This window comes from Polyodon spathula, chromosome 4 (genome assembly GCF_017654505.1).
Source record: "Polyodon spathula isolate WHYD16114869_AA chromosome 4, ASM1765450v1, whole genome shotgun sequence".
In the NCBI taxonomy this organism is placed as follows: Eukaryota; Metazoa; Chordata; class Actinopteri; order Acipenseriformes; family Polyodontidae; genus Polyodon; species Polyodon spathula.
This window is the reverse complement of record NC_054537.1, coordinates 4806851-5095208: the sequence shown is the minus strand read 5'-3', so window position 1 is coordinate 5095208 and position 288358 is coordinate 4806851.

Below are 288358 nucleotides of genomic sequence, written 5' to 3'. Positions count from 1 at the left end.
CACAGCCAAGCCACAAACCTGCATTCCCCTGACTGAACGACTCACCCTGCACGTCACATGATGATGCCTTTCCCAGATGAGCCTCTCTATGGCTACTGTTTAGCATTATCATTGATTTCTGTTTGCCTTGTGCTGTAAACCACTCCATCTATGTAAAATCAATATTTGTTTTTGCTCTTTTTGTTGCCAGGACAACGCTGTCACACCTGCACTACATGTTGTGTGTGTTACGGTTAAGGTGCCGGTGTGTCAGTGTCGAGTTCTGCAGGTCAAAGGAAACTGTAGATAAAGTTTAACAGGCTGTCTTTCAAAGATTTAGCTCTGCTCCAAAACACTCCTCAATTACTCTTGTGCAAAAGTGAACTCTTTTCAATTAATGCCTACCTGGTAAATGAAAATAGGTTGTAAGCAAAAAACAAAGTATACTGTAAATTAAAACACTTTAGTAAATTCACCTTTAAAAAAAAAACAACCTCTGATTACTTGTACAAGTTCTAGTTTGCAATTTCATCTATTATTATTATTATTATTATTATTATTATTATTATTATTATTATTATTATTATTATTCTTTATAGCTCTTAAACACCAGCGATAGCCCTGCCTGTCTCTCTGTTATTACTGGCATCATGTTTATAGTACTGTATCTCAACAAGTTTTTTTTTTTTTAGTTTTTTTTTGCTTCTTTCCAACTTGTCAACGTTTGCGTTTGGAACGCATTCACCTCGACAATCCAATCAATCACTTACAGATGCAGAACGGATTATGATTTGTACTGTATTCATTTTTTTTTTTATCAGTGTTGGTTTCTACTCGAGATGAGAAGACCTTTTGATGTCAGATGTAATTTCTCCATAACTTCAAGAATAATTTGACAAAAAAAAGAAAAAAAGTGGAGCAGTGCAAAATAAGCTTGCAAGCAAAACAATTGTAAATTAGCCTGACACTCTTTTAGAGGTTGCTACAGGTAACATTAAATCTGAATTTAAGTGTGATTTGAATTTGGCAGCAGCAACACTTGTTTTTTTAAAGGAAAATGCTCTATGGTGACATCACCTGGCATGTGCCTCATAGATGCATATACAAAACAGGTAAACCTGAATCTTCATCATAGGCCTAGTAAACATTTCATGATAAAGTCTTAACAGTTTGCAATGACTTCAGTCAAATTGGCCATGCCTGAAAGAAGAAGGAACTGTCATAAATCATTCTGTTCAGTAATGTTATAATGTAGCTTCTGCCTTAGATACCAAGATGTGAGACTGGGTGCATCAAAACTGACAAGATTTTTTTTAAAAAGTATTTGAGATAACAGGCCTTTCAAAGCACAGGATAAACTTTACATTTTAAAATGATTACTTGTATTAAACAGCTTCATCTATCAATTCGGAAACTCAACTTGCAGGCACAAATATTTTGACACAATCTTTTGATTTAGTTTAGTTTAAATAACAGACAGCATGTTTTGTCTGACACAGGGCAATATATAATAAAAGCTCAGTGCCTATTTTTGAGAGATGACCACTTTAAACAAATGATGGTAAAGAATTACAGCAGTCATCATAAAGATCAGATGATTCCTGACATACAGTAAGTTAACTTATGAGAAACTCAGGGAAGTAGACATATATTTTGGCTAATGCCTTCTTTTAAATCCCTACAGTTGCCCTAATTTTAAACAGATTGAAACAAAATGACTCATGAATCAATTAGACATATTGTCCATATGATAATTTCATACATTACATTCTAGTAAAGAAGCTGGACCAGTGTGCATTGGACTTTGGGCTATTTTGTATTAATTTTATTATATCAATGTAGTCGGACTGGATCTAATTTTAAGCTAAATTTGGTTTGGGTCAATTGTCCTTTTAAACTGTCCCTATATATTTATTTATTTATTTTATTGTTTTATTTTTTAGAATAAAAGCAAGTATAAGCAAAGCTTAGCTTCTGATTGGTGTTGTGAAATATCTCCGCAAACTGTTTTAATTACTCTTGATGCCAGAAGTACATTCCTGATCCTGAGACTGATTTACTTTGCTTTCTGCAATATGTTTCTCTTTCCACATAATCCAAGGATTTCAATTAAAGATCAGAAGGTACATTCTAGTCAGCTTAATTGCTTGCCATATGCATCCCTCCTTCCATTTGAAATATTAGTTGTTACGGCAACAAATGTGGGTCTGAGCGTGGGCACTGCAGCTCTGCCAGTCCATTAAACATATCTATTTTCATTATTGAGATGTGTTTAGAAGGCTTTTTCAAAGCAATATAGTGCTGTTGTATGACTTTGCTACTGCAGTTGTATGTATTAAACAAAGACAATATGGTTAGCAAGCATTTTTTAGGCATTTTTTTCAATTTTAATCTACTTGGATGAATGTCCCTAAACTAGTACCAACCAACTTAGGCACACATTTGAGTCCTCATGGTTTGTCTGTGAATAGCTTGGCAACATTACTGGTGAGTTTGTTTTACCTTGCACGTTAAAGAAAAGTCAATGATGTACCTGGATCGGGTGTTTTTAAACACAGGATATATCATACTATTCCGCAGTCCAAATCTGCAATAGAGAAATGCAAAGAGTTTAAGTGTAATCGCACAATCTAAGTGATTAGCATACCATAATGAATACCAGTGTATCTTTGACTCAATGTTTATCAGGGAATGTATTGCCAGCTGCCCACTGGAGCTCACCTCTGAGCTCTGGAAACTCCAGTGCCTACGGTGCATGAGGCTGCAGAGAACCGAGGCATTAAGGTCACTCATGTTTACCCAGGAATCTAATTCGACAAATGCTCTTTATCTTTAGAGGAGAGGCAAAAAGAACAGAAAATATGTTGCTCGGGTTATTTTTTTTTTTTTGATGAAAGACATCTGCAGTTTGTCTTAATAAGGAAGGCAAGCTTTTACAGTAAGTCTCCCAAGCGCGTGGATCCACAATATAAATACAAAATTATAGTACAATAAGCAAATGTTCTCCAATTAAATCTAGAATAGCCACCGGGATATACAAGTTATTGAGCAGTTATGCACCCTATATACACATTATTTGTTAAAATGTACAATCATATATTATATAACTTCTATATATAATATAGATAGATATATTATATATATATAGCTATATAGTATATAATATATTATATATAATATATAGATATATATATATATAATATTATTTAATGCTAAGTTTAAGGAATGTCCAACAAACAAACACTGCCTTTAGCTCTGCATCAGATATCTGCTGTGCCACACCTGACTTTTTTTCAGCCATAGCAGCAGCCACACCATCATAAACACTGCCCCCTGACTTGTGATGCTAAGGTTAGCACTCATCAGAACGTCTTTGATTACGCGCATCAGCGTATTTGTATTCCTCCAACCTTATATAAACCCAAAACATACAAAACATAGAATGCTGTTCCCATGATTTCTGTGAAGTTATATACCAATGTCTCAAGGAAGTACCTCTCTTATAGGAAATGTTTGTTATGACATTTTCTGTTTTAAAAAAAAAAAGAAGAAAAGGAAGACTGAAATGCTGCATTTTAAGAAATATTTTGCTGCTGGTAGTTGCTTATCTTTGTTAATTTGGTATGTTCTAGGGGGGTGGGACTGAAAGGTATAAATAGCCTGGGTCAGCCATGTCAAGCAAGTCTGTGAGACTGCTGTGAATATGTACGGAGCTTAGTGGGATCTGTTTACCAGGTTATAGCCGCTTAGAATAGCCAGTACTTCATTATTATTTTGTTATTTTTGTTTGTTTTTCTTTTTATCTGTGATATCACTGTTAGTCACAGTTAACAACTTGTTCTGAGGTTCTCGCACTGCACTGCTTGTGAATAATAAAATATAGCCAGCTTGGTGCAAAGAAATAATATTTTTTTTGTCTTCACTTGAAGTTTGTATCTACACTCGCACTCCGGTCCCTAACAGGATACAAATTAAATAATAGTAATAATGTATGATTTTGAAATGGACAAAAAAAGTGGTACGTCCATCATCATACCAGCTGTACCAGTTCCTACGGCCCTCTATATATTGTAGTGATCTTGGATCCTGCAGGCGACACAGAGCGAGGCCATCCACACACAGGCGGAGGGCGGGAGCGAACCCAGGGCCTCTCGCACTGAAGCATAGCGCCTATATGGCTGTACAAAAGAGCCGGCTCCGTTGCAAGGAGCGTATATCAGGCATATGTCTCTCTATGTGATTATGTCACCTACCAGCCCTGCTGCTGCCTTCCCCCGTGCATGCTACCCCAGTGTGTCTATTAAAAGTTATGGCAATATCTCACTGGATCTGGGCGCTTTGAGGCACAACGCCATAGTCCCAATATCATGGTCCAGTGCTCAAATGGAAGATCAGAAGAGGTGATGTAGAAGCCTTGCATTGCTGAGATATGTTGCTATGCTGCTCAAGCAATGTATGGATTTAAAGTAATGCTGTACACCTGTAATCATAGCATAGGTTTTGGACATGTTTAATTCTGTAAAAAGTCACAATATGTAACTCTAATAATTAAAGGTGGTGCATCCGTCAAAAGTTAACAAAGGTAGCCCGACATGAGCACTCGCCCACGTGTCAACGCAGCAACACATTTACATATATATATCTCACATATTCAAATCATCATAAAGTAAATACCACTTCAGTTAATTCATAAAGAGCTGTAGTGTATGTGTGTGTACACTGACTTAAATCACTATACACCAGAACATTATAGTACACTATCAACTGAAACATGATTTTGCTAATTAAAGGAAAATATGATTTTGCTTATTAGACAACAGCACCCCAAAATTTTGACATGTCTCCTTTATTTTTGCTCCTTTTATCAAATTGTTTAATCAGTTTTTCAGAATGAAATGTAAGCAGGCTTAATAAGGAATAATATTTTTTGCATATCATATGTAACCATGAACATTTCTGAACAGATATACTGTGCCATTCTATATACTATGTAAGTATATATATATATAACTATAAAATTTAAATATAATAAATATAGTATATATATATTATATTTTGTAAAACAAATATTAATGAGTATTTTTTACATTTTTGGAGTATCATTTCTATAGCAACTACTAGATGACCCATCAGTCAGTTTACATTCAAAATCCCTCTATTACAATTACAGTTGTGAAAAGCATTTTGTATTAGTTGGCTGCTATCAAGTTTTATATGGGAGCCTCTTCAGAAAAATGTATAGTTTTTTTTAATCAAATGGGTGGGGAGAAAAATGTGAAAATGTGAAGAAACAAAAAATAAGCAAATAAGTTTGGTGTAATTTGTGGGTGTGAGCAGCAGCTTTGCCATGCTGTAGTATGAACCCTATACTAACACTTAAAGAGTAAGTAGCGGGGTTCCTAAAAACATAGCGTTACACATCCCCACGTGTTGCTACAACTGTTTAAATAGTGTACCTGTAATTTTTCTTTTCGTTATTAACATCCTTACAACTTTTTATATTTATAAACTTTGTCTGTTTCAAAGCTCTTTTCAAAATGTCTGTGTCGATCGAAGGGGTCTCCTGCACCATGCTTGTGGGCACTGGGTCGAGTGCGACACTGGTGTGGCCCGATATCAACCAGCAAACTGCAGCACCGCTTGGAGCCCACTACTGTGCCTTACTTTGAGTTACGGCAGTTCAGGACCCTTGTATCCTGGGGTTGGACTTTCTCTGGCAGTTCAGCAGCCAGCTGGACCTGCAGAAGGGGATTCTTTGGTTCCATGGAGGCCTGAGCCTTGTGCTGACTATCCCGGGGTAGTGCAGTCAGGAGTGTGAGCCCAGCATTCAGCATGCTTCTGGCTGCTGCTTACAGAAGGGCCCGTTGCCTGTGGTAGGCAAACCAGGGGAATCAGCAAAACCCCATGACGACCCTGCAGAAGCTGGTGAATTCGACAACCAGCCATTTCCAATCCACAATCAATCCAGCCACAGCTAGAGACTCATCAGCCTGCCAGTCTGGCCATGGCTCTGCCCACCATCTGTCCACCAGGATGCTAGATCAGCGGCAGTGAAATTAGTTTGGCAGCATAGCTGAGAGGGTCTTAGCCCGGAGCAGCAGGTTCAGCTGCGAGAACTGGTGCTGGATGTGACAGAAATACAATGAATCTTGGTTGTAAATCTCCCTCCCAACCTGTGAGGGCGCTAAGAAGTGAGAACAGAGTTCTTTGGATGGGTTGGTCTGACAGTTCTTTCCCCAGATTGGGAAGTCGGTCAGTCTGGAAGAAGGCGAGATTCTGTTGCAAGAACATATTGACCCGGAAGGGAAACGACGTAGCAGCTGCAGATTGTAGAGGCAGATGCACTCGTTTACCAACTGGTCATGCGTGACGGCATAAAAGGGGACGGAGAACCGTAATCTGTTCATTGCATTTGGTTTGTAGTTAAAACTAAGAAGTACTGTGAGAGACCCCTGATTAAAAAGAGCAGTTTCATGACTGTCTTGTTTGTACCACACTAGATGGCTAACATGATTCTGGAGCTGTTGCCGAGGGCCAGCACTAAAAGCTGGAATAGCACTGCACAACTGCCACAAATAACCTATATCACTCACCACAAGCACTGCTGCACTCAACCAGGAATGGTGACCATGTATATACTATTGTGGGGCAGATACATGTTTTTGGTTATTATTGTTTCAGTCTGCAAACCCATTTATTGTTTGTCATTATTGTTGTTGGTGCCAGACTTGGAATAAAAATAAAACCATCTTTTCCAAACTCGATTACCGTCTTTGTTTGTTTCATTCCTGTACTGCATCACCTCTGTACCTGCATCCACTCAGCTACTTTGTCAGACTGGAGTACAAAAATACCTTTGCAAACATTCCTGAGGGAGCGGGCCATAGTCAACTAGTACAACACGCCATCGATACAGGGGATGCAGCACCTATGAAGCTGTGGCCCCATTGACCGGCCCTGGCCCGGCAAGAAGCTGAGGAAAAGATTCTCAACAAGGTGCGGGAGGCTGGGTTCATCAAACCATCTGATAGCCCATGGACTGCGGAGGTTGTTATGTTCCCTAAGAAGGATGGAAACTTGAGGTTCTCTGTGGACTACCACCAGCTGCATGAAGTGACCTGAAAGGACTCTTATTTCCTTCCCCGTATCGATGAGTCTCTGGATTTAGTGGCTGGCTCAGCTCACTGGACTTTAAAAGTGGTTATTGGCAGGTTGAATTCATCCCTGCAGCCCATACAATGACTGCCTTCTCCACCAGCTGGGGGCTGGTGGAAGTTCAAGTCATGCCATTTGGACTGTATAATGCGTCTGCTACCTTTGAGTGGCTGATGAAGGTGTTGAATGAGATTCCACCACAGTGCTGCCTGGTGTACTTGGATGATCTAGTGGTACACGGGTCATACTTCCACAGGAGCGGCACTCAGACCAGGGGCACTACTTTGAATCCAGGGCCTTTGTGGAGATGTGCTGCCATCTGGGGATACATACTGCAAGACTGCACCACTCCGCTGCACTCTCAGAGCAATGGGCTGGTGAATGGTTTAACCATACCCTCTCTGCTCAGCTGTTGCTACTGTTAGCCACCAGAAGGACTGGGTCCTGCTAGCCTACTGGTCCTGTTAGCCTGATCCCTTGCTTTGCTGATACTTGGCTGGGAGATCAGAACCCCGGCTGAGTTACTGAGTTACTGAGTACGCATGCTGCTTGCAAAATTACCAGGACACCGCGCATTGCTTTTCCCGCAGCTAGATGCAGGCTGCAGGCGGTCACCAAAAGCGGTACTATGACCTTCGGGTGACGGGACGGCACTTTTCAGCCGGGGAGTTTGTGTGGGTTTTTAGCCTCCACCGTGCACTGCCTCAAGCTGGACAGTGCCTGGATGGGACCTTGCCGGGTCCAGGAACAACTTGGGGATGTGATCCCATGCGGCGGTACAGGATTCTGATTGGGTGAGGAATGTTATAATCTGTTACATTACTGTTAGTTAAAGGTCAATGGGTGCTGATTGGTCAAGCCTCACATAATTGTAATTGTTTTTGGGTCTGAGAAGAAACTATAGATATTTTTCAGATAATGCCGTACTTGATGCTGATACTGTATTGATGGAGCAACGTGGAAGGACTGCTTTCCGAGTTGATTGCTGAAAAAGTATCATGTAAAAGCCTCTTTCAAAATAGCCTCTCAGTAAATGTAAAGATGTACAACAACCTAAAAAGAGTTACAGAGTTAATACATGACACTGTTGATGCTGAAGAATGGATTGTAATGCTTTCAAAATCTGTGCTATGTAATAATACCTTAAATGAGTTCCTAAAGAGAATGATTCCTCACATGTTTAATGAAATAGAACCCTATAAGTGTGTGCATATAATTGTTTTGTATGTCTATGTATCTGAAGTATGTCTTTACCAGATTGACTGTGGCTTACAGACCGATATACCACAGATTGTACAAGACACTGTATCATGTTTAATGACTGTAAACCCCCTTTTATGTGTGAACTTTATAAAACTTGTAAAGAGTTCTGTGTTGATTGATAAACTGTGTATAAAAACATTTTGAGCAGATTAAAAATTGCATTTGTTATACTTTTCTGAGGGAATGGCTCATAATCTCATGAAAAAAATATATTATGATCCTTCAAGTCCTGGGAGTTTTGGGGGACTCAAGCCCTTCAAAGGGCCCTGGCTAATGGCGGTTTTAAGGTGGAAGGGCCCCTGTTAACATCATGGTTATCCGAACAAGATACATATACTTTGCACAAACCCTCCAGAATCAACTTTAAAAGAAATAGAGTTTATGCTTCTGATATTGATTACCAGTGGCAAGCTGATTTAGTGGATATGACTAGTTTGTCAAAAGAAAATGGGGGCTACAAATTTATGTTAACATGTGTTGATATTTTGTCCAAATTCTCCTGGGTCCTGCCTTTGAAAAATAAAACGTCTAAGGCTGTAACAAATGCTTTCAAGAAGATATTGGGTCAAGGACGGGTGCCTAAAAAACTGCAAACTGATAAAGGGAAAGAATTTTTAAACAGAGTGTAACAGGGAGAGATCTGTGCTGACTCTGCTGGCGTGTTCACGGGCTGCAGGAAGAGGGCGGCAGTCGTCCAACAACCACCTGTGAGTCATGGCAGTGACACGGTGAGGTGGGAAAGTGGGTGTGTGGACTTTCCCCCTCTCTGAATGGCTGAGAGGCGCGTCTTGGGAGATTGTTATCCCTATAAATTAATGCTCAGTTGTTTCCTCAGGTCTGCCCTATTAGATACGCTGTGTGTCTGTGTACGGAAGCGCTGGTCGAGGACCGAGAAACCAGCTGGGAGAAACACAAGCAACGAACAAGAATTCATTGGGCACCTTTTTAGAGAGAGCTGGGAGAAACACGGCAACGAACAAGGCAGAGAGTGACAGCGGGGAACCCTTGGGCAGACCCCGAAGTATTGTTTAGAGCAGGCAGGGAGCCGCCAGAGTAGGTCGGTGATCCGGGTCGTGCGGGTAGCGGCGACTGGGATAACGCTGCCGAGTGCAGCACCTTTTATTTGTAGTTTTATTATTGTGTTATTTTCCCTTTTCTTTTCGCCTTCTGTTTTCATTATTATTTCTTTGAGCACCTGCAAGTGCGCCTGCTGTTAATTCATTTACCAACTTTGGTATTTCCGTGGTGCTGTCTATCATCGTTGATAGGCAGCCCACGGACAACAGAAAATGGTGAAAAATAAGAACTGTCCTAAAAATAAAACTGGGCACCTGGGTGGTGTTCCAAGTACATCTGTTCTGTCTCCTGGTCAGTGAATTACCCACACCCCTTCCACACAGAGAATTTCAAAACTTGCTAAAAAAAATACAATCATTTTACAACGGGTAGTGAATTAAAAGCCTCTGTTGTCGAAAGGTTTAATAGGACTCTTAAAACAAAAATGTGGAAATATTTTACAGCCTTCAACACCCGTAAATATATAGATAAGCTACAAGAAATGGTCCAGGCTTATAATAACTCATACCATCACAGTATTAAAATGCCCCCCTCACAGGTTAATGAAGACAATTCATTCAAAGTGTTTAAAAACTTATACTCTATGGAGGTTCCTATCAAAGCTCCTACATTTAGGTTTAGGTAATATACTCTATGCAGGATAGGTTAAAACTGGGCACCTGTGTGGTGTTCCAAGTACATCTGTTCTGTCTCCTGGTCAGTGAATTACCCACACCCCTTCCACACAGAGAATTTCAAAACTTGCTAAAAAAAATACAATCATTTTACAACGGGTAGTGAATTAAAAGCCTCTGTTGTCGAAAGGTTTAATAGGACTCTTAAAACAAAAATGTGGAAATATTTTACAGCCTTCAACACCCGTAAATATATAGATAAGCTACAAGAAATGGTCCAGGCTTATAATAACTCATACCATCACAGTATTAAAATGCCCCCCTCACAGGTTAATGAAGACAATTCATTCAAAGTGTTTAAAAACTTATACTCTATGGAGGTTCCTATCAAAGCTCCTACATTTAGGTTTAGGATAGGGGATAATGTCAGAGTATCAAAGCTAAGAGCCCCCTTTATAAAGGGTTATGAACAGACTTTCACAGGCGAAATTTTTACTATTGCCGATTGTCTTCCAAGAGTCCCCCCAGTGTATAAACTGAAGAACTATGATGACGAAGAAATAACAGGAACCTTTTACAAACCCGAACTGCAGAAGATAACTGCAAAGCCTGATAGAATGTTTAGGGTTGAGAAGATTATGGCGTCGAAAAAAGAAAACGGTAAAAAGTATCATCTTATAAAATGGCTCGGGTGGCCGAAGAAATTTAACAGCTGGGTTGAGGCTCAACAAGTGGTAGATATTAAGAGTTAGAATTGTTTAAAGAGACACTATCCAAAAAAACCTTATTCAAGATGGATCAAAACTCTTTTTATGTGACTCTCCCTAGCAACTCTTCGAGGGATGTATTCCCTAAAAACACTATAGCTGATTTTACTATCAAGGTTTCTAAACCCTTGAATCTACCAGGAAAATGGGAGATGGGCTTAGCGGAGATTCAATACCCCCATACTTGGGATAACATAGGACCCTCAGACAACACCTTTTATATTCATAACATGACTTCTCAAGTTATGCACCATTTGGCCATACCCACTGGCTATTATGAGACTGTTAATGACTTAATAGGGGCTGTGAACACTGTTTTGAGGGTCCAGAAAGTTGATATAGAATTGATATACTGAAAAGTATACATAATCAGCGCTAACAAATGCTTGATTCATGCTGACGGACAACTTGGAAAGATCTTGGGTTTTTACGACCCTGAAATACAAAGACCCCATAAGAAGGCTCTCTACCCCGCAGACATCAGAGCAGGGTTTTATACCTTGTATGTATACACTGACATCATTTCGCATCAGGCTGGTGGAGATAGCTATGTTCCTCTTCTAAGGTGCGTCCCTATTGAAGAAACAAAGACCAATATAGTTACAATAACTTATGATAGACCTCATTATGTGCCTATCAGTAAGTCCAGTTTTGATACTATAACTATACAAATTAAGACTGATCAAAACACTCTGGTACCATTTCGCTTTGGGAAGGTTATAGTTAAGCTGCATTTTCGACCTGTTAAACATCATTTTTATACATAATTGAAAAATGAATGTCATGAGACCTTATGGTGGATCTAATCCTTATATAATCTACTACAAAAATCAAGCCGAAAATGGACTGCCAGGATTTAGTGGGGCCCCTGTAATGTATGAGGTTGGTATTGGGGGTATTTTTATTGGGCTTTTCAGAAAAGCATTACCTTTACTTAGACATGGTTTTGAAATAGCTAAACTGCATTTTAAATCAGCCACTAAAAATATTGCAAGAGATGTGATTTCAAATGTTCTGACACCCTCCAATCCTCATAACCATGACTCCAGCCAGTCAGGATCTGGCTTAATGTTTATGTCAAGAGGACGTAGGAGAAAACGACGTGATCCCCCGGGAACTCGCTCACAGCCTCTCAAAAAGGCTAGACGCTCAAGACCTAAATCATTTAGCACCCGCTCGCGGAGAAGCTGTAATAAACCAAAGACGTGGAGAAAAAGAACTCAAAGAAAGAAAGCTAGAAATATCTTTTAAATCATGGCTCTTGTTCACCATATGTCTCAGGAATGTGTCAAATCTGAATTGGACTTATTTACAGTGCCCTATACACAAACAAGTATAGATAAAAGCATTTATGTGGAAATACCTCCGCTATCGGCTCTATCTGACACAGCGCCCCTCGAATTTTATATAGCCGGAAATGGTGAAGATTACCTTGATTTGAATAATACTCTTTTAAGGCTTTCATGTAAAATTACTAAGGACGATGGATCGGATATAGACAATGCTAGTCAGGTGGGAGTTATTAATTATCCCGTAGCGACGATGTTTTCACAACTCGATGTAACTTTAGGAGACCGCCTGATTAGTCAAAGCAGTAATACATATCCCTACAGAAGTCTTATTGAGGTCCTACTAAACTATGGGAAAGATACATTGGAGTCTCAATTTACGGCTGGATTGTTTTTCAAAGATGCTCCGGGAAACATGGATGTAACAGACCCTGCAGGGGCCAATACAGGTTTAGAAAGCAGACATGCTTTTACTAGAATAAGCCATATATTTGAGCTTTTAGGACCCCTACACGCAGATATTTTTTTCAAGAAAAACTCATGTTAAATGGTATTGATATTAAAATTAAAATGGTTAGGGCCAGTGATAGATTTTATTTAATGGCTGGCGAAGTAGATCATTACAAACTTAAAATTTTAGAAGCGTCTCTCTACGTCAAAAAAGTTAAAGTTTCCCCAGAGGTGAAAATAGGCCATGCGCAAATGCTGATGAATTCAAATGCTAAGTATCCCATTGAAAGAGTTGCTGTAAAGGTTTATAGTATACCTCAGGGTAGTCGAGCCTGTAATCAAGAAAATATGTTCCTAGGTCAATTACCCAAGTTTGTGGTTATATGATTAACAGATAATGATTCCTTTAGTGGGTCATATACTAAAAATCCCTTTAACTTTAAACATTTTAATGCCTGCTTTATAGCTTTGTATGTTGATGGGGAACAAATACCGTCAAAACCTTTTCAACCTACATATACTGTAGAAAACAACCCTGTTCGTGAATATTACAGTTTAATTCAAGCCACTGGTAGACATCTCAAAGACAAACCTCTAATTATTGATCGCATTGATTATCCTAGGGGTTATACACTCTATGCTTTTGATCTAACCCCGGACCAGGAATAGGGTGATCATTTTTCGTTAGTAAAATCAGGAAATATGCGCCTTGAGATGCGTTTTGCAGCGCCACTCCCCGACACAGTGAATTTGATAGTATATGCAGTGTCTGAGAACGTTATAGAGGTGTCACAACAGCGTGCAGTGCTCTTTGATTACTGAGAAGTATGCTGAAAACACCTTTTGGAGGATTTAAAATGAATACCTTACAACTGACATCCCTAATGACTAACAGTCCTTTTACTGGGAAGTTTTTTTATGGGGTTTTAGCCAGTGACCAACTCCCTAAGGCCAAAATAAAAAAAAAAAAAAAAACCTGCAATGTTTATTGTTAACACAGACCCTCAAAATCAACCTGGCAAACATTGGATGGCTATCTATTTAAAAGAAGATGGAACTGGAGAGTTTTATGACTCTTATGGTTACCCGCTGGACTTTGCTTATTTTCCTAAAACTATTTCACAGTTTTTATTCAAGAACTCTAAGCATACTGTGTATAATAATCAGCAGCTACAAGGAAACCTGACATCAACATGTGGACATCACTGGATATTTTTCTTACTTCACCGTTCAAGAGGCCTTTCTTACCAAGAGGTCCTGAACCTTTACAGTAAAGATCTTGATAAAAATGATTCAATGGTCTACAAATCTGTTCAACGAATGTATACCTCTAAAAAGGCTATTGTAAACAGCGTTTTATGTGTTCAATGTGTAAATTCATGCCAGGAGTTTAAAAAATGTTATAAATGTTAGGAAAAATGCATTGAAAACAAAGATCCTTTAAAATGCAAAAACATGTTTTTATTGTATAACTGCACAGAATTGTATAATAACAGAAAATGAAAACATACATACAATAAATACTAACAATTGTCTTACCTAAAAATAAAAACTTTTTTACAATTTAATACATGGACCACGTCGGTTGTCTTCTTTTAAGAAGGGGTTCATCAGGGTTTATATTTTTACATTCTTGCAAGAGTTTACGGTTTTGGGAATTGGGTACATCAGAATTAGGCACATTTATACAAGACAGCCCCTTTAGAAAGCTCCCCATCCCAAGGGGCTTCGGTGTGCTGATACATTACTAAAACCTGTAATGCTTTTGATTAAATCAACCACGTGCGATCCTCGCACAGTATTACCCTTTAAAATAAATTCCCCTTTATCATTCCATGTTGTAATACTAGAGTTCTGGCCCATCGCCTGTAAAATAAATTCAGCATTCCTCTTAGACCTATGGGGGACACTCCTCATTACATAATCCTTAACCTGTGATCCTTCTTCTGGAACAGGGTATACAACTGGTTCATTAGGAGGAACCATCAAAGTTAAATTATTAGCCTCTTTTTCATCTTGTTTAAGCATGGTAAGATATCTCTAAAATGACAGCGTATAATTTACTTTTTTCATAATAGCTGATGTCTGTTCTGAGTAGAATGTTTTTCATTTCCGAGTCAAGATGACTTTCCACAGCCTTTCTAATGGGCTCTGATGCTAAGGGGGTTTGCTGTCTAAGTCTGTCAAGCTGTTGTTGAGGTACGAGGAACATTTTCTGATGATCCATTTTTAGCTCTGAGAAGCGAAGAGATATGATAAAAAGGAAAGCGCTATCCCTAGCAATCAACCTATAAAACCTCCTTTCTGGTTAACAGCCTTTCTCTGCTTTTTAAGAGTATGTTTCTTATTACATAGATTTTTTATAACAAGTTGTTGTTTTTTTAGCTGTTTTAACTGTTTTGAAGTCAAGGGGATGTTTCCCCTTAAAAGTGTTTAACGCTATTTAACGCTATTTCTGCAATAGCTTTAATAAGATCGTCTGAGGCCTCTTTTAAAACAACTCTTCTCTGCTGAGAAGACCCATTAACTAGTCTCAAGTATTGGATGATTCCGTTTTATGCTGACAGACATGTCTTTTAACGATGCAAACGATCCCTGAAATAATAAATCTCAAAGAGAAACAACATTAGTTATAAACGTTTAGTCTTGGGGTTTTTCATTATATAAGCAACTGGCCAATCAGGTTGAAACAAACCAGACCAAAGGCAATAATCTTCAGGGGTTTGTGCTTTTAGGTCTACCAAGAGATATTCGTAAGGGACTTTTGTTGCATCTTCAAAAGCTTCTAAAAAAAACTTTGTATTTCTAGGATACATCTGTCGGGCTAATGTGTTAATTTGAAGTTTGTCTCTGGGATTTTTAAAAAGAATAATGTAATTAGCATTTAAGTTGACAGTATGACTCATTTTTCCTTGAAAAAACAGATTTTGAACCAGATACATTATACACAGATTTCTATGATGAGTATATTTTGTAAAGGCTTTTTGTATTTCATCATTATCGCTAGCCGACTCATTTAAATCATCTATAATGATTAAATTTAATTTGTTAGGTGGGAATAATGCATCATCACACAAAGAGGAAGGTATACCTTCAACAAATTTTAAATTTGTAAATCTACTCAGCTCCTCATCGTATAATGGTTGCCAGCAACTATAACAGTATACAATGTTCTCAGGTACTTGGGACAGTATCTGAGAAGCATTTTCTAAAAGTTTTTTCACAAAATAGCTTTTCCCAGAGCTAGAAGGTCCAGATATTATAGCAGCAAAGGGAGTTGTTAGTCGCACATCAAAACCTGTATCAGTATCTATAAGGTGAAGTAGTGTAATCAGGCAGCAATACCCTCTTATTGTACACGATCTGAAACATTTTCTTTAATGGCTTGTTTTCAAGGTGAAATTCTTTTTTTATTTCTGTAAATTTGGGTTCCTCTAATCAAGATTTGTTCTGGGGGTGTGTTTCTATCCACCTGCACAAAGTTTTGAACTAATCTTTTCAAAGATTCAAGGTTTATTATTTTGGAATTTTCATAATTAAGAGTAATACCTTTTATTTTCAGACATGTTTTACCGATATTCGTCTTGTATCCATAAGTTTTTGGACCCCCCTGACACAAATTCTGTAATGTATTCGCCAGGTTTAAGTTCTCTAGTTAATTCCCCAAGATAGTCTCCTAGCAGCGGAACCCAATCCCCAAGCTTACTCACAAAGATAACAGAGTCAGTGTCATGGTATAGACAACGTTTCTGTAGACGGTCCATTAGATTATACAGCTCTAACCGGGTGTAGGTGGTTGTAAAGGCAGCTATTTATTTACATTACCTGAGGGCGTGTGCTTGTCAGATGCATAGCGCCATTGAATCTGGGCCACCGTGTCACTAACAAAGAAAAAATGGAAAACATTATATCTCTTAGAAAAAAGATATTGCAAAAACTGTTCAGGATCTTTGACCAATGTAGTACTTAGAGGGTTTGTTTTCTGTCCAAATTTTCCCCAGAGGGAATTTAAAAACAGCTTGGAAATTTGTCTTTTTGCAGGATTAACAGTGATATTTTGTGGTTCCAACTGAATCCCCTCTTTCAGAAAATAATCACTGATGTACTTTTCTTTACTCGCATAATCAGTACACTGAGAGGGATACCCTGAACTCTCCTGTTTCCCCTTCAAATGACTGTTGAGGTAATCTGTAAAGAGGGTCTCAGAGGTCTGAGGGAAATGCCATATTTCATGTATTTTAAGCACTTTGTACCCTTTCTCAAGTGCTTTATTTACTTCTACAGAGCACCAAACACCGGTCAAGGCTCTTCCTTCAACACTATGGACACACTGAGTGGTCTGATTAAGCGTTTCAGTACAGGTACGACAGAGCGTAAACATCAATTTGCCACAGATTCTAGCAGGTAACACTGGAAAATACAAACCCCTCGGTGGAGAAACAGTTAGTTTAAGCAGCCCAAAATATTGACTCAAGTCCTGAAAATCATGATAAATGATGACAGGGTGCTCAATGGGGTATACTTTAGTCTTGTTAACAAAGGGGTACAGACTTGTAAAATCAAAGTATTCTAGCTTTTCATTTTCTTTAGCCTCAAAATGTAAAGTAATGGCATTCGTACGACCCCCAAACAATGCATCGCATGGGTTAATCAGATCTGCTGAGAAAAGCTTGAACGTCAGGCTGTTTTTTCAGAGCATTCCATTCACCTCTTTCAAAACCCTAATCTTTTCATTAAACCTATGGTACATGGAACCACATATTTCTTTGGTTAGAGGATTTACATCATTAGAGTCATAACAAATGTCACAACCATGGAAAAAACAACCTGCAAATTCATAAGCCGTCTGATCACCATTAACCAGAGCATCGAGCCATCCATGGGTAAAAAGCTCTTTTGCTGGTCTGCATAGTGGTCTGAAGGCATAATGGCAATGGTGTTTTTTGGCATAAATTTACTCCTGTACATAGCCATACACAGGAAAGCAATTGTAGTACACTGAAAGGGATAAATTTCCCCTATAGCATAGACCTCGTTTCTGAACCCGACACAGGCTTCTCTTAAAATCAACATCATTCTTACAGTAGCAAGCCATACTCAGGGAAGCAGATTGTTTTAACCGATTCATACCATTTGTAAAAGTCGTCACGATCTTTAGACATCATCTGATGAACCCCATAGTAATGAGGTTCGGGGTAAGGACCTACATAATACTGATTGGATTCAGTATTGAAAAAAATGCAGAAAATACCCCTTAGCGGCTTCAAAGCCCATTGCAGCAGGCATCGAACTCAGTCTCATAGGTAAAAAATTTAGAGAATCAATGTACCGCATATTGAAAGCAACATCTGTAAAACACATCAATTTACTCCCCTGAGCAATGATCTGGGGTGTGATGCCATTAGAGACTAAATAATTCATGAGTAGATAGCCATCATATCCCTTAGAATTATGGGCTAAAAAGGTGTACCCCTTGTAGAGAGGCCTTCTGCACCTTTCAAAAAACTTTGCCACACATTCCTCCCCTTCACAAAACCAGGTTGCACCATCCATATACATGCAGTATAAGTAATTAGGAACATGTAGCCCTCTTTCTTGCTGACTCGAAATCACAAAACACATAGGATTCAGTTGCTTCAGCTGGTCTGAATGTATTAATGAAACATTTGTGATTTTTGTCAGGGTTTAGGACTGCTCTACATCTCTTACATAAGAACATAAGAAAGTTTACAAACGAGAGGAGGCCATTCAGCCCATCTTGCTCGTTCGGTTGTTAGTAGCTTATTGATCCCAGAATCTCATCAAGCAGCTTCTTGAAGGACCCCAGGGTGTCAGCTTCAACAACATTACTGGGGAATTGATTCTAGACCCTCACAATTCTCTGTGTAAAAAAGTGCCTCCTATTTTCTGTTCTGAATGCCCATTTGTCTAATCTCCATTTGTGACCCCTGGTCCTTGTTTCTTTTTTCAGGATGAAAAAGTCCCTTGGGTAGACACTGTCAGTACCTTTTAGAATTTTGAATGCTTGAATTAGGTCGCCACGTAGTCTTCTTTGTTCAAGACTGAACAGATTCAATTCTTTTAGCCTGTCTGCATATGACATGCCTTTTAAGCCCGGAATAATTCTGGTCGCTCTTCTTTGCACTCTTTCAAGAGCAGCAATATCTTTTTTATAGCGAGGTGACCAGAACTGCACACAATATTCAAGATGAGGTCTTACTAGTGCAATGTACAGTTTTAACATTACTTCCCTTGATTTAAATTCAACACTTTTCACAATGTATCCAAGCATCTTGTTAGCCTTTTTTATAGCTTCCCCACATTGTCTAGATGAAGACATTTCTGAGTCAACAAAAACTCCTAGGTCTTTTTCATAGATTCCTTCTCCAATTTCAATATCTCCCATATGATATTTATAATGTACATTTTTATTTCCTGCGTGCAGTACCTTACACTTTTCTCTATTAAATGTCATTTGCCATGTGTCTGCCCAGTTCTGAATCTTGTCTAGGTCATTTTGAATGACCTTTGCTGCTGCAACAGTGTTTGCCACTCCTCCTACTTTTGTGTCGTCTGCAAATTTAACAAGTTTGCTTACTATACCAGAATGTAAATCAATAATGTAGATTAGGAATAGCAGAGGACCTAATACTGATCCCTGTGGTACACCGCTGGTAACCACACTCCATTCTGAGGTTTATCCTCTAATCAGTACTTTCTGTTTTCTACATGTTAACCACTCCCTAATCCATGTACATGTGTTTCCTTGAATTCCAACTTACAATAAGTATCAAGACACTTATGTTTTTTGGGCTTTGTGGGGTTAATGGTGTAGAGTCTATAGCATGCAGTGCATAGTTTTAAAGTGTCACAGGATGATTCATTGTTACCTGTCATGCTATTTAGCCTGAGAACCTTGTGTTCATCATAACATTCTTTTGAACGACAATTCCTATGACAATCAACACATCTGACTTTACTCCCTTCTACAGAAACACACAAGGGTGAAAAACAGACATTGCAATGCCCCTTGCAGCTATGTCCTGAATGGTTGCTATATGCGGTGTAACAATAGTCACACAGATAACGCATACTCAAATGCTTTCAAATTTAAGATACCGTAATAGTGTTGATCACTAAGAAACAGAAACACTGTTCTGGTTTTTGTTTGAGGGATTGTCTGGTATTTCACGAAAGTGTCTTTCTGAGGACATCTATACCATATCATGATTTGAACATGCAGATATTCTTCAAATTTTGATATGTCTGCAAATGACACCATCTGATCTTTACTTAAACCAACGGCTTCTTGAACTTTTAAAGCCTCAGCCATACAGGTCTCATGTCTACTTTTAAGGGCTGGGTGTAGCAGATATAACACACAGTAAGAAAAGCATAGTTGATTGTCTCTGTTGTAACAGATAAGATGTCTGGCTTTTTTCTTAATAACTTCATTTTTCATAAAAGTCTCTAAACCACGCCACTTACCACCCCCTTCAGGACATCTAACATCCTGAACAACAAGCATCAATGATTCCTCAGCCAAAATGATGCTATGACTCTGTAGCAATGAGGCAATTTGGCTGAGAAATTCATCAGGAGATAGAGTAGCCCCCGTAATATGTAAGAAAACTGGAATATCCAGAGAATCTGCTCTTAATTCCAGCTGCACAATATCATTTGGTCTCAAGGTATCAACAATTCTATTCATCATGTTTTCTAGAGCTTTATGCATTACAATGAATATCTCAGCATAGGAGTCGGGATTATACAGATGAGCAAAATTAAAACGGTGTCTAAATTCAATATTGTTAAAAACTGGGCGCTGAATTATCAAAATGTCTAAACGTTAACAACATAAGAACATAAGAAAGTTTACAAACGAGAGGAGGCCATTCGGCCCATCTTGCTCGTTTGGTTGTTAGTAGCTTATTGATCCCAAAATCTCATCAAGCAGCTTCTTGAAGGATCCCAGAGTGTCAGCTTCAACAACATTACTGGGGAGTTGATTCCAGACCCTCACAATTCTCTGTGTAAAAAAGTGTCTCCTATTTTCTGTTCTGAATGCCCCTTTTTCTACTCCATTTTGTGACCCCTGGTCCTTGTTTCTTTTTTATTGAAAAAGTCCCTTGGGTCGACATTGTCAATACCTTTTAGAATTTTGAATGCTTGAATTAGGTCGCCACGTAGTCTTCTTTGTTCAAGACTGAACAGATTCAATTCTTTTAGCCTGTCTGCATATGACATGCCTTTTAAGCCTGGAATAATTCTGGTCGCTCTTCTTTGCACTCTTTCTAGAGCAGCAATATCTTTTTTTATAGCGAGATGACCAGAACTGAACACAATATTCAAGATGAGGTCTTACTAGTGAATTGTACAGTTTTAACATTACTTCCCTTGATTTAAATTCAACACTTTTCACAATGTATCCGAGCATCTTGTTGGCCTTTTTTATAGCTTCCCCACATTGTCTAGATGAAGACATTTCTGAGTCAACAAAAACTCCTAGGTCTTTTTCATAGATTCCTTCTCCAATTTCAATATCTCCCATATTATATTTATAATGTACATTTTTATTTCCTGCGTGCAGTACCTTACACTTTTCTCTATTAAATGTCATTTGCCATGTGTCTGCCCAGTTCTGAATCTTGTCTAGATCATTTTGAATGACCTTTGCTGCTGCAACAGTGTTTGCCACTCCTCCTACTTTTGTGTCGTCTGCAAATTTAACAAGTTTGCTTACTATACCAGAATCTAAATCATTAATGTAGATTAGGAATAGCAGAGGACCTAATACTGATCCCTGTGGTACACCGCTGGTTACCACACTCCATTCTGAGGTTTTTCCTCTAATCAGTACTTTCTGTTTTCTACATGTTAACCACTCCCTAATCCATGTACATGTGTTTCCTTGAATCCCAACTGCGTTCAGTTTGAGAAATAATCTTTTGTGCGGGACTTTGTCAAAAGCTTTCTGGAAATCTAAATAAACCATGTCATATGCTTTGCAATTATCCATTATCGATGTTGCATCCTCAAAAAAATCAAGCAAGTTAATACGATCTCCCTTTCCTAAAACCATGTTGACTGTCTCCCAGTACCCTGTTACCATATAGGTAATTTTCCATTTTGGATCTTATCTTTATTATAGTTTCCATAAGTTTGCATATAATAGAAGTCAGGCTTACTGGTCTGTAGTTACCTGGTTCAGTTTTGTTTCCCTTTTTGTGGATCGGTATTACGTTTGCAATTTTCCAGTCTGTCGGTACCACCCCTGTGTCAAGAGACTGCTGCATGATCTTGGTTAGCGGTTTGTAAATAACTTCTTTCATTTCTTTGAGTACTACTGGGAGGATCTCATCCGGCCCAGGGGATTTGTTTATTTTAAGAGCTCCTAGTCCCTTTAACACTTCTGCCTCAGTTATGCTAAAGTTATTTAAAACTGGATAGGAACTGGATGACATGTGGGGCATGTTGTCAGTATCTTCCTTTGTAAAAACTTGTGAAAAGTAATCATTTAACATATTTGCTATTTTTTTTTCTTCCTCTACGATTTTGCCATTTGTATCTCTTAAACATTTAATCTCCTCTTTGAATGTTCTCTTGCTGTTAATATTTGGAAAAAGTTACCAGACACCGCCAATATTTCAGACAAAAATAAATAGCATGCATCGGGTAATTTTATATTAATTATAAAATACCGTTCTATAAGGTAGTTAAGCATTTCTTAAAATAAGTCACATTTCAAAGGCCGTAAGTCAAAAGCATCCCATACATCACAAGAAAAATGCATTCGTTTTTAAAATGGCGATTCTAACAAAGCTAATTTTGTATTAAACACACTCTCGACCCTTCTAAGCATCGTAAACACAACAGTTAACAAAACCGCCAATATTTCAGCCAGAAATAAATAGCATGCATCGGGTAATTTATATTAATTATAAAATACCGTTATATAAGGTGGATAAGCATTTATTAAAATAAATCACATTTCAAAGGCCCTAAGCCAAACATTACAAAAAAAAAACCACTTACCCATTGAAGCCCAGCTCATTGTTGAAACGAAAAGACGGTACTGGTTAGACATATTTAACATATTTAACGCAGCGACAGAACTGTTATCAATAGTCAGCTTATTTTTTCTAAGGGGCAACAAATAAAAATAAACATTTTACGTATAAAACTTCAAATTTAATATTTCACCTTTTTCAAACTAGTAACAGCATGTACGTGAGTTTTGTATACAAGAAACACCCCGGCTTCCTGCTGGGGACAATTTAAAAAACCCTTTCATCAGCTACAGACGTAAATTTAACATGTCTGGGTGCATAACACTTCTTTTGAATATGTTTCAGCATCAGGATATCAATCCCCGCATGATTGCAGTCTACACATGCAGCGCTTGGCGCGTATTTAAACAGTACACATTAAGCCTTCGTTTTATATATATAATATATATATATATATATATATATATATATATATATATATATATATATATATATATATATATTATATATATATATATATAAGTAGTGAATATTTGAGCCATACATTATAATAGTTTCTTTTTTATCATAATAATAATAAATGCTGTTTAACGATACCAAACACCCCATAGTTTTAGAATTAATTTGTAAACTAAAACAGTATCCTTGTAGATTATTCAAAGAGTCGATTTCACATGTTTTTAACGCAGCAACAGAACTGTTATAAATAGCCAGCTTATTTTTTCTAAGGGGCAACAAATAAAAATCAACATTTTACGTATAAAACTTTAAATTTAATATTTCACCTTTTTTCAAACTAGTAACAGCATGTGCGTGAGTTTTGTCTACAAGAAACACCCCAGCTTCTTGCTGGGGACAATTTAAAACCCTTTGATCAGTTACAGACGATCGCATGACGGAAAGAAAGGGGGCGATCCAATTTTAGACACGTAAGCGCTATCAAAAAAAAAAAAAATTTTCATTTTGGCAGGATCACTGAATAGCAGAGACGTTTCTCAAGATTCTTCAGAGCCTCTAAATAAATACGTTGATTGAAAACGGTAACTGCCTTAAAACAAACAAACATATTTACAAAACAGCTCTAGATTCTTTATGCTACTTTATTTAACAATTAAGGTAATTTATTATTTAAGAGGATTGTAACAAATATTTCAACCTTTTATTTTCATAGTGTTTAGCTTCCTACGGGCATGCAGCAGCGTGTGCTTGTGGGCGCGCGCCTGTGTGTTTAACAAATTAGTGATCATTTGCATAATTATATATCCTGTTATTTTATGTTTTAGGAGCGGCACATACAAATCTCTCTCTCTCTATCTTGATTTTTGTTTTTTCACTGTAAATGTTTAAGGGAACCATGACCCTATTAACACAAGTAACACAAGCACTACCCCCTACAACTTAAAAACAAAGTAAACCAAACCATAATAAAATGTATATTAACAAACAGCCTTCACACAAAAGCACTCTATAAAAATAGCCATATTAAATTCAACAGAAGGGCCCGTATGGCGTAACAAAATGGCCGACATACTGTCAATCATAAAAACTCGTCACCGGACATGGGCGGGATAAAAATACATCGCCGGACATGGGAGGGGCGTAGAGGTCATAAATCAATTAGGGGGTAATAAATTATCTAGACACATGGTGTCATGCCTATACTACTGGTGCATCAGGTGTGTAAGTGTGTGTGGATTCAGAATGGAGAATCGTATGCGGCAAGGTGTGTTACTTGCTGTGAACCTGTTGCTGTAAATAAAGAGCCTGCCAGCTATTGAACAGTGCTCTGTTGTTAAGACTACCTTCTTTTGCTGATAGCAATTTCATCCAGTGCTACAATGTTCTGAAAAAGCAATTGTGAATTGAGTGAATTTTAATCCTGTGGTTTCAATTTATGTTAGTCACACTTTGTTTAGATAGAGTGAATAGGCTAAATACAAAACTCAATTTTCAAAAGACTGTAGAAAACAATGTAGACTGCATTTAAAAAAAAAAAAAAAAAAAAAAAAAAAAACTTCAAGGTCATCATGTCTACAGTCTCAGTTAAGTGTCAACTAATTAGGACACCAATGATCATTTAAGGAAAAGTAATGAAGTAGAGAAAATGTCCACGTCAGATTATATAAATCATTATAGCAGCAGATTCTGAATTCATGAGCCATTAGAAAAAAAGATACAATTTAATGCACAAGTAATTAATGTCTTGGAAGAACGTTAAAAAGCAAATTAGTCTCTAATTGTTTTCTATTTCAACAAATAACCACAGTGGCCTTTTAATCATCCTATTCCATTAAATACATTTTTGTATTTTAGAAATTAACATGCCACTATTACTCATTATCAACGTACAATTAAGGAGAGCTACATGGTCATCTACATAATGAAAGACCACGTATTCTGTGTTGTCGTGAAAACAGAACACTATATATAAAGAAAAACTATCCATGTAATCACTAAGTAAATACTATGTACGTGCAAAAAACATTCCTCTATTCCTACGTCAGGACACCCCCTTTTTGGGTGCTTCATTTAAAGCAAACCATCACCATTATCACTCTTGCTATAACAAGCACAGTACAACAGAAGAGTTTAAGGGGGGGGGGGGGGGGTTAACTTGAGACATGTCCCGGTGCTCCCGTTCATGTCTAATTTGTCTCTGATGCATTTCACTTAATGCTCTGTTTTTAACCAAGCACTCACAAGTACTGAATTTTAAAATGTCATGTTATTCATATCCCTGGGCTCGCACCCAACACACACAGGTTCGGCAAAAAACGTGATTTGCATGATGACAAAAGAAAGGAATAACATAGCATTAATATCTGTCCCATACAGGATTTTAATTGAACCAGTTTTGATTTGAATTTAAAGTTTAAGTTTTTTGAAGTTTTAAGAAACCAACATAAGCTGATTGGATGGAATAAAGGTGGGGTCATCGTGAGGAACCTGGTTTGGGTCAATGTTTCGATGTCCTTTTATGGACACACTGTTGTCAGACAGTTCTGTAGGATGGTGATTATCAGGAGTGCCCCCAGAAATCTTTCACGTGATACGCAAAACTGAACCACACAGATATCCCATCTCATGCCGATAACGACTCTGCATCACCATGCTGTAAAGTGTTTCAGCCTATCAGAGTGCTACGTTTTTGTTCTTCCCTGAGTTTCACAGCACTCACACGGTCACATTAGAAACTGCATCAAACTGCATCACCGTTTCCCTTGCTACACAACGGTGGTCGTGGCCCCTCTTGCGGCTGGCTGTATTAATGGTGGATGGGGGGTTGTTCTATCTCTGTCTTCGTCTATTCTTACCTGTCGTCTATACCAAGCACGCAACCCTTTTATACTACCCCACCCCCTCTCGCTCCTGAGAATCTATTTGGACGAAACCTCCTGTTAATCTCCGCCTCCCGTCCAGTCAGCGCTCCCTTCAGCTGTCCATCACACAGGTCCTCCAAGGATCTTAAAGGGGACCCCAGCTCTCTTGAGGTCGTTGTATATGTGGCCGTCTCCCAGTTGGTAATTACTTCACTCATTTGGGAGAGGGCCACGGTACATTTTAACCCCATCCATGCTGCAAAACAATAACAAAACACTTGCTTTAAAAAACAAAACACAATACTTTTAAATCATAATACAAAATAAACACAGGGGCTGGGTGTGTATATATTGTGATGAATTCTGCTTCTCTCAAGGGTCGTTGCCCCTTTAATTCAAGACCCAGGACACAGAAATTGCTTTTTCAAGCGCTTCCATGCACTTTTAATAAACAGAAAGAGAAATAAACAAAATAAACACCTAGCTGTTTCTTGAGCACTAACTACTACACACAGGAACCTAACTAACACAGGACAGCTAAGCTGTTTACCTGTAACACACTCTGGCAAAACAGAACACACAAAAAAGGCTTTTTCACACTACCTTTTTGTTTCGGTTGGAATCACCATCAACCAGGCTCCTCACACACCAGCAGCCCTGAACAGACTGGCTGCTTTCTTTAAATACCCTGCACCTGGCTCTAATTTACAATGACAGCCAGGTGCAGGGGATAATTAATAATTAAACAATTACCAATCAACAGAACCAACCTTACCTGTTTTAGACAGGGAGGAATCTGTCCATCTCCCTGCTACTTTACAATATATATACGCAATAAACAGTGCATGTTTCAAAAGGGTCTTTGTAATGTAATAAGAAATATACTACAATAATATAGTACATGCAGCAAATAAGGTAAGCAACTGAATATATATATATATATATATATATATATATATATATATATATATATATATATATATATATATATATAAAAACATTGTGGATTTACTTCATTGATGAATCCTAAGTGATGTAATTTGTAGAAAAATATTTGGATGACCTTTTATTGTTAATTTTATTTTTTCCTTAATTGAAATGAGAAAAATGGCATATGAATGTAAAAAATCTACAAAGTACTGTATGTGGAGATTGAAAAATAAGGGAGTAGCCACACGTGACCCATAACCTGCCTGGCAACAGACACATCAAGATGAAGTCTGATTGGTAGAGGCTAGCCATAGAATGCATCCTGTAGCCAATACAAATACAGTAAAACTTGATAAACAGAGGGTGATTCCAGGTGGAATACACACAGAATCCCAATAGACCTTGGAAAGCATGACAAAAGGTATGCTTTTTTTTTTGCTTTTACAAAATGACACGTAGACTTAGCCTCCATAGCCTCTTATGACGATCCGCCACTACTCTTGTCATAATACACAACAAGGTCTAAAAGTGTGAGTAGTTAAGACCATTAAATGTGACTTGAACCTGGTTGCAACCAATAGTCCTAAATTATCTTAAAATCATTGAATTTTGATTGACTGAGTTTGCCCTGAAAAATGTAAAGTACTCTATCCTAAGGAATGCGTGCTTTGCTCATCAGATCTGAAGCACAGGCAAGGAGACTGTGTCCTTACTAAGGTGAATGAAGCTTCCCTGTTATTGTCCTGAGATAACGAAACTTTAATTAAACTCCCTAATCTCTTTGGCCAAAAATCTAACACTGTGAAGCAAGCGATGGAACAATTGCTCTCACAAATGTCACACGTTTTGACCTTCACGTTATAATTATAAACAGCAAGTCTTTGCAATTTTTTAAATCACTTGCTACAATCAGAATGTCAAAGAGAGTTTAAGCCAGTGCATACATACAGTGGATCTTCATAATATTCTTTATATAAAATCAACTGTTTAGCTGATTAAACCAGAATACAATTGAAAAGGTCTATAGATGGCTCAGAGACAATGGTGAAGGTTTGATAGGAAATTTCCAGGCAGTTTATGTCATGTTTACCATGCAGAGTGTTCATCAGCCAGGCATGATCATTGCGTAAAGGTTCACATTTTGAATGCGGACCTGTGGAGAGGATGGTTGGGTGGTGATGTCAATGACCAGGAAGTAACCACACACAGACAAGGTACTACGGGCTGAGTGGCAAATGCTCTCTTAATTCTTTACAAAATGATAAAACTCACAGAAAAAAAATTAAGATCTTGACAAAACAAAATAGCACGATGGCCAAACAAACACAAGCCTCTGTTACTCTTGTGCTCCTCCTTTCCTCTCTCATCAACCCTCTATGAGTGGTTGCTTTCTCTTCTGCTCCTCCTCTCCACTCTCATCAACCCTCTATGAGCGGCTGCTTTCTCTCCTGCTCCTCCTCTCCACTTTCATTAACCCTCTAAAAGCGGCTGCTTTCTCTCCTGCTCCTCCTCTCCACTCTCATCAACCCTCTATGAGCGGCTGCTTTCTCTCCTGCTCCTCCTCTCCCCTCTCAGCAACCCTCTATGAGCGGCTGCTTTCTCTCATGCTCCTCCTCTCCACTCTCATCAACCCTCTATGAGCAACTGCTTTCTCTCCTGCTCCTCCTCTCCACTCTCATCAACCCTCTATCAGCACCTCCTTTGGTGTTGTATATGTGGCCGTCTCCCAGTTGGTAATTACTTCATTCATTTGAGAGATAGCCAGGGTACATTTTAACCCCATCCATGCTGCAAAACAAAACACTTGCTTTAAAATAAACACAAAACAATACTTTTAAAACATAATAATACAAAATAAACACAGGGGCTGGGTGTTCACTGTTACATAACACATAAAGGCCACCTCCAACTTAAAGGACCAAAAGTCTCGGTCCGCATCCTGGCACATGAATGGAAGCACCAATGGGGCTACGGACGGCGGCAATAAGAAATCCCCGGGCTTCAGCAGCAAAGGACCGCTAGGTGATGATAACTGGCCTCCTGGCTGCAAAGGTGGCAACAGCAGTTCTATCACAGTGTGAGGTTCTCCTGTAGTGGCCACGGTGGCAGCAGAAATGCTGACAGTGGTGCGAGGCCCTCCTCCTTTGGCAACGTTGGCAGCAGAAAGACTGACAGTGGTGCGGCACACTCCGGCAGTGGAAATGCTTCTTTCTCTGGACCTGTAGCCAGTAGTGGCAATGGTGGCATCCTCTGCACGTGATGCCAGCCGTACTAACACTGGCAGCGGGAATGCTACCATCAGCGTGGGGCACTCCGGCAATGGCAGAGGCAATTTGGAAGATGGCTCCGTTATGCACAAGTTTTACCTGGATGGGGGATTTTAACCCCATCCATGCTGCAAAATAATAAGAAAACACTTGCTTTAAAATAAACACAAAACAATACCATTAAATCATAATAATGCAAAATAAACATGGGGGCTGGATGTACCCTGTCACAGAACCCCTAAAAAATATTTATGAGCAAAGCTTTTTTCATGGTATAAAATGGGTTATTTTATGGCATTTTACGGTTTAAAAATAGGTATTTCAAGATTTATTAAAACAGAAAAAAAAAATTTAAATTCATAATTTTCTCTATATTTCTGTTATTCTACAACTAATGTTCCTAAATATTAAATGCTTACCTGACAAACAGTAAATTGTAGATTATTTGTATGTGCACCTTTTAAAGACATTCCATTTTCAATATCAGTGGATTATCAAACAAAATTAGAACATAAATAAATGTAAAAATAACAAGAAACGTGAAATGCCCCCCTTTAGAACTGGACAGAGCGATCTTTAGCAAACCTACAAAAATATTTCCGATCTGTGATGTAACTGGTGTCTTTTTGGTTGAAGACATTGTAAAGAAATTGTGCAGCTCTATGCAGTGTGTTCAATCATTTACAGGAAGCAGAGCCAAGTAGTGTGTCTATAAGGCAAACGTTTGCTATATTTAATTTTAAGTGATAAGTACCCATTCCAATAAATATGTTTATTTACACTACTCTTTCAGGAATGGGTACTTTTACAGGGAGCTACATGTTACATGGAAATCGTTAAAAATTTCCCATGTGCTCCAGAAACATTAACACCCAAGAGCCTCTATATGGAAATCTAATCCTAACCTTAATCCTAAATTCACTATCTGACATAATCTAACAGTGAGACAATTGAAATGATTGTCTATACAACAGGTGTGATTCAAAGTTTGGATGTTCCAAAAAATGTACAGTAGTCCCAGTAGAATTAGCAATTGTAGGGTTATTTATTTGTGTCGTATGTTATGTGTAGTGTGTAGTGTGTTAATGTGGTGTATAGTCATTAGTACACGGGATATAAATGGGTCTGTGTAACACAAGTGTTTAAAATGTATATTTGTTTTTAGGCATGAGTATTGCACAGCACTTCATGTGCAGGTAAAATGTAATAATATGTGAGCACAGGGAATTGCACTTTTATTAATTCACGTGCAGTTGTACCGAGACTCCAATTGAATGATTGATCAGCAATCAAGTCTTGCTACAGCTTCATAAAAGCAGCATGTTTTTACTCACTCAGTGTTGTGTGTTCGGTGAGTGGAGAATGGGTGTGGAGAGGAGAGAATTTAAAACGATAACTAAACGTAAATATATAAGCGTTGTTTTGTAGTGATAATGAACTTCTCTGGTTAACATGACAAAGGGTGAATCCTATGAAGTTAGGATACAGGTAAACTAAAATATTAAAGAAACTGATTGCTGTGGGGTACAAAAGGTCAGGGTTGGACACATTAATACATGATACAAATCTCTAATTATCTTTAGTGCTGACCTGATCAAAAGTGTGAAAAAGGTGGAGCAGAGATTGAAGTCTGTTGGTGGCCATGGAAATAAGTCCAGGAGCGTGACCTGAAGGATTATTTATTTATGGTAACCTCAAACACAGGCTTAGAAGGGAGCTGAAAGTTTGCTGTGATCCTGATCTGCTTTGGATACTGATTGTTCCTGATCTGCTTTGGATGCTGACTGTTCCTGATCTGCTTTGGATACTGACTGTTCCTGATCTGCTTTGGATACTGACTGTTCCTGATCTGCTTTGGATGCTGACTGTTCCTGATCTGTTTTGGATACTGACTGTTCCTGATCTGCTTTGGATACCGTTATCAGTCTGAAGTTTATCAACATTTTTCAGCAATGGAAAAAACGTCAGTGTTATACAACTGGGAAAAAAATAGCATATAAGAGCTGTTAACATTCTCAGCTGCATAAACTATTATTAGTTGTATAACTAACTTTGAACTGGTAACATATATGTTAGCTATAATATGTTGAGAATATTTTCCAAAATCACCTGGTTTCTAAGACAAAACCAGTAGACCATACAGTATTGACATGAGATGAAATATAGGGAGCATTTTGCAATTAACATATCCAGAGAAAAAATATATATAATTGCCCTTAATGAGGATAATTACTGCTCTTGTGTTAGCACATAAGACCCTTCTAGCAAGTCTATTAGATAAGGTTAAACGAGTCAATTGAAGGGTTTTGTTTGTCTTGTTAACGACCTGTATAGTGCCTGATTAGGAGCCGTGACATTTGGGCAATATTAGAAAAGTTCTTTCAGTATTTTTTCGACGTTATTGCTTTATCATACGCACCCTTTTTTTCCAAATGCTAGATGATAATGAGAAGCTGTTGTTGACTTTAATTTTAGCCAAGCACATTTTTATGATCTAAATAATTAAAGAGATATGAAAGCTTTTTGTTGTAAGTTTTTCAAGATGTCTGAATATCTGTCAATGGCTATATTTGCAAAAGAGGTAGCAGGCTATGATAATAGCACTATAATTCTGAGGGATATGGGTTGGACTGCAAACACAAGTCTTATATCCGGTCCTTCCCGGTAGAGCACACAGATCCTTTAGTAGACCGCTAAGCCTCCTCGAAAATGTTAGCTTAAATAAAACTCTCTCTAATTGGAGCTCTCATGATACACTTATGAGATTTACCTGCAGGTGGCGCTGCACAAGGCAGGTGTGTGAGCTACTTTCCCCTAAGTTCATTGTTTGACTTGCTGTATGGTTCACATTGTAACATCTCCCATAGAGTCATCTGCATTACATTGTATATTGAACGTTATTGATTAGCTACAATACACGGCACTAGTATTAACAGAGGTAGCCAGGTGATAGGAGTACCTGAATCCCTGCAGAGAACCCTCAAACTGATACATTGATGGTCCACGAGATGTACATTACCATATACACTTAGGGGATGGATAGACACACATTTTTCAGTTGAAGTTGTTTGTAACCTGAAATACATAGTTTTTTGTTCTATAGTTAAAAGCATATATTTGTTAAATGTTTCCCTTATCGTTCACTCAAGCACAAAACCGATTTGTTGAAGTGCTCTGATAAATGTGTCTCAGTACTGCTAATTCCATTGAAATCCAGGCATTCCAGGTTTGGAACACACATTTGCATTGTTGTACAATGGTGGTATGATGTCACCATTCTAGAAAAAGAACGCTCGATTCTGGCTACCAAATGCCCCTTTAAACAAAGCCATTGCTCTTGTAAGTTGGTGTTCTTTAAATAAGTACATATTGCAATACAGGGTCACAGAAAAACACATTCATTAACATCTGCTGTGTTGTAGGCATGACAGTGAAACAACATGTTACCATATAATTATAATTGTTTTGATATTATTATTCACACAACCTGGGTCATCAATCAGCTGGGCAATGAATCTGGAACATATATGAAAAATAATGACTTGTATACAGATGAGCAGAAATGGCCTCTGTGCATTTGTGCCTCCATCCATTTCCAAGGAGGGCTCCTGCCACAGCAATGGAGATGATAAGGTACTATGTGTTTATTTATTTTAGATTTGGGATTAAATATGTCAAGGAAAGGTGAAATATTTATCCTTGAGGAAGCCAAACAGGTCTTATTTGACAGAATGATGTGTCTTCATAGAACCGATTATGACACCAGCAGTGAAGAAAGCAACATGCACAATAATGATAAGGACAGTTCTGGTTGAATTTTCCTTGATTTTTCCAAATCTGCCTTGTTGGACCAGTTGTTTATTAAACATTTGTTGGTCATAATAGAACAGTGTCTTCAACTAACTGGAAGGCTATTAAGATTAACTTCTCTCCCCAACCCCCCAATCCCAGTCTAGACCATGTGACAGTAGAAACTTCCTCTCACAATTTAATAGCAACTAAACTGCATGCAAGACAATTAATGCAATTCAGCTTTGAAAAGAAATACAGAACCAATACATAAAACTAGACAAGAAACCCAGCCTTTCTTCTGAAGTATTACCATTTATGCATTTTTCATTTGACCTCCAGGCTAAAGAAATGTAAAGCTCTAAAGCAATGCATTTTTTTTCAAGTTCCATCCAGGACAGGCAGACAGACATAAGGTTAAGCCAGCAGGTACAGTGTGTAGATATATAGATTACAACAAATAATGAATTATAAAATAGACGGACAGATAGATGGACAGAAAGATTAATTATTCCATAAATGGACAGGGGTAGATTTATAGATACATTGATTCCTCTCCAGGAAGACCTTGTGATCCCAGTCCTTATCTGATCTTTAGAAATATGAGATAGAGCCAGGCAGACAGTCAGGGAGGCAGGCAGGCAGATTGGAATCAAGACAGATGGAAACAAAAAACTGCTTAAAATATTCAAAACATACCCTTTAGATTTGCAACTACAAGGTTCATATAATTTGTAATCCAGTGTGACATGAATTTAAATTTTCCGACACTACACTTTGAGCTAGTTTCAATGTAGCTTGATTCTGTCTTTTCTGCCAAGATATTCCTCATGAAGGTTACTGCTGCTTTCAGTGTCTCAGTGTTATCTGTCTTGCGTCTGACTGTTCAGCATTTCACTTTTAACGTAATTTTTTTTTTCATTCATTAACCTCTAAAACATCAGCAGTGTTTAATCTCCACAGGCCATTTTTGTTATTCAAAGAGGCTGAGTTTTTTCACCTATCTGAAATTATGTGGTTCAAAGAACACCACAAGCTAATATTGACTAAACATTTTAAACAATGGACAGACTCGTAAGTGAATCTTGTGGGAAATTTCAGTTGAAAAACAACTATTTTCTATAATACTTCAAACCTAACTTATGTAAGTTTATTGCTGTATACCATGGGAAAAGTATAATAATGGTAAAGCATGGGCAAGCATGGTAAATCATAGTAAAGTACTGCATGGTAAAGCATGATAGGTGGTTAACAAAATCATGATAAACTTAAAAATTACTGTAAATTACTGCAATAAACAGAAGTAGGGTTGTCATCAAATAGTTAACTAGTCCAATAGAAAAGCGATTGTTGACCTCAGAACCCGACAGCTGACTAACTGCATATCACTTAGTCTTTATTTTGTTTATGCTCAGATAAAGGTCATTCCAAATGTACTGGAAAGCACACATTAGATCAATGTTATTGTTTCATGCAAAAGCAGGTACCATAGTATATGTTTTTGTGTGTTTAACGTTATACACTAGCAGCAAATTAGCAGTATGAATATTTAAATTGTATTGAGCTGTTTGAATTGCAATGGATAGTAATTGTGAAGTGTGCAGTGGACAGCAGTGCAGTTGTAGCTGAGTAGGGCCCATATTCTTTCCAGATGTTTTCCGGGAATGATTAGTCATCTTTTACACAGCAGCAAGTAGCCCTCTTCTAGTTGAAATTTGGATTTATATTGGCAATGCTTGGACATGGTGGCTGAATTGGGATGGGCATACAGTGTGGGCTTTCCTAGTAATAGTCACCATATGTAGGACTCAGCCTTGTTTCAGGCTTTAACTGAGGGCGTCTGGCTCTTATGTGATGATATAAGCAGCACAACAGCCATCCAAAGATTCCTCTTGACAGTTGAAACAGACCTCTGTATTTTCAGATTCATATACCTATTTGGCCAGTGTTAAGGCTGACTTATCCCTATCTCATACGTGGGACACTCTTAAGAATTACGCTGCAGATTCTGTGGTAAAGATGGCTTTTTCATTCTGCACATTGAGGACCATCAACTGTAAACACATTTTATATTATTCTACAGACAATAAATTGGACCAAATTAATTCATAATAACAGGTGTATCAAATGCAATTGCAGAATAAGTATGCAAAGTTGGTCTATTCAACATATGATATATATCTATATATATATATATCTATATATATAATATATATATATAAATATATATATATTATCATATATATAATATATAGTTATATGTGTGTGTATTGTGTTGTGCATTTACACACACACATACACATATCTATCTATCTATCTATCTATATATATATATATATATATATATATATATATATATATATATATATATATATATATATATATACACACACAGCTCTGGAAAAAAATAAGAGACCACTGTAAATTTTTCTTAAATCAGAATCTCTACATGTATGGCAGCCATTCCATTCCAGTGTCTGTTGAATTCCAACACAGGCACACCTCATTCTACTGAATGAGGTACTGATTAGGGGATCACCTGAACCAAATCTTATTTAACGAGGAAAGGTATAAAAACCACTCCTGTGATCATCACTATCCTCTTGCAATAGGACCAGCTGGATGGCAAAACAGTGCTAGTAGTACCTCAAAAGTAATTGGAATCAAAAAATAACTATTGACCATGCCCAAAGAGCTGAAAAGGAAAGTTTTGAGTGAGGAAAAGAAGGGTTCAATTCTGGCGGTTCATAAGAACAAGATCAAGCAGCACACATTGGGGACAACAAAGCTACAGACCGGCAGAGGGCGAAAATGACGTCTCCACTGACCGGGATGACCGCCAACTCATTTGAATGTCACTCAGCAACTGTAGGATGACATCAAGTGACCTATAAAAAGAATGGCAAACGGAAGCTGTGGTGAAGTGCTCGGCGAGGACAGTTCGAAACAGACTCCTAGGGGCAGGGCTGAAGTCGTGCAAAGCTAGAAAAAAGCCCTTCATCAATGAGAAGCAAAGAAGAGCCAGGCTGAGGTTTGCAAAAGACCATAAGGATTGGACCGTAGAGGACTGGAGTAAGGTCATCTTCTCTGATGAGTCCAATTTTCAGCTTTGCCCAACACCTGGTCGTCCAATGGTTAGACGGAGACCTGGAGAGGCCTACAAGTCACAGTGTCTCGTACCCACTGTGAAATGTGGTGGAGGATCAGTGATGATCTGGGGGTGCTTCAGCAAGGCTGGAATCGGGCAGATTTGTCTTTGTGAAGGACACATGAACCAAGCCAAGTACAAGGTTGTCCTGGAAGAAAACTTGCTTCCTTCTGCTCTGACAATGTTCCGCAACTCTGAGGATTGTTTTTTCCAGCAGGACAATGCTCCATGCCACACAGCCAGGTCAATAAAGGTGTGGATGGAGGACCACCAGATCAAGACCCTGTCATGGCCAGCCCAATCTCTAGACCTGAACCCCATTGAAAACCTCTGGAATGTTATCAAGAGGAAGATGGATGGTCACAAGCCATCAAACAAAGCCGAGCTGCTTGAATTTTTGCGCCAGGAGTGGTATAAAGTCACCCAACATCAATGTGAAAGACTGGTGGAGAGCATGCCAAGATGCATGAAAGCAGAAAGGAGAAATTGCATCTTGAATTGCTTTAATCAGAAAACAGAGGACATTGGGGAAACACAGCAGCAGCAGCTCAAAGTCAAACAGCCGCGTGTGTTTTTTCTGATAACAAACAAGCTGAAACTCGGAGCAGCTGATTCAAATTCAGCGCCGTTCTGAGACACGGGCGAGGGGAGGAGCCAACAGCACAGCAGAACAACGCAGTTAAACGAGGCAGTCTTCCCAGCGACAGCGAGTGGAAGCGACAGCGAGTGGGAGAAGTACAGGCGTGGAAAAGTACAGAGCAGTTTAGAAGCAGTTTGAAAGCAGGTTGGCAGCTGCAGAAGAAACTAAACTTAAAAAAAACCCTCAACATGGTCTTCAAGCCAGTAATCTGTGACACCTGCTTGATGTGGGAAATCCGAGAAAACCCAGCGGAGCTAAACCAAGTGTGCGTAAAGTGCCGCGCGATCCAGGATTTGCATAAACTAGTAAGTATGCTAGAAATGGAGCTGGAAGAAGTGAGACAGCAACAGGATCTTGAGGAACTGGCACACCCACAATTCATGGAAGTCTGCATCACCCCTAACAGACTGAAAACCACCAGGGAGATAGAAGGTCAGAATAGCTGGGTTCAGGTAGGCAGAAGCAGGGAAAAAAAGAAACTTCGTCAAACACAACCACCAGAAATCAAAACAACCAACAGATTTGAGTCACTTCAGAATTTTGATGAGCAGAACCAACAACAAGAGAATGAAAGGAACAACATCCAGGACCCCATTGACAGTGGTGACCAGACAGCAAAAAGAAGGGAGGTCATGATTGTTGGGGACTCCATATTGAGAAACACAGCAAGTTCAATTCGCAGTTTGGACCCCCTTACTACAACAGTGTGCTGCCTTCCGGGAGCCTCGGTCAAGCACATCACTGAGAATGTGGACAGGCTCCTAGAACGAACAGGAGACGACCCGGTAGTAGTCGTCCACATCGGTACAAACAACATTGGAAGAGACAGACCAAAATCCCTGCAAAACAAATTCAGAGAGCTAGGAAGGAAATTAAAAGAGAAAAACAAAACTGTGGTATTTTCTGGTATACTACCAGCACCTTGCAAAGGACCATATGGACAGCTGGAAATAATTAATCAAAACGCATGGCTGAAGACGTGGTGCACACGGGAAGGCTTCACCTATCTTGATCATTGGACCACATTCTACAATGAGGACTATCTGTATAGACGGGATGGACTGCATTTAAATAACAAGGGAACCAGTCTACTCGGAGAAAAGATCCTCGAGCAGGTTCAGAAGCATTTAAACTAGAAAGGAAGGGGGGAGAAATCGACAAAAAAACAGAAGGGAGACAAGAACAACAACTCAGGTAAGACAACCATTAAATGTATTTATCTAAATGCTAGAAGTATCAGAAACAAAATTCTAGAACTTGAAGCTACTGCACTAACAGGTAACTATGATGTGATAGGTGTTACAGAAACGTGGTTGTCTGAGAGTGATGGGGACGAATATAATATTTGTGGGTATACACTGTATAGGAAAGACAGGCAGGACAGAAGAGGAGGAGGGGTAGCACTATACATAAGAAACAGTCTTGAAGCCCAGGTGTTAAACCTGGACAAAGAAAATAAAACCGAATCAATATGGGTCAGAATAACGGACAAAAATTCAAAAGGCATAATAATAGGAGCATGCTATAGACTGCCAGATTCAGATGGTGAGCACAATAATCTGTTATACAATGACATTAGAAATGCGTGTAGCAAAGGAGAAGCCATACTAATGGGGGATTTCAACTTCCCCCAAATAAAATGGGAAAACCCGGTGGGTAGCACGAAGGATGAAATAGAAATGGTGGAAATGACAAATGACTGCTTCCTAACACAATTTGTCAAGGCACTGACTAAAGGGGAGGCATGCCTTGATTTAGTCTTTTCAAATAACGAAGATAGAATAACTAAAACAGAGGTCAGAGAACCACTGGCAAACTCAGACCACAACATGGTCTCATTTGAAGTGTTTTTTAAATCCCCAAAAGTAATGACTAAAGCGAAGATTTACAATTTTAGAAAAGCAAACTATGAAGGTATGAAACAAAGACTTACAGAAGTAGATTGGAGTAAAATAGAGAAAACACCCACAGAAGAAGGATGGTTGTTCTTCAAAAATGTAGTACTAGAGGCGCAAAACAATTATATCCCTAAAGTAGACAAATCTAAATGTAAAACTAAATTGCCAAAATGGTTTAATAGAAAAAAAGGCACTTTACAGAGCATTAAAAAAGGACCAAAAAGAAAGTACGCAGAAAGAGTACACAGAACTGCAAACGCAAGTCAAAAAGGAAGTTAGAAAGGCCAACAGAGAAATAGAAATGAACATTGCTAAGGGAGCTAAAACCAATTACAAAATGTTTTTCCAATATTACAACAGCAAGCGAACATTCAAAGAGGACATTAAATGTTTAAGAGATACAAATGGCAAAATCGTAGATGAAGAAAAAAAAAATAGCAAATATATTAAATGATTACTTTTCACAAGTTTTTACAAAGGAAGATACTGACAACATGCCCCACATGTCATCCAGTTCCTATCCAGTTTTAAATAACTTTAGCATAACTGAGGCAGAAGTGTTAAAGGGACTAGGAGCTCTTAAAATAAACAAATCCCCTGGGCCGGATGAGATCTTCCCAGTAGTACTCAAAGAAATGAAAGAAGTAATTTACAAACCGCTAACCAAGATCATGCAGCAGTCTCTTGACACAGGGGTGGTACCGACAGACTGGAAAATTGCAAACGTAATACCGATCCACAAAAAGGGAAACAAAACTGAACCAGGTAACTACAGACCAGTAAGCCTGACTTCTATTATATGCAAACTTATGGAAACTATAATAAGATCCAAAATGGAAAATTACCTATATGGTAACAGGGTCCTGGGAGACAGTCAACATGGTTTTAGGAAAGGGAGATCGTGCCTAACTAACTTGCTTGATTTTTTTGAGGATGCAACATCGATAATGGATAATTGCAAAGCATATGACATGGTTTATTTAGATTTCCAGAAAGCTTTTGACAAAGTCCCACACAAAAGATGAATTCTCAAACTGAACGCAGTTGGGATTCAAGGAAACACATGTACATGGATTAGGGAGTGGTTAACATGTAGAAAACAGAAAGTACTGATTAGAGGAGAAACCTCAGAATGGAGTGAGGTAACCAGTGGTGTACCACAGGGATCAATATTAGGTCCTCTGCTATTCCTAATCTACATTAATGATTTAGATTCTGGTATAGTAAGCAAACTTGTTAAATTTGCAGACGACACAAAAGTAGGAGGAGTGGCAAACACTGTTGCAGCAGCAAAGGTCATTCAAAATGATCTAGACAAGATTCAGAACTGGGCAGACACATGGCAAATGACATTTAATAGAGAAAAGTATAAGGTACTGCACGCAGGAAATAAAAATGTACATTATAAATATCATATGGGAGATACTGAAATTGGAGAAGGAATCTATGAAAAAGACCTAGGAGTTTTTGTTGACTCAGAAATGTCTTCATCTAGACAATGTGGGGAAGCTATAAAAAAGGCTAACAAGATGCTCGGATACATTGTGAAAAGTATTGAATTTAAATCAAGGGAAGTAATGTTAAAACTGTACAATGCACTTGTAAGACCTCATCTTGAAAATTGTGTGCAGTTCTGGTCACCTCGCTATAAAAAAGATATTGCTGCTCTAGAAAGAGTGTAAAGAAGAGCGACCAGAATTACTCCGGGCTTAAAAGGCATGTCATATGCAGACAGGCTAAAAGAATTGAATCTGTTTAGTCTTGAACAAAGAAGACTACGTGACGACCTAATTCAAGCATTCAAAATTCTAAAAGGTATTGACAGTGTCGACCCAAGGGACTTTTTCAGCCTGAAAAAAGAAACAAGGACCAGGGGTCACAAATGGAGATTAGACAAAGGGGCATTCAGAACAGAAAATAGGAGGCACTTTTTTTACACAGAGAATTGTGAGGGTCTGGAATCAACTCCCCAGTAATGTTGTTGAAGCTGACACCCTGGGATCCTTCAAGAAGCTGCTTGATGAGATTTTGGGATCAATAAGCTACTAATAACCAAACGAGCAAGATGGGCCGAATGGCCTCCTCTCGTTTGTAAACTTTCTTATGAAAGCTGTGATTGAAAATCAGGGTTATTCCACCAAATATCGATTTCTGAACTCTTCCTAAGTTAAAATATTAGTATTGTGTTGTTTAAAAATGAATATGAACTTATTTTCTTTGCATTATTCGAGTTCTGACAACACTGCATCTTTTTGGTTATTTTGACCAGTTGTCATTTTCTGCAAATAAATGCTCTAAATGACAATATTTTTATTTGGAATTTGGGAGAAATGTTGTCAGTAGTTTATAGAATAAAACAAAAATGTTCATTTTACCCAAACACATACCTATAAATAGTAAAACCAGAGAAAATTTTGCAGTGGTCTCTTAATTTTTTCCATAGCTGTATATATATATATATATATATATATATATATATATATATATATATATATATATATATATTGTGGCAGAGCAAAGCTCTGCCCTTTTTAAACTGGCAGGGATGGGGTTAATTTCCCCTACCTGCCTGGGTTTATTATGTTCAGGTGGCTGGGGTGGATTAGTTGATTAGGTTAATTAACGATCAATCAGCGCCCAGCCACCTGACATAAAAGGAGGCCTCTGTTTCTCATTTGGGAGAGGGAGCTGAGGAAGCAGGTTGGTGTTTTTTGTGTTTTTTTGTATTTTTGAATCCAGTGAAGGCATTGCCCAGCCTGGAAACCTTATTTTTGTAAGTTTTGTTTTTTGTATTGCTTTATTTGTGTTTAAATCCCTTTATTTTGCCCTTGTGCACGTTTATTTTGTGTTTATTTATAATAAAAGTAGATATTTGTTTGAAAAAAAAAAAAATAACAAAAATAACAATTTCCAGGCAATGCCTTCACTGGATTCAAACTTTGAAACATACAAACAAAACACCAACCTGCTTCCTCAGCTCCCTCCTCCCAAATGAGAAACAGAGGCCTCCTTTTATGTCAGGTGGCTGGGCGCTGATTGATCGTTAATTAACCTAATCAACTAATCCACCCCAGCCACCTGAACATAATAAACCCAGGCAGGTAGGGGAAATTAACCCCATCCCTGCCAATTTTAAAGGGCAATAAAGGGCATATATATATATATATATATATATATATATATATAGAGAGAGAGAGAGAGAGAGAGAGAGAGAGAGAGAGAGAGAGAGAGAATTGGTGATATGGGAAGATATGGGAATAAACAGAAGCTGTTGCAGTTAGACAGATAATCCATTTTCATATGATGGTGGATTTAAATCTGATTTGGAATCTGAGGGCATTTATCCAGTTAACTGAGATATTTAAAAGGGGATTTTAAAGGGTTTAGACCATAATCAATGCGATTTTCAGTAACATTGCCTCTAATTTCTCTGAATGCATTGCCAAAGTGACAAGTACTTTAGTCTTTCATGAACGGTTTATTTTAATTTAATGTCATTCTTAAAACAGGGCTGCACTGAGCCTGATTTAATGTATGTACTGAATGGTTGTGTCTAAACACCAATAGATTGTGAGTTACCAATGCTTCCAATGCTAAACTCTTGGCATGGAAATTGCTGTACGTTTTATGTTATCCACGCACTAAAGGCTTTCAAAAATATTTGAAGTGCATTTTCAATTTTTCAAAGTGCTGAAGATTTAATGTTTTGCTTATCTCGTATTTCTATCATGGGTTTAATCCAGTAATCAGGAACTGCATATGGAGCCAGGGTGTGGGTCACTGGTGGCCATTGTCATTAATTATACTGCAGACACAGGTGTGCAAATAAAATTTGCAACAACCGAGAGAGCTAGTGTATTGACCGATATGGTTTCAGTAAGCAACGATTCCTGAGAGAGCTAGTGTATTGACCGATATGGTTTCAGTAAGCAACGATTCCTGAGAGAGCTAGTGTATTAACCGATATGGTTTCAGTAAGCAACGATTCCTGAGAGAGCTAGTGTATTGACCGATATGGTTTCAGTAAGCAACGATTCCTGAGAGAGCTAGTGTATTAACCGATATGGTTCCAGTAAGCAGTGACACCTGACAGAGCTAGTGTATTGACCGATATGGTTTCAGTAAGCAACGATTCCTGAGAGAGCTAGTGTATTAACCGATATGGTTCCAGTAAGCAGTGACTCCTGACAGAGCTAGTGTATTGACCGATATGGTTTCAGTAAGCAGTGACTCCTGAGAGAGCTAGTGTATTGACCGATATGGTTCCAGTAAGCAGTGACTCCTGACAGAGCTAGTGTATTGACCGATATGGTTTCAGTAAGCAGTGACTCCTGACAGAGCTAGTGTATTGACCGATATGGTTTCAGTAAGCAGTGACTCCTGAGAGAGCTAGTGTATTGACCGATATGGTTCCAGTAAGCAGTGACTCCTGAGAGAGCTAGTGTATTGACCGATATGGTTCCAGTAAGCAACGATTCCTGAGAGAGCTAGTGTATTGACCGATATGGTTTCAGTAAGCAGTGACTCCTGAGAGAGCTAGTGTATTAACCGATATGGTTCCAGTAAGCAGTGACTCCTGAGAGAGCTAGTGTATTGACCGATATGGTTCCAGTAAGCAGTGACTCCTGAGAGAGCTAGCGTATTGACCGATATGGTTCCAGTAAGCAGTGACTCCTGAGAGAGCTAGTGTATTGACCGATATGGTTCCAGTAAGCAGTGACTCCTGAGAGAGCTAGTGTATTGACCGATATGGTTCCAGTAAGCAGTGACTGAACCCCACTTTATGTAAGCTAGATTTAACAGTTTTCACAGTAACTTAAAACAAGTATGAAAATGACAGAGCAACCTATTCAAATAGAAAACAAATCTGCTACTTTGCATTTATTGATGCTGCATTATTATGCAGTCATATATTTTACATTCTGGGTTTCCCAATAAATGACTAATCCTCAAGCATTTGTGTTCATCCTGTGTAATGTTGCCATTTATTAATTAAATGACCAGCAGCTAGATGTTTGAATTATGTTGTTTATTCATTCTTTTCTCCAGTAGTCATAATCTACACGCATTAACGATCAATTATGCATACTTTTTAAAAACATATTCTTTTTTTGGTTTGCCAACTAGCTATGCCAAACTCTCGATACAGTTATCATCCCTTTTCTCTCAGACAGGTTCGATATGAAGACCCTGGCAGTCATTAGCAAGGGTGCCTCAAAGCAAAAGGGTTTTGAGTGATTTTTCTGAAGCAAATGTTGTTTTAATTTTGAATGCATACAGTATGATATAATGAAATGCTGAGTTTATGTATTGATATATTTGTTTCTTTGTGGCGATCTTGCAAAGGTATTACAGGGGTATGTTTATAGGCTTATATTTGGATGGGAATGGTGTTAAAAAGTAACAATGCTGGTACATTTTAAGGATAAATCTAACCTTAAAAGTTCATTTCAAACCAGCCCGTAACGAGGACCATGCCACAGCAAAAGACACTTGAAACATCAACAACATTGCTAAATGCTGCTGTTTTATATAGAATCTCACAGATGCTTTCAATCAAGGGAACCTTAATACCTCAGCCACTCCTTAATACTGATTAAGTATAATAATTATCATTGCAGATTATCCTCTGATTTAATATAGTGCTCCGAGTGGGTGCAAAGCTCATTAGAAAACTTGAACATTATGATGTAGTTTAAACTGCATGCATAATTTAACTGTTTCTTCGCCAGTTTAGTTAGATATTGAATTATCTGTGACCACGTTGTCTGAATGCATCCTCAGTTATTATGTGTGTATTTGTATTCAAGGTTGAATGTTAAACTCTCTACATACAATATGTACAAGTGAATACATGTAGAATTTATTTATTTTATTGTCTCTAATTACTGTGTATTTACATGGTAGTTACTTAGTAAATACATGTATACTTACATATAATTACATTGTTATTATTCATAGTTACAATGTACTTAATGTGTTCATATTTTGCATGATATAACCATAACCCTAACCACCCTAACCCTTCTCTGATACAATTGTGTAGTTACATATACTGTACACATGAAGTACATTGCAACTATGCATAATAACACTGTAATTATTGTAATTATGTGTAAGGACACATGTATTTACTAAATAAATACTATGCAATTACACAGTAATTAAAGACATCATGTAAAGTGTTGCCATAAAGTTTACCTAATATTCCTTGAAAGTCAGAAATTGAAAGAATCTACATGTGATAATCATGCTGGAATGATGGGTCCGGGCGGAACGGTTGTGCGTAGCCAGGGTTTCTTCTGCGGGACTGTTTGTGGGGGACTCCAAGCCTCAGCTCCGCAGAGCTCGGGCATGTAACTCTTGTCACCCTACAAGCCTGCCAGTTCATGCCGGCGGGAATAAGGACTACCAATCATGAGCATGCAAAGAGCCCCTCATGTAAATGGCAGGGTGCATAAGGTGCACAGGAGGGGAGGGGACCGGTGCGTGCCTGAGGTTGGTGGGACGGGAGGAGTGGCGCAGCAGCATATAAAGAGGGTAAATCTGTATTGTGAGGAGCTGGAGCTGATGAGAAGGGAATACCATTGTTATTGCACATTGTGTTATGGTTATTTTGCACCATGTTGCATTTTTCTGTGTTTAAATACAACCATCCTGTCAAGCCTCCTTTTGTAATTTGGTGCAATGTAATATAATGCTTGGGAGTATATATTTTACTACACTGTGAATGTAACTCCCTTCGTTGTTTGAAATGGAAAGATTACACCAAAAGTAATAACACCAAAATGGGTTGTAGCTTTCAATGTGAGAAGGAAAAGTTCCTGCAGAATACAGAAAACGTGCCATTATATGCTACTGAGCATGCATACTTTAATGGCACTCTTACATGTTTGTCTTAATATTCAATGTTTAATCATTGTAATGTCTTTATACTAAGATGGAATTCAGATCACTTCTATTGAAAAAACAATGGTTACGGGAATTGTGGGTTGGAATATATTGTTGGTTACTGAATACAAAAATAAGTACTGTATGTCTTTAAGAAATGCTTTGATTTAGAAAAAAAAGGTTGCCAATGGACACATGTTCTCTAATTTAGCTTCTCTCAAAGAATTTCATGAATTTGTAAGTGTCAGCAGACTTCTGCCAAAATGCTACACCACATGTTATTATTTAACTGGGTATTTCTTTTGTCAACATGGATCGTCTTCCTTGGAAACTAAGCATTTATGTATACAACATGGAGCTAAAGGAAGATTTGTTAGGCTTAAATTCAAACATTTAAAATGTCAACAACACATCCTTTAGAATATTGAATTACCATAGGCTTACATGTGTTGCCCATACTGTATGAAATACTGTACAAAAACAGAACTATACAGTAACAGGCATAAAGCACAATATTAACCCAGCACTAAAAAAACAAAATGCTACAGTGAAGAAAATACAAATATTGCAGAACTATTTTCAATCCTAACCACTCCTCATTCTCTGAGACATTAGACCCAGATCTTCACAAAAGAGCATGATTCTGTTTTTCATCTCCAGTGTTTACCACTATTTGCCAGTTTCACAAATTTTGAATCGGCTGCACCATTTCCACACTGGCCTTCACCATGGCAATGGAAGTCATTATTAGGGTATCCAAGTGAGTAATGGCAGGATAACTGGTAGCTTATGGCATGCTGCTGCCACCACTTAGAGAATACATGGACAACATGACAACCATGACTACAACAGCAGCCTGTATCAGTCAGCTGCTTGGCAAACTAGCAGGTAACAACAGATGGGCACGGATACAGTTCAAGCCCGCCAAGTAGAGAAGCATCTCCATCATCAAAGGAAAAGTAGTGGATGAGGTGTTCTATATTGATGTCATAAAACCCTGTAAAGAGTCTTGGAAGGTGGTACCATGGAGGTTGAATAGACACAGTCTGAGTGGGAGAGGTGAGATGCAAGCATCATTACCTTTCCCAAGGTGTTGTGGACTAGTTGATGAAGTATAGAAGATGGGAGGTGCCTACCCCAACCAGCTCATTCCAGACCATTGCCACGCTAATACACTGGGGAGACTGAACATTGATTCATCTCTGGAGACAGCATCACCACCATTGTGTGTGATGATGTGCCAGGGAGGCCGCAAATAGACTGATCCCTGGAGCCAGCATTAACCTTCAGCCATCAAAGCAGGGCCAATAGGAAATCCACATTACCTGGCAAAGGAAAAGCGCTGAAGGCTCATATATTACAGTGAAGCTATGCTTTGGTTGCTCCCCACCACTGCTATCTCATTTTATCTTGGCAAAAGTCGAGTCCAATATTAACATGAAGTAAATAACAGCTACTTTCATGAAGAAATTATTTCATTGTAATGCACTAATTATAAATGATAATGACTCATTTTGAAATTTCTGGTGGTTAAGAATAGGAGATAAAATAGAAGGAGCTTTTCTCTATGCTTAGGCAATATTGCTTGGACAATCCAATTTATATTAGGGTAATCAAATGGAATATGGGCATTCAAGCCATCTTTTACACCTGTGCTTTCATACTGCAGTATCAGCTTTTAACATTAAATGCTGGCTTTTGCTTCATTGTTTGAGAAAAGCAAGGTTGTGTAATCAGGGCAGTTTCAAGTATTAAAACTGCACTAAATACAATTAACTTCTGCATATTAAATAGAAATCTAACCATAGGGAGTTAGCCAGGTTGCACTCCTGCTGATTTCCTCACCACAGTCTTCATCTTTTGAGCAGTAATTTGTTTGTCAATTATTGGCTACAGATTGCAGTCTGCTTCCTGAGCCTGCAGCAGCTAATGAGATGCTGATTGAAGATTCTGAAAATCTCTCACTGATGATTATGTGTTATTTTAGCAAGAGAATGACAATAATTTCCTGTAATGCCACTTGTTAAGGTAATTACGCTATAATTGCCTTATCAAGGTGTCATAGAGGAAAAGAAGAAAGAATCACAGAGATTTCAGTGCAATTGTCACTGCCGTGCTCCTGTTAAGCGATATCTTGCAAGCATATTATCAGTCATCCCTAAATTTCTACAAATTATTCAATGTCATAAAAGATGTTCTAGCTTATGACATTCTGCTCTTGATTATTTAATGTCCTTGTGTCTGGAAATGTATGTGTTTTAGACATTATTTGCTTCACCCAGTATAACTTTATTTTGGGAAGCTCATGAAAAACAGAGAATTTCTAAAGCTGATATTATGTAGTCATTAATTAGTTAAATTAGCTTAATGTGTTTGGTCTGTTATCACCAAGCAAAATAAATAAATAAATAAATAAATCACATCACTTAAGAATATAAGAACATACAACAAACGAGAGGAGGCCATTCAGCCCATCTTGCTCGTTTGGTTGTTAGTAGCTTATTGACCCCAGAATCCCATCAATCAGCTTCTTGAGGGATCCCAGGGTGTCAGCTTCAACAGCATTATTGGGGAGTTGGTGCCAGACTCCCACAACCTTCTGTGTAAAAAAGTGCTTCCTATTTTCTGTTCTGAATACCCCTTTATCTAATCCCCATTTGTGACCGCTGGTCCTTGTTTCTTTTTTCAGGTCAAAAGTCCCCTGGTTCAACATTGCCAATAGCTTACAGAATGTTGAATGCTTGAATCAGATCATCGCATAGTCTTCTTTGTTCAAGACTGAATAGATTCAATTCTTTTAGCCTTTTAAACCAGGAGTAATTCGGGTCGCTCTTCTTTGCACTCTTTCTAGAGCAGCAATATCCTTTTGTAGCGAGGTGACCAGAACTGAACACAATATTCTAGATGAGGTCTTACTAATGCTTTGTAAAGTTTTAACATTACTTTCCTTGATTTAAATTCAACACTTTTCACTATATATCCGAACATTTTGTTGGCCTTTTATAGCTTCCTCAAATTGTCCAAATTAAGACATTTCTGAGTCAACATAAACTCCTAGGTCTTTTTCATAGATCTCTTCTTCAATTTCGGAATCTCCCATATGGTATTTGTAATGGATATTTTTATTGCCTGCATGCAGTACCTTACACTTTTCTGTATTAAATGTCATTTGTGTCTGCCCAGTTCTGAATGCTGTCTAGATCATTTTGAATGACCTTTGCTGCTGCAACGGTGTTTGCCACTCCTCCTGTTTTTGTGTCATCTCCAAATTTAAGTTTGTTTACTATACCAGAATCTAAGTCATTAATGTAGATTAGAAAGCGAAGAGGACCTAATACTGTGGTCCTCCTCTAGTTACCTTACTCCATTTTGAGGTTTCTCCTCTAATCAGTACTTTCTGTTTTCTACATGTTGAACACTCCCTAACCAAATGTGCATTTCCTTGAATCCCTACTGTATTCAGTTTGAGAATTAATCTTTTATGCAGGACTTTGTCTAAAGCTTTCCGGAATTTTCCATTTCCTTTGCAATTATCCATTGTCGATGTTTCATCCTCAAAAAATCAAGCAGGTTAGTTAGAGAAGATCTCCCTTTCCTAAAATAATGTTGACTGTCTCCCAGGATACAGTTACCATATAGGCAATTTTCCATTCAATCAATCTTTATTTTAATTAATCAATCTTTATTTTATATAGTGCCTTTCATAGTGGACCACCATCACCAAGCGCTTTACAAGATGCAGTTACAACAGAAAATCTATAATGTTTTAAATACAAAGATCTTATTATAGTTTCCATAAATTTACATATAATAGAAGTCATGCTTATTGGTCTGTAGTTACCTGGTTCTATTTTGTCTCCCTTTTTGTGGATCGGTATTACGTTTGTAATTCTCCAGTCTGTCGGTATAACCCCTGTGTACTGTTGCATGATCTTGGTTAAGGGTTTGTAAATAAATTATTTAATTTCTTTGAGTACTATTGGGAGGACCAAATATAGCATTCATATTGACCATAATGACATGACAGCTATATTTGGTCAGAAGTTGCTTTTGCCCTAGGAATGATTGGTAAATACAGTCTGTGTCTTTACTGAGACATCTGAAATGTCCCCATCCTCTGCATCCCACTGGCTTCCCAATGTGTCAACAGATTACAAATGGCACTTAAATATAATCGGTAGAATTGTAGAATTTTATTAGTATAGAATAGATTAAGTGATTAAGTTTAAGTCACATATCCCTTTTCCACTTTACACTGTTGAAAATCACAAAACCTACTCAAACTAAACAACAAATGGCAAATCTAATAACAAATTATTTTAAATGGCAGGTAAAATATACATTATAAAAAAAATGGAATGAATAAAATGAAAGTCCACAATGAATGAATATGATGTAAATGTATTTTAATCTGGTAAGCTAACACCCTTGAACTTCTGCTCCTTGAGTCATGGACTCGATTCTAAACCATTGACCACCTGTGCTGACTTTTGTTTGAAATGCTCAAATCTTGTCTGCTGGTGAACTGTAAAACCATCAAACTCAAACCCACTACTATCATACAGCAAAGTGTCAGTTAAAACTAAAATTTCCAGATGCCTCTTCATTGTGTTCCAGAAACGCAGAAAGAGGCGGGCCTGATATGTGATCATCAATTCAGCTGAGAGATCGGATATCTTCTCTTCAAGGAAACACCCACTGGTTACCAAGAGACAGCTGCAAAAATCCTAATTATGCTGTAAGACGTATTCTGTAAAATAACCGATTAAAGAATACAGAAACCATCGGTATTACACGCTGTACTTTCAAAATAACAAAAGCAAATTCTCATTATCCTTTACACAGTTATAAATTAATCAGCCCTTCATCTTATTTAAAAAAAAAAACTCAGTCACTCAGTTTGTCTCAATTATAAAATTGGAATTATTGAAATAAAAAACTGTAAACCACATGTCAGACAGAAGTACATGTTTGCTTTAAATCAGTCATTTTCCATTTTCTAGAGTGAAAGTAATACTGAAATATTGGTGGGGGAAAAAAAATTATCAAAGTACGATAAGTGATTTTCCAGTTGACAAAATTTCATTATTCATTATTTGAGATAAAATATTATTAGGGTTATGGTTTGTTTTGTATTTGTTTACTCTGATTAACAACACAGTAATATGATATTGATTATATTTATTAATTATTTAGAATTTGTTCTTAGTTTATATTTGATATCTGTTATGTTTTGTTTCATCACATAATGAAATAAAAATCTAATAATCAAAAACGAAAAGACACATTTGTGGAGAGCATTGTCTCGGTCTTCTTTATAAAGATTTACAGTGATATTCCATGTAAGAAATATACAGTAGCATAATGTAATCACTATTAAGAAAAACATGTTATGTAAGGAAATCATGTAGCTGTTTTGTTGATACTGACTGTGTTGTCTGGTTGTGTCCTAATGCATTTTGCTGGTTTACAACTTGATGCCAGTACAGCAGAGATTGTGCATTGACCCACATGTAATTGACTTTTGTTTCAAGACATGAGGTTATTGAGATAACAATTGATCTCATTGACTCCATAGTTATAGTGTCAGTCAACAAATGACATTTGGACCTCATGGCAAGTATTCATGGTTGTCACTAAATCAATAATTAAGCAGGAGAATAACTAAGCAGCAGCAGCACAGATTGTATTATTATTATTATTATTATTATTATTATTATTATTATTATTATTATTATTATTATTATTATTATTATTAACAGTTTTATTTTATTCTGTTTCTAGTAATAAACTACTTAGGTATACAGTACTTTTGAGTTCTTACATTAACTGAGTCACTTGTTTCTTGTTTTGTAACATTTTTTTACTATCAATTGTAAGGTTTATGAATGAAGGTAAACACGGAATTAAGTACTTTTTTATGCTATAAGGTTGAGAACAGACCATGCTTCAAATTTTACAATGTTTACCATTTATTAGTTCCAAATACCCAAGGTACATTCTACATTTAGGGCCTCATTTACAAAAGGGCACTACATTTGGAGTTAGTGTGCACGTAAAGTAGTGAGCCCAATGTGTGTGATCAGAGAACGTATTCATTTACGTGTACAGTATTTGGCTAATTTATATACCATACTGTGCACACTACTTGTATTGTGAGAGTTAATTTAATGTGCATGATAATGTCAGAGACTTACCTGTGACCAGCGTAATATCAAAAGCCCCAGCAGTCCTGTCTTATCTTTTGGTCAGTAACTAATTATAAAGGTGGAGGTGGCTTACATTGACTGAAAATGAGCGCTCAATAGACATCGCACTCAGCAGGGGACAGGCAGAGGCAACGTAAAGTGAAACTGCATTGCTTACCTTTTAATTTTAACATGCATTACTTGTCTGATGTAAAACAAAACAAAACAAAAAGCCCTTTTCCTTTTCCCTTTAATGCATATAAAATAAAAGTAATGCTGCAATGGCATATTTTTCTTTTAGTTCTGCTTACTCAAGAAATATTGATTGATAAGACATAGCCTCAATAATTTTGATTAGGATAGAGAGGCAAAGGCTTATCTAAACTATTTTACTTTGTGTAAAATTTAAAATTAGTAGCAAAAAAAGATGATTAGCCAGATGATTATTTTTTTCACGGAATAATTTTGACGGCAAGGCAATATGTCTGATTTGCAGTGCAACGGTTAGTTATGAAAGATTATACCGTACAAAGTCATTATGACACGCTGCACAAAGCAACGTATTTTGTGTTTACTGGAAATTAAAGAAGATATGGAGTCTCAACGAATGGAAATTACTTTTTGTTTGATTTACCTTGGAAGAAATTGCTGGTGGGATTACAACAGAGGGTGCACCATGACAGAGCAAAGAGTGGATTGGCTAGCATTGCAGCAGTGCTGGAAATAATTAAAGAAAGAAATGCAGAAGTAACTGTTTTCTTACACTGGATTCTGCATCAACAAGCATTGTTCTGGCCCCTTTAGTTGGTTTGAGTTCATTTTTTAAGTCAATTCCGTTTGGCGACTAGATGGCGCTGTTTACTGGTAAGGTCTGTTGTTTGCTTAAGTTCCTATTTCCTGTAAAGAAGAATCCTTGTTAGCAACGGTGAAAGTCGCTCTGTGGAGCTGCAGATATCATCGAACTCCATCCTTCTTGCAATTATTTGTAGAAGCATTGTCTGTAAGTAAAATCAATAATAACATACTCACCTTTCAATTCATGATGATATTTTATATGGATGATTGTTTGCGTGATAAATTTACGTATTTTCTTGATAGTTGTATGGTCGGAGATATCTGTTCTATATAACTGATCTTGCCATGTTTGGGGAATTATTTTGCATACAGCAGAATATTTCTGAGTTTATGATAATATTATGCCATACCTAAAAATACATGCTGTGCTATTAGTGAGAATTACCCATAGTATTCAGCATACCCATACTTACTTTTTTTTTCTGTATTTTATTTCAGTTTTACTCAGTTCCTAACACTGTACCTACAAACTGGTGGCAATAAAGCATCATTCAATACTACAGTTACTGGAAAGAGTTTATCTATCTTTTAAGCTTAAGAAGGGGACTCTTTTGCGAGGGCAGAATAGTAAAAAGACATTCTCAACGGTAATTGCAACCTCCGGTGGACAAGATATCCAGTCTGCTCTACTCCTCTGTACACATCCAATGCAAGATGTCAGCTTGAGAACATATGAGCCTTGCAACCAGGTCAGAGTGCTCACGTTCATCTAAGTCATCAAGATGCTCCAGCAAATCTGCAGCAAGCTTGGCTGCATTAGAAGCTCGCGCCAAGGCTGAAGCAGCATAAGCAAGAGCATCATATATACAGAGAGAAATAGAAGTGAAAATGAAGAAGGCCCAGCTTAAAGTGGAGGAGACCCGCCTGGAAGCCACATTAGAGGCTCTTCAGCAGGAGAAAGAGGCGGAGACTGCCTTAGCTGAGGCTAATGTATTTGAGACAGCGATGGATGCAGCTGATGTGGCACAGTTGTCTGGGGTTGACGACAACAAACAAGGCTCATCCTACCATTCTCTCGAGAGGGCTGAGAAGTATGTACAAGACCAGCAAGCCTACGTGAACTACCATCAGCTGTCAGCATACAAAGAAGTCTCACAGCCAGATGTCAAGGTTGAATCGCCTCCCCCAGTTGATCAACTGCAACCACGACTACATCCTCTCTCTCTCTCGCGCCCCCACTCATACTGGAGTGCCAGCCACATCAAGACACCCAATGACTCATCTTATCAGAGAGCATGTGGTGAACGTGCCTAACCCCACCTACAGGCTGCACACCTCACAGTCTCCCAGGTGCTACGCAGATGATGACAGCTAGCCACCTGGTGTAAAACGTCATGAGTCCAGTAGGACCCATTCTGATTCCTAGCACGCCGCGACCTCCTCATAGCTGAACTCACCAAGTTCAACGACAAGCCAGAGAACTACAGGGCTTGGAAGTCAACATTCTCCAACGCCGTTGAAGGCCTCGACCTAAAGCCCAGTGAGGAACTCGACCTACTAATCAAGTGGCTTGGGCCAGAATCAGCTGAGCATGTGAGAAGAATGAGGTCCATCCATGTCAATCATCCTGCTGCACCCCTCAGTGTGGTCTGGCAATGGCTAGAGAAGTGCTATGGGTCTGCTGAAGCTATGGAGACAGCCCTCTTCAACAAGCTTGAACGCTTCCCGAAGATCTCCAATAAAGACCCCCAACGTCTGAGAGAGCTGGGTGACCTTCTCCTCGAGTTGGAGGCAGCCAAAGCTGAAGGTTACTTACCCGGCCTGTCCTACCTGGACACTGCAAGAGGCATCGAGCCTATTCTGGAGAAGCTCCCCTTCAGCATGCAGGAGAAGTGGATGTCACAGGGGACTAGATACAAACAGGCTGCACTGTGGTTGATCCCTGGAGCCAGCATTGCAACTGTTGTGTGTGCTAATGCTCCAGGAAGGCAAAATGGATTGATCCCTGGAGCCAGCATTACACCAGGCAGAAGGATATCTACATCATCAAATGGAAGGAAACACAGTTGATCACATTAGTTTACAATAAAAGAAGCTATATCTTAGTTGGTGCTTATCTTTGCGAGAGCCGAGTCCAATATCAGCATGAAGTTTTAACACCTACTCTCATGTAATGGAAATCATAATTATAGCCTTTAGAAAATTATATTTTTTTTAGACATCTTTTGTCATTGAATTGCACAGTAAGAGATTTTGTCACAGCACCAGTCCTCTTTATACCGGAGGTACATAATTTGTTTAATCGCTAGACAGGTAAAAGCAACGTAAGTTGTCAGAGACTGCCTGCTGCTTAAAGAACACTGGCTATGGCAGGTTGTAGAATAGCCTTTTCAGTTTAAAAAACAATACAAATAGATATATAAAAAACTAATGGGACACCCTTTAAAACATGCCTAAAGATTCCTATAGTGGAGTATGTAGGATTCTGGTAGCTGGTATGTCTGTTATGGAAAAGCTGTCAATCCTATATTGTAGTGTATAGTAATAATACAGCTTTTTTGGACAAGTCCTAACAATGGTTCTCTGAGGTTGATCGTTGCCTGTGTACCTAGAGCTACATCATTACAGTATTGTAGCGGTGCTGCAAGAAGTACGAGAAAACACTGTTTTAAAATAACCGACGACAGACTGACCCAACCAGACCACCGCACAGTCTAAATACAGTCCTAGAGGACCTGGCTGGAGACAGACAGGCATAAAATTCTAAACAAAACAATACAGTTATGTAAATGAGTGCAGTGAAAAATACACCAAACAGACACAAACATAAAAGACCCAATGAAAATGAACAGGCTCAGTCCACAGTCCAGAGGCCATGTACCCTGGCTCCTGCTGCAGCGACTCTCTGCTCTGCTCTTTCCCACCGCCACTCCATTACAGTATGCTTCCGGAATTCAATGGGAGATTTCCTACAAAATAAAAGGGTCTATTATAGAGTATATGCCAGCCCTGAGCTGTGCTAGAACTCTTAATGCAGCTTGTACGTTCTGAGGGTTACAGACCTTTACAATTTTAATCCGTTTATGGGACACTTGACATGCTTGCAAAGCCCTGGATAGTGGCAGTTTTAAATGTAAAATCCATGATAATGGTTATCTTAGAATACATTGGACACATAACCATAATTACAATCGTCAGACTGGACACAAGAGAGCAAGAATTCTATTGTTTTCTTTCTGTAGGATTTTTTTTTTTTTCATATTCCTGTCCTTGGTAGGCTTGCTGGCACCCCTTACCAAGATTGTTTAAATATTTAAATAGTGTGCTGCAAGACAGGCAAGTGGAAAAATGTAACAATGCTTCCAATGCTCATTTGCCCAGACAAAACTAGAGCTCTAGGTGTGGTATTTAGTGTCTACATGTGCTAGTTACAGTTATTTAAAACACAACAACAAAACCCTATACTATTATCTGTCGACGTGACAGCAATGCAAGTTATATAAGAATACATTTGGAAAAAATACAATAAAAACACTGTATAAATCAGTCATACTTCAACACACCATAGCTTCAGAAAAACATTTTATAAAAAATATACATCAGAAATGTAAATCAACATTAAAAAGCTGTAAGAAACAGTTGTTGAATTGCTTCAATGAACCCTGACGATGTTTCTGTTACTGTATATAGACATGTAACAGGTGAAACTAAGTTGTATAGGTATTCAATATGAAATATATTTAAAATATATTTTAGTCTTATATTTATTTTATATGTTGAAAATATATGGTGCACCATAAATTTTCATAAACTGGAATCCATATAAAATAAATATAAGGAATACAGACTAAAATATATTTTAAATATATCCCATATATTTTAAAGATATAAAAAGGGGCCAATTTCTGTATATGAGACATGTAAGGATCATACTTTTCTACCATATATTAAAAATATATGTTTGTTCCATAAGGGTGGAGGACAAGCGGAATGTACAAAAAGGCAAAAATAAAACACTGTACAAAAAAACAAAAATGTGACTTGAAGATGGCAAGCGCTACTCCACTAAACAATGGAGGTCCCACTTATACACCTTGCTATACATATGTTTAGGGGACCTACACTCCCTGAACTAATCCTTATCACAAGTAAACAAACCCGATCCCGGTTACACACAAGGCCGCTGGCGTATTCGATTTCTCCACAAAGCTCTAATCCCAGTTAAGACACACAGAGATCGGAGAATTTCAGATTTTGTTGTCTGGGTGGTGTAGTGAAAAAAATTAAGCTGACATATGGTTTTTCATTCAAAAACACTTTATATAGAAGAAAAGTATACCTCCAATACAATCATATGAGAATGAGTTTCAAACTGACTTCAGACAAGGCCTCAGTACAGCTCAGTGCAAATGTTTATATCAGAAAGCACGGATATGCATGGAGTCAGTTCGAAAGAGATGAAAAGACTAACAAACTTTTACAACATTTGATATTCATACCTTTGTAAACAAATGTTGACCCCCTTTAACCTGACAGGGTTCTGTAGTCATCACACACGGCGAGCCTACCACATACTTCCTCTGTGGGAAAGGGGGCGGTGCTCTCTGACCTTATGGTCCGCCACATGCTACATGCAGCAGGGTGCATCCATCTTGTCTTTTAAAATACCTCCTCCTGTCTCAGGGTCAGCCATGTGTAATGTGGCATGGTGTTTCCATTTTGTCCTTTAATGATGCTTCCCCTATCTCAGGGTCAGCCACATGTAGTGTGAAAATTCTAAGCTTGGACAGTACTGCATTAAAACGTACTATAAAAGCATATTAAAGAGCAAGCACATTAAAAGGACTATAAACAACACATTCACACACAATAAAAACATAATGATTATAAACATCTTAACTATAAAAGACACACACATACACATAATGCAACACTTATAATTAATAACATAATTAATACCTCATGCAGAAAGTCATTACCACAGTCCGCCCTTTTTTCTACTGAATTGTACAACTACAATCAAGTACAACCAAATTATTATGTATCTTATTAGTTATTTCTGAGCTTAATAAAGCTATTGTGCAAAATTATGCTTATGAGTCAGAAACTGTTGTACCCAAGAATTAATGAGGTCGCTATGGCATTCTTAATAACATATTACTTTCAGGATTTTGTTAATCTGTTGCAGCCTCTCTCCATTGGTCACCCTTGAAAAGCAGGATCAGGATTCTCACTCGTTATGAGCTCCATTATATTATCCTTGAAAGTGGGCTTGCAATGTCATTTATACAAACATCTTAGCTTAAACTTGGAGTCTGTTGCATGCAATTACCTTTACCAATGTTAAATCTTACTTCTGCTTCTTAATCAAGCATTTCAGATACTAGGTGAGTGGTTATGTTTGTATTAATTGGGGTGACTATACCACATGTGCATTAGTTTCATAACAGCATGCTCTGTGCACCATACCACTATCCCTTCTTTCTGATATTGGTATGATATATAGTAAGATTAAAAATAACATGTGTCAATACCATATTTACATCATTCAAAACAGTTTTACATACTGGACCAATAATGATGACTTCCTCCAGTAGGGGATGCATTTCTGAGCACTCCCTTGGCTGGTAATTTTTGCAGGAGGTCTGAGTTATATTTCAAATTGATTTCCAAATACAATTTTGACAGCTCATGTTATATTTATTCCTCAAGAAATAGGTGTTATCCAGCCATTCTTTTGGTGGCTGGTATTGTCCCTCCTCATATGTTCCTTCATACTGTTCTGACCATACTGTACTGTTTAGAGCATCATTATTGGACCATAGCCCTACCTCTAACTCCAAGCATTATCGGGTATACTGTTTAGTGTCATTGTTTACAATTGTGGAGGCACAGTCTGTATGATCAAAGTTCATTCTTGATTCATTTAGTATAATGTGGCTCTTCTTCTTCTCTTGATCTCCTTTTCTCCATTGAAAGATGTGCTCAGGTTTTCATATGGGTCTCCATGACTCCAGCCGCAGGACGTAGGTTCAAAGCCTTTTGGCCGTGCCTGTGGTCCCCGTGAATGTTTGAACTACAACTGTACATATTTAATGCACTGTGGCTTCTTCACCATGGTCGTAGGAGGGTCCCATCTGGCTTCCCTTATACTGTGGAAAGAGAGAGAACTGGAGAGAGAGAGAGAGAGAGATAGATTGAGTGTACTATTTACTATTATGCAGTTTTTATAACTTTCACTTGTGAAATGTGATACCATTTAAATGTATTTATTTATTTACTGATAGTGACTCCCACACACACACATTGACCTTGTCGGTTACCGTGTTTGGACCGTGCCATTTTGGGGTGAAGGGCCTCTTTGGTATAAATACCCTGACCATGATGCTATTCCTTACATTAATTTCAGATTCCTTAATTGTAGCATATCTGAGATAATTTTCAGCTTGTATCAATTCTTTGTTGAATACCAGCTTTAATTTTGAGCTGTGCTAACCTGTTCTGCACCTGTGTCAAATATTCTATTAGATTTATTTTATTTGAGCAACTGCCAGGTCAATTGGATTAGGTAGCCTCAATATTCTCCCTGCCATCATTTCATGCGGGCTGGTCCCTGTTGATCTGGAAGGTGTGGCCCCTATTTTGGCCAAAATTAGAGGAATGGTTTGAGGCCAAATATTATTATTATTATTATTATTATTATTATTATTATTATTATTATTATTATTATTATTATTTAGCATTCTACATCTTTTTAATGGAATCTTAAAAGTTAATGTAACTTGTTCTGTCACTCCTAAACTCTGAAAATTATAGTCTTATATGAAGTTGATGGTGGATTTACAATAGATAATTTCCTATATATTATTCTTTTAAAAATGACAGCCTTTTATCAATTTCTATATTTACCTTAATTTGTTGAAAACAGAAAGTTTCTAAAACTTTCCAAAATTAGTATTGATTCATTTATTTCATTCACATAAACGAAAAATAGTTGTGGGTTTCAATTAAAATTAACTATAATTAACTTGAACCACGGGAGAATTTAACTGTCAAAATAATCAAATTAATGAAATACTAGCTTTACAGAGCAGTAACTTGGCATTTTAGTACCACAGGCAGTCATATTTGTGCCCCACCCCGGCTTGCACACGTTGTTTTAATTTTGGGTGTTAAAAGGGATGGTATATTTGCTCATGGTTCATCATTTTGATTAATTTATTGTTATTTCAGAATCTCTACTTGACGTGTTTGAGGGAGACGAGATGGAAAACGGAAAGAAGCTTGCTAGCATGTGTTAACTGGAAGGTTAGATTTCCTGCCTCTACGATTGTATTCAGTTCACGCGTTTTCAGGACCAGACAATGATAATTAGTTCATTTCACGTATGGTCATTTTTTGTTAGTCAGGGCTGTAGTTTAGTTTCTAAATCCTCAGTAAAAGCGAAGGCAGAGATCAAACGATGTGCTTATAATTAGGACGATTATATTGTTACTTAAATTGAACAGTACTCCAAAGCCTTATTAATGTTATTTGTCATAATCCAAACCATGTCTGGTTTGCACCATAGCAACAACAGAATAACACTTAAATATAAAGTCTTATTTATGTTATTTGCATAAATTTGTGGAATTTTAGCATTGTCGCTTTAAACAATAAAAACTACTGTATGATTATTTTAGCAGACATATTAACCCTTTAATATCTCTAGAATGTCCTTATATATATATATATATATATATATATATATATATATTATATATATTATATATATATATATATATACTTGTAATTAAGTTCATGTGTGGCATTTTCTGCAATGACGTAAAGGCTTGAAGCACATTCACAAAGACATAAACTCGCATTTCCATCTATAGTTAGCAAAAAGAAAGAGCCATGCAGGTTTGTATGCTATTTTAAACCAAAAAAAAAAAAAAAGTCATTCAAAATAAAAACTAGATTTGGTGTTTCTTTATACATACATATATTAACGCATTATAAGAGTTACGCAATTATCAGATAAACTTGTTTTATAATGGTGCTTTTAAAAATAGTGAATCGGGGTGGGAGGTGGGGTGTATTTGTTCTTAATTTTATTCCAATAAATAAATACTGGTACCCCATTTAACATGTTGTAGTTTTTAACATTTTTGTAGTAATTTTAAGGGCTGTTTATGTATTTGCATTTTCCTATAAATTAATTTCTTACTTTTTGGATATCCTATTGTTATGTTTTTGGTTTACCTTTATTACATAGATGTTTAATACGTGTTTCAAATCTTGCCTCCTTTACAGTTTATTACGTTTCTAGTAGTGCAGAGCACACCGCAGGGGAAGCGAACAACACAGACACGGCATAATAATAATAACCAATTGGCGATGCTGTGGTGTTGGTTTGTGTAGAGCGAAGTCTGTGGTCATTAAGACCGTTGCTAAGGAAGTGACGCATTCCCTTTTCCAGTGCAGAGCTGCATGCAATCTTCTAAACAGAAACTGGCTTCCATTCTCAAACTGTAAACAGATTCAGGCCCAGATTTATTAAAGGATTATACGTGTTTTACAACCGTAAAACGGGCGCTGAAGGTTCAGAATTCTTGGATGGCATTTATAAAACACATGCAATGGCATAAACACACAATTAATACGTGATTTGCTGGGACAATATCTCTGTGCGCTTTAGCCTTTGATGCATATATAATTCTGTATAAGCATATGCAATTCTGGGGCATTTCTGAACAAAAACCCTAAAATTGGGAGGGAATTTTTCAATAGAGGTCTATTAAATATTCAGTCTAATTTATTAAATCTGCCCGTAATTGCGGGCCTCGTATTTGCGTGATTATTTTAAGAACCCTGAAATGCAAGCGTTAATATGCCACAGTCGGACAGTAGGTTATATTAAGGTGACGTGGGAGACTTGTCTGCAGCAAGAAGGAAACATTGTTTTCAAGGACAAAGTAACATTTAATAACATTCTGCAAAGAGCTCATTTTTTAAGATCATTGTACTGACTTTTGCAGTCCCATCGGCTAGGGTGGAAGAAGGGGTAGACTTTGGTTTGCCTAATCATTCCACAATGGCTACATAGCAGGAACATAGGCTGTCCCATGAGTTTATGTTCCTCTGAGCCAGTATATGTGGGTTAATATGGCGAGGAGGCTTTCAAATTGAGCATTTCTAATTGAGGAGAAGTCTGAGATAAATACCTGACTGGGCACTCTAAATTAAAACAAATGAAAAGAAACATTTAACTATGCCATCAGTGAACTGGTATTCTCTGACTCTCTTGGTGACTGAGTCTCTTGGTTCAGATCTTTAATTGTAGACTTTCAGAAGATAGACACGTTTATGAAATATGCAGGTACACGTCTTAGTCCATGTCAGTAATGTTGACATGTAGAACATTCATTCTGTTTTAAAATGGTAAAATAGAAGTGTGTGTGTGTGTGTGTGCTTTTTTTTTTCTAACAAGGAAATAATTCTTGAATCACACAGATTAATAGTTTCTTGTCTCAGACAAATTGTTAAAGCAATGTCACAGCTTGCTTGTGTCAATGTCAATGCATTCATCTGAACTGAGACTTCTGACCATGCATACCCTACTGTACATATGAAGCTGAAAAGAGAGTCAAGAATAAAATATACTAAAACTGTGTGCAGTTGTATTACATTACTTGATGCAGGGTGGCATATACAATTTGAGAATAGCACATTTTGTGATTGTTCACCCATACTTTGTAAAATCATAAATAGCCCCATTGCCTCTTTGTGGAGTAATTTACACAAACCTGCTATCTCCATTGACAGCACTTTTATCCCCTGGCACATGTGTGGCATTTATTGAATCAATTACTTGAGTTATGAAGAGGACCAGAAAGCTTCATTGCCACTCCATTCTTCTCAATAACAAAAGAGAAAGCACATTAAAAACGAGCATTGATGGGTTGTTGTGAGTTTCAGTCAATGAGCTCTCCCAGAGCTGAAATTAAAAGGCTGTTAGGGGAAAATTGTTTTCTCTGGTCATCAGTCACATTGTGAAAGGCCTTTTTCACAGTGATTAATTAAACGCTGAAAGAAAAGAGCCAGCGTTAATAAAGTATCCAGGTAGTTATCCAGTAGCATCACAAGTTAATGGACAGTGGCTTGCCTTGACTAAGTGTTATAGCTCCAGTCCATAATTCCATCTTGAAAATGGGTGAAGGAGTGAATCTTCCTTATAGTAATTGAGTATTGATTTCAAAATAAACAGCAGTAGAACTCCTACTGAACTGACAGGCCATCTTCTGGGCAGAATCGACAATAAATGGTTTCTGGTTTATGTGAAAGTTATGGATCAGGGCAATACAGTCAAGCACAGTGTTCTGCCGCAATCTTTCTTCCAATATATATTGGATTTTAGATAACCCATTTATAAAACCTATCACCTGCAGTATATAACGAAAGGTTATGTCTGCCCTGACTGAAAATCACCTGCCTTCTTTTTTTTATCATTTTAATACATTTAAATGTAATAATTACGGTTGGGATTATTCTTATCTGACACTCCCTTTGAAGTAACATGTGAGAGGAAGCTCTTGCTAAAGTGTATTTTTCCTTTAGAATGTATTGCTTACATTCAGTAGTTTGTGAAGGGGACTATTTAAATCAAACAGGCTGCAAGTAACAGACTGCCATCAAATGTTCCCAAATGGACCACCTGTGGAGCAGTGGAATCCACTAGCATATGTGCATTCTGGGATAGCAACAAACACAAGAGCTTCAGTTGCACCTCTGTGGACAATGTTGTGAATATCTTTGAAACATTCTGGTCATGTCTGAGCATGTGGTAACTTGGTATCTTTTTCTTCTTTACTATACTTTGTTGTACTGGAATAGCTGATTTTGTCATGTTTTCTCAGAGGAATGACCTAGTGCAGGGGTGTCAAACTTCAGTCCTCGAGGGCCGCATGGTCTTCTGGTTGTTGAAGCTGACACCTTGGGATCCTTCAAGAAGCTGCTTCATAAGATTCTGGGATCAATAAGCTACTAACAACCAAACGAGCAAGATGGACTGAAGGGCCTCCTCTCGTTTGTAACCTTTCTTATGTTCTTACGTTCTTAACTGCTAAATCACATGGAGACAGTTTATTACTCACCTTACTGCATTTACAATCAGTATCAGTTTCCTTTACTCATAAACTGATGTTTTTCATTGCTGTTTAAATAAAAATAATAATAATAATAATAATAATAATAATAATAATAATAATAATAATAATAATAATAATAATTTTACATTCTCTTTTATTAATAACTTGAAATTGCCTAAATAAAACAAACCATTCACTAACTGTTATATTCTCCATAATTGTACAACATATCGTTTAAAAATAAATGTGGTTGAAATAAAACCAAGGTACAATGTTAACAGGTCTGCAGTCAGTAGCTATCCAGCAGCACTGGTTATCGTGTCTTACTGAGCTTGTCGAAACTGATGGGTTGCATTAGTTGATGTATTGTTGCTGTTTGTAGCAGAAAAACTACTTTAGTGTATATTCAGACGTGAAAGAAAGTGTAGCACACAGGTGGTATAGCAGACTAGTTGCACTTCTGTGATACTAGAACTGACTTTGATAGTAGATACAAGTAATTCTCTTTCTATCTAATACAACGTCAGAAATTAAAAAAAAAAAGTTAACGTCCGAACGTCCTTCAATTTGTGCACTTTGCTACATAATGCTGTTCTGTGACTAATTTTATATTCAAACAATGACGACACTCATTTAATCCTGACATGCACTAAAATGGTGCTTCAGGAAAATAATTGCGGTATGCTAAGAGGGACAAGACAGGAGTGAGATTAACATGTGTTAAAAAGATTAATCTCCAAAAGAAATTATGCGTTTATCAGAGAAGTATACTGCGATTAATTGACAGCCCTAATTATAATATATCAATAAAACAAAAACTAAAATATTGTCTAAAATGCAAGAATAAATTACATTTGAACCTAAACCCCATATTCAATATTCCTATAATAACAGCAGTACTGGCTCCTCAGAGAAGTCAAGGCTCGGTTATAACCCTCTATGTGCTAATAACCACTGTACCAGCAGTGGCAGATCACGTGATCTGAGAACAGGTTTTAATTGGAGGGGTCCAGGAAACACGCCTCTGTTACAAACTCCTATAACCACACACAGTACAGTACTAGCAATGACATGTGATGTACACATCTTTCAGTGTGTATCAAATAAACTACTACTCCCAGAAGACATTGCGCCCTTATGCCCATACTTTCACCAGCGCAGGCAAACATATTAATTCTCTTTTTGCCTGAATGGTTGGAATATAATTATTTTATTGGCTATCTATTTAAGTTGAGCAATTTAAGTCGATAGGATGTGCTTGGTTTTTTGTCTGCCTTTTGCCTTGTCAACTTTGTTTAGAAAATATTGTATGCAAATATGTTAGAGACTTGGTCTTGAAATATTAATGCTATATTCATATTTTAAATGGCAGTGTGGGTTTAGGCCCTTACACACCTGAAGCGACACGAGAAAATCAATGAAACAAGCAACGTCGCCACGGCACAAATTCCTACGTGAGCGATGAAAAAAAAAATAGAAACTGATCCTATTTGTGTGGATTCGTCGAGCAACAAATACACAACTGACCAATCAGAGAACGTCCCACATGCCGACGTATCCGGTGTGGGCTTTGCTACCGCATGCGCCCCACATGCCGACGTATCCGGTGTGGGCTTTGCTACCGCATGCGTCCCACATGCCGACGTATCCGGTGTGGGCTTTGCTACCGCATGCGCCCCACATGCCGACGTATCCGGTGTGGGCTTTGCTACCGCATGCGCCCCACATGCCGACGTATCCGGTGTGGGCTTTGCTACCGCATGCGCGCCACATGCCGACGTATCCGGTGTGGGCTTTGCTACCGCATGCGCCCCACATGCCGACGTATCCGGTGTGGGCTTTGCTACCGCATGCGCCGCCACATGCCGACGTATCCGGTGTGGGATTTGCTACCGCATGCACGCCACATGCCGACGTATCCGGTGTGGGCTTTGCTACCGCATGCGTCCCACATGCCGACGTATCCGGTGTGGGCTTTGCTACCGCATGCGTCCCACATGCCGACGTATCCGGTGTGGGCTTTGCTACCGCATGCGCCCCACATGCCGACGTATCCGGTGTGGGGTTTGCTACCGCATGCGCCCCACATGCCGACGTATCCGGTGTGGGCTTTGCTACCGCATGCGCCCCACATGCCGACGTATCCGGTGTGGGCATTACTACTGCATGTTTTCCAAAAGACATGACAATAATATTTAAACACATTTAAAAACAGTCCAAGCTGCTGCCTGACTTTCTGGGCGAAATAAGGGTTACATCGCTGTGACTCCACCGAGCTGCCTGATCTTGTTGTTGTCAGCTAATTTTGTATGTCTATGTGGATGGGCAAACAAGTGGAAGAGGAGCTACCTTAATTGGGATGCTTAGTCTATGTCTGAATAAGGGTGTTTTCCAAAATTTGGTTGGTCTTGTAATGCCCCTGAGCTAAGTTGATCTTACTCAGAGACTTAATATACATTTATCAGAGATTGATGTTTCAGAAACAAAGCGGTAACTGTGACTGGCATTTGCTGTAAGTAAATATAGTAATGACACTAACAACCTCCCAGTGTTTTACAATATTGCAATTCAGGCCAAGCATATTATTATTTTTACGGAAGTCTGAACCACTATGGACTTTGACTAATTACATCACAACTGCAGGGACTGAACCTAATATGTGGATATACACTAATACAACAATGTATGAGCATAGATCCTGCCAATCATGCACCATGCTGAATTAAATACAGTTTAAATACAGTTACAGAGATTCACAAGGATACACAAGGAAAACGAGATTGTTACAGTGGCATGTCTATACTTCAGCCAATGCAAGATCATAAAGATACATTGTGTGTGCATATTTATTGTTTTGTAAACTGTTGAAAAGCATTGTTTATTTAAAAAAATGTCTTAGACAGATGAATTACATGAAGAATAGACAAACAAAGCCTATACATTTGTAAAATACACAGGAATATGAATAGCTTCAAATTAATAGCCTCTTCATGTTTTTACAAAGTGCACACAAAATAAAAAGATCACCTATGTATATTTCTTGTACATATAACGTTAATGATGTATCAGGTTTCTCAGCTGATTGCATGTCCCTCACACTTCTGTTTAATGGACTGTGGTTATCAGGTGCATACTAATATTTGTCTTTTTATCAGCTCGCCCGTGTGCAACACATTATCAATACTTATCTATTAGATTATAAATACATAAATTGTATTTAATTGGACATAGGTAATAAAACTGAGCAATTAATCGTATGTAAAAGGTTAGTAGCTGATTACCTGTTGTCTTGTAGGTTTGCCATGATAACAATATGGATTATATATATATAAAATTAAATTATATATATAAAAATTAAAGGAGGCAAATATTTTTGATCGCTGGTGGTTTGCTGCTGCAGTTTCTTGTCACAGTGGGCTGAATTACCATTGAGCCATTAACTACAAATTGTATTATTTGGACTAGCAAAACATATTAGTTATTTTCTGTTGCCATATTGTTCAATTCAGTGGGCATACAAATATCACAAAAAGACATGCAGTTGGTTCTGAAGAGCCAAAGTATTAATGCATGCAAAACCTATTATATAAGCATTGTATGTTGTGCTATATGGCAATGTTTATAAACCCTTAGTCATGTTACCCTTTTCTCTCCTTGGAAAACCTGCAGCCAGCAAGCTGAATATGTGTGAAGTAATCAGCCCTGACACTTACCAACCTTGTGCCTGGTTGTGTCTCTCCTTGGCAGGTCCATGAGTGTTACACACGTTAGTGAACATGTCAGCAATTACTGAGAAGCAAGGCACATCATTGTAGTACAGCCGAGTAAGTAACACTGTTTAGACAGTCCTTCTGGAAGTGACATTGCAAATCAGGCTCCGTATTGAATCCTCTCAATGTGAAACATTCAAAGAATGTGTCATAGACTAACCTCTGTATGACCCCTTAGAGTAAAATCAGACCAGTGGATCCAGTTGTTTCATAATTGTTCTGTCTAATAGCGTGTGCATCTGTAGGGTTGCAGATATTTATTGTAGCTGTTTTGCATAATGGCTGGTTAGAAGTAGAAACTATTTTGCTTTTGTGATCATTTTTAAAATAAGCTATTATAGCCCTGCTTTGCCTTTGTGACAGCAACATGCTAGAGTTCTGAGTCATCATTAACATCTAAAAAATTGAGAATGGCACATGCAATTTTAGGAAAATAAATAAAAGGCCAAAAGAGTTTAGCTGTTTTATTAAGCCAAGTCAGATGTCAATCAAAAACATTAAACATGTTTTACTAAATATCTTTCTGTGTGTGTCATTTGTTTAAAAGCCACATAATCAAAACAGATAAATATTTAAAGACGTATAATTTGGATTTTATAGGGGTCAAATAGCTGATAATTTAAAATACACAAACCGTTACATTCTCCCAAGTGATGATAATAAGGCCAATTTAGAAGAAACAAAATAGCTTGATGCAGTTGGAGGATCAATATGAAAGATACAGTATCTGAGTCCAAAGGCTGAACAGCTAGCTGTTGAAGATACAGAAGCAATGCAACACGTTAGCAGTAGCCCACGACAGGGTGTGCAGGAAGCCCATTCTTAATATCTCAGGGACCTTAAGTCCTTGGCTGCCTGGTGCGCACAGGTTCAGCATAGTGACTCACAGTACCTGGAGTAGCCGTACACATTGCAGGAGCATCACCTAAAAGAACATCCGTGGGGAGACGAGCCTCCCTGCCGTGTGCCAAAAAGAAAGGAGAATGTTTAGTCAAGAAGTGAACACTTGTATTATAAGCAAGCTCCACTTGTTTAATATGGTCATCCCACTCTCCTTCTTTTGTGTAAAGATATTTGGCAAGCTGGTCTTTAATGGGGTACACTGTTGACATAATTTGGTTATATCCCTTGACATGTATGGCCAGTAGCAATTACTGTTTGCATGCTGTAGTGTCTTTGGGGCACTATAATGGCCAGACAAAGGAAGCCCATGAAGAGATTTGAAAACCTTAGCTATAAGACTACTTGTAAAACTGGGTCCCCAGGTGGTAGACGTACATTCCTGTACTGTATAGAATGTTTAACAGTAAGTCTGTTGAACTCCTTCTACAGGTGGCACAGAGCAGCTGGTTGACCCTTTAGATGATAGAAAGGTGGCCGTCTATGATTTTCCAACCAGCTAAAAACTACTGCCAAGACAGGATCAGTTCTTTGTGCCTGCTGAAAGTCATGTCCATCACTTGACAAGGCAGTCAATACTGAAACAGGTGTTCTCTGACTATTAGTTGCTCATGCAGGCTCGACTGCAGATATGCTTTGAAAATCTACCGTTGTGTAGCTTACACTTTGGGGTACACTTTGCACTGTGGGTTGAGCCTCTGCTTGTACAGTACTCACTGCTGGAAGCTCTTTATTATCAGGTGGTCCTGGTGTTGGGAAGTACAGGACTGCTGAACAGCTGATGGGTTTAGTAGTATCAGTAATAGGTCTTCTATAGGTAGTCTATCAGGTCTTCAAATGTCTTGTGCCTTCCCGATATTCAATGATCCAGTCATAGGTGTCTATTTCCAAAGCCCATCTAGCATGCCTGCCAGTTGGATCAGTGGGATTTTTCTGAGACCAAGCAATGGCTTGTGATCTGTAATTATTTTGAATGGAGTCCCTGTAAAGTACTAGTGGAAGTGTCGAATCAACCACATAATGGCCAATAACTTTCTATCACATGTGGACCATCTTCTCTCTGATGGCATCAGGACTTGACTTCCGTATGCAATCACAACTTCATTGTCATCCGTGTTCAGTTGAGAAAGCACACAGCCGATGGCAGTGTTAGATGCATCTGTGAAAAGTAAAAATTCACGGTTGAAGTCTGGAAAGGTTAGGATTGGAGACTGTGTCAGAGCCTTACGCAGCGTATCAAAAGCAATTTGGCAAGGTGGTGTCCAGTCAAACGTTTCCCTTTCTGAGTGAGGCGTGCAGAGGCTCAGAAATTTTGGCAAACTGGTGAATAAACCGTCTGTAATATGAGCACAGGCCCATGAACGCCCGCACTTCAGTGGCATTTCGTGGGATGGGCCAGTCTGTGACCTTTTGTATATTACATGAATCAGGTTGTTGTCCTTCTTTTGAGACAATATGCCCAAGAAAGGTGACATGTTGTCTAGCGAACTGGCACTTAGATGGCTTGAGTTTGAGATGAGCTGACCTTAGACGATCAAAGACTTCCCTGAGATGCTCAATGTGTTCTGCAAAGCTCTTACTGTAGACAATAATATCATCTAAGTAAACCAGGCATACCTTCCATGCCAAACCTTACAAGACCAACTGCATCAGATGTTGAAATATGGGAGAGGCATTCACCAGACCCATTGGCGTTACTTGGAATTGGTACAGTGCACGGCCAGTGGTAAAAGCTGTTTTAACCTTATCTTGCTCGTCTAGCTGTACTTGCCAGTAGCCTGATGATAGATCCATGGTACTAATAATTGATGAGCCCCCCAGCGCATCTAAGGTGTCGTCTGTTCTCGGAAGAGGGTGAGCATCTTTAATTGTTACAGAGTTTAACCCTCTGTAATCGATACAAAAACGTCATGTACCATCCTCTTCTTTCTCCATGACAACTGGGGGCACACATGGGCTGTGACTTTCTTCTACAATTCCCTTTTCGAGCATATTTTCAACTTGTGACTGGATTTCAGCTTGCTTTCTAGGTGATGTGTGATAGGCTCTTTTCCTAATTGGTGCGGCATCACCTGTTGGTATCTTGTGCTTCATAATGTTCGTCCTGCCAAAATCAGTTGGGTCTTTACTGAAGAGATCAGTGTAGGTCATCAATAGTGTTTTTAACTGGGACATCTGCTGTGTTGTGAGATCACTGTGTTGGAAATGAAAAGGCAATTGTTTCTGTTGTGTAGCACAGTCAGCAAAATTAGAAACAGTTGGCTGATCCAGGATCTCCTGTGCTGCTATTGGGTAGAACTGACCAATCTGTAAACCAGGCTGTAGTTCAATTGCATAGCTTGTAGGATTCATTATACGTATATTTGTGAGCCCATTCTCAGCTGCAGTGAGAGTTCGTGCAACAGCTATTCCTTCTGCTTCTAGGTGATATGGTTCCACGAACCCAATGTATGAATCAGGCACAACAGTGCTCTCAGCAGGTGGTACTAAGGTGGCAATACAATGAATTTCACTTTAAGGAGGAACTGTGGTTTTTACAAATACATGAGCAGCACAACATACTGGGATGAGCTGGCTAGAATGCAATAGCGACAAGTCTTGATTGTATAGTTCACAAAGTCCATTTGATGTGTCAATTACAGCATGATGCTGACAAAGGAAATCCCAGCCAAGTAAAACAGCATGGCTAATGTTATGAATGACCTGTACTTCATACTGCAGCAAGTTCATCCCCAGGTGAATGGTAAGGTTGATTGTACCAAGCGTGTCCAAACAGTGACCTGAAACTGATTTAGCCAGTACAAAATTCTTCTTGAGAGGCTGTCTGGATAATGCGGGAACTGACATATGCAGTGATTCACTGATAATAGAAATACCGGCGCCAGTGTCCAATAATATGCTTATTTCACGTCCCTCAACAATAGCAGTAATATAAGGAGTGAAAGTCTCTTTACTCACCAATCTAGAAGGTGACCTGTCAGAGCATGATGGAGAACATGTAGCCATGTTTATGTTGGTTGGCACTGGAAGGTTTTCTGTTTCAGTTGAGACAGTCACTACCCTGTCCAATCCTGCAGAGTTGTCATGTGGGGCTGGTGTGGGGAAAGTTGATGAATGACCCGCATCATCAACTAATATCTGTTCCCCTGGTCGTGATAATCTCTTGGTGCTTGCTGGCATTCGTTGAAGGAAACGTGCTTGGGACGGGGACTTGGGCTCCTGCCCCGATGCCACAGGGAATTATGTACTGAATTCTTGCTGTAGGGTGTCTCCACCCTATCGCTGTCATCAGCAGGGTGGTTGCTGGACTGCTAGTCTGGAGATCTGCTGAATCAATCATAATACGGGTAGTCCTTACAGTGACTGCTATTCCTGTGGTTGCAACACTCGTCGTGATGGTGATATGTAGATCCACCTTCTCTGCTTCGGCTTTGGGAATACCAGTCATATTGGACAGGTGAGTAACTGCGTGCATATCCATGTCTGTCAGGGGAGTGTGGATAGTTGGGTGGGCGTCACTTATTATTGTTATTTGCATAACCATAGTCTCTTGAAACGTGTCTATAAGGGAGATCTGTGAAACTGCTTGCTGTCATCCTCGTGTCCAGTGTAGTGCTGATTAGGAGGTTGGTTCATGTGTGTTCTAAGAGCTTTCATATCTTTCTGTAGATCCTGTACACTGTCAGTAAAGTCTTTCACAACTTTCAGCAAAATGTTCTCTATTTCGGAAACAGAATGAACTGACTTTGGAGGTTCACTTGCTGTCTGCATGAAATAATTTGTGGTGAAATTATTTTTGCAGCTTGGTGTGCCCTTTTTGCCTGTGTCACAATTTGCAGGGCATCTTCAAAAGTTCTAACATCCCTTTCATGGCATTTGATTTGGAGCTCTTGATCCAGTCCAGTCAAGAATCTAGATAGTTTCATGTATCCAGCAGCCTTAGTTTCAAATTCAGGAAATGCTTCTTTAACCAGGCGACATACATCAGCAGCATACACCTCAATAGGTTCATTTGGCAATCTACAGCGAGAGTTAGGGAATGTTTGAAAAGCAGCTATAACATCCTTTTGCCCAAAAGCCTCCTGCAGCTGCTTTTTTTGTAGCTGCATAATCTCTTTGAACTCGTAGGGGTAAATTGTCCAAAACAACAAAATGTGCAGGGTCTAACTTGGTCGGCAATTCAGCTACGAGCACGTCATTAATATCAACACCAGAATCTCTGTACGGGGCCTCCTGTATAACTTCAAATCGGCTAGCCCATTGCTGAAAAGACTCAACGCCGTTATTATCAAAGGGAGGGTGCAGAGGAATGTCCTTCAGTTTTGTTTGGTAGCGCCTGGGCTCCTCCGCTGACATTGCACTGGTGATTTCATCATGTCTATCAATAGACATTTTTCTTTTTTTGTTTCTTTGGGGTTTTTTTGTATTCCTATATTCGTTTGTTTATATATCAGGGCGAGTTAATTTGTGACTATATCCTGCAAAAAGTAGCTTAGTCAGATATCATTGTAGAAGCAGCTCACTTACTTCGTTCAGTCCGTGCAAATTGTGTAGATAACGATTCACTCCTCAGAGAAAAGAAAAACAAACACAATTTATTATTTTTTTTTTTTAAGCACCGCTGCCACCAGATGTAGTGTTGTAGGTGGTATTTAATAGAAAACTAGACCAGGCTGTTTGGTCCTCGAATACTTCTCTGGTTTATTTGAATCAGACTCGTACACATAACTGACCAACAGGAACAGTCCCCATATTCCGTCTCTCTCCCGCTCCCCCAGACTTAACTAACCAATCCCTGTGTCAATCACACAGGCATGGCAAATTGAACATCGCTGAACCAATACCCCAAACATTTCCCATAACAATTCTTACACTAATAAGAACTTGTTTCCAATAAAATCCCATACAGATTAAACACAATTTACATATATCCTCGCAAGTCACTCACACCCGCAACCGCTATGAGTAAATCCCAGCCCTAATCAGCCCTTAACCGTGCAGTAAGACCATGCTTACTGAAAGGTCATGTGATCGTGTTCAGCCAACATTACATTTAACCAAACCGTTTTATTATTTGATATAGACTAACAGTCTTGTGTGTAATACCCTGGGTTAGGACTGATCACATGTGCAATGACTACAAGGCTGATTGAGCTTTCAAATAGTGCAATAAGTATGGTTATGCTAGCCTTCTGTATGAGAGTTATGCTTGCCTTCCAGCAGAAGAGTAAAAGGCAAAAATAAAGTTACACAAGTTCCAGCGGAACATGCAAGCTAACATAATTGCATCTGATGACAAAATAAATAGCCTGCGATGTAAGGCAAGAAGTGTAAATATGGCTATACAAGAACAGCCTGTGCACTAAAGCAGGGGCAAGTGCATTCTAATTTTACATTACCTGCCATAGGATATAAGTCTCATATGTGCGGTTTTGGAAGAAAAACATGTAACAGCAAACATGTATTTTCATTTTAAAATATTTCAAAGCATGCTGGTTTAAAGACAGTTCTCAGTTTGCTCACCTTAATTTCAAGTAGTCTGTTACTATTCCGCTTCTGAGGTCAATTCACCTCAGCAGTGTTTACACTGACAAAGCATGTTACTGGCTGCAAAGTACTCTCAGTCAATGTTTTTTTTAACCCGTTGTAGTCCATTTATACAGCGCTTGTCAGGCACGTTATGTCCAATTTATTTTCACACCCGCTGTTTATTTTACACGCGCTGTTTCAAAAATAGTTTTTTTCACCTCAATGCCCATACCTCTTTACAGACATGCACACTGATAAATCCTCTCCTGATCATTCGTTTAATCACCAAACTTCTCAATAATACAATCCAAGTTATTATTTTATTACTATGACATCTCAAAAAGCTCTGAAAATGTTTGTGATATTCTTTGAGTGCTGGTTGCAGAACAGGTCTCGCGTTTGTTATGTCCGTGTTATCTCTGTAATGCATGGGGCTATGAAATATGCCCCTTTTTTTCGGTTTCATTCAGCTCCTATCGGTCACATTCGGCCATTGAAAGGTTTTCTCGGCTTTTTACAGAGAAAAAACAACTAGAGACCTGTGCTTTATGTCTTTTTGATGATGTTGGACAGGGTCAGACATCGCACTGGAAAGGGAAAATTGTAATGTCAGAACTGGTCCGACATAGGACTGCAAAAGGTTAATGACAGGACAGAAGGCGTTGAGGGGTGAAATTACAGAGGATGTAAAAGCCTATGTTTTATAACACTTCCTTGAAGTGGCAAGCAACATTTAGTATTTTTTATTTACGTGCAGCTATGGTTCACAATAAAATAAACCAATTAATTAGTCCCTTATTTTTAAGCATCCTGGGGCAACTAGATTGGTGGTGAAGACAATGCAGAGTGATTCCCCGCCTCTGTAAAAGACTCCAGTAAAACCCAGCTTTGGCTTATCCTGGCTATGTATATAAAAAAATCTACCCCTGAAAACACAGAATGAAAAGGGTTATGAAAATCAAACTAATTATCATATGACCGTTATTTCCAAAACATTTAAAAAATAAAACCTCGATCCCTTATTGTTATCTGTTTTCCATCTGCTCTGGAAATGAGTGAGAAATGGGGTTCATTTCAGAGCTCCTCTGGAAAAAATCAGATCAAATCAAAAGAAATGGGTTTGTTTTCAGAGTTTCTCTGCAAATTAGCTCCACTGTGGGGTGACTTCCAGAGCCTCAGCTGTGCTCTCAATTATATTACAACAGCATTGAAAGCCTGTATCAGACACACAAGTCCTGTGAACCTGGACAAAAGAATAGTTACAAGTTTACAGATTTAGTATAAAAAACTCAGGGCAAAGCTTGTGAAGATACAGAAGTATTACAAAGTAGAAAGTAATGGAGCGAGACACTGTCAGATACAAATAGCAGAGGAAGGGCACTTCACCTGGATAATGGAGTTGGAGGTTCTGGCATCCCAAGATTCATGAACAGACAGGATTTCTTTGATGCAGTGACATTGGAAGACCCATAAAAGCCATAGCATAAAATACAGAGGGGGTTACTTTGTACTAATAGGATTCTAGTTTTTGAGACAGATTTAGAGTAACCTGCCATGAAAGACAGAATGACACTAATTGGATTCCGCTACCTGCATTCAATAAATGTACAAGAAAATAATCAGGGAAAGCACTGACAGGTTTAAAGGTTGAAAACAACATGGGCCCACAAGTACCTACAGAGATGTGTTATAAGAACAAGTATCTCCAGCAAGGCAGCCCAACAATATGTTATAATGAAGGTAGTCTCTCGTGGCTGTTCGGTTACTTTATACTTAGCAACAACAAAACAGTCAACACATTTACCCTTTCGGTTGCTATCATCTTTTTACATTTTAAATACTGTAATAGTGTTATGGGAATATCTGCTGAGAGGGGGTGGGGGGGGTTGCCACTCCCAGTGCGGGATTGAACAGGATGAACCATGTGGCTATACCAACAATGGTATAGCACATGGGTGCGGAAACACAAACACAAGTGTACGCAAAACCAACTACAAAAAGGCAGCTGCAAAATCAAACCTGACTAAATCAGCCAAGCGCTGCTCCCAATGGAGGGTTCATATCATGTAATAACATTGCCACAGTAAAAATAAAATGTTATCTGTAGGATACAATTCTTCCAATGGCTTATGAACAGGGTTTTCCAATGTTTTTGGACTAAAAGATAAATTGCATCTCGTTGTTCTTTGTATCACCCAATAAATTGAAAAAGTAAATCAAAAGAAAAAACCTAGTTGTGCCATATTTAACTGGAAATAAATATTCTGTTTCAGTGATTAAGAAGTACAGGATGTTTTCATCCCAAATACATTGGTATCTGTTTGAGCCTTAAATGAGAACCATTTCACAAATTGATCCCAGTTTATTGTTAGCTGATGTCCCTGTAAATCTCCATTCATTACATGGCTGTGTTTCAAATCTTCCAGTGTCATGCCTCATCCATGTAAAGTTCTTCCTGCTCTCAGTAACACTTTATATTAAATGTCTCTAATTACTGTGCATTTACATCGTAGTTACTTAGTAATTACATGTGTACTTACACATAATTACAATGTTACTATACATAGTTACAATGTGCTTAATGCGTAAAAAAAAATCTGATTGATATAACCCTTATCCCTAACCCTAACTCTAAAACTAACTCTAAACCTAACCCCAACCGTCATATTCCTAACATAAATTCAAAACCTTTTCTGATACCATTGAAATCGTACATATATCGTGCAAAAAGATTTACAAGTGAAGTTCATTGAAACTATGCATAATAACATTGTAATTATGTGTAGGTACACATGTATTTACTATGTATCTACTACGTAAATACACAGTAATATTAGAGACATTTAGTGTAGTGTCACCCTGCTGTCTTACTTTTAAGTGAATTCAGTGAGATGTTGGTGAGGGCAACAATTGTTCATACATTTATTAAAGACCATCTCTGTAAAAGAACCACTCAAAATATTTTACCACAAGAAGATAAATGTCAGCTGTCCCTCAATCAACCGTTAAATTACCCATTTTGTTGTCTTTAAAATCAGGAATAAAACATGAATATAACAAGTAGGCGAGGACCACAGCAGCTCGATAAGAAAGAACTGATAGCACTGTTAATGGTTAACAAAAAGAGATGCAGTTAAAATCTCTCTCCCTAAATAATACATGACTAATTTCATACCCAAAAACCCAGGCTGATGAGCAACCGTTAGATTTTGAGTAAACTGGTAACAATTTATATATATATATATAGATATATATAGTATATATATATATATTCTATAATATATATATATAATTGGTTACAGCTCACCTTTCTCACACAGATTTAATTTCCATGCTAACCATCTCTCCACCTGCATCATCACCCACAATGCAATAAAAGTTTTAACCTTTTACCGCTGGAGCAGGTTCAGTGTTCTTTGATTCTCCTGTCACTGCTCTGAGTATAATACAGAGTACCCTTTCTTGCCTTAGCTGTTGTAATTTTATTTCTAGTATTCATGTATTCATGTTCTACCCCTATACACAGAACTCCATTCTTCAGATAGGACTGAATGTTCCTAATGGGAATGAAGCACTGGATCAGACTTGAGTTAACCCACTATGACTATCTTCCTGCTGGTTTCTGTGTCTAGAGGGGGCTATGCATGAAGTGTACCATCTGTTGTTCAAATATGGGTGGGGTTGTCACTGGAGTGTTGTGCTTTTTTCTTAATCATGAAATAGGTTTACTGGCATTTTAGTCTTTGCACAGTGACAGTGTCGACAGCCCCTTTTGCTCATTTGCATTTGATTCAGTTGATGTATAAAACAATTTGGTGCAAGTAAATGGCTTCGGGAAGATCAAAATTAAAAGCTGGCAGTGAGCTGACAGATTTGACAGTACCTCGGCTCTGCACAGATTATTTATTTATTTATTTTTTTTGCTTGATTTGCTAGCTTTTGTTTTATTTATTTTGTTTTATAAATAGAGAACTACATAGCTGTAGCCACCATTTGAAGAAAAATGTAAGCCAATGTGTATTGTGCCTAATAACAATGGGCACATTTATTATTAAAACATAAAATGGTCAAATGAGATGCATACGCATGTACAGATGCATTTTGGTGGTATAGTGAAATCCTGAAAGATCAGTGACACAGCTTACCATATATAGTTTTCAAAGCACATTTGGCAAGGTAAAAACTTGTAATAAATACTATAAGTCCCTCATCCAGTACCCCACAGTTCTAAATGCACTGCAACTTGGAAGGATCGTAAAACAACAGACACCTTTTCATATTTAACCATTACAGTTCTGTTGCAGTTTTACTGTATGCATTTCTAGCAGCCATCTTATGATCACACAACTTTGTCTATGTGTAAAATTCACTCTTGATTTCAATTTAACATCATGGCTAAAATAAATAACTAAAAAGGTACCACTTGACATGAGTGTTTCAAAGTGTTGCAATACAGCATTAATACAAGTGGTGCAGAACGTGTTTAGCCTGTATATAAAAAGGGATTTTTTTTTTTTTTCTGGATGAACTGTTCAGTGTACACAAGATTTACTTTGACTCTCCTTAAATATACAAACTGCATTCTCATCTATTTTCCTAAATTCTAGCTAGTCTGTTTTTTTCCTTTTGTTTTTCTGAAAGGAGAAAAACAGCCTGAAAACGAGCTCGCCCCAGCCTGTCTAAGAGTTCATCTACCCGAGGCATGGGATATGCATCAAACTTAGAGATAGCATTCACCCTCCTAAAGTCTATACATAGCCATAGTGACCCATCTGGTTTGTCTATTGGTACAATTGGGCTACACCACTCACTTCGGGAAAGTTCACTTATCCCAAGTTTCAACATACACTCCACCTCCCTCTGGACAGAATCTCTCCGACTTTCTGGAATGCGATACGGTCTCTGTCTAACTCTCAGACCCGGCGGAGTGATAACCGCGTGTTCAATCAAATACGTTCTTCCAGGCACGTTAGAAAACACATCAACAAACATTTTGATTAAATTGCTTACCTCTTTGCGTTGATCAGAAGTTAATTGTTCCCCCATCGGAACCCCAGCTGCTGATACTGGCTCAATTGAGGGTCCATAGTCCTCTCCCTCCTGTTCGGGAGATATAAAATGGACCTCCCATTCTTTCCACGGCTTGAGGAGATTAACATGATAAATTTGATTTTCCTTCCGACGCCCAGGCTGTCAAATCTCATAATTAACTTTTCCAATTGCTCAAATGACCTCAAAGGGACCCTGCCATTTAGCAAACAACTTAGATTCTGATGAGGGAAGCAACAATAACACTTTGTCTCCAGGTCGAAAGTTCCTAATTCTTGCATTTTTATTGTAGCTTTGCTGCTGCTTCTGCTGTGCCACTTTGAGATTGTCATATGCCAATCGACCGACTAATTCTAAGCGATCGCGTAGCTGTAATACATATTTCACTATATTTTTAGAGTCTTTTGACTGTTCTTCCCAGCCTTCTCTTATGAGATCCAAGATACCCCGTGGCTGCCGACCTTACAAAAGCTCAAACGGAGAGAACCCCGTTGAGGATTGTGGTACCTCACGAACTGCAAAGAGCAAGTAGGGAAGCAGTTTAGCCCAATTACGTTTCTCCTGATCTACAACCTACTTTTTAAAGTCTGATTAAATCGTTCAACAAGCCCATCCGTTTGAGGATGAAAAACTGAGGTTCGAATTGAACGGATTTTCAATAATTTGTATAATTGCTGAATACAGCCAGACATTAGTGTCCTGATCAGTGAGAATTTCTTTTGGGATTCCCACCCTAGAAAATATTTTAACCAATTAATTTGCTACTACTTCTGCACTCATAGAACGTAAAGGAACAGCTTCTGGATACCTAGTGGAAGCGACAGCGAGTGGGAGAAGTACAGGCGTGGAAAAGTACAGAGCAGTTTCGAAGCAGAAAGGAGAAATTGCATCTTGAATTGCTTTAATCAGAAAACAGGGGACATTGGGGAAACACAGCCGCGTGTGTTTTTCTGATAACAAACAAGCTGAAACTCGGAGCAGCTGATTCAAATTCAGCGCCGTTTTGAGACACGGGCGAGGAGAGGAGCCAACAGCACAGCAGAACAACGCAGTTAAACGAGGCAGTCTTCCCAGCGACAGCGAGTGGGAGAAGTACAGGCGTGGAAAAGTACAGAGCAGTTTCGAAGCAGTTTGAAAGCAGGTTGACAGCTGCAGAAGAAACTAAACTTAAAAAAAAAAAAACCTCAACATGGTCTTCAAGCCTGTAATCTGTGACACCTGCTTGATGTGGGAAATCCGAGAAAACCCAGCGGAGCTAAACCAAGTGTGCGTAAAGTGCCGCGCGATCCAGGATTTGCATAGGGTGTAAGGTAAAGGAGAAGAGCTAAAAAGGGGGGACTAAATGGGTTAGTACTAGAAAGAAGAGAAGAGGAGAAGAGAAGAAAAAACCAAGAGAAGGGGAGAACCTATAAACTAAGAAGAGGCCTAAGTAACTAGTAAGTATGCTAGAAATGGAGCTGGAAGAAGTGAGACAGCAACAGGATCTTGAGGAACTGGCACACCCACAATTCATGGAAGTCTGCATCACCCCTAACAGACTGAAAGCCACCAGGGAGATAGAAGGTCAGAACAGCTGGGTTCAGGTAGGCAGAAGCAGGGAAAAAAAGAAACTTCGTCAAACACAACCACCAGAAATCAAAACAACCAACAGATTTGAGTCACTTCAGAATTGTGATGAGCAGAACCAACAACAAGAGAATGAAAGGAACAACATCCAGGACCCTATTGACAGTGGTGACCAGACAGCAAAAAGAAGGGAGGTCATGATTGTTGGGGACTCCATATTGAGAAACACAGCAAGTTCAGTTCGCAGTTTGGACCCCCTTACTACAACAGTGTGCTGCCTTCCGGGAGCCTCGGTCAAGCACATCACTGAGAACGTGGACAGGCTCCTAGAACGAACAGGAGACGACCCGGTAGTAGTCGTCCACATCGGTACAAACAACATTGGAAGAGACAGACCAAAATCCCTGCAAAACAAATTCAGAGAGCTAGGAAGGAAATTAAAAGAGAAAACCAAAACTGTGGTATTTTCTGGTATACTACCCGCACCTTGCAAAGGACCATATGGACAGCTGGAAATAATTAATCAAAACGAATGGCTGAAGACGTGGTGCACACGGGAAGGCTTCACCTATCTTGATCATTGGACCACATTCTACAACGAGGACTATCTGTATAGACGGGATGGACTGCATTTAAATAACAAGGGAACTAGTCTACTCGGAGAAAAGATCCTCGAGCAGGTTCAGAAGCATTTAAACTAGAAAGGAAGGGGGGAGAAATCAACAAAAAAACAGAAGGGAGACCGCATCAAAACAAGAACAACAACTCAGGTAAGACAACCATTAAATGTATTTATCTAAATGCTAGAAGTATCAGAAACAAAATTCTAGAACTTGAAGCTACTGCACTAACAGGTAACTATGATGTGATAGGTGTTACAGAAACGTGGTTGTCTGAGAGTGATGGGGACGAATATAATATTTGTGGGTATACACTGTATAGGAAAGACAGGCAGGACAGAAGAGGAGGAGGGGTAGCGCTATACATAAGAAACAGTCTTGAAGCCCAGGTGTTAAACCTGGACAAAGAAAATAAAACCGAATCAATATGGGTCAGAATAACAGACAAAAATTCAAAAGGCATAATAATAGGAGCATGCTATAGACCGCCAGATTCAGACGGTGAGCACAATAATCTGTTATACAATGACATTAGAAATGTGTGTAGCAAAGGAGAAGCCATACTAATGGGGGATTTCAACTTCCCCCAAATAAAATGGGAAAACCCGGTGGGTAGCGCGAAGGATGAAATAGAAATGGTGGAAATGACAAATGACTGCTTCCTAACACAATTTGTGAAGGCACCCACTAGAGGGGAGGCATGCCTTGATTTAGTCTTTTCAAATAACGAAGACAGAATAACTAAAACAGAGGTCAGAGAACCACTGGCAAACTCAGACCATAACATGGTCTCATTTGAAGTGTTTTTTAAATCCCCAAAAGTAAAGACTAAAGCTAAGGTTTACAATTTTAGAAAAGCAAACTATGAAGGTATGAAACAGAGACTAACAGAAGTAGATTGGAGTAAAATAGAGAAAACACCCACAGAAGAAGGATGGTTGTTCTTCAAAAATGTAGTACTAGAGGCGCAAAACAATTACATCCCTAAAGTAGACAAATCTAAATGTAAAACTAAATTGCCAAAATGGTTTAATAGATCAATTAAAAAAAATATTCAGCGAAAAAAGGCACTTTACAGAGCATTAAAAAAGGACCGAAAAGAAAGTACGCAGAAAGAGTACACGGAACTGCAAATGCAAGTCAAAAAGGAAGTTAGAAAGGCCAAGAGAGAAATAGAAATGAACATTGCTAAGGGAGCTAAAACCAATTCCAAAATGTTTTTCCAATATTACAACAGCAAGAGAACATTCAAAGAGGAGGATTAAATGTTTAAGAGATACAAATGGCAAAATCGTAGAGGAAGAAAAAAAAATAGCAAATATATTAAATGATTACTTTTCACAAGTTTTTACAAAGGAAGATACTGACAACATGCCCCACATGTCATCCAGTTCCTATCCAGTTTTAAATAACTTTAGCATAACTGAGGCAGAAGTGTTAAAGGGACTAGGAGCTCTTAAAATAAACAAATCCCCTGGGCCGGATGAGATCCTCCCAGTAGTACTCAAAGAAATGAAAGAAGTAATTTACAAACCGCTAACCAAGATCATGCAGCAGTCTCTTGACACAGGGGTGGTACCGACAGACTGGAAAATTGCAAACGTAATACCGATCCACAAAAAGGGAAACAAAACTGAAATGGGTAACTACAGACCAGTAAGCCTGACTTCTATTATATGCAAACTTATGGAAACTATAATAAGATCCAAAATGGAAAATTACCTATATGGTAACAGGGTACTGGGAGACAGTCAACATGGTTTTAGGAAAGGGAGATCGTGCCTAACTAACTTGCTTGATTTTTTTGAGGATGCAACATCGATAATGGATAATTGCAAAGCATATGACATGGTTTATTTAGATTTCCAGAAAGCTTTTGACAAAGTCCCGCACAAAAGATTAATTCTCAAACTGAACGCAGTTGGGATTCAAGGAAACACATGTACATGGATTAGGGAGTGGTTAACATGTAGAAAACAGAAAGTACTGATTAGAGGAAAAACCTCAGAATGGAGTGTGGTAACCAGTGGTGTACCACAGGGATCAGTATTAGGTCCTCTGCTATTCCTAATCTACATTAATGATTTACATTCTGGTATAGTAAGCAAACTTGTTAAATTTGCAGACGACACAAAAGTAGGAGGAGTGGCAAACACTGTTGCAGCAGCAAAGGTCATTCAAAATGATCTAGACAAGATTCAGAACTGGGCAGACACATGGCAAATGACATTTAATAGAGAAAAGTGTAAGGTACTGCACGCAGGAAATAAAAATGTACATTATAAATATCATATGGGAGATATTGAAATTGAAGAAGGAATCTATGAAAAAGACCTAGGAGTTTTTGTTGACTCAGAAATGTCTTCATCTAGGCAATGTGGGGAAGCTATAAAAAAGGCTAACAAGATGCTCGGATACATTGTGAAAAGTGTTGAATTTAAATCAAGGGAAGTAATGTTAAAACTGTACAATGCACTAGTAAGACCTCATCTTGAATATTGTGTGCAGTTCTGGTCACCTCGCTATAAAAAAGATATTGCTGCTCTAGAAAGAGTGCAAAGAAGAGCGACCAGAATTATTCCGGGCTTAAAAGGCATGTCATATGCAGACAGGCTAAAAGAATTGAATCTGTTCAGTCTTGAACAAAGAAGACTACGTGGCGACCTAATCCAAGCATTCAAAATTCTAAAAGGTATTGACAGTGTTGACCCAGGGGACTTTTTCAGCCTGAAAAAAGAAACAAGGACCAGGGGTCACAAATGGAGTTAGAAAAAGGGGCATTCAGAACAGAAAATAGGAGACACTTTTTTACACATAGAATTGTGAGGGTCTGGAATCAACTCCCCAGTAATGTTGTTGAAGCTGACACCCTGGGATCCTTCAAGAAGCTGCTTGATGAGATTTTGGGATCAATAAGCTACTAACAACCAAACGAGCAAGATGGGCCGAATGGCCTCCTCTCGTTTGTAAACTTTCTTATGTTCTTATGTTTTTTGATATCGTGTTGCGCAGTCCACTACTACCAAAATATACCGATATCCTGACTCTGCTCCCTCCAGAGGGCCTACTAAATCTACACCAATCCTCTCAAACGCTACTCCAATAATTGGCAGTGAGACCAGAGGTGCGGGGCAAACTAACTTAGGGGCAGCTAATTGACATTCCGGACACTCAGATACATACCTCCGCACAAGACCATAAACCCCTGGCCAAAAAAACCGGGCCAGAATTCGTTCCTGAGTCTTTTCAGTTCCTAAATGACCTGCAAATGGAATGTCATGCGCCAATCTCATGACTTCCAACTGAAAAGGCCCAGGAACCAATAACTGTTTTACAAGCTGTCCCATCCTGGGAGCCCATGTTATTCTATATAATAAGTGCCCAGATACAGAAAAATGCGGAAATACCACTGGTTGTCCTTCCGGCATATCCTTCCCCTCAACATATCTAACCTGTTTCCAAGCATACTGTAATGTGGGATCATTTTGTTGTTCATAGCCCAGGTCAATATCTCGGTCCCAATGATTAGGTACGCTGAGAGGAGTGTCTTTTATTATGTGACCTTCCACATCAGTAACCCCGCAGCCCCGGTCACACTGAACACCTACTCCTTTACCCTGCCGTTTACAAGATTGGTTTACCTTTGAGTGAAACCCCTCCCCTTGTCGTCTCAGAGTTCCCTCATATTTTTCCACCCTGCGCTCTCTCTTTGTTTTTCTCAGGCGGATATTAGGGTTAAACAGGTCGGATTGTAACGGGAAAATCTCGCCAATTGTTTTCTCCTGTTGCTTAGATTGTCCCCTGGTAGAAACTAAGACCATTTCCCGACCTAAAATATGATCAAGAAACAGCCAGTCTCTTCCCAGGAGAACAGGGTATGGTAAACATTGCACTACAGTCTCTTCCCAGGAGAACAGGGTATGGTAAACATTGCACTACAGCCACTTTAACGTAAGCTGAGTAACCATCAACAGTAAGTCTAACTTTAGTGGTGGGATAAACCTGAGTTTCTCCATGGATACATGAGATAGCCACTTTACCCTGTGGCTCCCAGGTTATCCCCTCCAAAAGAGCTTGTCGAATCAATGTTTGTGCACACCCAGAGTCCGCAAATGCATTAGTACTCTTATCCCCGACCTGTACTCTTAATTGATAAGGGCCCTCCTGACATTCCCCAGTGTTCTTACCTGTTACTGCTGACCAGGATCTTCTTGCCAGGTCTACCTCCATCATCGGACAGTCCCTGGCTATATGTCCGGGCTCATTGCATCGGTAACAAACTGGGGTAGAAGGCACCAACAGAGTTTGCTTGTCCTGTGAGTCAGTGACCGACAGGTTAGGGGGTTTTTCTCTCGCCCAAGATGGGGCTAACCTCGACCTCCATGGTCTGAAGGTCTGGTTACCGCCTCTGGGCTTCACTGATGGGTTGGTCCTGGTTAGTTTAGGCGCAGGAGTGGGGTCAGAGGCGGCGCCTTCGTTCGCATCCTCATACGCCTCTGCCAGGATGATGGCCTTCTCGAGAGTGGTAGGTTGATTCCTTTTAACCCACTCCCGATTTCCTGGCGGTAGTATGGATGTGAACTGCTCTATAGCGATCTTCTGCACCAGTTCTTGGGGCGTGTGTTCTTCCGGTTGCAGCCACCTGGTGCACTGATCCAGGAGATACTGTCCCGCAACCCGGGGCCGCACCCCCTTGGACAGCTGGTATTCCCGGAAACAGCGCCGGTATGTTTCTTCCGTGATCCCGAGGCGTGAGAGAATGGCTTCTTTTACTTTTGCATAATCCGCAGCCTCCGAGGCCATTAATGCTCTATACACTGCTTGCGCTTCTCCTGTCAAACAGGGTGCCAATTTCATGGCCCAGTGTTCCTTGGGCCACCCTGCTGCTTCTGCCACTCTCTCAAAGGTGACCAAGAACGCCTCAGGATCATCTTACGGAGTCATCTTCTGTAACTTTGGTTGTGAAGAAAACATACAGGCAACCGCTGTTTCCGCCGCTGGTGTCGAGATTTTCTCTACCAGCTGACCAAAGAACTGGGCGAGCTGTTCCTGGCGCCGTGCTTCCCCCTCTCCTCTCGCTTCTCCTCCTGCTCCCTAAACATGGCCAAGACGGTAGCTGGATCCATCTCCCACAATGACACCACATGTGAGGCGTGTGAGTAAAAATGGATTTTCCAGGCAGCGATTTACGTGTAAAATAAATACAAATTTTATTTAATATTACACGGAAAAGAAAAAAACAGTAAAGAAGGATGTGAGGGAGGGAGTGCTGGAGTAATCAAAAATAAAGGAATGGAAGCCTCTTAATCCTCTTTGTGATCTGCTCAATCCAAAAATGAAACAAAAAGGAATAAAAATAGAAAAGAGCAAAGTTAGTAAGGCCTCCATCTGTAATTAAAAGTAAATAACACAGTCCACTCCGCACGTACTTCCCTCCAGCCTTTTTTTCCCTGCCTCTATTCCTCAGGACCAACCCCGAACACAGTAACACGTTCCCTTTAGTATGCAAACCCCGCCCCGGTAGTCAGTGGATCACCAATCCCAGACTGACAGGTATCCTTAACTTCACTTGACTCCAGTGGCTGGAATTTACATACTCGTACTTCCGCCCCTCACCAAGGTGCCGCCCCTCAAAAAGATGACTTTTGTCATGGTCACAAGACCTTGGTAAGGGAAGTCCCGAGTTGGTTTGATGCCTTCTACTGTTGGGAGGCTGAATTGCAGACCGAAACCCCTTTGACTCATCACACAGCCATTGATGTTACAAAACTTAAAACAAACAACTAAGGAATTTATTTTAGGCACTCCTAGGTGCTGATGTGATACAAGTGTTTTGGGAACACATAGTAAAGAATTTTTTTATTTAACTGTTGAATACAATAAAAAACAATCCATGTTAATCATAGAATGACAAAAGCTGCTTTCAGTCAACATACTAATTTATTTTATGATTTTTGTACTGAAACCTGACACATACATGGTTTCGTAATCTTCTATCAAGATGTGGTATCTAACCTCATCAATTCTGTCGAACGTTTAGCTGCAAAAAATACATAGAAAAAAACATACAAATATTGCTAATTTTTATTAGTACAAAACAGAACAAAACAATGACAGCAGAATGAGGTTGTTTCTTGCTAGCTTAATAACATCCCAAAAACCCTTTTCACTGCTTCTAAAGCTTCAAGAATAACACCAGCTCCCACAAAACAGTGTCAAACAATTTTCCATGAAAAGTTGTGCTACTATATGTATTTGACATGCTTGTTCCTCTTTGAGTTCCCTTGCTTTTTATTAAGTCCTGAATCTATAAGTAGACATTGCAATTTATTTAATGTCAGGAGCAGGTCATCCAACCAGGAGTCTGTGCCAGAAATTCATATCCCATGAATCCTGAGACGGAAAGGTTAATACATAACACCTGCTGTCATGAAGAAGTCATTACAGCCACAGCTTCTCAATCAATGAGATTTTTATTATGAGAAATGGGGCCAATTTCTTTCAATCAATGAATCTTTATTACAAGATTTACCAAAAGATGGGAGTAATATGCAAAAGGAAATGGAATATATCGTGGAGCATATGAAAAGGTGATTTTTCAATATCCCATTAAATACGAAATGGGGAATTGTCAGGTTTTGTTTGTAGCAACCTTGTCTTTTTTAAGAGACGGTATCTATGTTTCTAAATTTAATAAAATCATTTGCAAACTGCTTTAACAAAAAACTATTTTACACATTATCACTTTGTTGCGAATCTATGAAAAGCTAGATATGGAAAATCCAATAGAACACTTTCAAAGATATACATGTGCATGGTAACATGTTTGAAAGAAATAAGCACATTTGAATGTCACGTTTATTTTTGAAGAGTACAGTACATGGTAAGTTAAACTAATGACTTACTTTATAAATGAGGAAGGGCTGGTTCTGTGCTGCGTTACTGTACTGGCAGTAAGGATTGAGATTGCATACATTAAGCTTTTTACAAAGGAGATTTGGGCACAGTCTAGCTACCTATTATTTATGTGTAGTTTAAAATGAACAAGCTACTGTTAATTGCACCTATTTACAATTAATTACACCATAATTACACATGTAGTTACATGGTATTTATATTTGTAATTAAGATTGTACTTACAAAAATTTTAAATAACATGTCATTACATAGGTATGATAACCTTGCTAATATAATACTAACAGTAATGTGTGCATGACGCTAAAATGCAGAACCTTCATAGTAAGAGCATTCCAAATAACTCAGTTTTGTATTTGATTTGTTACAATAATTTGTTCATTGCATCTGTACATAACAGGTAAGATATTCAGGAATAATGTTTTTAGCATCATGTACCTTAAATGGGCAACACAGACACAGTGAGGGTTTCGCAGTGCTGCAAATCACTGCACTGGGAATATCTTGTGTGTGTCATGCACCTCAAAACATTTTGTTTTCTGATTAATCACTTTTTTTGTATGATAGAACCCAACCTATTTGTAACCCTAACCCCAACTCTAAAATTAACTCTAAACCTAATAATTTTCTGATACAATTATGTACTTACATATATTGTGCAAAAATATTTACACTTTAAGTACATTGTAACTATGTATAATAGCATTGCAATTATGTATAATGACACAGGTATTTTCTAAGAAACTTCTATGTAAATACAAAGTAATTAGAGACACTTACTGTAAAGTGTTACCCAGTGTAGCTGTTGTTTTTTATTGTTTTGTAGTCAACCAGTAGCATAATAATTGAACACTACACAAGGCAAACACACTAAGGTCATACAATGAGATAAGGTGGAAAATAAGATGGACAATAAGGTGGGCCGCTGGGTTTGTCATATATTATTCTATCTGTGTTGCCCCACAGAGAAGTCAAGTCTTTTGTCTTAAGAAAAAGCGTGCGCTGTGTAACTGTGCCTCCGAAACGAAAATCATTTTATGTTGCAACAAAGCTGGAAATGATATTGATCGTTTGAAAAAAAAGAGTAGCGCAGGCATGTCTGTGTCGTGAATACAGGTTGGCAAAAGAACTGTTTTTTGGCTTGTTCAGCAACCATGTGGCAAATCAAAATTGATGAAAAAAATGAACAAAAACCAACAAATTATATATATATATATATATATATATATATATATATATATATATATATATATATATATATATATATATGTATGTATGTATGAAAAAAAACGGTACATGTAATTCTACTTTTATTCACAATCTCATCTCATTAACTTACTCCAACAGTTTACAATTCATTTTGATTTTGAACCCCTCTATATAACGAGCCCAGCAGGTTAGTTATAGCAAGGGTGTACAGTATGTTGAGAGTAAATTTGTAGTAAGTTTACCTACTGTCTTTATTTACTTTCAGCTATTTATTTTCATTTACACGTTTATGGTTAGTTGTGCACTTTTTTCTTTTGAATTAACCCTTAATATGCTGTGGTGTCATTTCTCCTCCTGCTGATTGATTGATTGAAGATGTAATAATTGTAATCAGCTCCAGTGTAAACACACAGAGGCTTTCACATTCCGCAGTCATTTTAGGGTATCTGGGTGCTGGAACTTTGTGTAAAATGGGAAAGACGCAAAGTTGCCCTGTTTGAGTGCGAGTAACTGCTTTGTGGTATCGACAGAAAGAATAGAGAAGGAAAGACAACAGTGAATTGTTGGTGAGGTACATTGGGATATATGTTTGGTAAATATGGCTGGTTGTATTTACATATTGACCTGTGTATTTCAGATTTACTACCACTGTATACTTGCACAGTCTACCAAAGCCTCTCCAAAAGGTCAATCTTGTAAATAAATAAATAAATGAATAAATAAAATAAAATAGATACATGATTCAAAAGCGTTCCCTGGACACTGTTCAATTATCCTCTTGGTTGTTAATAGTTCTTTAACAGTAACACACTGAACAGAAATATGTTTGTTGCTAGATAGCAATTGAAGGTCATGTCTTCCTATTTCACAAGCAGAATTAAAGTAACTGAATATGCAAATGACATTCACCCTCACAGATTAACTGAAACGTGTTTGGTCTAAAATTTCAAAGGTTTTTAAAATAAAACGTGGCAGGTTCCTTCAAAAAATTTAACTAAATGTGAAACTTCCATCGTGGTCACCTAGAAAAGCTAATGTCTTTTGTCAGCAGAGGTAAACGGAAAGGCAGTGCTTTGTAGCTCTGTCAAAAATTCCACTTGAAATGGGCCAGCAGTGCTGTCCTCTGACAGCAGTGTCCTACCAAAGAGATGAAAACAATTTCCTTAATTCAGTTCCTGTACAGATCAATAACATCCTGATAAGCCAGACGTTTCCTCAACATACACGGCATAATGATGAGCTTTTGACATATGATGATTTTGACTTTAATTACGTGGGGAAAGTAGCTGAGATCAGAGAGAGAAAGAAAGAAAGAAAGAAAGAAAGAAAGAAAAAGAAAGAAAGAAAGAAAGAAAGAAAGAAAGAAAGAAAGAAACTGCTTGTGGGATGAGGCATTACCTACCACCAGGTGTCATATTGTGAAAGGGCCTGATACAAAAAAAATAAGAAATAAATTAGCTGTTATCATACAATGTAGCAGCTGTAGGGCAGGAAGACCACATCTGAAATAAACGAGTGAATACAAGGTGTACATCACTCTTAATGCCTAGAGGTTTATTTGTTAATAGCTTTTAAAACAGGATCAATAATGACAAGTCCTGTTTAAACTGATTATTGCATTGTAAATCAACAAGCCCAGGGGTATAAAAAGCTTGTGCTGGTACGATAACCAATTGGTATCTAGTTTTCAAAGAGGTCCTGAAGCTCTTTATAAACCATGGTATGAATTAGAAATCAAATGGACAAAAATTTAGAAATTCTTGATAATTCTATCAACATTGATTGTGTTTTGTCCTATACTGTACTAACAGAGCATTGCATGGCATTTATATATTATTAATGGATCATTAATGCCTTTATTTGGTTCTGTGCATTGCTGATGGTGGCTATGTTTACAATGAGTTTTATGAAGCTAGATCGGTATGTTATCATTCCATAATGCACAATGTTGTGATGCACTTCAGTTATTTTTTAAGAAGTCTGTGTCATGCCTTGTATTTATACTACACTGGGCGAAGAACATACAACGTGATTACAGTATGGTACCTTACTAATTATCAATAGAATTTAACCATTTAGCTGTTACTCCATTCAAGTGCAGCCAACCACTAACCAATCTCTTTTTCAATTGGTACCATTGTAAATTGTTTACCATATTTCATTTTATACATTTTTCTACATGCCTTATCTCTCCAACCATTTAAAACCTAAGCCTTACTCTACTTATGCCAAAGTAACCTTAGCAAGTTGGTTTAACAATAACAATACATTTTACAAGAAGGGCAGCGGGATCAGCATGTTTGATAGCTACAGAGCTAAAACCAAGACTGCTGGGATTGCTGTATCAATCCAAAATAAGAACATAAGAACATAAGAAAGTTTACAAACGAGAGGAGGCCATTCGGCCCATCTTGCTCGTTTGGTTGTTAGTAGCTTATTGATCCCAAAATCTCATCAAGCAGCTTCTTGAAGGATCCCAGGGTGTCAGCTTCAACAACATTACTGGGGAGTTGATTCCAGACCCTCACAATTCTCTGTGTAAAAAAGTGTCTCCTATTTTCTGTTCTGAATGCCCCTTTTTCTAAACTCCATTTGTGACCCCTGGTCCTTGTTTCTTTTTTCAGGCTGAAAAAGTCCCTTGCGTCCACACTGTCAATACCTTTTAGAATTTTGAATGCTTGAATTAGGTCGCCACGTAGTCTTCTTTGTTCAAGACTGAACAGATTCAATTCTTTTAGCCTGTCTGCATATGACATGCCTTTTAAGCCCGGAATAATTCTGGTCGCTCTTCTTTGCACTCTTTCTAGAGCAGCAATATCTTTTTTATAGCGAGGTGACCAGAACTGCACACAATATTCAAGATGAGGTCTTACAAGTGCATTGTACAGTTTTAACATTACTTCCCTTGATTTAAATTCAACACTTTTCACAATGTATCCGAGTATCTTGTTAGCCTTTTTTATAGCTTCCCCACATTGCCTAGATGAAGACATTTCTGAGTCAACAAAAACTCCTAGGTCTTTTTCATAGATTCCTTCTCCAATTTCAATATCTCCCATATGATATTTATAATGTACATTTTTATTTCCTGCGTGCAGTACCTTACACTTTTCTCTATTAAATGTCATTTGCCATGTGTCTGCCCAGTTCTGAATCTTGTCTAGATCATTTTGAATGACCTTTGCTGCTGCAACAGTGTTTGCCACTCCTCCTACTTTTGTGTCGTCTGCAAATTTAACAAGTTTGCTTACTATACCAGAATCTAAATCATTAATGTAGATTAGGAATAGCAGAGGACCTAATACTGATCCCTGTGGTACACCGCTGGTTACCACACTCCATTCTGAGGTTTTTCCTCTAATCAGTACTTTCTGTTTTCTACATGTTAACCACTCCCTAATCCATGTACATGTGTTTCCTTGAATCCCAACTGCGTTCAGTTTGAGAATTAATCTTTTGTGCGGGACTTTGTCAAAAGCTTTCTGGAAATCTAAATAAACCATATCATATGCTTTGCAATTATCCATTATCGATGTTGCATCCTCAAAAAAATCAAGCAAGTTAGTTAGGCACGATCTCCCTTTCCTAAAACCATGTTGACTGTCTCCCAGTACCCTGTTACCATATAGGTAATTTTCCATTTTGGATCTTATTATAGTTTCCATAAGTTTGCATATAATAGAAGTCAGGCTTACTGGTCTGTAGTTACCTGGTTCAGTTTTGTTTCCCTTTTTGTGGATCGGTATTACGTTTGCAATTTTCCAGTCTGTCGGTACCACCCCTGTGTCAAGAGACTGCTGCATGATCTTGGTTAGCGGTTTGTAAATTACTTCTTTCATTTCTTTGAGTACTACTGGGAGGATCTCATCCGGCCCAGGGGATTTGTTTATTTTAAGAGCTCCTAGTCCCTTTAACACTTCTGCCTCAGTTATGCTAAAGTTATTTAAAACTGGATAGGAACTGGATGACATGTGGGGCATGTTGTCAGTATCTTCCTTTGTAAAAACTTGTGAAAAGTAATCATTTAACATATTTGCTATTTTTTTTTCTTCCTCTACGATTTTGCCATTTGTATCTCTTAAACATTTAATCTCCTCTTTGAATGTTCTCTTGCTGTTGTAATATTGGAAAAACATTTTGGAATTGGTTTTAGCTCCCTTAGCAATGTTCATTTCTATTTCTCTCTTGGCCTTTCTAACTTCCTTTTTGACTTGCATTTGCAGTTCTGTGTACTCTTTCTGTGTACTTTCTTTTTGGTCCTTTTTTAATGCTCTGTAAAGTGCCTTTTTTCGCTGAATATTTTTTTTAATTGATCTATTAAACCATTTTGGCAATTTAGTTTTACATTTAGATTTGTCTACTTTAGGGATATAATTGTTTTGCGCCTCTAGTACTACGTTTTTGAAGAACAACCATCCTTCTTCTGTGGGTGTTTTCTCTATTTTACTCCAATCTACTTCTGTTAGTCTCTGTTTCATGCCTTCATAGTTTGCTTTTCTAAAATTGTAAACCTTAGCTTTAGTCTTTACTTTTGAGGATTTAAAAAACACTTCAAATGAGACCATGTTGTGGTCTGAGTTTGCCAGTGGTTCTCTGACCTCTGTTTTAGTTATTCTATCTTCGTTATTTGAAAAGACTAAATCAAGGCATGCCTCCCCTCTAGTGGGTGCCTTCACAAATTGTGTTAGGAAGCAGTCATTTGTCATTTCCACCATTTCTATTTCATCCTTCGCGCTACCCACCGGGTTTTCCCATTTTATTTGGGGGAAGTTGAAATCCCCCATTAGTATGGCTTCTCCTTTGCTACACACATTTCTAATGTCATTGTATAACAGATTATTGTGCTCACCGTCTGAATCTGGCGGTCTATAGCATGCTCCTATTATTATGCCTTTTGAATTTTTGTCTGTTATTCTGACCCATATTGATTCGGTTTTATTTTCTTTGTCCAGGTTTAACACCTGGGCTTCAAGACTGTTTCTTATGTATAGCGCTACCCCTCCTCCTCGTCTGTCCTGCCTGTCTTTCCTATACAGTGTATACCCACAAATATTATATTCGTCCCCATCACTCTCAGATAACCACGTTTCTGTAACACCTATCACATCATAGTTACCTGTTAGTGTAGTAGCTTCAAGTTCTAGAATTTTGTTTCTGATACTTCTAGCATTTAGATAAACACATTTAATGGTTGTCTTACCTGAGTTGTTGTTCTTGTTTTGATGCGGTCTCCCTTCTGTTTTTTTGTTGATTTCTCCCCCCTTCCTTTCTAGTTTAAATGCTTCCGAACCTGCTCGAGGATCTTTTCTCCAAGTAGACTAGTTCCCTTGTTATTTAAATGCAGTCCATCCCGTCTATACAGATAGTCCTCGTTGTAGAAAGTGGTCCAATGATCAAGATAGGTGAATGCACTTTTGTAGGCCATGATTGAGAAGCAAGCAACCTGAGAGTTATCAAGGAACTCTCAAGTTGCCCCCCCCCCATCCAGTGGTTGTGTAAACAACGACACAAGCGAAGACATGGATGGAATGGGTCACAGGTGAGTCTTGATAGGTTATAGGTTATAGAAAGGGTCATTATGATTATGAAAATGACTGGAATGAAATCTGATCTGAACCATTGGGTGTCCTCTTTAACAATATGGAATATTGGAAAGTTAGCAGCCAATCAGGAGGAAGGAAATTTCCAAGCCATTTTATAATGAAACACACAAGGAGGTTCTCTATTTGACCTCAAGAAAACAGATTCAGAATTATATAATATATTGTTTATATGACATGTGTAACTACTGCCAAACCAAAGCAACAGAAGCTCTATTTTATATATTGTAAGACTTCTGAAATCAAATTATATTCAAAAAATAAATCCTAGTAATATATGTAATGCTTGTAATACCATGAGTCTTTTGTTCACAGCTGGCTCGTGTGGTGAGCATTCATCCAGGCACTTGAAGAATAGCGTGGGCTAGCAGTGGGTAGATGGAAGGTAGAAAGAGAAGATCGAGCATTCTTGCTGTTTCTTAACAGGATACATATAAAGGGCCATGTTCATACTCCCACAAGCTGTCTTTACAATGGTAATAAGCACAAGGCTTTAGTAAATTGCAATCTGAAACGTGTATAGGAGGCCGGGTGTGTATTAGGAGTTGAGTGAAGATGGGTGCAGAGTCATGGCATCTAGTTCACCATGTAGAGAGTGACAGACAGACAGACAAGTCATTCCACATACTGTGCTTTATAGAACACTGATTCTATTCATGTAACGGTTTAAATGTGGATGCATTATATTCATAAATGTGGACTATGTGATAATGTTTTATACATCAGGTGGAGAAACAATCTATTTCTCTAAAAACTTCACATAATAGTCAAAATAAATGTGTTGTTTAAATGTGTATGCACATCAACAGTGTGCAAGATAAATAAATAAATAAATATCCCCCTGCATTGTCACTCGCCAGTGTTGCATGCTGCATCTGATAGATGAATTAAAGACTTTCAAACAGTTAAAAGGGAAGGACATACCGTCTGTAAACAACTGTAGTTACTCAATAGAAACAGGTCAATTTCACTCTTAGCATCTAAAATCTCTGTCAGTGTCAATAAAGGAGCTTAGATATTATCACTTTGCCTGTTGCAGAGAAGTAGCATTCGTGGCACTGGTTGTGGTGGATGCTTTGGCACGGGCAAGGTGGCAACAGAAGGACTTGGATACCTGAAGGATGGTAGTAGCTTGCTGGATTTAAATATATGCTGCTCACAGCAGCTTCTTTGGTGAGGTGGCTTGTTTCATCTTTAGTCCTTTTCAGTGTTATCTGACATGGGATACTAAAATGCTTTGGCTTTGATTATTATTATTATTATTATTATTATTATTATTATTATTATTATTATTATTATTATTATTATTATTTGTAGGTAAGGGACAGAGGCTGTTGTCTTGTCATCAGATAGACAAAAGGAAGCAAAAAACTTTAATATAACACACTTTTGCAATTGCAAAGACAGCTCCAAGCTTTACCAGCCATGCTAAGTACCCAAAGCAGAAGCAATGGGTCATAGTGCTTACACAATGACTCACCTGTAATACAAAACATGTAATAGCCCACGCTATTCATCAATCACCACCTCACAAAAAGCTAATTAATCCTTAACAACCTTGCATAGCAAAAAATATAACACGTCACAAGCAGCCAGACTGCCAAATCTTCACTGTAGTTTATTTCCGGGAACATGGATTTCATTTTTAAATATGAAAGTAGATAAAATCAGTAAATCACTGTCAGACCACTCAAAAAGCTGATTAATCCATTAATCCTTCCTTATACACGCACACACGCTCATGCACACACACACACACAAACACGCGTGATGCTTTCCCACCGATAACTGGCTTGTTTCAAGAGGGGGGGTAGATAGAAGGGCTGTTTTTTTTCAATGAGTTGTACCCATGAATATGCTTCAGCTAGAGAAAATGGAAAACATTAAAAAAAAAATGAAGATAGAAAATAAATACATTAAGTATAAAAATTAACAAAAACAGAAGACAGAGATAAATAAAAAGTGTGTATTCTGCAGACACAAGTAAACTTTTAAATAAACTCTAAAATATTGGAAAACAAACAAGCTTCCTAATTTATCAGCATGCCACTGGCATTGCTGTTTTAATAAATACAAATGTGTCAGCTCAGATTGAATGGATTATATCTGTGCTGTTTATAAATATATTCTAAGCACCATGTGAGAATTTCCAAACTTGACTATTAATAAGCAAAGTGTCTACGCTTAAACTACATTACACTTCAACTTCAGCAATAATCAATGCCCCATCACCATGCTATACAGATATTGATTTATCCATTATCATGCCCCTTTTCAACTCCAAAAAGTCTTATTTGCATATAAAGGCATCAAAATGTACAAGTTTTAGTCCATCCGCAACTAAAAAAGTAGCTGCACCCACTATGATACCTTCATTCATTAGTCCAACATGATCATACCCATCAATACTCATCATCACAGATGCAGTCCTTCACATCCATACAACAGACTGCATGTAAGCAATGTAAAGGACCCATCATGAATCAATCAATCCTGCAGCAGCAAGGTTCTTAGTGATGTAACAGCTGTGTTGGTTCAGAGGGCAAACACATGCATTTGGTTTGGAACTCAACTACATCTGGGCAAATAGTTTTTCTCAGTGCAATTGATATTACGAGTCACATTTAAATATTACTATGCTTATTTTATTGTGAAGTGATTTGGGATGGCTCTCCCTGAAAGGCGCTGAACAAAAATAATTTGATTGATTGATTGACTGATTGACTAGTGACTGATAATATGAGTTCTTGTCTTCAAAATAAGTAGAAGTCCTGTACCCTTGTTTATATCTATTTTAATATTGGTTATGGTACTATTTCAATCTGGTTGTAGGTTAAGATCCAATATTGAGCTAGTAGTGTGTATGTTGTAAATAAAGTGAAAAGGTCACATTGCCACCAGATTTGAATAGAATGAGGCAGACAGCTCAATGTTGGCACTTATGATTCTGTGAACAAGTTCAAAAGCCAGGTATAGGCATATTTAGAAAAATGACAATAAATTGTTTACAAACAGATAAAATTAAGATATTTAAGAAGTCAGAATATAACATTTCTTAAGGTATCTGAAGCAGTAATTGTTTATATATATATATATATATATATATATATATATATATATATATATATAGCTCTGGAAAAATTAAGAGACCACTGTAAATTTTTCTTAAATCAGAATCTCTACATGTATGGCAGCCATTCCATTCCAGTGTCTGTTTAATTCCAACACAGTCACACCTCATTCTGCTGAATGAGATACTGATTAGGGGATCACCTGAACCAAATCTTATTTAACGAGGAAAAGTATAAAAACCACTCCTGTGGTCATCACTATTCTCTTGCAATAGGACCAGCTGGATGGCAAAACAGTGCTAGTAGTACCTCAAAAGTAATTGGAATCAAAAAATAACTATTGACCATGCCCAAAGAGTTGAAAAGGAAAGTTTTGAGTGAGGAAAAGAAGGGTTCATTTCTGGCTTTACTGGCAGAGGGATACAGTGAGCGTCGGGTTGCTTCCATCCTTAAAATTTCAAAGACGGCGGTTCATAAGAACAAGGTCAAGCAGCACACATTGGGGACAACAAAGCTACAGACAGGCAGAGGGCGAAAACGACTCTCCATTGACCGGGATGACCGTCAACTCATTCGAATGTCACTCAGCAACCATAGGATGACATCAAGTGACCTACAAAAAGAATGGCAAACGGCAGCTGGGGTGAAGTGCATGGTGAGGACGGTTTGAAACAGGCTCCTAGGGGCAGGGCTGAAGTCATGCAAAGCTAGAAAAAAGCCCTTCATCAATGAGAAGCAAAGAAGAGCCAGGCTGAGGTTTGCAAAAGACCATAAGGATTGGACCGTAGAGGACTGGAGTAAGGTCATCTTCTCTGATGAGTCCAATTTTCAGCTTTGCCCAACACCTGGTCATCTAATGGTTAGACGGAGACCTGGAGAGGCCTACAAGCCACAGTGTCTCGCACCCACTGTGAAATGTGGTGGATGATCAGTGATGATCTGGGGGTGCTTCAGCAAGGCTGGAATTGGGCAGATTTGTCTTTAAGAAGGACGCATGAATCAAGCCAAGTACAAGGTTGGCCTGGAAGAAAACTTGCTTCCTTCTGCTCTGACAATGTTCCCCAACTCTGAGGATTGGTTTTTCATGCAGGACAATGCTCCACCACACAGCCAGGTCAATGAACCCCATTGAAAACCTCTGGAATGTGATCAAGAGGAAGATGGATGGTCACAAGCCATCAAACAAAGCCAAGCTGCTTGAATTTTTGCGCCAGGAGTGGCATAAAGTCACCCAACATCAATGTGAAAGACTGGTGGAGATCATGCCAGGACGCATGAAAGCTGCAATAGAAAATCAGGGTTATTCCACCAAATATTGATTTCTGAACTCTTCCTAAGTTAAAACATTAGCATTGTGTTGTTTAAAAATGAATATGAACTTATTTTCTTTGCATTATTTGAGGTTTGACAACCTGCAAACACTACATCTTTTTTGTTATTTTGACCAGTTGTCATTTTCTGCAAATAAATGCTCTAATTGACAATATTTTAATTTGAAATTTGGGAGAAATGTTGTCAGTAGTTTATAGAATAAAACAAAAATGTTCATTTTACCCAAACACATACCTATAAATAGTAAAACCAGAGAAACTGATCATTTTGCAGTGGTCTCTTAATTTGTTCCAGAGCTGTATATATATATATATATATATATTATATATATATATATATATATATATATATATATAATATATATATATATATATATATATATATGTGTATAGATACATGCTAAACACAAACTGTGTATATTTGTGTTTGCCAGGGAAATATTGGACACAATTCAATCAGTCTCAAAACATGGGTGTAGTTATGGCGAAGCACAACAGACTGGGCTGAATAAATATTTTCACAACACTATACCCTAGAGGCCCTAGATACTGTAGCTGCAATTGCTGAATTTGCTTTACCACAGGATACAATTTACACTGAACAAAAATATAAACGCAACGTGTAAAGTGTTGGTACCATGTTTCACCAGCTAAAATAAAAGATCCCAGAAATTCACAAAAATCTTATTTCTCTCAAATTGTGTGTACAAATTTGTTTACATCCCTGTTAGTGAGCATTTCTCCTTTGCCAAGATAATCCATCCACCTGACAGGTGTGGCATATCAAGAAGCTGATTAAACAGCATGATCATTACACAGGTGCACCTTGTGCTGGGGACAATAAAAGGCCACTCATAAATGTACAGTTTTGTCACACAACACAATGCCATAGATGTCTCAAGTTTTGAGGGAGCGTGCAATTGGCATGCTGACTGCAGGAATGTCCACCAGAGTTGTTGCCCGAGAATTGAATGTTCATTTCTCTACCATAAGCCGTCTCCAATGTCGTTTTAGAGAATTTGGCAGTACATTCAACTGGCCTCACAACTGCAGACCAAGTGAAACCTCGCCAGCCAAGCCTCCACATCTGGCTTCTTCACCTGTGGGATCGTCAGCCACCCGGACAGCTGATGAAACTGTGGGTTTGCACACCTGAAGAATTTCTGCACAAACTATCAGAAACCGTCTCAGGGAAGCTCATCTGCATGCTCGGTGGCCTCACCAGGGTCTTGACCTGACTGCAGTTCGACATCGTAACCGACTTCAGTGGGGAAATGCTCACCTTCGATGACCACTGGCATGCTGGAGAAGTGTGTTCTTCACAGATGAATCTCGGTTTCAACAGATGGCAGACAGCATGTATGCCGTTGTGTGGGCGAGCAATTTGCTATTGTCAATGTTGTGAACAGAGAGCCCCATGGTGGCAGTGGGGTTATGGTATGGGCAGGCATAAGCTATGGACAACAAACACAATTGCATTTTATCAATGGCAATTTGAATGCACAGAGATACCGTGACAGGATCCTGAGGCCACACTGTCATGCCATTCATCTGCCGCCATCACCTTATGTTTCAGCATGATAATGCACGGCCCCATGTTGCAAGGATCTGTACACAATTCCTAGAAGCTGAAAATGTCCCAGTTCTTCTATGGCTTGCATACTCACCAGACATGTCACCTACTGAGCGTGTTTGGGATGCTCTGGATCGACGTGTACGATAGCGTGTTCCAGTTCCAGCCAATATCCAGCAACTTTGCACAGCCATTGAAGAGGAGTGGGACAACATTCCACAGGCCACAATCAACAGCCTGATCAACCCTATCCAAAGGAGATGTGTCGCGCTACATAAGGCAAATGTTGGTCACACCAGATACTGACTGGTTTTCTCATCCACGCCCTTACCTTTTATTTTTTAAAGGTATCTGTGGCCAATAGATGCATATCTGTATTCCCAGTCATGTGAAATCTATAGATTAGGGACTAATAAATTCATTTCAATTGACTGATTTCCTTATATGAACTGTAACTCAGTAAAATCTTTGAAATTGTTGCATGTTGCGTTTATATTTTTGTTCAGTGTAGATTGGGTATCAATGGAAGGATATTCTGAATATTGCATTTGTTGTGTGCGAGTACTGTGAAGGTTTTGTGCATCGAGATATGTTTCAAGGCTTCTAAGAAGATATGACTAAATCACAAAATAGCAAATCTTTAGTTGAATGTCAATTTTCAACTGAAGAGCAACAAATTAAACAGACTAGCCTGAAATATTGTAACCATACTGTTTTATCATCTGATATTTCATTTATTGCAACTACTACTAAATAGGACTACCACTACTACGACTATTATTAATAATAATAATAATAATAATAATAATAATAATAATAATAATAATAATAATAATAATAATAGACAGTATATGTACATGCTTTTGTTTTGTATGCTTAAAAGTAAAATGTACAGCACATCACCATGTATGTTATTCACAGCTTCCACACACTCTGTATATTTATTAAAACTCATTATCAATGATAACTGGTGTACCCTTTATCTGACTGATATAGCATCATTTGACTATACTGTTGAATGTGTATTTTACCTACTGGACCTTAAAAACAAAGGTGCATAACTTTTTATATATTTTTTATTTTTTTATTTTTTCTGTTAACAATATTTGACAGTGATTTAGATTGGAAATGCAACCACTACACCCCCACCTCCCTTAAGATGAAAATCCTTCTTTTAATTTTCATTAACATCTTGACAACTTTTTACACTTATAACTTTAAAGTCTGTTCCACAGTTGTTTCAATATGGCCACTCTAATGTACTGGGGTTGGAGATCTGTCCTCTAAATCACTGAAGGAAGAAAAACATAAAAAGTGCTCTGGCTTTTCTGTTCCGTACCACATCATGGATCATTATTGCTGTGTCACCTGTTTGACAATGTGAGCAATAATCCTCACGATATTATTATACTAGCGCTGACATTTTGAAAAGAGCTTTGAAATAGACTTTAAATTTCTAAGTGCAAAAAGGTGTCAGGATGTTAACAATGAAAAGAAAAATTACAGGTACTTTATTTAAAAGTTGTAGCAACATGTGGGGATATATAACGCAAAATTTTTCAGAACCCTGCTATTTACTCTTTAAAATAAGAGATGGCAAACACAACAATGTCATTCCTAAGACAAAGACAACAGTCAATCAAGTGTGGTGTAATACAGCTAAGCAGCAGGGAATCTAAGAATTTAGTACATTTAAACGATTTAAAGTAAGTTTATTCTTCATGCTTTTAAATGAAACCAAATTCTTTCTTGCATCGTCAGTTTAATTCTGACAGTAGTCTGTGCTTTCACTGTACAATATACTTCTAGGTCTTTTTCCCCTCTGCCAAATCCATTTGACGTTAAACAGAAATCCATTTATTAAATCTTTTATTAGGTTTTTCATTATGTATGCTTGTACAGATCTTAATAGAGATGTTAGGTAACGAAATTCTGCAAATTTTTAAAATGTTCATAAATCTCCATATATTGTCTTTTCAAAGAAGACACGTTTTCATTGAGTCTCATTTTTTATTCATACTCTACAAAAATGTTAATATTGTTTAATTAAGCCAATATGATTTATCTTTCAATTCAAGGGGTGTGAGCTGGGGTTGTAAGGATAGGGCAGAAGAAGCAGAAGGGAGCGATAGGTAGGACAGAGTGCCAGCTAGAAAGGACCGGACCTAGGTTAGAAGAGCTGGCGAGGCCCACTCTAGTAGCAGACCAGCGAAGCTGGACAAGGAAGCTAGGATAGAAGGTGGTCACTGACTGAGGGCGACGGTGCTGACACAACCCAGGGTCAAAGGACCCAGCAACCGAAAACATATAAGAGGGTTATGACTCGGGGAGACGCCCATCAGGAGGAAGAAGGTCGCGGGAGACCAGGACACGAAAGGATAGAGGGAGAGAGAGGTACTCAGCGTTTGAGACTTCTGTAAAGAGCCACTTGTTAGACCTCCAATTGGTCGAGACTTCACGCTGCCTTGGACCTGAAATAAGGATGAGACATAAAGGTTAGTATGGGACTCGAGCACGGAGTAGCCACATTCCGAATTGAGGCAGAGTATAGAAGAGAGCCTCGAGTGAGGCAAGATAAGCGCAGCAGCTGTGAAAGGACAGACTGTGGCCGGGGGTCCACTCTGACTCACATAGTGAGAACCCCCCTGAAGGTAAAGGGACACTGATGCCTAGCCATGAGGTCGAGGAAGTGAGACTCAGTCGAGAAAGGAGGCCTGCTCGGAGGCGACGGTGGAGAGGAGGGAGGCCTGCACTGAGGAGGTGAGGGTGGACTTGAGGAGGGAGGCCTGCTCTGGAGGCGAGTGTGGAGAGGAGGGAGGCCTGCTCTGAGGCGAGGGTGGAGAAAGGCCTGCTCTGGAGGGGAGGATGGAGTGGAGGAAGACCTCGTCAGAGGCGAGGGTGGAGTCGAGTGATGATAAGAGTGAGAGGAATCAATGAACAGGGAGTCTGGGGGGGGGAATACCTTGAAAAGGGGGATAGGGGACTTGATAATTGACGGGTGAATGGACTGACCGCACTGAAATTGATCTGTCTTGGAGGTATGCAGTCGAAGGTGGCCAAGAAGCAGCTGATCTCCAAATGGTAGATCCTTGTAGGGGGAGAAGTGGCTTTTCCGAAAAGTGGAAATTAGCAAATGGAGAATCTATGTTGATATAGAAAAACAGGAAGGTGAGGAAGGGGGAAAGCTCTTAAGAATCCCACAGAGGGTCAGGCGAACTACTGGTATGGAGAGACTGGAGGGAGATAGAGAGAATCCCCAGCATGGACGACGAGAGCCAAGATCCGGTGTTGATTGAAGAAATCTGATTATTCGATTCTGGCCGCAGAAGGTTGAAGACACTGAGCAGACTGAAAGTAGAGGCAGAAGGACAGCTGAAACTGAGGGCTGAGGAGGCAGCTGGACTGAACGAACATATGAATTGTCTGCTGGGGAAGCTCGACGCCTTTACGCCCCATATTCTAGAAACGAGGGTAGAGAGATGAGATGCCGCCATTCTATGTGTTAGTTAATACAGGATTGATCAGCGGTTTTCTACTATCATGTCTGCTTGAAATGGAAAAGGTAAGCTCACATTCAGAGATTTGGGTTTCACAACTCCAGTTATTCTCTTAACAGTAGAACTCCTTAACTCATAATCAAGACAGATTTCCAGTCTCGTACCACGTCTCTCACCAAGATTTAATGCTGTAACATTTGAGAGGATGAGTGGATATATGACTAGGATTGCTGAAGAAGTGCCCCGTATTTTGATAAGATGGGGATTAGCGTTAGCCTTGATTGTGGGAATGCTGCCACAATCTGCGTATTGGAGGAAAGCTGGAGCATTGGAGGCTCTGGAGAAGTGCAGTTGCAGATTTAAACAACAGTAAACTAGAGCAACTTTTGCATGCTGCAGTAGTGAGCAGATCTGAAGAAGGAGCGGAGATCTGCTGTAGTAAAGCGATTAACAGTAGAGGGCAGGATCTGCTGAACATAGCAGAGATCTGGAAAGAAAACAATGGAGTGCTGTCAGTAGTGTGCAGAGGCCCAGCTATAGAGAGCAGAGATCTGCAATAGAGAACAGAGGACTACCATAAGTAGAGTGCGGTGGTCTGCTGCAGAGAGTAGGGATCTGCTGAATGCAGTAGATATTGGTCTTTGAATGTTAAGGCAGATTTAGATGGAGCCAGAGATGGGGCTGCTTTTGGGAGAGATGAAGAATGCAGAGCACTCGAGAGGAAGAAGAATGTGTTGCTCCGAGGCGTCTGCAAAACCTACTGATTGGTTGGGAGTAGTTTATGAGAGTATTGTCTATTGGGGGTAGGAGGACATTGACTGGAACTTTGATAATCGTAGGACATGGTTCAGTGACTGACTGGCAGCTCGCATTGATAAAATGATGACTTTGAAAGTTGAATAAGGTGCCTTGATGAAGCTGGTCAGATTGGAGGAGCGGCACCAGATGAGGAAACACGAATCTGGGAACAGGAATAAGTCACAGGAATGGATGGCTGATGCAGGGAAGCTGGACGTTACTGTGATGGTAGATTTCTGAGCCTCTCAAAAAGCAGCTGAGTAAGGTTGCTTCATGACCAGGTCCTTGAACAGGGGAAGAGGTGAAATTGAAGAATGTCAGTTGATATAGGTAGGCAAAAGGTTGAGGAGGAGGGGGAAGCTCCTGAGAATCCCTCAGAATGACAACAAACTGCAGGAATGTATAGAAAAACTGGAGTGTGTAAGCTTCACAGTGATAGCAAACCAGTTTAAATACTGTATAGTATAGTAATACTCTAGAGGTTATGGTTGGAATTAACCATTGCTTGAGTGAAGCCGGGTCGAATATATTTGGTTATTGTGATTGAAATCCTCTTCAATATAGAACAACAATTGCGTATTCTTTTACATTTGAATATATTCGTTACATGTTTTAGGACAGTTAGTCATGTATATGAATACGTTAATGCAGTATTTAGATGTCACAATTCGATGAGTTGAACGAGCCCTCGCAGGTTGTGAAAGCTAATGTAAATCCAGGGCAGGATCTTCTGAAGGAACGGTAAATTGTGCTGGCTCTGGGAGCGGGGGAGGGGCACTTGATTGCAAGCGAAGAGTAAAGAAAGATTCAGCTGACAGAGCTGTGTGGTGGTTTTAAATAGAGGAGCTTTGGCAAGGCAATCAGACAACGGGAATGTCTATGTCTTGTTGAAGGAGCTTTGAAAATTTTAGCGGAGGGTCAGTCTTTCTAATAAAGAAGATGACAAGTTGAGTAATGAAGCTGCGGTTTGGACTGTGTTGTTGCTGGGCTGGAAGCTGGATGGAGCAGGAAAGACTAATGTTGGAGCTCCTGCAGCCAAATAGAGAAGCTGAATGATGAGAAGAATCACCGGAGCAGGTAGGAAAATAATTGATAATATCTTGGGAGAGCTGTGCAGAAAATTGACCTCCCGTAAAAGGCAACGAAGTGTAGATTAGCGGTGAAACACGAAATGACGGAGTTTGAGCGTTTGCTACAAAAACGAAACACTAGACAGTGAAGGTGCAAGTGATCAGGGCTTAAATAGAGAATAGGTACTAATTGACAGGAAATTGGAAGCCCCCTGCTGCACGTCCCCTGAACTACGCAGGCTAACATGTCCCTAATAAGTTCATTTTATTCTAAAGCAGTGCTGTTTTGAATTCTTGGCAGTTTAGAAGAAGAGTAATTACATTTTGGCAAAGGAAATCTGTCATAAAGTTTCATGAATATACAAAATTTAAGTAGTTACTGAAAAAATATGTTTATGCCTTTTGTTGAACATGAGAACATTTAGGTTATTTGAGATACATAGAAGATTCTAACACATTGTCAGATTCCCTGTGTCATTTAAGTAAGATAAATTCTATATGGATTGATTTTAATCATTCTCTCCCCAGTAAGTAAGTAGAAACTGCATCTATGATTTCATAGCATTACAATCATAATTGGTTTAATGGACCTACAACAGCCTACTCTGCAAAAAGGTCACTCTTACGATTTCTGCTAGAATATCTCAGGGTCCTGTTTTTCCACATAGTCCATAAATCAGTGCTCTGCAAACAGGTTATTGCAAGCTTTGTGCACATGTGTTGAAAGGATGACATTCCAAGCCAAGCCTTCCTGCTGCTGCTTATTCACTGGGATCCTTCGTGGACCATCTGCATGGAGTTTCGGGATCAATTAGCTATCGTGAACTGGTCGAGCACTGATGGGCCAAGTTACCTCTGCTCTAATGCAGGTGTTCATAATTAAGGGGAAGATGTTTGATGCAAGCATAAAAAACAATCATGCAATATCTGGTTTAAAAAATATGTAACATGCATTACATTCTTTAAAAACACCCTTAAAGGTTCAGTCAGTTCTCATCAATAAGAACTCAGAGTCTCAGAAACCTTTTTTTTTTCACCTGTACAGTAAGTCACTGATCTTAGTTTTTATAGTAGAAACTGACATTTACTGTAAAAAAGTATTAATTATTTTACAATCCCAGTATAATCTGGACAAACAGATCTAGTTATTGCAATGTAAATTCTTACCATGCAAACATTAGACTAAAGTACATTCACTTCTAACAAAAGAATCCACTAAATATAATTTGCTTTGTGTTCTTAACACTCTGTTTCAAGATGTTGAAGATCCCACCAAACAATTTAGAGCCCCTTGACCATTTACTTTAGGTTTTGTATGTGCAAATATCCACATAGAGTGTAAAGTATCAAACCTTTCTAAAAAGCTGACATTCTTTTTCACCTAGACTGAATGTTAGACATGTCCCAAAATGTACAATGTGATCTTCTGGCTAAAATTCTGTTAAATTACCATGGTCACCATAACACTTGGGAACTAAGATCACAAATAGTTTCAAATGTTATATAAGGCTTTGTTTTTACACAAAATTCTTACAAAAGGCTCATTATTTCAGAAGCATCACATGAATCTGTGTAAAGAAGTTGATAACCCAGGTATTACTATCAATTTGCAGACTAAATTTGAGAAAATATCCCCACAAAGATAGTAACTCCTTAAAAAACAATGTTGTGGGGACGTCTCCACTTTGTAAAACACCTTTTTACGAACTAAATGTGCTATAAAAAAAAAAAAAAAAAAAAAGTGCCAAAATATTTACTTTGTTGTTGACTTTCACCCTGTGTGGAGTTTTGTCTGACTGTCGTTAGAAATAGTAAATAAAAAATATAATGAGATTCAATGAGAAATTCATTTCTATGATATAGAAATGCAAACGTGTATGTTTGTGTGTGTGTGTGTGTGTGTATGTGTGTGTGTGTGTGTGTGTGTGTGTGTGTGTGTGTGTGTGTGTGTTTGTGTGTGTGTGTGTGTGTGTGTGTGTGTTTGTTTGTGTGTGTGTGTGTGTGTGTGTGTTTGTGTGTGTGTGTGTGTGTGTGTGTGTGTATGTTTGTGTGTGTGTGTGTGTGTGTGTGTGTGTGTGTGTGTGTGTGTGTGTGTGTGTGTGTGTGTGTGTGTGTGTGTGTGTGTGTGTGTGTGTGTGTGTTTGTGTGTGTGTGTGTGTGTGTGTGTGTGTGTGTGTGTGTGTGTGTGTGTGTGTGTGTGTGTGTGTGTGTGTGTGTGTGTGTGTATGTGTGTGTGTGTGTGTGTGTGTGTGTGTGTGTTGTGTGTGTGTGTGTGTGTGTGTGTGTGTGTGTGTGTGTGTGTGTGTGTGTGTGTGTGTGTGTGTGTGTGTGTGTGTGTGTGTGTGTGTGTGTGTGTGTGTGTGTGTGTGTGTGTGTGTGTGTGTGTGTGTGTGTGTGTGTGTGTGTGTGTGTGTGTGTGTGTGTGTGTGTGTGTGTGTGTGTGTGTGTGTAGTGAATCTGAAACAGATTTTACATTTATAAGTGTTAAACCTTGTCAGGAAAGGAAAAATACAGGTATGTTATTTAAAGAACTGTAGCAACACATGGGGACGTATAAAGCGATATTTTTTGGAACCCTACTACTTATTTTTTAAAATGTTTCCTGAGTATCAGTAAAAATAAAAAATAAAAAAGTCTTTCAGTTCCCCTCCCCCATCTCACACTATCTCTGCTAATCTCCTGCCTTTTGGCATTTAGCTCAGACAGCTATCTATGACTGTTGTGTTAGGCGATGCAAAACTGTAAGTAGCTGGTTTTGCTGATGGGAAATGAAAGAACTCAAAACTTACACAATACTGTATAGAAACTTAATATAAAAGCATATTAAAGCAACTCTTAGTAAGCACATTAAAACAACTATAAAAACACATTCATACTTAATTTAAACATAATGATTAAAAACAACTTAACTATAAAGGAAACACATACACATAATGTAAAAGGCAGAAAGAGGTCACTACACTGCTATCCCACTTAGACATACTCGAAGTTTCTAGCAATTTATTTGAATAAATGAATATTTTGCCAATAGGTGTATTCAACTCTTTGAATCTTTGAAAAGCACAGCATGTCAGAATATATCTTAAAACACAGCCAAATTAAAATATCTTTTGATAAAAACTGGGACCACTGACCATTGTGAAAAAATCTGTACCTCACTGTGGCAAAGTGGTTAATAGTGTGCAGATGAAGGTGATTAAAGAACAGACAGACAATTGTAATCCAGGCGCAAAGGTTTGTTTTTATTTCTTTTCTGTCCAGTGCCTGACAGCAAAACAAACAGTAAATAATAATGCAGGTAAGTAATACAGCAGTGTGTATTACTTACATTATAATCCCCTGGTTCGTCCCGTAATAATAATAATAATCCTGTTATAGCTGTCTAGTGAATACAATCAAACAAATAGACAGAACAAAACAAACACTCACGATTATTCACAAAACACAGGTCCTTCCGGGTCACTTATTAAAAACCAAAACGAAGGAACAGATAGCATCGCTTTGACCTGTATTTATACCGTCACTCATGGCCCCTCGGTAAACGATTTCACATCACATTCCACATAATTTCCCTTCTGAGTCAATGAGTTAGTGTACCAAAGCTCCGTCTCTTTTCTACATGACTGACTTCCATTTAACCCTCGGAACTAAGTGTCAGGTCAAGTAGTCCAGAGTAATCTGTTCCCGTTACTTGGCGCCCTCACAGGTCGGGAGGGAGATTTACCAACAACAATCATTGTCTTTTGTCACACTCACGCAAGCCAATCTTACCATAATGCTTAAACATCATTATTTAATCTATGATCTGTTTTGTCAGTGCTACAGTACATTGTGGTTGATGTTTTTATTAAATAAATCATTTTTTAAATATATTATTACATTTTTTCTCCGTGCTGAAATGGATGCCTCTCTACTGAGTCTAGAGTTTTCAGTCAGGTTAATAAAACTGCAAACTCCCTCCTAGCCAAAGTGTGGCACTCAGCACTTTATATTGAGCCTTAAGCCCACCTTACAAAATTGCAGCCATTTGCACATTTTATGATTTTATAAGCTTTATCTGTACATAGTAATTCTAAAATATTTGGCTGAATATGTCTCTCATTCTTACTCTCAAAGCTTAAGCCTTCATTTCAGTATAGCAGATTCAAAAGGCTATGATCAAGACGATATTTTTTTTCCCCCTGAATGAGTTTATGCAATATTCAAATGCTCAAACTGTTCTAATCTCGCTAGTGTATAAAATCCATAAAATATACTGTATCACAATTCCCCCAAAATGGCCCAAATTAGGCTACTCGGAATCTCAACAAACAATCATTCAGTAGTTCAGGACAAACTCACACAACACAGATGTTGTAATGAATGGTATATAGTTGATGATATGGAGTCTGGTGCAAAGTATTTGGACTGAAACCATCTTGGTTTGAGGATCTAACACCTGGCCATAAGCGATAGGGTCTTTAGTCATGAAGAAATATGTTTGTACCTGCTGGACACCTGCAGAGGACAGCATATTGGGTTTGCAAGGTTTGCATGAGAGATGATGGTTCAGAAACAGCAGCTGGGATATAGGATTTTGTATTTTTATTAGAACACGGATCCAAACAGGAACATTCACAGCAGCAATTGACATACCAGCAGTAGTATTAGAAACAGATGTTGGAGCAGTATGACTTATTGAGATACCTGTGGATGAAACTTCCCTGTAGGTGTTGTCGTGCATATTTACGTGTCTGTGTCATCACCAATTACCATTAAAGAAAATGCCCATTATAGCTCATAATGTAATTACTAACCATAATAAACATAATACCTCAATAAAAACTAGCAATTCTGGCATAATGATCCCTAGATTCATGATGAAAAGAGAGTAACAATTAATGTTATGTATGTTTAAGTATTTCAAATCAATCATACATGTTTATTTGTTATAAGACAAAAAGAAAACTAACAATCCAAATTATTACTACATTTATTCATATTCTCAAAGGAAGAAGAATAAAGGTTAGGCTTCATAGTTAAACATTAAGAAACAAAATAAAACATTCAAAGAAAAGTAATGCATTGTTAAATGTTCATAATGAATCCTTTATGTGCTCTCTGGTCATAGTTCTGCATTAGTGAAGCAGTGTTAATAGTTCATCATGCATTGTTTGATTCAGTCATGTATTATGTATACATGCTCTAGCTTCCAAGTGGCTAAGTACGCGTGTACAATGTTCTAGCATCTAGTTGAATAGATGCACATTACGTATTGTGACAATATCAATAGGAAGGCTTCAATTCAGTTACTTGTAAATACACAATATAAGTTGGTACTTATTCTGTTGGTGCGACGTTTAAAACAAAGTTTTCTTAACACGGTTGTCCTCTCTGTAAAAGTTAGTTGTGCAGCAGTGCAGTGCAGTATCACCGTAAAGTCTGTAGACAAAAGCTTTCATCGTTCCAGAGGGAGCCTATCTTCTCTGGGACAGCTTTAAAAGACTACATCATTGCGGCTTCGTTGAAGAACTTCAGAGTTTGATGAGTTGAGAGCGATGAGATGTTTTGAAGAAAGAGCGAATCAACAGAGTGAATTCAGAGTGCTACAACAATCCTTGTTTTGACTTTAAATAACATGATGTATAGGTGTTCCCTTGTACTGTAAACAAGTCCTTGTCGGTCCTTCCATTGGTTCACAGTATTTGATAGACAGTTGCATGTCACACAAAAAGGGTGTGTTAGAAATGGAATGTATCCACTTATTTTGTTATCAAAGGATTTTATATTTATCATTTAAAGCTACTATTCAATATAACTTTAGTTACATTCATCAGAGAAGCATATACATTTCAGAGTCATTCTTTATACAAAATTACGATTACAAGCATATAACACATCATAATAAAATCAAAGGATAATATTAAAAAATAGTTATTACTTTATAATATTTATTTAAAACACAATAAACACTTCAGATTTATTGGGAAACTTACTTAAAATAACTAGTAAACTTGTGTCCACAAATTATGTAATTAAAAATTATTCTTAAAGCATTTTAACTAACTTTTTACACAATAAAAGTACAACTACATAATCTCTATAGCTTTCCTTGTTAAGTTTTATGACACCTTAGGAGACCAGTCAATCAGACAGTATTTTGAAAGGCGAGCTTCAAAGAGTTAACACAGTTTATGGCCTGTGTCTTAGTCAATCAACAAGCTTTGAAGTAGATCTGATTAAGAATGTTCTGGAATGGATGTTAAGAACCCAATCATCACAGCATGTCACAGAGACAATAGTCTGAATTAAATATCTGGGAAATACTTATATTAAAATTAATTTAACAATGAATTTCCTTGACAGTTTTGCGGTTCAGTTGGTAGATTGAATTAGCCACTGCTAAACTGTAAATAAACTAAATTGTGTTGCTGTAAATTAATATATTTCCAAATGTTTATATTAAAAGTTACAAGGTTACAACAACAAGTAACATTATTACATTTTTTTTTTCTTTTGACCATCGTCAGTTTCTTGTAGTCTAAGGTTTTCTATTAAACCTTGTATTTTCGAAGTTGTAAGTATCCCAAAAATGTATAATTCAAATAGCCACCTCAGACAGACATCTAATAAGTCATTAAGAAAAAAAAAAAAAACTCTTATTTTATGTTGTGCATATGAGTGAAAAGAAAAAAAATCTATTTCAACCAAATTCGGTTCAAAAGTGTTTTGTTTGTAATAACCAAACTAGGGTTCTGGAACACATTATAAAATGTAGCTCTTGCCGTTATCTGGTATGTGCGCTACTGAAATTAGTGATTTTAAATTAGTGTCTGTACACAAGAAAAATGAAGAAGAGAGTGTGATTTCCCAGAATGCTGCAGGAATCTTGTTCTTTGCAATACGCAACAAGTGGCTTTAAAGTTGGCCACTCTCAAGTGTAACCAATGTTTTGCGAAGGATGGCATTCCATCTTTGGTCAAGCTGAGCCAAGGTAAAATCAATAGTGGAAGATGTCAATATGCAGACCATTGTTTTTGGGGCACACAGTACATCTTTAGTCCAATCAACAGTCACAGCTACAGTCCTAGAGGAGTTACATAGGGAGTGTATTCTTGGATGTTAAACTAATGTTAAGCCATTTTATTTAGATATTGAAGGTAAATTGTGTGATGGCACTCCCCTTTTTTGTCAGATGTCAATTACTCCCAGTAGGTTTTAATGAACACATAAAAGCATCGATTGTTGGTTTCAATTGAATTAAGGTATAGACAATTTAATTTCCATTAAAAGAATGGGAAAATAATCAATCAATAAATAAGCAACCAGTATCTCACACTAAAATTGAAAAGAGACTGCTGTCCAAACAATGGAAAGTCCTTGCAGGTCTGTGTAGAAAAAATGCATATGATTCTCACTGCAGCAAGGTGATGACCCAAATCATCTGTCACACTATTTTATGAAGTATCTGCACAAATAGGGATCTCAGGAAGGGCTGAGAAGTATAGCTTTGGTCCTGGCTTCACTTATTTAATCTTTTTAGGTCACTCATGGCACTGGCAGAAATTGAGGTACACAAAAGTGAAGCTAGATCAAGATTACTCGTTTACGGTACTGCAAAGGTTGTCAGAGTTTAGTTGGAAATCCTGTTGGAGAAATGGTGCAAGCTGTTTGGGTTTTACTCTGCAATATTCTTGGAGAGCACTGGTATACCATTAACTAAACCATATTGGTATTATAAAAAGAAAACTTGCTAGTATATTGCTGAATTCTTTTTTTTTTTTAATTACCCAAACCACGAGACATGTATCCTCTTTAAGTTACCCACCCCTCTGCCAATCCTATAACTATGAAGACAACGATATCTGCAACTGCATTGACACACTATATTACACCACTTCGTGGAATTTGGGTTCCTATTTCCAAACCATGACTTGTTATATTTAGAAAGGTCACCAAGTTATGAAATAATCGCACATAATCTGTAATTATCCCTGCCTCATATTCACCTTTTACTTTTAAATTACATTGCTTTTTAATTTAAGGGACATTTTTCTATACAACCTAATAAAGGTGAAGTGAAAAACCCAGGTCTTGGTTCTTTATGACAAGATTAAAGCAATTAAAAATAAATGTACGATATAGAAAACAATATAAATGTGAGCCAGTAACAAAAAACATTTCCACATGGCTGTAAGAAACTAATCGTTAGCTAATACATAAATAAACATATTAGTATGTACAGTATGACTTAAATTAGAAATGTTAGAATTTTAGAAATTCTGCATTATATACAGTATCTGTAAAACTAATATTCTTTCCTGTATGTTCCTATATTCCTTTTAACCTTAAGTTGCATGATTATTATTGATTCTTGTAGACAAAAGCAGCAGTGTGAACAAACACTGGACCAGTAATCAAGCTGAGTGAGTCTTATTATTTTCAGCTGCATTATGAGAATTTTGTCATTATAAACAGGTTTAACACATCTCATTACACCAATTGCCAATTTACACTAATAATTCCCATTACTTACATGAGCGGTCTGGACCATTAATACAAATTCCTAAATATGTTTCTCTCTCTCTCTCTCTCTCTCTCTCTCTCTCTCTCTCTCTGTAATTCGATCTGCAGGAAAGAGCCGAACGTTCCATCTGAGACATGCAGCCGGCTGCATGGTGTCCATTTTAGGACAACCTCACATTACTCTTTCCTGTGTCAGGCATCACCCCTCCACGAGTCAAGTGTCAGGCATCACCCCTCCTCGAGTCAAGTGTCAGGCATCAGACAGCGGCCCTCCTAGAGTCAAGTGTCAGACATCACCCCGTCTCGAGTCAAGTGTCAGGCATCAGGCATCACCCCTCCTAAAGTCAAGTGACAGGCATCACCCCTCCTCAAGTCAAGTGTCAGACATCACCCCTCCTAGAGTCAAGTGACAGACGTCACCCCTCCTAGAGTCAAGTGACAGACGTCACCCTGTCTCAAGTCAAGTGACAGGCATCAGGCAGCGGTCCTCCTCGAGTCATGACAAGAGAAGGACTGCCTGATACCTGATACCTGATACCTGACGACTGATACATAAATGGACAACTGGATTCATCCTTTTTCAAAGTGCCAGGGTTACAGAGAGTAAAGTGATGCTTTATACTTTACCACTTGGGGGGGGAAGTCCACATCAGCCAGTAATAAAAGTACATCAATCAAAAGTAATTTCAACACTGAAAACATTAAACACTCATTATTTTTATGGATACAATATTGGGATTTAATAACCACACTAAATTTAATCACCTTGGAATTTCTTTAATGGATGTCTAGTTGTCCGAAGTGCCAAAAAGTGGCAGGCAGAGATTTTTAGATTTTATCTTTAACGGATTTAAACAACGAATAGTACATAGTATAGAAATCCTGAAGGGGAGCATAGACTCTAATTAGTAATTAGTAGTGATTTGTGGTTTGATAAAGAAAATAGCCTTCTTTAAACCTGTATCATAACAACATAACAAGGGGCATGACAAATGTGTATGATTAAGAAAACTGAACCAGGTAACTACAGACCAATAAGCCTGACTTCGATTATATGTCAACTTATGGAAACTATAATAAGATCTAAAATGGAAAATTAGCTACATGGTAACAGTATCCTAGAAGACAGTCAGCATGGTTTCAGGAAAGAGAGATTGTGTCTAACTAACCAGCTTAACTTTTTTGAGGATGCAACATTGACAATGGATAACTGCAAAGCATATGACATGGTTTATTTAGATTTCCAGAGCCCCGCATAAAATATTAATTCTCAAACTGAACGCAGTAGGGATTCAAGGAAATGCATGCACACGGATTAGGGAGTGGTTAACATGTAGAAATTAGAGGAGACGCTTCAAAATGGACAGAGGTGCTTTTCCTAATCTACATTAAATACTTAAGATTCTGGTTTAGTAAGCAAACTTGTTAAATTTGCAGATGACACAAAAATAGGAGGAATGGCAAACACTGTTGCAGCAGCAAAGGTCATTCAAAATGGCCTAGACAGCATTCAGAACTGGGGAGACACATGGCAAATGACTTTTAATAGAGAAAAGTATAAGGTACTGCATGCAGGCAATAAAAAATTGCATTATAAATATCATATGGGAGATATTGAAATTGGTCAGAAAAAGACCTAGGAGTTTATGTTGACTCAGAAATGTCTTCATCTAGACAATGTGGGGAAGCTATAAAATATTAAGCTCTGATATTTAAAGAAAAGTGTTGAATTTAAATCAAGGGAAGTAATGTTAAAACTTTGCAATGCATTAGTAAGACCTCATTTAGCATATTGTGTTCAGTTCTGGTCACCTCACTACAAAAATGATATTGCAGCTCTAAAAGAGTGCAAAGAAGAACAATCAGAATTATTGCTTGTTTAAAAGGCATGTCATATGCAGACAGTCTTAAAGAATTGAAGCTATTCAGTCTTGATCAAAGAAGACTATGCGGCTATCTGATTCAGGCATTCAAAATTGTAAAAGGTACTGATAATGTTGACCCAAGGGACTTTTTTTACCTGAAAAATGGAACAAGGACCAGGGTTCACAAATGGAGATTAGACAAAGGGGCATTCAGGACAGAAAATAGGAGAATTGTGAGGATCTGGAACCAACTCCCCAGTAATGTTGTTTGTGCTGACACCCTGGGATCTTTCAAGAAGCTGCTTGATGAGATTCTGGGATCAATAAGCTACTAACAACTAAACAAGCAAGATGGGCAAAATCGAATTGTCTCCTCTCGTTTGTAAACATTCTTATGTTCTTCTGTGAAGAAATTAAAATCCAGCCTGTACAGAGCAAGGAAGAACACTTTGTTTCATCAGATATTTTTCTTTTTTTTGGGGGGGGGGGGGGGGGGGTGCCAATTATTAAAATGAAGTTTGACAATTCTGGTATCACATACAAAACACAACGCCATAGTTACGAACTTTGTTTAACCTCAACTCAGAGGAGCCCCAGGCTTCTATCATGTTAGTGCAACATTGACATTTATGCAGATGGACATAAAAGGCATTACTCCGCTGCTTATAGTATTCATCAAACTGACCAGCACATTTGAACAAAGCAAAGACAGACCTGTGTAACAAAACTGAATAAAAAAACTACTGTGGTTTAACAAAACATCTACTGATCGGACAGATCCTAAAAGAAAGCCAAGCGACTATGCACAAAACACAGGAACTGGGGTGCAGAAAAATGGCAGCAGGTGCTCTGGACTGATGAGTCAAAATTTGAAATATTTGACTGTAGCAGAATGCAGTTTGTTCGCCGAAGGGCTGGAGAGCGGTACACGAATGAGTGTCTGCAGGCAACAGTGAAGCATGGTGGAGGTTCCTTGCAAGTTTGGGGCTGCATTTCTGCAAATGGAGTTGGGGATTTGGTCAGAATTAATGGTCTACTCAATGCTGAGAAGTACAGGCAGATACTTATTCATCATGCAATACCATCAGGAAGGCATCTGATTGGCCCCAATTTTATTCTGCAGCATGACAACGATTCCAAACATACAGCGAAAATCATTAAGAACTATCTTCAGCGTAAAGAAGAACAAGGATTCCTGGAAGTGATGGTATGGCCCCCACAGAGCCCTGATCTCAACATCAAGTCTGTCTGGGATTACATGAAGAGAGAGAAGCAACTGAGGCTGCCTAAATCCATTTTTTCTTCTGTTCACTCACTTTTCATTTAGTTAATTGATAAATATAATCTATTAGCATGTCTATTTTTTACCTTACAGCATTTTTTCACACCTGCCTAAAACTTTTGCACAGTACTGTGTGTGTATATATATACCATCACTTCCAGGAATCCTTGTTCTTCTTTACGCTGAAGATAGTTCTTAATGATTTTCGCTGTATGTTTGGGATCGTTGTCATGCTGCAGAATAAAATTTGGGGCCAATCAGATATATATATATATATATATATATATATATATATATATATATATATATATATATATATATATACTGTATATATACAATCTTAAAGTTTTTGAAATGTAATACTTATTCTGGAGATGTGGTCTTTGTGGGAAAATGAAGTGGGAATGCAGTTGGTCTTACCGGTGCACATAGAGTTGCAGGAGGTATTGGCGAGCAATTGTTTTCAGGACAAAGATGAGTACAACGCTTGAATGAGTCTGTGACCACACCCTTGTGTGTATTTTGTATTAGTTTGTATTGTCTATTGTTTTATGATTTAAATATATGCATGTACTGGTGCATGGGGTGTGGTGTTATTATTGTTTGAAATGTATGTTGGTGTGCACAGGTTTGTAGATCGTCAGGGAAGGAGTAATTACCATGTTTATTATTGTTTATATAATAAACATGCACAGCAGAGCTTCATACCTTGCAGGATGGTGTCTCTCTTCCTGTTCTGACGTCACCAAGAGCCATCCTTGTGACAGGGTCCCTGTTAAAAGCAAAGGCTCTGTGGTTACTTCAAGGTAAGATGAGAGTCCAAGAATCCAAGGCCAAGAGTCCAAGAGAAGAGTACAAGAGAACAAGTTCATTCTTGCTTCTGTTTAAGTATAGAGCCCAAAAAGGTTATACTTTGGTAATCCAATCACTCCGGGTTAAACAGGAAGCTAATCCCTGACTGAAATCAGTCCTTTCATTGGCTTAAACAAGTTGAATGATGCTTCACTTTTACACAAGCAACATCGACACTAGCAATGCCCTGCCTCCATGGAAAGATAAATCATTAAAACAGTAACCTTTATAGAACAAAACTTCATTTTAATATAACTTTAGTTATATTGATCATAGAAGAACAGACATTTCAGTTTCATTCTCTTAATTAAATTACTGTTACAAGAATATTAAATAAGTGCAATAATTAAAAGATAAATAATTAAACAATTATTTTCACTTTAAACTTCATTAAAACACAATAAACATTTCAGTTTTATTGAGAAAACATACTTAAACAACTCTTAAACTTGCATCCACAAGATAATTTATTAAAATGATTCGATAACAATGTAATCAGTTAAATTGTTGCTCATAATTTTAATAATTTCACGAGAGAGAGAGAGAGTCATGGCACCTTGTAATCAGGTGTCACACTTCTTAACCCTTTATAGGAAAACAATTGCATATTGTCTTCCAGACAAACATTCTTAATTAATAGATAAGAATCAGCTTTGTTTGTTTAGACAAGACTGGCAGGTCAGCACAGTAGGAATCTACCATTCTCTTATTTAAATCTTTACAACCCTGTTACTAATATCTAGTATATCTTTGAAGTTTTGGGGGAAGGAAGGCAAAAGACAAACTTAACCTCTTACGCCCCCCTGTTCCACGGGGCGGAATATCGGTACTGCAATTACACATTATATTTCAAAAATCATCTATAATATTATTACAAAAGCAAAACAGCAAAAAAAAAAAAAAAAAAAAAAAAAACTGACTCCATATCAAAAACGTTGTTTTCCTACCGTCAAACAGCGAAGGAATTTTTCGAATTCGCCATTTCACCGCTGAGATATTCCCTTCGCAATGTATCTAGTACCTCACGGTTCAAATACAACTCTGATCGACTAGCTGTGCGTTTCGCTGCTCTGTTCTTACATGTATCTGTTGATGGTGAAATCTCCCTGATCAAGTTGTAGGGGAGGTCCCAGGTTGTCCAATAAATACCTTGACTTTGTAGCATAATCCATTGAAGAGTAATCGATGTGCGTACGTAAACAAGACACATATTTGCAAACGAGAGCGCAGTGTTACACACACAGGATCAAGGTTTCTTACAGTTTTCTGATCATTTTTCTATTTGTAAAATTTATAAAATCGAACGAAATGGTGAGCAGTGTTCCAAAGCATACCAAAAGAAGTAGAGTCAGTCTTTTTGAAGTTTTGGAGGAGATAGTAATGAAAGTGACGGCGAAAATGAACTTTCCGGGTTGGAGAGCGTTGATTCAGCGTCTGTGAAGCAGCATTTGAAGATGGATTGGAACCTGTTCTTGTTATTATTATTATTATTATTATTATTATTATTATTATTATTATTATTATTATTATTATTATTATTATTATTATTATTATTATTATTATTATTATTATTATTATTATTATTATTATTATTATTATTATTATTATGCGTAATTTTCAATATGCAATTTTATTGTAAATGTTATTAGAAAATGCAACCATTTGACTCTCAAGGGGTACATAGAAACAACTTTTTTTTTAACAAATTTTATTGCATAGTAAAGAGCAACACCGTGTCTCATCAGTGCGGTGCTGCTGTATACAGTCCTTGATCTTTACGTTGCAATACAAATTGCAAGAAGTAATTGTTGCTTCCCGGCCGTCTTTATTATTTTCTCATTGATGTTCATTGATTTAGATTATTGCATGGGAGTGTTTAGCAAATGTTTTTATATTTACATGATTACAAGGAGTGATGCTACTCACCTGGAGATAGTGTAGGTTTCTTAGCCTTTCAAGATAAGCTGTCTGCCTGCTCCAACAATCACTCACTCAGTTCCTTTGGTTGTCATCTGTCAATCAAAGATGAAAGTAACTGAAGTGTTTTGAGTCTGGCAGCCTGATTTAGAGCAGCAAAGGTGTATGCAATCTCATTATTATTATTATTATTATTATTATTATTATTATTATTATTATTATTATTATTATTATTATTGTACACATTTAGCAGACACCTTTATCCAATAATCAACACATGTTCACCTGTCAGCAGTGCTTGAATGAGTGTAACCACTTTATTTGGAGAAAAAAAATATATCATTATTTTGCTTCTTGACATTTACATACTTTCAAGCAAGCAAATTCAGAGCTACAAAAAAATCTCAGTAGCAACATTCTCCTGCACAAACACACAGTTATGTGAGAGCAATGTGCCTAACAGTTGTGACATATGAACTAAGAGTATTTGTCATGCATGCTCAGCATGGATACATTTCGGGCACCCCAAAGCTCTCCAAAAAGGCCACCTTTTGAATGAAATATTGGACAAATAAGTAAAAAAGAGAAATACAAAATCTAATTCATATGGCAATGTATAGCATGTGAGGTGCCAGAAGGTAACCTCCCTTTTAGAACTTGCTCAAGAAACTAGTGTATGACTGGCCATAAAGATTTACACAATATCAGGAGAACCTTGGGCCTAGCTTTGTAAAAACTCATGTAGAATTCAATCCATTTATTCAATCAGTTTCAAATTTTTATCCAGTGTATCCTCTTTTCATGTGCTACAAGGTGAAAAAATGACGATAGAATATAAACAAATGAAAAGTATTTCTTGTTTTTTGTTTTTTTCTGGATATCTCCTTCCAGTGTGGTACTGAGTAAGACTTATATCAAATCTGAGGTTTTAGTCCTAATGGCCGGGTGTTACCTTGAATTCAAGCCCTGAACCATGCCTGTGCTGTCTATACTTTGGAAGATAATGTGATTTATTTAAGGTCATAGCCCTCCAGGCGGAAATTGCCTGTGGGAGGCTGGGGGTTTAACAGGTTAATTATCACATAATCTCATTCCCATAGTATTTGAAATGTAATTTTACCAACTAAATTTAATTTATTTATATGAGTTTAAATTTAAATTTATTTATATGAGTTCTTTGAAATAATATTGAAAAAAAAACTTCCTTTTAAAATCTTGGTCTGTTTATTCACATGTAAGGGTTAAATACAGGTACAGCGTTCTATTAATCTGCTAATACTTTGTAGTAATGGGATGAGCAATTGAAATGGTTGAAGTAATGTGATGGGGTGATTGCTCATTATGTGGCTTACTGTAGAGGCTATATTGACATTGCGTGACTAGAGGATTAAAAAACAGGTTGAAAAACAAGTGGTAAAAATGCAGACCCGTCCATATGAGTGTAACAGGGAGAGTCTGCTGGCGTGTTCACGGGCTGCAGGAAGAGGGTGGCAGTCGTCCAACAACCGCCTGTGAGTCATGGCAGTGACACGGGGAGGTGGGAAAGTGGGTGTGTGGACTTTCCCTCCACACACCCACTTATAAATTAACGCTCTGTTGTTTCCTCAGGTCTGCCCACTTAGACGCAACGAGAGTGCGGAAGCTCTGATCCAGGACCGGGAATCAGGCGAAACAAAGAGTTTCATAGCGGACTATCCTCAAAAAATGTAGTGAAATATGTATTACACTTAAGAGACCATTTGGAATTGGTCGGTCAATTGGCTAGAGACAATCTCAGAGCGGCCCAACAAAGACAAGAGAATCAGTACAACCAAGAAGCAAGAATTTGGACCTTCCGACCAGGAAACAAAGTGTTATTGTTGCTCTCCACAACATAATCTAAGTTGTTTGCTAAGTGGCAGGGTCCATTTGAGGTAATTAGAGCTATTGGACCGGTTAATTATGAAATCCGACAGCCTGGGCGTCGAAAAGAAACTAAAATGTACCACATTAGCCTACTCAAACCTGTATCCTGCCAGGATTTGGGTACAGTAGTACAAAAGTACAGTAGTAAAGAAGCCCAACCCCCCACCCGCACACACCGGATGGGCAGATCAGTTATGTGTTTTATTACTATATTGATATGATGGACAGCGGTAATGTGTTTACATATATAGTTATATGTGTTCTTCACTGCTCCACAGGCATATTGGTATCCAACGTGTACCATCAAAGTATGGAAATGAAGATTAAGAGAAGGAAGAATAGGGGAGGTCCTGCCTGTTATCTTTGCTGTGTGTTGCCACACAATTTAATTGTATAAATACATCATATACCCATCTTGTGGCCCATTACTTTATTTGGCTATTCCATAGGTTGCTGTGCATTATGGGTGAGGGGTGGGCAGCTGCAGTTCAGCGAGCCAAACAACAACAGGGCACTCTTGTTTTGAAAGGAATGCTGACGCTTTCCTAAAGTCAGACCATTGATATGATCAACCAATCAAAGACCTGTATTAGCTGAGGCGGGACAAACAGTTCTGTTAACTGTAATTTCTGGCCGTTTTTATGCAGCTGTCCAGTCTGCTGAATGTCAGTGTTTCTGATTGTACAGAGACTGTTCATTTATTGAAAAATCATAGTAGGCTACAATTAGCATTTTAGGAGTGTATTTACATTAATTATTATTCTTACAAAAAAAAAGGCATAACGAAAAAAATCCATTCCGGCGACACTCAAAACCTTACAAACTGGGCTTAATTATGATATTCAAATGGGTGAGTAGAATGAATAACATAACGCATTTCTGTGAATTGTGTAGATGAAAATTCTTGATTGATGTTTACTTTGCAGGTGAATGAACTCGTTATATTTACAAATCAGAGAGTGTGCTACCACAGTACACTTTGTCATGGCACGACATTATTATATATATAATATATATATATATATATATATATATATATATATATATATATATATATAAAATCATTCAGAAAAAGACAGTATCCAAACCTTTTTTTAAAATTTTACTTAAAAAACATACAGAAAGAATTAAAGAAACCTATATAGTATTTCCTTGTGATACAATACTGTCCGTGTTCAATAAAACAGAGGTGTTTTCAGTACATTAATTTGAAAACGCGGCGTCTAGCTATGGAGCCAATTGTGTATTTGAATGGTCCGTATGTATGTGTGCAAGATATATTGTGTGGTCTCATCTGTTGTCATATCAGTACATACTGTGGCAACACCAATGATAGCAGCTTGTCGGGGTAATGCCATTACTAATGGTGACTGTCCATCATTCTGCATTCTCGCTTGGCTGTTGTGTGCTGTTGTTATATTGGTAGTGAATGTGCAGACGGTTTTTTGAGGCACAAATGGATTTGCAAATTGCTCAAAAAACTGCTATATTCCAATGTCTCGCAACTGCTTTGTGCCGTTTTGGAATATCTAATTTTGTACCAAAGCACTATTTTTTTGCGAGACACAAATTTAGAGAGGAGATTGCGTGAAGATCGAAGATCGGGCCCCATGTGTCTAATATACGGTATGTTCTTAGTTCACAATACTCTTCAAATGTTTCTTTTAGTACTACTAACTTATCTCTGTCTTCTGCGTTATGAAACTGGAATGTATTAAATACCTTTATTGCTTCTTCTCCAGCGACGTGCAGAAACGTAGCACACTGTACCTTTATTGCTTCTTCTCCAGCGATGTGCAGAAACGTAGCACACTGTACCTTTATTGCTTCTTCTCCAGCGATGTGCAGAAACGTAGCACACTGTACCAGTATTGCTTCTTCTCCAGCAATGTGTAGAAACGTAGCACACTGTACCTGTATTGCTTCTTCTCCAGCAATATGCAGAAACGTAGCACATTGTACCTGTATTGCTTCTTCTCCAGCGATGTGCAGAAACGTAGCACACTGTGCCTGTATTGCTTCTTCTGCAGCGATGTGCAGAAACTTGACACACTGTACCTGTATTGCTTCTTCTCCAGCGATGTGCAGAAACGTAGCACATTGTACCTTCTCCATCTTCTCCACTACTCCACTTGCCGGCAGAAACAGTTCTAATTTCTGTATCCATGTTCTCCATTTTTCTGTCAGATTGCCATCTAGACACAGACTATTTGGTGGTTTAAGTTGCTCCATTTATTTTTTTTTGTTCTACCATCGAGACGGCCCGTCCCTGTGAAAGCATACCACCAACCTTACTTAGCACCCTTTCTGGTCGAAAGGTAGATTTGCAGGTCAGATTCGTTCGCTGCCATTCACAATGACTCATTCTGCCATGGTGTCTCCTGGCACTGCCACTTTCCACTGTTTTTAACATGCTTCTGATTCCTTTAGGATGTATCATACAGTAGAAGCACAATAACAACTTGTTTTACTATACTGTTGAAACACAGTTATACCTGCTATTAAAGACATTTTAGAAATGAATACCTAATTGCCTGCATTCAGCATATCAATTGCTTTTTGACACTGGATATTTTTTTATCTTGGCTGGCAGACTTAAGATTAAGGAAATAATTAAATTAGTGCATGCTAGTGAAGGAGCCGCCTCTACAAACTACAGACAGGTAATTACAGAAATGACCTTTTTTTCAGAACCAGTATGTGCTTTCTAATTATACTTGGTTGGTCTCTTTATGCAAGTGAAATGACAGCAGCACCTGGGATATGTAGAACGAGTAGAGTATATTAGTGTTGAAAGGTACCACTTATTTTTTTACAGAGGCCATGGATAGCAAATTTGCTGTGCTATGCAAACTAAATTCAGTTAGTTTAGTAGATATTTAAAACAAATGCAGTTGTAATGATTTTTTAGAACTTCTTGACTGTGTCAAGGCTGAGGCCCTGCATTTGGTGTTTAGTGAGATTTGTATTTTTTTTTATTTTTTGTTCATTTTATTTTTTTGTGTAAATTATTGTAAGTTCAAGAGCCAGATGCTCCACCTGACAGCCACGTTTGGTTACAGGGAATCAAAGTCAAGGATTAGCTGGCTATGGTTCCTTGACCGTCCGGTAAGTGTGTACCGGTGGAGTGTCAAGATAAAAGGATTCATCTGTATAGTGAGGTGTGCCAGCGGGACCTCTCTGTATAGCACTTTGTGTCCTAGTTTGTCTTTAGTGATTTTGCTTTGCCTTTTAAGCACTTCCTGTATGCCTGCTTGTGCTGTACAATTGGCGGTTCCATCACGTAGCTTTTCGTTTTGTTTGTGAATAAAACAGTGTTTTCAATGACAACTTCCTGTGTCTCTCCCTCTGTCTGTGGATATTCACACCCCCAATCAGAAGGACTGAAAATAACAAAGCCATGTTATAATGTATTTTACTCAGATCTGGGAAATAGAGCCCACTCCACTCAATGTATAAGTAGAGATTATCAAGAAAAAAGGGTGAAGTGATTTGAAGACACAGATAAGAGGGACTCATTGACCATGCTTGAACAGAATGAGCATTAAAATACAGGAGTTTAAAAAAAGGACTGTAGGCTACCTACAGCTATGGCCAAATGTTTTGCCTCACCCAATAGAATGAACTAATGTTGCTTCATAAAATTGAACGAAACCTGCTGAATAATATTAAGTTAACATATTGTGTTACATACCGCTTTGTAGTTTTCCATATACATAAAATTTGACATTTCGAAATCTAACATAAAGTACTGTACTTTTGTAGTTTCTTTGATTACATTATGTTAAATATAAGTTTACATACACCAAAATTTCTCAAACAAAGAATTATAAGAAAAATCTTCTGTAGCAAAAGTTTGCCTTTTGTGAATGAGGAAAAAAGTTACAAGATATAGATGCCTACAATTATTTATTTCAGCAAATTTTTTGCAAAACTTAAAAAATGCAAATTCAAAAGTATTTCTACCCTTTGATGTTATGGTAGTATTGCCTACAAGGTGCTATAAATGTCAATATGATAATGCAGTACCAAATTCTAGAAAAGTGTAGAAAATGCTTGATTGTAGATGAACATTCTTAGAGAGTAAGACAAGACAAAGGCAATTCGAGTGAACTGTCAATCATGAGCTGCTGGCAAGGCCAAGGAGTGTCCAGAGGCGAGCTGACCCCTGTTTAGACACGTTGCGAGACGTTCGACACCACCCATGAATTCAATGATCAGATGAATTCACTTTTCCATGACTGTACTTCTCCCACGCTGTCACACCTCGATGTCACTGTTTGAATTAATATTAGTATATTAACCATGTATGCTAATAATGTGATAGTTGTTGTAATTATTTGACTAAGAAATCAATGAACTGCGTAATATTCACATATATATGTAACCAATCACCATTTCTTTCTATAATATTAGATTAGTTGTGCACCCTTTTTATTCTTAAATAAAATCTTGTTTTATATTTTTGACACGTGTGTCGATTATTGCCAAGGAAATTCTGGTTCTGCATGATGCAGAACTCATATGCGGGCCACAAGCATCGTCCAACCAACCCGAACAACCTGGAGCAAATCTGCCAAGAAGAATGGGCCAAAATCACTGCGACACTGTGTGCAAAGCTGGTACATACTTACCCCAAAAGACTTAAAGCTGTTATTGCAGCGAAAGGTGGCTTTACCAAATATTAATGTGTGGGGGTTGAATACTTACGCAAGCAAGATATTTCAGTTTTTTATTTTTCTTAAAAATATTTCCCAACATAAAACCAATGTCACCTTACAATAATTGATTTTGAGTTTAAGTGTTTTAAAATAAAATATCGAACAGAACGAAATTTCAATGTACCATTTGTAATTCAGTAATATGAGAGAATTGGTCAGGGGTCTGAATACTTTTGCAAGGCACTGTGTGTATATATATATATATATATATATATATATATATATATATATATATATATATATATATATATATATAGTGAGATAGCAGGGAGGGGGTTAAAATCCTTCCCTGCTGAAACTATGGGAGAATGCACATTTGGGTGTTATGGGGTTTAATTGATTAGTTGTTTTATTGTTTAGTTATCCCCTGCACCTGGTGCTAATTGTAAATTAGAGCCAGGTGCAGGGTATTTAAGAGAGGCAGCCAGTCTGCTCAGGGCTGCTGCAGAGAGAAGAGCCCGAGTGTGTGTGTGAGCAGTCGTATTGAAGTAAGATATTGTGTGAAACCTTTGAAAGTTTGTTGTTTTGGGGACCGGTAAACAGCTTAGCTGTCCGGGATAGTAGTTAGGTTCCTGGAGAATGTTTAGTTAGTGCTCCAAATAGGAGCTAGGTGTTTGTTTTGTTTAATTTTGTTTATTAAAAGTGCGTGTGAGCGCTGTTTCAGTACAGTCCTTTGTGTTGGGTCTTGATTTAGAAGGGGGAAGAACCTGTGAAAGCCTGTGTGGCGAGCAAAAAGGTGACATATGGTACCAGAAGTGCCCTTCTGACTCAACACGCAACAATAGATTTGCAGGAGCTCATAGCTCAAATAAAGAGAAACACTGCTGCTCTAATTGAGCAAAATAAGAAGTGGGAAGTGGAACTGGGACTTCCAGAGCCAGAACCAACAGCGCTGGTGTCAATGTTTAAGAGGTGGGTGAGCTCAGCACTGGAGCCGCCGCTCCCAGAGCTCAGAGAGGAGGAGGTGCCGCTCCCAGAGCCCAGAGAGGAGGAGGAGGTGAGGTGCCCACCTCCAGCACCCCAGAGAACCACTCCGGCACTGCCAGGTGTGGTCTCTTGCCCCTTGCTCCTGGATACCCTGCCGGTCTTCCTAGACCTTCCTGCGCTGGACCTGGAGCCCAGGAATCTGCAGCATTGGCCACAGCTTTTCCCTTGGTTCCCTGCTCCGCTCTTCCCGAGCACCCAGACGTCGCTGGGCTGCTGCCAGACGTCGCTGATGCTCCCCCTGTTCGCTGCTTCACTTCCCCAGGGTGATCGGATATCACTGCGCTGGTCCCCAGTGGAAGATCTCTGTCCACTGCTGCATCCTCCTGTTCCCCGGTCGTCACTTCGGTCGGCCCTGTCATCCCGGTGGGGTCCCTTGTCGTCGGTTCAAGCTCCCTTCCCGGATGTGCTGGAAGATTCGACCCACCCTCAAGCCCTCCCGTGGAAGAGGGCGGAAATGGACATTTCGGAACTTGAGTGTGGGTGGTTGTGTTTTAGGGGAGGGGGTGGCCTTGATATGGTATATCAGTTTTTCACACTTGGAAGGGAGGATGTGTGAGATAGCAGGGAGAGGGTTAAAATCCTTCCCTGTTAAAACTATGGGAGAATGCACATTTGGGTGTTATGGGGTTTAATTGATTAGTTGTTTTATTGTTTTGTTATCCCCTGCACCTGGTGGTAATTGTAAATTAGAGCCAGGTGCAGGGTATTTGAGAGGCAGCCAATCTGTTCCAGGCTGCTGCGGAGAGAAGAGCCTGACTGTGTGTGTGAGCAGTCGTATTGAAGTAAGATATTGTGTGAAACCTTTGAAAGTTTGTTGTTTTGGGGACCGGTAAACAGCTTAGCTGTCCGGGATAGTAGTTAGGTTCCTGGAGAATGTTTAGTTAGTGCTCCAAATAGGAGCTAGGCGTTTGTTTTGTTTAATTTTGTTTATTAAAAGTGCGTGTGAGCGCTGTTTCAGTAAAGTCCTGTGTGTTGGGTCTTGATTTAGAAGGGAGAAGAACCCGTGAGAGCCTGTGTGACTATATATATATATATATATATATATATATATATATATATATATATATATATATATATATATATATACTGGCATCCCTGAGTGGGCGACTAGAGACTTATTTATTTTTAAATAGATTGTATACCTAATTCACTACAGCTCCTATCAAACACCCAGAATCTTTCAGCCTGTATTCCAATTGCTAATATTGGGTCAATTTTAATCTTTAAAGTTTTGGTTCAATGCTGGATACAAAAAAGTATACTCAATAGTTGTGACCTGAGATTTTTTTTTTTTTTTTTTTACTTCATTCATTTTCCTTACTTTAAGATACAAATCCCAACTACTCAAATAAAACTAGTTTTGTTTACATTGTGGATTTTTCTGGTTATAACTACAGGAAGAGGTACGCTTTTAACTCTCCTTGAAGTTAAATAATAATAATTATTATTATTATGCTTTTTCTTCAAGTGTTTGAATTTCTGAATGTTTTTTTTTTTTTTTTTTTACACTCACAAAATCTCAGGGTGGTTAGTTGGCATTGCATGTGTAGAACACTGACTTCTGTAAAAAAAATACTCTCTCTTGTACTATGTACATAAATTAATGCATTTTAGGGTTTTCTAGGCATGTTTTATATGTCTAGACAGTGTATACACTTTATGTTTTTGTTTTTCACAGACCATCAGATACTTGTCTCTCTGTGTTCATCCAGAATGATTGAATTGCTATACTTAGTTGAACTAAATTACTTCCAGTCTATATGTTCTCTGTTCTATATCATACTAAAGAGCAGGTGAAGCTATCCGTTTAAAGATCACTGCTACATGGCTTTCTGCAATAAGAGAATCCATTATATTGCCAGAGCGCTTAGCATTGAACAACAAAGATGAATAAATCAGATAGGTAGTCAGCAATGGGGAACATTCAGAATCCATCACAAGGGCCCGTTCTGAACATAGGGGCAAAAAAAAAAGGATTTGTGCAACAGACTTTTAGAATGTATTTTATTATCTGAACCAGCTCCACATTGTGGCTTTCACAGTGACTGTTAAAATGCAACAACAGCACTCGGACTCAGCTGAGAAACAGCTTACACATGTTCAGTCTCTTCCTTAGAATATATATATATATATATATATATATATATATATATATATATATATATATATATATATATATTTCTTTTACCTTTTTCTTTTTAAAGCATATCTGTGGTTCATTGTGGCAAAGTGGTTGATAGTGTACATTTCCCCTGTGATGTTCAGCTGGTGTAGGATGGCTCGCTTTACCAGGTCATAGTCGGAGGCTTCGGTATCTGTCATGGCCTGATGCGTTGCCTGAGGCAGTATCCCAGCTGGTAGCCAGCTGCTTGAAAGCGACCAGGTAAGCTTCATTGCCCATGTCCTTGGGACCATCATCACGGGTCGCCAGACCGACCTTCTCCACCAACTCCGTATACCGCTCCTCTCTCCGTCTCTCCGCAGCCTCCTGTCTGCTGTCTAGCTCCTGCAGCAGCACTGAAAGTGCTGTGTGATCCATAATCCTGTGTTCTGACACCACGTGTGGCAAAGTGTTGTTAGTGTGCAGATGCAGGTGCAGGTTTGTTCTGGCCTCTGGCAACAGCTCAGGAACCTGTTAGGTGTCTAGTGATAACACATAACAAATAGACAGAACAAAACAAACACTCAACTGTTATCCACAACAATACAGGTCCTTCCAGTTCACTTGATAACAACCAAAACAAACGATTCTCCGTCCTCTTTTATGCTGTCACACATGACCTCATGGTAAACGAGTGCAATCGCCACTCCAATCAGCTGCTGCTAAGTTGTTTCCCTTCCGGGTCAATGTGTTCTTGCAACTGAGTCTCGTCTTCTTCCAGACTGCCTCCTGACCCTGGGAAAGAATTGTCAGACCAGCCCGTCCAAAGAACTCTCGCTGCTTAGCACCCTCACAAGTCGGGAGGGAGATTTACAACCAAGAATCATTGTATTTCTGTCACACTCATTTATCAGTCGTTAGCACCTAGCAACAGTAAACTCAATTAACGTATGCGGAAAATGTTTCATTTTTTTTTTTTTTTTTTTTTTAATTTTGTCACAATAAACGTTTCGTAAATATATGCTCCAGTAATATATGTGCTCCATCTTTATTTTTGGTAATTCTATGACCAAAAGTTTTGCATCACCGTAGAGAATGAACTAATTTTGCTTCATAAAGTCAAAACAAACCTGGTGAATAATGTTACGTTAACATATTAAATTACATTCTGTGTTGTAGTGTTCTATATACTTTACAAACACTGACAAAAATTGAAAAATGGGACATTTCTAAATCTAACATAAAATACTGTACTGCTATTACGGCTTCCTGTAGACTTTTACAATATAATTTTGAAGTTTCTTTAATTACATGATGTTAAATAAAAGATCTAAAAGATCTAAATTCACTCGCTGTAGCTGTCTTCCCAGCGACAGTGAGTGGAAGCGACAGCGAGTGGGAGAAGTACAGGCGTGGAAAAGTACAGAGCAGTTTAGAAGCAGAAAGGAGAAATTGCATCTTGAATTGCTTTAGTCAGAAAACAGAGGACATTGGGGAAACACAGCAGCAGCTCAAAGTCAAACAGCCGCGTGTGTTTTTCTGATAACAAACAAGCTGAAACTCGGAGCAGCTGATTCAAATTCAGAGCCGTTCTGAGACACGGGTGAGGGGAGGAGCCAACAGCACAGCACAACAACGCAGTTAAACGAGGCAGTCTTCCCAGCGACAGCAAGTGGAAGTGACAGTGAGTGGGAGAAGTACAGGCGTGGAAAAGTACAGAGCAGTTTAGAAGCAGAAAGGAGAAATTGCATCTTGAATTGCTTTAATCAGAAAACAGAGGACATTGGGGAAACACAGCAGCAGCTCAAAGTCAAACAGCCGCGTGTGTTTTTCTGATAACAAACAAGCTGAAACTCGGAGCAGCTGATTCAAATTCAGAGCCGTTCTGAGACACGGGCGAGGGGAGTGTGCGTAAAGTGCCGAGCAATCCAGGATTTGCATAAACTAGTAAGCATGCTAGAAATGGAGCTGGAAGAAGTGAGACAGCAACAGGATCTTGAGGAACTGGCACACCCACAATTCATGGAAGTCTGCATCACCCCTAACAGACTGAAAGCCACCAGGGAGATAGAAGGTCAGAACAGCTGGGTTCAGGTAGGCAGAAGCAGGGAAAAAAAGAAACTTCGTCAAACACAACCACCAGAAATCAAAACAACCAACAGATTTGAGTCACTTCAGAATTTTGATGAGCAGAACCAACAACAAGAGAATGAAAGGAACAACATTCAGGATCCCATTGACAGTGGTGACCAGACAGCAAAAAGAAGGGAGGTCATGATTGTTGGGGACTCCATATTGAGAAACACAGCAAGTTCAATTCGCAGTTTGGACCCCCTTACTACAACAGTGTGCTGCCTTCCGGGAGCCTCGGTCAAGCACATCACTGAGAACGTGGACAGGCTCCTAGAACGAACAGGAGACGACCCGGTAGTAGTCGTCCACATCGGTACAAACAACATTGGAAGAGACAGACCAAAATCCCTGCAAAACAAATTCAGAGAGCTAGGAAGGAAATTAAAAGAGAAAACCAAAACTGTGGTATTTTCTGGTATACTACCGGCACCTTGCAAAGGACCATATGGACAGCTGGAAATAATTAATGAAAACGCATGGCTGAAGACGTGGTGCACACGGGAAGGCTTCACCTATCTTGATCATTGGACCACATTCTACAACAAGGACTATCTGTATAGACGGGATGGACTGCATTTAAATAACAAGGGAACTAGTCTACTCGGAGAAAAGATCCTCGAGCAGGTTCAGAAGCATTTAAACTAGAAAGGAAGGGGGGAGAAATCAACAAAAAAACAGAAGGGAGACCGCATCAAAACAAGAACAACAACTCAGGTAAGACAACCATTAAATGTATTTATCTAAATGCTAGAAGTATCAGAAACAAAATTCTAGAACTTGAAGCTACTGCACTAACAGGTAACTATGATGTGATAGGTGTTACAGAAACTTGGTTGTCTGAGAGTGATGGGGACGAATATAATATTTGTGGGTATACACTGTATAGGAAAGACAGGCAGGACAGAAGAGGAGGAGGGGTAGCGCTATACATAAGAAACAGTCTTGAAGCCCAGGTGTTAAACCTGGACAAAGAAAATAAAACCGAATCAATATGGGTCAGAATAACAGACAAAAATTCAAAAGGCATAATAATAGGAGCATGCTATAGACCGCCAGATTCAGACGGTGAGCAAAATAATCTGTTATACAATGACATTAGAAATGCGTGTAGCAAAGGAGAAGCCATACTAATGGGGGATTTCAACTTCCCCCAAATAAAATGGGAAAACCCGGTGGGTAGCGCGAAGGATGAAATAGAAATGGTGGAAATGACAAATGACTGCTTCCTAACACAATTTGTCAAGGCACCAATTAAAGGGGAGGCATGCCTTGATTTAGTCTTTTCAAATAACGAAGATAGAATAACTAAAACAGAGGTCAGAGAACCACTGGCAAACTCAGACCACAACATGGTCTCATTTGAAGTGTTTTTTAAAATCCCCAAAAGTAATGACTAAAGCTAAGGTTTACAATTTTAGAAAAGCAAACTATGAAGGTATGAAACAGAGACTAACAGAAGTAGATTGGAGTAAAATAGAGAAAACACCCACAGAAGAAGGATGGTTGTTCTTCAAAAATGTAGTACTAGAGGCGCAAAACAATTATATCCCTAAAGTAGACAAATCTAAATGTAAAACTAAATTGCCAAAATGGTTTAATAGATCAATTTAAAAAAAAAATTCAGCGAAAAAAGACACTTTACAGAGCATTAAAAAAGGACCAAAAAGAAAGTACGCAGAAAGAGTACACAGAACTGCAAACGCAAGTCAAAAAGGAAGTTAGAAAGGCCAAGAGAGAAATAGAAATGAACATTGCTAAGGGAGCTAAAACCAATTCCAAAATGTTTTTCCAATATTACAACAGCAAGAGAACATTCAAAGAAGAGATTAAATGTTTAAGAGATACAAATGGCAAAACCGTAGATGAAGAAAAAAAAATAGCAAATATATTAAATGATTACTTTTCACAAGTTTTTACAAAGGAAGATACTGACATGCCCCACATGTCATCCAGTTCCTATCCAGTTTTAAATAACTTTAGCATAACTGAGGCAGAAGTGTTAAAGGGACTAGGAGCTCTTAAAATAAACAAATCCCCTGGGCCGGATGAGATCCTCCCAGTAGTACTCAAAGAAATGAAAGAAGTAATTTACAAACCGCTAACCAAGATCATGCAGCAGTCTCTTGACACAGGGGTGGTACCGACAGACTGGAAAATTGCAAACGTAATACCGATCCACAAAAAGGGAAACAAAACTGAACCAGGTAACTACAGACCAGTAAGCCTGACTTCTATTATATGCAAACTTATGGAAACTATAATAAGATCCAAAATGGAAAATTACCTATATGGTAACAGGGTCCTGGGAGACAGTCAACATGGTTTTAGGAAAGGGAGATCGTGTCTAACTAACTTGCTTGATTTTTTTGAGGATGCAACATCGATAATGGATAATTGCAAAGCATATGACATGGTTTATTTAGATTTCCAGAAAGCTTTTGACAAAGTCCCGCACAAAAGATTAATTCTCAAACTGAACACAGTTGGGATTCAAGGAAACACATGTACATGGATTAGGGAGTGGTTAACATGTAGAAAACAGAAAGTACTGATTAGAGGAAAAACCTCAGAATGGAGTGTGGTAACCAGTGATGTACCACAGGGATCAGTATTAGGTCCTCTGCTATTCCTAATCTACATTAATGATTTAGATTCTGGTATAGTAAGCAAACTTGTTAAATTTGCAGACGACACAAAAGTAGGAGGAGTGGCAAACACTGTTGCAGCAGCAAAGGTCATTCAAAATGATCTAGACAAGATTCAGAACTGGGCAGACACATGGCAAATGACATTTAATAGAGAAAAGTGTAAGGTACTGCACGCAGGAAATAAAAATGTACATTATAAATATCATATGGGAGATACTGAAATTGGAGAAGGAATCATGAAAAAGACCTAGGAGTTTTTGTTGACTCAGAAATGTCTTCATCTAGACAATGTGGGGAAGCTATAAAAAAGGCTAACAAGATGCTCGGATACATTGTGAAAAGTATTGAATTTAAATCAAGGGAAGTAATGTTAAAACTGTACAATGCACTAGTAAGACCTCATCTTGAATATTGTGTGCAGTTCTGGTCACCTCGCTATAAAAAAGATATTGCTGCTCTAGAAAGAGTGCAAAGAAGAGCGACCATAATTACTCCGGGCTTAAAAGGCATGTCATATGCAGACAGACTAAAATAATTGAATCTGTTCAGTCTTGAACAAAGAAGACTACGTGGCGACCTAATTCAAGCATTCAAAATTCTAAAAGGTATTAACAGTGTCGACCCAAGGGACTTTTTCAGCCTGAAAAAAGAAACAAGGACCAGGGGTCACAAATGGAGTTTAGACAAAGGCATTCAGAACAGGAAATAGGAGACACTTTTTTACACAGAGAATTGTGAGGGTCTGGAATCAACTCCCCAGTAATGTTGTTGAAGCTGACACCCTGGGATCCAAGCTGCTTGATGAGATTTTGGGATCAATAAGCTACTAACAACCAAACGAGCAAGATGGGCCGAATGGCCTCCTCTCGTTTGTAAACTTTCTCATGTTCTTATGTTCTTATGTTCTTATGTTCTAAAGTATGTCTCAATCCTGAAATTCTAGGTGCTGCTAAAGTTCTGGCCATAGTTGAATGCATTAGAGCGAGAAGTATTCACATATTTAACATTGTAAAGTAATGTAGGTGCATGCCTTAAAATTCCCATTGACATGAATAGGGTGCGCTGCACCGCCACCTGTCATTCACGCAATACTCCACTTCACCCAAAATGTCATCTCTGCCACCAGTAACCATGACAACAGTATTTATGATTTTCCTTAGAGTGATAATTTTAGATAATAATTTTATTAAAGATTGTGGTGGTACAAAATATTGTGTAACGTCATAAGTTATTAACTAACATTTCATATTTTTTTTCATTTGTAGCTGTAGGCGAAGGCTCAGATTCCCAATTCACTGTGGTACATGTTGTTTCATTATTCACCATCATCTTTATGTCTTTTCTTTTCAGCTTTAAGAGGGTGAATTGAATGAAGGTCCTCAGAGCTCAAAAATAAATTGCATTAATGGTTTAAAAATAGTGAACAACATTTTAAAAGCTCAGTTTTAATGGTTTTCTACAACAGCAGTTTAGTGTTAATCATCAATGTTTAAAAATGTATCTAAATGTTCCTAAAGAGGGATAAAAAACAAACATTAACCCTTTCATACATGACAGTAAAAATAGCTAAAGAAAAAATGGACACCGAATTTGTTTTTGGAATATTTTTTCTTTTTTTTTTTCATTATTAATATGTTTGTCATCAAGCCATCAAGTGCAGTATAGAGCACACATGAGCATTATCATAGTTCTTACATTTGATTATCTTAAGCTCAAACATAATCGAATGTAACAAAATCATCTTGATGATAATCTGGATTTGTTTTAACCCTTAGCGATCCATTTATTCAGCGTTTGTCAGGTGCATCGGGTCCAATTTTTTTTCACACACGCTGTTTATTTTACACGCATTGTTTAAAATATTTTTTCAGAGTAAAACAAGTTTAAAAGGCTTTGAATCGAAAAAGGACACTTAGTACTGCATCATCAGCCAAGCCCCACCCCTTGTTCGCTGTATTTTTCACATACCTCTTCATAGTAGTGCATACTGATAAATCCTCTCCTGATCACTCGTTTTATCACCAAACTCCTCAATAATGCGATTCAAATACTTATTTTATTACTATAACATCTCAAAAAGCTCTGCAGATGACCATGATATTCTTTGAGATTTGGATCCGGAAGCACCTATCTCTTTTGTTTGTATCAGTTTTAATCTCTAGTGCATGGGGCTATCAGATACGTCCTTTTTTTTTGGCTTCATTCGGCTCCTATCGGTCACACTCTGCCATGGAAAGGTTTTCTCAGCTTTTTCCAGAGAAAAAATGACTAGAGACCTGTGCTTTACTTCTTTTTGATGATGTCGGACAGGGTCCGAGATCAGACTGGAAGGCAAAATTGTAAGGTTTAACAGTTTTCAGACTTGATTGGTTTTGGAAAACTGGTAACACTTTACATTCTCTGTCTCTAATTGTGTATTTACATGTACTACATTTAACTGTGTATTTACATAGTAGTTACTCAGCAAATACATATGTACTTACACATAACTACAATGTTAGTATGCATAGTTACAATGTACTTAATGTGTAAATCTTTTTGCACAGTGTAAACCTAACCCTTTTATGATACAATTGTTTACTTACATATATTATGCAAAATGATTTACACATTAAGTGTATTATAACTATACATAATAAAATTATAATCTCCACTCAACCACTGACTCATTTTGTGTCCCTGAGCAAGTCACTTAACTTGTGCTCCATTTTTCGGGTGAGATGTTGTTGTAAGTGACTCCGCAGCTGATGTATAGTTCACACACCCTAGTCTCTGTAAGTCACCTTAGAGAAAGGCATCTACTAAATAAACACATACAGTAATTAGAGACACTTTGTGTAAATTGGTACCTGAAAACACTTACTCATTCAGTACAACCCTACTCTCCAGCTGTCAGAACCTGAGCTTGTAAGCATGAAGGTCACTGCTGTATCCCCTATTTTATTCAGAATGGCAGTCACTTAGCTGGAAGATCCAGGTGGAAGAGGAAACTAACTTGTAATTGGGAGAGAAGGAATCTGAGCTGTACATCTACCTCCAGACCAGGAAGGGCACTAAGTATGGCTGGAGGTATACTTCACACGGATGGGCCGACTTGATGGCAGGATGGAACCGGAAGTCGACCACCTTGGGAAAAGGCTGTAGCTGTAAGACTGCTGAACGACTCTGTTGTGATCAGTTGAGTTGCATGTGATGATTGGAGCGTGGTGCTGCACTGATCACAGCGAGGAGTTTGGCAGTACAAAGGGATTGCAGCTACATGAGTACGGCCCATTACGTTGAAACGTGACCCAGCCGGAGCGCTGCTTTGTTTTGGCACACAGATACCACGGGAGCTGAAGCTACCAAGTGGGTGTGCATATAATACTGAAGAGTTAGCTACAGCGTCGGAGGACCACGCAGCTCCGGGCAACTTACAGGCAGGCTCACAGGTGCCCGGCCAGTCTACAGGGGTCGCTGGTGCACGGTGAGCCGACGACACCCTGGCCGACCTAAGCCCTAATTTCGAAGAGCTCACATTTTCCTATATGAAATAGCACCCATTATGGTAAAGTTAATTTTTAAAAAAATGGTATGTTACTTACATTCAGTGCTCCATTTTCATTCTTTATTAGTATTCTACCAAGAAGTTGCATGACAAAACACAGCTGACATAGAAAACATGTCAAATGATTCTATGTTTTTAAGTTTTTGTAAAGGCAAAAAATATATATTTGAAGTTTTTCTTGAGAAATACATTTTCATACAGAAAAGGGAGAAAAGGTTTTGTATCATGCAGTGAATTGCATTTTTTTTTAAAGATTAAATGAACATGGCAAAATGCAAACTCCAGGTGCAGCTATTACAGTAATAATAATAATAACAGGAGTCTGATTACTTGCCTCTTAAGCATTTCATCAGTTTCTTCTTCCAATGCACAATCAGATTGGCACACAGACAGTCTGTGCTGACAGCTTAAGAACAAAAAAAAGATTATCTTATGAATGTAAGGACAAGGGGTAATGCTCAGCCAGTAAAACTACATATGTTGTGTATTGAACACACACACACATACGAACACAAAAGTGGAGCAGCATAGGAAATAATCACAGACTTAGACAAAAAGTGACATGTGCATTTTGTACATACAAATTGTACCACAAAGAAATTTTATGTATGAAAGAACTTGCCAGCATTTCTGCAGAATCAGCATTGTAACAATTTCTGTAAGGCACATTACTCTCCATATCATATTGATATCAATGTTTCCATGGATGTCAATGATATAAACAGACATTCCAGCCTTAGTGTAAATGAACAGGTAGAGACTATTAATCAATCTTTATTTTATATAGTGCTTTTCATAGTGGACCACCATCACAAAACGCTTTACAAGATACAGTAAAAAAAAAAAAGTATAATACATGAAATATAAGTCTAGGATGTGAAAAGATGTGTTATGTGGATGCATAACAAGAAGGAACAACGACACAACAATTAATAATAGATACCATGCTTAAAGAACATGGAAGACACGAGAGAACAAGCGAGTCTTGAGAGTTGATTTAAAGCGAGCGACGGTGGGAGCATCACGCACCAAAGCTGGGAGAGAGTTCCAAAGAGTCAGAGCCATGAAGCTAAACAAGCGTTCTCCAAGTGTGGTCCACTTTTGCTTGGGGATAACAAGCAGGCCAGAGTCGGAGGACATCAACTTGCATGCAGGGACACAGCAGGTCGGCAGGTTGAAGAGGTACGCAGGACCTGTGTGATGAAGGGCATTGTAGGTGAGCAGGAGACTATAGACAAAATAAAGAAAATATCTCTCTTTAAACCTACTGTCCTGAACGATTAACATATTTGTTAATGCATTGTGCTTGGCCAGATTGATTAAGATCCCTTAATCCGAGGTGGGCATGTTACAAGTTCCACTCTCATAGAGGTGGCTGCCATATTCTCTGTCATGTTACAAGGAGGACAGGGATAATGATTTTTAAATAGAAGAGCAAATGCATTGCATTTTTTGTTCAAGATTGCATTGATTGAAATGATTAAGGTAGTCTGAGATGGATGTATTTAGTGATGTCTAATACTGCTGTCTTCTGTTGGTCCTCTTGCTGGGGCAATTCTGTAAATGAAGGCTGGTTCTCGTTGGGTGTTAGTTAAAGGATAAATGTAATCTTTGACAGGGAAAGAGGGAGAAAAGGTCTGACCAATACAACTGACAATTCTGACTACCAGCACTAACTTGAGGGTTAGATAGAGCTGTGAACAGGGCCCCCAAACATACTTTGGCGTGGCCCCTTACCTACAAAAAACACCACAATGTGCTTTAAGCAAAGGAAATCATTAGTTAGCATTTAGAATGTTGGACTAATAATTAACTACACAGCCATACAGGATAGACTGCAGGAAAACCACAAAGAGATAACCTTTCATTAAAATACTTTTGATAAAGCAGGGTTTCTCTTATGAGATTTTTTGTTGATGAAAATGTATTTTATAGAAAGAAAAATGTCATTTAAAATGAATGGTGCTACTTAAGTACAGCTCTCCTGTGGCTACCCCATTAATTCCGGAAGGGCCAGACGGATGTAGCCACATGGTTAATAGAATGATCTAACTATACAGTACACAAATCGTCCAACAAAAAAGCTAATTACAATGAATAAAACATGCATTGCATATGGATGCAATGGGGATTGTTAAATTATACAACAAAGCTGACTTATATAACTCCACTGATTTGTTTGAAGTAAAGATCTAAGACATATATGGATGTTTTAACCCTTCACATTGTTTGAACATTCATTCTTGTAAAGAGATCAACATGTAATGAAATACCTATATTTATTTTTAAGAAGCAATACCAGTTAGCAGCCAAGTCTAAATTAAGGACCAAGTCAGTGACTTAGTCAAACATTTTTCTGGGAGGCATTGGGAGTTCTGTAAGCAAAGTAACTATTTGTATTTTTTGCAGAATGTATAAATAATTATGTCAGTGTGATTGACTAGAAGAAGATACTTTCATCAAGAACATGGGTTTTGTCTTTAGAAATGTGAATGCATGGTGTATCAATTACCAGGGCTTGTAGCACGTTCACTCTCCATGCTTGTGTTCATGCCACTAAGAACTAGCTGGTGTCAAGCAAAAAGGAACAATTCTATTGGACTAAAAATTACAAATTCTCTGAACTAAGCAAAGCATCAGGCATTGATCACTCAGTGTAAGGCAGGACATCACATTTTTACATACTTTCATTTTGAATAAGTGATTTCCCATGGATATAATTATGTTCATATAAGGCTTACATGGTGCGATTATTCCTTCTGCCTGGTGCACGTGTAACAGGGAGGAGGCTGTGTGTGAACCGGCGACCACACACACCGTAACCACAATGCAAAAGAGCCGGGCTCATCTGTATTCATGGTTTTAGAGCTTTTAACCTCATCTCATCTAACTGATAGGTGAGGATAGATCCATAACGATAGTTATATTACACAACACGACCAGTCACACGTGTTCCAGAAAGAAAGTGACTATTGCAGCACATACTTTGTTTTTTAAAGATGTTTTTGTGTTGTTATTTCAGTTGTCTTTTTTTTTTTTTTTGTGGATGTCTTTGTCTAGACTAGAGGTACACGGCAGCCATTTTACTGCCACTGCTTTATTTTACTATTCATCCTTTACTTGATTTGGCACTTAGACTAGTGTATAATTTTGTTTTTACACAATGTATTTATCCTGTTTTCACTTTTTGGTTGCTTTGCTTTAGCATGGCTTTTATGAAAGATGCCATAACTGGCAGTTAACCAGTTAATCCTTTACAACGATATTATCAATTGCTCTACACATTTGAACTGATGAAACATGAAGGATTATTACTGAACAACTGCTTTTTGATGCCTTCTACAAGATTACACATGACGTTTGTGATGTGTGGCAGCTCTTTCTTCTTCACACAAGTTAGAGATTAGGCTTGGTCTGGCAAACTCTGATGCCAAATGACAACTCCAGCAGCTTAATGAGGAATTTATTAGGAAACTGAGACTGATTATCAGCTGCAAATTAGCCATAATGTGAATAATCAGCAGAGATGTCACATTGGTTGGAGAAAAATGCTTAACAGCAGTATGCTCACCCCCTGTGCTAAATAAAAATTACCTGCAGCTCATAATTGAAAGTCTTGTTTGTTAAAATTCATCAGATAAGCCTGGCACAGCTATCTTTTTTAGAAAGGCATGCAATATGTGCCTGTAAGAACTTGAACAATAACAGTATAATTAGGAAACAGTTCCAGGGTTACACTGGCACTTGAAAATAACACATTTGCTCATTTATTTGAAGAGTATTTAAAAGAAAGTATACTTTGATAGCAAAAACAAATAAACTTAATTTTTATCATTGAGTCACCATTATTTTTTAGTGGGGGATTCCATTTTACGCTGTGTAGACAGTAACTCTATGTAGACAGTAACTCTATGTAGACAGTAACTTCTGCCATTGGGATCCTCTAAAAAGAATCTGCTATTGTTAAATTGACTTTTTATTATTCAGGTCATGTGAGTATGCTAAATTAAGTGGGGAAAGTATGAAACTTAAAAATGGGTTATTAGACAGATAACAAAGGAAAGCAAATTCCATGTTAGACATGGAAGAATACATATAGATCACATACAAGGTTTCCCTACTTTGAAATGTTGCACTACACCCGATGTCAATATTGCTGTGTGCCATGTTTGGCCGCTGTTCTTGTACCACATTGTGCCAATTTTGGGCCCAGATAAATACATATGGATGACGTAGAGTGTTCCCCTGTGTTTGTATTAACTTTGAAATTAGCAGCCTGAGGCAATTTATCCCCTGAAATACCCCAGGGCCCAGTTACTTATTAAATAATAGTTACATTTGTGCATATTAGCGAATAAGAAGCTGGACGAATAAGAAGCCAACCTCAGCATAGTCGCAAAAAAAACATTGAAATAATCGATCTAACTGAAACTTGGCTGGTTACCGATGATAACATTTCACTGATAGAAGCTTCTCCTCCAAATTCTACTTTTTATATGTTTTTTCCAGGCACGCTGTAAGGGGGCGGGGGGGTAACAATGAAGATTATTAATGTTTGATATCAATGTTGAATATCAAATGACCTATTCTTATTGTTGTTATACACAGACAGATAAAACATAGTTTATATTTTTTAGCAAAGTTTGCTAATTTTCTGTCAATACTCGCTGCCAAGGATAGCAGCGTTCTTTTATTTGTGGATTTTAATATACATATTGATATTGAATCTTATTCACAGTCAGTGGAGTTTTTAAGGCTTTTAGATTCTTTAGACTACCCCCAGCATGTTGCAGGGCCTACATACAATCATGGCCATACTTTAGACTTGGTCCTCTCTCCGGGCTTTGGTGCTCAGAGTCCATCAAAATTAGATCTTCCTACCTCCAATCATCTTTCTATTCTTTTTAAAATTGAGTTGCCCTTACAAAATAAGAGGCAAGTGCATTCTATTAAAACTCATTCAATAGTCTGTTAACAGCATCTAAGTGTTCTGATGTGATAAGGTTATCATCACTCACTCCTTCTCAGTCTTTGTCATTGGATGGATTAGTCGACAGTTATAATAGTCTTTTAAAAACTACCTTTGAAACAGTAGCCCTGGTCAAAATTCACGCTGTCCCCTTTAGACAAACTTCACTTTGGGTAACTGCTTACATACATAAGATAAAAAGGGGAGGCCGTAAATTGGAACGGAGATGGAGGACTACAAAACTGCTTATCCATTTTGACATCTGGAAACAGCAACAGCTGAATTTCAATAATGCTCTGAGGGCAGCCAGAAGCTGATACTTTACCAGTATTATTAATGCAAATAATAATAACTCTAAGTGTGAAGAATTTCCTAACAATTTTCAAAATAAAGTTATTTATATCAGATTTCTCAGGATGGTCCTTAACTTGAATGTACCAAATAGACCAGTCGGTTCCATCATGGAATCATTCTCTCTTCTTGTTAGACCTGAATAAGTTAGTGATGCATTCTTTAAAGGTATTTTTAGTGATCTGTGCCCCTTTGTTTTGGAAATTCTTGATAAATCCTTGTCAACTGGAATAGTTCTTGTTGCTTTTAAAACTGGCCTGGTATTTAGATCCTACTATTTTAAGCAATTTTAGACCTATATCTAAGGTTTTAGAGAAGGTGGTAGCTGGCCAACTCTGTATATTTCTTGGCGGTAACAAAATTAGTGAAAAGTTTAAATCAAGTTTTAGATCTGGTACAGAGGCTGCCCTAGTCACAGTGCTAAATGATCTAATAATGAGTGCAGACTCTGTTTCTATATGCATTCTGGTTCTGTTAGATCTAAGTGCAGCATTTGACACCGTTGATCACGTTGTGTTAGTTGATTGCCTTGAAAGCTGGATAGGGCTGTCAGGAACTGTTTTAGACTGGATTAGGTCATATCTTACTGACAGGCAGAATGTTGTTTCAATAGCAGACTCTGCATCACAATTATCTACTATCTCCTGTGGTGTCCCCCAAGGCTCTATTCCTGGCCCCTTACTATTCTCCTTATGCATGCTACCATTGGGTGTGACGATCTGTAAATACCATGTACACTGTCACTATTATGCTGATGACACACAACTTTACATCTCTGTAAAAAACCTGGGGATGCATCAGCTGTCTCCACCCTAATTGCATGCCTGTCGGAGGTGTTGTCCCAACATTTTTTGCAGTTAAATTCAAGTAAGATTGAAGTCTTGCTGTTAGGTTCTCAGCAGCAATTGGAGCTTCCATTCCATAATTCCATAAAAACAAAGGTAACTATAATTCAAATATAACATCCAAGTTATGATTCGAGGCTCATATTCATAATGTCACTAAATTGTATTTTTATCATTTATGTAATATTGCTATGATTAGGTATATTCTAACATTTCCTGATGTTGAAAAGCTAATTCATGCATTTGTTTAATATAGACTGGATTACTGCAATGCTCTGTTATCCGGGCTACCAATTATGCCTTATTCCATTTGCAGCTTGTTCAAAATGCAGCTGCTAGGGTGTTAAGTAGAACAAAGAAAAGAGAACACATAACCCCAGTACTGAACACACTTCATTGGCTTCCAATACGAATTGATTTTAAGATTCTGTTGCTGACTTGTAAGGCTGGCTCCTGATGATCTGAAAGAACTCCTGCCCCCATGTCCACCTATCCATGCTGTAAGGTCAGTCGATTCTGGCCTTCTAGCTATTCTAGACTAAGACAAAGAGAAAGGGTGAAAGAGCTTTTTGCTATAATGCTCCACGATTGTAGAATAGATTGTCATCTGACATTAGAGAAGCAAAGCCACTTAATGTTTTTAAGTCAAGGTTAAAAACTAATTTTTTAGATTCTCTTTTGAATCCTGATTTTACATATCAATCTATTAATATTGTAATTTTACTCTTTTCATTCATTTGTCAGAGGGTTAATAAGAAAATGAATTTATCTTCTCAGCAGAAGAAGTAATTAAAGTCTAGGGGGTGGCTGTGTCATATAATGGAACATGAGTAATGAAGAGGCTGCATGTGTGGGGAAAAATTAGTTTGGTAATTAAGACAGGAAGTTGAATGTAAGAAGAAGGAATAATGCACTTGTCACCTATGGCACAATTATATCTCAGTGATATAAAGCCAGAACACAGCGGAAGCAACACAAAGGACTCAGTGGATGAGACACACTTTCCACACCTGCAACTTAAAAGAGAGAGGACTTGTAGGACTGGTAATAGACCACCTCTTGGTGAAATCAGGACAGCTGAATTAATACAATTCAAATGCATTAAACACAATGAAATGGGAAAGAACCCAGCAATTTATACTCAAGGTTTGTTTTTTTTGAGTATTAATTAATTCATAGAATCTGGGCTACGTCATGTATAATTTCCTGTTCTTTTTGCTAATTCAGGTCAGCTCAGGCAAGAATTTAAAACCATGCAAGAAACAATTGTGTTTTCTTCTTTCTTTCTTCTCAGAATGAGACTACTTTTGTTTCACTACAAATCATATATCTAACTTTTCTTTCTACCTATTGATACATTTAAGTGTGGTTGTTATTATAAAACCAACAACAAAGAAAGAAAACAGCATCATAAGTAACAAACAAAATATGAATATATGAAACAGGTGTAATTACAGAAAGTCTCATTAAAGCTTTATGTTTGACCTTACAGAACTACAGCCTGTTATACCTCTGCCTTCAATAAATCAGACACAAGAACTGGCGACCCTAAATACCTAAGCATATCTGAGGACACAAATGGGTCAGAACTAATGATAATACGGGCACAGGGCATTGTTAGCCGTGTAATAGAATTCACTCCCAAGCTGTGTCCGAGCTAAAGTTATTGACTGCTTCAGAAAAGCATACACAGTTAGCAACAAGTTAGCAATCTGCACAAACAAGCAGATAATAGACTATCCTCGAGATGGGGAATTATATTCTATGCACAGTGGCAGGTGAAAATGGGGTTAATGTCAGACTGCTTGATTTTTCTTTCCTTTGGCTGCATATCTCAGTAATAGTCTCTCTAGGGCCAGCCTCTTAATGTGATAGCCTTCCTTTTTGGTTATAACTATCAAACAGTTTTCAGTTTTCTGTCTAAAACACAATGGAAACAATTCCCCATTACTGATCTTTGCAGTTTAGCAGTTTTCTTTTTTTAAAAAAGCCATAAATAACAAGATAAGAATCACAGATCAAACAATCTAAATGATTTAGGGATAGATGTAAGGATAGGCACAAAGTGATTTGCGGGTGCAAAACCCCCATAATGCAGCCATAAAGTCTGATTTTAGCGGCCGTTAAAAATGCGTTATATGTAAAGAATGGTGATCTGCACCCGCTATCATATATAAAGAATGGTGTTCAGCTAGTGTTCTGCACTAGCTATCAAATTTTCATTTTGCCATCATTAATCCATTAAATTATTGAAATGTATTCAAATGAAGAAAACAGCATGGAATTGGATGGGATCTGGATAATAAGCAAGCATTATAATGTGATGTATGGATCTTGCCTTGCACTTAGGCAATTGCTGACCCTCCAAAAACTTTACATCGCTTCTTACAAGGTGCAAACCATTGTAGAAGCGAGCTATATAAAAGCACACACCTACAGAGACCTGTCATTGGTTTCAGAATGGCTACTATAGAATACTTCCTGATGCAGCCACACTTGGCTGTTGTTGAAGAGAGGAGGAACACATTCGAAGGAGAAGGTCAAGACGAAGAAGACCCTGCATATTCAATCCCAGTGTCACTTTGTTTTGAATGATGGAGGATGTTGTGCTAAAGCGTTATCATCTCACTCCACAGGTCATCCTAGACCTAATAGCTGAATCTAGGGACCACTATCCCTACACATGTGAAAGTGTTGTGTTCTCTGCACTACTCAGCCTCTGGTTCATTTCAGACTACAGCTGGAATGTTTGGAAGGATAGCAAATCCACCTTTGTTGAAACTTGTTGACATCTATACTGTGTCTTCCTTGCACCAAACTGCTTGTGTTTGCAGTTTTGCAGTCTCTTCACTGTCCTTTCAGCCTCACCCAGTTCAGATGCCCCCTCCTAGCCCTGGTCAGCTTCAGTTAAGTATTCCTGCCAGGAACTACTGACCTTTTTCCTTACGACATAGCATTGTGCTCTTTTTCCTAAGACAAAGCAGTTTCATTAATTAGTCAATTTATATCATTAATACACATTTGTGTATTATCACATTCAAGGAATATGTCCTACAGCGTAATGTATAACTCAAAAGCTAATACAATATACAAGACTGAATAGGACAGTGCAGAACAAATGTTATGGGAGTTGCATCCCAGTATGAAAAAACAAACACTGTTCGTGTTGAGGCGTACTTAAAAAGGCAAGACCAACATAAGACTTTGGAATGATATCCAAAGTATATTAGCATATTTTCTTAACATAATAGCAGCTTTTTGGTGTAAAGCACATTTTTGTACATAAACACCTTTTAGCAACAATTGCAAATTGATATTTTTCCCTAATAACACAATCTTGTAATATTCCTTTGACTACAGCTTTCTTTGAGAAGAGATTTATCTTTCACTAGTTAATTCTGTTTTTGCTTTTTGGGGGTTTTGTTAGTGGTTGTTAATACATTTTTCACAAAATTCAATGGTAATGCAATATTACTATTAAGAAAGCCAGAAGGAGATAAGACAGCGAAAATGTCCAAGTGGACTACTTCACCCGGAGAGCATCTCAGCAAAAACATGGCCACCCAGAAGTCTCAGCAGTGTGGGTACACTTCAATAGCCATGAGACACAGAATGATCATGTGTAGTTTCAATTGGATTGCATGTGCGTTTTAAGAATTCTGATCCTTCTATGTAATGTGGCAGAGTAGGGGGAGGAAAGGTAGTCCTGGTGGGTGATGGGACTACATCCCCCAGAATACCACAGGGTTGCCATTAAAACATAATCTGAAGCCCCTGGCTCTAATATAATGAGGGAATCTGTCTATCTATCTATCAATCTATCTATAGAAAAACATCATAAGAAAAAAAAACACCCTACTCAAAAGAATTAAGGAGCACTTTTTAAACATGGAAAAAATAACCGTAAAAATTGTGTTGTTAAGGCATTCGCCAGATATAACTATATGTTCTTAAATAAATTAAATTAATCAGCTAATAGATTTTTACTTGCTTTTCTTGTGAAAATTAACAATCTGATTCTTCACTGCCCACCAAATACTGACATTTTTTTCTGTTTTTAATTTTTATTATGTTTCAATCCTACAAAAAGTGAAAGAGTTTCATTGGTCCCCAAGGTTGTTATCTACTATGACATATTTATGCTCTCACATGGAACACTTTACTTCTGGGTTTGCATGATTAAATTAATCTCAGAGTTTTTATAGGTAGGCTATTCCTTGCAAATACATTAAACTGAGAGGCAACTGTAATCGACGTCCAAGTATTTAATAGCAAGTATACAGCGAGTCTCTAGGAAAACCAGGATGATATAATGACAGCCACATAAAAATATCCATAACTTTAGAAGCAAGTGTCATATGGGTTATAACTTGATTTCAGTACTCAGGAGTGATAATATTGGATTCCATATATAGCATCCGTTGCTTCATTATGGAGCAGTTTTAATTTTGTTTTGTAGCACTGTTAGATTTGTCTTTATGTGCTAAGTACATTTCTCTCGTGTTACAGTGAATAAATATTGCTTTGCACTAGGGGTGTGCTGGTAATGTCCTAGCTAATAAATACAGATATTACGGTACTTCTCCTTTCAAACTCTTATTATTACTACTAATAGTGTATGTTAAACAACATATAGAGCATGCAGTAATGCAAACTGACATATTACTGATTGAACCGCATTATTTATGTTGTCAGATACTGAAACCAACATAGCACCCGCTGTTCTACGAAGATTGATGTTTGCAAAATCTCTTCCTGTTGTGTGATTAATACTTTGGTTAACTGAAAGAGTGCATGTTTATGGGTGCCGTCCTACTTTCTGAAAGACTCCTAATAAAAGAGTAATTATATTGCTTAATTTAACCCTTACATTAAATCAACAAGATTTACTGAAATTGACTGCTCTGTAAACGCAACCAATCTAAACGCTGATCCCATGTACAAACTACATTTTGACCTTAACTAGGGACCCTTTTCTTCACAATTGTCTTACAAGCTTGCATTCTGTCTGACAAGAATGATGAATACAAGAATAATAGGTCTCCGATGCCATTAGCATCTATTGATTAAGTGCCAGCAATTAAAAGCAGTGGGTTCATTTATACCAGACACTGAGAACAAAAATGGAGTGGCTACAGGACTAACTATTATTTAAAATAGCTTTTATTTATATAACACATGTGAAAATGTATTTTCCTAGATAAACCATGTTACTTAGGTTTAAGACACCAGTAACTTTAATAAAACCGTCTATCTTGAAGTTGCTTGTTCAATATAACCTCGATTGGGCCCTACAGTGGGTTTGTCATGATAGAAGTACTCTTGTTGCTAAGCCAGGTCTAACATGACTATATTTCAGTTGAAGTGCTGCACATGATTTACATGTAGTTATCATTCACCTCAAACATATTAATCTCGAGACTCTTTACAATACAACTAAAAACCATCAAAACAAAAATAGGAGAGTAGCTGTGTCAATATGAGGATGACTCCAAACCAATGAATGGAACAGGAACCGGTAAATAGTAAAGCTCCAGAAACAGACAGCATACAACTAGAGCAAGAAACACATGTTTTCACACATACCGGTAATGTGGGGCCTGGGTGCACAAATCCCATCACATCATGAAGTAGATGTTGCTTCTTCAATCACCAAAGCTCAACTGAGACACCATTTCCATGCACTGTGCTTGAATTCAGTACCTGCCATTTTAACAACACCAGTGTAATCCACTTTACATGTGAAAAGTAATATCTCACCTTAAAGGAGCCTACAAGCAAGGTGGCTAGTCCAAACCATGAACTCGCTAGCAGCTGCCAACTGTTTCCAGTGTTGCCAGTATAAGGTGTGATTTGATTTGTTCATGCTGTAGGCTAACCTTTCAAATGCCCATGGTGAAAGCCTTCAATTTATCCATGAAGTTAATATTACGGAATACCATATAATATATATATATATATATATATATATATATATATATATATATATATATATATATATATATATAAGATATAGAAGGTAGTGTGGTTTGTGTAATCTAAAAACAAATATTCCTAAGGCATGTGGCCTGTTTTTATCTTATTTGGTAATTGCAATCTCATCAAACAAAAGTAATTCCTTTGTACAGAAACAGGATTAAAATGGAGAGGCAGGTTATTTTTTATTTTATTTTTTTGTTTCTTGGTGTAAAAATAAAAAAAATAAAAAGACACATTTACCGTTGAGAGTAAACAACTATCCAGAAAGGGGACTGAAAAGTGAAAAGGAGCTGACATGGCTTAATCGTTATACTTTGATTGTCTTATTCCAGATATATGTTACACTTAAACCAATCAGGAACACTGGGGTTTATATAATTGATCTAAATGGCAGTGGGTCTAAAACTTGCTGTCACTCAGATCATTAAAATAGGACACAAGTTCCCAAGTACCACTATTTAGATCTGCCATTATTTCAATCAATTCAACAGCCTAACGCAGTGGCAGACAGAAACATGGAAGAAGTTAGAGAGAAGGTCGTCACGTGCCAGAAACGACTTGATGTAAAATGTCACAAGCAGACATAATGTGCAATGTATGAACAAGGTAGTAAACATAACAAGCACATTTATGAAAATGTGATATATTATATACAGTATTAAATCTTAACTGAAACATGTTATAAAGACCTACGTGGAGGCCCTTTACTGGGAGTCACTGACCCAAAGGGCTGAGGGTGCTAAACATCTCTGCAAGTCATTTACTGACAGTAAAGGACCAATATGGAGCCTGAATGTCATTTACTGACAGTAAAGGACCAACACAGATATACAGCTCTGGTCAAAAGTTTTAGAGCATTTAAAAAAAAAAAAAACTATATGAACATAATTTAGATATTTTATTTAACATCATGTAATGAAAAAAACTACTAAATTATATCTCAAAAGTCTACTGGAAGCCATAATAGTAGTATAGAATTTCATGTTAGATTTCAGAATGTTCCATTTTTCAATTTTAGTTGAGTTTTTCATTAAGTATATGGAAAACTGTAAAGTGGTATGTAATTCAATATGTTACCATAACATTGTTCAGCCAGTTTTTATTCGACTTTATGAAGCAAAATGAGTTAATTCTATAGGGTGATGCAAAACTTTTGGCCATAGCTGTACTTATTTGTTTTTATAGGGGATCGACACTGTAACACCTGAGGTTATTGGGTATTTATATACAACTGCTATCATTTTCATGATAAGTGATGAGACTTTGTGTTTACAGTGGCGGTCTTTACCAGTAAGACTGGTAATCCTGTATCCTGCAGTCTCCAACATTCCAGCAGGTGTAAAATTAATATTAATGGTGTCAATTCTCAGTTACAAAAAAGTCTTTCTTTCAGCTCCATCAAACAAAATATGTAAAAAATGTCCTACTTTATCCCCTTCGATCACCATTATTTAATTCGTAGAGATTTTAAACAGTTTGTGTAAATGCCATGGAGTTCGAGAAGTTGCCCTGCCAAAACTTTGAAAAAAAAAAAAAAAAAAAAAAAAAAACATTATGCATTATAAAATAGATACAATATAGAATACTTAGCATGGTACATTTAAACATGTATGCAGTCACTGAAGAGGACTGAAAGATCCCACAATCCCACACTACAGAAGCACCAGTCCATTTCAAAACATGTAAAGGACATTGGCTATCATTTTATGCACTCAGTAAAACAGCATTATTTGATCATAAAACAACAACAGTCAAAGTCATAGATGACAGCAAAGCAACAATTTCAAAACAATGGTGTTAGTCGAGCTACGTAATACAGTGGCCTGATATACAACTGTTTTCATAACCTGACTGCAATACAGGCATTATAGGGTTAATTATCTCTTGTTTGAAAAAGAAATCAACTCCTCTGGGGCTTATGCCATATCACAGTGTTTATTGAACGTTAAGCCATGGCCAACAGGGTGGTTAATAACGATTCAAGCAGCTGTCAATCTCCCTGACCAATGTCATCAATATTTCACACTGCCAAATAACAGCAATTAAGAAGCAGGTCTAGGGGAAGCACTTGGGGCAAAAGTGTTTCTAACACCTTAATGCAAAATCGACAGTTTATGAAAAGCATTTCCAATAGGATGTTCAGTGATTTTTAAAAAGTATCAATCTAATGCTTTTATTTTTGACATTTTAATGCTGATGCGTTTGTTTTTACAATGCATATCAAAAAGGGAAACTATTATGTTTAAAAAGGTAGATATTTCTTCTGTTTGTTTTTGTGTGTGTGTGTGTGTGTGATGACATTTCCTGTTACTAATCGGATTCTATTGTAAACTCTAGGACTTGCAGAGGAAAATACAGGTGTATTTAGTAGAAGGGAAAACAAATGTATAGTGTAAGGGATAAGTGGAGCAGCAGTAGTATGAAAGTGGTGCCAATACAGTACCTAATTATTAAAGCTGGGCTACTGCATGTTAAGGTATACATTTATTGACTGTCCCTATAAATAATAATAGTGGTGATTCTTTAGTTTTTTCTTTGTTTCAGATTAACATCCACACTGCACACAATACAAAACCACTTTAGATAATACAATGCTACATCAGTGTAGATTATGTGCAAACCTAATAGAAATTGATTGGTGACTAGTATAATTTATTTGAAACCACTTGGTCACAGTAGCTGCCCACTAAGCCACATCTACCTGTACTACTATATGTCTATTATAAACAAATACATTATAAACATTAATAAACAAAGGCAGTTTACCTGAAAGAAATAGTCCTCGCTCTTGACAGTAAATTCCAATACAGCACATCCTGCCATGTAATAATGTTTGTTTGTTTGTTTTTTGTTTTTAACAGTCCAGCACTTTGTTCTCGACCAGGTCTTGTTTGGATGGAAATGGACTGGAAGGGACTGAACAAATCCAAGTACATAAACGTGTGAAGTTTATCCAGCCTTATCACAAGATAGCAGGGCCTAGATCAGGGGTCTCCTATCCTGTAGGTTATCTTGGTGTCTTTACATCATTAAAGCTAAATATCTGGAACACCTGTTAATCTTAAGTAATTAAGCCAATACTTGGTGCAATTAAATAACTCTCTTTCGAGCCATAGAACTTGCATTGGTCTTCATGGTCGTCGGAGAGGTCCTCGCTCCAACCGTTGGGTAACAGGATCTGTGAGACGCTGGTAACTTCCGGAGGCCCTCACACCCTGTAAAAAACTTTTGAAATCCTCTGGCCTTAATTGACTATACAAAAATGAACTTACCTGGATATGGTACATGTCTAATTAATATCATAGGGTCCCCTTTTAGTAAGGGAAAATCCCCGTGTTTCAGGGGGCAAAAGTTGTTGCCGGGTGAAAGAAACATATGTAACACGAGACAACTGAAAACTTTTTGTTGTAAATAATACAGAACGGGGGGGGGGGGGGGGGGGGGGGGGGGGGGGGGGGTAGAAAAAAAAAGGTTATTAAAAAATATATACTGACCTGTGAAGTCATGTAAACAAACAAACTCCAGACGGTAATAAAGCAAAAACATTATCCAATGCATAATATAACATCCACTAGGGTTAATGGGTCAGTGATTTTGTTAGTTTACCAGAAAGTTCAGCAACTATTAAATAAACAATTATACATAAAGAAAATACTTTTTTTTAATTGTTTTTTTCCAAACCTGTTTGTAGATCCCTTCTGTGGACCAATAGTAGCATTGCATTCAACAGAACAAAACAATCTATTTTCATTTGGAACTGTTTTGAACCAAGGTTGTAGCATTTATGTTGTGGAGTAGTTTTAGTACCTGCATCGTTTTGTGCTGCCTGTTTTTTCTTGTGCTCATAATAAACCCTGGACTTTTTCATCTAATGCCACTGTCTGTTTATTCAGTGTCTGTCTTCCTGTTCACAAGACATATATTGGTATTAAAATGGAATACCTCTGTATTGTTAATACCCTACATTTGCAATGTAATAAACATTATCTTGCCTGATAAGGATATTATGGTAATATACTGACCCTGTAAGCCTCTAATTTCAGACAGACAGCTGCTCAGAATGACCTCTTCTTTGGCAGGATATGGATGTTTAGTTGGCAGATGTTGTGAAAATGTTTGTGTCTACAGCACACTGCCTGAAGCAGAAATGGATAATGGCTTAGAATAAATGAACAGCAGAGGAATAAGAGTGGCATGTCTTTTGGCTTTGTTCCTTCCTTTTCTTAGCCTTTTGTGGAAAAAGCAAAACGACTAAATCATAACATGTCTTGACAATTAGGTAACATCCTGCTTCCTGGTTCATTTTGCAGAGGGAGAACGGATTTCGTTAAATTATTAGATGTCAATCGTTTTCTTCATTGCATTTAAATAAAAAAAAACTATAAAATTGTGTCAGGTGATGAGGCCACTAATATAATTTAAGCAGTGCTTAACATAATTGTAGTTGTTTTATGTGACTGGAGAATTCCCTTGGGCACACTGCCTGGCCAGAAAACTAAAGAATATCCTTAATAGCATAGCTTCAAGCGTAGTTCAAGGCACATTGCTTGAGTAAAAACAAGTGTTTCTTCTGCAGTGTTGCAGATTATTGTCATTTGAATAATTGTGGCACACCTGTTACCTGGTTTTCTGCAAACATCAACATTCAAGGCACACCCTGTGTAACGTGTAGTGTCGTGAGATGCATTGCTGTTATGGATTTTGTCCAGTCCCCAATCTGTGAGATGAGATGAGGTTTAAACACTCCAAAACCACAGATGCAAACAAGCCCTGCTTTTTTGCAATGTCTTTTAGAAGCTCGCTTGCAGTGTGCAGGGTCACCAGTTAGCGCCCAGCCTCCACGCTGGTACACCCAGGTTATTCATAGGATGAGCCGGTAGCCCTGACAACCACTCTCGTACCCCAGTAACAGGGATTCTTCTGCCCATAACCGTTACTGAATAATTGCACCTAACATTTAACATACTTGATATGTCAGATGATGAACACTATATTATAATATAATATAAATAACCATTGCATTATATAGCATTTTAACTATTGCTCTTCCTGTTAAAAATAGATCTAATCTCATTCAAATATCCAGTCGAGGCTGCCTCCAATTCCATTTGCAACCCATATTCTTAACCAGTCTGATGTGTTTGCTGCTAATGCAGACACTAATAACTCCCCTCATATTCAATACAGCATGTACATATATCCTGTAGATTAGAATACTGTTATAGTTGTCATGTTATTCTGCAAAGTGGATAGATACTGGTGGTTCTGATCATGTTCTTACATCTTTCAAAAAGAAAGGGTTATGGTGCCCTAGATTCAGCTGAAAGTCAAATTCCCAAATATGTACTTATTGCTAATTCTCTCTGTGTCCTCAGACAAATATTGCTGCTGTGAAAGGCCATATCCAGTAATGAATCACAGCACTGCCATGAACACAGCTCTGCGGTTTATTACATGCTGAACAAATGGGCTGAAGCAGGTAAACGGCAGCTTCAGAAATAGTTACAGAAATTCAAAGCAAGATGATACATTTTTTTTAAATTTTTATTTTTATCTATCATGGTATATTTGTTGAAAATAGATCATGATTGTGCAAAGGAAACCAGGGCAAATATGTACAAAACTGTTAGTGCACATGGTAGGGTTCTCCTGCTGGATTGGGAAAGTTTATAAAGAAAAAAAAAAAAAAGTACAAACTTAATAGTGCTAAATACTTTCTATGTATGTGGTCCGATAAGTTTAAAACAACAACAGAATATGGCACAGCACAAGATATTTCTTTCTGGGAATAATTATTTTGTTGGTTGATTACATTTTTTTTTTACTTTCATTACTTAAGAATAAATATATAAAAATAAACCATAATCTCACTTTAACCATTTTATAAGAATTTTCTGAAAACCAATTTCTATGTGACACTAGGCAACCGTGAAGGATATGCATTTAAAAAAAAATCATTAAAATGCATGCATAAACTATTTAGATAGCAATGTGAGAAAATGACTGTTCTTTTAATTTTTTAGGCATCACTTATAGCTGTAGCACGAGGAAAAGGTAAAGAGATAAATTAAATTCTGTGTAAAAAGAACTCTTGAAATAGGTTCCCTACCGTCTCAGTAATGAACTATTTCCTATCTCTACTGAGCAGACATCTTTAAATAGCTAAGTCTTCTGTTGTTTGAAATCCTTCTCCACATATTTGACTCTCTGTAAGAGGGGAAAGGCTGACTTTTCATTCTCTGCTAATAAAATCCCCAAACCTTATTTTTTATCCCTCAGTTTAATTTGCAGAATGTGTGACTCATGGATGACTTTTACATGTCTGGCCCTTGACCTTGACAATCATACTAATGGCAGAGAATCAATCAGTTTTCTTCATAAAGGCAGTTGCCTTCATAATTATCTGGTTTATTAATACCATAACTTAAAAGATAACAAGGGACAAGAAGAAGTTTGGTTTGTATAAAAAAAAAAAAAACAAACAAAAAAAAACAACCATGAATCGGAATTGTAGTGATTAAAGAAACTATTATAATTGCCTGCTCGGCTCATCAAGAGTGACACAGCTGCATTAACTGCTCTAATCATCATCTAATTCTCAGAGCAAGTTCCCATCTTAAATACGTCCTTTATTAAAGCTTGCAGTCCCACGGTTTTTAGTCTTAATTTTTGCTTTCTTCCTGTTTCCCCTGGCAACCAAATTAGAAGTGTGCGGTCTGGGGAGGGTGGAGAAAGGGGGGATGTTACAAAAAACATCTGTCTGCTACAAATCCTTTCTCACCTTGGAAAGGATGGACACTGAGAGATAACAAGATTTTCTGCTGATAGCTGGAACTAGGAGATAACAAAATACACATTTCATAATCAAATATCGATTTGTTTCCATCCTGTTTCAAAAAGTTTGACGATCCAAAATGTCACACAAGGCCTACATTTTGAAAGAAGGATTAACCTTTTTTTTAAACTCGAGGCACATTTACTGGGCTCTCGTGCAGAACTGTTTTCCTTTGTGCTCATTATAAACCCTGGACTCATAAATTGCATTCACCCTCTGAAGAAACAAAACCACTCTGAGAAACCCCACTGCAAGTGTGTACATATTGCTGAATAAAATAAATCTGTTTGTGAGGCCACATGCAGTCTCTCTCTTTTATAAGCAGACACCCCACCCTTTACAATCCACAACAGCAATTCTCCATTCTAATACATATGCCTATGCAATGATTTATATAAACACATGTTGGTGACAATGACAAGCTGAGCTACTATGTTTTGTTGTTGCAGTTAATGGCACTGTATCCTTACCCTTGGAAGTTAATAATAATTGATGATAAATGTTAATATTTTTCACTATCTCACATCCCAAACCATCTCTTCAAGAGAACGCAAACCACTCACTGTATTTCTAAGTAAGATCCTGTTGTGTGAGTAAAATACCTCATTATACAACTTTTTGAATGCTTTTTTTACAGACTTAAAATTAGATTTCAACTGAGAACGTTCTGGAAAAAAAGCCAAACCAACATTAAATAATCACAAATGAATGTGCATGTCACTTTAACATACTGTTGCATATGTACACATAAGGGCCAATTAGAAAGCAAGTGCAAAACAAACTGACTGAGAGGACAAAAAGCTGCTGAAAAGTAATTATAGCTCTTTAACACTAGCACTGCCACTTTTTCAAATGCTTCTGCAATTGAAATTTCAATATCTCCGTGTATGTGAATATCTCGTGCATGTCCCTTCTTAAGTGCTACTAAATATTTGAATTAAATACACATACGGTGTTTCAGCTGCAGAATTGTAAAAATGAATAAGTTATAAGCACTTGCTTCTGTAACCGCTAGATCCTCAGTATACAGTGTGCACCATGTTGAAATCAATACAATATAGCCGACAATTTAGTCTGGGCTTTGTAATACAATCAAAGTCATTGTGAAAGAATGTATTATATACACCTTTTGAGTTCTGAAACACTAATGAAAGTCATTCTACACATCATATTATTATTATTATTATTATTATTATTATTATTATTATTATTATTATTATTAGTCGTAGTGTTGTCACAAAATATACACATTGAATCACAATACAGTGTGATATAGCTACGCTACTTTTTTCTCATCTTCCTACCACCAACAGCTCAAGCCGTGCGAGCCCCCTGCACTCCATTACACTCCTCAGGCACAACGACTGTGCCACCCTGAGTGTGTACAGGTGTTAAAAAAAAAAAAGGAAAAGTGCTTATTCTAAGCTCTCTGCACAAATCACTGACCATCAGGACTGACGCTAAACGAAAGCTAGAGACTGTTGCATTTTACAAAGCAATGAAGTACTGTGTGGATATACTGGATCAATCTGTATTCTGGTAAAGGTGGTACTCGCCTGTGGCCTGTGGCTGTTTTTTGTAATGTTTTGGACCTGGCAGCTATCAACGCTTTGGTTTTGTACAAGGAGTGCATCAGTAACACAATCACTCGGTGGGACCTCGTTCTGCAGCTAGCCCTGGAGCTACGGCAGAAACGTTTTGATAAAAGACACGAAAGCCGGCTGGCAAATGCCTCTCAACCTTCAGCCAGCACTGCGCTCACTGGCACACGGAATGAAAAGCAATGCCAGGTTACTAAGGTCAATAAAAACAGAACTTTTGATGTCTGCACCCGTTGTGAAAAGACATTCTGTGACCAATGCACTGGTACAGTTGAAAAGCGTGTTTTCTGTGTAGATTGTATTGAGAAAGCTGTAACAGAACCCTAAACGGACAGACAGAGCCTTTGAACTCTGTTTCACGCAAAGCGCTTTCACATTACATTAAGTTATGTTTATTTCTGTTTTATGCTAGTTTTATAACTAGTTATTATGTTTTATAATGTTATATGTGCATACAGGTTTCTACACTTGTTCACACAGAAGTTTATTGTGTAAAGTCTATTTTATTACAATTTTTCATGTTTATGTCTATGTGCTCTTTTTGAAAAAAATAAGAAATATGTTTAATTTTCAATATAAATACAGAGTTTCTGCTCTGAAAATGTTGCGTATGATGTTCATAAATAAAAATATTATGTTTTATTCAATTGTTTGTTTTTCATTTTCATATTGAAGCCATTTTAAAATGGAGCCGCACATTTTGCAGATGCAACGCTGTATGTAGTCTGAAATCTTGGCGGTTCCAGTGTAAAAAGTTGCGGTAATTTACAAAATCCGATGGTATTTTTTTTTTTTTTTTTAATTAAAACATAAAAAAACAATGAGCTGAAATGATAAAAACACTGTAGCACTATTTTGTATGCCAAATAATGTATTTCAATAACCAGATACGTTTTTACTGTAACTATGCATTCATACAAAACAATACAAACACAGAAAAAACATGTCTCTAGTCTCACCAGTACATTTTAGAGGAATTTGGTGGACAAAATAAAGTTCAGTAATCTTTAGACCTTTCCATTTTAGAAGCATTGAAGATGAGTGCATTCATGCCCTGTCATTGCTTTGTGAAGACTTGCCATACCGAGATGCTGCATGCTGAGCATCTACACAATTTAACCAAGACCGATAGGGATCGCTTTGTTGGCTCTGCTAACTCTCTAAACCACTGTCCAACTACGGGTGAATCCCAGAATTCCACAAGATCATTTTCTTCATGTTCAGGAGCGAAATGCTTGTACTGGGCAAGCTGTGTTTTTTTAGATTCAAGGCTAAACACGGTGATTACAGTGTTGTATAAAAGAAGAACATAACTCGAAAGATTTGATCGTTTTGATCAATGGTTTGGCATTCTGAGCAATTAACTCACTGTCAAGTACGTGTCACTTAAAAGCGAGATTAAAGTGCCCAGTAGTTCTGTATCAGGTGAAATCCTCAGTTCACTTTCAATGAACTCGCTGTATACATTACCATGCTCAGCGTGGTACAGAATTACTGGAAACCATGAATTAATCACTGGTTCTGGACACAGAGGCACTTGATCGGGACTGGTCTCCTGTTTCTTGCAAGAAAAGCTTTGAAATGCCGTTTGTAAGCTGGGCAGTATTTAAAAAAAAAAAATCATTATAGCAACAAATTTGTTAACATTATGTGGCATTGTCTGTCACAATCCCTGATACATTGTTACATTCAATATCAGAATCTATCAGGCATTTGATGACAGCTTGTGATATGGTTGAGTATTGTACCAGTTCAAGTACAGCAGTGTCCAAAAGAAATGGGGTAAGCTTTTCCAAACCGGCCATTTGAGGTACAGCAATGATATAGCTACAACACAGTTATCCTTGTCATGTGTTGACTCGTCAAACACAATGAAAACAGGATCAGCTTTTTTCATATGTTCTTTCAATCAATCAATCAATCATCAAATTTATTTTGTATAACACCTTTCATGCCAAGGCACCCCAGAGCGCTTTTAGCTCATTCCTATGTACTTCATGCACTCTGGGTAAGTAACCTTGGCAAAGTCTGTTAGCAGAAGGAAGAGCACCCGTGTTTGGAATATTTTTTTTTCTGAATATACTCCCTTAACACTGGGTTATCCAGTTTATTCAACAGTATGTTTGCACTCGAGAATGCCTCAACAAGCTCAGAATATGCCACATTATGAGCATCATGACTCTCAGTGCTGCAAATAAACATGGATACAACAGCTGACTGGTGTTTTGCTTTTGATATCAGGTCAGTCTTTGCTTTCTGGTGGGCATTTTTATGTTGATCTGTATTGAATGTACATCAACACTCCACTTACGTGTGTGGTCTAACGTGACATTGCAGGATGAGCAGAACAATCTTCTACCGTCAGCATGTTATCAGATTCGCACATACTCTTTTTATTTATTTATATACTCTAAGCACACTCTTAAACTCAGGAGAGACGTTCAGGAGGACATAAAGATGTTTCAGAGTCATGTAAGCGGATCGTTCGTGCACTGGGCTTGCAACAAAATGATTTTTAATAATCAAGAAACTCACACAGACTCATTCAATTTGAAGTTTTACGAATCAGTAGTATTAGTACCCCTTCTATTTATTAAATGCTTAAAAATGGATTTAGTAGTCACAGACTATGTTGATTCCCAGCTTATAGGCTTATAGGTGATGTACTCTGACCTTTTCAGCCGGAGTCCACGTTGTTCTTTCAAACAGGTGTCTGTTTCTTTAATTATTACACGACGCAATGGAAGTGCTCTGTAAACGCCGTGGCGTACGTTTATTAGCAAACAGAAGTTATAAACAAACAAAAACATAAAACAAAACCTAGCCCTTCTTTAGGCGCTAATTAAACTGGTTAACAGTAGTTCTATCTAATGCAGGGCAGGGTAAGCCTGTTCCCCTGTTTAAATCAATTCCATAAATCACCTAAACCAAATCACATTCAAGCACTTTTGTCAGAACTCGTACCTTTGTTTCGACACACCTTTCCACCGATCAGTTTCTTTCCTCGCTCTCCGTTTCAACCCTCTCCCCTGAACACACCAACTGAAAACCTTTTTAACCCCAACTTGATCACTCACATCTGATCAGCATTTGCCCATTAAATATACAATTAAGCAATTGTTACCTTAACTATACAATTAAGCAATTGTTACCTTAACTATACAATTAAGCAATTGTTACATTCGTCATCATACAATGTGTGTGGCTAGCCCCAGGGTCCAAAAGCCTCCAAATTGACGTTTGGTACATACACATCATAATATATATATATATATATATATATATATATATATATATATATATATATATATCACTTTCCACAACTAAAATATAAATCCTATACCTTATAGCAATGCATCAATATAAAAGAGATAAAGATTCTATATAGTTCTTACCTTTCAAAATATATATGGAAGCAAAGAATATAATGTAATAACAGAAACTGTCTTCAAAGACAAAGTCTTACTTGCACCTTTGCTGTCTATTGTTTCGTTTTTGTAGCACACGCTCAGACGCCGTCTTTTCGTGTTTCTCCGCTAATCTACACTTTTACACACACTTCTACAATCTTCATCTCTGCCCAAAAGCAGCCCCATCTCTGGCTCCATCTAAATCGGCCTTAACACCGAAAGACCAATATCTACTGCATTCAGCATATTCCTACTCTCTGCAGCAGACCACCGCACTCTACCGATGGTAGTTCTCCATCTCTATTCCAGATCTCTGCTTCATCAAATCTCTGTTCTCACAGCTGGGCCTCTGCACACTACTGACAGCACTCCATTGTTTTCTTCCTCAGACCTCTGCTCTGTTCAGCAGATCCCGCCCTCTACTGTTAATTGCTCCTCACTACAGCAGATCTCCACTCCCTCTTCAGATCTGTTCACTACCACAGCTGCAAGCCGCTCTAGTTTACTGTTGAAGTCTGCAGCTGCACTTATCCAGAGCCAACAATGCTCCAGCCTTCCTCCAATATGCAGATCGTGGCAGTATTCCCACAATTAAGGCTAACGCTAATCCCCATCTAATCAAAATACGGGGCACTTCTTCAGCAATGCTATTCCTCCCAAATGTTACAGCATTAATACTTGGTTTGAGATGTGGTACGATACTGGAAATCTGTCTTGATTATGAGTTAAGGATTTCCACTATTAAGAGAATAACTGGCGTTGCGAAACCCAAATCTCTGAATGTGAGTTTACCTTTTCCATTTCAAGCAGACATGATAGTAGCAAACCGGTGATCAATAATGTATTAACTAACACATAGAAAGGTGGCATCTCATCTTTGTCCTCATTTCTAGAACATGGAGCGCAAAGAAGCCGTGCTTCCCCAGTAGCCGATTCATGTTCGTTCAGTCCAGCTGCCACCTCAGCCCTCAGTTCCAGCTATTCTGCCTCTACTTTCGGAATCCAAGTTCAGTCAGTTGGTCCCATTTGATTCCACAACCCCCATCCAGAATCCTCAGCTTCTCCAGATGCTATTTAACTGAAACCTACTCTCCGTAGCCCCCTTGAATCTGCTCAGCATTACATGTCTGCAGCCAGGCTTCAATCCTCTGCACCCAGATTCGAATAATCATAGCCCTTCAATCAAAACCTGGCTCTCATGGTCCGTGCTAGGGATTCTCTCCAGCTCCCTCCAATCTCTCCATATTCAGCATTCTGTCTGACACTCTGTGAGATTCATAAGTGCTTTCCCCCTTCCTCACCTTCCCGCCTGTCTATATCAAAATATATTCTCCATTTGCAAATTTCCACTCTTCTGAAAAGCCACTTCTCCCACTACAATGATTTACCCATGGAGATCAGCTGTCTCTCGGCCACCTTCCATGCTTACTCCATCACTTGGCTGTGTACCTCAGGTCGGTCCACTCACACGTCAAGTATCAATATCCCTATCTCCCTTTTCAAGGTATCTCCACAGCAGGAAATCCCCCCCCCCCCCCCCCCCCAACTCCCCTCCTCAGAGCGTTCATCTGTTCATTGATTCCTCTCACTTCTATCATCACTCACCTCGTCTCGAGCAGACCTCCCTCCATTCCTCCACCCTTGCCCCCCAAGCAGGCCTCCTTCCTGTCCACCCTTGCCTTGTTAGTAGGCCTCCCTCCTCAACTCCTCCCTCTCCTCCAGAGCAGACCTCCCTCCTCGCCTCCTTGCATGGCTCCCTCCTCTCCACCCTATCCTCCGAGCAGACCTCCCTCCTCTCCACCCTTGCCTCCTCTCAGGCCTCCCTCCTCTCCACCCACTCCTCCAGAGCAGGCCTCCCCCCCTCGACTCTCCGCTTTCCCCCCCAGCCTGATCACGAATGTGGGGGAACTGGTCCTCCTCTGCAGTGGATTCCTACATTCATTCATCCTTCCCTGATATAGTTGCTGCTCCTTCTAAAAATGCTAGAATCATCTCTACTCTTCGGAAAGGCTGCTTCTCCCCCTACGAGGATCTACTCATGGAGACCATCTGCCTTACAGCCTTCTTTGGCTTTCTCAGAAGATCCGAATTCACAGTTTTCTCAGCTTCTTGCTTCCCCTCGGTGGGTATTCATTTACGTGACCTCTCTTCTATTTCCAACTCCTATTTTCTTATTCGGCTGTGCACTTCAAAGACAGACCAACTCCGGTGCGGTCATTTCATTCAGCTTTCAAGGACCAAGTCTGCTCTCTGCCCTTTTCAGCAATGTCAAGGTATCTCTCATGCAGCAAACCCTGCCCCCCCTCCCGGACCTTCTATTCATCAATTCTTCCAGATCCATCGTCACTTGTGTCTGGTTCTCACCCCACCTCTCTACCCTTCTCTCCAGGACAGGCCTCCCTCCTCAGCTATTCACCCCATTCCTTCCGTATCGGTGCAGCCACCTCCGCTGCAAGGGCCAGCATCAGTCAGAGCCTGATGAAGACCATGGGGCACGGTCCTGTTCTGCAGTGGATTCTTATGTTCATTCCTCTCCCTCTGACATAGTTGCAGCCCATTCCAAAATTGCTAGTATGCCTGAAGTGGGGACTACCTGTCTGCAGGAGCCACTAGAGGTTTTTCCCTAATTAGCTTCAAGGGGTTTTTTCCTCTCCACTGAGAAGCAGGTATACACATAGCGCCCCTTTACAGAAGTCTCAGATGCTAGGTACCTCTCCCTCTCTACCTCCTTTCGTGTCCCAGTCTTCCGGGATCATCTTCCTCTGAGGGGAGGCTCCACGAGTCATAACCCTCATATATGTTTTCAGTTGCTAGGTCCGTCGGCCCTGAGCTCGTGTCAGCATCGCCGCCCTCAGTCAGTGACCACTTCTGTTTCCTGTCTTTGGTTGCTAGGTCCGTCGACCCTGAGCTCGTGTCGGCATCGCTGCCCTCAGTCAGTGATCACTTTCTGTATCCTGTCTTTGGTTGCTGGGTTCTTCGCCCCTGGCCTCCTGTCGGCATCGCCGCCCTCAGTCAGTGACCACTTTCTATCCTAGCTTCCATGTCCAGCTTCGCTGGTCTGCTACTAGAGTGGGCCTCACCTGCTCTTCTATCCTAGGTCCGGTCCTTTCTAGCTGTCACTCTGTCCTACTAATCGTTCCCTTCTGCTTCTTCTGCCCTATCTCTGCCCTATCTCTACCCCCAGCTCAAGCCTCGTGAACTGATGTTATTCTTTTTTGGTACCAGGGAGTTCCTGAACACAGCATGCACGTGAATACAGTGGAAGTATATGAAGAATACATATAGAAAGATGTGTTTAATATATAACATCTACTTTGGTTTAATTATTCCAACATAGGTTAACCCTTTGCAGTCAATTTATTCAGCGCTTGTCAGGCGCGTCACGTCCAATTTATTTTCACATGTGCTGTTTATTTCACACACACTATATCAAATATATATTTTTCAGAGTAAAACAGGTTTAAAAGGCAATACATGGCAAAAGGACACCAGTACTCCATCTCCAGCCAAGCCCCACCCCTTGTTCGCTGTATTTTTCACATGCCTGTTTAGAGACGTGCATACTGATAAATCCTTTACTGATCACTCATTTTATCACCAAACTTCTCAATAATGCGATCCAAGTCATTATTATATTACTATAACATCTCAAAAAGCTCTGCAAATGTCTGTGATATTGTTTGAGTGCTGGATGCGGAAGCAGCTTTTTTCGGCTTCATTCAGCTCCTATCGGTCACACTCGGCCATTGAAAGGTTTTCTCAGCTTTTTCCAGAGAAAAAACAACTAGAGACCTGTGCTTTACATCTTTTTGATGATGTCGGACAGGGTATGACACCGGACTGGAAAGGAAAAATTGTAATGTCGGACCTGGTAAAAATATATTTCCCATATTTCCCATAACATCAAAATACATCCTTCTTAGTAAGCTGGCTTTATTACATATATTAAATAGAGGCTGGTAGAAGGTTCATACCAAACTGATAAGCCTGCAATTATATATGCAATTATTTTCACTTAAATCTAGTTTATCAAGAACATAAGCGAAAAATAACAGTCCCATTTTAGCCATTCAGTGCTTGAAACAAAACTTGACCATTGTTTTTACAAAAATCCTGTTCAGTTAAGTTCCAAACCACCTGCTTCACTTTCGCGGTCATCCATCATTAATATAAGACTCTTCTGTAAGCATTTTCTCCGACGTATGACATAACATGGTGCTATGCTGTTGTTTCCCCTCGCTGGCTTTTACCAGGTGTGTTTTAACAGTTTGTTTAGTATTTCTGCTGGCTTTATATTCTTTAAAACACAGTACAGTTTTTGTAACAGTTTAACACACATACAGTTTCACAAATGTTCAATTTGCATTAAAAAGATCAGCCCGCTTCCAGTACCTGTCATAGTCTTCGTCATTTTCTGCTCTCAGTGAGTCTGTCAAAGCCACAATAGGTGTGTCTTTAAAAGCCTGATTCCTGCAAAAACTTAAATCTTGTTAACAGGGCTTCCATCTCTACCTTCCCATTCATCTGTGGGAAGACTTCAGATAAATTATTGTTTCTATCAAAGAGCAATCTATCTCTGCCGCATACACCTTTCACTCAAAAAAGGTGATCACACCTTGTACAAGGGAAGGTGGGTTTTAGGTTCATTCGTGACAATGTCATTATTTGGGATACTGCTTAGCACAATCTTATGCACTGATGTAGTGAAAAAATTAAGCTGACAAATGTTTTTTGATTCAAAAACACTTTATATACAAGAAAGGTATACTTCCAATACAGTCATATTAGCCTGAGTTTCAAGCTGACTTTGGACAAGGCCTCAGTACAGTTCAGTGGATATCTTTGTATCAGAAAGCATGGATATCCATGGAGTCAATTCAGAAGAGAGGAAAAACTGACAAACTTTTACAATGTTTGATATTTATACCTTTGTAAGCAAATGGTGATTCCACTCCCATTTGTCTTACTTCTGCCCAATGACAGGGGTTTCCACTCCATCATTGCACACTCCCTCTGTGGGGGAAAGAGGGGGTTGTGCTCTGCCCATGATGCTTTGCATACCACGTTGTTCATACCTGGGCGCATCCATTTTGTCTTTCAGTTCCCCTCCCCCATCTCACACTATCTCTGCTAGTCTGCCTTTTGGCATTTAGCTCAGACATCCATGTGTGGCTTTGAGTCGTTTTAGGCTATGCAAAACTGCATGTAGCTGGTTTTGCCGATGGGAAATATAAATATAAAATCATATTAAAGCAACTGAATTAGTAAGCACATTAAAACAACTATAAAAACAACTATTAAACATAATGATTAAAAACAACTTAACTATAAAAGACACACACATAATGTAAAACTTATAATTAATAACATAATTACTACCTCAGGCAGAAACTCATTACTACACGGATATGTTTAGCAGTATTTTAGTCTTTAGCATTCACCATTTTGCTTTAACTCATCTTGTACAGTACAGTTGTCTTCACATGTTGGAACACCTCCTAAGAGAACACTTTGTCTAAGGGAACACCATTGTGGTGAAACTGATTTTTCCTATTGTAAACACTCCGGCTAAAGGAACAAGAAACTTTGCTTAAAAGAATACATGGCAAAAGGACACCAGTACTCCATCTCCAGCCAAGCCCCACCCCTTGTTCGCTGTATTTTTCACATGCCTGTTTAGAGACGTGCATACTGATAAATCCTTTACTGATCACTCATTTTATCACCAAACTCCTCAATAATGCGATCCAAGTCATTATTTTATTACTATAACATCTCAAAAAGCTCTGCAAATGTCTGTGATATTGTTTGAGTGCTGGATGCGGAAGCAGCTTTTTTCGGCTTCATTCAGCTCCTATCGGTCACACTCGGCCATTGAAAGGTTTTCTCAGCTTTTTCCAGAGAAAAAACAACTAGAGACCTGTGCTTTACATCTTTTTGATGATGTCGGACAGGGTATGACATCGGACTGGAAAGAAAAATTGTAATGTCGGACCTGGTAAAAATATATTTCCCATATTTCCCATAACATCAAAATACATCCTTCTTAGTAATCTGTAAGCATTTTCTCCGACGTATGACATAACATGGTGCTATGCTGTTGTTTCCCCTCGCTGGCTTTTACCAGGTGTGTTTTAACAGTTTGTTTAGTATTTCTGCTGGCTTTATATTCTTTAAAACACAGTACAGTTTTTGTAACAGTTTAACACACATACAGTTTCACAAATGTTCAATTTGCATTAAAAAGATCAGCCTGCTTCCAGTAGCTGTCACAGTCTTGGGTCATTTTCTGCTCTCAGTGAGTCTGTCAAAGCCATCACAGGTGTGTCTTTAAAAGCCTGATACCTGCAAAAACTTAAATCTTGTTAACAGGGCTTCCATCTCTACCTTCCCATTCATCTGTGGGAAGACTTCAGATAAATTATTGTTTCTATCAAAGAGCAATCTATCTCTGCCGCATACACCTTTCACTCAAAAAAGGTGATCACACCTTGTACAAGGGAAGGTGGGTTTTAGGTTCATTCGTGACAATGTCATTATTTGGGATACTGCTTAGCACAATCTTATGCACTGATGTAGTGAAAAAATTAAGCTGACAAATGTTTTTTGATTCAAAAACACTTTATATACAAGAAAGGTATACTTCCAATACAGTCATATTAGCCTGAGTTTCAAGCTGACTTTGGACAAGGCCTCAGTACAGTTCAGTGGATATCTTTGTATCAGAAAGCATGGATATCCATGGAGTCAATTCAGAAGAGAGGAAAAACTGACAAACTTTTACAATGTTTGATATTTATACCTTTGTAAGCAAATGGTGATTCCACTCCCATTTGTCTTACTTCTGCCCAATGACAGGGGTTTCCACTCCATCATTGCACACTCCCTCTGTGGGGGAAAGAGGGGGTTGTGCTCTGCCCATGATGCTTTGCATACCACGTTGTTCATACCTGGGCGCATCCATTTTGTCTTTCAGTTCCCCTCCCCCATCTCACACTATCTCTGCTAGTCTGCCTTTTGGCATTTAGCTCAGACATCCATCTGTGACTTTGAGTCGTGTTAGGCTATGCAAAACTGCATGTAGCTGGTTTTGCCGATGGGAAATATAAATATAAAATCATATTAAAGCAACTGAATTAGTAAGCACATTAAAACAACTATAAAAACAACTATTAAACATAATGATTAAAAACAACTTAACTATAAAAGACACACACATAATGTAAAACTTATAATTAATAACATAATTACTACCTCAGGCAGAAACTCATTACTACACGGATATGTTTAGCAGTATTTTAGTCTTTAGCATTCACCATTTTGCTTTAACTCATCTTGTACAGTACAGTTGTCTTCACATGTTGGAACACCTCCTAAGAGAACACTTTGTCTAAGGGAACACCATTGTGGTGAAACTGATTTTTCCTATTGTAAACACTCCGGCTAAAGGAACAAGAAACTTTGCTTAAAAGAATACCTTGTTGGCACCGCTAGCGATTTGTTCACAATGGATACTGTAAAGTGGCATGTCATCGCGAGAGTGTCTTGAGGCACATTGATTGGTTTATTAAATCTTTCCAGAACCGCCATCATATCATTGAATTGTTTTGTATTCTGATTTCCACGAGTGCACCTCATCACTAGAAAAATGACCTATAAAGAAACTACAAAATACACTGCTGTTTCTCTTGCTACAAATAGTCTAAAATTGTTCGAGCTCGTGAAAAAAAATAGAATCAGGCACAAGTCGCCGAGCAATAAGGCGTTGCCCATTCTGGTGAGTTGCTTCACCATTTTGCTAAATAATTTGCATGTCTTGTATATTGCAGCTGTATTTTTTAACGTGTGTAGGGGTGCTGTGTTAATTTAGTTTGACAGTTTATTATTATAGTTCATTAATATACACTTGCCTATTGTGTTCTTTTGTTCAGTTCATTATATATGTTGATGCAAGTGCATCATGACAAGTAATACAGATTTATTTATTTATTTATTGATTCATTTTGTGTCTGGCAGTTAACCATCTTAGAGAACACTTTGCTTGCTTCCTCAGGGGTGTTCTCTTTACTGGAGACTGTACTGTAATTACAGTCTCCAGTAAAGAGTGCAAAGAAGAGTGACCATAATTATTCCGGGCTTAAAAGGCATGTCATATGCAGACAGGCTAAAAGAATTGAATCTGTTCAGTCTTGAACAAAGAAGACTACGCGGCGACCTAATTCAAGCATTCAAAATTCTAAAAGGTATTGACAATGTCGACCCAAGGGACTTTTTTGACCTGAAAAAAGAAACAAGGACCAGGGGTCACAAATGGAGATTAGACAAAGGGGCATTCAGAACAGAAAATAGGAGGCACTTTTTTACACAGAGAATTGTGAGGGTCTGGAATCAACTCCCCAGTAATGTTGTTGAAGCTGACACCCTGGGATCCTTCAAGAAGCTGCTTGATGAGATTCTGGGATCAATAAGCTACTAACAACCAAACGAGCAAGATGGGCCGAATGGCTTCCTCTTATTTGTAAACTTTCTTATGTTCTTATGTTCTTATGTGGTCAAGCTAGTGTTCCCTTGAAACATGTAAAGGATACCAGCATGAGACCTGACGTGTACCTTGCTACTCTAGCTAAGGATAGAAGTCGAAGAGAATAACCAGACTATGTTGCAAATCACAGCAGATGATTTGCATGCCATGAAGTAAAAATCAAGTCCTGAGATTTTGTAGCTTGCAGAGGTTCAGTGTTTTGCAATGCAGCCCATGTGCACTGCTAGACATTACGGTAGAATATCACAAGTATGGCCCTAGATATAACATAAAATAGAGTCAGTATTTTGATCTTCCTTGGTTTGGAGAATTGAAAAGATCTTGCAGAGCAAATATCCAACATAAAAATTATTGATTTCATTATGTATTGCCAAAGCGGGCTGTGTAATACTGGAAAAATTGAATTCCATTGATTTCTTAAAGTACATGAGGAAAAAAAGCTAATAAACATTTGACAGAATATTTATCTATTGTTCAAGGTATAAACTATTTTTTACTTATGTAGAATGTAATGCATGCCTCTGGCAAAAACTTAAAAATCGTGGATCCTTCATCAAAGGGATGTTTTTTTTTTCCTTCTTTGTGTAATGAAAGGCTGCAGGTGTAATTTGTTAACTTCCTAGAAACAAGGATGTGATGTTTTTTGTAACTGTATTTGTTCTATAAATTGTATCACAGAAAACACACAAATGACTTGTTACAACCTAAAAGTACTGGAATTATAAATTAATGGACAGTTATATCAGTCACTTCAACTGTAATAATAATAATCTTTATATAGCGTCTTTCATAGTAGATCACCATCACAAAGAACTTTACAAGATACAAGACTAAGGTGTGTGAACTATGCATCAGAGTCACTTACAACAAAGTCTCAACTGAAAGATGGAGTACAAGGAGGTTAAGTGACTTGCTCAGGGTCACATAATGAGTCAGTGGTTGAGCTAGGATTTGAACCAGGGACCTCCTAGTTACAAACCTGTTTCTTTAACCACTGGACCACACAGCCTCCTTTAACTGTAGCTGCAAGGCAGATAACTTGGGATGTGCCTGTATATCAATTAGTATTGCTACGATAAACGATAAATTAATAATTTTAATAATAATTTAAGAAACATAAACCTATAGAGGGATTCAGAGAAATTAGCCTGCTGATAATTAGACAGAGGGCCAAGAAAGATCAAGCCATGCTTTCAACACTTACCTTTCTGTTTCCAAGAGATTGTTATTCCATTCAAGCATGTAATAACTAAAAACACTGCAGTGCACCTGATGCATTTCTATTGTGTATTACACCGCTGCAAATCAAGCAAGTAATAACTAAAAAATACTGCAGTGCACCTGATGCATTTCTATTGTGTAATACACCACGGAGAATCAAGCATGTAATAACTAAAAACACTGCAGTGCACCTGATGCATTTCTATTGTGTAATACACCACAGAGAATCAAGCAAGTAATAACTAAAAATACTGCAGTGCACCTAATGCATTTCTATTGCGTAATACACCACTGAGAATCAAGCATGTAATAACTAAAAACATTGCAGTGCACCTGATGCATTTCTATTGTGTAATACACCACTGAGAATCAAGCATGTAATAGCTAAAAACATTGCAGTGCACCTGATGCATTTTTATTGTGTAATACACCACTGCAAATCAAGCAAGTAATAACTAAAAAATACTGCAGTGCACCTGATGCATTTCTATTGTGTAATACACCACAGAGAATCAAGCATGTAATAACTAAAAACATTGCAGTGCACCTGATGCATTTCTATTGTAATACACCACTGCGAAACAAGCATGTAATAACTAAAAACATTGCAGTGCACCTGATGCATTTCTATTGTGTAATACACCACGGAGAATCAAGCATGTAATAACTAAAAACACTGCAGTGCACCAGGCGCATTTCTATTGTGTAATACACCACTGCGAAACAAGCATGTAATAACTAAAAACATTGCAGTGCACCTGATGCATTTCAATTGTGTAATACACCACTGCGAATCAAGCATGTAATAACTAAAAACACTGCAGTGCACCAGGCGCATTTCTATTGTGTAATACACCACTGCGAAACAAGCAAGTAATAACTAAAAATACTGCAGTGCACCTGATGCATTTCTATTGTGTAATACACCACTGAGAATCAAGCATGTAATAACTAAAAACACTGCAGTGCACCTGATGCATTTCTATTGTGTAATACACCACTGCGAATCAAGCATGTAATAACTAAAAACACTGCAGTGCACCTGATGCATTTCTATTGTGTAATACACCACTGTAATACACCAGAATCAAGCAAGTAATAACTAAAAATACTGCAGTGCACCTGATGCATTTCTATTGTGTAATACACCACTGAGAATCAAGCGTGTAATAACTAAAAACACTGCAGTGCACCTGATGCATTTCTATTGTGTAATACACCACTGAGAATCAAGCATGTAATAACTAAAAACATTGCAGTGCACCTGATGCATTTCTATTGTGTAATACACCACTGAGAATCAAGCAAGTAATAACTAAAAACACTGCAGTGCACCAGACGCATTTCTATTGTGTAATACACCACTGACAATCAAGCATTTTCATGTTTTAAATGTATTAAGCATAAGAATAACTATATAAGTAGCTACAGTAATGGGCATCAGGGCTGCAGCCAGGAATTTTGGATCCCGGGACAAGTTCTTTCAAAAAAGCCCCTCTCTCAATCCAACGAGTGATGACCCGTATGTGAGGTCTGTTATACACACAATATAAATACATCATGCATATAGCCAAACAATGTGCATTGCAGATAGAGAGTCAGTACTTTGTGTTTATATTATAAAGATAGCCCAGTATTTTTTTTTTGTTCCACAAAATGAATCACTGACATCCTGAAATAAATGAGAACTCTATCAGCATCCAGTCTGAGCACCTTTATCAGCTGTTTTCTTATTTTTTGCCTTGTATTGGTGTCTACTCCACACATTAGTGGTTTACTGTTTTCTTCATCACTGATGGAGCTACATGAAGACACAACCTTAGTCATCTTTTTATGAATGTTTGAATACATTAATGCTTGCACAGAACAAACGAATAAGGATTGGATCTGTTGTGCAATGGCCTGTATTGAACTAAGATCTGCATTACAGACCATAAATAACGTTTAGTATGCCAACTTTAGGTTACTGTAGTAAGTGTTGCTCTTGAGCGTTAATTTCACTTGATCTCCTTGATTGAATTACAGGCTTTAATACTTTGCTATCGATGTATTGTCTTATATTTATTAGATAGCAGGGTGGTGCTGAGTAATCAGTACAAACAAATCCTGGTAATAAACCATTTTCTTGAGTGTGATTTACAGAACACTGAAACACAGTCGCTTGAGATGAATTGTGTGGTGAAGGGGCACCCAACATAGTCACTTGTGAGACAGACTCAAACCCAAGACTCAAGACAGGAAATTAACACTAGAACCTCTGGGTTTATTCTACTACCTAGAACAGCCAGTGATAGTCATTTTGACAGGTATATTTTAAACAGCTTCAATATGAAAATAAGACGCAACCTATCAGACACAACTCAAAAGATTTGTTTATGAACATCGTATCTAAAAGGCTTTATTATGGACATTAGCTCTTATAATGCATAACGTAAAAAATGAAAACTATAATAAAATAAACATTTCAAAAGAAAATATTGTGTAACCAGCTGTAAACTGGTTATATGTAGGCCCTTTATAAAAAAGAAAATAGCTCCGTTCACATTGTGTAACGGGAATGCGCATTCAGGGAAACATACTTCAAAGTAGCCGCCATATTAGCACAATCCACACAGATGTAACGCTTATCAACTTGTCATGTGCATTTACCACATACTGCTCTTTCACACTGGGCACAGATATCAAACGTTTTATTTTCATTGCATTTAGTTACCTGGCATTGTTTTCTGTTGCGTGTGTCACTTGATGCGCACTGTATCAAAGTTTAGCTGCGTTTACGTAAGTACTAAGTTTCACGCAAATGGTGGAAACTCTTTTCTCGCTTTGCTTACTGTTCCAACCAGGCTGTTTTTTTTTTTCTTCAACTGTTTTGCAAATTACAGTGAAATAATAAAAATGTCATTGGTAACATTCATCCCTTTTCCTGAGCACGGTTACATCAGCCAAAGTATCACATTGCCACCCAGTCTCTGACCAACTGGGTGAGTTTCATCTTTGCACAGGTAGGGGTAGGGTCCACTGTCAGCCAAAACAGGTTTGTTTGACATGTATTGTGTCCAGTGACACCGTGCTTTTGTCGGAAACATTTGCTTGTCCATGTATTGTTTTATGTTTAGCTTGAAACAGGCAATGCTGTTTTCGATGAAGTCGTTCCAAATTCCTGCTGCTAATACAAATATATCTGTAGTTGCTCTCAAATCTAAATGCAAAAATCTCAGGATTTCTTGAAAAATTATTGTAATAGTAATATTATAAGACGGTAGCCTATATGCTCACGTAGACAGTCAGAATGTAGTTCTCCAAGGAATTGATTAGATTACAATAGAGATTAGGCTAACTCATCTAGACTTCAAGAGCAATATTTTATTCAAATACATACCGCTGTAAACTCAGCGGAGGCAGAGATAACAAACTGGCTTGTACACAAATAAAAAATAACGGATTGCAGGTTATAGTGACAATAAAAGCATGTATTGAAACAAGCCGTCAAAATGAATACTTTTGGCTGTTCTGGGTAAAAGTGCTTATAACTTTTTTATGTTATTTTTGCGATTCTGACTTTCAAACGCAGTCAGGATATTTAATATATGTATTTAGGAAAAGTCAAGAAGAGACAACCACGGATCATTAACACACGCATGGTAATTTAAATTTTAAAAGTGAAAACCTTTAAAATGACTACCGTTGCGGTTCTAGTGTTAAAGTGTGGTTTAGTCCACTACACCAACTAGACCTTTAAATAGCAACATTCTTGCCATTATGCTGTTTTTTTTTAATCTAAAACACAATTAAATATTATTAAACAGTCCTAAATTCAAACAGATATGTTAAACACAATATGTTAACCACAATGTTTGTGCCATAGTTTACTTATTTATTAACTTCATCAATTAACTTAATATACACTACAAAATATTCTAAGCGAAACAGAAATTTGAAGTGACTACCAAGGCATTTGTGAGACTGAAATACATTCTAACAGAATACTATAAAACAGCAAGGCTTGTTGAAGATGAATATATGGGTTGAAGAATATTGTAATGTCATAGAGCTGTTATTTTCTTCAGATTTGTTTCCAAGGTAGTGCAGAGTTAAGTGTAGAGACCACATTGTCTAATAATGAGTTATTTTGCTGGTAAATGGAAAAGCACCTTTGTTTACACAATGTTAATTATATTTCTGTAGCAGTAGTGTTTTCGTAAATGTTTCTGTAATTTGTAACAATTATTCTTAATTGCTTGTTGTATGGAATCTTAACATAATCTGCATTTGGCTTTATACAACATATAACAAGTGTGTTAGTCAACTGTCAGATGCTCCTGCAAGCAAATAATAGATTGGGAGGATGCATTTATAGTTTCATTCATACAAAAAGGAAAATTAAACCTTGTTTATATGTACCAGTGAAATGAGATTGAAATGATTTAAAGCCGGTCACTTTTGTTTCCACTGGCAGCTGATCGACATCAACGTAGTTTGAACTGGGACTCTAAAAGTACACTTTTGAAATAGGAACTGAGAATGTGCTTAGTGGCTCGAAGGAAGTTTCATAAGGAGCGTTCAATGCAAAGAATGCTAGAGGTAAGTTTTAAACCTTGGACTGCAGAAAAAAAAAACAAGTAGGCAATATGGAGGGCTGTGAGTGAATTATACTATCAGGTAAATATTAGATATAGGTGAATGAATTATACTATCAGGTAAATATTAGATATAGGTGAATGAATTATACTATCCGGTAAATATTAGATATAGGTGAATAAATTATACTATCCGGTAAATATTAGATATAGGTGAATGAATTATACTATCCGGTAAATATTAGATATAGGTGAATGAATTATACTATCAGGTAAATATTAGATATAGGTGAATGAATTATACTATCCGGTAAATATTAGATATAGGTGAATGAATTATACTATCAGGTAAATATCAGATATAGGTGAATGAATTATACTATCAGATAAATATTAGATATAGGTGAATGAATTATACTATCCGGTAAATATTAGAAATAGGTGAATGTCTGATTGCAGGTTTGATTTTAGACTGCACACAGATCCAGTGACAGCCTTAGTTTAATATTGGAACAAGATGAGAACAAGCAGACTGTTTTCTTGTTATTGACGTTTACTATGTACACCTTACTTCAAAATTAAAGTACTATTTAATAAAGTAATGTTGAACTCACTTTATATACGTATTATATATATATATATCTATATATATATAATATATATAATATATCTTAGCATATGGACCTCGTGTTTACATTTTCTTCTTGACTAAGTTTTTCGAGCATAGGTTTCGGCTGGGTGTTGAAAACGTGACAACATGTTCAGTTTGAGACAAGCACTGTTTGCTCAAGCTAATCTTGATTGACAGAGAAAGTCGGATTGCACAGGTATTTTGCATGCTGTCAATATATGCCTCAAAACAAAAGAAAATGTACCTATATTCATCTCTAACAACTTGTCCTTTCACTATTGTGAAAATTATTTTATACAGTATGCATGGCTGTTTATCTTTGAGGTTTTTACTGATTCCTGAATGCTGTGATGTTGTTCTCTTGAGAAAAGAATATTTTCTCAACTGTACCTGTACCAGAATTTTGCAGCGAGCATTTAAAATGTAATTTAGGAGTGCAGTGATGAATCCCAGTTTTGTTGTGCTACTCTCCCTGGAAAGATGGCAGGCATCATGGTGTGCGTGCTTTAAGTGTTCAGGATTTAATTAAATGGAATAAAACCTCTCCTTAAAATCTTGTTAATTACACAACATAAAACATGCAGAAACTTATCTCTGTCCCCGGCTCCCACTAAAAAACACATGTATTAATAGTAATGTCTAATTTACCCTGGTCTACCCTATTAGATTTTTTATTTCCACGCCTTCGGTTTAGTTACAGTTAAATGATGATTTTGGAGTGGCAAATCTAAATTAGCCCAGCTTAGAAGGTTTGAAAACCGACACTTTTCCTTTGTGTGTTTACTGTATGACTGCACAGGAGAATACAATGTGAGATTGGGATCTCATAAAGGATTTAAACAACGGCAGTTTTTAAATTCACCCATGTTTAGATTGTTAAAGATGTCTCTTTTGTTATCTCTGGTCAAGATGAAGATGTTACAGCAGACATTTCTTTCCTCCCAGGGATATTCAAAAGCTGGGATAGAGAAGTGGTGACGGTAAACCTAATGTAGGCAGCAACAAAGCCTGGAGAGCAAAAAATACTCACTGCGTCTTGGCAGACCTGCTGTGAAATTGATTAGTTGCCTCAATGCTCTTGAGTCCTCATTTAATTTGAGACAGCCATCGAAGTGGACATCTGCTACAATGTTCATTTCCAGGACATGTTTTGTTGCATTTACCACATTGCCGGTGAAACTCGGCTTCACACCAGAAACTCAGTAAGGATATAGAAATCCAATTGTAATTACAGCATGAACTAAAATGCTATTTTATATTATAATAAGGTAACCATCAATATTTGCATATACATTAATATAAGTAACACTTTACATTACGTGTCACTAATTACTGTGTATTTTTATTTAGTAAAAATATATGTATAGTATATGTATAGTTATTTAGTAATACATCTGGACTTAGACATAGTTACAATGTACTTAATGTGTAATATTTTACACGATATAACCATATCCCTATCCTTAACCCTAACTCTAAACCTAACCCTAACCCTAATCCTAACTCTATCCTTAACCCTAATCCTAACTCTTTTCTGATCAATTGTGAACTTGCATATGTCATGCATTAAGCTTGATTCTGAGCCTAACGTTGTCTTTCTGACGCCATCATTCATGCAACACAGATGACGCTGTTTCACTGTGCCAGAGACAGTGTGTCACACTGGTCCCTCCTCCGCCCTGGATTGATTACATCTCTAGATTGACAGTCGTCACTTCCCTATTGGAGCCAGGAGCTGATTCAATGCAGATTTACAGAGGTTTGTTTTTTTGTTTTTTTCCCTCAGACTAACGGGTAAGAGCAACGTTACTGGTGTATTTATCAGAAAAATGGCTCTACTTGTTATGGATATCTGTTTCTACTCGTTGCTTGGCACAGCCCTATCCTGATCCAGTGCCACATTTTCACTGCAGCCACTATTGTGTAGGAACATGTAGTCTTATATAAGAATGCGCGACAACTCTGAGTTAATGCATTAATTGACTCTAGAGGGGCAGGCTGCATTATTTTCTTTCTCTGTTATTTGTTATTTTATATGGACTATTATGCTGGAATGTAGTTCAATAATACTCATGAACATAACACAATGTGTATTGTACAATATTGCAATGAATATCTTCATTATATTAATCCTTTGCAGTCCTATTTCAGATCAGGTCAGACATTACAATTTTCCCTTTCCCATCCAATGTCGGACCCTATCCGACATCATCAAAAAGTCTCTAGTTATTTTTTCACTGGAAAAAGCCGAGAAAACCTTTCAATGGCCAAATGAGACCAATAGGAGCCAAATGAAACCGAAAAAGGGGCATATCTCATAGCCCCATCCACTACAGAAATAACATGGACATAACAAAGGAGATCGCTGCTTCCGCATCCAGCACTCAAAGAATATAATGGACATTTGCAGAGCTTTTTGAGATGTTACAGTAATAAAATAATGACTTGGATCGCATTATTGAGGAGTTTGATGATAAAATGAATGATCAGGAGAGGATTTATCAGTATGCACGTCTATAAAGAGATATGTGAAAAATACAGAGAACAAGGGGTGGGGCTTGGCTGGAGATACAGGTACTGAGTGTCCTTTTGCGATTCAATGCCTTTTAAACCTGTCTGTAAAATATATATTTTATACAACGTGTGTAAAATAAACAGCACATGTGAAAATAATTTGGACCCGATGTGCCTGACAAGCACTGAATAAATGGACTGCAAAGGGTTAATTTGTTTTAAAAAGCTGGCAATTCCTAAATGTTTCAGAAGTTGTTTTTTTTTACCCCATAGGAGACGAATGGTGAACTGAGCCATCTTTAGCTTATTTTCTTTCATTTTCTGTTATACAGGTATGTTGTCTTTGTGTATTTTAATTAAAACATGTATTTTGTTTTCATGTCGGTTTAAAATGTGATTTCTTTCGGCAATGTCTGTGAATTTGTATTTTCTTTTAAATCGATTTAATGTCATTACTGAAATTAATATGAATGTTAATGCATTAATGGACTCTAGAGGGGAGATGAATGGTGAACCGAGTCATCATTTTGCTTATTTTCTTTCATTTTCTGTTATACAGAGAGAAATGAATGTCACAACTTCCAGCACTTGATCTCCAGTGGTCTTCTTTTTAACAAACCAGTCAGTAACATCAACACAGCACAGATATAAGACAACCAGGGAAACAGAGACAGAGTTTTTAGCTCTTACTAGTCAAGGAAAGAGACACACACACAGACCGGTTACACCTAGAAATTAAAGTGAGAAACGTACCTCTGTGCTTTTATTTTCATTCTCAAGCAACAGCAAGAACATTAGCTTTAATTTCAAACTGCATGTCTATGTTGAGAATTTCAGGACCAATTTAAACTCATCCAACATTCTATAATGTGAGGCCCAATTTTAATGTTTCCCAGGGTTACTTGTTGCATTGACCCAGTTTTATAGTTTTATTATACAGAAAAATGACATGTTGTATAAAATCAATAAAAGCAGGACAAACTTGAAAATCCACATTGATTTCTATAATATTACCCTTATGTCAAACTGAATTTGATAAGGGTCTCAGTGGAACAAGTTAAAGCAGAGTATCAATTTATGACTTATCTCCAAATTGAAGAACACCATATGAGGTATACACAATAAAATATACACATTTTACAACTTTCACCTTACTGTAAGGTATGCAAGTCTTTAATGTGGTATTATTTATATCAGCGCTCAACCATTGCTAATGTACAGGTAATGTAATGTAATGTAATGTTCATTATTCTACCAATGGTTAATGGTACCTCCTGGCAGAAGAAGTGAGAAATTGTACCATGGTGTTACCATGTAAATACACCATAATAATAAAATGCTGCTAACTAGACCATTTCCATGTACTTTCAGGGTAGCTAGCCTTTGAAAGCCAGTATCATTAGTATGTACTAATGATACTTCAGTAATGGAAGGTCCTTACAATAAAGTTACCTTTGAGACCCCACCCCTGAGGTATAAAGTAAGGACCTTGCAGTAACACTAGAACGACCGTATTTATAAGTATACCTAATAACCATGACCGGTCAGTTTGACTGGCATATTAAAAACAACATTATAATGAAAGGACAAACAATTGAATATAAGTCATAGTTTTATTCAGGAACGTCATATAACACATCTACACAACCGAAACATTGTAAAAAAATGACTTGAACAGAAATATGTTTATATACAGACATATTACATAACGCACATCTTCAAAAAACAGTATAAAATAAAATAAAAATATTTGAAAATAAATTTGTGTATAAGAGATGTACTCTGCTATGTTCACGGGCTGCAGGAAGAGGGCGGCAGTCGCCCAACAACCGCCTGTGAGTCATGGCAGTGACACGGGGAGGTGGGAAAGGGTGTGTGTGGACTTTCCCCCTCTCTGAATGGCCGAGAGGCGGGTCTTAAGATTGTCGGTCCTATAAAATAACGCTCTGTTGTTTCCTCAGGTCTGCCCACTTAGAAAGGGTGCGGACACTTTGATTCGGGACCGGGAATAGCGAGACAAAGCGCGGGGAACCCTTGGGCAGACCCCGGCGTATTGTAAAGAGCAGGCGAGATAGCCGAGAGAGTAGGACGGTGATCCGGGTCGTGCGGGTAGCGGCGACCGGGATAACGCTGCCGAGTGCAGCACCATTACTGAATGCATTTGCGGTTCGTGTACCAGCTGTGGTATTTCCGTGGTGCTGTCTATCATCGTTGATAGGCAGCCCACGGTCAACAGTGCCCTCTGCCGGAGAGAAAAAAATAAGTCTAAAATAAAACTGGGCACCTGTGTGGTGTTTCCCAAATACACCTGTCTGTCTCCTGGTCAGTGAATTACCCACACCCCTTCCACACGTGGTGTCAGAAGTGGGATTCACTGGCACTGCCCCAAGCATGCAACTATAGAAGGAGCAGACTAGCGATGGATGCGCTCAGTTTGCCGCAATGAACCTCCTGCGCCAGATGCAGTGCAGGGGGCGGCTAGACCCGCAGCTCCAGACCACTCCATCCAGAGACCCACCAAAATGACGGCCGAGGATCGACCGGACGCCTACTTGGAGGTGTTCGAGGCTATGGCGATCTGCCATGGCCCCAAGCCCAGTGGGCTAGCTATGTGTTGCCCCAACTCACCGGGGAGGCTCAAGCAGCTGCGAGGACGAAACGATGTAAATAAGTAAATTTGCATATTGCCAATTCCAATCGAAGCTATGCGTTTATCATACTATAATCGAAATGACATGAATAAATAAACATTTGAACAGAATGGGCTTAATTTAGATCCAGATAGTAACCAGTGCAGACAGACAGCCTGGTGCCGTGAGCTGTCAAGGCGGCTTGATGGGCTAGCAGAGGCTCATTGAAACAATAGAAATCTCAACAGACAGCTCACTTGAGGAATGCAGGCTGATAAAATCAAATATCATCCAAGGCTATTTCCCAGGTAATTTGAGACTGCCATACTCCTATGGTCAAACCTAGGGGAGTTTAGTCTTAAGTAATTTACACCCTGATTCTTCACGACAAGGATTCAATTATTTTGGTTTGACTAAATAAGAATATATTTTGAGTTGTTTGTGTTGTTTAAAAAAAAAAAAAAACTTTGCGTCTTTAAATTCAGGCTTCCTTTCCTTGTTTTAGTTAAACTGAAATTAAAAGAGCAAAACAGTTATGTGGTTTTAAATCTGACACAAAGATATTTATAATCTCTTTTTCAGTAACATTTCACTGACTTGCCTTTGTCCTGTGAATGGTCTTAGAAAACTCTTGTTATTAACCCTATCCAAAGTGGCGGGGTTCCAAAAAAATATATAGCGTTATATACAGGGCTTGAATGCAAAAATGTAACAAGGGGAACTCCACAAATCTAATGAACGATGCACTTATTGTAATTGGGCACTTTGACTGATGGGTCCTGGCTGTGTCCATTTCGAGTTTGAGTTGGAGTTCAAGTCCAGTTTGAATGCTGTCTGTGGACTTTCTGAAATTATTCTTTTGAATTAAATAAGTTCTTAGTAGTCATGTTGTACTCTAAAGTAGCCTGTACAGACAGTACCTTTAAAGGATCTCTGTAGGGGTACAGAGATTAAGCCTTTTACCAAAAATAAAAATTATAAAATGTAATAAAAGTCCCATCATAAGAGTTTCCAAATGGACTCATAGCTGTTTTCAACTGTCTTAGTTCTTTTAATTCTGGCCATCAGATTTGTCACTAAACAGTGATTTTGTTTGTCAACCAAATCTTGGTGTAAAAACGTGGAGAGACTTTTTCTAAAGAAGGGCCCACACATTTTATAAAAAGGTAAGACGACAGATCCAAAGGTGCCTAACTTCCACTGTGGATAATATTAATTTGATTGAATCCCATTTCACAGTCTGCTGTTGACATTACAAGTGTATTAACTGCTTTTAGGAGAGGCTTAAGTTTGTCTGTAATTCCAGATGTTTTATTACCAGGGATCCTAGGAATCCGTTTGCTTTCTCTGGTGTCGAAGAATTTTCTGTTTTACTCTTGGGACGGGGTAAAAAACATGCAAGGCTTTTTTTGTTTGTTTAATAACAAAATCAATACACTTATCATATATAATCATTAACACAGGCAATTTTGCTTTCTGAGTTTGGCAATAGCCATCCAGATGAATAAGACTTGAACATAAACTAATATGAATACTATTTTTTGGTTTTTATTATTACTACACAGACGTATTTCTAAGGTAAAATGGTAAGAGCATTTATATCATTGATTAATGGCACTGGTGAGCATGTAACTTCCTCAGACTTTAAAAGGGTACCAATGAATACTTCCTGTGTTAAGTGTTACTCGATAGTACTGTTTGCTTATCTTGTCATGCCATGGGGGTCCTGGATTTTAGACTTTTATTTTAATTGCGGAATAACATAGATTTTAATTTTTTTATAGGATAATTTTGTTGTTTTTATGATGACCTATATGTTGTACATTTTCAATATACTCCCTCATCCCTCTGCATGCTTGGAGATGGGATGAGGAGGCAGTGTGGTCCAGTGGTTAAAGTCCAGGGGTTGTAACCAGAAGGTTACTGGTTCAAATCCCACTCCTGCCACTGACTGACTCACTGTGTGACCCTGAGCAAGTCACTTAACCTCCTTGTGCTCCATCCTGCAGATGAGATGTTAAATTAATGTCTTATTGTAAGTGACTCTGCATATAATGCAAAGGTCACAGCCTATCTCTGTAAAGTGTTTTGTGATGATGGTCCATTCTGAAAGACGCTGTATAAAAATAAAATTATTATTATTTAGCTGAAACAAGTTGCAAAAGTTTAATGTTCTTTATGAACTTCTGATAGTTGGCTGCAATTCTCTTAGCTTGGTTCAAAATCAAAGATATCCACCCCATCCACTGTTAAAGGTTGTTGGCCAAACTTTTGAACAACAGAGACATTAATTGGCACATCATGCCTTGCATTATTAAGCAGTGAAACACCTTTGAAAAGCAAAGATTGGGCAGCATTATGGGCTTCCTTTGTGTGTAGACCTGGGTGATCAACCATGGTTGTGAAGACACATATCAATCTGACGGCAGAGAAGAGAATGAACTCTAGGCATTGTCATTCCATTCTCTTACAATTCTAAGGGAAAGTTTTCAAGGGCATCATGCAGAAGTCCTATATCTTGAATAAAACTTTTGCTGGAGATCCTGCCTGCCAGCCCTATTTCCATGTTTCTCTCAGAACTACTGAAACTTACATCTATTGAGGCTTCTGTGAGATGTTTGTACATGAAGGGTACTGTATCCAAACAGCCTTCACTGTCCTAAAACTGGAAGCACCTATCTGGTACTCAGGACTCTGCCAACACTCAGTCACTGGGTTGATACAGTTTCATAACATAATGCTAACACGTGTTTGTTTTTTGTAGAATTATATAACTTGTCAAAAAATATCTGGAAGTGATTCATTCCTGTCACTTTGTAAAGGTATGTGGTCAAGTGGTGTATCAGGCGTGATAAGAAGTAGACAACAAACTTAAAGTGCAAAAAAAGGAGGGATTTCTTCAGCCTCAGTTGAAGTGAAGAGAAAACAAAAATAGTTGATACAAAAAAAATCATAGATATATAAACAAAATAATAAAAAAATGTGCCAGACACTATCTAGTATATATATATATATATATATATATGTATATATATATATATATATATATATATATATATATATATATATATATATATATATATATATATATATATATATATATACAGCTCTGGAAAAAATTAAGAGACCACTGCAAAATTATCAGTTTCTCTGGTTTTACTATTTATAGGTATGTGTTTGGGTAAAATGAACATTTTTGTTTTATTCTATAAACTACTGACAACATTTCTCCCAAATTCCAAATAAAAATATTGTCATTTACAGCATTTATTTGCAGAAAATGACAACTGGTCAAAATAACAAAAAAGATGCAGTGTTGTCAGACCTCGAATAATGCCAAGAAAATAAGTTCATATTCATTTTTAAACAACACAATACTAATGTTTTAACTTAGGAAGAGTTCAGAAATCAATATTTGGTGGAATAACCCTGATTTTCAAGTACAGCTTTCATGCGTCTTGGCATGCTCTCCACCAGTCTTTCACATTGATGTTGGGTGACTTTATGCCACTCCTAGAGCAAAAATTCAAGCAGCTCGGCTTTGTTAAGAACATAAGGAAGTTTACAAACGAGAGGAGGCCATTCGGCCCATCTTGCTCGTTTGGTTGTTAGAATCTCATTAAGCAGCTTCTTGAAGGATCCCAGGGTGTCAGCTTCAACAGCATTACTGGGGAGTTGATTCCAGACCCTCACAATTCTATGTGTAAAAAAGTGCTTCCTATTTTCTGTTCTGAATGCCCCTTTGTCTAATCTCCATTTGTGACCCCTGGTCCTTGTTTCTTTTTTCAGGATGAAAAAGTCCCTTGGGTCGACACTGTCAATACCTTTTAGAATTTTGAATGCTTGAATTAGGTCGCCACGTAGTCTTCTTTGTTCAAGACTGAACAGATTCAATTCTTTTAGCCTGTCTGCATATGACATGCCTTTTAAGCCCGGAATAAGCAAGAGCAGCAATATCTTTTTTATAGCGAGGTGACCAGAACTGCACACAATATTCAAGATGAGGTCTTACTAGTGCATTGTACAGTTTTAGCATTACTTCCCTTGATTTAAATTCAACACTTTTCACAATGTATCCAAGCATCTTGTTAGCCTTTTTTATAGCTTCCCCACATTGTCTAGATGAAGACATTTCTGAGTCAACAAAAACTCCTAGGTCTTTTTCATAGATTCCTTCTCCAATTTCAATATCTCCCATATGATATTTATAATGTACATTTTTATTTCCTGCATGCAGTACCTTACACTTTTCTTTATTAAATGTCATTTGCCATGTGTCTGCCCAGTTCTGAATCTTGTCTAGATCATTTTGAATGACCTTTGCTGCTACAACAGTGTTTGCCACTCCTCCTACTTTTGTGTCGTCTGCAAATTTAACAAGTTTGCTTACTATACCAGAATCTAAATCATTAATGTAGATTAGGAATAGCAGAGGACCTAATACTGATCCCTGTGGTACACCACTGGTTACCACATTCCATTCTGAGGTTTTTCCTCTAATCAGTACTTTCTGTTTTCTACATGTTAACCACTCCCTAATCCATGTACATGTGTTTCCTTGAATTCCAACTGCGTTCAGTTTGAGAATTAATCTTTTGTGCGGGACTTTGTCAAAAGCTTTCTGGAAATCTAAATAAACCATGTCATATGCTTTGCAATTATCCATTATCGATGTTGCATCCTCAAAAAAATCAAGCAAGTTAGTTAGACACGATCTCCCTTTCCTAAAATCATGTTGACTGTCTCCCAGGACCCTGTTACCATATAGGTAATTTTCCATTTTGGATCTTATTATAGTTTCCATAAGTTTGCATATAATAGAAGTCAGGCTTACTGGTCTGTAGTTACCCAGTTCAGTTTTGTTTCCCTTTTTGTGGATCAGTATTACGTTTGCAATTTTCCAGTCTGTCGGTACCACCCCTGTGTCAAGAGACTGCTGCATGATCTTGGTTAGCGGTTTGTAAATTACTTCTTTCATTTCTTTGAGTACTACTGGGAGGATCTCAAGTACAAGGTTGTCCTGGAAGAAAACTTGCTTCTTTCTGCTCTGAAAATGCTCCCCAACTCTGAGGATTGGTTTTTCCAGCAGAACAATGCTCCATGCCACACAGCCAGGTCAATCAAGGTGTTGATGGAGGACTACCAGATCAAGACCCTGTCATGGCCAGCCCAATCTCCAGACCTGAACCTCATTGAAAACCTCTGGAATGTGATCAAGAGGAAGACGAATGGTCACAAGCCATCAAACAAAGCCGAGCTGCTTGAATTTTTGCGCCAGGAGTGGCATAAAGTCACCCAACATCAATGTGAAAGACTGGTGGAGAGCATGCCAAGATGCAGGAAATATGTGCTTGAAAATCAGGGTTATTCCACCAAATATTGATTTCTGAACTCTTCCTAAGTTAAAACATTAGTATTGTGTTGTTTAAAAATGAATATGAACTTATTTTCTTGGCATTATTCGAGGTCTGACAACACTGCATCTTTTTTGTTATTTTGACCAGTTGTCATTTTCTGCAAATAAATGCTCTAATTGACAATATTTTAATTTGAAATTTGGGAGAAATGTTGTCAGTAGTTTATAGAATAAAACAAAAATGTTCATTTTACCCAAACACATACCTATAAATAGTAAAACCAGAGAAGCTGATAATTTTGCAGTGGTCTCTTAATTTTTTCCAGAGCTGTATATCTAAATATATATCAAAGGGGTTTCGGTCTGTGATTCAGCCTCCCGACAGTAGAAGGCATCAAACCAAATTGGGAGTTGCCTTACCAAGATCTCGTGACCATGACAAAAGTTATCTTTATGAGGGGCGGCACCTTGGTGAGGAGCGGAAGTACGAGTATGTAAATTCCAGCCATTGGAGTCAAGTGAATGATAAAGACACTTGTCAGTTGGGGATTGGTGTTCCACTGACTACAGAGGCGGGACGTTGCATACCAAAGGGAATGTACTACTGTGTTAGGGGTTGGTCTGAAGGTAAAATAGGCGGAGTAACGGGCAGAGGGAGAGACGAGATTTTAGCAGCAGGGTTTTTGAATTAGTGAGGAGATAGGAAGTGAAATTTTTACTAATATTTTTTTGTCTTTCTTTGGTTTATGTCCGGGGATGCCGAGAAGATGATTAAGGACATTTTCACTTCCTTTCTTTGGGTAGTGAAAACGTCCTTAATAGTGATGCCGAGAAGATGATTAAAGACGTTTTCACTACCTTTCCCCCTCCCTCACGTCGTTTTGTTTTCTTTGTTATTTGTTTCATTTGTGTAGAGAAAATAATAAATCAATTTATTTCTTTACACACAAATTACTGTCTGGACATTCCATAATACACTCTCGCCTCACACGTGGTGTCAGAAGTGAGATGGATCCAGCTATAGTTTTGGTGATGTTTAGGGAGCAGGAGGAGAAGCGAGAGGAAAGAAAGACATGATGCCAGCAACAGCTCGCCCAGTTTTTTGGACAGCTGGTGGCGAAACTATCAACATCTCCATCAACATCAGAGATAGCGGTTGCCCGGATGTTTGCAGCACAGCCAAAGCTGCAGAAGATGACTCCGGAAGATGATCCCAAGGCTTTCTTGGTTACCTTTGAGAGAGCGGTGGAGGCCGCAGAGTGGCCTAGGGAACATTGGGCCATGAAACTGGCACCTTGCCTGACAGGGGAAGCTCAGGCAGCTTATCGAGCCCTGACGGCCACCGATGCAGGGAATTACAATAAAGTAAAAGAAGCCATTCTCTCACGCCTCAGGATCACGGAGGAAACATACCAGCGCCATTTTTGGGAATACCAGCTGTCCAAGGGGATGCGGCCCTGGATTGCGAGACAATTTCTTATGGAACAGTGCACCCGGTGGCTGAGGCCAGAAAAACATACACCTCAAGAACTGGTGCAGCAGACAGTCGTAGAACAGTTCGCGTCTATTCTACCACAAGGAAATCGAGAGTGGATTAAGAGGAACCGACTTACCACTCTCGAGGATGCCATCCTCCTGGCGGAGGCATATGAAGATGCAAACGAAGGCGCCGGCTCAGACCCCACTCCTGCCTCTAAACTAACTCAGACCAACCAGCCAATGAAGCCCAGAGGGGTTAACCAGACCTTCAGACCATGGAGGCCGAGGTTAGCCACACCCTGGGTGAGAGAAAAATCCCCTAACTTTCCGGTCATTGACTCGCAGGACAGATCAACTCCGTTGATGCCTCCTATCCTAGTGTGTTACCGTTGTAATGAGCCTGGACATATTGCCAGGAATTGTCCAGTAATGGAGGTGGACCTGGTGAAAAGATCTTGTTCAGCAGTAACAGATAAGAACACTGGGAATGTCGGGGGGCCCTTATTAGTTAAGAGTACAGGTTGGTGGGAAGAGTACTTACGCATTTGCGGACTCTGGGTGTGCACAAACATTGATTCGGCAAGCACTCTTGGATGGGGTAGCCTGGGAGCCACAGGTTAAAGTGGCTATCTCCTGTATTCATGGAGAAACTCGGGTTTATCCCACACTAAAGTTAGACTTACTGTACGTGATTATTCAGCTTACGTTAAAGTGGCTGTAGCTCAATGTTTACCATACCCTGTTCTCCTGGGAAGAGACTGGTCATTATTTGATCATATTTTAGGTCAGGAAATGGTCTTAGTTTCTACCAGGAGACAATCAAAGCAACAGGAGAAAACAATTGGCGAGATTTTTCCGTTGCAATCCGACCTGTTTAACCCTAAAATCCGCCCAAGAAAAACAAGAAGAGAGCGTCGGGTGGAAAAATATGAGGGAACTCTAAGACAACAAGGGGAGGGGTCTGACGCAAAAGTAAACCAATCGCTTAAATGACAGGGAAAGGGAGTAGGTATTCAGTGTAACCAGGGCTGCAAGGTTACTGAGGTGGAAGGTCATGTAATAAAAGACACTCTTCTCGGTGTACCTAACCATTGGGACCAAGATATTGATTTGGGATATGAACAACAAAATGATCCCACGTTACAATATGCTTGGAAACAGGTTAGATATATTGAGGGGAAGGATATGCAGGAAGGACAACCAGTGGTATTTCCACATTTTTCTGTATCTGGGCACTTATTATATAGAATAACCCGGGCTCCCGGGACGGGACAGCTCGTAAAACAGTTATTGGTTCCTGGGCCTTTTCAATCAGAAGTCATGAGACTGGCGCATGACATTCAATTTTCAGGTCATTTAGGAACTGAAAAGACCCAGGAACGAATTCTGGCCTGGTTTTATTGGCCTGGGGTTTATGGTCTTGTGCGGAAGTATGTATCGGAGTGTCCTGAATGTCAATTAGCTGCCCCTAAGTCAGTTCGCCCCGCACCTCTGGTTCCACTGCCAATTATTGGGGTACCATTTGAAAGGATTGGTGTTGATTTAGTAGGCCTCTGGAGGGAGCAGAGTCAGGATATCGGTATATTTTGGTAGTAGTGGACTAAGCAACATGATATCCTGAAGCTGTTCTCTTACACGCTATGAATGCAGAAGCTGTAGCAAACGAATTGGTAAAAATATTCTCTAGGGTGGGAATCCCAAAGGAAATTCTCACTGATCAGAGCACTAATTTTATGTCGGGCTGTATTCAGCAACTATACAAATTATTGAAAATCCGTTCAATTAGAACCTCAGTTTTTCATCCTCAAACAGATGGTCTTGTTGAACGATTTAATCAGACTGAAAAATACGTTGCACCTCTTTGTAGATCAAGAAAAACGCAATTGGGCCAAACTGCTTCCCTACTTGCTCTTTGCAGTTCGGGAGGTACCACAATCCTCAACAGGGTTTTCCTCGTTTGAGCTCTTGTACGGTTGGCAGCTGCGGGGTATCTTGGATCTCATAAGAGAAGGCTGGGAAGAACAGTCAAAAGAGTCTAAAAATGTAGTAAAATATGTGTTGCAGTTACGCGATCGCTTAGAATTAGTCGGTTGATTGGCACATGACAATCTCAAAGTGGCACAGCAGAAGCAGCAACATAGCTACAATAAAAATGCAAGAATTAGGAATTTTCGACCTGGAGACAAAGTGTTGTTATTGCTGCCCTCATCGGAATCTAAGTTTTTTTGTTAAATGACAGGGTCCCTTTCAGGTTATTCAAGCAATTGGTAAAGTCAATTATGAGAGCTGACAGCCTGGGCGTCTGAAAGAAAGTCAAATTTATCATGTTAATCTTCTCAAACAGCAATTGAGGTCCCGATGGGGGAACAATTAACTCCTGATCAGCGCGAAGAGGTAAGCAATCCAATTAATATGTTCAGGGATGTGTTTTCTAACGTGCCTGGAAGAAAGCATTTGATTGAACATGCTATTTTCACTCCGCCGGGTCTAACTCGCCTGGCAGAGTAACAGGCGGAGGGAGAGATTTTAGCAGCAGGGTTTTTGAATTAGTGAGGATTTTTACTACAAATATCCCTTTATAAAAAAACAGAAAAACCAAATCCAGGCCCCTACGGTCTTCTGCTATTTCCACAAAAGTGATGGAAAGAATCCTAATAATGAGGTCGTGGGGGAGGGAGTGCAGCAAACAAAAGAAACAATAAACAAATAAACACATCTCTTTTATTATTATTTAGTTAAATAAGAAATGTGTGTTTTTAATGACACCTGTAAGGTAATTATGTGTGAGCCCTCAATATATATATATATATATATATATATATATATATATATATATATATATATATATATACAAAGAAAGACAAAAAGCAAAACTTACAAAAATAACAATTTCCAGGCTGGGCAATGCCTTCACTGGATTCAAACTTTCTAAACAAACCAAAAAAAAAAAAACCAACCTGCTTCCTCAGCTCCCTCTCCCAAATGAGAAGCAGAGGCCTCCTTTTATGTCAGGTGGCTGGGCGCTGACTGACCGTTAATTAACCTAATCAACTAATCAACCCCAGCCACCTGAACATAATAAACCCTGGCAGGTAGGGGAAGTTAACCCCATCCCTGCCAATTTAAAAAGGGCAGAGCTTTGCTCTGCCACACACCTCCCCCCATGTACAACGTACACCAGCCGCAATCGGCCAACTCCCCCCTTGGGAGACACCAGCAGTCCCAAGCGATGCGGAGCAGCAGGCTAACCCCAGGTGATCCAAATGTGTCATCCCTTGGAGCGGGCGTGGCATCCCTGGGCGGTGCAAGGCAGGCATCCTTGATGTCCTCCCCCTGGGCCAAGCTCCTCCCTCTTGGTTGGGGGCGGCGGCTCCTCCCCCTCTGGGCTCTGGGGACGACGGCAGCTCCTCAGTGGCTCTGGGGACGACGGCAGCTCCTCACCCCTCTCTGGCTCTGGGAGCGACGGCGGCTCCTCACCCCTCTCTGGCTCTGGGAGCGACGGCAGACCCCTCTCTGGCTCTGGGGACGACGGCAGGCCTCCCTCTCTGGCTCGAGGAAGGCGGCTCACCCCTCTCTGGCTCTCGGGAAGGCGGCTCACCCCTCTCTGGCTCTCGGGAAGGCGGCTCACCCCTCTTTATTGGAGAACCGGGGCATCTCCCATGTCTACCGCCAGGTAATTAACCACCATGAGGGCAACCTCTGGGAAGGAGGCCGGGTGGTGTTGTTCCTCCCACTGTTCCCACCTCTCCCCATCTCGACGCCACAGCATGTTGATAACTATGGCGAGATCGTGGCGAGGTCTGCCTCAGGGGCAACCCCAGTCCCAGATCTCCTGGGACGGTGGTGAAGGTGGTGGTGCTGGAGGTAGTGGGGTGGCCCCTGATGCGGGGTGAACAGGCACCTCTTCCTGGGCCTGGTTGTAGGGGCATCCTGCCCAGTTGTGGCCGTCCTCCTCAAGGCCACACCAGGCCGGTGGCACTCTGGGCAGGACCGCCAACGATGGCTCCTCCCCTCAGGAACACCAGGGGAAGAGGCTGGCCGGGTCCTCCAGCGGTGGCTGCAGCAGCTTACATTTCTTCAGCTGCTGCTTTTCCTGCCTTTGCCGCTGTCTGCTCTTCTTTCCCATTTTTTTTTTTTTTTCAAAAAAAAAAAAAAATTATCCCTCCACAAAAAAAAAAAAAAAATACTGCTCCCTCTGGCTGGCTCTGGGCTGGCGAGTGGAAAGACAGGCAGACTCCTCACTATTTTATTATAAATCTCTGGCTCAAGGGGCAATTTAAACACGGCAAAAAGCAAAACTTCCTCCAGGCTGGGCAATGCCTTCTCTGGCTAAACAACCAAAACGACGGCACCTGCTTCCTCAGCTCCCTCTCTGGCTCTGGGCGCTGATTGATCGGCTAATCAACTAATCAACCCCAGCCACCTGAACATAATAAACTCAGGCAGGTAGGCAAAATTTAACCCCATCTCCCATGCCAAGGTAATTAACCACCAAGGGCTGGGAAGGAGGCCGGGTGGTGTTGCATATATGTTCTTCTAAAGATAGACTTCGAATACTGACAACATCCCACATGTCATCCAGTTCCTATCCAGTTTTAAATAACTTTAGCATAACTGAGGCAGAAGTGTTAAAACTAGGAGCTCTTAAAATAAAAATATCCCCTGGGCCGGATGAGATCCTCCCAGTAGTACTCTGAGCCTAACCAAGATCATGGCGCTATCCCACTTCGATCCACAAAAAGGGAAACAAAACTGAACCAGGTAATGTGGCAGGCTGGCGAGTGGATCCAAGAGGCCCAGAGACAGTCTGCAGTTAGGAAAAAAAAATAACTATTTTATTATAAATAAACAAAGCAAATGAAAGATTTCCAGGCACAAGGGCCAAAACAAAGCAATTTAAACACATGTACAATTAGGGAGTGGTTAACAAAAAGCAAAACTTACAAAAATAACAGTTTCCAGGCTGGGCAATGCCTTCACTGGATTCAAACTTTTAAACAACCAAAAAAAAAACACAACCTGCTTCCTCAGCTCCCTCTCCCAAATGAGAAGCAGAGGCCTCCTTTTGGAGAAGGAATCTATGTCAGGTGGCTGGGCGATACTGAGTGTTGATCGTGTTAAAATTACAACACTAATCAACTTAATCAACCCCAGCCACCTGAAAAGAGTGCAAAGAAGAACCGGGCTTAAAAGGCATGTCCAGACAGGTAGTCTTGAACAAAGGAACGTGGCGACCTTAAGCCCAAAATTCAGGTATTCCCTGCCAATTTAAAAAGGGCAGAGCAAAGGGGCATTCAGAACAGAAAATAGGATACACTTTTTTACACAGAGAATTGTGAGGGTCTGGAATCAACTCCCCAGTAATGTTGTTGAAGCCGACACCCTGGGATCCTTCAAGAAGCTGCTTGATGAGATTTTGGGATCAATAAGCTACTAACAACCAAACGAGCAAGATGGGCCGAATGGCCTCCTCTCGTTTGTACTTATATCTTATATATATATATATATATATATATATATATATATATATATATATATATATATATATATATATATTACTAGCCCATAACTCCTCCCCTGGGCTAAACCATTTCCATAGCCTAAATGAAATTACATTGAATTTATAAAATCAATATAAACTTATTTCAACTAAACTGTATTGTCACAGCACAATATCCACTTATTAATTCTCGTTCATTTACTACATTCATCACAATACAAATACACAAGAAATAATTCCCATTTAATATGTGCCCCATAGACTTGTATTGCGCGAACCCGCGTCTATATCAGGATGCGTACTGTGAGTGCGCTTTCCCTAAAATGACTACCCACTGCTACACAGCGCAACTGCACTCTACTAAAATGTTACATGCTGTTCTTTGACTTAACACAAGTTTACTAATTGGAATAAACAAGTAATATCACAATTAAATAACTTGCAAGTAGTTGGTTATATCCATTGTATAGAATATGTGCACCTATTCCACACAATGAACACAAGCAAGCACCGCGTTCATAAGAGAGAACAAACATTTTTCAACATGTTTTTTTTTTCCCTTACAGGCTTGGTTAACAACTCTTCAGTACCCTGGATCACAAGACACACAGGTAAGTTATTTTCAGGTTATTATTTTACTACTGAAATGCTTTTCTTTCTTTAAACAATTATTTTACACAACCCTGTTAAAATAAGTTCACGATGAGATAGAGTCTGTGTGTCCCGTTGTTTATTTACTGTTAATGAAGTGATGGAGTTTATAATAGTTTCGCACCATCACACACTTCATCAGTGTCTCCACTACTTAATTCCAAACGATGGTTCATACACTGCCAAAGTAATATTTTTGGATAATCGTTCACAAGTCTGGCAGCTAATATAGATTTACTACCCAGCAGTCTCCATCTGAGGCAAAGCAGATCAGACTCTCCTGTAGAATTTTTTTCTGAGAAACCATGACGGGAAAGAGTTTAAAGTAATGGTTTATATATTGTTTCTGCAATAGTAATAGCAAGTTCAAGTAAATCTAAGAAGAAACAATGTTACAGGTTCTTCTGATTCACAAAGACATGCCTTAATGTAAATGATTAAAACAGACTTTTCACTGACTGCAGTAGATTCATTAATCAGACTTGCCAATTTGGACTCACTGTCTATAACACTTGCCACAAGCTTTTTCCTCAATTCACTGGCAATGCGATGAGAAATATTAGCATGTAACTTATTAGAATGCAAGGTATGTTCCATGTCAAGACCATTTTGGAACTTGCAAATCATTGTCTGTAGGCAGATCAGTAAATGGCCTCTCTGATTTTGCTATACCTTAAACAGTCTGAAACACTTTATCTGTTTTTTCATACTGATCTTTTTTCATTTCAGCAGCACAATTTTCCATTGGTTTTTCTATGGCCTGTTGCTAATTCTCTCGTTTCTTTATGTGACATATAATTCTTGTGTTTAAATATTGCTTTCCGCAAAAACAACCGCTTACTATCTTTGGTGTTTCCATAAAAGCTAACTGCAACTTTTTTGCCTATTCACTGTCTTCCAGGATAATTCAGGATAATCTTGTGCTTTCTGTGCAGCCCCAGCAGCTGTATCATGAGTTGATGATGTATCCCATAAGTTAAAATCTACTCCTGTCACTGCCTGACTAGGTATTTGTGTCTGTGAAAAACTGGAACTTGGCACAGCTGGTATCACCCTTGTTTCTACCTCTGTCTCCTTCTCTGCTTCTGCACAACTGGAACTTGGCACTTTGATAATAACATGGTTGTAGGTGAAGCAGAAGTCTTTTTCATGCATTTAAAACAAATGTTGAATTTGCCAAACCTTGTGCCAGCGCATTGCAGCGCTCATATAGTACACCATACATCAAAACAGGTCTTGAAGATGCTGTCATACGTCGCAGAGAACTTGGTCATCAAGGGTTACAGTGAATTCTCGTCCAGTGCAAAGAAAATTAGTTCTTTAGCTTCACAGAGACAGAATATTCCAAAATCCTATGCCATGTACCCACGTGTTTTCTGACTCTTTGTTGCATTGAACAGACTGCTGAAGAATTGGCCTGTACTAAAATCTTTCTTTGTGAGCCAAGAGGAGGCAGTATCCGATGACACAAACCTTACACGTCCTGAGTTATATATTTACTTTGTTCACAATGTCATGAACCAATTTTTAGAGTGTCATACAGATTCTGGAAAATAATTTCATTCAGGCAACAGAAGTGTATGCTGTCTTTGACAAGCTGAGAAGAGAGTTCTGAATTGACAAGATTCAAGGTGACACAGTGCTTGAAGACTCTACCCTTAACAAGCAGAACAAATTTACTGGATATGCCTGACAGGTTTACAAGCATATAATCCAGTACCTAGAAAAGTGGTTCGATTTCAGAGAAAACTGGACATTAAAGTGGATTGATATGAACTATTCACAGAAACTTGTACATACACTTAGAGACCCAGATTTATAAAGGGGAAAAACCTACCATAAAAAGCCACATAATGTGCGTGTTCCATACTGCCTCACTCATCGTCAAAATAACGACCTATTTTATAAGACTAATTATGTAAAGCAGGCAATTAACAATCAACCAATTTAAATACCCCTCATCGCAAATTACACACCTTTGGGTCAACCCTGTGTGTGTTGGCTACACATTCCAAAACAAAATGAATTGCACACAAAGCCTGGTACTAGCCATGGTGATGAGGATGCTCGGAAGTGAAAACTGAAATTTACCAATATGGAATTGGAGATTTTGGTACAAGCAGTACTTGTAACACATGAAGATGTGTTACAAGCTCGAAATACATCACCAGGACAAAGGAATAGAATATTGAATGTGTGGTGGCTTCTTAATAAACAAATGCACCACAGTTTGCAGTAGGTTGCTTATGCATTACAACACATCATCCAGTTACTGTGTTTCACATATTAGTTCAACTTCTTATTTCATATAGAATAATTCCAGACATATAGATTTTTCAAACTTTAGAAACAATAAGTTTTATTTACTTACATCCATGGCAGTCAAACAGGTGGATAATCCTTCCATTGTTGTACAGCAATATTTTCACCAGCAATAACTCCATACAGTTGCATACAAACAGTCTTCAGTTTAACCACGACTTCATATCTTCTTAAAGTCTGATGCAGTTATAATTCTCCTATTTCTTATGTTTGTCTGTATTTCTTACTCTATGTATGATTTTAAAACATATCTGTATGGTATACAGTATATGGTCGAAAAACTGTACTTGCTCTAGTTACAAACTAACTGCGTCCTTTGTTCCTCTGTCCTTTTCTTTACCGTTTTCTTTCCAATTCAAATTTAACAATACTGCCTGAACCAGTGTTGTTAAATACCAGAATGCCATATTACAAAACATACATTCTGTAGGCATTACTAAAATAATGGTGGAGGATGAGCCCTCATTGTATATGAGACTTTTTCATTCGTGCACCTCGGAATATCGGTCCATCTTTTCTTAATCTCCTCCTCCGTTCTTTTAATAATGTCTACACTCTAAGAAGTAAAGGCTCTCATTAGACCCTTGCTTTGCCACTGTGGGCAGACTTTTTTAGGTGCTTCTAAGAACATTTTTTAAATGAATTCTATATTCTCTATTTGCAGACTTTCTGTTTTGTCATGTAAGCTATGAAACATGTATTGAAAATTGGAGTTTGCAAAACAATACAGTACTGGCATTATAAACCGTAATTTACAAACTGACTTGATCAGAAGGGTTAAAAAATGAGCACTTTGCAAAATGTTATTAAATGTTTATTTGTCCTTGAAAACGATGTCTCCTTCTTGCTCCCACATCATTTTACCTTTTATATAGCATACTGTCTAATTGGGGCAAATTAACGCCTGCTTTTCAGAGTTCGTTCAGAAACTCCCCAGAATTCCATATCCATATAGCGCACATAGACATTGGCCCCACAAATCACGTTATATGGCGTGTTTATGCCATTGTTTGTGTTTTATAAATCCCATCCAAGAATTCAGAACCCTCAGCGCCCGTTTTATGGTCATAAACCCTTTTATAAATCTGGGCCTGCATGAGCTGCTACCGGCTTTGAAAAATGTGACAGAGTGCAAAGATGCTCCATCAACAAGCCAGCAACAACCCCAGCATCCCAGTCAAACCAATGTCTCTGATATATGAGTAGAATTCTTTAAGTGCGGTGAGGCCCCTAGTTTACTTTGCATTGCTCAGCATTTGTGGAACTCATTTTCAGTGTTATGCAGAACTTATGGACTGATGAAAGGAATCAGCTCCAAGTTACAATGTAAAAAGCTGAACTCTTCATATACTTCAATTACAAAATTACGTGTCAAAAATTCTGAAATTTGAAGACAGGAGCTTCCAAGTTATTGGAGGTGAAACTAACAAAAATGTAATAATGAAAGTGCAAGCATCACATAGCAACTATAAGCATTGAATATTAAAATGTGCAAGCATCGAATATTAAATGCAAGCATCGAATTTTAAAATGTGCAAGCATCAAATAGCAAATGTAAGCATACCTCAAATTAAAATTCAATTAGAGGACTCAACATTCAATTCAACGACTGTACATTCGGTTCAGTGTCTGTACATTCAGTTCAGTCTCTGTACATTCAGTTCAATGTCTGTACATTCAATTCAGTGTCTGTTGATTCAATTCAATGTCTGTACATTCAATTCAGTGACTGTGCATTTAATATTGTAGGTTTGCAGTTTTACAAAGTGTCAATCATTTCCCTGACCACGCCCACTTCCCGCAGCCAATAAGAACTGTCTCTGGTTTTGAAACAACATACTATAGTCTCACCTGTAGTCGTGTTGTAACTCCACATGTTACTTTTAGTGCTTCATCATGTTTAGAAATTTTATTTACATTGTATTGGACTATATGTAATCATTGATTTTTATTGTACAATAATTATTGATTTTTTTAAACAATGTTAATTTTCTAATGTTGTTGTAATTAGCTAGAATAAAGATTATTCTAGCGAGTAATATGCTTTATGCTATTTACATTTTATTGGACTATATGCAAAAATTGACTTTTTATGTTTACATTTAATGGTGATTGAAGCAAACCAAAAACCTTAGTTGTTTTCAGAGGGATATATGGGTACAGCTGAAAAATTGCGCTTTTGGGAGCTGCAAGCAACAATAATGCATCAACTCTTTTAGGCATGTTTTGTGAAGCAGTGGAATACTATGGCTTGTGGGAACATGTAACGCTATATTTTTCGAAACCCCACTATTTACTCTAAGTAAAAGAAAATACACTGACAATTAACAACAGTCAGCTTACACTAGAACTACCAGCCTAATCTTCTTATCTGACTGTTTAGTAAATAATGGCTTATTAACCACTGTTTTGCCATTTTAAATGATTTCATGCAGCCAAAAGTTTTTCTAGTAAACATTTTTGTTCAGCGCTGATGTGTATATCATGAGCATCTATTCATGTTATTACACAACAAGGTGACAATGATTAAACTCTCTTTACAAACTGTTACTGTAAATACCAGTCTGCTACTGTTTGAGTTTGTAACAGGGACAACGTTCCTTCACTGGCTTCTCAGTAAATACCAGTCTGCTACTGTTTGAGTTTGTAACAAGAACAATGTTCTGTCACTGGCTTCTCAATAAATACCAGTCTGCTACTGTTTGAGTTTGTAGCAGGAACAGTCTTACGTCACTGGCTTCTCGGACACATACGTGAAACAGGGACTAGTTTCTGGATTTTTATGTCCCACCAACAGTACAGGAGTGTGTCAGCGGGACCTCTCTGTTTAGCGAGAGCAGCGCACTCTGCAATCACAGCACCTTTAGTTTTTTGTTGCTTTTGCACAGTGTTTTTTCTTGTATTTTAGTTTTTCCATATATTGTCGTCTGGGCATTGCCATTGTGGTTTCTTGACCGTGGCTTTTCGTGTGCTTAATAAAATAAACTAAATTGTCCCAGCAAAAGCCTTTTAAAAATCTGATTTTGGGATTAACACCTGGTGAATTCATAAAGAAGGGACAGAATTGAATTTGGTTTGGTTACAGTTCAAGGGCATTTAGGAATTAAATAGATCCTCAGTGCTGGCTTTCCTAGGTTTCTATCACCCTGCAATGTCATTCTGCCTGCAAATCAAGAGATCAGGGACACAAGATACCAAACACCTTTCCTGTTCAGCAGTCAGAGCATATTATAACAAGCACAGACATGCACAGATTTCACATAGTTTATTTCAGATTACAATTGGATGTTGTACACTTATAATTGAGCTTAAAAAAAAGAAAAAAAATCAGACTTCTCCTTTAAAAAATGAAAAGTAATGAGCAGAAAGCAGCGCAACCTCCAGTGACAGTAAATCCAGAAAAGTAAATCATTTGAATGGGCATGGTTTGTATTAAAAATACAGTAGTACTTTATGCTTATGAAGTCTGTGATTTAAGTGTCTCTTGCCAGTCTGTCTCTTTAATTAAGTAAAACCTGTCTGATATTAATCATAGCATAAAGAATTTATGTCCAAAATACAGATTAATCCACACCCTGTAAGAGTGAAAAAAAGACTGTACAAATACAAATATCAATATAAATCAATCTGAACTCAGTATTTATGGATATAGCGTGTGCATTTCTGAGGTATAAATCATTCTGATAAGTGATTTAGGGAGAATGCATGAAGGAAATGCTTCTTATAAAAAACAGCCTCAGACTATAAGACTATCATGGGAAACTAACTTCTAAAGGTGAGGCTATTCCCATCTTTTAAAACAATTAAATATAAGAAATTTGGTTGTGCTTTTTGAAAAGATCTTTATATATCTATATATATATATATATATATATATATATATATATATATATATATATATATATATATATATATATATATATATATAGCATTATACATACAATATAACATAGCACTGTTGGTATTTTGCATTATTGATGCATGAACGGGTGATTCAGTAAAAGTCTTAAGTTGGTAACCATCCCTCCTTAGTTGCTGCAGTGAGCCCAAACATAAAACCAACTATACTATGAGGTAAAATATATGATTAGCCAACTATAGCATGAACACAACTCAAGAGCTGCAACCTTCTCCCATAAACTAGCATAGCTTACTCTGTTCAAAAGGGAATGCTGGCAAAGTTCTCATCAGGCACTTCCCACCAGTAGTGATGATTTGTATTTTCAAATGACACCTCAACATAGCTCAAAAGTGAATATCATGATATCTGACCACCTAGCTATGCTTTAATTCCCAACCATTCTCCTTTTCACCACATATAACCCCTTGTTCATGCTCTCTGTCTTTTGCATGTCCTCTATGACCCATCATTAGTTCATGCCCACTACTCACATATCTTCCACAGTTAGAAAAGTTGAGCTAACAAAACCTCTGTGAATTGGCATAGCCTCCCTCTGAGTGATGATTGTCCTCCTTCTTTCTGACCACACACTGACCGTGTGCAGAAGCAGTGATGACATTGGAACCTGCAGCTGTTCTTTGCACCTCTTCAACAATCCACTGCTTCTTTCTTCTGTGTTTCTCAGATTCTAACACCTTGTTCTTGGCCCATCATCATGTCCTGTTTTCCTCGAATTGATCCAATTACCTCTCTGTGGTACACTCTGCTAACTGCTTCCCTCATCACCATCACAGCCTGTCACTTCCTACCTGTTCTTAGGTGTTGCAGCTTTTATAACCTTATCCTGGGAGTCACTGAAGGTCTTGACAAGCCTTGCTTTTCCACACCTTTTTTCCTTCTCAAACAGTGATAACCTGCAGCTGTTTCATGCAGTTTGGTAGTCTAAACCTCATCCTGACAAGCTGCTAATCAGGTTGTCAATCTTCTCCACTGGAATCATGGGGAGAGCATATATATTGACAATCGTCCAGAAGCAGCATGCATTGATTCACCTAAGCCCTTCTAAAAGTCTCTGCCTTACTTGCTCTTCCACTGTTGTTGCTATTGATTTAATTCACTGAGCAGACCTCAGATTCCACTTTATCACATGCAGTAATAACAAGAGGTCCATTTGGGAAGCATGCAGAATTTTGTTTTCTGTTGCTTGGTAAGCTATGGATATGTTTTATAGACATAGGCATTGAGAACCTATAATACTCAGACAGCAATACACTTGTTACCAAAACCAACAAGATAAATTAATAAAAACATAATAATAATAATATATTTGACCAATATACTAATGAAGGGCTGATAAAAGGTTGTTTTATATAGTGTTCCACATTTTCTTATAGCGAGTGTTGAAATTGCTGCCTTCTGTTTACACATGAAGCTAGTACAGGATAGCATCATGACATTGGTCATACATTACTGAAAAATATTCTTTGGATGTATATGGATATGAAGATTCAGTTTATGAGGATAATTATACATATTATAACAATATTAATTTGATACACTCTTTTTACTGCCTTTAGATAATGATTTACACATGTATTTTCTGTACACAGATTTCCTATGCTCAGTGCTTCTAAAGCTGAGGGAACACAAAGTTACTTTGTAGCTTGGAATTTGGTTTCAGGAGACTAGGTTTAAGGAAAATGCATGGCACACCAGGGAGACTTGGGGTTTGATAGAGCACGGTTGCCTTAAACTATGTCTCCCGGGCTTCTGTAACCAGGTTTCAAGCCACTGTTCCTGAAAAAGTGGCATCATGTTCCCTCAGCTTAAGAAAGACACACTCTTCTCTGAAGAGTTAAATGGATTTGCACAAATATTATTTATTTTCATCTTTGCTTTGTTTAAATATCTCAAATGGTGCACATTAGGGGGTAGATTTATTAAGATGGGCCAGTCATAGCGCAAACATACCGCAATTTGCATTTTCGCTGCAACATATAGCAAAGTAAACATTTTGTCATATGTACTATGAGAAAATATGTTTATGAAACGGAAATGAGCAGAGACATGGAGCGCCAGGTTTGTGTCTGTGGCTGAAGCTTACCTATTGAAGAACTGCTTCATTGACACTTCAGTACAAAAAGCCAGTATTCCAGGTTTCCCATAACAAATTTAATGAAAGCCTACGTCAGAGATTTGCAATTTTGTCCTAAAGGACACAGTTCATGTGGGAGAAGTGAGACAATAAGCAGTGCAAGGGTTGAATCGGGCAAATCTAAACTCTGGTGCTTTCAGTTTGGTCTACTTCTGTGGCCACTCACTGTGTATGAGGTTTCCTTGACAACAGTAGACAAGCTGGAAGTGTTAATCAGTTCATACATCAGGAAATGGTTAGGAGTTCCACACTGCCTCAGCACAGTGGGACTATATGGTAAAGGAATACTGCAGCTGCCAGTCTCACACATACACTGCTGTGCAAAAGTCTTAGACATATTGCATTTTTCTATTCTGCTGCATTACGTGCATCAACAATTTACTCAAAGCCTCCACTAGTATTTTTTACTATTATAATAACCTTGACTTGCATAAAGAAGGAAAAACATTGAGTGAAATAGCTTTCATCACTTGATTTTCAAGGTGTGGTATCCGAAGCACAATCAACAAATACAGAGAAACATCATCTGTAATTGACAAACCCAGGACTGGAAGACCCAAAAAGCTGTCTAACAAGGATGAGCAACACTTGAAGATAATATCCTTAAGGAATAGAAAGAAGACAAGCATTGAATTGACAACAGAGCTGGCAGAAGGCACAGGTGTCATTGTCCATCCATCAGCTGTCCAAAGAACCTTTGACCATTGTGAAGCTGTAGCACAAATCTGGTGTGGATACCTCCTGTTACTATCCCAGATAACAAAGGATGATTTAAAAAAAAAAAGAAAAAAAACAACGCACTCTCACCTGATACTATTGCAGGTCTTGTGAGGAAGGGCCTGCGTGATTTCAAATAAAAACAGTCTTATTTGTGCTGCGTGATTTAAAGGCAGACTCATTTGTGCTGTGTCATGAATAAAATAGGCAGTAATATTTTACTTTAAAATGTAATGAATAAACCAAGAATTACAAGAAGTGTAACGAATTAAAACTGCACTTCCAACAGCAATGTTCAATTCATTAAAATGCATTAATTAAAAATAATTTTTTAATTAATGTATTTTTTTAAATGTTTTAAGGGACTGTTTTTTCTAAGGTTAGGCAGATGTGGAACGATATTTAATAAAAATGACTTTTTTTAATTAAAACATGTTTTTACATTGTTTTTTTGTTTTTTTTAATGTTGGTTGATCTGTTTTATAAGCGCAGTAAGACTCTTCGGGGTGTGGGATATACTTTAATATCAACACGCCCGGGAGGTTAAAGCCACTCATCTTCGCCTCATGACTTTTAACGTCCCATTCCTTATTGCTTACGAAATTTATAGCACCTTGTTGACAATACTATCATAGCATCAAAGGGTATAAATACTTTTGAATTAGCAATTTTGGAGTTTTGCTTAAAAAATTGCTGAAATAAATAATTGTAGACATCTAATACTTGTAGACTGATTTTAGTGTTTCTTTAATTATTATTATTATTATTATTATTATTATTATTATTATTATTATTATTATTATTATTATTAAGTTGGCAGCCTAGACAGTTAAAACAAAATAGACCATAGTGCCGCATTGACAATTTATGATACAGCTGGAAAGTCAATTTCAAAGGACCTGCAACAAATATTGCATTATATCACTAATTTGTATTATCATTAGTAGCCTATAAGCCTAATGTATACTGTCCGATTTTATTTTAGTTAGACAGGGGTGCAGTGCTAAATTGTAGACAATTACAAACCACCTGTGCATTATTAAAATATGTGTTTGGCTGTTGGCCTCAAAAGTGCATTGTGCACAGCTGGCAACACACAAGAAAAAGTGGACTGGGAAATGCCAGCAGCCATTGTCTAAACATGCTTTCAAAAGTTCTTAATAAATTGATGCAATTGTAAGTGTCGCAATTACTTGCAGATTTCATACATCTCTTTATAATATTTGAAAACCCTCATTTGCACTATATCCACCCTGTTTTTGCGAATGTATGCAGGAATACCGATACTTACATATTCATCTACGCTTGAACCACAAACAGAAACTGCTGCCGCAAAGCATTCCCTAAAAAGTCTGAAATAGCATTGCACTTGTCTAGGTACATTTCACCCAAGACTTCCGACTCGTTTGTGACTGTTTTGTGACTATTGTGACAGGTGTAACACTTTAGTAAACCTAGGCCTAAGTCTTTTCTCAGCTACATTTGTCCTTTTTTATCTGAAAATTCACCTTCGTCTTAAAATGTACCTAATTATTTTATCACTGCTGTTAAAAGAGGATGCAAGCATGTTTTTTTTGTTTTTTTTTTTTGTGTAGTGATCATCATTAATGGGTTATCACATGCCCTAAAGTTTCTAATAATGACAACTGTATATTTAATTGAGGACAATAAAGATAAACAGCATTCACAATGCCACCCCAGCCAAAGCTCTTCATATATTTTTATTTTTTAAATGGTTTTAAGTATTGAGGGTGTGCTTATTTCTTTCAGATAATCCCCACTAGCACTTAAAATAAAAACCAGTAAAATACATACATGTGTCAGAAAGCATGCACATCTGCTTCATCTTAGCTATTACCATTTTTTTTTTCAGAATCTATGAATCAATAAAAGCTAAACAGGAAAGATTTACAAAGATAGAAACTGAGAGAAAAAAAAGTCCTCCAAAAACAGCTCTAGGGCTGGCAGCTTAAGTAGATAAATTATCTGATAAAAGCAAAGATTCTTCCTGCACTGGCACTGCTGTTATCTACAGAATAAAAAAACTGCATGACAGTTTTGCCTCAGTAGGTAATTGACAGTCACCTTGATTTGCTTTCCCCAGTGAAGGTTGCTGTCGGTGACTTCTCACTCCAATAACCTGAATAAAGGTGATGCATGAATACGACTCCTGTGGCTGATGGAAAAGAGAGGTTTGCATCTTGTTAATCAGTTAACTGATTAAAATACTGCTGACTTTGCTAATCTCATTAAGAATTTGTATAAGAAAAATGGGGGAAGAGTGTGGGAGAGCAGCGCTGATGATGGCGAGAGCCCCCAAGGAGAAGGTGGAGATTGATTTACCTGTGAGTTTAGGGTTCTCTGTTATCATAGCTCGCTTAGACAGCACTGCCATGATAGCTTAGGGAAACTGGGACAGCAGTGGCAGACTGAACATGATGTAGAAGAGGGTCTTATCTTAAATGGAGAGATCCATCATTCTTACATTGCAGTTCTTTGGTTTTATGTCATGCCTGTTGTGTACAACTAGTGTCAGGAAAAGAAAGGTTTCTAAATAATAGAATAGCAATGATTTGGTTAGTCTTGTTTGGAAAACAATAACGTAATGTAAGTGCATGTGATCAAAATAGTCCTGAAAAGGATCACATCCATAATTAGATAAATAATAATAAATAACTTTATTAAACAATAAATAAATACAGTGCCAGATATCTGAATGGAGTAATGCTAATGAACTATTCGTGTCTCGGTTTGTTGTTAGCACTAATTTTGGACTATCTAATGTTACTTTAGGTAATTAGAGATTAGTGCTAATCACGTCTGTGAAGCCAGCCAAGGATGCATGCAACTATAGATTATGGAAATTATATTCCCAACATGTATTTGTAGTTTTATTTCATGATCAGCTGTCGAGAAGATTCCGGAAGCATTATTAATGATAGCGACAGTGAGTGAAGATTTATGAACTGAAGTTGGTATGTTCTTTGTTATTAGAGTTTTCTCAGATAGGCTTGTCACTCACTCTGTGACAGCAGTGGTTGATGGAATGTGATGAGGCAGGCTAAATGAACAGCTTTGTCATTCAAAATCAGATCCTGCATGCTTCCCAAATGGAGCTCTTGTTATTACTGTGATAAAGTAGAAGCTGATGTCTGCTCAGTAAAACTTAATTAAATCATCATAATCTTTTGTAACACATGTAGGTCTCAGTGTCTTTTTTTTCATTTAAGATATTTAGCAAATTTAATTTTGGAATGTGGGAATAAGAAAAATAATTATACAGTGCAATCTAGAGAAGCATTAGTTCCAGGTTCATCCTGACAGAGGGCGCAATAAGAATAGATTTCCTAGCATGACTACACCCAGGACTACAAGTCAGTGACATAAGCAAATATCTTATTTCCATTGGCATATCCAAACTGCCTTGGGTCAAAACTGTTTTAAGATGTGAATCTCTGTCCAACAAATCTGAATCTGGCACAGAGTCACTGTTCATTTGCTTATTTTTTGTTGTTGTATAATTATTTTGTCATGTATCTAGCCCACACCTCATATTTTGGAGAACATAACATTAAAAACTGCTAAGATTGGAACTTGCCGATAACACTGTGTAACAATTTTTTTTTTCTTTTTTTATTCCTGGGTAGTAAGTGTTATTTCCTAATTGCTTATGCCTCAAAAGTATAGAAAATGGCTATTATTCCCCACAAACTTTGCTTTTGTGACCAGGACAGTGATATTTCAAAATATCACTATTTCCAATGGGAAAACGGGCAAATGTGCGTCTTTTCATTCACATAAAGTCAGAAAAAAACAACATATGAATCCAAATTAACATGTATTTATACTAAAGTAATACAAAGATGACTACAAAAGATTTAGAAGTGAGTAGTTTTTCGAGATTTACAATTATACTGTATTTGGATTCATATGTTGTTTTTTTCCCCTTTTATACCATCAACCACACCCCCTTGGTTAGCGAGTACAATAATTTTTCTACGAATCCTGTGGAAATTGATGAAAGTGGCATGGGAAAAACAGGTTGTACCAAGAGCATGGTGCCGAGCAGGTGGAGTCTTTATACCAAAAGAAAAGGATTCTACAAGCATCGGTCAGTTTCGTCCTATTTCCCTATTAAACGTAGAAGGCAAGATTTTCTTCAGCATTATTGCTCAGAGATTGTCAACCTACCTATTAAAGAACTGCTTCATTGACACTTTAGTTCAAAAAGCAGGCATTCCAGGTTTCCCAGGATGCTTAGAACACTTCAGCGTAATCTGGCAACAAATTCAATCAGCAAAAAAGGAAAGGAAGCTGCTCCATGTGACTCTCGTGGATTTGGCTAATGCATATGGTTCAGTGCCACATTAACTTCTTTGGGCAGCATTTGATTTTTTCAGCGTACCGAAGACAATAACAAATATAGTGAAAGCCTACTTTGGATATTTGTAATTTAGTTTTTACCTCAGAATTCAACACTACATGGCAATGCCTAGAAGTTGGAATAATGGCAGGATGTACCATTTCTCCACTGGAATTTACCATGGCAATAGAAGTAATTATTAGGGCATCAAAATGGGTAGTGGGAGGAGAGCACTTGGCTTCTGGAATGCGACTACCACCAATTTGAGCATACGACTACAATAGTAGCCTGCACTAATTGATTGTTGGGCAAATTAACCAATAACATTGAATGGGCATGAATGCAATTCAAGCCCACTAAATCAAGGAGCATCTCTATAATTCAAGGTAATGTAGTAAGTAAAAGGTTCTACATTAATGGTGAGTTAATACCAACAGTGTCTGAGAAGCCAATGAAAAGTCTAGGGAGATGGTACGAAGGGGATCTAAAGGACACAGTTTGTGTGGGAGAAGTTAGACAACAAGCAGTGGAAGGGTTGAAGAGCATAGACAGCAGCGCTTTAACAGGCAAACTGAAACTCTGGTGCTTTCAGTTTGGTCTTCTGCCAAGGCTGCTGTAGCCACTGACTGTGTACGAGGTTTCCTTGACAACAGTTGAGAAGCTGGAAGCTTTAATCAGTTCATACGTCAGGAAATGGTTAGGAGTTCCACACTGCCTCAGCACAGTGGGACTATATGGTAAAGAAACACTGCAGCTACCAATCTCTGATCTAATCGAGGAATTTAAGTGCGCCAAAGTCCGACTGGAAATGACATGAGTAGATTCACGTGACAAATGCTTAAAGGAGGCAGCATCTGTTTTGAAAACTAGAAGAAAATGGATGGCAAAGAAAGCTGTGGAAGATGCTAAGGCTGCCCTTCGAATTGAAAATATTATGGGGCATGTTCAGCATGGAAAAGAAGGTTTTGGTCTCAGTTCAGCTCCTCCTACATGGCATAAGGCAACTCCAGTTCAACTGAGGAAGCTGGTAGTCAATGAGGTGCAAAAGCAGGAGGAAAGGATCTGGTGTGTAAAGGCCATTTCCCAGGCCAAGCAGGGAGAATGGATGATCTGGGAGAGTGTGGAACAACGCAAGATCGGCTGGCAAGACCTGCGGACAATGGAACAGGGCAGGATCAGTTTCCTCATCAGATCAGCATATGATGTTCTCCCATCACCACAGAACCTAAACCTCTGGGTGGGTGAGGATCCCTCATGTCCTTTGTGTTCATTACCTGCAACATTAAGGCACATTTTGACAGGATGCAAGGTGGGTCTTAGCCAAGGATGGGAGACCGCACTGGGTTGATCCCCGGAGCCAGCTTCGCTGATGTTGTGTGTGCTGATGCGCTGGGGAGGCAAAATGAGCTGATCCCTGGAGCCAGCATTGCAATTCAGCAATCAACACCAGACAGAAGGATATCTGCATCATCAAATGGAAAACAACACAAATGGATGGAGATGCAGATGGATCACATTAGTTTACTGCAAAGCCTCATCTTAGTTGGTGCTTATCTTGGCGAGAGCCAAGTTCAAATCAGCATGAAGTTCAACATCTACTCTCATGTAATGGAAATCTCCAATGCGCAATTGCCACATCGTTTCCCATCTGAGGAAACGACTTGGTGCACTGTGACTCCGCCCCCTTTCTAGATGGCTGACTTCCACCTTTCCCTGGAATGAATTGCCAAACCATCCAGGTCGGGAGGGAGATTTGTAACTCAGATTCATTCTATCTGTCACATGAGGTCATGTGACTTTTTGCCGCATTGCTTGTTTTATTCAGACAGAATATCCAGGTAAACAATTGGAAAGCAAATGAGTTGGAGGATATCATATTGTGGCAATATATTTTGACAGTGTAAAAGGGCATTTTGGTAAATGGCAGGTCCAGGGGGTTGTTTCTGAAGCTTGAGGGCTTGGTTAGCGCCTGGTAGCATTCTCCAAACACTTTGTCAATCTGCACCACATACATTATGCTACTGTCTAATGTGTAACTAGTGCTATTATTAATACATTAATTAACCAGTACCAGTTGTCCAATAGACCAATTCACCACAGTATTGCATGGGCATCCTATCTGTCTTGTGCTTGAATTCCAAAACAGGTAATATTAGGCTTGTTTACCCAATAAAGCTCAAGGCATTTGTAACAGAGCAAAGGTGGGGTGCAAATCGGCAACCCCGCACACCTCAAGTGAGTGTCTTAACCACTACACACAACACTGTGTTCTAACTGTAATACATTGCCATGCAGGATTCTACCCCCTGTCATTGAGAAGGTTAAAGGTTAAAAGCTCTATAACCACAAAAGCAGACATGCCCCTCTCTTTTGCATTGTGGTTAAAAAGCTTGCCTGGGCTTGTGTGGGGTCACCAGTTCGCTCAAAGCCTCTCCCCTGTAACACATTCAAACACAAAAAACCCCAGTAATAACCATATTCAGCATCTACAGATAAGCAGAGTGACAGTTACAGTAGGAGAGAGGGACAGGGACCTCCACCATGTGTTTCAACTAAAAATTAATTGAAAGTTATCAAAGATGTTTGTAGCTAACCTGTGAAGCGCACAAAAGCAGAACACAACCTTTATGTGCAGCCATTACAAAGCAGGCTTTAGAGCAAAATGTACTGTATAATGCTATGTCCAACTCAAGCTATTATATAAATGAACTGTCATTCATATAATAATAAGAATGACATAATTTTTGTAATTGGATGATAACCAATCACCATAGCCACATTATAGGTATAGGTCCAACAGTCAGTGCATTATGCTACTGTAGAATTTATAGAAGTGGGTGGGCAATGAATGACACTCCTGACACTTATAACTCTTTCCCACTAAGTACCAAATATGATTTCAGTCCTCAAAGTATCAGCTCCTGAGTACACCTTCACTTTACCACCAATAATCTCTAACTATCAAGCCCATTATATGGAAAAGCGTTTTAAAATAACAACCCTTGCACTTTTAATATCCCAGTTGAATATAATTGACATGTTATTTCACCAGGGACACAAAGGTTTGAGGATCTCTTTTTAAAATGACTCCCTAAGTCGTCCTCTGTGTAGCAAGGACATCTAAAAGCATCATTATTATTATTATTATTTTTTTTTTTTTTTTTTTTTTTTTTTTACCAAAATGCTACTTCATACTGCTGCCTAAATGCAGCTTCAAATGGATGACAATTGGCTTCAAAAACAACAAACTTTCATTCATGAAATATTGATCAAATATTACTTATTTTAGAAGGAAAAAGTTTGAAAAGATATGAATTGTATGTAGCACAGTCTGTGAATATTTTTAAATGCTCTATAAAGTAAATGCACTATGATTGTCAGCAGGAAGAATGACACTACTATTATTCCCACTAGGTAAGACTGCCACCTTTAGACGTGTAAACGCCTCTGTTTAGTTTTGTGATAGGGGAATAAACAATTTATAATGCATTTGGACTTAAAAATCCTTTCTTAACAAAAAGGGAACTATTATAAAGAAAACTATCTAACTTTGAAACATGCGAAAGGGAAACCATTCTAATCGGAAACATCAAACCATCAAACAAAAAAGACATTTTTAACAGATTGCGAAGGGGGAGACACTATCTTACCCTAGCTGGTAAGATAAAGACGTGCCGAGAAGTTCATCTCATATGAGATGTTGCATCTCCAATGTGCCACGGACTCAGTAAACATCTTTCTAGGGGGCAGGCCGCAGAACTAACAGAATGTGCCCTGATAATAACACGGATCTTCTGCAAAGGAGGGTGGATCTTGGAGTTCCATAGGGGATGCTGAAAGTTCAATTTAATTTCCCTTTTTAGGTTACCACGGTAACCAATAAGAACATACGAACATAAGAAAATTTACAAACGAGAGGAGGCCATTCGGCCCATCTTGCTCGTTTGGTTGTTAGTAGCTTATTGATCCCAAAATCTCATCAAGCAGCTTCTTGAAGGATCCCAGGGTGTCAGCTTCAACAACATTACTGGGGAGTTGATTCCAGACCCTCACAATTCTCTGTGTAAAAAAGTGCCTCCCATTTTCTGTTCTGAATGTCCCTTTGTCTAAACTCCATTTGTGACCCCTGGTCCTTGTTTCTTTTTTCAGGCTGAAAAAGTCCCTTGGGTCGACACTGTCAATACCTTTTAGAATTTTGAATGCTTGAATTAGGTCGCCACGTACTCTTTTTTGTTCAAGACTGAACAGATTCAATTCTTTTAGCCTGTCTGCATATGACATACCTTTTAAGCCCGGAATAATTCTGGTCGCTCTTCTTTGCACTCTTTCTAGAGCAGCAATATCTTTTTTATAGCGAGGTGACCAGAACTGAACACAATATTCAAGATGAGGTCTTACTAGTGCATTGTACAGTTTTAACATTACTTCCCTTGATTTAAATTCAACACTTTTCACAATGTATCCAAGCATCTTGTTAGCCTTTTTTATAGCTTCCCCACATTGTCTAGATGAAGACATTTCTGAGTCAACAAAAACTCCTAGGTCTTTTTCATAGATTCCTTCTCCAATTTCAGTATCTCCCATATGATATTTATAATGTACATTTTTATTTCCTGCGTGCAGTACCTTACACTTTTCTCTATTAAATGTCATTTGCCATGTGTCTGCCCAGTTCTGAATCTTGTCTAGATCATTTTGAATGACCTTTGCTGCTGCAACAGTGTTTGCCACTCCTCCTACTTTTGTGTCGTCTGCAAATTTAACAAGTTTGCTTACTATACCAGAATCTAAATCATTAATGTAGATTAGGAATAGCAGAGGACCTAATACTGATCCCTGTGGTACACCGCTGGTTACCACACTCCATTCTGAGGTTTTTCCTCTAATCAGTACTTTCTGTTTTCTACATGTTAACCACTCCCTAATCCATGTACATGCATTTCCTTGAATCCCAACTGTGTTCAGTTTGAGAATTAATCTTTTGTGCGGGACTTTGTCAAAAGCTTTCTGGAAATCTAAATAAACCATGTCATATGCTTTGCAATTATCCATTATCGATGTTGCATCCTCAAAAAAATCAAGCAAGTTAGTTAGACACGATCTCCCTTTCCTAAAACCATGTTGACTGTCTCCCAGGACCCTGTTACCATATAGGTAATTTTCCATTTTGGATCTTATTATAGTTTCCATAAGTTTGCATATAATAGAAGTCAGGCTTACTGGTCTGTAGTTACCTGGTTCAGTTTTGTTTCCCTTTTTGTGGATCGGTATTACGTTTGCAATTTTCCAGTCTGTCGGTACCACCCCTGTGTCAAGAGACTGCTGCATGATCTTGGTTAGCGGTTTGTAAATTACTTCTTTCATGTCTTTGAGTACTACTGGGAGGATCTCATCCGGCCCAGGGGATTTGTTTATTTTAAGAGCTCCTAGTCCCTTTAACACTTTTGCCTCAGTTATGCTAAAGTTATTTAAAACTGGATAGGAACTGGATGACATGTGGGGCATGTTGTCAGTATCTTCCTTTGTAAAAACTTGTGAAAAGTAATCATTTAATATATTTGCTATTTTTTTTTTATTGATCTACGATTTTGCCATTTGTATCTCTTAAACATTTAATCTCCTCTTTGAATGTTCGCTTGCTGTTGTAATATTGGAAAAACATTTTGGAATTGGTTTTAGCTCCCTTAGCAATGTTCATTTCTATTTCTCTCTTGGCCTTTCTAACTTCCTTTTTGACTTGCGTTTGCAGTTCTGTGTACTCTTTCTGCGTACTTTCTTTTTGGTCCTTTTTTTAATGCTCTGTAAAGTGTCTTTTTTCACTGAATATTTTTTTTAATTGATCTGTTAAACCATTTTGGCAATTTAGTTTTACATTTAGATTTGTCTACTTTAGGGATATAATTGTTTTGCGCCTCTAGTACTACATTTTTGAAGAACAACCATCCTTCTTCTGTGGGTGTTTTCTCTATTTTACTTCTGTTAGTCTCTGTTTCATACTTTCATAGTTTGCTTTTCTAAAATTGTAAACCTTAGCTTTAGTCATTACTTTTGGGGATTTAAAAAACACTTCAAATGAGACCATGTTGTGGTCTGAGTTTGCCAGTGGTTCTCTGACCTCTGTTTTAGTTATTCTTTCTTCGTTATTTGAAAAGACTAAATCAAGGTATGTCTCCCCTCTAGTCGGTGCCTTGACAAATTGTGTTAGGAAGCAGTCATTTGTCATTTCCACCATTTCTATTTCATCCTTTGTGCTACCCACCGGGTTTTCCCATTTTATTTGGGGGAAGTTGAAATCCCCCATTAGTACGGCTTCTCCTTTGCTACACACATTTCTAATGTCATTGTATAACAGATTGAATCTGGCGGTCTATAGCATGCTCCTATTATTATGCCCTTTGAATTTTTGTCCGTTATTCTGACCCATATTGATTCGGTTTTATTTTCTTTGTCCAGGTTTAACACCTGGGCTTCAAGACTGTTTCTTATGTATAGCGCTACCCCTCCTCCTCTTCTGTCCTGCCTGTCTTCCCTATACAGTGTATACCCACAAATATTATATTCGTCCCCATCACTCTCAGACAACCACGTTTCTGTTACACCTATCACATCATAGTTACCTGTTAGTGCAGTAGCTTCAAGTTCTAGAATTTTGTATCTGATACTCCTAGCATTTAGATAAATACATTTAATGGTTGTCAATGCAGCTCTATCTTGCGCAACTCGAAACTCTGCTTGTGAAGCTGTTTACATTTTCTTGAAGAATTTTGCAGAACTATGAAGGCATGACTACAATTCAGTGGAAGCTCCTTAGAGAAAGCAAGGGAGATAGTGCCTCCTCAAAATATCAAAGTGAAAAAAAAATGTAACAAATTTTGATCCATAAAATATTGGTTAAATGTGACTTTTTTCATAAAGGAAAATGTTTGGAAAGATACAGATTGTATGTATGTATGACCCCTAGGCCAGAATCGAACCCAGGACACTGGCGCCAGCGCTAACCACCACGCCACCGTGCCGCCAAGAAATCCATCATAATGGTAGGAAATAAAATAAAAAAAAAACTATATATTTCACGAGGTGTGAGCTGGTGGTAGAGATAGGGGTAGAGATAGGGCAGAAGAAGTAGAAGGGAGCGGTTAGTAGGACAGAGTGTCGGCTAGAAAGGACCAGAACTAGGATAGAAGAGCAGGTGAGGCCCACTCTAGTAGCAGACCAGCGAAGCTGGACATGGAAGCTAGGACAGAAAGTGGTCACTGACTGAGGGCGGCGATGCCGACACGAGGCCAGGGTCAAAGGACCCAGCAACAGAAGACAGGATACAGAAAGTGGTCACTGACTGAGGGAGGCGATGCCGACACGAGCTCAGGGCCGACGGACCTAGCAACCGAAGACAGGAAACAGAAGTGGTCACTGACTGAGGGCAGTGATGCCGACACGAGCTCAGGGCCGACGGACCTAGCAACCAAAAACATATATGAGGGTTATGACTCGTGGAGCCACCCCTCAGAGGAAGATGGTCCCGGAAGACTGGGACACGAAAGGAGATAGAGAGGGAGAGGTACCCAGCATCTGAGACTTCTGTAAAGGGGCACTCGTTAAACCCCCAATTGGTTGAGGCTTCAAGCTGCCTGGGACCTGAGATAAGAAAAAGGCATAGAGGTTAGTATGGGACTCGAGCATGAGTAGCCACGTCCCGAACTGAGAGTATAGAACTGCCTTGAGTGAGGCAAGATAAGCGCAGGAGCTGCAAAAGAACAGAGTGTGGAGGGGGTCCGCTCTGACTCACACGGTGAGAACCCCCCTGAAGGTCAAGGGTTAGCTGAAGCCATGCCCTGAGGTCGGGGAAGTGAGATCACTTGCCCCCCAAAGGATGGACCCCTGGCACTCCACCAAATCACCCACACCGTGAAACAAACAAAAGAGCACATGCCAGCGCATAACATAAACAAAATACTAGAAGGACAAACGAGACAAACAGGAGAATGTTTAGTAAATTTAGTAGGATATGACTATGTGTATACCTGCTGCTCAGTGGAGAGGAAAAAACCCCTTGAAGCTAATTAGGGGAAAACCTCTAGTGGCTCCTGCAGACAGGTAGCCCCCACTTCAGGCATACTGGCAATTTTGGAATGGGCTGCAACTATGTCGGAGGGAGAGGAATGAACATAAGAATCCACTGCAGAACAGGATCGTGCCCCATGGTCTTCATCAGGCTTTGATTGATGCTGGCCCTTGCAGCGGAGGTGGCTGCACCGATATGGAAGGAATGGGGTGAATAGCTGAGGAGGGAGGCCTGTCCTGGAAAGGAGGGTGGAGAGGTGGGTTGAGAACCAGAGACAAGTGACGATGGATCTGGAAGAATTGATGAATAGAGGGTCCGGGAGGGGGGGGGCAGGGTTTCCTGCATGAGAGATACCTTGACATTGCTGAAAAGGGCAGAGAGCAGACTTGGTCCTTGAAAGCTGAATGAAATGACCGCACCGGAGTTGGTCTGTCTTAAGTGCGCAGCCGAATAAGAAAATAGGAGTTGGAAATAGAAGAGAGGTTACATAAATGAATACCCACCGAGGGGAAGCAAGAAGCTGAGGGAACTGTAAATTCTGAGCTTCTGAGAAAACCAAAGAAGGCTGTAAGGCAGATGGTCTCCATGAGTAAATCCTCGTAGGGGGAGAAGCAGCCTTTTCGAAGTGTAGAGATGATTCTAGCATTTTTAGAAGGAGCAGCAACTATATCAGGGAAGGATGAATGAATGTAGGAATCCACTGCAGAGGAGGACCAGTTCCCCCACATTTGTGATCAGGCTGGGGGGGAAAGCGGAGAGTTGAGGGGGGGAGGCCTGCTCAGGAGGAGTGGGTGGAGAGGAGGGAGGCCCCGGAGAGCCTGCGAGCGAGGCTGGTCTCTCCTCGAGGAAGGGTGGAGAGGAGGAGCCATGCAAGGAGGTGAGGGGGGAAGCCTGCTTTGGAGGAGAGGGAGGAGTTGATGAGGGAGGCCTACTAACGAGGCGAGGGTGGACAGGAAGGAGGCCTGCTTGGGGGGCAAGGGTGGAGGAATGGAGGGAGGTCTGCTCGAGACGAGGCAAGTGTTGATAGGAGTGAGATGAATCAATGAACAGATGGTCTGAGGGGAGAGTGGAGGGGGGGTTCTGCTGTGGAGATGCCTTGAAAATGGGGATAGGGAACTTGATACTTGACGTGTGAGTGGACCGACCGTGCTGAATTGATCCGTCCTGAGGTACGCAGCCAAGTGATGGAGTAAGCATGGAAGGTGGCCAAGGGGCAGCTAATCTCCATGGGTAAATCATTGTAGGGGGAGAAGTGGCTTTTCAGAAGAGTGGAAATTAGCAAATGGAGAATATATTTTGATATAGACAGATGGGAAGGTGAGGCAGGGGATTAAGAATCTCACAGAGGGTCAGACAGAATGTTGAATATGGAGAGACTGGAGGGAGTTGGAGAGGATTCCTAGCACGGACCATGAGAGCCAGGTTTTGATTGAAGGGCTATGATTATTCGAATCTGGGCGCAGGGGATTGAAGACGTTGAGCAGGCTGTAGAATAGGAGTGAACAAGGTGGAGGGCTGCAGACATAGATAGGTTTCAGTTAAATAGCATCTGGAAAAGCTGAGGATTCTGGATGGGGGTTGTGGAATCAAATGGGACCAACTGACTGAACTTGGATACCGAAAGTAGAGGCAAAAGAAGAGCTGGAACTGAGGGCTGAGGTGGCAGCTGGACTGAACGAACATGAATCGGCTACTGGGGAAGCACGGCTCCTTTGCTCCCCATGTTCTAGAAATGAGGGTAAAGATGAGATGCCGCCTTTCTATGTGTTAGTTAATACAGGATTGATCAGTGGTTTGCTACTATCATGTCTGCTAGAAATGGAAAAGGAAAACTCACATTCAGAGATTTGGGTTTCGCAACGCCAGTTATTCTCTTAATAGTGGAAATCCTTAACTCATAATCAATACAGATTTCCAGTCTCGTACCACATCTCAAACCAAGTATTAATGCTGTAACATTTGGGAGGAATAGGATTGCTGAAGAAGTGCCCCGTATTTTGATTAGATGGAGATTAGCGTTAGCCTTGATTGTGGGAATACTGCCACGATCTGCATATTGGAGGAAGGCTGGAGCATTGTTGGCTCTGGATAAGTGCAGCTGCAGACTTCAACAGTAAACTAGAGCGACTTTGCAGCTGCGGTGGTGAACAGATCTGAAGAGGAAGTGGAGATCTGCTGTAGTGTGGAACAATTAACAGTAGAGGGCGGGATCTGCTGAACAGAGCAGAGGTCTGAGGAAGAAAACAATGGAGTGCTGTCAGTCGTGTACAGAGGCCTAGCTGTGAGAACAGAGATTTGGGCAGAGATGAAGATTGCAGAGATCTGAGACAGCTGTAGAACCAGAGAGGATGAAGAATATGTTGCTCCAAGGCGTCTGCAAAACCTATTGATTGGTCGGAAGCAGTTTATTGTACATTGGGGGTAGGAGGACATTGACTGGAACATTGATAAATTGTAGGACGTGGTTCCATGACTGACTAGCGGCTCGTGTTGATGAAATGATGACTTTTGATGAAGCTGGTCGGACTGGAGGAGCAGTGCCAGATGAGAAAACACGAATCTGGGAACAGGAATAAGTCACAGGAATGGATGCATGATGCAGGAAAGCAGGACATTACTATGATGGTAGATACTGAACATCTCAACAGCTGAGTAAGGTTGCTTCATGACCAGGTCCTTGAAGAGGGGAACTGTTGAAATTGGAGAATGTCAGTTGCTACAAAAGGTTGAGAAGGAGGGGGTCTCCTGTAAATCCCTCGGAATGACGACAAACTGCGGGATGTGTAGAAAAGCTGGAGCATGTGAGCTTCACAGTGATAGCAAAACAGCTTCGAGACTGTATAAAATCTGTGGTGCTAAACTGCCATCTAGCGGTTGTGATTAGAATTAACCATTGGCTTGAGTGAAGCTGGGTAGAATTTGGTTATTGTGATTAAAATCCTTGTCGGTGTAGAACAACAATTGCATACTCTTTTAGATTTTAATATCTTCGTTACATGTTTTAGGACAGTCAGTCATGTATATGAATACGTTAACACGGTATTTAGATGTCACAATTCGGCGAGTTGAATGAGCCCTCGCAGGTTGTAAAAGCCCAGCAGCAAGTTGCAAAACAGTGTTGTTGAATCTTGTTGTGACGAGTCAAAAGCACAAGCCGCCACACGGCAAAACGGAGCACAAAACTGAATGGACAGGTGCCTAAAACGTTGAACATAGCCAATAGAAGTTCAGGGCAGGATCCTATGAAGGAACGGTAATTTTGCTGGCTCTGGGAGTGGAGGAGGGGCGCTTGATTGCAAGCGAAAAGTAAAGGAATGTTCAGCTGACAGATTTTTATGGTGGATTAAATAGAGGAGCAATGGCAAGGCAAACGCTGACGACGCGAATGTCGATGTCTGTTGAAGGAGCTTTAGAGATTTTAGTGGAGGGCCAGTTTGTCTAATAAAGACGCGGACGAGATGAGAAAAGAAGCTGCGGTTTGAATGGTGCTGTTGCTAGGCTGGAGGCTGGAAAGAGCAGGAAAGACTAACGATGGAGCTCCTGCAGCCGAATGGGAAAGCTGAATGATGAGAAACAGCACTGGAGCAGGTAGGAAAATATTTGATAATATCTTGGTAGCGTTGCGTAGAGAATTGACCTCTAGTGAAAGGCAACAAAGTGTAGATTAGTGGAGAAATACGAAAAGACGGCGTCTGAGCGTGTGCTACAAAAAAACGAAATGCTAGACAGCAAAAGGTGCAAGTGATCAGGGCTTAAATAGTAAATAGGAACTAATTGACAGGAAATTGGAAACCCCCTTGCTACAAACCCTCCTGAACTTATGCAAGCTAACATTTAAACACAGCTGTTTTAGTGTGTTCTTTTCAAGCAATTGGGTTTAAAAAAAAAAGAAATACAGTTCATAATTGAAAAATATTACACTGAAATATAATGACCTAGGAATCCGTGCTAGTATTATTATCACTAATACTCGTATTAGGCATACACGTAGTGTATGGAAAACGAGAAGGATATATACAGTTTGATGATTTCAAATGCTTCTACCTTTCATTTTAGTTTTTAAATACATACAGTATTTCAAAATTACACAAGTCATCTGAGGCTAGATATGGCAAATATTTAAAAGCAAATATATCATTGAAAAGTAGGCACAACGGAAAGCAATAAGTACTGTGTTCATTTAAATTTCACTGGATGTGTTTTGTGTTTTGGTGTTTTTAGATTGTTTTGATATCTAAAAAGTGAATTTCATTTATAATGCTGAAAGTTCACATTGAAACCACGACGATGCATAAATTAATATGAAACACCTACACATGTGCATATCCCAAGTTAATGCAAAATGTAGCACAACAGGGAATTTACAGAAGTAATTGCTAGCTATGAGGAGTTACTTGCTGCTGACACTGAACAAGCAATGATATTTGCCAGGATGTCAATAAACATACAGAATGACTTGATTTCATCCATTTCCTTTACTGTGCCAGAAAAGATCAAGAAAGAAATTAATGAAGCTCCTTTTTTGCATGGCAGATTGATGAGACAATGTGTTTGCAGTAGTGCCTCTTCTGATTTAGATGTCACCAGCCACCACTGGTGCAGAACATTTATTTACGTTGAATAAATTAAGTCGACAGGTGGCAGGACAGCTTGATGGTGACGTCACAGACCAGGAAGCTGACACCGACACTCAAGTATTGCGAGTTGAAGCGCGGATTTGTTAAATTAAAAAAATAAATCAAACACAGGTCACAGAGCCAAATAAAAGCTTGAACATAAACAAATCTCAAACACAAAACCACTGACACCCAAACAAGTATTGTGCTGTTCCTTCCAGCATGAGTAGCAATTGTTTTCTTGAATCTTTACCTCCTTCTATCTCACTCACATTCTCCACTCTGAACACCCACCCAAAACACAAACAAAGCCTAGTTTATATACACTTGGCCATCTCTGAATTAGCAGTACATTAATAAATCAGGAGATGGTTACTTTCTGCATGAAAGTTTTAACCTGCGTGGTCGACAGCCAATAAATCACTAGCTGCAGACCAAGATGTCAGGCAAGATGTCAGGCAGAGATGAGCTGCTACCATCACCCTTGCCAAACCACATTTAAACTGTACAATACCTTACAATTAATCACCACAATACAACCCCAAAATAATACATTTTTAGCAGAGCTTTGCCCTACCTCATATGTACATGCAGGGCTCTCCTGCCCTGCTACAGATGTGCTTGAAATTTGTCAGCCTTTCTCCTGCCTAACAACTTTGTTTAGAAAACATGTTAATACGCAAAGTATGTTAGCAGTGTACGATTTGATGGGGCTCTGCTCTTTCAATTTCCATCTCTGGCATGGGAAAATAGGTTTTGTACTGTCAATGTCTTTCTTAATAGTTTATTCTATGAGAATAAACTATTAATTTATTCTCTGCTGGTTAGTGGAGAAATGTGTTTAACAGCCATTTAGGGTAAAATGTTAAGACAATATCAAAATATTCTACTGCTGCTGGGGTCTTAAGGGAACCCCAAGCCCTCTGTTTTTTTCTGCCTATCCATTGTTGTTGGCCACCAGCCAGCACTGCTATGATTTGGCTTCCTGTTTGTCAAAACACCCAGAACAATGTTGCACTACACAGATTAATGCATGTCTGGAAAATTGCTAAACTGGATATTAACATTATTTCTTATAAGTTCTTGAAAATATTAGATTATGAGGATATATGGGGGTGTCTGTCTATATGTATGCCACGCTAATCACTTATCACCAGAGATCCAAGGAATCCATTTGCTACGGAAAAACACATTTTCTATTATATCGGAGAATTTTTTTGTTTTACGCTTGAGGCTTTTTTTGTTTGTTTGATCAACAATTCAATACACTTATCATATATACCCATCATCACAGGCAAGGGTGCTTTAAATTTACGCAGACATACTCGTTCAATAAAACTGCTTCTGGTTAAACGAGGCGTACTGTCACATTTATGCTGAAGCATACCTGCAGTGCACTTCAGTATCCAGTGCATTGTTACGATTGAACAAGCTGTTTAAAAATGCAGAAAATGATAAGTCACTCCTAAAGATCTGGTTTATGAGTTGAGCAATAACCAACAAACTCGGAGATAAACTAATATGAATACTATTTTTTGGTTTGTATTATTACTACACAGAAGTATTTGTAATGTTTAAAGTAAACTGGTAAAATTGTTTATATTATTGATTATAATTGATTGATAGCACTGGTGAACTTGTAACTTCCTTGGACTTTAAAAGTGTACCAGTAAATACTTCTTGTGTCAGCTGCTATTCAATAATATTGTGAGCGTATTTTATAACGTGATGGGGGACGGGGACTCAAGTTTAGCTTTTTGGCTTAATTGTGGAATAACGCAGATTTTTTTATTTGAGAATTTCATATATATATATATTTTTTTTTTTATTAAGGCAAAAAACTAGGATCCCTGCTTATCACATTGTCTTGAAACATGGTATTTCATATTCTATAATAGTGCATACTGTCGATATGTGGTTTGGTCATCAACTTTTTCATCATGCTGAAATCATTTTGAATTTGCAGTCATGTGTGGGCTGCGTAATGTAACAAAGCAGGCAATAGCAGTATCTCGATAGCACAGAGAGACAGTGCTGCAGCCTAGGTGTACAACATCCACATTATTTCCAATCAAACTTTCCATACAAGGTTTGATTGCCTTTGTTTAAATTTGTTTAATTCAGGGATTTTTGTTAATGAGGTGGTGCATTTGTGTGCTTCTATGTCTGAAAGTTTGATTGAATAGCCTTGTAAAACAAGGGAAGAAGGCAGATCATAAAGCAGAATTGTAATGTTAGCTTGCGTAAGTTCAGGAGGCGTGTAGCAAGGGGGTTTCCAATTTCCTGTCAATTAGTTCCTATTTACTATTTAAGCCCTGATCACTTGCACTCTTTGCTGTCTAGCGTTTCGTTTTCCTCCTCCTCCCCTCCTCCACCTTCTCATACATGCCTTCGCATCGGGCGTCTCTGGGGGGCAAGTGATCTCACTTCCCCGACCTCAGGGCATGGCTTCAGCTCACCCTTGACCTTCAGGGGGGTTCTCACCGTGTGAGTCAGAGCGGACCTCCGGCCACACTCTGTTCTTTCGCAGCTCCTGTGCTTATCTTGTCTCAGTTCGAGACGTGGTTACTCATGCTCGAGTCCCATACTAACCGCTATCCCTTTTTCTTATCTCAGGTCCCAGGCAGCGTGAAGTCTCAGCCAATTGGGGGTCTAACAAGCGCCCCTTTACAGAAGTCTCAAATGCTGGGTACCTCTCCCTCTCCTTTCATGTCCCAGTCTTCCGGGACCATCTTCCTCTGAGGGGCGGCTCCGCGAGTCTTAACCCTCATATATGTTTTCAGTTGCTAGGTCCGTCGGCCCTGAGCGTGTCGGCATCGCCGCCCTCAGTCAGTGACCACTTCTGTTTCCTGTCTTCGGTTGCTAGGTCCGTCGGCCCTGAGCGTGTCGGCATCGCCGCCCTCAGTCAGTGACCACTTTCTGTCCTAGCTTCCATGTCCAGCTTCGCTGGTCTGATACTAGAGTGGGCCTCGCCTGCTCTTCTATCCTAGGTCCGGTCCTTTCTAGCCAGCACTCTTTTCTACTAACCGCTCCCTTCTGCTTCTTCTGCCCTATCTCTACCCCTATCTCTACCCCCAGCTCACGCCTCATGAATTATTGATTAAATGTCCTTGTCTAGTTTCCTATCACTTCTGTTTTGTAACATGCATTTTGTAGATAAAGGCAATTTCTGTTGTCCCGATCCCTCTTAGGCACCTCTGCAAAACTCTTCTTTTTCCAGTATTTTTGCACAATAGATGTAAGTGCAGAATTGTATCAGAAATGGGTTTGTTTTAGAGTTAGATTTAGAGTTAGGGTTAGGGTTAGTGGTTCTATTTTCTACCATAGTGGCATCACAAACATATGGAGAGAGAAAAAGAGAAAGACAAGCAGCGCAGACTCCACGGAACTGATAAGGAACTCGGCTGAGAAATAACAATGTGAGAAAAGAAGCAAGAAAAGCAATGCGAACACTGTGGAAAAAAAGTGAATTCCTCTCAGCTTGGGCAGAGGTTTCACATGTAAAAGCTAGTAGACAGAGGCAGCAGGAGAAGCTGTATGAAAAGGACCCACTGCTAAGGGTGACTTGTTTAACTCTGAAATCTTCTTTTAGCTGTGCTAAATTTGGTACAAGCTATGCCACAGCACACCGTCTACCACCGTCCCAGCAGCACCAGCCTGGTGTTTCCTCTGCAATTGCATTGTTTGTGTCAAGGAAATTACTGAAGCTGGGAAAGAAAGCAATAAGGGGAGTTCACAGAGCTATGCACTCCTATGTGTCATTAGTCTCATTCTGTAGTGAAAGGAGAAAAATCAGAATTCTCAACTTCTGAAAATACTGTTTATGTTTTCTGTTTTTTTTGTTGTTGTTCAGTTTGGGGGGGTATCGGTTTTTATTTTATTTGGCAAAATTGCTTATTTTTGGTTATTAAAAATAAACAGGACTCAAACACACTGATTTTCTGTCACTTCAATACTTTGACTGCATGTTTCACTAATACATACATATACACACGTTAACTTATTGTGTTGAAGTGAGGATGAACACATTTTGAATCAGAGAATTGTGCGAAATAGCATTTTTTTTTTTTAAAGATCATTACCGCCCGCATATCTTTCACGGTTATTTATTTATTTATTTTTTTCTGCCTACCCCATTGTATGACTAAACATTCATCATAGTACTTGATGCTTGATATGTATGTAGCTGTAATAACAATGTTATTCATAATAATCATAATAATTAGGCGGTCATTGTACACAAGTTGGTTTGGGTTTAAGCCCATTGCTAAGCAAACGATGCATTGACGCAAATTATGTGTATTAAGTAGTGCACAAAATTTTTGATTGGTCAGTTGCGTTGTCTTTCTACATTGCCCGCCTTCTGAAAGTTGCTTCCTTTATTAGAAAGAGAGTAGTGCATGATTGACATTATCCAAAATATGTTGCCAAAGCCAACTTTTATCGGTTTAATAAAATATTAACTAAACTTCTAAATAGGTCTTTGGGGTGTTTTCTTCAGTTATTATTGTTCTTTTATTCCATTGCAATAGTATTACTTTCTTATTGTAAATACAGCACATTAATAATATGGCATGTATACCTAAAGAAAACTATAATATAGCTAACTGTAAAAACAAAACTTTTTTAAAATAATGTCTAACTTGTGGAATTTTGTCAAATTAAATTTGCGCTCTGCCAGCATCTATCCCAAAAATAAATGATACATTCGGCACCACTTTATCAGGACAACCTAAAAAAAAAAATATCCTGAATAAGCGGCAGTCCCAATTAAATGAGAGGCATTTGAGACGACTTTAGTCAAGCTGTTTTATTTCAAAATGAAAAGAAAAGGAATTAAATGACATTACATTATGATTAAATGTTAAAGAAATAATTAAAAAAGAGTCAATTTGTTTATTTTTTTTATTACTAAACAAAATGAATCACTGTTTTGTATTTCTATATGAAAAGAAAAGAAACATAGCCTATCACAAGACAAGACTCCTCCGATGTTGACACACCAACTTTCATTGCAACAGCAGCCTGAGAAGCCACAGGAGACTCACTCTCCTTCAAGAGTTCAACCTGGTTTATGCACATCACAGGGTAATCACATACTCACCGCACTGTGCTACGCAAACCTTTCTTTGAAAAGTGCTCTCCGTTCATCATTTGAAAATTCTGTATCCCAAGTAAACAAAGTAACGTCCCTATTAAATAAGATAAATAGCACTGGGAGGAATCGTCTCACAGAGTTGTATCCAATTTAAGCACAAATCCCGATTAGGCGCCGCTGACTATTAATATTATTTTAATTGGATCTGGAGGATAGCAGTCAGGAACTGTGTGTGTTGTCGGCAACTGAGCTTATTTTATTTATTATACTAGAGTGACAGTGCAGGGCAGATTCAGATACGTGGCAGGGCCGTTGGGTACAACGCAAACTAATTTGATAAGCATGTGTTTTGTATAAATGCAAATAGATAAGGTCAATTGACCTATCAATTTATTTTTGTACATTTTTAAGAATAAATATATTTTAGTTAATGGTATAGTGAATGCGATACTTGTAGAAAGAGGAGGGGGGTGGGGCTGGTGGAGAGGGCTTGTGTTCATGCTAAATCTGTCTAAGGCTGTCAACTTGACAATGACACTGCAGCTTCAAATGCTCAATGCAATTCTAAAGTATGTTCGTGTTATTAGTCAAGCTTACGCTTTCATGTTCTGTGTATTTATTATCACAGATCCATTATTTAATTGTATTCAAATGCTGGGATGCCACCCAGAAAGTATTTTGCATCCAGTGTGATTTTGGCAGCTTACTGTGTAGTAGATAGGCTCATGGAGATAGCAAATCATCTTATTCACAGTAGCAGCTTGTTGGCAGCGGCACCATCGTTAGAACATAATTACATTACTGACTGATAAACAGACAATTATTTTACAGCATATTGAAATACAAAACCTATTTAATTATTATACAATAAAAGTGTGTGACACATATTACAGGATCACATCAATAGCTGGTTACATGCTAGAATTATCCAGGGCTTTGGGTAAAGCAGCATTCAAAGATGGCATGGATGTCTGGACAGATGCCATACACAACAGCCAGGATTCGTTAGTATGGACATATAAGAGGGCAACTATTGTCTGCTATCTTGTAGATGAAGGTTAGCCAATGTGTTGCTCTACTCTGAGCAAGGGAAAAGACCGTTTGCTGCAGTATGTAAACTACAGTTAGGGATAAGAGGACCTCACAGCAAGGTAAAAAGGACCGTTCTGAATAAATAAGAATAGATTTTGGATTATAATGTTGTTATAGTGTTTTTTGTTGTTGTTGCCAGTGTTACTTCACTCAAGGGCAAGGATACATGCATGTCCAATCTGTCTAATAAAAGGCATTGACACGCTTAAAAAAAATACACAGAAATGATGGAGCTCACAATGCTCTATATGCCATTAAAAAGCAACACATTCAACTATCATACACAACAATATACAGTAACAAAACACAACAAAGAGAGGTTCATACTGTATAATTCAGATTGGAATCCCTTACCTCATATTTTCTAATACAGGACCAGTGTACAATTAGACAATTATGACACTATTTAAAGAGGGCACTGTGTATAATTGAAGCAGAATAAAGCCCTTCTACAGTGGAACAGGGCTTGATAATACACCAGGTGCCACCAATAGAGTGATTGTAGACTATATAAACACCCCTGGTGGTAGTTATCACTATTGCTTTGGGTCCTATTAGGCCAGGGATTAGTGATGTCTCTGGTTTCCGGAGACGTTACTGGGGTATTTGATGTTGGTACACATCCAGGGTTTTTAAAATGTCTTTGCTAGTAATTGCCTACAGGGTAAGCAAAACTGTGTTGTTGACACAAGAAGTGGTATCAAAGGCACCATTATTCAGTCAAGTTCTCCGTTGTATGTAAAGTGTAAACTCTGGCTGTTACTTGAGGGTCTTTTAAGATTCCCTGCACCTAGAATACAAAATAGAAAAAGATAAATAAGGCAGAATATGTTCCAACACAAACGCATGTCATGTTTTGATTTATAATGGAGTAACTTGCGTCTTGTAAACCTTAGGGCCGTGGAATGCCAGCTGCAAAAGTTGAAAACCATTTCATGCCAGACCCAGTTCTCTGCCTGTTTGGCTGCACATCAAGTTTTCTGATCGCAGTGTGTAAAATCCAGTTTTCAGCATCTCAATGGAAATGTACAGTAGTTGCACTTGGTGATTTACAAAATATGCACCTCTTTGGCATTTAATTTACATTTTGCAGACTTACATACACTAGACTGACTTGCATTCATTGTTAGGAATAACCTTGGAACATAATGGACCAAATAAAATGCTCCAAGTAGCTGAGACATTAACAACATTAACACCCATGGCTGTTTAGATCATTGATACTGGCCCCAAATAAAGGCATTTACTGCATTGCACAGCGTATGGTGCTATGAATTCACTTTTACTTGAATATATGCCAAGTAAATGACATGCCTATTAAGATAAAACATAACAAAATAAAATGAATACAGATGGACAAAAAAGAGAAATGGTGTCGTGATAGATACAGTATATATTTCAAATGCAATAAAGACAGTAAGGGCCGCTGCAGTAACTGTTCATGGTGTTTTGGTCTCTTGTTGAGATTTGACAGCTCTGACCTGGGTTCTGTCCCATGACATTAACCCTACTTGATTCCAGATTGATATCTAAGTAGTCTTAACAGATTGTACTCAACCCATACTTATATTAAATAGAAAGGTGTCATATTGGAGACACATTTGAAAGAGCTAATCACATTGAAGTGTTAAGTGTACCAGAAACCTGACCCGTGGTGCATTTAAAAAAAAACAATTAAGTGTTTATGTTGGCAATTAACTAGGCTGGGGCACACTGCTTGGAACTGGTGGAGTTGAGAGAGCACAAAGCATTAGTCCTTGTGTAATCATGTTAAACTGGAAGCTTCATTAGTGCTGTTTAAGAGCAATTATAAAGCATACACAGTTACAATTACAAATAAAATATCTGAATTGCATGACTGGCTATACAGGTAAAATATACGCACACGTTACAGTTAGAGTGTAGAGTTGAGCTCTCACACTGCACACAAAGTGCCTTGGCAGCGTAATATAATATAATAGAAACCTGGAAGGAACTTTGACCAAAGCAACTGCAGTACTTCAACTCATGTACTTCCTCACTCATTAATTCAGCTGCTGTCAAAAACCAATTTATTAATAATAGGTGTCATTTACAACAAGCAAGTATGCTGAGCGTGCGGAAATTGTGTAAGGACATCGGGAAAGGACGCTGGCTGTTTTGGGGCTGTGGTAAAAGGTGGCAAATAGGGTGGTGTTTTGTTTACTGTTTTGTTTTGTTTTGGTTTGTTTCAATTCTCATTCAAACAAGAACAACAACATTGCAAGTGTTCTCTGCGCATCATAGAGCATCACTGGACTTTGTTGTTTTCACTTGTGTCCATCACACACCTGTTTCTACTGCCTCTGATTAAGAATTGCTATGGATTCGTCTTTCCTGCTGGTGTGAGTGGCAGCATGTGAGGCAGTTAAGTAAGAAAATCGGGAAAGGACATTGGCTGTTCTGGGATGTTTCTGTGTTGTTATGCACTGTGTTATTTTATTAGTTAGTTAGTTGTTTATTTTAGATGTTTATAATTCTTCGTGTGCTTTTATATGTCTACTGTGTCTTCCCATCTGCCATTTCTCTCTAACTCTATCTTTATTTTTATTTTTCTATTTTATTTGTCAATTTAGGACTGTAAATTATATCATGTTATATTTTGTTTAATTTCTGTAAGTCGCTTTGGATAAAAGTGTCTGCTAAATAACTACATCATCATAATAATAATAATAATAATAATAATAATAATAATAATAATAATAATAACTAGAGTTGCCAGCAACTTTATGGCTTCCATTACTAGTACCATTAACAGTACCAGTGCCAAACACTTTAGCAAATAGTGTAGAATGCCAGTACCAGTGCAAAACACTATAGCAAATAGTGCAGAATGCATACATGGGTTACTATATGTGTTCCATAGTAACTATGGCCTGATCTGCACTCTACAAGGAGTTATTAGCCAGTTTTGTAAGTTTTTGCTGTCATCCAACGTGGCCACCATGTTTTTTTTTTATTTTTTTTTCCCTTGAACAACATTTAAAGAAAACCACACCAAGATCATGTCTGCCAATTGTTGGTTCAATCGGACCATTGGTTTCAGAGATGAAGGTTTTTGTAAGCCAGTTGTGTATGTTGATGATGTCATCCAATGTGGTCGCCATGTTTTTTTATTGTAGCAACGTCACTTGACCAAATCTTAAAAACAACCATACTAGGATCATGTGTGCCAATTTTTGGTTCAATCGGACTAGCGGTTTGGGAGAAAATCTTTGTATTTTGTGATTATGTAAAATGTGATGTAAATAATTGCATGGTTAAAGTTTTATTTTAGAGGGATTTTGGTGCAATTACTGTGACATTATTGCTTTTAAGTAATGCTTACTGTGGGGACTTCTAAAGTTTTGCAAAGCAACTGCTAGTTCTGTGCAACACTAATGTTTATTACATGACAGAAAAATGGAAATGAATGCATAAGTAAAATGCTAAATACATCTGTCAGGAAACCTTCATGGCTTTAGCTGTAATCCTCCCAGCATCTGTGAAAACATCCAGGAGAAGAAGAAATGATCACAAGTGCATTAATCCCAGTTTTGCAAGATGAATGAATGGCTGGTCCAAGTTACTTTGTCATGGTTTATAACCCCCTCTTCAACAAATATACTTACCATGTTACTCTTTCACATGGAAGACTGCTTAAAAGAAAAACAGGCTTTAAAGATTATACTACCTCTTGTACCACAAACATACAAGTTTCCACAGACCCTAACCCTATCCCTAACCATAACCCTAGCCCCTAACCCTAATCCTTTTCTGATACAATTGTGTGTAATTATATATATATATATATATATATATATATATATATATATATATATATATATATATATATATATATATACAGCTCTGGGAAAAATTAAGAGACCACTGCAAATTTTTTCTTAAATCAGCATCTCTACATGTGTGGCAGCCATTCCATTCCAGTGTCTGTTGAATTCCAACACAGGCACACCTCATTCTATTGAATGTGGTATTGATTAGGGGATCACCTGAACCAAATCTTATTTAACGAGGAAAAGTATAAAAACCACTCCTGGATGGCAAAACAGTGCTAGTAGTACCTCAAAAGTAATTGGAATCAAAAAATAACTATTGACCATGCCCAAAGAGTTGAAAAGGAAGGTTTTGAGTGAGGAAAAGAAGGGTTCAATTCTGGCTTTACTGGCAGAGGGATACAGTGAGCTTTGGGTTGCTTCCATCCTTAAAATTTCAAAGACGGCAGTTCATAAGAACAAGGTCAAGCAGCACACATTGGGGACAACAAAGCTACAGACCGGCAGAGAACAAAAACGACTCTCCACTGACCAGGATGACCGTCAACTCATTCGAATGTCACTCAGCAACCGTAGGATGACATCAAGTGACCTACAAAAAGAATGGCAAACGGCAGCTGGGGTGAAGTGCACAGCGAGGACGGTTCGAAACAGGCTCCTAGGGGCAGGGCTGAAGTCATGCAAGGCTAGAAGAAAGCCGTTCATCAATGAGAAGCAAAGAAGAGCCAGGCTGAGGTTTGCAAAAGACCATAAGGATTGGACCGTAGAGGACTGGAGTAAGGTCATCTTCTCTGATGAGTCCAATTTTCAGCTTTGCCCAACACCTGGTCATCTAATGGTTAGACAGAGACCTGGAGAGGCCTACAAGCCACAATGTCTTGCACCCACTGTGAAATGTGGTGGAGGATCGGTGATGATCTGGGGGTGCTTCAGCAAGGCTGGAATCGGGCAGATTTGTCTTTGTGAAGGACGCATGAATCAAGCCAAGTATAAGGTTGTCCTTGATGAAAACTTGCTTCCTTCTGCTCATACAATGTTCCCCAACTCTGAGGGTTGGTTTTTCCAGCAGGACAATGCTCCATGCCACACAGCCAGGTCAATCAAAGTGTGGATGGAGGACCACTAGATCAAGACCCTGTCATGGCCGGCCCAATCTCCAGACCTGAACCCCATTGAAAACCTCTGGAATGTGATCAAGAGGAATATGAATGGTCACAAGCCATCAAACAAAGCCGAGCTGCTTGAATTCATGCACCAGGAGTGGCATAAAGTCACCCAACATCAATGTGAAAGACTGGTGGAGAGCGTGCCAAGACGCATGAAAGCTGTGATTGAAAATCAGGGTTATTCCACCAAACATTGATTTCTGAACTCTTCCTAAGTTAAAACATTAGTATTGTGTTGTTTAAAAATGAATATGAACTTATTTTCTTTGCATTATTCGAGGTCTGACAACACTGCATCTTTTTTGTTATTTTGACCAGTTGTCATTTTCTGCAAATAAATGCTCTAAATGACAAAATTTTTATTTGGAATTTGGGAGAAATGTTGTCAGTCGTTTATAGAATAAAACAAGAATGTTCATTTTACCCAAACACATACCTATAAATAGTAAAACCAGATAAACTGATAATGGTAACTGGTGCAAAAACAAAAAGATGTAACCATTAAGTACATTGCAACTGCATAACATTATAATTATGGGTAAGCACAAGTGTATTGAATAAGTAACTACTATGTAAATACACAGTAATTAGAGATACTTAATGTAAAGTGTTACCCATATTACTTCCTTTAACGTTACGCTTTGTTTACATATTCCAGCAACACCTTTTTGAACATATTCACGATTGTTATGATATTTCTTCTAACGTATTCCCGGCTCGTAAATCAGTTTTGAGTAGGTATATTCGTTTTAGATCGGTTATGCATTGAGTTTTCAAAATAAAAAATGTCTTCTGAATTCACAACACCGACGGGTTGAATACAACCTGTTCAATCAGAAACATTTAATTGGTTCCCTACTCCTCAGAGTTCTGATTGATTCATCTGTCCGTCACCTTTGCCAGGACCCCACCTCCTCGCTATGGGACAGGTTCAGGCGGGCGGAAACAAGTTTATAAAAATGCATGACAAAACCTTTACAATGGCAATCAATAAATAATGTTGGTGGGTTAGGGTGGAATAAGAACCAGTAATAAACCCTTCAGTGAGAGCTCTACATGCTAAGCAACACAACAGCGATTAGACAGACAGCAGAATTCACTGCCTAGGTTATAAAGTGTTCTGTATGACAAACTCTTCTGTGTACAAACATAACTATTGATATGATTGATATGATTGGACGTCCCCTGTACATCTTGCATCTTCGTTCTAACCGGGCCGGGCTCTGTAAACAGGATGTTGTGATTATACGAGGCTTGTCATGCATATTCATAAACCTGTTGTCACTGCAGTTATACGTACAACAAAGCATAAAGTTAGGGAAAGTAATGTGTTGTGCTTCAAACCCTACAGCCTGTTCAGTAACACTTTAAGTCAGTTCCTATTGTTTAATAAACATATGTTTTAAGGTTAAGGATAAATGTACTGGGCTACTAATGACGTGTTGAGGAAGAATGATGTTATAGTGGTAATTATTACCTGAGAGTTAATGACTGGCTAGAACATTTTTAAGGCTGAAGACATACCCAAGGGCATTTAATACACAAGACAGTCATTAACTGGCCATTAAAGGCATCCTTGATATATGGTTCTGCCCTACAGTGTTCTCCTTACTTTGTTCTGTGTTTGTGGTGAAAGAGACTTTTCCTCTGCTGATTCTTTTGTTTAAATGGTTTCATTGTCAGAGATTTAAACCCATTCCCTTAAAACAAGTGGTGGCATCCTGCAACATTATTGGGAGCACCCATTTCCCTGAGCTGGAATATTCCATGAAAGACATTGCATTGATGACACTGCACTATTTGTGTATCGGTGTCATCAATTTCCAGTGACTTATACATCATAGTACAGTTATTAAAGTACTTCAAAGCAACACTTTTCTTGTTGACCAACTATACTGTATCACTTAATAAATGGTGATAGATATTTTCTGACATTTTCTTTGATTAATTAATTATATCTCCCTAAACCCTTTTGCTTTGAATTCTCATAGATAATTCTATTCTTCCAGTATTTTTGCCCACACTGTCTTCCAGAGGTTTAGTTAGCAGTAAAATGGTGATGTAGTGTTACTGGAAAAAAGGAAATGAAATAGTGTATTTGCACCTGTGATGAGTCAAAGGGTTTTCGGTCTGTGATTCAGCCTCCCGACAGTAGATGGCATCAAACCAACTCGGGACTTCCCTTACCAAGATCTCGTGACCATGGCAAAAGTCATCTTTTGAGGGGCGGCACCTTGGTGAGGGGCGGAAGTACGAGTATGTAAATTCCAGCCACTGGAGTCAAGTGAAGGATAAGGACACGTGTCGGTTGGGGATTGGTGTTCCACTGACTACAGAGGCGGGACATTACATACTAAAGGGAACGTACTACTGTGTTCGGGGTTGGTCCGAAAGTAAAGTAGGAGGAGTAACGGGTGGAGGGAGAGTCTGGTTTTGTGCAGCGGGATTTTTGAAACACTAACATTTCTTTTGTCTTTTTTTTGTTTATGTATGGTCACCACGAAGACAAATTAAAGACGAGTCATCACAGTTTGTTTTGGATTCCACCCCTGCACTCCTTCCCTCACACCATTTTGTTTTTCGTTTGTTATTTAATCCTTTTGTTGTGTATAGAAAATAAAAATAAATTATTTTATTTCTGTACACATAAATTACTGTCTGGACATTCCATTTAATACACTCTCGCCTCACACGTGGTGTCAGAAGTGAAAATGGATCCAGCTACAGTTTTGACAATGTTTAGGGAGCAGGAGGAGAAGCGAGAGGAGAGAGAGACACGGCACCTGGAACAGCTCGCCCAGTTCTTGGGACAGCTGGTAGAAAAACTATCAATATCAACATCAGAGAGAGCGGTTGCCCGGATGTTTGCAGCTCAGCCTAATCTTCAGAAGATGACCTCGGAAGATGATCCCGAGGCTTTCTTGATTACTTTTGAGAGAGTGGCAGAGGCTGCAGAGTGGCCTAGGGAACACTGGGCCATGAAATTGGCACCCTGCCTGACAGGGGAAGCTCAGGCAGCGTATCGAGCCCTGACGGCCACGAATGCAGGGGACTATGTTAAAGTTAAAGAAGCCATTCTCTCACGCCTCGGGATCACGGAGGAAACATACCGGCGCCGTTTTCGGGAATACCAGCTGTCCAAGGGGATGCGGCCCCGGGTTGCGGGACAATATCTTTTAGATCAGTGCACCCGGTGGCTGCGGCCAGAAGAACATACACCCCAAGAACTGGTGCAGAAAATAGTTATAGAACAGTTTGCGTCTATACTACCGCCAGGGAATCGAGAGTGGATTAAGAGGAATAGACCTACCACTCTCGAGGATGCCCTCCTCCTGGCGGAGGCCTACGAAGACGCAAACGAAGGTGCCGGGTCAGACCCCACTCCTGCCCCTAAACTAACTCGGACCAACCAACCAATGAAGCCCAGAGGGGGTAACCGGACCTTCAGACCATGGAGGTCGAGGTTAGCCCCATCCTGGGCGAGAGAGAATCCCCCTAACCTGCCGGTCGCGGACTCGCAGGACAGATTAACTCCGTTGATGCCTCCTAACCAAGTGTGCTACCAATGTAATGAGCCTGGACACATTGCCAGGAATTGTCCAGTAATAAAGGTGGACCTGGCGACAAGATCCTGGTCAGCAGTAACAGGTAGGAACACTGGGGAATGTCGGGAGGGCCCTTATCAGTTAAGAGTACAGGTCGGGGGAAAGAGTACTTACGCATTTGCGGACTCTGGGTGTGCACAAACATTGATTCGGCAAGCTCTCTTGGATGGGGTAGCCTGGGAGCCACAGGGTAAAGTGGCTATCTCCTGTATTCATGGAGAAACTCGGGTTTATCCCACCACTAAAGTTAGACTTATTGTAGGTGATTATTCAGCTTGCGTTAAAGTGGCTGTAGCGCAATGTTTACCATACCCTGTTCTCCTGGGAAGAGACTGGCCGTTTTTTGATCGTATTTTAGGTCGGGAAATGGTCTTAGTTTCTACCAGGGGACAATTAAAGCAACAGGAGAAAACAATTGGCGAGATTTTTCCGTTGCAATCCGACCTGTTTAACCCTAAAATCCGCCCAAGAAAAACAAAAAGAGAGCGTCGGGTGGAAAAATATGAGGGAACTCTGAGACGACAAGGGGAGGGGTCTGACACAAAAGTAAACCAATCGCTGAAACGGCAAGGAAAGGGAGTAGGTATTCAGTGTAACCGGGGCTGCGAGGTTACTGAGGTGGAAGGTCATGTAATAAAAGACACTCCTCTCTGTGTACCTAACCATTGGGACCGAGATATTGACTTGGGATATGAACAACAAAATGATCCCACGTTACAGTATGCTTGGAAACGGGTTAGATATATCGAGGGGAAGGATATGCAGGAAGGACAACCGGTGGTATTTCCGCATTTTTCTGTATCTGGGCACTTATTATATAGAATAACCCGGGCTCCCGGGACGGGACAGCTCGTAAAACAGTTATTGGTTCCTAGGCCTTTTCAGTCAGAAGTCATGAGATTGGCGCATGACATTCCATTTTCAGGTCATTTGGGAACTGAAAAGACTCAGGAACGAATTCTGGCCCGGTTTTTTTGGCCTGGGGTTTATGGTCTGGTGCGGAAGTATGTATCGGAGTGTCCTGAATGTCAATTAGCTGCCCCTAAGTCAGTTCGCCCCGCACCTCTGGTTCCACTTCCAATTATTGGGGTACCGTTTGAAAGGATTGGTGTAGATTTAGTAGGCCCTCTGGAGGGAACAGAGTCAGGATATCGGTATATTTTAGTAGTAGTGGACTACGCAACGAGATATCCAGAAGCTGTTCCCTTACGCTCTATGAATGCAATAGCTGTAGCGAATGAATTGGTAAAAATATTCTCTAGGGTGGGAATCCCGAAAGAAATTCTCACTGATCAGGGCACTAATTTTATGTCAGACTGTATTCAGCAACTATATAAATTATTGAAAATTCGTTCAATTAGAACCTCAGTTTTTCATCCACAAACGGATGGGCTTGTTGAACGATTTAATCAGACTTTGAAAAATATGTTGCGCCGCTTTGTAGATCAAGAAAAACGCAATTGGGCTAAACTGCTTCCCTACTTGCTCTTTGCAGTTCGCGAGGTACCACAATCCTCAACGGGGTTTTCCCCGTTTGAGCTCTTGTACGGTCGGCAGCCGCGGGGTATCTTGGATCTCATAAGAGAAGGCTGGGAAGAACAGTCAAAGGAGTCTAAAAATGTAGTAAAATACGTGTTGCAGTTACGCGATCGCTTAGAATTAGTCGGTCGATTGGCACATGACAATCTCAAAGCGGCACAGCAGAAGCAGCAACAAAGCTACAATAAAAATGCAAGAATTCGGAACTTTCGACCTGGAGATAAAGTGTTGTTATTGTTGCCCTCATCGGAATCTAAGTTGTTTGCTAAATGGCAGGGTCCCTTTCAGGTTATTCGAGCAATTGGTAAAGTCAATTATGAGATCCGACAGCCTGGGCGTCGGAAAGAAAGTCAAATTTATCATGTTAATCTCCTGAAACCGTGGAAAGAACGGGAAGTCCATTTTATATCTCCTGTACAGGAGGGAGAGGATTTTGGACCCTCAATTGAGTCAGAGTCAGCAATTGAGGTCCCGATGGGGGAACAATTAACTCCTGATCAGCGTGAAGAGGTAAGCAATCTAATTAAAATGTTCAGTGATGTGTTTTCTAACGTGCCTGGAAGAACGCATTTGATCGAACATGCTATTATCACTCCGCCAGGTCTAAGAGTTAGACAGAGACCGTATCGCATTCCAGAGAGTCGGAGAGATTCTGTTCGAAGGGAGGTGGAGTGTATGTTGAAACTTGGGGTAATTGAACCTTCCCGAAGTGAGTGGTGTAGCCCAATAGTACCAATAGACAAGCCAGATGGGTCACTACGATTATGTATCGATTTTAGGAGGGTGAATGCTATCTCCAAGTTTGATGCATATCCCATGCCTCGAGTAGATGAACTCTTAGACAAACTGGGGCAAGCTCGGTTTATTTCAACTCTGGATCTGACGAAAGGATATTGGCAAATTCCATTAACGAAAGCCTCTCGTGAGAAAACGGCATTTTCAACCCCAGAGGGTCTTTTTCAATTTTGTACTATGCCGTTCGGACTTCATGGAGCGCCTGCTACTTTTCAGAGACTAATGGACAGGGTTTTACAACCTCATCGAGAGTATGCAGCTGCGTATATCGATGATGTAGTCATTTATAGTTCTTCCTGGAGAGAACATTTGACTAGATTAGAAGCCGTCTTACAGTCTCTGAGGAGGGCGGGGCTCACAGCGAACATGGCAAAGTGCGCTATTGGAAAAGAAGAAACTAAATATTTAGGTTTCATAATGGGTAAGGGTAGAGTGAAACCGTTGGTTTCAAAAGTCCAGGCTTTGTTGGATTCACCGGTACCTACCACGAAAACCCAGGTGAGATCACTGTTAGGGTTGGCTGGTTATTACCGCCGCTTTATTCCACACTTTTCCACTATAGCCGCCCCTCTCACTGATCTCACTAAAAAGAACGCTCCAAATAAAATTAAGTGGAGTGCAGAGTGTCAGACAGCCTTTGAATCTATTAAAACTAATTTGAGTCAGGCCCCAGCATTAATAAGCCCGGATTTCAGCCGAGAGTTCGTCCTGCAGACAGATGCATCGCAGACTGGTCTGGGGGCGGTTCTGTCCCAGGAGAGAGATGGTGTAGAACACCCGATACTATACATCAGTCGGAAGTTACTGCCCAGAGAACAGAGGTATTCGGTAGTGGAGAAAGAATGCCTGGCAGTGAAATGGGCAGTGGAATCTTTAAAATACTATCTTCTGGGACGACCCTTTGTACTCATCACAGATCACGCTTCTTTAAAGTGGTTAGACACGATGAAGGATTCAAACGCTAGGATTACGCGGTGGTACCTGGCGCTCCAACCCTTCGCCTTTCAAATAAGGTATCGTGCGGGTAAGTTACATCAAAATGCTGATTTTTTTTCCCGGGAGGGAGGGAAAAGGGAAGGGTTAGAGGTTTCCGAGTGTTCCTTCGGCTCCACTCTGAGGGGTGGGATATGTGATGAGTCAAAGGGTTTTCGGTCTGTGATTCAGCCTCCCGACAGTAGATGGCATCAAACCAACTCGGGACTTCCCTTACCAAGATCTCGTGACCATGGCAAAAGTCATCTTTTGAGGGGCGGCACCTTGGTGAGGGGCGGAAGTACGAGTATGTAAATTCCAGCCACTGGAGTCAAGTGAAGGATAAGGACACGTGTCGGTTGGGGATTGGTGTTCCACTGACTACAGAGGCGGGACATTACATACTAAAGGGAACGTACTACTGTGTTCGGGGTTGGTCCGAAAGTAAAGTAGGAGGAGTAACGGGTGGAGGGAGAGTCTGGTTTTGTGCAGCGGGATTTTGAAACACTAACATTTCTTTTGTCTTTTTTTTGTTTATGTATGGTCACCACGAAGACAAATTAAAGACGAGTCATCACAGTTTGTTTTGGATTCCACCCCTGCACTCCTTCCCTCACACCATTTTGTTTTTTTGTTTGTTATTTAATCCTTTTGTTGTGTATAGAAAATAAAAATAAATTATTTTATTTCTGTACACATAAATTACTGTCTGGACATTCCATTTAATACACTCTCGCCTCACAGCACACCTAAGGACTAAACTGAGTTTCACCCCACTTCCTCAAAGAAGTGTTCAGATGTAAGCAGTACATGCTCTACAGTATGTAACATACCAGTATTGTGTTACAGGACATTATATAGCAGAATGACAATTAATGGCATAACATTCCAATTGAAAGTGTTTAGGCAGCAACCTTCAGTTGTGCTAAATGCTAGCATTAAGTCTGTTGATTGGAGCATGCCGCCAATTAACTGTGCATACATTTACAAAGCCTTGAAGCTCACTGCACCTTGTCAAAACAAAATTCTGCTGATAAAAGCTTACAGCAAGCTATTATAAAGCCACAGGTGACAATCATCCTTGACATTACAGCTTGTTGGCCCTATTCACTTTAATGAATCACTCTTTTTGAGGCCCCTAGTTAAAACATGAATAGAATATCCCTCTCAAGCCCCTTAATCACATTGATTCTGTTAGAGTTTCTAAAAGTATTATAAGCAACTGTATTTCATTTTAGATAAGATGCCTCAAAGAACAATGCAATATTAGTAAAATCAATGTGCTTATGGAGTGTCTTCAAGAATACATATTATTATTATTATTATTATTATTATTATTATTATTATTATTATTATTATTATTATTATTATTATTATTATTATTTATTTCTTAGCAGACACCCTTATCCAGGGTGAATTACAGTTACAAACTATCACAATACAAAGTATCACATTGCAAACTATCACATTGCACATTGACATTAATTATTGCATTCCATGGTTCACCTTTACAGATCTGCTGACTTTCATGAAAAAAAAAACATTTTATTCCTTCCCACTGTTTACTGCCTAGTCCTCTTATCTCCAACATATTAACTAATGCCTTTAGAGTTAAGATCTGTTCAGAAACAAATAATGGTATTCTAACATTTTGAATCAGTTGTTTTTTCTTCACACTTCATTCTGAATTGGTGTGCGTTGCTACTATGCTTTTTATAACGATTGCATCGGCACGATTGTTTTTACTGTCTACTGACGCTTAACCCAGAGTGGTCTCCATACATCAGACACAATGTGATTTTTGAATTGGCGATGACACTTTTACATTGACATGGCCATACACACCAGAAGCAACACAGAGGTGATGCGACAGGTTTGAAAACTGCCAGATCTATACAACTGTTAAAAATTGCTACTGACAAAACTATGATCAAGGCTTGTGCATATTCGTCAACATGATGTAGTAATTATGTGTGTCTTCTCTGATAGTATTTCAACACAAAAAATCATACATAGCAGGCTTATCCAGTTCCTTTGACATGGATTCCCATGTATTGTCTTTCAAATCTCTATCTTTATAATTGTGATGAACTTTGTCATAAAGCTCTGGGTATTTTTTCAATGGTAAGCAATACTGTTTCCTCTGTCATTTTGGATACCGCTTCACCCTGCTGGACCATATGCATTGAAGCTGTTCTCTGATTGCTCAATGCCCTATCTAGTTGACACATGTCAAATCACAATCAATTCGATCCTATTTGTTTCGCATTGCTCCACTGCTCCCGAGCCATCTGTGGTGTGAAAGATACTTATCAAAAGTGTAAGTTCTATTTATATTGGCTGTAATTAATACTTTCTGACAGATTACTTAAGAGGCACAGTTACAGTTTGAGAAATGTATTGTATCAAATATCCTATTTTTATACCAAAATACATCAGTAGCAGCTCCTGACTTTAATAGGTGGGGAGGCTAAACAACAAAACCTGCTTTTAAAGCTTATTGCATTTGTTTATATAATCAAATGCATTTCAATATTATTTTTAAGTACTTTTTATTATACGCAATAAAATGTTGTATGTTTCAAAAGGTATTTTATAATTTAATAAGAAATTTAGGGCAGGATTTTCAAAAGGTTGTAAATGATAACTTCAGTGTTAATCAAGAAATCGGTATGTAGTATTGATTTTGGCATTTTCAAGCGGTCGTTATGCTTATTTCATTATAAAATAATAGTCCTAATGTGATTTCTGAAATTATGTTGCTTTACGAAATAATGTTAATATCTTAAAACTTTGAGAATTACGAACGTACCGGTACGTTCTGGAACTTTAAACTTGAATTACTGAGCCTACAAAACTCCTGATCACATGATATTGTAACACTAGGTTTCTGTAACACATTTTATTGGTCTACTCCACACTCTGTCAGATATTGACTGAATTACGTATAATAAACCCAGTCACAAAAATGTCAAGTGTTTGTAAACCGACGGAAATCAGTCAGAAATAAGTATTAGTAATTTATTAATCTCTTACCACATCTCTGTTCCTTTAAACAAGAGCATTGTGTTTAGCAATTTGTATATGCAACCTTCATCTAACGCAATGTCAATTCTGACTTCCCCAAGAAGCTGAAGTTTTACCTCTGCAGATACGTGACCGGGTGCAGTTGCGAGTCTTTTTACAGCCCATGGAAGATTTTTCAAGTCACTGTAGTCTACAGAAATTCACGGGGAAGATGAAGAGCCAGTTTGAAAAAGCAAACAAGGCAAGCAGAACAGCTTTTGTTGTTAAATATTCAGCCAACCTTTTTTTTCATACCACGAGCAATTAAAAAGGCATTGTTGTTTGGTTCTCCCTGTTGAAGAAGTTCCAATTTAGGCTTTGGACAACCTTCATTTTTTAGTCTTATTTTGTCCTCAATTGAAAGAGAGGAAAATGGAGTATAAATCAAAAAATGTACAACTACATACAGCATATGGATTTCGAAAGGGAGTAGCCACATGCCTGGGAACAGACACGTCAAGATTAAGTCTAATTATGAATGGTGGAAGCTGAATGCAAACTTGTATCAAATAGCCAATACAAATAGAGTAAAACTTGACAGACAGAGGATGATTGAATGTGGAATACACACAGAAAACTCACAAATGGGTGGGATTCTGTCATGTTAGCCAATAGCAATACAGTAGACCTTGGAAAGCATGCCGTAAGTTTAAAAAATGTGCAAGAGAAGAAACCCACCCACAATATACAGCTATCACAGATCAGTATTGTTACTGCACTGCAATTATTTTTAAGGTAAAATACTTTTTTTACATTTACAAAATGACATGTAGGCTTAGCCTCCATAGCCTCTTATGACAAGCTGTCACTGCAATTAATACATTACATAAGCCATTCATCAAAATGTCCCCTGATATACAGACAGGTTGACTGGGTTATGTGCAGGTGAATTTTGATCATTTTTATTATTCTTTTGAAAGTGTGTGCAAGTGCAATAAACTACACATCTGATCTTAAAATGTATTACAGTATTTCCTAAGGACTCCATCCTGGACCCTGTTGTGTTCCTGATTTTCACACACTCTTAGAAAGATGTGATTCCCAATACAGATTTCACCCAGAAGCCAAGCCCAAACAAGTGTATTTTTCACTCCAGTACTGATTTTTTGGCAGTGCTGTCTTTGATCACCTGCTTTTCTGACATCAGCCATTATATAGGCATACAATTTCTGCAATTGCATATCAGCAAGGCCTATTTAATTGGCTCTTCCACACCAATTGAAACAATTCTGAGTTGGCCATCTGATGCTCAGTGGGTGTCCACTCAAGCTGTAAACAGCCTTGGTGAGTTGCTTATTCCATCTCTGAGCTTAAGTGCCATCATTCTGTTTCTGGGATGGGATCCATTGTTTGCTTTTTTGCTGTTAAGACCCTATGCCACACATGTATGGAAAATAAAACTTGAAAATCAGAAAATAAAGGGTGGTTCGCTCATAACCAATAATTTGAATCCAAGGGAATATTAATTTATAGCATGTCTTTTAAGACAATCAGCACAGTTCACAGTTTTTAACACAGGTTTCAGCGGTGCTAGTGCTATATGTTTGATGATATATAGAAACAGTGAAACAAGGTGAATTATGAACGGATTGTAATGTTCTGGTTGCATTAATGTGAATTTGGGTTCTACACATGTGACTTGTCCTTTGTATCCCAAGATTAAAAATAAATAAACATAATGATTTGAATTCCTTTTAGACACCAAACTTACAGGTGAATGTGTATTTGAGAGGAAATACCATAGACACAGAGATTACTGTAGATTAGACTTTAATCATTTAAAACTTAATTAGAGCAAAATATTGGGAACTGTGTCACGTAAAATGTAGCCCACGGTGTGATTGTACAGGTCAGAGATGTCACAAATTCGAAGACGCAATGCAATCTGGAAGTGTATAAAATAAACTATTCATGCCACGACAGTTTTATTTCAGTATTATGAACAAGGATCTCTTTGAATTAAATGCCACCTACCTACATTGTTAACATATCAAAGACTTGAAAACTTAAAGATAACTCGACTGCTGCTATTATAATAAATACACCACTGTGTTACAATACCAGTTAAATAAGATTAAAATTAATTTAGCACTGCAGATTTATCTCCACAACAACATCTAATCTATTATAAACTAGCAATGCTGGATAGTGCTTGAAGGTGCTTATTTCATAATGAAATGTTCATTATTTTACCTGCCTAATCACCAAACACCAATCCAATGTGCTTTAAGGTATTTACAACAACAACAATTCACATTTCAATAGTGCCTTTCAACACAAGGATCCCAAAACGCTTCACACACACATAAAAATGAACAATTAAACCCATACAATTAAAAACAGCCTAATACAGAATTTGATAAAAACAGAAATTTAAAAAAAGAGATACAAAATGTAATGTTTTAATTGTAAAATTAGAAAACTGAGATAAAAAAGTTTGTAGAACTAGAACAATTAAGCGTAAAATAAAATTGCCATTATTAACAAAACTGGCATTTAAAGTAGTTTAATTGTAAAATGATTAAAAAAAAAAACTAAAATTAAAATAGTTTGTAAAAATACAATAATTAAAAACAGCCCATTAAAAAGACATTAATAAAATTGAAAAAACCTAATGTATTAGCTAATTGTTTTGTGTGTGTTTATTGTATCAACACATGTTTGATTTGCTTTAATAAAAGCCCAGAAACTCTAGAAAGAGGAGTATCAGCTCAGTACAAACTGAAAAGAAGTTTGGAAAAAGGGTAGACATACTGGGGGTTGTGTGCACCTGTGTCATGTAATTTAGCCTTGTAATTCCGGCAGTATTCAGACAGCGTTTGAGTGAATTGTTTTTCTGTGACCTTTGCCAGCTTGAGTCTATGATCAGAATGTGCCAGCTGTAACCATGCCCCCGGGTGTGATCAGCCGTGTCATCGAGCGCCCTACTGCATCACTGCAGAGCTCTGATAACAAGCCATTTGATATCTGTGGAAACAGCCTGCATTGGATGCCTCTGAGCTTTGTAGAATAGAAGAAAAAAAATCTAATGTGGAATTAGCTGCCATGTACGATTCCCGATCGAGATTGGGAGAGAAGGACATTGACTGAGACGACACTGTGGCTCATTAGCATTGTTTGTCTTTGAAAAAGTTCTTTCCAGACTGACAGATCAAGTAACATTGCTGAGTGATGAGAAAACGTTGATAACAGCAGTGAAAATAAAGAAACATACTGAAGGGCATACTGCAAAAATCTAATTACATTATTTTTTTTTTTGTTATCAGAGATGGAATAACACAGAAGAAAATAGAAGAAACCTTGTTTACTGGATGTTGTTTACAAGGTGTTCTTTACAGGGAGTTTTATAACTTGTTTTTATTCTTCTTAATTGTTGGAACCTAATTTACACAGTGACAAATATGCAGTGAAGCTGCCGGAAGATCTTCATTGACAAACAGATCAATGCAAACGCTCAACTTGATTTTCAAATCTCTCAGCAAGGAAATATACAGGCAATCAACACAAACAAGATCAGATGCTAGTTTCCAAATTAACTTGACAAGTCAGGTTCAATAAGAAAAGGTAGTTTTAGCCTGACAAAATACCTTTATGTAGAATTTGAAAAATGTGAATTAAAAAAAGGCAATCACAATTTAGGCTACCCTTTATAAAAAAAACGAGGTATGTTCTTCTCACACACAAAATTAAATAAAACCTATTGCAAAAAACCATTTGATTACGGTTTCATGCAAACCAAGTAGACAGATTGCATGGCTGCAGCTTTGATTTAAACCATAGTTCTGCTGTTGACATTGTAGTGTGACATCGTGCCTGGTTATTCCAAATCTTACTGGACGAAGCAGAGGAAGACTGCGTCGGGAAAAAAAAACCTTTATAATAAATGTATTAAAATAAGGTTAGATATCTGGTGCTACTTTATTTAAATGGAAGTTCACACTTTCTATCTTTTATTCTCAGGTTTGCACTTGCATTTCCTGGGTCATTTAACCTGCCTTCTGGGTCAAAGCATGTTACCATGGGAAGCAACTGGCTGGTTAATAACTGCCCTTACATGGTAGAACAAGTGTTCAAATACAGTGCATGGAAGCAGTCAGTACCATGGTAGCACCATGGAATTCCATCAGGTAACAGAATGTTGTTCATAGAACAATTCCCATGCACGGTGATTGCAACAGCAGTAGCTGGATCCATTGGTAATTACCCATGTATTACAATGCTACTTAATGGCAAGTCATGCTACCAAAAGATTTGTTTTGCCAAAATTCTAAAAATATACTTTGTGTTGATCCCTAACTGCGGGTCACTCTCTGACAATTCAGCAACTTCATGTCAGTCTGAAGCCTAAGTGCTTAGAATGTGGGCTGGGGCAGTTCAGTTCAGCAGGCTGTAGCATCAGGATGCACTGGAAGGAAGATGAGCAGCACCAGGGCAATTGTCTCACATGACCATGGCGGGGTAAAATGCCATGCAGCAGGCACTCAGATACATTGAATCTTGCTGCACCATACAAATATATTTTCCATATGAAAATGTTTCAAGTTGGTAAGCAAGTGTACTTTTATTATTTGTAGTTCTTAATTTGAACCTTTCGGTTGCACATTTATAATTTCTTTATGTTTGAGCTGGCAATAACTGACAGGTGAGTGAGGGAGCTTGTTTTCAAATGAAGGATTAAAGTAATCGTTTTCTAAAATTAGACAATACTGATAACGATGTGCTAATATGCTTGTCAAACTCAGGAAGCTGACAGTCAGTAATCAAAAGAAATGAGCAATACTAAAATGAGAGGTTTCAAACAATATCTGAATTTATGCCAAAGTGGCACAGATGTCAAAAAAATATATACAAAATTAAGCATTGCTGCTGAACAAATTCATATATGTTACAATTATAAGAAGTGCAGTACTAGGCTTCATGGGACACTGACCCATTTGTCTTCTTCATTGAAAAATCACTTGATTTTAGGCGATGACAAACTATATTACAGTCTACCATGACCTGATACCAGAAGCATGCAGATTGCATTGACATCAGGTACACATTCTTTTTTGTTTTCATCCACTAATAACCCCTTCTGTCCTTCCCCAAGACAGTATATCTTTAGTCATAATGTAAGGCTCATGTATTAATTGTCTATGCAATAAGGGGTTTCAAGTTCAAGGGATAGTACACAGTATGAGGAGGTGTGCAGAGCAAATGGGATAGTGCAGCTGTTTACTCACGTTTTACTCTCACTTGCACTTCCCCTATCCCCTACTATGCTACGAGGGTCAACCACAATCAATATACGAGAAGACTAATCATCTAAATGCAATCATGCGTTAACTCAAACCTGTAATTTAAAGGTGTAGACACCCATTTCAAACAACTTTTCTAACAACTAGAACTTTAAAGTTGAGTTCACATTGAGCTGCATTCCCATAGGATATAGTTCAGCTAGTTAAGGATTTAGTGAACCTTTCTGGGAAGATTTCTGCAGCTCATTAGATTACAGTTCTGAGGGGGAAAGGGGGGGGGGGTACATTTACAGCTTTTCCACCAAAACAGAACTAATATGTAGCATAATGCCAGAGCTGCTATGACTACTGTGCTATTTTTTTTTCCCTTTCTCATTCAATTTGAGTTAAATAACATATAAAGGTATTAGGCCTAATCCTAATTCAGTCTAACAACACATTTTGTCTTTCAAATCCTTAAACACTTTGCATCCGTGGTTCTATAAACAGAGAACTAACATTAGTGAGCCTTTCTTTTTATCTATATCATTAGGACTGAATAATACACTTGTATTGTTGTTATCACAGCAGATCGTTATTAGGGATTAATACCCACTGGCCACAGGGGACCCGTTGCATATCTTTCAGTTAACAAGTCTTAATTACACAACATTGTATCACGCTTAAAACATTTCTGACTGCAACCTTTGATCTTTTGATTGATTCATTCTATGAATCTTCTAACTAAAAATTGCTTTGAAGAGAAGGGGAGTGCGGGGCAGATATATTATTGATTAACAAATCCAAAGTTTGTGTAACTGAAAACTGTGTAATGCTATAATTATTAACTAGTTGTTGAAATGATTGTATTTGCTTTTCTGTTGAATTATTGTTTCGTTGATGAATCCACAGTGGATTCGAACAGACTTAGTCAGTACACATATCTGACCCTATAACATTTTGACTTCCATGACTGTTAAACGCGTATATGCATATATGATGATTTCATTTTGGCCCGTTCCAACCCTTGTCAGTTTTTCAGGGAACACAAAAAAAGATACAATATCAAAAATACGTAGCTGAATGGACTGTGGTTTAAAATAAGTAGGCTTCCATTTAGATGCACTGTACTGGTTTTGTTGGTACAGTACTATGTTTTCAACAGAAGTATTTTAATTCAGAACGATATGATTCTGAAAATACCACTTGCCAAAAGAGATGACACGAATTCACTATTTTTGTGTTTAAAACTGACATACTTACAATTGCTTTATCAGATCATTCTCCGTTACTATTCGATTTCGATTGTATTATTAAAACCTTGTGAGCCAGTAGATGGTGCTTTAATACCTCCCTGTTATATAATTCAGAATTTTTAATGCGGCTTAAAAAAAATTTCATAGAATTTCTACAGTTTAACACGGATTCTGTGGAGAATCCACAGACACTCTGGGAGGTTACTAAATGCTTCTTGAGAGACAACAGTACTCTTTCTCTTCATATCATATCTAAATTCATCTCGGAATAAATGTATCACTGACAGAAAGACAATAGCTGGATTTGGAGAAGGCACAGAATTTTTTTTTTTTAGAAGACAGAGCTAAAACACTGAGGCCAAAATCTATAATGGGGGAAAAAACGAATGCAAAAAGCCACATAATGTGCATGTTCAGTACGGCCGCACTCAGCATCAAAATAACGACCTACTTTATAAAACTAATTAGGTGAAGCAGTCGATTCCGCAATTAAACAATTTAAATACCTCTCACCGCAAATTAGTCGTGGAAAATGACACACCTCTCACAATAAATAGCAGTTTGGGTCAACCCTGCGTGTGTAGGCTACACATTCCAAAAGAAAATCAATGACACACAAACACCTCAGCCTGGTACTAGCCATGGTGATGAGGATGCTCAGAGTTCGAAATACATTACCAAGACAAAGGAATAAAATATGGAATGTATGGTGGCTTCTTAATAAACAAATGTACCACTTTAGAGTCTGCTTATAGATTATGACGCATCATCCAGTTATTGTGCTTCACCTATTAGTCCAACTTCTTATTTCGTATAGAATAATTCCAGGCATATAGACTTTTCAAACCTCATAAACAATAAGTTTTATTTACCCACATCCATGGCAGTCAAACGGGTGGATAATCCTTCCATTGTACAGCAATATGTTCAACAACAAACAATCTTCAGTTCTGTCAGACTCTGACGTCTGACATTTTAAGCATATCTGTATGGTCTGTATAATATCGTGCACTATAAGTCTACACCTGCAACCAGCTGTACTTATTTGCTCTATGCTTTATTGACACAGTATCATATATATATATATATATATAGATATATAAATATATATATATAATATGATATATATATATATATTATATATATAATATATTATCCGTTTTCTTTCAAACTGGAATTTAACAGTACTGCCTGAACCAGTATTGTTAAGTACCAGAATGCCATATTACAAAATATAAATTAATTGTATTACATGTATATGTGACTTTTTCTTTAGTGCACTTCGGAATATCATTCCATCTTTCCTTAATCTCCTCTACTATAATAATGCTTACATTCTAGAAGTAGAGCCTCTCATTAGAACTGTGGGGAGACCTTTTTAGATGCTTCTAAGAACCTTGTTTTTTTTTTATATAAATGGATTCTGTATGCGCTATTTGCAGACTTTTTTTGTCATGTAAAATGAGCTTGTTGCAAAATGTTATTAAATGTTTCTTTTTCGTTGAAAATGATGTCTCCTTCTTGCTGCAGACAAGTCTCCCACATCACCTTGCCTTTTATATAGCCTACTGTCTGACTGCCGCAAATTAACATCTGCTTTTCATAGCTCTTAAAATAATCAAGCAAATAGAGGCCCGCAATTACCGGGTTGTTGGCATTGAGACTAAGACACAATGAATCTCTGGCCTCTACCAATGCAATAAAAACAAAAGAAGATGTTTTAGTTTCGAAGCCAGAGGAGGTAAATGCTTCATTTCGAACATTCTATCACAACCTTTATTAATCTGAAATACAGACCGATCATGATAATTGTAATTTTTATTTTTTTTAAATTTTTTTATTAAATTTGGATCTTCCTAAACTAGAAGCTGAAGATAGAAGACAGTTTGATACCCCAATAACATTGGATGATCTTAAAACTGCTATTAAATCAATGTAAAAAGTTAAGGCCCCTGAGTTAGATGGGATCCCCTCTGAACTATTGCTACTCCATATATTTTGCAATTAAAAGTGGATCCTTTCACAGAGACAAAAAAACTGCCTTGATGTCTTTGTTATTAAAGAAAGGTAAAGATCCCCTGTTATGCTCAAACTATAGACCTATATATCTAATTTCCAGTGATCTTAAATTGTACGCTAAATTGCTTGTTGCCAGATTAGAGTTATATCTAGGAAAGGTAATACATTTTGATCAATCTGGTTTTATGAAAGGACGATTGGCTTCTGATAACATTTGCCGTCTCCTTCACGTAATTCATCTGTCAGATCCTCGCTCTGAGGATTGTGCAGTTCTTTCCCTTAAAGCTGAAAAGGCCTTCGATCAGGTGGAATGGGGAATATCTCTGGCTAGTTCTGGAGCATTTTGGATTTGGCTCAGACTTTATTAGTATGGTGAAAACTTTTATATAATAACATCCCTTTGGCCTCAGTTCTCACAGGTGACACTTGGTCTAGCTCTTTCTCTATGGGAAGGGGAACTCGACAAGGATATCCTTTGTCAACCCTTCTGTTTGCATTCTCTCTAGAACCCTTAGCACAAGCAACTAGACAAAGCACTCTTATAACTCTCATTGAAATTAAAGACACAAAACATTCCATTTATCTCTGTGCTGATGATGTCATTTATCTCCAATATTTCGGAATCTATACCTATACTCATTGTTTGACACTTTTGGAAGGATGTCAGGTTACAAAATTAACTGGACCAAGTCAACTTTGTTCCCATTAAATTCTGCTGCCTTACTTAGGAATACAAAATGTTTCCCTCTTTACATCAGATTTCTAGGAATAATTATAATTCATTGATTCAGAGGGTCAAGGCAGATTTAGCAAGGTGGTCTGCTTTACAGATCTCACTGCAAGGTAGGATAGCTACAATAAAAAAATTAATGTTTTACCTTGTTTTATTTTTTTGTTTTCTATGTTGCCTCTAGCTCCTCCTCTGATATATTTCAAGGAAGCCCACTCAATTATATCAAAATTTGTTTGGGGGGGTGGGGGTTGAAGGTTAACTACTCTTCAACAAGCTAAATTGTGAGGTGGATTATCAGTTCCTAGTTTTAAATATTATTCATAGTGGGCTTTTCAGATTAAAGTCTTGAGAACCTGGATGAAACATGATTCTCACATTCCCTGGTGCTCTGTGGAAGAGGCCTTAGTGTCACCTCATGGGTTGCAACTCCTGCCTTTTGCATTAGCTCGAGAAATATCGATTTGAAATTTGGTCCTATTATAGCTAATTCGCTGAGAACATGGAACAGCACTGAAAAACATTTGGGGGGATCCATACAAATGTAATGCATTTTCTTCAATTTGGAATAACTAGAGCTCCTTGCTAGAAAGCAATACAGAATTTAAACTTTACCCTCAAATAAATTTCTTTCTTTGATTTACATCACATTTGTCACATTAACTAACATCGTTAGTATACATCCTTCAATATGAGCACAGGAACCAAGGGCCGCTTAGAAGCTTTTCACTAATCCTGTATATTTTATGCAAAATTAACCTTTAAAGTTAATCCATAAAACACTGAAATCAAAAGCATTTTGCATTAGAAGGCAGTTTGTGAATGTGGGGTTCTTCCTTGTTGGCTCATGTTGGCAAGGATAGCTGACACTTTGAACAGATAAGCCCTGGGTAACTGCAGACAGCATAAGCCTTTTTTTTCTACAGTGCTAATTTTGCTCTATGATGATGACACTTAAAATCCCTTTAGACAGTTCTGAGGCAACATAATTAGGAAGATAAATTTGAACCATTCAAAGTGCCTTCAGTGCAGCTCCTCAAAGACATACGCATGTCATTTGCAGAACATTTCTATATTTATGAAGACATGCACAAAACAATCATGTGTGCAATTATGTGCATTTGCATTTTTAAAAGATTATCCCTTTCATACGCAGGTGACATGCTTGAAAGTGTTTATGAAAAAGACATGTTGCCCATGTCTGCATTAGGAGTCAGCAGCTGAAAAAGATCAGAAGTACAGTTAGCAACCAAACTTATACAGGCTTAAGGTCAGTGGACTTATATATATCTCTATATATAACAACAAATTATATATATATATATATATATATATATATATATATATATATATATATATATATATATATATATATATATATATATGATGTCCAATTTCATGCAGTGAACATGTTGTTCATATTGAATCAACAAAATAAGTCATCACTTCTTCTCAGATACACTTAGATTTTAGTGTGTTTTGATTTCTGGTCATTTTTACAAATGGATGTCTCAGAAAGCCTTGCATCAGACTAGCCTCACTGATATGGTAAATCAAGAGAATACCAAAATGCAGCATGAGAACCTTTCCAGGCAAGGAAAAATCATTTATAATTAAAGAGAACTGATGTACAACACCATGATGTTTGTTTTGTGCTACTGGCTCTTTAAATGTGTCTGTTCTTTTCAATATGTGTTAAGAGAAGTACAATTTAACAATGTTTTTAAATGAGGGTGCATGTCAGTTACACAATTTGGATAAACTAGAAAGTGCATATATGGTGTTAGAATATATTCTGAAAGCATGAATTGGACTTTTATACAAGTTTATCACTGTAATTTTGCACAGCTATTTTGCAGTTTTCCAATGCTTTCCCATACTTTGCCATGCTTTTAATATATTATATCAGGATTTGCTAGGCTATTACTATGGAAAGCTTTTATAAGGGTATTGGTACTCTCTGGGAACCCCTTTTGAAAAATCTCACCATTGGGTAATAGCTAATTAGGAGGTTTTACATTGTTACCAATGATATATACTAATTAATCCAACACTTCCCTTCAATAATGCATTGTAAGTTATTAGTGTTTCATTTGAGTCCCCTTATAAAGACAGAAAAGCTTTAAATCATATTTATGAGACCTACAATAATCTTATTTAAAATCCAAACGGGACTACAGGTTGTGATTGAATTGGAATTGATGTATGGTTTATAATCAGTAATCAATAATGTATTGATAAGATTCTTTTAAAAAATACAAAAATAACTATAAAGGATCAATATGTGAAATGCATAAAATAATAATAGATTGTGCATAAAAGGTCAACCATTATTTAAAATTACTGGCGAATAATTAGTGTTCAGTGTGTTCAAGATAGACCCAATTAATTTATAAGGAAAGGCAAGGCTGAAGTACAGTAAAGATCATTCATATATCAAGCTCTTAAACATTTAATTTTTTTATAATTGAAAAAAAAAAATAGTCTATTAAAATATGTAAGTGTGAGGATGAAAGTCCATATTCTCATATTACTGCTGATATTAGCAATAGTAGGCATTAGGCCTACTAGCGTCCCAGCACTTTGGGAATGAATTACAATCTCAAGCCCTTAGATTTGCAGCCCTATTGTTTAATACACTGTCACATGACCACAGACAGACTAATAATCAATGCAGAGGTCAACAGTCAAAGGCCTATTGCCCCCTGAAGTCACTTAGCAGTAAGCAGTCAAAACACTGCATCACACATATTTACTGCTGCCTATCTTTATAGAGGGAACCTGTTATCCTCATGTAGGAAAGTGACCTCCAGTGACCAATCAGCTCCCACTGTCTTTCACTTTTTCAACCCTTTCAACTCCAGTCAATGCTTGTATATTGTAACCATCAGGCTAAATTATAGGGAATAACACTCAGAAACAGGCGTTTCATGATATTACCGTATTTTTTCGAGTATAAGCCGAGAAATTTAAACCCAAAACACAATCCTGAAGTTTGGGCGGTCGACTAATACATGAGCAAACATATGAAGCGATCTATAATTTATAGTAAAAGCCTAGATTTACTGATTGTGATGACCGATGGCAGCATGAAGGCTATGGAGGGGCATAATAATAATAATAATAATAATAATAATAATAATAATAATAATAATAATAATAATAATAAGCAATTAAAATATAACGAACCCTGCAGCGTCGTATTCAAATCCTTGCCAGAGCAACGGTCTCGTCTTCAAATCTCAAAGAGTTTAGAGTTTGTGCAACACACATATATATATATATATATATATATATATATATATATATATATATATATATATATATGAATCCCAGGTTTGTTTACATCCAGGAGCTGTCACATAAAACACAGACGCAGGTTCATTGAATTACAGCCAGACCACACCACCCCCCACATTCCATTGAAATACATACTTCCATGTGGGCTAGGAGGGAAGTGGGGGTGGGGCTTGTTTACTTAAATAATACTATTGTAGACTATACAAAAAAAAAATAACTATTTGTCATGTTGAGATAAATTGAGATATTTTCCGGTCCCGGTAATGTATAGACATACTTTTTTTTATTCACTGATGTGTAAATATATACATCTGTATTTGAAAAAAATGCCTCACATCAGCTGTGAGAGAAAGAGACATTTACTGTAAAGCAGAAGTTTTCTTTCTGAACACATTTCCCTGCCATGGGAAGTCAGGAAGCAATAGATGAATGGCACAAACAAACTAGATGCTGATAAAAGCCTGGTATATTAACTAAATATATTAATTAAAAAAGTAAACGTCAATAAATAATAAAGACAAATGCAAGATTAAAATGAGTTAAAAAAATTAATCTCCAAAGAAATTAATACTTACATTACCATCAGCCCTAATATATATATATATATATATATATATATATATATATATATATATATATATATATATATATAAACACGTGAAATTTTCATTCCAGTCCCCAGGGTGGTATATGAGCATATTCACTTAAATCCTATTCATCTATCAGGATGTTAATGAATTATAAATATACCCCATTTTCAAATACTTTCCCTTATTTACAGTTCAATGTATAGATCGATTGTTTCACTGCATTATATTACTGATATGGCACATGTGCAAACACATTGTAAATCCATTTTTAATATGCAAAATAAATAGGAAGAAAATTAATACTGTTTGTACTGTTTTCCTGCATTGGTAGTGGGCACTGGTCTACCCGCTCGCTCTATCAGTCATTTACACATGGTACAAAATACAGCAGCTAGAATCCTGACAGGCACTAGACAGGCTGAACACATGACTCCTGTTCTTGCGAGTTTGCATTGGCTACCTGTCTGTTCCTGTGTCACTTTCAAGATTCAGCTGCTTACATATAAGTCGCTATATGGTCAGGGTCCTTCTTACATCATGGACCTTCTTAGCCCATGCATCCCCGGGAGGACTTCTTAACTACATTTCACCCGAGCGTATTACTCTTGGTGGGCACAGCTTTAGTTGCATTGCCCCTTCCTTATGGAACTCTGCCTTGAAATTCTACTTCAGTTTCTCAATTTAAAACTTCTCTCAAAACGCACCTCTTTTCGGCTTTCTCTTCTTAGGCTTCCTAGGTTTTGAAATATGAGAATTCTTCTTATCTTGTTTTCATGCTTACACTGTTTATCAATGTATCTGGATAATTCTACTTTATGTATCTTGAACGTTTTGTGCAGTGTCTTGGGACACTTCGCTGTTAAAAGTGCTATATTTAAATGTATTATTATTAAAAGTTATTATTATTAGTCACTGAACATATGGGAATTACCTTGATAATATATAAATCAGTCTCTTGCGGGATCATTTAGTCATTAGCTCAGCCATACCTGGTGGAGATAATCTAGATAGAAAAATCCAGGATCAAATGTGTTGAATGTGACTGCCTCTGAAAGCTTTCCTCCTCCAGGATACTAGTGAATACATTTATTACTGCATGTCTAAATGACAATGATTGAACAATATGTGTGTAACTTTTCAATATTGGAATCAATAAAAGGAAACTTGTTCACTTCTTCTTAAATCCTTGTTGCGTGTGCTCCTTCAAACAGAGAAACACAAACACAAATAAAATCAATCACTCTGTTTCCATAGTTCTGTCTTCAAGCAATGTCATTTAGCCTCATCCACTTCTAAACACTGCAGCAGCAAGCCTGAAGTTCATTCATGATCAACATACTGTTTAGATGAAGTAAGTGAGTTGCCATTCTTTAATAGAGCAGAGTGACTGCTTTAGACAGCAGTGATCCAGTATGACTAAAATACTAGGTGGTGCGGGCACCATTATTATTATACTGTACATCTATCACTGCGGCTGCAGCTCTGAAGCAGACTGTACAGCATGCTGTAAAGCTACATTTGACTAATCCCCTTCTGGATAGTTTAAGTGATGGAAAGCCCCCTGGAGATTTTGGTTTGCTCTTCTTTGCAGAGATCAGAGACAAATAGAAGTTGCTTCCTGTGTTATTCTTGTCTTGTGTAGAGAGGATTTATACAACTGAGTCCCCGGTGTAAACAGCATTGAAATTTTGTTCTAAAGGATTAAAGCTAGTCTAATGATCTGAGAAAAGGAGCGTGTCTTTTAATAGGCTGCATTGAAACATTGAACATGGTGAGCTGAAAGGCTTCAGGGTAACAAGACACTGTAAGACAAAAAAGGGAATTTACTGTAGTGTGGTGATATGTAATGCTGTAAAGGAAATATGATGTCTAGTAATTACATTGTGAAAAATCAGGGTGATCATCTGGGTGAAGGTTCAATATTCCAACTATGGCATTTATATTTACAAAGCCCCTTTCATGCCAAGGTATTCTAAGACTCAGTACATGTAGGGCATTCTCATATAGGTTAGTACTGAAATACTTTAAATGACGTTGGTATTTAGAGCTGCCTTACTTTTAGATCAACTATAGGCCTAACCTCACACAGACACTTCATCTAATAAAGAGCACAGCACATTTTATTGGTGTTGTTTATTTATGTCTCAGTGTTTTTTGGGTTTTTTTTTTGTAATCAGTAAAGCCAGATTCTTCTGCTGTCCCACTTTTTACACCCATCATTTTTTCTACTTAAAATGCTAAAGTTGCAGACAGTTATCATCTTGAGCCTTAGACCAGAACTGCATTTGATTAAAATCAATAGAGAAAAGAATAAACACAGAATCATAATTGGTAAATGAAGCAAGCATATTGCCAACTCATGCTGATGTTTTTTTTTTTTTTTCTCAAATTGACTTTTGATATTCTAAAGTGATATTTTTCTCCCTGTTGCATTTTTATTCTGTTTATTTCAAAAAACAGGGTGCAGTATTTCTCAATTCTTTATCATGGGTTGGAAAAACTGGTTGGCGTTTGTTTTTTTAGGTTTTTTGTAGGTCTCCAAATGTCATGGAAATGTTATAAACAAATGCTTACAAATATCACAGTATCTCTTAAACTATTGAAAAAATATAAACTGGGTGTGTTTGTGTAGTTTAGAAGTATAAGTAAATAACACTGAGAATAGAGAAATTTGTTTATAAAAAATAAATCTAAATGCACTCAATCTATCTCCTGAGAGGGGTTTGAAATGCAGTAACACTCCACTATGTGATAAAACAATTATATTTTGTTGGCAAAAAGCTAATACGGGAAGACAATACAGATCTCCTGAGATATATCTTGAGTTTGACTGCAGTGTGTGAGGCGTCCAAGGACAGAGAGAGAATTACTGTAATATATTACTATCCCACCCAAGAGCCATGAGCACGGTGAGAGGGATTTCTCATTGTAAACAAGGTGTGTAGGTTGTAGTGGGTACTAATATTCTTACTTCTGGAACCCGAGTTTGGTTTTGACATTGCTAGGAAACTAATTTGATGTTTGTAAATGAGTGGCTACAATACCAATTGTTATGTTAAGTTTCCCTTTATTGATTCCAATATCCAAAAGTTAGAGATATGTAGTTCAAATAATATAGTTACACATAACAATGTAGCACCTAGTTATAAACCGAAATTAGATCGTGATCAATGACCTGATTTTCTGATCTGTTGTCGAGAATGCCTGTCAAGTGCCTGTCTTATATATCTTGCCTGTGTGTGAAGCTGCACTTTGTCAAATCTGCTTACACTTTGTTTTTCTAACAATATGCAAAACACCATCAATTTCTTGCTGCGAGTTACAGGTGAAATGTACCCCACTTTATAGATTCCTTGTTCCTCTGTATTCTGGGTTGGTTGAGATGGGAAACAGCCTCCCGCCTCTTAGCTGAGCTTGAGCACGGCGCTCTCTAGTGTGCTCACAGTATGTGTTTAACCTTTACTGACCCCTACAACACCAAGGTGAAATGGTTTCTGGTGTTCCCAGAAAAGAACACTAAAGTGTGGAAGCCTGTTGTGTGATGTGCAGGAAAAAAATTCCTGCCGCATTCTACCCCCAAATGTGGCAGCACTTCAGTAGTGCTCCAGTGATTCAGATCAACTCGTGTGGCTGAAAGGTGCTACATAAATGCAAGTTACATTCCATTTACATGTACAGAAATTATGTCACATGTCATGTCAGTGCCAGATACCAGTTGCCATGGATGCAAACAAAAAACTAAACACAGGCAATGAGCTGCTAGTTAAGACATTCCCTTTCAAAGGGTAATGTACTTGTATACTGGTAGAGGTGGGCAACTGTTTTTTGTTTTTTGTTTTTTTTTATTTATTTTTATGTGTTAATGACATATATTGTTTAAACATAATAATTTTATTGTTTACGTTATATTTAAATGAATGTACATTTTCGTATGTATAAATACAAATCAAAAGCGTTGTATTTACTACATTTCTTTCTCCTTGACATCTGCCATGATACAGGTTCTGAACTGTAGCTCCTCTCACTCAAACCAAACCCCACTTTCTCCCAATGAAACTCACACAATGAAACAGAACCTGTCTATCATTTTGCATTACTCCAGGAGAACGAAAAGTTGCTAAAAACTGAGAAGTAACAGCAATAAAGTCATAGATCTCAGCTGTTTCCATGAAAGAATTCTCAAACTGCCACCATAATATAAACATTGAATGCATACTTGTACAGTATTAACATTATTAAGACAACTTACTGACAGAGTGGCTTACATTGTTCTTCTCAGCTTAAAAATAATTTTCATAGATCTACTGTCATGGAATACTTTGTGTCACAGCTACTCCAAAAACTCAACCAGCTAACACAACTTATAGGTCTACAAAGGACTTGAAACAGCCAACACAGAACTCCAGCATTGCTCAGCTTGGCTGTCAATGAACACCTAGAATGACTTCAGCAGTCAAGTATCTTATCATTCGCTTTCCCTTTGATGTATTACACTTTTTTTACGAGTGGCTGTGCTTGCCAGAGAATTGCTGAATGTTTGCCAGGGCCCTTCTACTTTCCCTCTAGTTTGGGCAACACAATGAATGACCTCATGGTAAGTTGACAAGTGTGCCTGCAGTTGATTAAGAGCATTAGCATCTCATGAAACATTTACTGCTGATTAACATCCAGTGACATTCGGGTGAAAAATGATCTCGTGGCTGTGTTCCTTCTTGCAGCCGGTGCTGGACCTGTTTTCCACATTGGTGCCAACTAGTTTGTAGAAAGTACTTCTGGTACCAATATTCCTGCTTGCAATGCTTTTGCTGGATCCTTTCCTTCAGGAAGTACTTTATGAGCTTATATCCTGCCCGCTTTGCATCATGTTTGTTTTTTGTTTTTGCCATGTCAACAATATGTAAAATGTAAAATGTAACCCCCCCCCCCCCCCCCCCCCTCCTGTCCTACCCCCCCCCCCCCTGGGCCAGATTTTACTGTAATTCTTTGTAGTGATAAAGAGACATGTAATTTGTGGATTGCTCTTCAGTTTTTTTTTTTTATTAGTATTATTTTATTTTAGAGGATTGTGGTTCAGAATAATCTGAAATATTGGCAGCTAGTAAGCTCCATATTAAACCTACAGCTATGACCAGCAGATTTGCATAACCCTATAGAGTTAACTAATTTTCCTTCACAGTCAAATGAAACCTGCTGAATAATGTTACGTTAACATACCACTTTGTAGTTTTCTATATACTTATTTAAAAACTGGCGACAATTGAAAATGGGACATTCCGAAATCTAACATGAAGTACTGTACTACTATTATAGCTTCCGGTAGACTTTTTGCAATATCATTTTTATAGTTTCTTTGATTACATGATGTTACATAAAATATCTAAATTACATTATGATTCACTAGTAAAATTCTAGGGGATACAAAACTTTTTGCCATAGCTGTACTATCCATCAAATGTGTCATACATGGATATTCTTCCCAGCGCCACATTCAGAAATCAGGCAGCATATTTAGGAAATATTGACTTGTAGCTTTTTCAGCTTCAGATACAGTAGGGGCTTTACATAATCAGCAATTATATACTTTTACAGACTCGAGACTGTCTGAAGAAATGCGGCTCTTCTTTATTTCAGAGACTTGGCTTTGCTAGTCTTGTTTCAAGCCAGCCATATTCTGACAAGTAACCGTGAAAAGAATTCGGCACTCTGCCTAGCTTCTAAAATGTTAATCATTTGCTAACAACTGTATCTACAGCAAGCAAGGTGCAAAACGCTTACAGTGTATCTAAATTGTAGAATTAATCCATACATTAAAGTACTTAAATAATTAAACAGAGTGCACAAAGGTCATCAGATTGAAATCAGCCATTTATTTCTAGAAAGTTACAAATGGTGTTCTTTCTGCTTAAAACAAGACAGCGAGATCCATTATCTTTAAAGTATTGTGTTGCCAAAACAAGGACTACGTTTTCAGACTGAAGAATTAGGCGGACCCAAATTAGCTGAATGCAAAGTTAGGATTGTCAAGAAGTGGAGAGCTATGATGGTTCTATAAATGATTTTAACACTCCTTGAAATCGAATGCTGCCTGCACAGAGCATGTCTCCCAGGTCACTTATTAAAACAATGCCACCAGAGGCCATCTAATTTGCTGCTGTTATAACATAACAAGACTGAACTCAACTGATCTAAGCCATGTATTTAATCTGCAAAACAAAATAGAAATTCAAAACATAGGGTAAAAAAAACAAAACAAAACAAAAAAAAAAAACTAATAAGTAGTCAGCCTTTTATAAAACAGATGAAGGCTAGAGACGAAATGACGATGCAGAAGCATTTTAAATTTGGAGAAACAAGAGAAACAGAAAAACTCATTTTTATAATTGTATCAGTCTCTAATACACGCTTGTGTAGCATATTCTGCTACAACTAATTAAATGTAGACAGTTCAGCACACTTTCTTTGTGCAGTTAAAGTCAAACCTGTATCAAAAGCACCACAGCTATGCATTGTTTAAAACAAAAGTTTACCATTGAAGAACACATTTAAACTTGCAAATGTATTCCTCGCCTTGAAGTAAAATGTTCATTATTTATAAGGGAGAGAGGAAACGAATGTCAATCAAAATCTTTTGTGAGTTGATCAATTTGCCAGTTGTTTTTTTTTGTTGTTGTTGTTGTTTTTTTTTTAACAGGATATTTACAGTTTTGAATTTGCCTTATCGGTAACATAGATCAGAGGTGGCAGCCCACCTAAACTATTCTTAATATAACATGTGACTTGCCTGAGTATCTAAAGCCAATACCTCGTAGAGTTCACAATAATCTCACAATAATCATCACAATAATTATCTTTAACATGTTGTTAGGTACTAATTAAATGGAATAACATTTGTTAATTATTCAACACAAAACAAAGCATCCCCCCCCCATCTGCCCTTGTTAACCCAATCAGTGTGATTTCATGTCGTGATCAAACTACCCTTACCACCCCTATTCTATCTGTTATTAATTGTCTTACCTTTTCTTCTTAGAAGTGCAACATCTCTACAGTGAATTGTGGGATTGTAGTCCTGGGCAAGATTTAATTTTGGATTAAACTTGACATATCCCAGTATGCTCAGAGGCAGCTCTTAAGGAAGGGCTAAAGAAAGGTGTTCTGTCTGTGACAAATCAGATGCATTTGCAAGTTCATGTTTTCATTGTCAGTTTACAGCCTTTGTACAGCAGTAAAGATATCAGCAACCCGGTGAATGGAGATTTCACTTTAAAGCAGCTTTTGAACTTACACAATGAGGAAGGTAACTGTCATTGATTGATACTGAATTGTAAAGGTAAAGGGCAGTGAAGGCAACTTTTCTTGTTGTGAAATTAGCACATTAATGAATAGGTTTTTTCTGTTTTATTTTATACCTGCCATCCAAAAACAATACTGTGAAAATGTGAGCATCTGCATAGCACTCAATGTTAGTAATGGTTGCTTTCTGGTTTAAATAAATGTTGTATTTACATTATAAATATTATAAATATGTGTTTCTGATATGACACTTGTATAAAATAAATGCAAACAAATGCAAATCATGAATTAAAAAGATATACATGGCCCCATTGTAACGACATGCAAATGTATAGATTCCTACAGTCAAGTTTCTGCAGTTACTTATACAGAAAGGAGGAACACCTCTAGAATGCAAGTAGGTCTCCCAAATGAATACTCTCAAGTACACAGTATGTATTGCAACTAAGCTCTGAAACTTTTTAGCAGAATAAAATAGCTGTGCTCTGCTGCAAAATTCTTAAATAGGAAACAAAGTGTTTGGTTTCTTCTGGGTGTGTGTGTGTGTGTGTGTGTGTGTGTGTGTGTGTGTGTGTGTGTGTGTGTGTGTGTGTGTGTGTGTAAAATACACTAGTTTGGAAAAAATGTCTTATTGAGAAGTGTAAAGCAAATTGAAAGTTTCTTCATACTCCAGTACACACACACATACACACACACACATATATATATATATATATATATATATATATATATAGAGAGAGAGAGAGAGAGAGAGAGAGAGAGAGAGAGAGAGAGAGAGAGAGAGAGTGAAGAATTCGTTGTCTTTCACCAGGTTAAAGACGTTTTGTTGTGTAAAATAGTTGAACAAATCCAAACAAAAGCCGTATTTGCAATGAAACATGCCGGAGCGTGTTTTTATTTGAAAACAAAACAAACAGAAAACAAACAAAAACCTACCCAATTCTCGGGTCCTAGCCTAAACACTCATTATTTTTCCCTTTAAACTAACAGGGGCAGGCTAATTCCGCTTACCCTCCAAACAAAGTCTCCTTTTCACTTTAAAAGTTCTCCGACCTCTCACTGTTTCGTCTCTCTCTTGGTCTCTCCTCTCTCTCTCTCTGACCATGTCAGCTTAACCCATTTTAACTGCTGGGCAATCAAGCAATTACATGATTAAGACCAATTGATAATTACTCTTGACAACAGCCTGTTCGCCATGGTCTTAAAACCCATGACCTTATTTCCCAGTTTGTTTACTGGCCAGTTTGTTTATGTTGTCTTCACATTATTTTAGTTTCCTTTGAACCTAACCGTACAACCTTTAGGCAGATGGAATGTACATTCTTTACAGCCACGGCCTCCCAGCTAGCCAATATTGTTCGGGAATGTACACTCCATTACTATATATATATATATCTATATATATATATATATATATATATATATATATATATATATATAAAACGCCTTTTATAGTCGACCACCATCACAAAGCGCATTATAAGTACTGCAAGTACATGCTTGTGCTATCAAGTGTGACCCTAAAACCCTACCTCCCTTGTAAGAACTTTTAAGTGAAATGTGTATGTGCTAGAGATGCATGGCTCTTTGATAGAACCAGCTTGATTTATTTGAAGTTTTCCCACTGATGATGGGAATGAAAATTTAAAGATGGGAGCCTGGCTAAGATTACATTTTTTTGCAGATATCAGGCTTTTAAAAGACTGTCACACACACACACTCACACTCACACATATACCTGTGGTGGCTTTGACAGACTCAGTGAGAGCAGAACATGACCCAAGACAGTCACCGCTACTGGAAGCAGGCTGATTTCTGGGCTACAAATTGAACATTTGTGAAATTGCAACAATGTTAATATATTGCGATATCTGTACTGATTTTTAAAGAATATAAAGCCAGCAGAAATACTAAACAAATTGTTAAAACACACTGTTCATACAAAACGTTATAATGTACTTTGTATTAGTCATTGAGAATATTATAGGATTCTATAGTCCTGTTTATTCTAGTATAACAGTAGAACTTATTATTATAGGAATCATTGAAAGTTGAGTAAAGAAGGAGCTGGGCTGGGTTGAGCTGACCAGAAATACCTATGAAATGAGTTAAACTCTCATTAGCTGAGAGCTACCAGTGCTAAGGCTTATAACCTTGAGAGAAAAGCAGAAGCAAGACTCACTGGCCATCAGCAGTTTGAAGCCAAGGTCTTCATAATGATTGCTCTTTTAATATTAACTAATGACAAAGTACCTTCTGGTTACAGAAAAAAAGGAGTAATGGTATGGGACACTTTCTTAGATCCAATAAGAAAGTAATAAATTGGAGAAAATGCTTACAGAAGAATTATATTTAAAAAAAACTGACCTTGGCAGGAAAGCAGGTTGTCTGAAATTTGCTTGAACAGGATTTTGCAGAAACAAAGTGAGATGTCAAGCTTAGTTTAAGAAATTAAAACGATATGATTAGACTGTTACTTTCAACTATATTTCTATAGCCTGGAGTTGAATGAAAATAAATGAATCTATAACTACAGACTCAGAAGTTTGTCATTAAACTTCTAACAGTCTTCATTCAATATTAATAAACAAACAAATCCCCTGGGCTGGATGAGATCCTCCCAGTAGTACTCAAAGAAATGAAAGAAGTAATTTACAAACCGCTAACCAAGATCATGCAGCAGTCTCTTGACACAGGGGTGGTACCGACAGACTGGAAAATTGCAAACGTAATACCGATCCACAAAAAGGGAAACAAAACTGAACCAGGTAACTACAGACCAGTAAGCCTGACTTCTATTATATGCAAACTTATGGAAACTATAATAAGATCCAAAATGGAAAATTACCTATATGGTAACAGGGTACTGGGAGACAGTCAGCATGGTTTTAGGAAAGGGAGATCGTGCCTAACTAACTTGCTTGATTTTTTTGAGGATGCAACATCCATAATGGATAATTGCAAAGCATATGACATGGTTTATTTAGATTTCCAGAAAGCTTTTGACAAAGTCCCGCACAAAAGATTAATTCTCAAACTGAACGCAGTTGGGATTCAAGGAAACACATGTACATGGATTAGGGAGTGGTTAACATGTAGAAAACAGAAAGTACTGATTAGAGGAAAAACCTCAGAATGGAGTGTGGTAACCAGCGGTGTACCACAGGGATCAGTATTAGGTCCTCTGCTATTCCTAATCTACATTAATGATTTAGATTCTGGTATAGTAAGCAAACTTGTTAAATTTGCAGACGACACAAAAGTAGGAGGAGTGGCAAACACTGTTGCAGCAGCAAAGGTCATTCAAAATGATCTAGACAAGATTCAGAACTGGGCAGACACATGGCAAATGACATTTAATAGAGAAAAGTGTAAGGTACTGCATGCAGGAAATAAAAATGTACATTATAAATATCATATGGGAGATATTGAAATTGGAGAAGGAATCTATGAAAAAGACCTAGGAGTTTTTGTTGACTCAGAAATGTCATCATCTAGACAATGTGGGGAAGCTATAAAAAAGGCTAACAAGATGCTCGGATACATTGTGAAAAGTGTTGAATTTAAATCAAGGGAAGTAATGTTAAAACTGTACAATGCACTAGTAAGACCTCATCTTGAATATTGTGTTCAGTTCTGGTCACCTCGCTATAAAAAAGATATTGCTGCTCTAGAAAGAGTGCAAAGAAGAGCGACCAGAATTATTCCGGGCTTAAAAGGCATGTCATATGCAGACAGGCTAAAAGAATTGAATCTGTTCAGTCTTGAACAAAGAAGACTACGTGGCGACCTAATTCAAGCATTCAAAATTCTAAAAGGTATTGACAGTGTCGACCCAAGGGACTTTTTCAGCCTGAAAAAAGAAACAAGGACCAGGGGTCACAAATAGAGATTAGACAAAGGGGCATTCAGAACAGAAAATAGGAGACACTTTTTTACACAGAGAATTGTGAGGGTCTGGAATCAACTCCCCAGTAATGTTGTTGAAGCTGACACCCTGGGATCCTTCAAGAAGCTGCTTGATGAGATTTTGGGATCAATAAGCCACTAACAACCAAACGAGCAAGATGGGCCGAATGGCCTCCTCTCGTTTGTAAACTTTGTTATGTTCTTATGTTCTTATATTAGTTTGTTAAAATACATCCATACATGAAACAAAGCTAACCTACTGAAAGGAATGTTTTTAATGTCAAGAGGAAAATATACTTCTAAACCCAGGCTGGAAAAAATCAAAGAAAGTTGATGTTCTCTCTCTCTCTCTCTCTCTCTCTCTCTCTCTCTCTCTCTCTCTCTCTCTCTCTCTCTCATCTCTATATATATAATATATAATATATATATCTATATATATATATATATATATATATATCAAAAGTCTACTCCCTACACCTACTGGGGACCTACACCCCCTTGAACTTTTTTTCACATTTTTTGTGTCATCCTTAGAGTTTCATCCTTCAAATAAGGATTTTTATGAATAGTTGTGTGGTATCAGGAGTGACAGTTCCCCTAGTTTTTTCAAAAAGTTTTTATTGACCTATATATATTGTAACCCGTGCCTGTTTTGGGACATGTCCTCAGGTTTCCAAAACATCTCTGTGTCCTTTGTAAAACATTTCTCCTGAGAGAGTGCTCTCAGAGATATATATAATATAGATATAATATTTATAATGATATATATATATATATATATATATTATATAATATATATATATATATATAATTACCTAAAATCAAGCAAAATAAAGAGGACATTGAATATGCTACTACAGATAGTAACGATGGACTACTTTATGACAGATAAAGAGCATAGAATTGATGAGTATATCAAGACAAACAAAGAAATAGCAAAACAAACAAAAGACAGGAACAAACAAAAGCTACATGGTGGCCAAAACAAACAGCTTAACAAAAAGAATATGAATCATTTTAAAGAGTGCAGTTGTAGAAGGAGCTGCCACTTTCAATAAACCATGGCATCAAACAAACCCCCCTACACTCCAGGGATCATTATTTTTATGTATACACAGCACAGCACACCTTCACCACCTAACACCAACATACACTCTCAAAACTCACTAACACACGTGAACACCTGTTTCATACACCTGTAGCTTGTACACCCATGGTTTATTCAATTGTCAGTTCCAGCCACATTCCCACATGTTTTGACAGGGAGAAATGTAACCCCCTCCCTGCCAGCCCATTATTCCCCACACCAGCACACACGTATGCACCAGCAGGGCATTCACACTGCCACAGACATACAGTTAAGATCACACAAAACATCATATTTTTTTATAAGTATGACATACACTACAGAAAGTCATCTCCTTTTGAGGGAAACTAGTAACTAGGTATAGCTCTGTCAATAACTTGCTTCAGCTTGTAATAAGCATGGTAATAAAACTATAATAATATAGCTTACTCTTTCGCTGCTGCTTTTCTCTAGAGCATATGATATTGAAGGGAATATCTTCTAATAGAATCTGGCTTAGCAAGTATATAAATTACGTGCTTGCTATCGTTATAATTCATTTTAATTTCAGACAGCTGTTGCTGTTTCAAATCCATATATAAGTAAAATCGCAATGTCTTTTTTTATTTTTTTCATACATGATCAGACAAACGTATCTGTCACACTAGTCAATTAAGTAACACTAGACGGCCGTGTTTACAGGCATACCTAGAACTAGCATGACTGTCAATTTACTTAAGTACTTAAATAGGGCCCAATATGGCTACTGCAATGTTTTATTGAGAACCAAACAAAGATATGATCAGATATGGAAAAAAGATGTGACTTTTTTGTTTAATAGAAAGTTCCCAAAAGAACAAACCTGAAAAGATACCCTTGCATGTTTACTTTATCTGCAAGCTTGAAAGTCATTAGTTCTAAAATGTGCTGAGGAACATCAGAGGCATGAAATGGCTTTTTATGCACGATTGGTCATAAGTGAAATTATTAGAGTAGGTATGGAATGCTGAATCAAAGTTCTGTTTTGCTGTATAATAATCACACTTTTATGTTGCCATTTAATATGGACAAACATTAAATCCATTGTGAAACATGAATTGAGATTTAGATTGTCTCTGCTTAAAATAATTGACAGTAATTATGCTTTGTGATTGATAACATGCATATATATATATATATATATATATATATATATATATATATATATATATATATATATATATATATATATATATATATATATATATATATAATGATTGTTATGGTCAATTAATCTACAACACAGAGGGGTAGATGCACTAAAATGGGCCAGTTGTAACGCAAACATACCACAATTTGCATTGCTTTTGCAACAATTCACAAAGTATACATCTTGTCGTTTGTGTTTAGAGAATATGTTAATAAATAGAGTCACAATATACTAATTTAAATGTTTGTTGCGTCACCGTAATGAGATCTCTAGCAAGAGTCGTGTAACATTTTTTCGAATAAATATTGAAAGACAGTTTAATCCCATCAGATTCTATAGTGGGGCCCCCACTTTCACCCCCAAATAAAAAATGTGTTTCTACCAAACAGCTTTTTGTAATGATAGAGTAGCCCCTTGCTAAAGCGGACGTGTTTGTCCAACATAAGGAGGTGTCAGGTTTAAAAAAATAAAATAAAATTGCACACATACATCAGTAGTGCTAAATGTATTTTGATTGTATAATTCATTGTGCTAAAATAACACTGTGGAAGAGTGTGGGTATTCACTGACACGGTAGACAGAAGTGTATTTGCAAACAACACACATCTGCCAAGTTTTATTTGTTTCTTTTTTTGTTTTCTTTTAGCAAGGATTTATTTCAGCCCACAGAGCGCGCTGTTGTCCGTGGCCTGAATACCACCGATGGTAGCCAGGTCCACGGGAATAGTTCAGTGCTGGTGCACTCAAGGGGCTCAAAAAGAATGATGAAAACAAAAGGTGAAAGAAAAAAGGGAAAATAAAACACAGTAATTAAACTACAAAACAAAAGTGCTGCTTACGCAGTGCCCCCACTGTCGCTATGCCGGTCAGCTCGGGTCTCCGTCCTACGCTTCGCTATGCACTATACACTGGGGTGGCCAATGTTCCCCTGTCAATACACACGTCCCCTTGGGTACGTAAGCATATATTTTTATAGTCTGTTTATTTCAGGCTGGCTGTCTTCCTTAGGAAAATAAAGTTTTAAGTCTGTGAATCCAGAAATGTTCCCTTTTATCTAATGTTAGAATGTTATAAATGGTCTCTATTGGAAGAGTCTTCATGACAGCAAGGCTATGGTTTTGAGAGTTGAAGTGCTTTGAAGCAGGTTGATCCAGCTTTTTGGTAATTATGGCAGACTGATGGTTCAATTACTTTTCTTCTTCTTTAAGTATATTTTAGTGATTTATGAATATCTTGTTGGATCCTGATTGTAGAAATGTAATTAAAAAAAAAAACTACTAATGTAACCCTTCCTTCCTGCAATTAGTTTGTTTTTTCATGGTTTTAACAATTGCAAATGTTTTATCCCTCTCAGAAAATGTACAGTTGCCCATAGTATGCTTCAAACAGTAAGAGACTTAATTGCAGTTATGGTAATACAAGATAAGACATGTTTTTAAAGCCTTTTCACTCCTCGGATTTAAACCCTACAATCAGCTGATATGAGATCTATTTTATAAAACCGCTTGCATTTCTTTTCTTTTTCATGAAATACCACTGAGATAGACTGGGAAGATTAATCAGGACCCTGTTACTACCGCTGAGCTCTGGCTCAATTTAGATTGATTGATAAGCAAACCGTTGTTGTTAGATGTAGTCGCAGGCCTCTCGTTGGAAAGCATTTTACAAAGAAGTTTTTAGCACTTCCTTAAGCATACATTGATGTTTATTTATTATTTTTTTTGCTATGAAATGCTTTTATCTGTACTGTTTAAACTAGTGTCCCATGCAGTTTTTGTTTTCCAAAGTCTATTACTTTATAAGCCCATTGTATGTCAGAAGGCTCAGCTGTGGAGTCTCAGCAATGTTATTCCTATGCAACAAATAACACCATTTTGGGGAGAAAAATTATGTGTTTCCAGAGCTATAACAAGCTTGATGATGGAATTGCTATTTAATAATTACAGCTATGTTCAAACATTTTGCATCGCCCTATAGAATTAGCAAATTTTGTTTCATAAATTTGAATGGAACCTGCAGAAAAATGTTACGTTAACATATTGAATTACATACCGCTTTGTAGTTTTCCATATACTTGAAAACAAAATTGAAAAATGTGACATTTCGAAATCTAACATGAAATATTGTATTACTATTACAGCGTCCATTAGACTTTTGATTACATTATGTTAAATAACATGTTTAAATTATGTGCATATATGTTTTAATTTTAAATTTGTAGTGTCTCAATGCTAAAGATGATGTAAAACTTTTGGCAACATCTATACATAATATAATACTGTAATTATAAACTGACTCTTATTCCAATATTTCTATGTGGTCTTTTGAGGTTTGAGTGTTAAATTACATCCAGTGCAGCTGTCATTCCTCCTAGATCATTGAAGGTGAGGGCAAAGAGCGTTTCCTGATAGCTTTTAGAGGTCATCTACCTGTGGGAAAATGACAGGCCCATTTTCAGTACACACCTTTTAACAGTATTTTAACAGCAATTACATTCTTCTTCATTGCATTATAATGATGTCACAGTGTGACCTTTGAACTATGCCACTACACCGTATTTGCATAGGCGCCTGGTTATATGGGCTTGTGTTGCTGGAACATCGTGGGCCCAGCAACACCAATGTAAGATAATAATTATACGTACCTTTTGATGGGAACTATATCTTTAAAATCCCACCTCATAATGGTAAATACGTGAGAAACAGCATGCCTATCGAATAACATTTCACATCAGATTAGTTTAACAGGGAAATCAGCTATATTTCTACTTCATTAGTTCTGAGCTCTAGTCATTGGTGCAAGCCTTTCACAGCCCATCGGCCTTCACACAGAGTGGAAGACTCAGATTGTGTCAGGGTCCACTTTCTTTGTCATTTCCATATTCAGTATTATGTTTGTGTATTTTATTTTTATTATGGTAGTGTGTTATTAGTCTGCCTACCAAGACTACAACATTATTTGTGAGCCACTATGTATGAGTCAAGAAAAACGGAATCATTTGCCAGTTGTGTATTCAAAAGTACCTTACCGATGAAATAGATAAAATCTCCTTGATAACTTCATTTTGCGAACTGAAAAGTGGCTAAATGTTTTTGCTCTTTACTAAGCGGTAAGTTGTCTATGCACTAATCAATTATTACTTCTATCTTTGTTTGAACACGAATGTATAATTAAGTTGACTAGTATAAATGCTTTTTTATTCACATATTTTGTTTTTCCTGGTTTGCTGGCTTAATTAGGTCAGCTGTATGCACTGTCCGGTTCACATGACATACGCAATAACAATAGGGTATAAAACGATAGTGTTTATAAAATGTTTTTTTATAAATTATAAATATCCTTATAGTTTCAGAAGCAATTTCATTAATAACACCGTGTAACAATTTTTTTTTTTTTTTTTTTGTTCCTGGGTAGTAAGTGTTATTTCCTAATTGCTTATGCCTCAAAAGTATAGAAAATGGCTATTATTCCCCACAAACTTTGCTTTTGTGACCAGTACAGTGATATTTCAAAACTATTATTCTAACTATTTCCAATGGGAAAACAGGCAAATGTGTGTCTTTTCGTTCACATAAAGTCAGAAAAAAAACAATGTATGAATCCAAATTAACATGTTTTTATACTAAAGTAATACAAAAATGACTACAAAAGATTTAGAAGTGAGTAGTTTTTCAAGATTTACAATTATACTGTAAATACAACAAGATGCTTGGATATATTGTAAAAAGTGTTGAATTTAAATCAAGGGAAGTAATGTTAAAACAGTACAAACCATTAGTAAGACCTCATCTAGAATATTGTGTTCAGTTCTCGTCACCTTGCTACAAAAAGGATATTGCTGCTCTAGAAAGAGTGCAAAGAAGAACGACCAGAATTATTCCGGGTTTAAAAGGCATGTTATTGAATCTAATCAGTCTTGAACAAAGATGACTGCACACGATCTGATTCAAGCATTCGAAATTATAAAAGGTATTGACAATGTTACAAATTTTACAAACCTGGAACCATTGCGTATTTGTATAGACAGAGGGTCACTTGTTTTCAATGAAATGAGGAAATCCCAGACAAGCTCAAGACAAGCCAGGTAAAGGCAGGTTTAGAGCAAGATTGGATGCAATCTGCTTTTTAAATAACTCCATATCTGAGCATCAGATCCTACAACAGCCTTTACACACATCATAAAATAATAAGAGGAAAAACAAACCCAACTAAAATGACATGTGAAGATATTATATAACGTATCACTTGTTCTAGAGTCAGCAGGGATATAACTCAATTAAAATGACATGTGAAGATATTATATAACATATAATTTGCTTTAGCGACAGGAGGGATACAAAAAAAAAGATCAAGTGCTCAAAAGGCCCATTAATAACTTAACTAATGCACTATGTTTATTATTTTATAAGGTTAATGTTGCAGAAAATCTATTATCTTTCATGTTAAAAATATATATAAAATAAACAAGACTGCAGCAAACCGGCTATGAAAACTCTTTTAGATCACTGAAATGGCAGACTGCACCTTTGAGAACAAGCAGTGCTCCTGATCTGGACTACATTATGACGGGAAGATATTAGTCAGATTAACTCTGACAGTGTCCTTTACTTCATGTTTATCTGCTAAAAAGTGTCCATTGCTGCCGCGGTATACCAGCCAATTTCAGTTCCTTTTGCATTTTAATTTGTTTTGATGTCTTTCATGTCTGTAATGTAACCCTTTCATACCATGAATGTTATTTGGTCAAGAGAACTATATTGTTCTTCTTATTGACCCAGCATTGAAATGTGGTGAATTACATGATGTGGGATTATAAAAAGGGTGAAATTCATTGCTGAAGGAGAGTTGTACTAGAGACACTAGATACAGTTCAGCCACACAGGCACTTTGATTTCCACATACCAACATGGGTATTTTCACACACTCTCTTATGAAGGGGGCCTGTCATATTTAATATCTAGTGGTACCTTAACAGGCCTGGTGGAAAATAAAACTAAAATACAAAACAAAATTTAAAAAAAAAATATATATATATATATATATATATATATATATATATATATATATATATATCTATAATATATATATATATATATAATAACGGGACTGCCCTGAAAAACTATGGGTGATGCTTTTTATAAATATAGTTATTTATTGCCCTGAAAAACTAATGGGTGATGCTCAGAAAATATAGTTATGCCATAAATTGGATTTCTGATCCCCCAGACAGGGCAACTGCAGTCGTTATTCCTTAGCAACTTCAAACTGTAAAAAGTAACATGAGCAACTGTGAAAGTTGGAGTAGTTCAGTTGTAGTTCAATTAAGGAGAAATCTAAATAATCAGGTGACAAGACTATGACAAGTGTAAAATAAGAATGGAGATTCCAGTAATTCTGTTGGTGGAGGGTTCCAAAATTAGACTCATAGGATGAGAACAGTGGGGCCAGCTTATAAATGTTCAGTTGAAAACCTCTGGGTGCGAGTCAGGAAATTGTGGGTCACTATTTCAGAGGTACCACGGCACAATGGTTTTAACTCTTATCTGAGTGCCTCATGTTAACATATGCTGTTGGAAATTATGTTGAAACCTTGCCGGACTCCTTGGTCCTAGTCTGAGGTAGTGTATAAATATATGTAAAAATATTTTCTTGTGTATACTCAATAAAGGAGTTTGTTTTTTGAATTGTGAAACTTAATTTCACAAAAACAATTCAGGACTGAAAGGGTTAAAGGTACTAAAAGGTTAAATATTTCTCCAAATTCTGAGATGAAACTAGCGAGGAACCAAACAATGCTTGTCAATCTAAACACAGCTGTTCCTGCTGTACAGCATAGAGTAAAATTTAATGGGATTCTGCCCCAGCAAAAGACCTAATGGTTCAAAATATGTCTGCTTTCTTCAGCTAACAGAGGTGTATTGATCTTCTTGATTACTTTCTGTATTTTACAGAAAAGCTGAGATTATCCTCTTGAAGAATAGAACAATGTGCAAACTTGTAGGACGTTCAATACATCTGTGTCTTTTTTTTTTTTTACATCAGCACAGCTCTAAAACTGAATATGAACCCTGGTACTTAAAGAACAATTCCTCTTTGCCCTTGGTATTGTAATAGTTAATACAGGCTTTGTATGCTCGCTGCTCTGAATCTGTTTTCTTGGTCCGACTCTTGCAGTCCCCTCACCTCACAGCATACAGGTGCCCCTTGAGAAATTCTTCGGCTTCGGCCTCATCAGAACCCTGGAGAGACTCTTTATCAGTGGCAGGCAGAGGGTCCCCTGATTGGATTAAAGATTGATTACATACTATTCATATGTGACAGAGAGGGAAGCAAGGCAGCTTGTAGTCAATGGCATCTTGTAATCAGTGTCAGCATAATGAGGTGTGTGAAGAGGGGTTAGCTGAACAGCAGGTCACGCTGTCAAAGAATACAAGGCCACCAGCAGCTACAGTTAAAGAAAGCTGTGTACAATAATTGGCATAGGCCAGTGCTTAAAAAATATATAACAGAAATGTATAATATTCCATAGACCATGCCTAACATTTCCAGAGAAGATATAATTGAATGTACACTATATCCTATTTTAATTGAATTCCACCCTAAGTGTTAGAATTCAGAAATGTATTAAATTTTTTTGACAGCTGCTATCATGTATTATGCACTGTGCTTTTTTTTTTATTGTATATCATGTATGATGCATTTCTCTATATTTAAAGTATTATGGATGTTCTTGTTCTTACTGCATCTTGTAAAGCGCTTTGTGATGGTGGTCCACTATGAAAGACGCTATATAAAATAAAGATCCATTTATTGATTGGAGTTACAATGTTAAAATAATGAATCTGTGATAATGCCGAACTCGTTCTAATGACCAGCTTTATTTCAAGCGTTATTCATATGGTTGCAGGAGCTTTTTGCAGCAACCCACTATGTGATTGTATCGGAGTCTCCAGCAAGGAAAGTTCACAGCAACTGGAGCGCTAGCCTGGTTCCTTCTGCACTCAAGGGCAGTGTGCAGCATAGCGGAGCACCCGATCAGAGCTAAATAATGCCTGCTTTGACCCATTCAAACACAACCACTTGACTCCCCACCTGGCTCCGGTACAGCATTCGTCCTTAACTAACCAACAACATGATCAAGCCACCAATGGTCTTCAGTCCTAAACCCTCACATGAGTATACTCTATAAGAAACAAAATCTAAAGCAAATCAGAAACATAAAATAAACCACATGGCCCTCGTTAATTGTGGATCACTACCTGATGAGCTTATACTTGTTCTATTCATTTTATTTATTAACTACTGATAAGAGAATCATGAAAAAGGGTAAAGTAACAGAAACTACAATGTCTAGATGTATTTTATTTAAAGAACAGAAAAAGTAAACAGTTTACTACAAGGGAATGGCAGGCTGATCTTTTCGTTGAACTTCATCAAGCAATTGGAGGCGTCTTTAGTTTCAGACTTGTTTCCAGTTTTGATCTAAGGGGATGTTGAGTTATTACGTCATGTTGTGACCCTGGTGATGGACAGTAATGTGTGGGGGAGTCTAATCTCTGAGGATGTGAATATTGTAATTATCTATAGAAAGATAAATGATAAAGCTGCTTCCAGAATAATATATGTGACAGATGTTTCTATGAAACAAGGCACACTGGTACATAACTTTAATGATTTGGGGAATTTCACTTTCATTTAATAATCGTTTTTCCAGCAGTTCAAGTACTGTAAACAGATGCTTTGTAATTTCTCTTTCTTTTTTTAAAGTTATTGTTGTAAATCCTAACTGTTTATTCAAACGCACTGAACACTTGTGGGCCCCAAAGGAAACAATTTCATTTGGGGTTTTGTTAAAGAGAATCACACAATTAAGTGTTACAAAAAAAAAGTATGATGATGTAATATTATGGGAGGGGGTACTTTGATTTACTTTAGTATTCAATCGCCTCCTAAACTGAGAGCCAGTGATCCTTGGAGCACCAACAAAGGGCTGAATGTGAGGGGAAAAATAACACCCAAGATGAGTTGACAGGAAATTTATCTAGCTGTGATTTCCCTTTACTTCGAGGAAGCTTCCTCCCTGCTAGCAGAGCATTTAAAACTCCTCCAGTTCTTTTGTAGCTGAGTGGAGGCCGTCTCCCCAAGGATTACTGCTGGTGCAGAAAGCAGGCGATTATTCACAATCTTTAAACATGTCATGTTGAAAAATCTAAGTGTGCAGGAAGCATTCTTAAAATGGGGTCAGCATGTTTTCCAGCCAAAAGCAGATACGGGACTCAAACAATGTTATTTTCTTCTGGTGTTCCATTCCATAGTCTATTACAAACAGGGTTGCCAACTGGCTCTAGAATTGACCGAGACTTTAAGCCAGGTGAGGCTTTGTACCTCACCGCTAAACCACAAATTAATTGATGTTAAATCAACAAGTGATAATAACATGAATTAAAATCATACTGCTTGAAATGTTATATGGTCAACAATATGAATCAAAATAGTGCAATCCCGTCGTTATAGAGAATTCTGCACTCACCAGCACTCTTTCTCGTTTAACCTTGAGGTTAAGTTTCAATTAATGTAATACTTATTTCTGCTTCGCACAGTCCCACACCAATCAGACAAATACAGCAAATCAGCAAGCTGTACAGGTCTGATTGATGGAACCGATCCTCACAGGAAGTAATTCCTGCCCCAAGACAGGTGTGTGCTTTTAGTAATAGTTAGCAAAACAATTCCATTCCTTTAGAAACCGCTCACTCAATATACACTCACATTACATGCTCAATAAAATCAATCCATTTGCAGTTAGAGAGGTGAGTTAAAAGACTAGATCTGGCTTAAAGTGTCCATAAATTCTAGAGCCAGTTGGTAACCCTGGTTACAAACAATATCTACCATAATGTTAATTTCTTGTGTATCATGTAGAGTTTATAACTATTGGAAGTTGTTCCTGTCCAGGCACTGTTTAAAAGTAATTAAACAAATCTACTGTACAAACATACAGTCATTCGATATTCAATTAACCAAGACACTGTATCTGATAACAAAAGGTTTGATTCTTAGCTAATTTCCCCTTTTCTATTCTACTGCGCTCAATGGAGATTGATGATGTCATTAGTGTTGGTACCAGCAGGCCTAACTGAAGTCACTCGTCCTTGTAATGGTCAGTGATCTATATCAGCCACCAGTGGGATCAGCTTGAAATAAAAGGAGGGGCTCCTCTGTCTTGAGCTCATGAAGAGCCGTGCCAATAGGCTGAAACAATGGGGGAAAGTGGGGTTTAAGGAGGGGATGGACAAACAGGCATGACCTGACCTCACTTCACCAGAGACACCAAAGAGGATATACTGAGATGTATGTATTTATTTATTTATTTATTTTTGTATTTTTTGTTTGGGTGGCTAGACATACAGTACTAAGGACATGTTTTTTCAAATAGGGAAAATCAAAACTAGATAATAAACAAGGATTCAGTGCAAATGTGAATATTAGGTCCAAAACTTATATAAAACAGCTGGACCAAAACATTTTTAAACTTCATAAGGTCACTTGTTATTCATAGAGTGTGTAACCATCAATAAGTAGGTACAACACAGGGTAAGCCCTCCATGTTGCCCCATCAATATTTCGGGGTGATAAGGTATTGAATTCTCCATACCCATCCAATTCCTGCCCTCTTTAGGGCAAAAAATGTATTTTAGTGTAAATTTCAATAGTGGTTTAAGACTGGCCACTAGAAATTGGACAGAGACCACCAAAGTCAATGTTAACTGACCTGGTCTGGCTCTGAACCCAGGGATGAGGATAACACAAAGGTAACACACTTCATAAGCTTATTCCAATCCACTTAACAGATATGGCACTAAGTGTACATGTCTGAGTCTGCAAGGTGATTAAATTGCTACTGAGGGGTACATGAGCATCCCTTTCCTTCAGCAAAGGGACATGTGGAAATCTGCAGCATCTAGCCTTTCTCTTGAAATAAAAAAGTAGTAACTTTCAAGACTGTTCCTATTGAGACACCAAGAGTCCGTACTGTCTTGAATAGAGAAGCACCTGTAACTGAGTGCTTACTCATTCATCCTTCTGTCAGATCTGCTGTTACTAGTGAAACTGACCTTTGACATATTACATAGTACACATTAGGTATGTGATTTAATAACTGAATCAGTCATGCTGACAGCCCATCTCCATAAAAGTGTGCTACATAATGCATGTGTTTCTAAATTTTGTTCAAACACACTAATTGGGCATCAGAAGCTTACTGAATGTCGTTGTCTTTATGGATGCCTTTTGGTGATACATGTCTTTCACAACTACAGTAAACAATACCATGTGTCCACGTAAATCAACCTTAGTTGGCTTGTGAAAGAAATACAAATCAGCCACTAAAGACAGCTGACTCTTACCAGTTGTTCAACTGTTACCAGCTGTTGTTTGAAAGGAGTGGGGATTGTCTTTGTAAGCAACAGCAGTTTCGAAGGTTGAAAAGGGATGAGCACAACATCCCCAATATGTTACTTGACAGTATTTCCAGAGAAAGAAACAGAAGCTTGAGTTGTGCAATGTAAACCTGAGCATCCATTTGCCCCCACTAACATATATTGTATGGCAATGCAGAATTAGAGGACAGGCAGTGGTGTAACTTTAGTTTCAAAAGTGGGGGTTGCAGTTTCTGTAGCTGGGACATACAGTTATACAATTAATAATGAACTTTCATTTCATTCAGATCGGTCGTGAACTCCCTCTTCGGAGGACAGGAGGGGGTATTTCACAGCAACTCTACAACAATCAAATCCCAATATTTAAAAAGAATGTATAGCATAGAGACCATAGACATTGGAAATGGTATCATGATTGAGAAATTTTACAATGAAAAGAAAAAAAACAGTTATTTAAAACAGGGCTCTGCTTTCTCCTCTCTGCTTGAGCTCAACCATAATCCGAGCTGCTTCAGCTGATTGGCGTTTCCGCTTGGTCCTAGATGCTTTAAAAGCAATCTGCCTGTTAAATAAATGAGTATTTTTTTAACCTTAAAGCAATCAAGCACAATAAGTTCCCAGTCAATGCAATCAATGCAGTTTTTATTTGAACATGGACAGAAACCAAATTATTTGCAATTATTTCTGACCTTTTGTGGTTGCATATTGTAAACGACAAATTACAGTTGACAATGACAAATGTTATACATACTGTACTTGAAATAGTAAAGAAGGAAAAAAAACTAACTTTGCATGCTGCCTATGGTCTTTTTTTATGCCTTTCTGAGGCCTAATTCCTTGAGCTGACCTCTGCTACATTGATCAGAAGTGACAGTTCAAGCTCTTTCACCTGCAGTACTGCTTAAAGTTAGTTTTACTGTCTAAACAGATTTCACAGAACTATTAAGTTAGAGAAGACTTTTACTGAAAGAAAAGTAAAAAAAAAAAAAACATTTAAAAACCACAGACAACACACACAGCGAGGATGAATGTATTACTTTTCACAGAAGTTGTTGTTATTTCAATTATTCTGGTAAATACAATGATCTTTTTTCCTCCTATTTCCATTCACTGCTTCAATTTCTCCATCCCTGTCTTTCTCTGATAAGCCTCTCTTCAAAAGAGAATACAATAGGCCCATTGTTGAGAACTACTGAGCTGATAATGTTATATGACATTAAGGTCACTAATGTTATTAGCAATGAGGATGGCGGTTTGATTTAAATAAACAGGGGCCCATATAAGAATAACCCCTTATTATCTGTGAATTTTAAAAAGGGAATACATTATAAACACTGTAATAAATTATTCTGCATAACTGTCTTTCCCCCCTTTCTTTTTGAACAAGAAAATCAGAAAATAGCAAAGTACTATTAAATATTACTATAGAAATATTAAATGCAGTACTATCTATCAATTCCATTCCTGATTCATTACATGTGCAGATATAAACATTTTTTAATTCTTAAGAAAATGACTGGATACACACATGTGTACGTCACTTGTAACATTGAATGTATTTCTAAAGTAATACCTGCACATAACTTTCTTTTTTAAACTCAAGTTTAGTTTTAAAATCATTTTCAAAAGCTCTTGCATTATCCCCTATTTAATTAAACATTTTCAGTATATCCCTTGGAATGACCTCCACAGAGTGCCCCCTTCAAGCTTTCTTTCATTATTATTTGTGCCTCACTGTTATTTACAGTTGGTACAATGAACCTGTACATGGAAAGGGACACTTGGTCTAACAAAGAAACCAATGTGATGGGCAGCATTGTGAGATACACTGCCATTACGGCTTTTGTCCTGTCCCCTGTTGGTGAGATGACATTAGGTTAAAATCTCTAAAACCACGAAAGCAGACGAGTCCGACTTCAGGGTGTTTGAACTCCCTCGCCCTATAGTCTTGTGCCTCACAACGCACCCAAGTGTGTGTAACATATGTCTTTTTGCACACCCTATCATTGGTTATTGCTAACTTCAGTCACCACTTCCTGGTGACCTATTAAAGGGCTAAAACCCTCCTTGTGACCTCTGTAGAGCTCTCAAACATACCTTCTCTCTAGGTACAGCTGCTACACCAGAGTGAAACAATAAACCTGTCCTTCAACAACACTGTTCCCCAACAAATGTAAGAAACACCACATGTGTTCTATAAGGTTTTCTTACATCTACTCTGTGTGCACCAGCTGTACTGATGGAAAAGACATGGTAGATAACTGTATTGAGACCACAAAGGTTCTGTAAACGTATTAGTGTTCAAACATCTCCAGAATATCATCACTGAAACAGTACATGATGCACAAAGAAAGTCTAAACAAGAAGAATAATTCATTAGTTAGCATAGCTGTGAGTTTTCAAAGCCATCCCCAGTTGATCTTTAAAACTTTTCAAGGAAAAGTAAAAGGTATTGCAGCTAAGCATTTGTTTTTAATGATCACATATTTATGGATAAATGAGAAAGAATAATTGTACACATTAAAATAAACTATTAGTTTCATTAGTGGGCTGGATTGAACAACATCCATTCTTAAGCACAACTCATAAAAAATAAGATATGTTTCAATTGTGTCCCAATAAGCTAATGAGGTAACAACACAGCCAAATAGCCTGACACTGGGGTCATCTGCTTTGCATTTTTGACAATATGCTCATACCTCCATGAGTGGTAATCTTGAAAAGCAGGATTTCAGAGCAGCCAATACATCTTTATCTTAAACTTCCAAATGCTGGAAGCGCTGAGGACAGTTAAGAAGTAGACAATTATTTTCAAGAACCTTTTGATTAAAGACTTATTATATGACATAGAGAAAATGCAGAACAAAAGTTAATCATATTTAAGCAGACGCATTAAGCATTCTTCATTAATGCAGTCTATGATACAGTAGTTAACCTTAAAAAATGCAGACGCACACATACATATATAAATAGACTCCCTTGGCTTGGGGAATAATTTTCTAATTTAGAAATGCAAAATCATTTAACTGCCCCAAATGCAAAGCACAAATTGCAGTTTACCTGAAGCCGCAGTGAGTATGAACATTCGCTGGGGATTGTTCTCCAGGGGCCCGATTTTCATGACATCGCAAAGTAGTGGCGCCTGCACAAAGGTGGCTTAAGCACAATTTTTGGAGTCAGGGCAAAGTTTTTTGCACTGGAATGTGATTTTGGAGTCATGCTTCACGTCGTCTTTTAGTTTAGGGCTAGCGCTAGCGCCAGCTGTGAGCATAACGGGAGGAGTGTGCTTAACGTTTCATTGTGAAGTGATTTTGAAGCATTTTGAAAAGGGCATCTCAGACAGGCTTAGTCGGAGTGCAGTCATCAGCAACAGGGGTAGAAGGAAGTGTGCCAGGGCAAAATTCCTAAATGTAAATAGTGTGTGTGTGTGTGTGTGTGTGTGTGTGTGTGTGTGTGTGTGTGTGTGTGTGTGTATGTAAATATAGGGTTGGCAGGGAGGGGCTTGAAATCCTCCCTGCCAGAAAACACTTGGGAATGTAGCTGGGGCCTTAATTGAATACTTTATGGTTATATGGTTAATGAGGCTCCAGCCACATGGTATTTAAGGAAGGAAAAGTCCTTTGTTTAGGTTTGGTGTGTAGTTGAGTGTAATCTATGCTGTACTGTTTGTATACTCTGTACCAGTCAGTGAAGGTGACTGCCCAGTCTGACATCAGGGTGTATTTAGTATTCTTTTATTTTGGCCACTGTGTGCCTCTGTTTGTTTGTTCCAGAGTTTTTGTTTATGCAATAAACATGCGCATACATGCTTTAACTGCAGTTTCTAGCCTCTGAGTCTCATTCCTGACATTATCCAGCTACATGGAAATACAACAGAAGAGCAATGTAAAGATGAAATGTATAGATACATACTGTATCTATATCTATATTTATTAATTTTGTGTTTGTTTTTATAGAGAATGGAATATGCATTAGTGTAGTTGCATCAAAGGGAGAGAAGAAGGAGATATGGAGCTTTCCAAGCCTGTGTCTCTTTTATACGGTGCCCAGCAGGGGACATGAGAGAGATTATATCTTGTGCGCACGACATAGGTATCTAAGATGTGCTCACGAGATACTGTATATATCTTTCTATCATGTCCCCTCACGGGCTCCGTACTTTTATGCCTATCGGACAGTGAATGCATATGTTAGGGGTTATTTACCATTTTCAGAACCCCAAAATCTTTTCGTGTTCGGTTTGAGATTGTCTTGTGAATTACCCTATCGTGATGCAGAAAATTCACTTAATCAAAACCCGATCTGAAGAAGATCATCCGAAAACGCAAGCAGTGAGCAACAATGTCATAATGCATGTCAGTCTTCCAATTAAAGCTGCAGTACCACATTATCTGTGCACTACATAACAGAGTACCCTAATTTTTGCTGTATTCAGAATAAAATAACACATCAAATAGCAACCTAAATATTCTACATGTGTTTAATTCCATGTACCAATTATTTTATTAATTCTTATTATTTGTTAGGATTAAACAAATGTAGAATATTTAGGTCGCTATTTATGATTTTATTCTGAATACAGCAAACATGAATGAGAGCTACATAACAAACATTATATATATATATATATATATATATATATATATATATATATATATATATATATATATACAGCTCTGGAAAAAATTAAGAGACCACTGCAAAATTATCAGTTTCTCTGGTTTTACTATTTATAGGTATGTGTTTGGGTAAAATGAACATTTTTGTTTTATTCTATAAACTACTGACAACATTTCTCCCAAATTCCAAATAAAAAATATTGTCATTTAGAGCATTTATTTGCAGAAAATGACAACTGGTCAAAATAACAAAAAAGATGCAGTGTTGTCAGACCTCGAATAATGCAAAGAAAATAAGTTCATATTCATTTTTAAATAAAACAATACTAATGTTTTAACTTAGGAAGAGTTCAGAAATCAATACTTGGTGGAATAACCCTTATTTTCAATTACAGCTTTCATGCGTCTTGACATGCTGTCCACCAGTCTTTCACATTGATGTTGGGTGACTTTATGCCACTCCTGGCGCAAAAGTTCAAGCAGCTCGGCTTTGTTTGATGGCTTGTGACCATCCATCTTCCTCCTGATCACATTCCAGAGGTTTTCAATGGGGTTCAGGTCTGGAGATTGGGCTGGCCATGACAGGGTCTTGATCTGGTGGTCCTACATCCACACTTTGATTGACCTGGCTGTGTGGCATGGAGCATTGTCCTGCTGGAAAAAACAATCCTCAGAGTTAGGGAACATTGTCAGAGCAGAACAACCTTGTACTTGACTTGATTCATGCGTCCTTCACAAAGACAAACATGCCTGATTCCAGCCTTGCTGAAGCATTCCCAGATCTTCAGCCCTGCCCCTAGGAGCCTGTTTCGAACCGTCCTCGCTGTGTACTTCACCCCAGCTGCCGTTTGCCATTCTTTTTGTAGGTCACTACAGTTGCTGAGTGACATTCGAATGAGTTGGCGGTCATCCCAGTCAGTGGAGAGTTGTTTTTGCCCTCTGCCGGTCTGTAGCTTTGTTGTCCCCAATGTGTGCTGCATGACCTTGTTCTTATGAACCGCCGTCTTTGAAATTTTAAGGATGGAAGCAACCCGACGCTCACTGTATCCCTCTGCCAGTAAAGTCAGAATTGAACCCTTCTTTTCCTCACTCAAATCTTTCCTTTTCAACTCTTTGGGCATGGTCAATAGTTATTTTTTGATTTCAATTACTTTTGAGGTACTACTAGCTCTGTTTTGCCATCCAGCTGGTCCTATTGCAAGAGGATAGTGATGACCACAGGAGTGGTTTTTATACTTTTCCTCGTTAAATAAGATTTGGTTCAGGTGATCCCCTAATCAGTATCTCATTCAGTAGAATGAGGTGTGCCTGTGTTGGAATTCAACAGACACTGGAATGGAATGGCTGCCATACATGTAGAGATGCTGATTTAAGAAAAATTTGCAGTGGTCTCTTAATTTTTTCCAGAGCTCTATATATATATATATATATATATATATATATATATATATATATATATATATATATATATATATATATATATATATAATTAAATCATATTGTATGTGGTTTTTTTATTATTTTATTTGCTGTAAAGATTATGTATTTAATTACAGGCAGATCAATGTAATGTAAAGCAACCAGAGATGATGAATAACAAAAGCAATGCAAGTCTAAACATTACAATTAAATATCAAAATAAAACAATACAGCCTGTTTTTGTTTTTACTCTGTTGACTCTTAATGGCAAAACTGAATTGTCACGTTACTCATTTACAACTACAGGGGGGGCTAAATATGCCATGAGAGAGGGACCCCCAATTGTAGATACTGCAGCCCATTCATAGATGCAGCTATTTGCCCTGGTTTCTCGATGTCTTTTGCCATATATTATTGTCAACCTCCTGCAAAAATATCTAGTCCTGTGGTGTGAAGCGTTCCTTTCCTTATCTGTGAATAGCCTAGTTTAACCTCATGCTGAGATGGTGTCTCTTCCATGTTGGATACAGATAACAGCTAGTGCTGCTTATTCTTTTTTCTAAATGCAACATCGCTGAGCATCCTGGTACCAGTGCAAACAGCTTCTTAAATGGATAAGGGTGTCTGCTAAGAAATAAATAAATGGAATGTTACTGACCAGGAATCACATTGCACCTCCCACTGGGCAGTGATTGGCATAGCGCTGACATTGCAACGGATTAACCTTGCACTGGGCGCTAAATCTGATTAAAATCACTCTCTTGGGGACAGACCACTCCCAGAAGCAATATCCACAATGACTTTGAGTGTTGCCCTTGCGCTTGCCCCCATGTTATCAAAATTGGGCCCCAGGTGTTTTAAGCTGATTGCCCCAGGAAGAGACTTCCCTGGCTGAGCCCTGCCTCCAAGATTCAGTTGAGAATTTACATTATATCCAATGATTAGGTCTGGTGGCTTGACAGCAGGAATGGAGGACGCCTGTTTGGTAAGTGGGTCACAGCAATGAAGCAACGGTTCAATGGGACATTCCAAATTTGGTATAAAAATCAGGGTTAAACATGAGCCTGCTGACATTTTGAATAGTATATGTTCTGCTGCATTACCTACAGTATACCAGATGGAGCCATTTAGTGTTCTTAGCAGTGGACTAAGCACATACTGCAACTAAATACACCAAACAAAAATATAAACGCAACATACAACAATTTCAAAGATTTTGCTGAGTTACAGTTCATATAAGGAAATCAGTCAATTGAAAGACATTCATTAGGCCCTAATCTAATTTCACATGACTTGGAATACAGATATACATCTGTTGGTCACAGATACCTTAAAAAAAAAAGGTTGGGGTGTGGATCAGAAAACCAGTCAGTATCTGGTGTGACCACCATTTGCCTCATGCAGCGCGACACATCTCCTTCGCATAGAGTTGATCAGGCTGTTGATTGTGGCCTGTGGAATGTTGTCCCACTCCTCTTCAATGGCTGTGTGAAGTTGCTGGATATTGACTGGAACTGGAACACGCTGTTGTACACGTCGATCCAGAGAATCCCAAACATGCTCAATGGGTGACATTTTCAGCTTCCAGGAATTGTGTACAGATCGTTGCGACATGGGGCCGTGCTTTATCATGGCGGCAGATGAATGGCACGACAATGGGCCTCAGGATCTCATCACGGTATCTCTGTGTATTCAAATTGTCATTGATAAAATGCAATTGTGTTTGTTGTCCGTAGCTTATGCCTGCCCATACCATAATCCCACCGCCACTCTGTTCACAAAGTTGACATCAGCAAACCGCTCGCCCACAAGCTGCCATACATGCTGTCTGTCATCTGCCCGGTACAATTGAAATTGGGATTCATCCATGATAGCACACTTCTCCAGCGTGCCAGTGGCCATCATTTGCCCACTGAAGCTGGTTACGACGTCGAACTGCAGTCAGGTCAAGACCCTGGTGAGGACGACAAGAACGCAGATGAGCTTCCCTGAGACAGTTTCTGGGCTGGGCTGGCGTGGTTACACATGGTCTGCGGTTGTGAGGCCGGTTGGACATACTGCCAAATTCTCTAAAACGATGTTGGAGGTGGTTTATGGTAGAGAAATGAACATTAATTTCTCTGGCAACAGTTCTGGTGGACATTCCTGCAGTCAGCATGCCAATTGCACGCTCCCTCAATACTTGAGACATTGTGTCGTGTGACAAAACTGCAAATTTTAGAGTGGCCTTTTATTGTCCCCAGCACAAGGTGCACCCATGTAATGATCATGTTGTTTAATCAGCTTCTTGATATGCCACACCTGTCAGGTGGATGGATTATCTTGGCAAAGGAGAAATGCTCAGTAACAGGGATGTAAACAAATTTGTGCACAAAATTTGAGAGAAATAAGCTTTT